This window comes from Dendrobates tinctorius, unplaced genomic scaffold (genome assembly GCF_039654945.1).
Source record: "Dendrobates tinctorius isolate UK_male_01 unplaced genomic scaffold, ASM3965494v1 ptg000128l, whole genome shotgun sequence".
Taxonomy (NCBI): domain Eukaryota; kingdom Metazoa; phylum Chordata; class Amphibia; order Anura; family Dendrobatidae; genus Dendrobates; species Dendrobates tinctorius.
In genome coordinates, this window is record NW_027361796.1 from 15,719,770 (window position 1) to 16,008,127 (window position 288,358).

Sequence of the window (288,358 nt, forward strand, 5' to 3'; positions counted from 1 at the left end):
TCACATAACACAGTGTTCCAAGACTGAGGGATTACGTCAGGATGAGCCAGGTCACGCCGTTGCGGTACAGAGACAGTGCCTTAAGTTCATCTGGGATTGCTTCAGAGACGTCTTGTGGCACCTGCGTTGTCATCATGGGATCTTTCGACCTCATCTGTCCGGAAACTACAGACTGATAAGATGAATTGTTTCGTGCTATTTGTTGTTAACATTGTTTTATCCACCATTCCCCTTCCTGCATTCGTACTGTATCATTACTGCAAACTCCCTGCGTGGAGTATTGATTGTACACTACATAAAGTGCCCGTTAACTCTTGCTCTGCCTCCTGCTCATCACTGCATCCCGCGTTATTGCTAGCATCTAACACAGTCTTTATTTGTTAGTTTCTGTAGTAAATTCTAGGCTAAGGAACTCTATTAGATACATGACTGCAATTGCTTCTTTTACATGTAAGTATTGACATCAACATACAGAGCTGCACAGTATTCCAATTCCAAATAAACAGCAAAGTCTGTAATTAATAAGGCTCCAAATAGGGCACATTATTGGGGTGCACATATTGATGGAAAATACATTTTTAAATCTTGCAGAAGCTTTTGCTAGTCGAACAGGAGGGTCCCCGCCAACTTCTCCTTACCCACTCCCTTGGAGTGACAGGTCTCTCCCTATTCAAGCACGCAGGGAGAAACTGTCACTCAGGGGGAGCGGGCAGAGATAAGCCGCTAGGGACCCACCTGTTCATCTATTCTCCAGTGTGACTTGGCCCCCTATAGCTTTTAAGATATGTTTTTCTCTAAAATACCATAGTGTTTCATAGTTAAACATACTTGGCTGAGATCATACAACCCGTGACTGATACATGCTGCATGTGGATCGGGCAACATGTATCAGCTGTCAGGTTCTCTTTAACAAGGATATGTGTGCCATCTTGTAAGCCAACTATACCAGGTAGGTTTACAATGTTCCACTGAATTATATCTCCACCAAATAAAAAACACACTGTAGATGCCCAGATCTCTGTTCAGCCGCCATTCGGGAGGATAGAATCAAAAATATAGCAGCAGAATTATTTGAGTATAATTATTGGAAACTGAAAACTCCGTTTAATTCACTGTAAATGTGCACAACAGTTGGGTTGGTGAATCATGAACTTGTTCTGCTTGTATTGACTTGTATGTACTGTGACATGTAACGCACTAAAAGACAAATATACATTGTTTGCATACATTTTACTGCTTGACAAATCCATTTGTTGTGTGAGCTATGTGTTGCTGATGCTTTGTAAGCAGTCACTGGCCGATAGTCACAAGTCATTTGTGATGGTGCGGTGGGCTTGCTGACCTGGAGTATAGCTACTACAGCTCAAAGTGTCACAGTTCCATTCACCAATGTCAGTTAATCTATGAGTCAGTAACCTTTTTGCCATTGTGGATATGTTATTTTAGGGAAGATCTATATATAAAGAGAAGCAGGGAACCCCATTAGTTCAAAGCCGGTATTGTGACTCCTAGAAAGATTTATTTAGTTGTGTTAGTGAACAAGCAGATTTGGTTCCCTATCTCACTGAATTATTTGTCTCCCTGCACTACGCAAACACATCATGAAGGGTCCCGTTTCACATAGCGACGCAGCAGCGATCCTGACAACGATTCGACCTCGTAGGGCTCGCTGGTGCGTTGTCACACAGCAGCTATTCTGAACGATTCCAGCCTGTGCCCTGAGTTCTGCGTCGCCAACTAGGTCACTCGTCGGCGTCAAACACAGCGATGTATGCTGGCCAGCAGGACGCCGATGATGAAAAAATGACCCAGGACATTCGAGCACGATCAGCGATATCCAGCGGGGGGGCCAGTCGCCGCTACATGTCACATGTAGCGAGATCGCTGGTGAGATCACTGTTGCGTCACAAAATCGGTGACGCATTAGCGACCTCTATGTGAGACGGGCCTTTACTCCAGGAGAAAACAATATATATTGATGTAGCTAAACAAGATTATCCATTTGACTGTTTCTTTTGTACATGTGATAGCTTGAAAATCGCATACAATGAAGTGCAATATTGCAGCACATCAAGAGAAATGGCAAATTTACCTATTCTACATTGACAGACGTTTCCAGTGGACACTGAAGAGGCATTATGACTTTAGAAGGGGCACTCAGAGCATTAATTCTTTCTAAAGTGTCATTTGGGCCATTTATATTCTATAATGGGGCACTGAAAACATTATTCCTTTATATGGGAGCTATTGCAGAGTTATTTTAAAGGGCAGTGAAGGGGCACTGAGAGTATGACAAAATACTGATAGGTTGCAGCTGATCAAATACAAACACATGGGCCATGCACACAGTGAACAAGTCTGTAGGACAGTGTTCACACCACCAGAAAACTGAAACACAGAGAAACACAGTATAACAAATGTGTAAAAATACTCTGTTGTAAAAAAATAGATATAACAGTAAGAGCTAGTAAAAAGATGATAACAAAACAGAGTATTTCGTTGATAAGTTTTTTGCAAAAAATGTGCGCTAAGCCGTTCCACCAATGTCAAGGTATACCCATCAGAGCATTCCCTATCCAATGTATTTAAAACCTGACCATGTGAATAGTACCTATATGAGAAGGATTCAGAAAGGTAATGTCCGATGTGGACACGCTGTGTAAGATGGCTTTATATGTGCATTTCCCACAAGGGAGGGGTGGAGACCTCCCAAAACTTGCCAAAGCAAGAAACCAATTGAATACAAATGCATGGGCCATGCACACAGTGAACAAGTCGGTAGGACAGTGTTCACACCACCAAAAAACTGAAACACAGAGAAACACAGTATAACAAATGTGTAAAAATACTCTGTTGTAAAAAAATACATATAACAGTACACAGCAAGTGCTAGTAAAAAGATGATAACAAAATAGGGTATTTAGTTGATACGTTTTTTGCAAAAAATGTATACTAAGCTGCTGATCAGTGGTCGATGATTGGCTGCAGTGGTTAAATAACATAACAATCTCACGTAACCACAGGGAAACAGCACCCACTGAAATTGCGCTGGTCCAGGAGGCGTTTTTCTTCTTTTATATGGGGCATTTTAGCATTTACGAAGGAGTTTTCCTATCAGTGGACAACACCAATAAGGACACAGACAAGCTTTTGAAGCTGCATCATTAACTTGAACACGGTACCTAGGCGAAAACGCCATTCAACTTCATGTCTTGACGTCTGAGCTGAACTGGAACAATAATAACGTGGGCACATTTTTGGAACCTGGAAGGCTGCATCAGAGAACAATTGGCAGGTCATGGTTTGCTTTTCTCCCAGTATAACTTTTTCTCCTTAGCTTCCTTATGGGCAAGAACGTGACATGACTACAGCCAATTCCTGTAGGTCCCTCGCTTCCTTAAGGTACTTTCCCTCATCACTCTGGGTATGGTTCTTTTTGTTCAAATTCTTCTATTCTGTGTTTCTGCTTGCTTTATTGGTTTCAAGGAAAGTTTTGTTTCATAGCTGAATGATGACCATCCTGACTTCTTCCTGATCTTTACTTACAACTAAATTCTGCTCTAGGTGTCAGGGAAAACTGAATTATTTTCCATTGTCCTAGATACACCTACAGAGCTGCCTGCGGCTCCTCTTCTCATTGGTTTGTGATAGACCAAACTTCACAAAGCGATCCCCCTCGCTGCTGCAGGGCCTTCAGTCTGCCCCTGTGAAATTCTATCCACTCCCCCCTCCCTTCAGCAAATGGTCACTTTCTTTGCATCTGGCCGAGTTAAGGGTCTGTGCACATGCTGCAGATTCTGCTGCGGATCCACAGCGGATTTGGCCCTGCGGATCCGCAAGCAATGTACAGTACCATGTTAGTCAATGAGATTTCAAAACCGCAGTGCCCACGATGCGGATTTTTCCACAAGGATTTGCTGCGGTTTTAAATCCGCATAATGTCAATTTTATGTCAATTCTTTCTGCGGATTCCGCAGCGGTTTGCCACCTGTTCTATTGTCCAGGTGTCAAACCGCCGGGGAAAACCACTGGCAAATCCGCAGGAAAACCGCAGGTCACTTTACCTGCGGTTTTACCTGCAAATCCCTACGGAAAACTCTTCCGCAGGTGAATCCGCACTGTGTGCACTCACCCTAAGTGTGTTTTTTTCTTTTTCCCTCCAAAACATTACTTTGTCTTAATCATAAAATGCTCAAAGTCAAATTTAATAACTCACAGTGGACCTAGAAACCTGAAATTGGGATCCCAGGAGCTGGACACGTAGGCTACGCAAGGCAGCGCTTTGCGGCCTGTACGGCCATCAGAAACCTGGTAAATTTGTTTCTTCCCCCAGTAACACGCAGACATGCCATATTCAGTCTCAAAAGAAAGCTAAATTCGCAGGGGAAAATATAATGCCCCTGTCATGTCCCTGTGAGCTCCCCAGCCAAACATATGGCAAGTAGAAGCTTTTAATAACTTTTCAAAAGAGATGTCCCACTCTGGAACTGCCCATATGTGAGGTAAACAAAAGTGGGAGTTCCTAAGTTTATGGGCAAAACATAAAACAGGAACAACCATTTTGAGAGTCGTTCAGACACTCGGAGAGACAGCCAGACACAGACTGTGGACTGAATCTTTTCTGTGGGATTCTCTCCTCACATTTATCAACATGTCATACCTGTAACTGAGATAGAGTAAGTTTCATATTTTAATCCCTTTTATTTCTGTCTGTACATATTGTATTTTGTCTCCCTTTTGTAATATCTTTGTATTTTTGTAAACAGTGCCAATATTTTCTGGCATAAACGTATAAATTTACTAATTTCTTTCGTTTTGCTCTGTGATCGAACCGACACGTACTCTGCACAAAATCCCGCTACCTTCCTGACCCGATATAGGCTTTGGTATCAAACAAGGAACTGGTGGCAGCGTAGCATCCTTGTGTTATTGGAGAACCCTGGCAGTGACGGATCGGAGGTTTATGTGTGTATTCCTGGCCTGTGACTAGTGATACACATACCGCCCTCACTGCAGATTGCACGATCACCAGTATGTGACAAGGCAGCCTTTCCAGCGACTACTTATCCTAGGTGCAGTTCCCTGACTGACCTGAGGGTAAGGGTGGTGCCAGAGAGCTGCAAGTTCCTAACCGGAACTGAAAGTGGAAACAAAAGTTGGGGTTTCCATGACAAGGTGGTGGCAGAGAGGTGGGATCATAGAGCATTAGTAATCTGGTTTGAGCAATCATTCCTCTCAATAAAAACTTGCACGGTTCTTGCGAGGACCCTGCACAAAAAGTTTTGAAGATTGAACTCAGTGTTTATTAGATCTGAGACATTACTGTGTGTGTAGCAGTTACACCCTCCCATTCTCTTCGTTTTTCTGTCTTGTCTTTTATTTGGCAATTATGGCTATGCTTGGAGAAGCCTCGTATAAGCAGCAGCCCAAAGACACTCTTATTGCCCTTTGCGTGACAAGACAGATTGACTCCACTGGCAAAACCAAGGCCCAAATGGTTGCTGCACTGATGCAACGTGCCGCAGAGCCAGTCCGTCACCAGATCCCTAGTGCCCCAGAAGCCAGCCCAAGCGCAGGTAGTGCTGCTGCGGAGGTCCGACCGGTGAATGCCAGCCCTACTCGCAACCAGGGAAGTGTGGATCCCCACCTGCAGATGGCCTTGGAACAACGCCACGCAGATGATCGTGAGGGACTTCTGAAGCTGATACTGCAATTCCAAGAGCAAGAAGAGTGACAGGCCCAGGCCCAGCGAGAGGCCGAGAAAGCCCAGTGGGAGGCCGAGAGAGCCGAGCAAGAAGCCCAAGATCAGAGAGGCCATGAGCTGCCTTTAGCCCATCCAATAATGAAACAACCTTTATACCCCGGCCAGGGCGCACTCCAGTGATGGAAAAGGACAGTGACTTGGACACATTTCTGTGGGGGTTTGAAAAAGCCTGCAGACAGTACCAGCTGCCTGAGAACCAATGGGCCCGATATTTAACTCTGGGGCTTAAAGGAAAAGCTCTGGAGGCGCTTGCTTCTCTCCCTCGAGACCAAGATGGAGACTGTGAGGCCATCAAGCAGGCCCTGATAAAAAAAAAAGTACCAGCTGACTCCTGAGGTCTACCGTAAAAAGTTTCAGAACCTCCAACGTGGACCACACAACAGCTACAGCGATGTAGTGCATGGACTCAGAACCCACTTTGAGCAGTGGGTCCAAGGACTGTCAGTGACCACCTTTGAGCAGCTGAACCTGATGATAAAAGACCAGCTCCTGCATCTTTGTCCAGCTATGGTGCAACAGTTCATGAAGGACCGGGAGCCAAAAGACAGGGATAAAGCGGCGACACCTATAAGGCCAATCGTAAACTGGAGGTGCGGAAATTGGTCACCGCTAGCTGGAAAGGGGGTAAGCCATCAACCAACCCCAGTGCCCCTGCCAGCCGACCCTCCGGAGGCCCTGGCCCCTTTGCCAACGTCAGTCCTATACCTGATTCTCGCAAGTGTTATATCTGCAATTGGAGAGGATAGAAATTCCAGGCTCTACCACACACTGAAGGTGCTCTGGGGGGTAAAGAATCATAAGTAGGCAATAAAGTAAACCCCGGCACTCAAATGAGGAAAAGAAGGAATGTATATGCAAAAGTGAATTTATTAATTGATACACTGCAAAGGGAACCTAACCAAAGCAACAGCACCAACGTTTCGGCATAGAGCCTTTCTCAAGGTTGTTGCATCACTGGTCAGAGCAGGGAAACATGGGTCTCAAAGGACTACCGGATTATTCAAAGAGAGGTGATGTTCCATACGGTTTGCAGAACGTGCATGGGTGAGAGATGTGATAAGGTCACTATGGAGAGTGAATGGACGCCTGCAGTAGAGGTCCAGGACAAGCACGGGTGGCAAGGGGAACGGCTGCAGCGGTAGTCCTTTGAGACCCATGTTTCTCTGCTCTGACCAGTGATGCAACAACCTTGAGAAAGGCTCTATGCTGAAACGTTGGTGCTGTTGCTTTGGTTAGGATCCCTTTGCAGTGTGTCAATTAATAAATTCACTTTTGCATATACATTCCTTGTTTTCCTCATTTGAGTGCCGGGGTTTACTTTATTGCCTACTTACAGTCATATGTAAAAGTTTGGGCACCCCTATTAATGTTAAGCTTTCTTCTTTCTAACAATTTTGGTTTTTGCAACAGCTATTTCAGTTTCATATATCTAATAACTGATGGACTCAGTTATATTTCTGGATTCAAATGAGGTTTATTGTACTATCAGAAAATGTGCAATCTGCATTTTAACAAAATTTGACCGGTGCAAAAGTATGGGCACCCATATCATTTTCTTGATTTGAACACTCCTAACTACTTTTTACTGACTTCCTGAAGCACTAAATTGGTTTTGTAACCTCATTGAGCTTTGAACTTCATAGCCAGGTGTATCAAATCATGAGAAAAGGTATTTAAGGTGGCCACTTGCAAGTAGTTCTCCTATTTGATTCTTCTATGAAGAGTGGCATCATGGGCTCCTCAAAACAACTCTCAAATGATCTGAAAACAAAGATTATTCAACATAGCTTTTCAGGGGAAGGATACAAAAAGTTGTCTCAGAGATTTAACCTGTCAGTCTCCACTGTGAGGAACATAGTAAGGAAATGGAAGAACACAGGTACAGTTCTTGTTAAGCCCAGAAGTGGCAGGCCAAGAAAAATATCGGAAAGGCAGAGAAGAAGAATGGTGAGAACAGTCAAGGACAATCCACAGACCACCTCCAAAGACCTGCAGTATCATCTTGCTGCAGATGGTGTCACTGTGCATCGGTCAACAATTCAGTGCACTTTGCACAAGGAGAAGCTGTATGGGAGAGTGATGCGAAAGAAGCCGTTTCTGCAAGCACGCCACAAACAGAGTCGCCTGAGGTATGCAAAAGCACATTTGGACAAGCCAGTTACATTTTGGAAGAAGGTCCTGTGGACTGATGAAACAAAGATTGAGGTGTTTGGTCATACAAAAAGGCGTTATGCATGGAGGCTAAAAAACACAGCATTCCAAGGAAAACACTTGCTACCCACAGTAAAATTTGGTGGAGGTTCCATCATGCTTTGGGGCTGTGTGGCCAATGCTGGCACCGGGAATCTTGTTAAAGTTGAGGGTCGCATAGATTCAACTCAGTATCAGCAGATTCTTGACAATAATGTGCAAGAATCAGTGACGAAGTTGAAGTTACGCAGGGGATGGATATTTCAGCAAGACAATGATCCAAAACACCACTCCAAATCTACTCAGGCGTTCATGCAGAGGAACAATTACAATGTTCTGAAATGGCCATCCCAGTCCCCAGACCTGAATATCATTGAACATCTGTGGGGTGATTTGAAGCGGGCTGTCCATGCTCGGCGACCATCAAACTTAACTGAACTGGAATTGTTTTGTAAACAGGAATGGTCACAAATACCTTCATCCAGGATCCAGGAACTCATTAATAGCTACAGGAAGCGACTAGAGGCTGTTATTTTTGCAAAAGGAGGATCTACGAAATATTCATGTCACTTTTATGTTGAGGTGCCCATACTTTTGCACCGGTCAAATTTTGTTAAAATGCAGATTGCACATTTTCTGTTAGTACAATAAACCTCATTTGAATCCAGAAATATAACTGAGTCCATCAGTTATTAGATATATGAAACTGAAATAGCTGTTGCAAAAACCAAAATTGTTAGAAAGAAAAAAGGTTAACATTAATAGGGGTGCCCAAACTTTTACATATGACTGTATATCTGCAATTGGGCTGGATATCTCAGCGCCACTTGTCCGGACAAGCAGAAGAAGAGCCCCCATCCAAGGCCTCGGGGCCGAATACAGCAGTTGTTTTTGTGGGTGGGGCGGTTGGGAGGGCTTGTGAAAATTTTCAGAGAGTCACCGTGGGGGACACTGTCACTAAAGGCCTCAATGACCCCGGGGCCGAACGAACCCTCATCCGACCCCAACTGGTGACCCCTGAAGGGATTATCCTGTGGAAAGCCCTGACTGTCACCGGGATTTTGGGGGGGCGTCCGCTGAACCTTGCTGATGGTCTGGGTTTTTATAGATTGGGGTGACGGGAGCGGGGTGAACGAAGTGGAGGTGTCCGAAAACTTACCCACGTATGTTTTGTTGGGCACTAATTTGGGGAGGATGTTTGCGTATTAACCGCTCCCCAATCTGATACTGAGGGTAATGTTACTGCTAATGATGTGAATGTGCATGCTTTACCTGATAATGATGTATCTGGAGGTACAGGAGTACTCAGCCACATCACGCTGCGGGGTGATATAGCTAAAGAACCCCTAACAGGAGCAAGCATCAGTGCTAAGTGAAATGGGGAGAGGCACGGGAACCATGAAGAAGATGATGTCGTGCGACTGACCAGTGCCACAAAGGAAGGTGACCTGGCCGATGGTAACTGTCCCATATATAGCACTGCTCCTGAGGTAATGGGGGAGGATGGGGAGGTAGTACCCATCGCCGAGGAGGCTGGTGGGACTGTGGTAATTCCCAGGGAGACGGCCTATATAGCTGCTGTCACCCGCAGTCAGAGTGCCCAGAATGCAGGTAACGCTCTGCATTCTGGACCCTCCTCAGTCAGAGGGATGACTGAACAGAAGATAGACCCAGAGCAGGTCCCAGAGGGTCCCTGTGTGGACGAGACCTAAACGTTGCTTCTGGTTCCTCCAGCCAGGAGTTCCAGGCTGTTCTCCACTCAGATCCTAGCCTGGAGATCTTGAGAAACCTTGCCGAGAAGCCCACCTCCGAGACTGATGAGGAGAGGATATTCTGGGAACAAGGGATGCTGTACCGGGAGACAGTTCCCTGTAAACCCCAACAGGAGTGGTTGAGGGAGAGACAGCTGGTCGGACCCTACCAATTTAGGGGTGAGTTGTTACGGATTGCCCATGAGATTCCACTCGCTGGACACTTGAGGATCAGCAAAACTAAAGCCCGGCTGTCTCAATACTTTTATTGGCCCAAAATGGTTACAGGTGTAACCAACTACTCCCAAAGCTCCCCTGATCTCTTTGCCAGTGATAGAGAAGCCTTTCCAGAGGATTACTGTGGACATTGTGGGACCACTGGCCATACCCACCAGCTCTGGAAAGTGTTACATCCTTACTGTGGTAGACTAGGCTACCAGGTATGCGGAGGCAGTGGCTCTGTCTTCAACTAGGGCGGATAAGGTGGCGGATGCCTTGTTGGCCATCTTTTCCCGAGTAGGATTTCCCAAGGAGATGCTTGCCGACCAGGGAGCTTAATTTATGTCTCGCCTAACGAAGGCTCTCTGTAAGAAAATGTAGGTGAGGCGTCTGGTATAGTGTGCACATCACCCCCTTACCAAAGGTTTGTGTGAGCGCTTCAATGGTACCCTCAAACAGATGCCAAAAATGCTGGTTGTGACCCAGGGAAGCGACTAGGAGCGGTACCTCCCACGCCTTCTATTTGCTGCTATTTGTTTACCGAGAGGTTCCGCAGGCCTCGATGCGATTCTCCCCCTTAGAGCTCCTGTACGGCAGGCAAGTCTGGGGACACCTTGGCTTGATAAGGGAATCCTGGGATGAAGAGTCGAGCCCTTCAAAAGTGTCCATAGGGAGTATGTCATGCGCTTCCGTGATGTAGACCTTGACGCAGTTGGTGCATGACAACATGGTGCAGGCCCAGGCTGACCAAAAGCACTGGTACGACCTGAACGCCCGGGAATGGACCTACCAGGTGGGTCAGAAGGTGTGGGTGCTGGTCCCCATACCAAAAGACAGGCTTCAGGCGTCCTGGGAAGACCCATACGTTGTACACCAACAGCTCAACCCAGTTACTCTTAACCACGCTCTGGGTAGGCGAAAGGCATTCCACGTCAATATGATGAAGGCTCATCAAGAATGTGGAGCCTGCGTCCAACCGGTCTGCAACCTGCCAGAGGATGGGGAGGAAGACCCCCTCCTGGACATGCTGGCCTGTTGTGAGTTCATTTTCCCCTTCACCATTGAGGTCTGATGAACTCCCTCTTCAGGTGAAGGAAGATAGTGAGGCTGATTACAAAGCACCTGAGCAGAATGATGATGACTGACTGGGATTGCTGACTGGATATAGGGCAGCTGACGCCCTTCTGCCTTTCGGGGGATTACTCTGAGGGATTCTTGGAGACCAGTCTGATTCCTGCTCCTCAAAAGCTAAGTTTTCTGCTCTACTTTTTGCATTTGTGTTTTGGTTTTGTTTTGCCTTGTTTTTCTGGATTTCTGCCTTTCCCTGCTGGGTGAGCTGAATTCCTTTTTGCTCTGTCTTCAGATAATACCTGAGTACTGATATAGTCTTTTTGAAGCCTAGCGTCTTCAGGGCTTTTTTCCCTATCAGTCTGTTGGCTCTTGTTTTTGAGAGGGTTTTGGCGGATTGCAGACAGCAGCTTTTCTATTCTGTCCTATTTAGTTAGCTTGGGCCCCATCATTTGCTCAGACTATCTTTCTATCTGTGTGAGTGTTTTTTCATCTTGCTTCACCGTCATTATATGTTGGGGGCTGCCTATTGCTTTGGGGTCTGCTCTGGGGCAGTTTAGATTTCCCTTTCTGTCTTTAGGCTATGTAGTTCTCCGGCTGTGATCGAGGGGTCTAGGGCACCGTAGGAACCCCCCATGGCTACTGCTAGTGGTTGTTGTTAGGTTCAGGGGTCTGCAATCCGATAGCTGCCAACTTCTCTGGTTTTCTGGACTTAGCTAGTATTTCTGTTTTTGCCTCCTACGGTGACTCATTCATATCACTGGCCCAAGCGAGGGTCGGCAGGTCAATAGAGTATGTGGAGGTAAGCGCCTTGCTTTCCACACACCAGTGGTCGCAGTTACGAGCCACGCTGGAAACCTTCCGGGCCGTGTTTGCAAACAAGCCTGGAAGGACTGAGGTAGCAGTCCATGTAGTGGACACTAGGAATCATGCCCCAATCTGATGGATATCCTATCTGATCTTGGATGAGATGCAGCAAATCATGCTCCAGGAGATCGATGGGGGCAATTAAGTGGTCCAAGAGCGTGTGGGACTCACATATAGTCCCGGTGCCAAAGAAGGATGGGACCACCCAGTTCTGTGTGGCCTACCAGGCCTCAACGCCATAACAGCATCTGATGAACACCCAATGCCACACATCGAGGAGCTGCTTGAGAGGTTAGCTTGCGCGCGCTATCTATCCATTATGGATCTGAGCCGGGATATTGTCAGATTCCTCTGAGCCCCGAGACACAGGAGAAGTCCGCATTTATTTCCCCCTTCAGACTGTATGACTCCATGGTCATGCCTTTTGGTATGAAGAATGCCTCTGCCACATTCCAGAGGATGGTCAACCATCTCATCCAGGGACTGGAGTGGTGCGTGGTGGCATGCCTGGATGACATTGCCATCTTCAGTTCCACCTGGGAGGATAACCTTGAGCATCTGCAGCAAGTGCTCGGGCGCATCCACCAAGCAGGCTTAACTATCAAGCCCAGAAAGTGCCAGATGGGCATGAGCGATGTCCACTAAATGGGGCACCGGATAGGCGGGGGTATTATGAGGCCAGAGCCTGGGAAAGTGGATGCCATCGCTTCCTGGCCCACCCCCAGGACTAAGACGCAGGTGATGTCCTTCCTGGGCACTGCAGGGTACTATAAGAGCATTGTGCAAAACTATAGTAGCCTTGCGAAGCCCTTGACGGACTTCACCAAGAAAAACCTACCCTATACATTCGATTGGACAAACAACTGTGAGGTGGTCTTTTGGGTTTTGAAGACAGCCCGTGTTGTCCATGACACTAGGTGATGGTGATGGCAATTTTCACCTACACCTGCGGTAACAAAACTGCCAAAGTATTAGCAGTTGATACTTGGGGACTACTCCTGGAGTAGCGACATGGGTATTCCCAGGCATATACCGCCTTATTCCTGCATAATCCCTAGAGCTCTTCATACACAACATAACAGTTATATCTCCCGACTCCCCCATACATGTTGAGAGAGAAAGCTGCTGCCAAACTCTTCTGGCAGAAACACAACAAGAGAACACAAAATGACAAATTTGCAAAAATACTCTGCAGTAAAAAACATGACAGTAATCAGCAAGTGCTGTATAACAAATACAGGGTATTTAGTCAATACGTTTTTTGCAAAAAATGTATACCAAGCCGCTTCACCACGTCACGGTAACCCTTCACGAAGCAGGCTTTTCTGCTTCGTGAAGGGTTACCGTGACGTGGTGAAGCGGCTTGGTATACATTTTTTGCAAAAATGTATCGACTAAATACCATGTATTTGTTATACAGCACTTGCTGATTACTGTCATGTTTTTTACTGCAGAGTATTTTTGCAAATTTGTCATTTTGTGTTCTCTTGTTGTGTTTCAGCCATTGGGTGGTGTGAGCATTGTCTGACCGACTTGTTCACACTTGTGCATGTCACATATGTTTTTAATCCAAACTCTTCTGGAGCAGCTTATCTCCTGTGAACATAAAAGGTTAGGCCATTGTCACATCCTGTATGTCTCTGAATTTGTTACATTCAAAACACTTTCCACTTGCAGAATTAGCAGACATATATGGGTTTTTCACATCATGTGACTCACATCCTGTTTCACAGCGAAGACAATAAAATAAAACAATGTAACCAGGTTATCTTGACCTGGCATTAAATAGTATGCTCTGGATGCTATGAGACATCAGTAACACCGTTAAATATATTCATTATCAACAACCTGTTCTCATTTCACAGGTGTAGAAGAAAGTATGCGGGAGCATTGACAAACACATTTAAATAGTCATTAGAGTTGACTAACCTGTGCGACAGTTTTATAGACTTCACTTTCAGATATAAATGATCTTCATTAAAAGGTACAACAAAGTACAGTAGGTATGAATGATAAATACATAACATATATTGTATACTAAAAATTATTTTAATTTGCACTCACTTACTAAGACACCATTAAATATCCTCATTTGATTAGCGTTTTTGGTAACTGGTATATCATAAAGACAGTAAGGCGGAGGAAGGGACGGATTATAAATAACGAGCCTGGGACGGAACTATAGCAAAAGCAGATGAAACCTGGGTTGCCAACTTGACTTTTTATTTTTTCTGGACAGCTTAACAAAAAATCAAAATAGAAGAGCCAGGAATTTTTTGAATGCACCCCACTGATCACTGCTATGTCCATTTGCAGTACCTGCTTTCAGCAAGCAGTAGCTGTGAGAGCTCTTCCACTATAAGGGTATGTTTCCACAGTCAGTAAACACTGCGGGTTTGACGCTGCGTACAGCCGCAGCGTCCAATCCGCAGTGTCCAGATGTTACAGCACAGTGGATGGGATTTCAAATGAGTTCAGAGATGCAGGTGGCAGACCTGCGTAAACGGACATGCAGCGCGTCTTTATAGACCGCAGCATGTCTATTTACGATGCAGAGACGCTCAGTCCCCGCAGTGTAAATTTCCCATAGGCTATCATTTGATACGGTAAAACCACATCTAATTATTAGTCACATGCGTAATAACTGCGGAAACGCAGCTTACTACGCATATGTACTAATTTAACTAATGTCTTACCTTGTGACATCGCCAGAAGTTCGCGTCCACTGCAGTTCTCGCGATGACTGAGCTGACCGCGAGAACTGCCGTGCATGTGACCTCCAGGGTTATCTCCAGTCACTAGGCAAGTTCTCACGGTCAGCTGATCGTGAGGACTGCAGTGCAGGTGACCGCCGGAGACTGAGTTATCTCCAGTGGTCATCTACAAGCTCTGAGCATGGATATTAACTTATATTTGTTTTGTGTGTGTAGACATTATATTTGAACATGGTATGTGATGATATTATGGAATTCAATGGAGTATGTAAAAGAAGAGGTTGGACAAAGAAATTATATCACAATTCTTTTTTTTTGTTAAATAATATATCTTTATTTAGCTTACAAAAACACATACAAATCCGCATGAAAAATCCACATGAAAATCCGCATCAAATCGCAGAAAATACACAGGCAAATCCACAACGTGTGCACATACCCTTAGGGTATGTTTCCACGGTCAGGATTGACTCAGGATTTTGATGCGTTTTTTTCCGCATGCGTTTTTTCATTGCATGCGTTTTTTTGTCACTTGAAATAAAGCTAATTGAAAGTTGACTTCTGGGAAGGAAAAAAAAAAGTGATTTCCTATTTGCAGATATATTAGGGTATGTGCACACAGTCAGCAAACGCTGCGGGTTGGACGCTGCGTACATCTGCAGCGTCAAACCGACAGCGTCCAGATGTTATAGCATAGTGGATGGGATTCAATAAATCCCATGCCCACTATGCGTTCAAAGACGCAGCCGGCTGACCTGCGTAAATGGACATGTGGTGCGTCGTTTCAGACTGCAGCATGTCTATTTACGATGGGGAGACGCTCAGTCCCCGCAGCGTTAATTTCCCATAGGCCGGGGAAACACTTGCGTGTGTAATGCGAGAAATTCACGCGAGTCTCTTGCATCAATACACGGCGTGGACAATTTAGAAGGTACAAAAAGTATCAGAAACTACAGCGTAACAAAACTAATCAACAATTGAAACACTAGGATTGAGTGACTTGTTCACATGATCTTACAATCTATAAGGAAATAAGGCTGTACACATGTACTCCTGCAGTTTCTGGCTAGGGAAACTAGAGTGCAATATATAGGCAGCAGTAAGCAGCCTTTCAGATCATTGTCATGGCAAATCTTTTGTACTGTGCTATTATATTGTAGAGGTGCTGATGTGCTTATGGAGGAAGCCCTTACTCTATTAAACCACAACATTCAGCAATATTCATACCGACTGGGATACGTTAACTCTGATCTCAGCTGTTGCAGCATTGTGCCACCTGTATGTTACAGCTTAAATCTGCTGCAGATGGAGTGGGCACAACACCAGAAGTTGTACCTCATAGTATGACATGGTTCTTGAACTATTAACTGCTAGTGTGGCACCCCAGGAGTCCGGTTGCCACAGTGGCATTGCCTCCCTCATAGGGGGTGATGACATGCCTGGAAGCAAGGAGGGGTTCCCTGACCAGATAGCACTTACATCCAACACTTTTCCTGACTCCAGACCAGAAGGAGGAGCTCTAAACCCGGTATCAGGGGAGCTTCTCTATGAGTTCTGGCCTGGAGGAGGGGTCTGAGAGGAGAGAGGAGAAGTGAAAAAGAATCTGGGTAGTGGAGCTGTGACCAAGCTCACCCCAGAGTACAGCGCTAGAAGCCGAATGCCGGAGTCCGTGGCTGTCGGGTATAACAGTCCCAGCAGCTAAATTCGGAGGGCAGGGTGTTGTGAACTCTCTTAATCCGACTTTTGAGGCATCCGATGTGAACCCAACAGCTGCAGAAGATAATTGGAGGAGTGGGGGTAGTGACTGGGACAACATAAGCTAGCAGACTTCTCTCAGTGGCTGCCGGTGATACTCCTTTCTTTGCTTATTGAGGATTTCTGTCTCCTGCCTGATCCTGCATTTTTCAGCTAAGTGTCATTTGCTAAAACCTTTGCATCTGATTTTGCCTTGCTGTCAGGGGTCAGCTTGCTCCCCCAGGGGCTGCTGGCTCCTGCCCTGTATTTTTGTATCTTGTGTCTGTTTGCTCAGTCCCCTGCTGTATTAGCCTGTTGCTAGCCGCCGGTTCACACTTGAGTGCTGATATAGTGGGGGCGAGGTTTGTGCAAACCTCAGTATTTTTGTACATCAGTCGTGTTGGAATTTGTGTGATTGCAGACAGTGCCTTTTCTGTCCTGTCCTATCTAGTCAGTGTGGGCCCCATCATTTGCTCAGTCTATTTTCTGTCTGTGTTTGTGCTCACCGACAATATATGTTTGGGGGCTGTCTATTCCTTTGGGGATCTGCTCCGGGGCAGTTTAGATTTCACCTTTCTGTCTTTAGGCTTAGTTAGTCCTTCGGCTGTGACGAAGTGCCTAGTGTTGTGAGTTCATTTTCCCCTTCACCTTTGATGTCTGATAAACTCCCTCTGCTGGTGAAGAGAGGTAGTGAAATTGATTGGGATGGGAAGAACCTGTTATCTGAACAGGCGGAGTGTGATTGGACATCTGGAATTTCTAAGTGGATATAAGGCAGCCGACGCCCTGCAGGGTTTGCTGGTGATCCTTTCTGCTCTGAGCTCTGGCATCCAGTTTTAGTTCCGGTCTACTAAAAGCTAAGTTTTGCCCTGCTATTATTCCATGAGATTTTGTCTGGTTTCCTTAGTGTTTGTATTCAGCCAGTCCTGGTTGGGACTGGCTGAATTCCATTTTTGTCTCTGATCAGTTGATCTCTTTGCTCTGTTTTCAGAATATACCTGAGTGCTGATATAGTGATTTTGAAGTCTAGCGACTTCAGGGCTTTTTTTCCTATCAGACGGTTGGGACATTTTTGTAGGGTTTTTTGCGGATTGCAGCCAGCATCTTTTCTGTCCTGTCCTATCTAGTTAGTTGGGCCCCATCGTTTGCTCAGCCTGTCTTTCTGTCTGTGTTTGTGTTTTCATCTGTCTTTCACCGACAATACATGTTGGGGGCTGTCTATTGCTTTGGGGTCTGCTCTGGGGCAGTTTAGATTTCCCCTTTCCCTCTTTAGGCTTATGTAGTTCTCCGGCTGTGATGAGGGATTTAGGGCACCGTAGGAACCCCCCACGGCTACTGTTAGTTGTGGTGAATAGGATCAGGGGTCTGCAATCCGATAGCTACCAACCTCTCCGGTTTTCTGGACTTAGCTTGTATTTTTGCTTTCTCCTCCTCCGGTGACTCATTCATAACAGTCTAGGGCAATGTAGGAACGCCCCACGGCTACTGCTAGTTATGTTGTTAAGATCAGGGGTCTGCAATCCGCTGAGCGACCAACCTCTCTGGTGTTCTAGTGACACAGCCTATTGCGCTCTCCTCCTCAGTGACCCATTCATAACATCAGGGGTTTGCAGGTATCCTGGTCCAGCAAACACCTGAAGGCACAGCAGCAGACCAGAGCCCAGAGCCGCCATAAAGGCGTGACACCTGCAATAGGCTCAAGCTGCCTGCCATACAGGCAAGTACTTCAGAACAAAAAGGAACAGAGGACTGAGCATAGCTTTAGGCAGCAAGGACCTCAGAGGACAGCGCAGTAAGGAGGCCTCAAAACCCATCTGGCTTAGTGGATCGTAAACTGCTTCCAGGCTCCCTGGACCTCCATTGTCATCTGTAACTGGTGCCTCGGCTTGCACTTCAAATCGTGAGTAAAAGTGTGGAAACTGCACCCTGCTGTGTCATCGGAGTTATTTACTGCACCATCCACCCTGCACTACATCCATCATCACCATCTTTAACAATATAATTGCCCAGGGACTAAGCTCTACCTGTGGAGAGCTGTATCAACTCTGCTGCATCACCATCAGCTCCAGCGGTCTCTTTAAGCAGCGTCGGCCATCCTTAGCCGAGTACGACAGGTGACATCACAAATCATCTCTTATAACCGTTATTTCCCCTTAATCATCATTTTTCCTTGGACGCCCAGGGCCACGGACCGGGTCACTGCTGCCATGACACATCCCTTTAAGAACCAGCCTGGTACCAAGTATCCCCACGGCCCTGACGGGCCCTCCACTAGACTATTACAGCAGCTATGGGAAGGGGTTAAAGGGGTTAACCTGTCAGCATGGTTGTGCATAGTAACCTACACACAGTGTCAGGCAGGCGCCGTTATACTGAATAAAATGATACCTTGGTTGATTAAATCCGTCTTGTGGTTGTTTATTAATCTTTATTTTCAGTTTTGTGTTAATGATATGCTTGTGTTCTAATGAGGGGGTTCATGTATGTGGTGTGTTCTAATTAGACCTTCATAATGCAGACTGCTGACAGGTCACTGCTCCCTCAGTGACCTGCCCCTTAGTTTGCATAATGAATATACTAATGTATGTATTTGAAAAAACATGTCACTTCATTAAAATGGCGGTGCCTGCACACTATCCCTTGTCAATTAGTGACTATTTTCTTGCGCTGTTGAAAAGAAACAAAAATCGCCAATAAAATGGCGCCGTTGGATGCGCCTGCGCATTAGCATATATCGCGTTCCAATAAATGTTACTGTGCAAGCATTCCAGCCGGCTCCTAGTTGCTGCAAACAAAATGAAATTACACTACATCAAAATGGAGCTGTGGGCTGCGCCTGCGCATTAGCATCTATAACATATCGATAGATGCTACTGCGCATGCGCCGCCTCCGGCGCATTTTGTTGTAGTGTAAATTTTTTGGGCTGCAGCAACAAGTGGCTGGCAGAGGATCTTGCGCAGTAGCATCTACCGGATCGCGATAGATGCTAAAGCGCAGGCGCCATTTTGCTGGGAGAATCTGTCCACAAGACAACTATTAGTTGTACACTCCACAAATCTGGAGTTAATCTCTTTGTGATAAATCCTTTACAGTTAGTGAACAACAGCACACACTTTGACAAGTGACACATTCCTGAATTCTGTGTCTCAGCCTCTATTTCCTGCTATCTTCAGATTACATAGGAGAAACCTGCTGACAGATTCCCTTTAAGCGCCCCAGTTACTCAACTGTGCCAGCTGCAATGTTGAGCCTTGTTTCCTTCACCTTTGGCAAGGTCTTTAAAAACAATTAAAGGTCAGCAGACTCAGCACAGGTACCCATAAGAATTTTTAGTATTTAGAAAGCATTGTTCCGAGCTACCACTTGTTTGTGAAGAGTTTCCTTCTTCATCCACTTGGCTCACCTCCAGCCAGGTGTCTAATTATATTTTCTTTTCCACTCCTGACTCTTCTATCACAGTGCTAATTTCAAATTCAGTCCAGCTCATCTAGATGTAGTCCATGTAGGGAAGGTGACCTGACGGACGGACGGACGGACGGACTAGTCAGAGTGAAGAAGGAAAGGTTTGCACAGTGTAGGTAGGTGTCAGTTATTACAGTGGGGAAACAGCTAGGAAAGTGTAGTGGACGTGCAGTACCTTGGGTTGACCATTAGATGGCAGGGAGGAGTGTGAGCAAAGGACTTGACATCAGCTTAGGGCTTTAGAAACCGTTGGTCATGGGGGGCGGGGTTACACTGGTAGGGGACCGGGAGAGCTATAAATACTGAGGGAGGGTTCCAGAAGGTTCCAGTCCCCAGGGGGAGCTCCAGTGACAGGAGGACTGTGACAGTCTGTGTGCTGTGAGGAGAATCTAAACCAGGGGGACTGAGGAGAGAGAACGTCAGGGGGGTGGTCCTGATAGGAGGAACCACAGAAGGGACGAGGCACTGGGTGTGAGACACCGTATTTGTCACGACGACTGATCAGTGGAAGCGCTGTTGGTTTAAGGGCCTAAGGCGGCCACAGTGACGGACCTGTCAGGAGCGTCGACGAGTGAAGAGGGGACGGTGTGTGCATACACATCCCCCAGTGTAACGTGCGGTGTGTAAGAAGCGGCCCTGGAAACGGAGGGCCGTGAGGTAAAGGAAGTGCGGTGTGCTTCTGAGGCCGTCATGCGGACGGCAAGTGAGAAATAAGCTTGGACTTTTTGCACCCAGAACCTGCCTCCATCGTGTCTCTGTTTTTATCTCTGCGCGGTAAGAAGAGGGACCACCCCCCCAGCTCAGCCACCTACCCTACATTTGGTGTAGTCGGCAGGATCGCCGCCGCTAATACATCATCTTTTGCGGCAGGCCTGCCTTAAAGGATGGAGAAGGACTTGGACTGTGCTGCTTGGATAATAAATACCTGTGGATTACAATTGGCTTACCTGTGGATTACAAATTGGGAGCGCTGTGGTGACTCCGTGGTGCTGACAGAAGATCCAGGGCGGTATCAGGTGCTGCGCAAGATGGCGGCATTACTTCAGCGCAGAGGAGAGGTCCGGGTGTTTGCAGTTGTTCAGAATGGACTGGGACCCCCTCCAACGTACCCCAAAGAGAAGCAGTCTGTGTCCAGAGACCGAAGTTTCCATATATTGGACCCTGACAGGTGGGTGGAGAGGCCTGCCGACATCCCACCCCACAGAGGGAGTGACACAGAAGAAAAACTTGGCTGCGGCTGTCTGGCGCCATTCGAGTGCTGCCCAACGGACGGTATGAGACGCTGCGGGTGTCGGGGCATCGGCCGCCTAGAGTGGCAATGGCGGCGAGAGATGGAGCTGCACCAGAAGTCATCTTCAGAACCACGGGCAGGCAGCGGGATGCTGAGCCGGGGAGCGGAGCCTGAGCGGAGTCAGCGAGAACGGCCGCCACCAATACCGGCAGAGGACTTTTCCGCGGAGACCCGGAGTCTAGAGGAAAGGCCCGCAGGACAGTGGAGTGAGGAACGGAGGCTGTGGGGGAAGCCGCGTGATGGTGTGATGGAGGCCGCAGCGCCGGGGAAGGTGAGAGTACCCCCGGCCCTACCAGTGCCTCCGCAAGTGGCCCCCACCATTCTGCCGCAGCACGCGGCCCCCTGCGCACCGGAAGGCCTAGTTACATCGGGCCCTATGGTGTATGCAGAACTGAGCGAGGCCCCCGCTCAAGTCCCTGAACTACCCCGCCCGGAGTCACCAGTGCGGAGCTCACCCAAAGAAGACGCTGCTGCGCTCCCCCTGCTAATAGCAGCTGCATCGTTGGAACCGGCCGTTACTCCGGCTCCGTTGGAAGTAGTGGATGCGGCCTGTCCTGAGGCCGCGGTTATGCCGGTGCTGGAGTCGGCTGCGGCCGACTTGGCGGGACCTGTGATTCCAGCCCCCGAGGACCCGGTTGTCCCCATTTGCCACCTGACCCCAGCGGCGGCTGGGCCGCAGAAATCATCGGCCGCTTCTGTCTCACGGTCTTTCTCAGCGGAGTCCCACCCACCGGACTCCAGGGCCCGTGCTGTACCCTCCGTGTGGGTAGCGGAGGTGATCAGGAAGAAGAAGGCCCGGGAGCAGGAAGTGTGGAACCTGCTCCACACTCGAGAGGCCGGCATGGAAAAGAAGAGGACTTGAATGGACACCCTCAGTATCCCCGGGGGCTCCACGGCTGTGGGGTCCCTCACTACTAGCCACTGCGTAGTGAAGTAGACTGTCGAGAGTTCACTGCACTGTAGTGCAGGTTCTGGAGAACAGTTCTAGTTTAAAAAAAAAAAAAATGTTTGATGTGCTGCGTTTGTTTTTAGTATGTTCCTCTTACAGGATGTTATTTGCTGATTTGAAACTTGACAGAACGAGGATACGGAGAAGTGGAGGAGTGTTCAGGTCCAAGGAAGGGGGAAGAAAGAAGACATGCAATGTTATGTTGATATATGTTGGTTTTAAAATGAGCAAAAGAAAACGAAAAAAAAAATATAAAAATGGGTACTTGTGCTATTATAAAGTTGTATAATATGCCAATGTAAAATGTAACAGGTCCGGGTAAGGGAAGGTCTGCGGGACCAAAGGAAAGTGTGAGATCCGGTAGGGGTCTAAGAGTTGAGGAGGTCTGGGAGACCGGGACGCCGACCATGACATGTAATTGAAAGAAAGATAAAAGAGTTGGAAGACGTGAGAGAGACAGCCGTCCTAGGTCAGGTCCCCAACACCACGGACACCCCTGAAGAAGGAAGGCGGGCGCTGGTAATGATCTGGTAGGTGTGATACCTCGATCATGGCGTACCGAATAGTGGAAGGTGACAGTAGGGGAGAGTAGGGGAAGGTACACGCCATAGAGAGAATATGGGTGTACCTAGCCCAATTTGAAAGACGTTGTCATGTGGCGTGCGCGCTGGTGAGTAGGAGTAGGCTGCTCAGAGCATAGTGCTCCCAGTATGGTTCGGCCCCCGCAGATAGTGGGTTTGGCTCAACAGCTGGTCCGACAACAGAATGTAGGTGTAGCTTCAGAACGACGAAGGCAGGGATGACGATTGTCGAGGACGACAATGGACAAAGGAAGGGAGAGTGTAGGGAAGGTGACCTGACGGACGGAGGGACTAGTCAGAGTGAAGAAGGAAAGGTTTGCACAGTGTAGGTAGGTGTCAGTTATTACAGTGGGGAAACAGCTAGGAAAGTGTAGTGGACATGCAGTACCTTGGGTTGACCATTAGATGGCAGGGAGGAGTGTGAGCAAAGGACTTGACATCAGCTTAGGGCTTTAGAAACCATTGGTCATGGGGGGCGGGGTTACAGTGGCAGGGCATCGGGAGAGCTATAAATACTGAGGGAGGGTTCCAGAAGGTTCCAGTCCCCAGGGGGAGCTCCAGTGACAGGAGGACTGTGACAGTCTGTGCGCTGTGAGGAGAATCTAAACCAGGGGGACTGAGGAGAGAGAACGTCAGGGTGGTGGTCCTGATAGGAAGAACCGCAGAAGGGACGAGGCACTGGGTGTGAGACACCGTATTTGTCACGACGACTGATCAGTGGAAGCGCTGTTGGTTTAAGGGCCTAAGGTGGCCACAGTGACGGACCTGTCAGGAGCGTCGACGAGTGAAGAGGGGACGGTGTGTGCATACACGTCCCCCAGTGTAACGTGCGGTGTGTAAGAAGCGGCCCTGGAAACGGAGGGCCGTGAGGTAAAGGAAGTGCGGTGTGCTTCTGAGGCCGTCATGCGGACGGCAAGTGAGAAATAAACTTGGACTTGTTGCACCCAGAACCTGCCTCCATCGTGTCTGTTTTTATCTCTGCGCGGTAAGAAGAGGGACCACCCCCCAGCTCGGCCACCGACCCTACATTCACACCTAACATCCTGCAATCAAGATTCCTGATTATTACCTGCTTGGAACTGTTCTTGGTGCTGTCAATACCTCACCTTTTGCTACCAAGATACAGCAACTCTGCAGTTAACCTTTTTCCAGTGGGCTATATTCACATTACGTTTGAGCAAATTCTCATTGACTCTGCTAGGGCTTAAGTCCGAAGCCCAGCATAATGGTATTTGGGCATATGCACTAAGGGGGCCATTGACTACAATGATGCAGGCAAAGTCACAGTGTGCTCTGTCAGACATCATTTTTGGCCATATATACCTAGTTAAAGGGAACCTCTCACCATTTTTTTCCGATATAACGTACGACCACCACCTTTCAGCCCCATGTGACAGCATTCTATAATGCTGTGTATATGACTCTAATGCACGCTGTAAAGCAAAAAAAAGACCTTTTAAAATACTCACGAGACGGGGTAGTTTGATGTGTGTCACTGTTTTTGGTCCACTGCCTCTGCTCTTTTCGCAATGCCACCCTCCTTTTGTGCATCATGTGGATGGCGCGTCCTACGTCATCCACTCAGTGTCCCTCCCTTTTGTGCTTCTGAGCAGTCCTTCTCTCTGCCCTGTCAACAGCAGAGCAAAGGACTGTAATCCACATGCGCCGGCGCTCTTTTGACCTTTCTCGGGGCACGCGCAGAATAGCATTTTGGTCTGCCCTCGGCAGGGCAGAGAGAAGAGGGACTGCACAGAAGAGCTAAGGCCTCTTTCACACATCAGGTTTTCGGCGTCAGGCGCGATTCGGCGCTTTTGACTAAAACCGGATCCGGCGAAATGCAATGCCGGATCCGGTTTCCCCCCCATTGACTTGCATTAGAGCCGGATCGAGCTGGATGGCCATGCGTTTCATCCGATTTTCGCCGGATCCGGTAATGCGACGCGATCCGGCGTCTGGAAAAAACGGCTACTGTAATGTTTTTTGTCTCCGGCGAAAAAGCCGGACACGCCGGATCCGGCGTGTCCGGCTTTTTCATACAATGAAAGCCTATGAGCGCCGCAATGCGCCGGATCCGGCGACAGCCGGATCCGGCGGCCGGATCCGGTTTCTTTGGTCTGAGCATGCTCAGTAGCTCTCCCCACAGGACATATATAAAAGCAAGACAATGGGACCCTCAGCCACACCCAACATGCCACCCAAGCCAAGAACCAGGAGCAGGAGAAGGCAGCAGACATCTGCAGCAGCAGCACCATCAGCACCACCCCAAATGGAGCAGCATGCTGAACAACGGGAGGGGAGTCCAGCAGCAGATGAGAGACGGTAATTATCAAATCCCCCATTCCTCCAAACTAGGCCTATGGAATATCAAGATATTCATTGGCCCTTTGTTTCTCTTTATTCAACAGCCGCCCAATAGATGCAGCAGCAGCAGCAGCAATGGCAGCAGCAGAAACACCACCCACAGCCATGGAGTCTGGCCATGAGGAAGACAGCACATCTTCTGGGAGCCCTCCCTCGCATCGTCAGCGTTTGACGGTAAGTTTTTATTTCCAAAATCCATCATCTCTGTAATATATGTGTATTCATTGCCTTTTATTTCAAAACAGGAATCACAAGATGAAGAGGAGCTCCCAGAAGAAGAAGGAAGGGGTGGACAGACACTTGGAATGGGCTCACAATTGGTAAGTTTTTTGCATCAAACGCAGAAACACAACATCACACTACACACAACACATAGAAAACAATGTTCTGCAGACCACACACAGCAAACAAATGCCTACATCCAAAGACATAACATTTTTTGTTTTCTTCTCTAGTCTTCCCAATCTGGTGCTCGGCCAAGAGGTCCTCGCAGTGCCTCCCAGGGTCGTCGGCGACAGCAACGCGGCGGTCACCAGCGTGTAAGTATAAATATTTTTGCTTTGTTTTTTTTGCACTTTTTATTTCATTTCTTTTGTGGAGGCTAATTATGTTATTTTTGTCTTTTTCTTTAACAGCCTTCACAGCGTGCTCCCGACTCTGACGGTGAGGATGGAGGGATTGATGTGGACCGCCTCATCGATCTCGTCAGAGAAAGGGAGCCGCTCTGGAATATGGCTGACCGCCGCCATGCTGACCTGATCGTTACCCGACGACTCTGGGAGGAAATCTGTTCGCTCCTTGTGGACCGCTGGGAGGACCTCGAAGCTCGGGCCCAGATTAAAGAGCGTAAGTATATACAGTACCGGTTGCTTGATTTAAACCAGTGTTTCCCGAACTCCAGTCCTCGTGGTCCCCACGGATCATGTGTTCAGGATTTCTATTTACTTTGGAAATCCTGAAAACATGACCCCTGGGGACCATGAGGACTGGAGTTTGGGAAACACTGATGTTGTATACTAACCACTTTGTCCTTTCTCGTTTCAGGGGAGAGAATTGTGAAGCGGTGGCGGTCTGTGAGGGATCGTTTCAAGAAGGAGTTCAATAAAGAGATGCGGGCCCCGAGTGGATCTGGAGGACGCAGGAGCAAGTACAAGTACGCACAAGCCCTGTCGTTCCTCCGGGAGACAATGCTCACCAGAAGGTAAATATTACACACCACATGTGACAAAAAAATGTTTAGATGTAACTTTTTTTTTTCAGCCAGGGCCATACCATGTCACTATTTTAATTGTTTTTTTTTCTCTTTATTCCACAGCACGGTGAGCAGCACTCGGGAGCCTGCACGATTGGACCCTTCTGAGGCGATCCCTGAGGAGACCGGCACCGAGGGACACTTCGACCGCCCCGGTACATCTGCACCTTCCCAGCCTTCCCACACATTCGACCCATCTGTCCCATCCACCAGCACAGGAGCATCGTGGCCGCCTACATTACATGAAGCTGCTGGTGAGGAGATCGCTTTCCCTTTACCCCACCCTTCTGCCCCTGCCACCTCTAGTACACCTGCGGGTACTGGGCGGCAGCGGCAGAGGGGTCAGGAAAAGACTTATGCGCTAGAGTTCTTGCATCTGAATGCATCTTTCCAGAACTGTCTAAAAGTCTTGTCAGAGCAAATCTCCCCAGGCTATCAGCAGATCAACTCCAGCATTCTGGAGGTGAAGACACTTCTGCAAACCATGCATTCAGAAGCAAGATCTTCGCCAAACCACACCTTTTTCAGGTCTGTTGTGGAGCACATGGAAACGCTCTCTCCTGCCCAGCAGATGCATGTAATGCATTCATGCCACGCTGCTCTCTAGCAAGTTACCTCCCAACCTCCTCCTCCCACCACAGTAGTTCCTCCACCTGCACCCCCTCCAGCCACTTTCCATCCTCCCCCTCCTATTACATCTACACCCCCTCCAGCCACTTTCCATCCTCCCCCTCCTATTACATACCATCCACCTCCCCAGCACCAGCAACCTCCCCAGCACCAGCAACCTCCCCAGCACCAGCAACCTCCCCAGTACCAGCAACCTCCCCAGTACCAGCAACCTCCCCAGTACCAGCAACCTCCCCAGTACCTGCAAACTCCCCAGTACCAGCAACCTCCCCAGTACCAGACATCTCCCCACTTCCAGCAACCTGCCCCGTACCAGACATCTCCCCACTTCCAGCAACCTGCCCCGTACCAGACATCTCCCCACTTCCAGCAACCTGCCCCGTACCAAACTCCTTCCCCATACAACTTGCCATCAACATCATCTGCTCCTACAGTCCCTGCCCAACCCTCCACTCCACCACCCACCACCTCTTCTGCTTCCCACATGTCCACCCATTCTGTAGTTTTTTCCACACCTTCACCTCTAACTGTTCCTTCCCCACCACGATCCCAGTCCTCTCTCCACACTCCCAGTGTCGAAGTGTCCCGCAGCCCCTCCAGCAGTATTTCCACCACACACTACACAGATTTATAATGTGTGTATTTAAATAAAAATGACCAGTTTTATGATTTCAAAGCTTTATTAAACAAGTTTATTAAAATTTTAAAAAAGTTTACTAAAAAAAACATTTTTCAATAAAAGTTAAATTATTTTACACTGGTTGTCTGTCATTTCTTTCTGCGGCGAAAAAGGTTAAATACAGGGTATTTAAAAGGTGAAATGGTATTCAAAACTAGGTATATAACTGTGGGTAAATTTTAGCTTTTTGCCACAGTTGTGTTCCTGGTTGTGTTTGAAGCAAAGTATTTCACCTAAAAAGTTGTGTTTATTGTTGGTGATTTCCTAACAATGTACACAACTTTTGTTAAAAGGTGAAATACTTTGCATAAAACACAACCAGGTACACACCTGTGGCCTAAAGCCAAAAATAGAGACCATGACAAGATAGCCAACTTTGGTTGGCAAAGGTATATACTGTTGGTACAGAAGGTACACAAGTTTGGTTAGGGCACAAATCTTTCACACTCTGTCATCCTGCCAGTGTACTCTGCCTTGAGGTGACATAAAGTATAGTGCAAAATTGTCCCTCATTACTGAAACCGTCACAGAACTTCTAGTGGTAATGTCATGGTAATCTTGCAAGGTGGTTTCTTCAGAGGTGTCCTCAATGGAAATGGGTTCCTTGCAGATAACAAAATTGTGGAGTACCACGCACGCTTTGATCACCTCGTCCACAGTTTCTGTCTTGAGGTTGATCGCAGTCAATAGGACCCGCCATTTGGCTGTCAGAATACCAAAGGTACATTCAACCATTCTTCTTGCTCTTGTGAGGCGGTAATTAAAAATGCGTTTTGGTCTTGTCAATCCTCTGCTAGAGTACGGTTTCAAAAGGTGTTCTGACAGCTGGAAGGCTTCATCCCCTACACAGACAAATGGCATAGGTGGACCAGATGTTTGCGGCAGCGGTCTAGGTGGTGGGAACTGGAAGGTGTTTCCATACAGTTTACGCCCCATGGCAGACAGTTTGAAAACTTGAGAGTCATTGGAGCGGCCATAGGCCCCAATATCAACCGCAATAAATTTGTATTCTGCGTCAGCGATGGCCATGAGGACAATTGAAAAATATTTCTTGTAATTGAAATATTCCGATCCCGATCCAGCTGGCTTTACAATGCGGATATGTTTCCCGTCCACAGCGCCCAAGCAGTTGGGAAACTGACATATCTGTTGAAACTTGTCAGCAATTTCAATCCACCTCTCTGTTGTGGGCTCTGGTAAAAACTCTTCAGCTAAGGAGTCCCACAGTGCACGGCATGTGTACTTCACAATTCCAGATATGGTGGAAATCCCGAGTCTGTACTGGAAATGCAGTGACGAAAGGGATTCTCCAGTTGCAAGAAATCTGTGGGGAATTAAAAAACAATAAATTAGTTTTAAATCACAGCATTACATACCAAAACTGAGCTATAACACTTGGAGATACAAACTACCACCAACAAGATTGCAGTGAAAGTGTGCTCTGATGCGATCACATCCAATAAATGTGGCTTACCTTAAAGTCACCATCAGACGCTCTGCGGGTGAAACAGAGAAGCGGCAATAGGTGTCCGCTTTTCTTATGAGGTGTGCAATGCGCTCCACCAAGTAATCAAAATTCTCCATTTTCATCCGCACATATCCAAAAAATTTATCCGGGTTTCGTCGAAGGTCCATGCAGAGTGTAGAATAGACCCCACGCGTCATTCTCTTGGCTGTGATGGGGTGGATCCACAAACGTCGTCTACGATGCCTGATGCGCTGCTGTCTCGCTCTCTCCTTCTCCAGAACAATCACCCTCAAACGATTCGCCTCCGCTATAAAATCCGCCAAATTCTTCAAAATATTTCCAATGACAACATCCATTTTCGCCAGTAACTTGCTCTTCTCTCCAACCTGCACTTTCTCCTCGACAACCTGTCAAAGAAGGGCTGTAGGAACACGCTATATATAGTTTTCCAGTAGCCAATCCCGTTCGGAAGGCCACAAGGGTCAATTTTAAAAACCGGATCCGGCGTAATCCGTCGAAAAACGGATGAACCGGATGAGACGGATCCGGTTTTGTCTGTCAAGAAAAAGACGGATCCGTCAGAAAACCGGATCCGTCAGATCCGGTTTTACTAAACATTTGCCGGATCTGGCGTTCCGGCACGACGCCGGATCGCGCCTGACGCCGAAAACCTGATGTGTGAAAGTAGCCTAAGGGGGACATTGTGTGGATGTGAATGCTGACAGTGACATTTAACTGCCCGGTTGTTAGCGTATATTTGAACATATTTAGTATTGCTGCATCCAGAAAAGTAAAAGAATAAAATTTGCTAAGCAGCTGCGTTTTTTTGGTCTCCACAATAACAATAAAAATGCAATAAGAAGCGATCAAATCAAAGTATGTTCTCCAAAATTATATAAACAAAAACATCAGCTCAACATGGAAAAAAACAGCCCCCATACAACTCCATTGATGATAATACACAAAAGTTACAGGTCTCAGAAAATGGCGACACAAATCAATTTTCTTTAAAGCAAATAAAATAGTAAAAAAAAAATTTGTTTGGTGCCTGTAATCGTACTGACCTGAAGAATCATGTTTCCAGGTCATTTTTACTGCACAATTAATTCCGTAATAATAAAACCACCAATTCATCACACTTGGAATTTTTTTTGTTATTTTCATTTATGCTATATGGTAAAATGAATGGGATCGTTCAAAACTACAACACATCCCGCAAAAAAAAACAAGCCCTCATATACTGTATTTCAGTCACTGCAAAAAAAAAGTTATGGCTATTTAAAAAGGAAAGGAAACAATGAAAACAAAATTTGGCTGCGAAGAGGAGTTAATCATCAGCCTTCTGCAAGTTCTGACTCTGCTTCGTCCGGTGCTTCCTGCTTCACTTGTTTCTGTGCCACCGTGTAAACCTTGCTTTCCGGGCCCTCGGCGATTCACATGAGATCCGTCAAGCCCGCTCTGCACCAGCACCTCCAGTCCAAGCTGCTCACCTTAACCTGCGGCATAGAGAATCTACTTCGCCCCCTTATCAATTAATAATGTAGAATGTCCTTATTCAAGTACCGTAATATTGTCCTGAGTGTCCCCTTATGAAGTAATCATGCCCCGTGAGTTCACACTACCATCTAATGCTTCGAGTTGCCTTTTCCTTTCAGCATACTAGCATAGGTGGAACAATGCGGTTACGTCCTAATATCGCCTGCATTGGGATGCTAACGGCCTGTGACCCTGCCGTCCTATAGGCTACAGGCCTGGAGCAAGAAATAGGTGACAGGGCAGGGAGCCCACATCTGGCCTAACATGTGGCTCGTACCTCTTTGCTCCATTCTCAACTCTATCAGCTTCCACGGAACCCAATTAAAGCCTATAACAGAGAAGTGAGCCATGGGCTCCCTGCTCTACCACTCTCACATCTGTTGGTAGGCAGCGCAATGAGGAGTAAGAAGAAGAGGACAGGGTTGGGGGGGCGCGAGTCGACAGGGACATGGGGTAGGTATAATTTTTCTGAAGAAGTGATACTTGTAGACAGACACTCTGGAGGTATAATTACTTTTTGGGGGTTTTGGAGGGGAACTTAGAAGGCATTAATAATTGTTAATGGAGGACGTAAGGAGCAATATTAGTTTTGTGAGGCACTGAAGGGTCAATATTACTTTATAAAGGCTATTACTACTTAATGGCGGTGTACTCAGGTCATTATTACTTTATAAGTGTCATTAGTTTATTAGCTATTAGATATTAGTTTATAATTAGTTACCGGGGTCATTATTACTGTATAAGGCTGGTTTCACATTAGCACTTTTTAAGCGCACGCACGGCCGGGGGTAGCTCCGCCCCCGAGCCGGCTCTCTGCCCGGCGTGCCCGCCCCTTGCTTGTAGCGCCGCCCCCTAGCGCACAGCGGCGCCTGCGATCGGCGCACCCTATCTTTAGCATAGGGTGCGCAGATCGTGCGCAGGCCGTGCGCTAGTTGCGCTTTGACCTGCGCTGCGCACTTTTGACGGTGCGCCGAGCACGCCGAAATCCGAAAAGTTTGATTTTGGCACGCACGGCGCACCGTCAAAAGTGCGCAGCGCAGGTCAAAGCGCAACTAGCGCACGGCCTGCGCACGATCTGCGCACCCTATGCTAAAGATAGGGTGCGCCGATCGCAGGCGCCGCTGTGCGCTAGGAGGCGGCGCTACAAGCAAGGGGCGGGCACGCCGGGCAGAGAGCCGGCTCGGGGGCGGAGCTACCCCCGGCCGTGCGTGCGCTTAAAAAGCGCTAATGTGAAACCAGCCTAAGGGGGCATGTGGGCATTATTTCATAAGGGAGCATATGGGGCATTATTTCATAAGGGGGCATGCAGGGCATTATTTCAAAAGGGGGTACGTGGGGCATTATTGTTTCATAAGGGGGCACGTGGGGCATTACTACTTTACAAGGAGCACTTGTGGCATATGGAATTTACAAGTAGTCGCTTGGGCCATTGTTACTGTGGCGCCCCTGAGGCTTCAGTCGACACAGAGGTACTGCACCTTCTCCTAAGGTGTAGTGCCCCACCATCTAGGTAAGGTGGGAACTCCTGACCACGCTCCACACCTGCATTCCACGCACAGGATATTTCAGTGGGGCCACCTAACAGCTTCAGGCTGGGGGTTAGCAGAGCACCCCTCGTGGAACCCTGCTTCGTAACACGAGATGTGCTGGGAGGCGGGTGGAGTGAGATGATACAAAAGAGTGGGAAGAGTGAGAATTAGTTGGGTAGTTGGTTAGAGGAGAGAGAAGAGTGAAGATGGGTGTCTGAAGGACGCGCTGCAGCAGGTCCCAGTGATCTGGGCTGCTGGCACGAGAAAGACCAGAGAAAGAGACTGATAAGATTGATAACCTAACCTTCCATAAGAGAGATAGAACAGATCGGAACGAAGGAGAATAGAAGGACGGTGGGAAGCTGGTTGAAGAAAGATAGAGAACCCTTCCAGTCCAGAGAGCTCAAAGGCCGGGGCCCGGCCCCCGAGGTAGATTGGATCTTTATGTCCGGCAACAGACACCGGAGGAGTAGTGAGCCACTAACGCCTTGCTCCCATCATAGACTTGGGACACAACAGCAACTGAATAGAGAGCTGGGACGCAGAGTGGAGTCCCCGAAGCAGGCTACAGCTGTCTGTCATACAAGTAAAGACTAGAACACCTAGAGAGAGGCATTCCAGGGTAACTAAGTACTGGAGTGCTTCGCACCTAAAGGTGCATTGGAGGAGTTGTTCAGTAAGGTACATGTTGGCGGAGTGTGGAAGGGAGAATCCTACCCTGCCTGGAGGTTGGCTGGAGCCCTGACCTGGAGAACACGGTACGGAGGCAGGCAGTTGTGTGAACTGCAAACAGTGAGTAAAGCTTTGGAACTGCATACTCTGGCGTCCTCCAGTTATTCCCGCACCACTACACCTGGGTGCCAGCATTCATACCATTCTGCACCTCTCCTCATCCATTGCACCTACACTGCCCTGGGACTACAGCTCCACCTGTGGGGAGCTACACCATCTTTGCTGCACCACACCATCAGTCCCAGCGGATCTGCACGCAGCGTTGGCTCAACATCTTACTTGCCAAACACCACGGGTGGCGTCACGAACTATTCATATAAACTTTAACACCATTAACATCACCACCATTGATATTGGGCGCCCAGGGCCACGGACCGGGTCACAGCTGCCGTAAAGCTTTCCCTCCCTGACACCGGCCCAGTACCGAGTACCCCGCTGCCCTGGGTGTGAGGGGCGACCCAATTTTGGCGTCACGAACAGGATGACGAGACCCGATGCCATCGGGTTCTGTGTGCCTTGGATTTACAACTTTTGAAAATGTGCAAAAGACCAAATTTAATAGACTGTAAAATGGACATTAAAAATGGCCGCTGGCACGGAGAAGGGCGTGAAGAGGTGGGAGGTCCTAAGAAAAGACTGCGAAGAGTATTGGGCCGTCCCTGCCTGAATTACTATGTGACCGATGCATGGCCCACCCCCCGAGGGGTTCGTATACTGGCTTGGTATGGAGGCGCGGGAAGAAGACACTGCCCTCTGGAAGGAGGGGCAGAGGAAGCCAGTGGCGAGCAGAAGGGCGGAGCAAGAAGAAGAATGCCAGAACACCATTTTGGAGAGTAAGGGAAGGAGGCCTGCGGAGCGCGGGGAAGTGCAAACCCCCGGCGCCATGGCTGACGGCTCCAACCCGAACTCCGGAATGAACCGCCAGCAATTAGATGAAATCGCTGAATTGACAGCCAGTCTGCAGCTGAGGAAGGAAGCCTTAGAGAGGCTGAGATGGCAGCGCGCCCCGGTGGGGCCTACACCAGCGGTACCACCCTCTCCATCGGTACCCGCCGCTACCCCATTGGACTGTCACCGGGCAGCACTGACCTACACATCTACTTTGACCGTGCAGTTGAGAGGTTACCGGAGGACCCGGGAGTGGAAGCAGAGCTCCCGCCTGGACCGGGCGCGGCTGCGCCGGTCCCCACAGAAACTCCTGCGGATTCAGAACCCGCACCTGCTCCTTCATCACCTGCACCGGAGCAGAGGCCGCATCACCGGGAGACCTCAGGTATGGCCGGCACCCCTTAGAATCATAGAATCATAGAATCGTAGAGTTGGAAGGGACCTCCTGGGCCATCTGGTCCAACCCCCTGCTCAAAGCAGGATTCGCTAAATCATCCCAGTCAGATGTCTGTCCCTTCACCGGAGAGGACCCGGAGTTGCCCCACCGTTGCAGCGGCCGGCCAGATTGTACTAGACCTGGTCTGGGACCGGGAAGCCAGTCCCTGGGGGGAGACACCGGAACCCCCAACGGTGGTACCGCAGGCCCCAGGAGGCACCATTAAACAGCTGGCAGCTGGGTACCGGGAGAGGGAGCAGAAGAAATTGGCTGTACTGGGCCGGGTCTGAAGAGAAAAGAGAGGACCCGTGCTGGGCATTACAGTTCCCAGGATGCCGCAGGATGGGGGCAGGTCCTGAACGTCAATCAAGAACGGGGGTTCGGATTTATTGCAGACCCCAAGAGGATAAGTGACTTATCCTTTAATCGGAGGGACGTTGAACCCCACTTGCCCAAAGGACACCCTAAAAGAAACCTGCAGCCTGGAGAGTATGTGACCTTTACCCGGCATGAGGGACTCAGGGGATGGTACGCCCTGAATGTACGTCGTATCCCTGCAGAGTTCATCGAGAGGTACCTGCCATCAAAACCCGTCAATGCTCCATCCACCGGTACCCCACAGACTGCTCAGGTACCTGTTTCCAAGAACCAGGCTGCTATTGCTTCATCTCCAGTTCGGCAGCCCAAACCAAAGATCCCTGGCTTGACACCGTTGGAAGAGGAGTACCTGCGGATTGCTAATGACTACTTGGAATCTGGTAGCCGTTAAAATAATTTACAAAATCTCGTTACCCAGGAGGGCTTTGTTTGCACCAGTTGTGCCTTGTTTGCTATCATGTTTTTCTGGTAGCACTTTCGTTGCCTGCTTTTGATTGGCAGTGTTTTTCTACAAATGGAACTGTGGAGATCATGAATGCTGTATGATCCAAAACTTTTATTGTAAATAGTTTGCTCCCCTTTGGGTGTTCTCTCTTGGCTTTACATATAAAGACTCTTTGCGAAGATGATGTTTTTGAATGGACACTTTTCGAAGAATGATGTCTACCTCAATGGACACTGCAAGAAATCCCGGCTAGCAGCAGTGTTCAGCACTTTCCAAGAATTTTGAATGTTTTATGATAAAGTATTTGATAATGTTGTGTCTTATGAAAAGTAAATGTCTTTTATGGCATGTTTGATACAGAAAATTAGAAGATATTTGAGATAGAATGTGAGAAATGAATAAAGACTGAAGAATTGAAAGTGACAGGTGACAGGCCAAGTACAGATGGTCAGTGTCTTGCGTCCAGTAGAGAGAGAAAGAAAAAGAGAATAATTGATAGAAAATGTAATAAAGAAAATGTGTTGAGTACAGCACTTTGAATTGAGAATTGCACTTAAGTCTTGATACTAAGATAGGAAGTTAGCCTGTTTGTAACGTTTTAAGAAATGTGCCTCCTACATTAGGAAGATTAGATAAGTATTGTTAAACAGCATTTAAAATTTTTTGTGTGTTCCTGTATTGTATTTTTGTTGTCTTGCAGCCCGCGGACGTGCTGTGTTTAACGGGGGGGGTATGTGGCGCCCCTGAGGCTTCAGTCGCCACAGAGGTACTGCACCTTCTCCTAAGGTGTAGTGCCCCACCATCCAGGTAAGGTGGGAACTCCTGACCACGCTCCACACCTGCATTCCACACACAGGATAGTTCAGTGGGGCCACCTAACAGCTTCAGGCTGGGGGTTAGCAGAGCACCCCTCGTGGAACCCTGCTTCGTAACACAAGATGTGCTGGGAGGCGGGTGGAGTGAGATGATACAAAAGAGTGGGAAGAGTGAGAATTAGTTGGTTAGAGAAGAGTGAAGATGGGTGTCTGAAGGACGCGCTGCAGCAGGTCCCAGTGATCTGGGCTGCTGGCACGAGAAAGACCAGAGAAAGAGACTGATAAGATTGATAACCTAACCTTCCATAAGAGAGATAGAACAGATCGGAACGAAGGAGAATAAAAGGACGGGGGGAAGCTGGTTGAAGAAAGATAGAGAACCCTTCCAGTCCAGAGAGCGCAAAGGCCGGGGCCCGGTCCCCGAGGTTGATTGGATCTTTATGTCCGGCAACAGACACCGGAGGAGTAGTGAGCCACTAACGCCTTGCTCCCATCATAGACTTGGGACACAACAGCAACTGAATAGAGAGCCGGGACGCAGAGTGGAGTCCCCGAAGCAGGCTACAGCTGTCTGTCATACAAGTAAAGACTAGGAACACCTAGGGAGAGGCATTCCAGGGTAACTAAGTACTGGAGTGCTTCGCACCTAAAGGCGCATTGGAGGAGTCGTTCAGTAAGGTACATGTTGGCGGCGTGTGGAAGGGAGAATCCTACCCTGCCTGGAGGTTGGCTGGAGCCCTGACCTGGAGAACACGGTACGGAGGCAGGCAGTTGTGTGAACTGCAAACAGTGAGTAAAGCTTTGGAACCGCATACTCTGTTGTCCTCCAGTTATTCCAGCACCGCTACACCTGGGTAACATCATCCATACCATTCTGCGCCTCTCCTCATCCATTGCACCTACACTGCCCTGGGACTACAGCTCCACCTGTGGGGAGCTATACCATCTCTGCTGCACCACACCATCAGTCCCAGCGGATCTGCACGCAGCGTTGGCTTACCACCTTACTTGCCAAACACCACGGGTGGCGTCACGAACTATTCATATAAACTTTAACACCATTAATATCACAGCCATTGATATTGTGCGCCCAGTGCCACGGACTGGGTCACAGCTGCCGTGAAGCTTTCCTTCCCTGACACCGGCCCAGTACCGAGTACCCCGCTGCCCTGGGTGTGAGGGGCGACCCATTACTTTAATAGGGGCACTTGCAGCATTAATAACTTTTTCATCATAGCCTTCAAAGGGTCACTCTGGGGGCGTCTACGATTTTGACGATGTCGTTAGCATTGTCTCTCAGACCTGAATGTAGTTCCTGAGGTAAGAAGGTAGGGGACCCCTGCTCTATGTGATCCTCATAGAGAGGAGTACCCCTACTGGTACCCCAGTGTGGGAGGCATAACATAACCCGGTGACCCCAGCGAGCTGCTTTGAGCCGTCCATGGCTATTTAGACCACCATTATTCTGGATGGTTGAGGTTTCTGCTTCCAGTGGTGGGTCCAGGTGGAAGGGCGCTGACATAAGGCAATGCAGGAGCCATAACTCCACTCCTGTCATGTCTTGTGTTTGGTCATACCCCCACCCCATTGTCATCTTCTAGGATGTGACACCCCGTTCCATACTGTTGTATGCTTTAACCTCTTTTCCCATCTTCCACTGTTTTCATGTGTCACATAATCAGTGGCGGATTATAATGAGGTCAATTTGGGCAGTTGCCCCGGGCCCAGTGGGGTTAAGGGGCCCACAGCCAAGGCCAGTAAATTGCCCCATTATAATCCGCCACCGCGCAGGGCCGGATTATAGGCAGGGCAGGCGGGGCTTCAGCCCCGGGGCCCCCACCACAAGAGCTTCTAAGGGGGCCCCCACCACATTCCTGCTGGCTGCTGCAATGGCACTCCATCTTCTCCCCACCTAAAAGTGAGTGACCGTGGGGGCGGCATTATGTGCTCTGCTACCAGCAGCATCTACAAGTAGCGTGAACGCTGATGCTGCTGGTAGCGTGCAAAGGCTTGTGATGAGATCACAGGAGGTAAGGTGTCAGGGCCTGCGATCATGTGACCCCTGTATCCTCCCCTCCTGTGACCTCATCACAGGTCCTGTGCGCACAGCACTGAGAGCAGCCATGTATGTGGAGTGCGGCTCTGCGGGTGGAGGTCGGTGCTGGAGGCTCCATTATTCTCTATGTGGAGTGCGGCTCTGCGGGTGGAGGTCGGTGCTGGAGGCTCCATTATTCTCTATGTGGAGTGTGGCTCTGCAGGTGGAGGTCGGTGCTGGAGGCTCCATTATTCTCTATGTGGAGTGCAGCTCTGCGGGTGGAGGTCGGTGCTGGAGGCTCCATTATTCTCTATGTGGAGTGCGGCTCTGCGGGTGGAGGTCGGTGCTGGAGGCTCCATTATTCTCTATGTGGAGTGTGGCTCTGCAGGTGGAGGTCGGTGCTGGAGGCTCCATTATTCTCTATGTGGAGTGCAGCTCTGCGGGTGGAGGTCGGTGCTGGAGGCTCCATTATTCTCTATGTAGAGTGCGGCTCTGCGGGTGGAGGTCGGTGCCGGAGGCTCCATTATTCTCTATGTGGAGTGTGGCTCTGCAGGTGGAGGTCGGTGCTGGAGGCTCCATTATTCTCTATGTGGAGTGCGGCTCTGTGGGTGGAGGTCGGTGCTGGAGGCTCCATTATTCTCTATGTGGAGTGCGGCTCTGCGGGTGGAGGTCGGTGCTGGAGGCTCCATTATTCTCTATGTGGAGTGCGGCTCTGCGGGTGGAGGTAGGTGCTGGAGGCCCCATTATTCTCTATGTGGAGTGTGGCTCTGCAGGTGGAGGTCGGTGCTGGAGGCTCCATTATTCTCTATGTGGAGTGCAGCTCTGCGGGTGGAGGTCGGTGCTGGAGGCTCCATTATTCTCTATGTAGAGTGCGGCTCTGCGGGTGGAGGTCGGTGCCGGAGGCTCCATTATTCTCTATGTGGAGTGTGGCTCTGCAGGTGGAGGTCGGTGCTGGAGGCTCCATTATTCTCTATGTGGAGTGCGGCTCTGTGGGTGGAGGTCGGTGCTGGAGGCTCCATTATTCTCTATGTGGAGTGCGGCTCTGCGGGTGGAGGTCGGTGCTGGAGGCTCCATTATTCTCTATGTGGAGTGCGGCTCTGCGGGTGGAGGTAGGTGCTGGAGGCCCCATTATTCTCTATGTGGAGTGGGGCTCTGCGGGTGGAGGTCGGTGCTGGAGGCTCCATTATTCTCTATGTGGAGTGCGGCTCTGTGGGTGGAGGTCGGTGCTGGAGGCTCCATTATTCTCTATGTGGAGTGCGGCTCTGCGGGTGGAGGTCGGTGCTGGAGGCTCCATTATTCTCTATGTGGAGTGGGGCTCTGCAGGTGGAGGTCAGTGCTGGAGGCTCCATTATTCTCTATGTGGAGTGGGGCTCTGCAGGTGGAGGTCAGTGCTGGAGGCTCCATTATTCTCTATGTGGAGTGCGGCTCTGCGGGTGGAGGTCGGTGCTGGAGGCTCCATTATTCTCTATGTGGAGTGGGGCTCTGCGGGTGGAGGTCGGTGCTGGAGGCCCCATTATTCTCTATGTGGAGTGCGGCTCTGCGGGTGGAGGTCGGTGCTGGAGGCTCCATTATTCTCTATGTGGAGTGCGGCTCTGCGGGTGGAGGTCGGTGCTGGAGGCTCCATTATTCTCTATGTGGAGTGCGGCTCTGCGGGTGGAGGTCGGTGCTGGAGGCCCCATTATTCTCTATGTGGAGTGCGGCTCTGCGGGTGGAGGTCAGTGCTGGAGGCCCCATTATTCTCTATGTGGAGTGCGGCTCTGCGGGTGGAGGTCGGTGCTGGAGGCTCCATTATTCTCTATGTGGAGTGCGGCTCTGCAGGTGGAGGTCAGTGCTGGAGGCTCCATTATTCTCTATGTGGAGGTCGGTGCTGGAGGCTCCATTATTCTCTATGTGGAGTGCGGCTCTGTGGGTGGAGGTCGGTGCTGGAGGCTCCATTATTCTCTATGTGGAGTGCGGCTCTGCGGGTGGAGGTCGGTGCTGGAGGCTCCATTATTCTCTATGTGGAGTGCGGCTCTGCGGGTGGAGGTCGGTGCTGGAGGCTCCATTCTCTATGTGGAGTGCGGCTCTGCGGGTGGAGGTAGGTGCTGGAGGCCCCATTATTCTCTATGTGGAGTGGGGCTCTGCGGGTGGAGGTCGGTGCTGGAGGCTCCATTATTCTCTATGTGGAGTGCGGCTCTGTGGGTGGAGGTCGGTGCTGGAGGCTCCATTATTCTCTATGTGGAGTGCGGCTCTACGGGTGGAGGTCGGTGCTGGAGGCTCCATTATTCTCTATGTGGAGTGGGGCTCTGCAGGTGGAGGTCAGTGCTGGAGGCTCCATTATTCTCTATGTGGAGTGCGGCTCTGCGGGTGGAGGTCGGTGCTGGAGGCTCCATTATTCTCTATGTGGAGTGGGGCTCTGCGGGTGGAGGTCAGTGCTGGAGGCCCCATTATTCTCTATGTGGAGTGCGGCTCTGCGGGTGGAGGTCGGTGCTGGAGGCTCCATTATTCTCTATGTGGAGTGCGGCTCTGCGGGTGGAGGTCGGTGCTGGAGGCTCCATTATTCTCTATGTGGAGTGCGGCTCTGCAGGTGGAGGTCGGTGCTGGAGGCCCCATTATTCTCTATGTGGAGTGCGGCTCTGCGGGTGGAGGTCAGTGCTGGAGGCCCCATTATTCTCTATGTGGAGTGCGGCTCTGCGGGTGGAGGTCGGTGCTGGAGGCTCCATTATTCTCTATGTGGAGTGCGGCTCTGCAGGTGGAGGTCAGTGCTGGAGGCTCCATTATTCTCTATGTGGAGGTCGGTGCTGGAGGCTCCATTATTCTCTATGTGGAGTGCGGCTCTGCGGGTGGAGGTCGGTGCTGGAGGCTCCATTATTCTCTATGTGGAGTGCGGCTCTGCGGGTGGAGGTAGGTGCTGGAGGCCCCATTATTCTCTATGTGGAGTGGGGCTCTGCGGGTGGAGGTCGGTGCTGGAGGCTCCATTATTCTCTATGTGGAGTGCGGCTCTGTGGGTGGAGGTCGGTGCTGGAGGCTCCATTCTCTATGTGGAGTGCGGCTCTGCGGGTGGAGGTCGGTGCTGGAGGCTCCATTATTCTCTATGTGGAGTGGGGCTCTGCAGGTGGAGGTCAGTGCTGGAGGCTCCATTATTCTCTATGTGGAGTGCGGCTCTGCGGGTGGAGGTCGGTGCTGGAGGCTCCATTATTCTCTATGTGGAGTGGGGCTCTGCGGGTGGAGGTCAGTGCTGGAGGCCCCATTATTCTCTATGTGGAGTGCGGCTCTGCGGGTGGAGGTCGGTGCTGGAGGCTCCATTATTCTCTATGTGGAGTGCGGCTCTGCGGGTGGAGGTCGGTGCTGGAGGCTCCATTATTCTCTATGTGGAGTGCGGCTCTGCAGGTGGAGGTCGGTGCTGGAGGCCCCATTATTCTCTATGTGGAGTGCGGCTCTGCGGGTGGAGGTCAGTGCTGGAGGCCCCATTATTCTCTATGTGGAGTGCGGCTCTGCGGGTGGAGGTCGGTGCTGGAGGCTCCATTATTCTCTATGTGGAGTGCGGCTCTGCAGGTGGAGGTCAGTGCTGGAGGCTCCATTATTCTCTATGTGGAGGTCGGTGCTGGAGGCTCCATTATTCTCTATGTGGAGTGCGGCTCTGCGGGTGGAGGTCGGTGCTGGAGGCTCCATTATTCTCTATGTGGAGTGCGGCTCTGCGGGTGGAGGTCAGTGCTGGAGGCCCCATTATTCTCTATGTGGAGTGCGGCTCTGCGGGTGGAGGTCGGTGCTGGAGGCTCCATTATTCTCTATGTGGAGTGCGGCTCTGCAGGTGGAGGTCGGTGCTGGAGGCCCCATTATTCTCTATGTAGAGTGTGGCTCTGCGGGTGGAGGTCGGTGCTGGAGGCCCCATTATTCTCTATGTAGAGTGCGGCTCTGCGGGTGGAGGTCGGTGCTGGAGGCCCCATTATTCTCTATGTAGAGTGTGGCTCTACGATTCGTGACCCCCGTCACGTGACGAGGGGGGCCCACAGAGTCTGAACTGCCCCGGGCACTGGCTACCCTTAATCCACCCCTGCACATAATGCAGTCACTGAGCCAGCCCTGCAACATGCATTATTCAGAAGAGAAGACGTCATGTGTTTACCAGTATCTCACACCTACATGACAGCACACAAGCCCCTGATGCGGACACCATAAGGTGGTCGTCCAATCCTCACATACAGTGGAGTCAATGAAGAGGTCAATAAGGCGCAGCGACAAGTGCACGGGCAGTATCTAGCGCCCTCCTAGGGGAGGAGCCGAGCACACGTGCTGCTGGCAGGGCAGACCGCGGCACATAAACAGAGCGGCTCCAGTGTGACCGATAGTAACCCTGCAGTACTGGCTATAAGAGGAACTCCATACAAAGCGCCACTGCTGCTGCAGGCGGAGACGGGGAGTGGGGTGGGCAGCAGGGGATGCTGACAGGACGCGCACTCAGTGCGAGCATCACATCTGTTCTGGCCGGGACTGGAGCACACACGGGTCCCATGACTGTGCCTGCACTAGGGGGCTGCAGCTGAGGGGCATTCTGCTGAGGAGACATTAGGACAGGGGAGAAGGTAAATGACATTCTGCTCGCTATTCTAACGGGCAGCACTCACTTTAAGGAAGATCCTGAGAAAATGGAAACTTGTGCTGGATTATGGGCTAGTGGTAACTGTTATTGTGTATGGCCGCTACTGTGTCTGGGGGATTACCGAGGTCAGGCGAGCCCTGGGGAGAGCAATATTAGCGATCTGTCACCTATCCTACTACTTATCTACCTATCTGTCTATCTATAATCTATCAATCTATCTACAATATCTATCTGATATCTTTATATCTATTATCTACCTCATATCTATCTATCTATCTATCTATCTATCTATATATCATCTATCTATCTATCTATCTATCTATCTATCCCATATCTATCTATCTATCTATCTATCTATCTCATGCCTGCCTACCTGTGTGAGGCTGAATCCCCGGATCCTGCCTGGAGCTCACTGTATGTTTCCTATACTTCTCTTTGTGTACTTGGATCCTGCTGTTTGCCTTTCGCCCCAAGTCGTCACCGTCCTGCTTTTGGTGTAGGATCGTGTCTTGGCTTTCATTTTGGTTATTTCCACTGATTAGAGATGATTCCCCAGTAGGTAATAGGTAACATTCTCTTTCTAACCATTGCTCCTTAATTTCCTCCTTTACTGTACAGCACTGACTGTACATGAAGCACTCTAGGGTCTCTAATCTTACATTCTGATTTTGGAGTGGCTGATGAAGCCAGAGGAAGCCCACACAATCATGGAGAAGGATATACAAACTCCATGCAGTTGTTGCTCGTTGTGAGGGTATTGTTTACATGCATTGTAGTAATTGAAGTCATTCCCTCGGATACACCTAGTTCTTCCAGGCACATATCACCGACCGATGCTGCTACTATTGCTATGTTGTACCAATATTACATTATTATACAAACAGTGATGTATTTTGTTTGCGGAACTATAAGGACTACTGTAGGGAGAAATGTACCTCCAAACAGCTACCACCACTTCTCATACTCTATATATTTTCAACAGGAGGATTTTCTTTTTCTTCCAGATTTTGGTACCTACTGTATATGTACATTGTTCTCAGACTTGTTTTGATTCAATAAGTTCCCCAGAACCAATTTGTTGCCTCCAGAACTCTGATTGCTGTTGTTTATCTGCTCCCTATAGAAGTGTGATCACAAGTGAGCCATCTCCAGCTATGATCCATGATTACGGGTGGCTTACCATCATAGGCGTTGGAGCTGCTGAGGGCTGTAGAGAGGAATGAACGGCAGTAACCTTTCTGTGTAGTCATTGGTCCGATAAAGTGCACAGGGAAAAAGTGGAACGTGCGGAATATACTGGATAGAACCTAGCTAGATGTGCCTGCACTCCTGTGTGCGCTTTGTCTTAGCTTTTGTCACCTTGTACTCATTGGACCAGTATTTAATGTTTCCCATTGTGAAGGGGCAAAATTCATTGTTATAGTAGCTCATATAGATCTCCATGGCATGGTGAAACTATATGTCAGACTATGTTCACACTTCCGTTCAGACATTACATTTGTTAACCTATACGGATCCTTACATAACTGATGCAGAGAAGCCCCATTGAATTTTACGGGGTCTGTCATGGTTCCATTATGCGTCCGTTATTACTGGGAAAAAAAAAGAAGAAAAAACTCATAACAGAACCCAGACAGATCCCATAATAAACAATAGGGTCCCGTCCTCATCATTTATGTAACTGATCCTTTTTGGACAATGTTTCCTTTTGTCCTTTTCTCAAAATGGATCAGACAAAACTGTGAATATAATAATAATAATAATAATAATAATACATTTTATTTCTATAGCGCTGACATATTCCGCAGCACTTTACATTTCAGAGGGGACTTGTACAGATGATAGACATTACAGCATAACAATCACATAGATCATAACAGATACCAAGAGGAATGAGGGCCCTGCTCGCAAGCTTACAATCTATGAGGGAAAAAGGGGAGACACGAAAGGTGGGAGGGAACATCACCTTAGAGAAATACTGCCAGTCTGTGTTATTGATTGTGCAGCCCTTTATCGATAGGCTGGACCTAACAGGTATACCTTGTCGCTATGAAGTCGAAGATCGTAGAGACACAAAATTGCAGCTCGTGTTAGCTGCCATATTGCTTTGGCATGAAGTGTGCCACGCGGCCTCACGTATAGTGGCAGTCTGGAAATGAATGAAAATTGCCTGGTGTAGTCATGTAATCTGTTTTAGTCTATTAATATTATTTATTATTAGTATCATTTGCAGTGTATAAGAGCCAAATGAGATACACTACTCCACTACATCTTTACAGTCATGAGATGTACAGTATTACAGCTCACTATCATGTGCGGTATATATTAGAGACCATCAAAAAGATTTGAAGGCCCCTGGTCCAGCAGGTGTGAAGGTAGTCCTTTGCTGCCACATCAAAGCCTCGAGAACCAACTTCTACCCGGCAAAATCTTGAGTCCTGATTTGTAAACTTGGTGCCACATCATCGTTGCGACATAATGCAGCAACGCTGGGGTCCTGGGTTCAAATCCCACCAAGGAGAACATCTACATGGAGTTTGTATGTTCTCCCCGTGTTTGCGTGGGTTTCCTCCAGGCTCTTCGGTTTCCTTCCCAATGTCCAAAGACATACTGATAGGGAATGTAGATTGTCATCCCCAATGGGGACAGCAATGATAATGTCTTTAAAGTGCTATGGAGTATGATAGTGCTATATAAGCGAGTAAAATAAATGCATGCTTGACATCATATTAGGCCTATTAATCAGAAGAGGTGCTGGGGATAGGAAAAAGTTAACAGGGCTCTGATCTGGTGGGTACAAGCTACCAACGTGGCCATTAGGTCCTGTGAATCTTTTTTTTTGCATTCTCTAATGCTTAAACATACAAAAACATACAATATACTGTATTAATGTGATTACGTCAGATTGTATTAGAAAATCTGCTTACTGAGACTAGCATGCGTCTGTATTATGCTTCCATTTTGTAATAGGGCTGCTAACGGTGTCCATGGGCCTTGTTCTATACATATATATGGAAGTATTCTGCCCTAGTAGTGCTGTTTATGCCGTAATTTGCACCAAAACAAGCTCATATTTACAATAACTGTAGGTCACAGAGTCCATTACAGCCAGTTTGGTGTAAAGTGAAAACCGTCTGGCTTTCTACTAATTAACCTATGTGGGCTCTGTCCCAGTGTGCGCTCTACTTTTTTGCTTTGTCCCTGGTTCCTGGTAGATATTTGCTGTTTGGAGGACTGTAGTTTTATTGTTATTAATAAATTCACATGGAAGGTTTATTTCATGGTTCTTGCATAGTATATGCATCAATAACTACCTGGTCCGGTATATTTAGCTTGCTGCATTTTTTTCTTTTTCAAATGGAATTTTCAGATAGGAAACCTGTTACAGAAAATCAGCTTTCAGTAGGTCAGCTCCGACACGCTACCAGTGCATCCCATGGGACCATTTTCCTTCTTAAGTTTCCATACTTTTTATTTTCACATCTACACCATTTAGTACAAATATGTAACATCAAGTTGTAATATATATATATATATACATATATATATATATTTATTTATTTATTTATTTATCATATCAGTCACACTATTATTAGAAGGGAGGATTTACTAATCAGTTATGTACAAAAGCTGGTTATGATCATTGTTATATAAGAACCAACCATCATGTGAACCGGTGGTATACAATATTTTTGGTATTTACACTGGTAGGTGTAGGTATGTCCATTGGTAATAGTTTGCTAATACTTACAAGTAATATAGTTGTTACTTTACGTTATATCTAAATCCTGTAAAACGTCATTCTAGAAATGATATCAATACATCATTAGTCTTGTAGGCAGATGGAAGTGACTTGGTAAACCGTAGCGTTCTGCAAAACATAGCAATTCTGGCTGCCGTCAGCTTCTTTTGTCCTCAGTTTGGGCAGCTGAAGACGGCCCATAGACTTGCAGTATATTTGTTTTTTAAGAATTTATTTAGGAAATAATCCAATTATTGCATCATTAAGGTAAAATCACACTTTGGATATGTGCGTGCAGTGTGGATACTAAACTTTCCTTGTAGTCTCTTGCTCGTTTTCTAATAGTCAAGCAATTAAGTGAACTAACCGGTGCTGTACCGATCTCAAAGTAGCCGGAGGGGGCTCTTTACTAATAAAAAGCTATGGCAGACTTTAATATACATGTAGGGCATTTACAAAAGCTGTATAATTTGAAGTTGTTCATTGGGAGGTAATATGATTTGTATTTTACAATAGATAGCTTTTATGTTTTAATATCATAGCTAACTTGGCTTTAAATATCCCACGAGCCAGACAATCAGACCACCATCAGATCTTCTACTAATGCATTTTTGGCTAGTATTCTATTATATGTAAAAGATCTTATTGGGCCATTAAAATCAAATTGGCTCATTATTGCTCTTACTGGCTCTTGAGTACTTTCTCCTTCAGTTGCCTATGTAAAGAGTGTGCGTTTGTATTAATATATAGGGGATGCTGCTAGGGTCTTAAAAGATCAGGGGCACGAGTCTCATGGTACATGTCTCTCCATTGCTTTTCCACTTTTCCATCTGGTCCAGGAATAACATGTTGACTTCTAACCATGGCTTGTGTCTGCAGGGTTTATAAGCAAGACACATCGGACAATCACCACCTATCCCCAACCTACACAAGCACCCCTCAGCTCTGTGCCTGCACCTGCTGCGTGGCAGAGGGACCATAAAAAAATAATAATAATAATAATACCCATGTGCTACTTTGAAGATTATATTGCCCCAAGTGCCACCTTCAATTAACAGTACCCCTTAAAAAGTGATAATGCTTCAAGTGCCCACTGAGAGCCCTCATCCAAACTAATAATGCCCCCATTTAAAAGGAATATGATTCCCCCAGTGCCTCCTACAAAACTAATAAGGTCTCCTGAGTGCCTTTAAATATAATATAAAAAGAATTAAGCTTATACTTACCGAATGCTGATTCTCCACTTCAACATTAGGGTCCTCTTCTGACTTCTATAAACAATGGGCTGGTGCAGGCGGCACAACGTTGGGATTCTGACATCTTGTAGGGTGCAGATCTGCAGAAGCATGTGGCCTACAAGACGGAGACTGCTAGGGCAGGGAGATTGTGGTTGAACGGTATCAGATTAATTTTGGTGCTGCAAAGTTCAAAGTTGACACTTGCTGGAGAGGGGGCACCTGGCAAAAAGTTTGAGGCTGGAGCCCCAGATCTTTTGTGCTACTGATGCGAATACATCTGTCTATCTCATCTCTATCTATCTATTCTCTATCTATCTATCTATCTATCTATCATCTATCTCATATCTATCTCTCTATCTACTAAGCATACTACATTGACCAAGCTTTCGAGACATAAGTCTTGATTACTGAATTTAGGTTTTTTATTTAGTCCCATTGCCAAAGATTTATAGCATCCAGCCCCTAGTCATGTAGTCTGCCATTACTTAAATTTTTGAAATAATGGGTAGTTCTAAAGAGTTGACTGAATTCCAGTATGGTACAGTCATAGGATGCCAATGCAACAAGTTAGTTCATGAAGTTTCTTCCATCCTAAATATTCCACTATTAACTATGAGTGTTCTTATTGAAAATTGGAAGCGGAACGCATCCACAAAGTGGAGGCCACATAAAGATAAAGGGGTCTCAGAGTGCTGCGGCACATATGGCATCAAAGTCTGCAATGCTCATCAACCTCATCTGGTGTTAACATCAGCACAAAAACTGCTTGCTCATACATTAAGCACAATGCCAACCGTCAGATGGAAGGGTGTAAAGCTTGCCACCACTGGGATCTGGTGCAGTGTTTTCATGGTCAGTGGAGTGACATATCATTTTTCTCTATAAAGCAGTGTGATGGATGCATTTGGGTGGTTTCATTAATATTGATACCAACGATACCTGCCTAACGGCGTTCTGTAAAATTTGGTGGAGAAGTGATAATGGTGTGGGGTTCTTTTCGAGAGATGGTCTAGATTCCTTAGTTACAGTGAAGAGATTTCTTAATTCTTTAGTATACTTAGATATTTTTGGCCAATTGTAGTGTTCAACTTTTGGGGAAACAATTTTTGGAAGTCCCTTTTCTGTCCCCCATTTCTGCACCCTAGTACACAAAGCTAGCTCCAAGAAGGCATGTTTGGGAGTACTTGGTATGGAAGAACTTTCCTGGTCCACATTGATTCCTGATCTCAATAAAAATGAGATCAAGACCTAGAACAAAGATTGTAATCCAGCATCAGGGTTTAACCCCACAAATGTTAAGAATTATATATAGATTTTATTTCCGTGCCTTTATTGCGCTGAGCTTGTGATACGGAGACAATTTTGTTAAGGATGGTAAGGTATAATATCAGCAGTGAACTAATTGGTTGCAAACAAAATGTAGACTTTAGCTTAACAACAAGAGCAGAGGATGTTTTTCAGAACAAGAGGAAGCCCTGGAGGTTGCTGCAATAATGGATATTTCTATGATTTATTATTTTAGAGCCACACGAACTCAGCAATTTCAATACAATGGTGGGAATATACACGATCTTGCTGAATTTGCTCCACAAGTGGTTTTGAAGTGGTCAGTGCTTCGTCTGAAGTCCTGTATTGAGTACTTAACATGAACCCTCATGAGTGTTACTCCAGTACAAACATCATTCTGTGTGTGTATTGTGCCTAAATATCTAGTAGATGGTGGAGCACATCTGCCTCCATATTGGCAACAGCCTACATATAAGATATTGCGAAGTCTGACATTTGGGCCAATACCACATCTGAATGTGGCACCACCATAATCATTTGCAGAGACGAGTATGGTGCTTGCCGCTCTGGCAGTGAGACTGGCATGCTACTTAACGATGTACTGGTATTAAGCTCACCAGTTGTGTTAAAATGGGCTTCCTCCTGCTGAATTACAAGACCATTGCTGTTATGGTTGGCTTATGCTTTAATTTCCTTGGCGCGGCTCAAAACAGGCTGTCAAGTTAATTTGCTTTAATTTGTGTGTTTGATAATGTAATTTGATTGCAAGCTCAAATGGCGCTGGGATCGATGTTTACTCTCACCCCTTCGGGTAAAACACTGTCAAGTAGAAGGTTTTAAAGACACCATCAAGTTCAGCTTGCTGCAGTATTACTTGTGGGTAACAGGTGGCGGTATAGAGCCTAATTCTTCTTTCCTTGCGTATGTTTATGGCATTGCCCTTGTAGATTATAACATGGGAGATGTTGAAATCGAATGCAGGGCAAAGTATTACAGGCCGCTTCTCTGCAGTCAGTGTGCATGGAAATTGGTGTGCCTTTTCTCTTTTTAAAGGAAGATAAAATAGTTCGCAATTGACTTGTGCATGTCTGACACCAATCATCAGTGAAGCCATTTTGATTATATGAGCAATGCCCACCTTTTAATAATCATAAGGCTTGACTGGACAGATTGGAGCCTTCTATACCTGCTCTGCAAGGCTTGACTGGACAGATTGGAGCCTTTTATACCTGCCCTGCAAGGCTTGACTGGACAGATTGGAACCTTTTATACCTGCACTGCAAGGCTTGACTGGACAGATTGGATCCTTTTATACCTGCACTGCAAGGCTTGACTGAACAGATTTGAGCCTTTTATACCTGCACTGCAAGGCTTGACTGGACAGATTGGAGCCTTCTATACCTGCACTGCAAGGCTTGACTGGACAGATTGGAGCCTTCTATACCTGCACTGCAAGGCTTGACTGGACAGTTTGGAGCCTTTTATGCCTGCACTGCAAGGCTTGACTGGACAGATTGGAGCCTTCTATACCTGCAATGCAAGGCTTGACTGGACAGATTGGAGCCTTTAATACCTGCAATGCAAGGCTTGACTGGACAGATTGGAACCTTTTATACCTGCACTGCAAGGCCTGACTGGACAGATTGGAGTCTTTTATACCTGCACTGCAAAGCTTGACTGGACAGTTTGGAGCCTCTTATACCTGCACTGCAAGGCTTGACTGGACAGTTTAGAGCCTCTTATACCTGCACTGCAAGGCTTGACTGGACAGATTGGAGCCTTTTATACCTGCACTGCAAGGCTTGACTGGACAGATTGGAGCCTTTAATACCTGCACTGCAAGGCTTGACTGGACAGATTGGAACCTTTTATACCTGCACTGCAAGGCTTGACTGGACAGATTGGAGCCTTTTATACCTGCACTGCAAGGCTTGACTGGACAGATTGGGGCAGCGCATAACCAGAAATATGGAGAGGCCATGAAAACAACTGACCTTTTCCAAGAGTAGGAGCAGTGTGAGCTTACTGATCTATACCTAGGCAGCATGCAGTCATCTTGCAGACTGCTTTCTATAGACTCTAGGGTCACTGAATGATACATAAACTATTTTCTGTGTCATGCACCACCTCCTCATTTTATTTAACACCAAAACCTTTGCTTCCCTTTGGAACCCTTAGGCTGAGTGCACACGTATTTTTTGGCCCTGCAGATTTTTCCGCGCAGAATGGAAGAAATCCGCAGGTCAAATGACCTGAATTTTTCCTGCGGATTTCTTCCATTTTTCATGCGGTTTTCCATCGCGGTTTTCCCCCTGCGGATTTGGTGACAGGGGAGATGGAAAACCGCACAAAAGAAGTAACATGCTGCGGATTTTGTACCGCGGGAAAACCGCGCGGAAAAATCCGCAGCGTCTGCACAGCATTTTTTTTTTACATTGATTTTAAGGCTACTGTACATCACAATGCAGAAATGCAACGTTTCTGCGCGGTAAAATCCGCTGCGGAACCGCTGCAAATCTGCATCGTGTGCACACAGCCTTACTCTAAAGTCTGGCCTCAATTAGCATTTCGTCTGTCATCTATGAGGCTCAAGCAGGAAAACATTAAGGTCAATCTTGTTCTTTTCTTAGACACGGTGACATCACACAGACCTGGTGTGCCAGGAGAACGGGACGCATGCCAAAGAGCTCAGTCCATCATGTTTACAAACTGACAATTAAAAATGATTTAAAAAACACTTTAGCATATCAGATCTCTTGACATATAAAGGAGCTAATGATCCTGCTGTAGACCCGACATCTGCTGATGCTACCAGATCTTTTCTCACTAGAAAGCTTTACATTTAGTTTCTTTGCCCCTCTGATGGCTCTGTGCCCTCTCGCTCCTCCTGGCACTAAGCCATCCAGTATCCATACAAGCAGTAAGCCCAGCTCTAGGCTAGCGTGCACATTATGTCTGCCCATGTACACAAGTACGGGGTGCTGCCAGCGATACAGGCATCCTGCTTTATGGGATAGACAAAGCCATAGGCAGCCTGAAAATAACATTGTCTGCAATTTCAATAGATACCATAAAAGCTATGTATGAATGTTTTTTTTTTCACAGTGATTATATGTTTGAATATCTTTTACAATTATGCTTTACCCCTTTAAGTCTGCAGAATGTGTTTACTGGAATGTTTTAAGTGCCCTATTCTCTAGGGGAGAGTACTATCTCTTTCCTCCCTAATGACATCCATGATGGCTTAATCATTATTTCTATGTACTCTCTATTGAATACTAATAAATAATTGTCCACTTGCCAGTTATTTCACTGTTATTTGCTCATACTCTACGTACAACTTTTAGTAAATGCTAAACTTTTCTTAAAAAATTGGGAGCTGACACTCAGATTTGTGCCACAGATTTGCCATAAATCCAAATTCTGTGCGGCAAAATCCACATAGAGGCTACTTCTGTAAGGAACAGTTTACTGGAGTCTTCAAATTTGTTGCTGCCTGAATGACATCATAAATCATTAATTGAAAACAATAGGAGGTGGTTTGTGGTCAATTTTTCTCATATGTCGGCACAGAATATACAGCGAAATCCTAGGGAAAAAACTCCCATTGTCTATATCCTTTTAATTTTCATGATTGTTTTGGCCAGATGTTTTGATATGTACATTGTGTATATATTACATTGTTATAGCTCATAAATGAATCGGCAAAGCTGCTTATTAAAAGTCTTTATAAGGTAATTTATAGTGAATGCATTTTAGTGGCAAATGCTGGAACTGAAGACGTGTCTCTATGAATGACAGGCAGTCAGTTACTTATGCTCCAGAATGCAGCTTCGACTCTGGAAAAAGAGAACTATAAAGAAATACCCAATATAAGTGATATAAAATATTACCCTCAAGTACACGTAGTTATAACTCTAATACTGTGAGGTATAGGTTCTATGCTAAATATGAAAAAAACATTGTATGTGTAATTAGGTCATTAGGCCCTTCGCACAGACTTGGACTGGCACACAGGTGAACAGGAGAATCCTCTGGTGGGCCTCTGTGCAGGAATGGGCCACACCCACATATCTGAGCAGTACCCAATGGCAGCATCTTATTTATTTGACAATCTACCCTGTTCACTGTTCTATAAATTTGTGATTCAGGGTAATGTCACATTTTCCTGTAGTTGAAAAGTGGGGCCTGCAGTAGGTTACTGGTGGGTCCTTGGCACCCCAGTCCAACACTGCCTTCAGAAACAGGTATTTATAAAGAGATTTCATTGGTAAACTACACAAAAGCCCTCTGTGGCATTGACACTGTTCCTACTGGTGTTTGATGCACAAGGAATTGGCCTTCACCACATGCTGAGTCAAACATTTATTAGACATTTATTGGCTAGTGATTGACAGCCACAGACAGTAAAAAAAACTTCTGAGTGCTATTGAGACCACCAGGGAAACCTCTTACTGTGTTGCAGTGTTGTTGGTGTTATGTTATACCAGCACTATAAATACTTAGGAGTCTTCACAATATTAAAGGGAATCTGTCACCCTATTTTTCGCCTATCAGCTGTCGTCACCAACATCAGGGGCTTATCTACAGCATTCTGTAATGCTCTGTAATGTTCTGTCCGGTCCAATGGGTGTCACGGTCCGGTCCGGTGCCTCCCTTCTTCTAACGGTGATGTCCTCTTCTTTCTTTCCCGCTGCGGCTCCTGCGCAGGCACACTGCTCTGCCCTGTTGAGGGCGGAGCAGAGTCCTGCAGTGCGCAGGGGCGGGGAGAGGTCCGGCACCCGCGCACTGCAATATTCTGCTCTGCCCTCAACAGGGCAGAGCAGTGCGCCTGTGCAGGAGCCACAAGAGGCAACAAAGAAGAGGACGTCACCATTAGAAGATGGGAGGCGTCGGACGGGACGGTGACACCCATTGGACCGGACCGAATGCCAGGGTGAGTATAATCTAACTCTTTTTTCTTCTCTTTCAGGTTACATCGGGGGCTTATCTACAGCATTACAGAATGCTGTAGATAAGTCCCTGATGTCGGTGCCAGCAGCTGATAGGCGAAAAATAGGGTGACAGATTCCCTTTAATTTCTCTAAGGGTCATTTTACCCATGCAGACAAATTGCTCACAGCAGGTATCAGTCAATGGTACAGAAAGCTGGTCAGCATTCATGTACCTTCATCTAAGGCCTCTTTCACACTTCAGTTTTTTACAATCAGTCACAATCCGCCAGGTTTTGAAAAAAAACGGATCCTCAATTTTTTTTTGAGGATCCGTTTTTTTCCCCATTGACTTGCATTAATGGCGGATTGTGACGGATTGCTGTCCGTTGCATCCGTTTTTTTTGAGGATCCGCCAAAAGTTGCTGTCCGTCACCATCCTCAAAGATTTCAAAACGGAGCTTGTATCGTTTTTTCCTCTGGCTGATCCTCCAGACACTGATTTAACCCGAAATTTTCTCTCTCTCTCTCTCTCTTTCTCTCTCTCTTCTCTCTCTCTCTCTCTCTCTCTCTCTCCCTCTCTCTCCTTCCCGGCCAGCGTTTCCTTTAAATTTCCTCATTTTCAGGATCCGTCTCAAAATGGATCCTGTGCCATCCGTTCACATCAGTTAAGAACGGATCCGCTTGTCTGACTTTTTGGCGGATTTGAACTGATGCAAAAAACTGAAGTGTGAAAGAGGCCTAAGCAGTGATGCAGGGGGGGTTCCATTGTTTGTTTCCCCTCACTTTCACTATTGTTAACGGGTTGTTAACTGGGAGGCACTGCTGTACAAAAATCAATGTTATACCTTCATGAAAGATGAGCTTAACAACAAAGAACATGGGCAATGATTGGACACAACAGTTTGGAGGTCCATTGCTCCATGTTAAGGACCCCTAAGTATGTGGCTGTCAAAATAACTGGATGCAATGCAATTATTTGACATAGACTCTTTGACTATATACTCTTCCAACAATTTGCTAAAATTCAGTTGCTAAACACTGATAATATGAAAAGCAACAAAAAAGAGACTTTTCAGAGGTAGGAGACACAAACTGGCAGTGATGGCTAGTGATGGATGTTGGGTCTTTGGAAGCAGAAGTCTCCAATGAAGACTACATTTTCACTTTTTATAATATAATAGCTAATTCTTCTTTCTCTTAGTTTCTTTTTTGTTCACTACATTTACTGAAAAATATGAAGATCAACCATATTGTTGTATAGTTCCCATGGATGAGTAATGTTGAAGATGTTCAGCAACCACTTACTCCTTCTTCTGTAGAGACAACATGTTTAGACAAAATTACACAGTAGAAGGACAGAGATCATAACCACAAGCCTATTGGAATCTAACGTATATTGGTAGATTAAAGCAATTCACAGGTATTCAATATGCATGCTATTAATGTGTACCTATGGTAACGTGTGCCTATGGTAACGTGTGCCTATGGTAATGTGTGCCTATGCTAACGTGTGCCCATGGTAACATATGCCTATGGTAATGTGCCTTTGGTAAGTCTATATTGGCTTGTTGGGTCTTGGCTTTAACCTTTTGGCACTTATGGATGTCACTCTATCTCCTCAACAGGGTCCACATCCATGTAGTGGGCTCAGGAGCTGAGTCTACTTCACACATGGTAGATGCTACAATTGCAGGGTGCCGATGAATCACTATAATTAGCCAGTGGCCTGTTGAAGGGTCTTGTTGCCACAATCTTGGTGTTCCTTTGAAGCCCACCAACTGGCTGGGTTTCATAAAAGACCATCATTTTCAATATATATTGCAAGCAATAAAAATATTTTGCTGTATATATCAAGCAATCAATCACAGGTTCAAGTAAAAAGTAAAATAAAAAATAAAAACGGTTTTAAGATTATAAAAAAACTTAAAAGTTTTTATCATCCTCTTTATCCTAGTTAAAAAATATTTTTTTTGGTATTGCTGCTTCCAAAACAGTCCAATCTAGCAAAATCTATAATTTACCGTATATGCGTGAGTGTCGTGAGTCAGGACAGGATTTTTTCTCCCGTCCTGGTTTGGTTGGGGTTATCTTTGTTTGGCCTCTCTTTGGTTCAAGGAGGGCTATTTAGACCTGCTCCTTGCAAGGCTCTGAATAAGTGATACTTCCGTTACTCGGCTTGAGCAGCTGACCCAGATTTCTCTGTTTGATATCGTTGTTCCTCTGTGTGTGTTTACCCGTGTATTACTCGGATAGTTCCTGGTTCCGCTTCTGCCTTCTGATTCGGGACTACTCTGAACTCTCTGGTCCTGATCCTCAGCTTTGTCTCTGTCCTCCCCCTGTCTTACCCTCTGGATCTCGCATTCCCGTCTAGCTTCTGACCTCAGCTCGTCCCTCACAATTCTCCTGTCTCTTCCTTCGGCTCTTACATGTCTGTCTGACTTCAGACCTCGGATCTCCTGACTACGTCCCCGGCACATCTTTGACAGCCATTTCCCGTCCGCTCGCGTGGGTTGGCTCCGCCCCACGGCTGCTTCCTCGGCAGTCACGTGTCCTGCCAGGTCCTGCTCTAGTGTACATCGCAGGTCGCTATGTCCGCACGCCTCCTGGCTGGACTACGTTCCTCGTGCAGCGCCCCCTAGGCCTTCCCTCTGGAGACATAGCTAGTGTGTCTTTATATCGAGTATAATCCAAATTTTTCAGCACTTTTTTTTGTGCTGAAAATGCCCCCCTCGCCTTATACTCGAGTGAGGAACCCAGAAGACGGCAGGGGAGCAGCAGTGGCAGAGCAGCGGGTCACAGGATGCAGGAGCAGGCTGCTGGTGCGAAAGCCTGTGCCCACTGCTAAAGAGAAATGAATATTCACTGCGCTTGCAGTGAATATTCATTTCTCTGTAATAGCATGCACAGTGTCAACCTCAGCTGCCAACTTCCTGCAGCAGCCAGGCAATCACCTTGTCCCCCCATAAGAGAAATGAATATCCATTTCTCTCCACTCCAATAGGCGTGGAGGGCAGTGAATATTCATTCCCTTTAGTAGCGAACACAGTGTCAGCCACAGCCGCAGACTTACAGAAAACGTTTGACGTCTGTCATTGCCAACAAAGGATATATAACAAAATATTGAGATGAACTTTTGTTAATGACCAAATACTTTTTTCCCCACCATAATTTGAAAAATAAGTCTTGCCAAATCAGACAAGGTGATTTTCTGGATTTGTTTTCTCATTTTGACTCTCATAGTTGTGGTCTACCTATGATGTCAATTACATGCCTCGCTCATCTTTTTAAGTGGGAGAACTTGCACAATTGGTGGCTGACTAAATACATTTTTCCCCACTGTATATATACACAAAGACATATATATGTGCTAAAGCATGTAAGTCCTTATGTTTCTGCGTGTGATTCTCATACTCGATACTGAATAATTCGAGATGTTATGGCTTGGTACGACTTGGTCTGTTATCAGTGTGCCTGGAGAAAACAAGTAGCGTGGTGCTCATACTCGATACTGAATAAATAAAGATATTTGTTTCTATTTTTTACCTCCACAGAGATGGTAGTAATGATCACGATGGCGTGCAGTGTTTCCCGACAAGCGCCATTTCGCTATTGCTTCTACCGGGCGCGTGACATTCCAGTGGATATATGGGCATTTTTTGTGATTACAAACTTTTGGTTGTTGTACATCCAACATAGCCTTATAAAGGACTACTTGGTATACAACCAGCATAGCAGATTACCTACTACCTAACATATAGCCTCACTTTCAATCCACCTCCCCCCTCTTTTTCTCTGACATTTGTGTTTCAATAAAAATATATAATTCTTAACTGTTGGGAATCTCTTCTTGGCAGGTGAATATATTCCTCACTTGTCTGTAGTTTTTCATATATATGGATGTGTAGAAAAATTCAGCAAAGTAAAATTGTTTTAAAAAATATAAGTTATAATAATTCATGAAGTGAATGAACAAAAGAGAAATCTAAATAAGTTTAATTTGTTCTGATCGGTCTTTGCTTTCAAGACAGCATCAAAGCATCAATTCTTCTAGATAAACTTGCCCATAATATTTAAAGGAACTTTGCAGAAAAGTTGTTCCAAACATCTTGGAGAACTAGTTATAGCTCTTAAATGGATATAGGCTTGCGCAAATCCTGTCTCTATATTTGAATTCCACACAAACTCAGTGTTGTTGAGATCAAGGCTCTGATGGCCGCCTTTCATCACTTCCAGGACTCCTTGTTCTTCTTATTCGCTGAGGACAGTTCTTAATGACATTGACTGTATGCTTGGGGTCTTTGTTCTGGTGCAGATTAGATTTGGAGCCAAAGATTTCTGGTTAGTTCTCAGAGATGTTCGGGACAACCTTGCTGCCGAGTTCCTTCTGAAACTGTGGAAGTGTACCTAGAAGAATTGATGCAATTTTGAAGGACAGGGTGGTCATGACAAATATTGTTTTTATTCATATTTCTCTTTTGTACATTCACTTTGCATTTTGTTAATTGATAAAAATTAACTGTTAACATTTCTATTTTTTAAAGCGTCCATACTTTGCAGCAAGTTTTCCACCTCTGCTTTAAACTTTTGCAGAGTACAGAAATGGCTGAGCAAACAGTGCTATTGATTAATTGGATGTTTCATGCATGCAAAGAACAGTGAGTTTCTCATTGATTTGTGTGACAATAGTAATATAGATGAGAAATGCACTAGAACAACGTTTTATAATATATCCCATATAGAGTGTATATGTCATATTTACACATTGTAGGAGTTAAAGGAGCACATAACCGTGGTTGGTTTAAAGGAAAGTTAGCCTGTGTATTTAGCTACTTCATAGGGAATCAAAAGAATAGCTGCGACTGCAGTGACATGAATTGGAGAGTTGACGATGCCAACTGCAAGCAGATAGCTGTAGGCCACCACAATTATCACGTCTATGGATGATTGTTAAGTAATAAGTCTGGTAGGGATTGTGTATATTAAGCATTCACCGAATGCAACTATTTATGACACCCGATTCATGTTGCCAACTTTATATTCTTCTTCCCATATACTGTTCCCCACAGATAACCTTTCACACCCATCTTCTTTGCCAGACAAGCAGCACCACTAAGATACAGACTTGCTTGCGTAATGTGAATTTTGTTTACGGCAATGAAGCTAGCGCTCAGAAACACTTGTAAAGTTTATAGCGTGGTCCTCTTGTTTTTGCCATCTTGCACAAAATTGGTTTGAAAGGTTTTGATATTGTAATAGCGGTGTTTTATTTTGAGTCTTGGTTTATGCCTTTCTGGAGTTCTGAATATTTTGTTGTAATCAAGCTAGTCATGATAGAGTGGATATGTATAGCACCTTACATCTGTACAGAATGTAACATGTTGTATTGATCACAATATTATAGATAAATCTTTTCTATACATTCAGGTGAGAATAAATCTAGTAAAGGTCTTTGCTGAATAATTGAATAATAAGTCACACACTGCACTCATACGGTTAGTTCCCGCCTGAGGTGTGGACCTGTCCCTTGTAGTCACAGCAGCTGTCAAATAAATTGTAGGGAAATCCGTGTAAGTTGACTGCGCAGTTTTTGCACAACTTCACAGTCGTAAAAAGTTAGTATTTGATTTAATGCAATTTTGCAGTATGATGTTAAATCTCAAGTCATGCTCCATTTGTAGCAAAGTTACGCCCCTTTCCCAAGACATTAAAAAAACTTTTTTGGATGAGTCTGAAAAAGTGTCTATAACACATACTTAATGTGGTCTAAGGCATACTTTAATCAAAATAAGCCAGAATTTTAGCATATTGAGCTTAGTAAATCTCCCCCATAATATGTGTAAGGCCTGCTTTACACGTCCTGGTGATTCCTGGACAGGAAAAACCAGTACTGGTGAGACTTGTGTCCCTGTGACATCCGTGTAATATCCTTGCATCCGTTTGCTGTCCGTGTGTTACATCTGTGTGACACGTACCGGCGCCTTGGGAAGAAGCGGTACAGTTCGCTCTCTTCCTAGGTGACGGCTGCAGAAGGCAGCTCCAATCATTGTCGCCCATTAGAGTCTATAGACGACTATCTATAAAGATAGAGGTGGGATGAGTATAATATATATTGTATATAGTCTGTTGTATAACATATAGGGAGTAAATTGGGGGTCACCTAAGAGCCACTTGGAATCAAAAGTACCGTAAATCTCAAGAATATATTTAACAGGCCGAAGATGATAAGCCGAGAGAATAGATGATGTTTAAAATTATTGGTACATCGACTTAAGGAAGAAGTATGAAAATTTACAAGGTTGTAGGAGTAAACAAATGGAAGGAGCAAGACACGCTAGTGTTGGCATCATGGTAGACATTGGTTGTAGCATCTGTCTTGTTGCAACCTTCAAGGGGTAATGTAATTTAGACAGCAAGTGAAATTTCATTTCGTAAGGTTGATGTGTTAAAAGGTGAAAAAATGGGTAGACGACTGGATCAGAGTATGGAAAGAAAGGCAGGTCATACAAGAAGGCATTCCTATTATGTAGTGGCTGCTAAATCGATCTAAGAAAGGATATGCAGGGGCAGGGATAGGGTCCTGGGTACCCATGGCTCATTGATGCATGTGCGGAATGAAGGCTAGCCTTCTTGGCCTGTTCCCTTTGAAGATAGACTTTAGAACAAATTACTGAAAAATTAGTGTTGTCTGTAATAGAATATTGTCAAAACCAAGCATTTCAGTTTGCTACATATGGAGTTTCATATGCAAAGGACTGGTTAGAGAGCGCATGCTGACTGACCGCTGTACTTCACTAAAAGTGTCTACAGTGAACTTTGGCGCAGTGGAAGAAGGTAGGCTGGACTGATTATTCATTATTTCTGTTACATTATATGGATGCTGGATGTGTGTATCACTAACCTTGTGAACAAATGTCACCAGGGTCCACGAACTTCTGTTGGGAAACATTGGGTTTTGTAGATTTTTCTTTGATGTCTGCAGCCTAATAAAATGTTGTAAAACCTCTCAAAATATTGTTAAAAAACGAAGTATATCTCTTAGTGGCAACAATATTCCCTAATGGCAGTGGCCTCTTTCTGTAGGATAATTCCCCATGCCAGAATGCAAAAAATGTTCAGGAATTTTTTGAAGAACATACAGAGATAACTTAAGGTGTGAACTTGGCCTTCAAATTACTCATCTCAATCTGTTCAAGGACAGGCTGTGAAAACAGGCCGGATCGATGATGGCCCAACATCACACTTAGCTGCTGTTAATGTTTTATAAGGATGTCTTCAAATGTTCTGTGGAAAACCATTGCCTTAGTAAGGTCTGAGATGTTTTAGCAGCATGAGGTGGACCTACTGATCAGTGTAGGTCCACTTACACTGATGCTGGTGACAATATTTGAGAGAATACAGTTATCGTTCAATGGCAGATGCAAATATACATTGTGATCTAATCCTTATTAATGCCATATTTACCTGAAATACCTGATGAGCAAGTCTGATTCTGAAAAAAAACAGCTATACAATACTAGATGTTGTCATGTTGATGATGGTCATGGCAGAATGACTCAGCCTGAGAAATGAGATTTAGGATTCGAGAAATGCAGGATTGTTGTTTACTCCCTATAATTACAGTAAGCGTGACCCATGGAGCAATCATGAAAGGCTTTCTGATGCTAAATAAAAATATGCTCTGATGGTTTGGCTTTACTGGTATTTATATATTCATGGGGGAAAATAGCGTTAAGGAAAAAGCTTTATATTTAAAGACCACTATTTTTTGATTGATGACCCACCTTAGGATTGGTCATTAATGTCTGATCATCTGGAGTCTGACACCCGGCACGCCCGCCGATCAAGTTGTTTTCAGTGTCGGGTACTGCACTTCTTAGTGATTTGAATCTCAGTTGGATTTGCAGTACAAAGCCACTACCAAAAGACAGCCAGCTCTGCCAGTGAGTATTTCCGGATAGTGGCCAGCGGAACAATGATAACAGCTAATTGGCAGGGGCATCGGGTTACGGACTCCAGCTAATCAGACATTGATGACCTATTCTTTAGATAGATCATCAATCAAAATTAGTGGACAACCTCTTTAAGGAAAACATATAGATTTATGGCATTGAAATATGAGGGGGATTACCCACGCTGATAGATGAAATTTTAAACATTTCAATCCATGACAATAATATACTCTTAACAGATAGCTTTCAACTACATGGAGGACTTAGAAAGGGGTGGTCTAACTTAATTTAGTTTTTTCAGAAGGCCCCCATACACATTAGATGAAAATCGTCTGAACCTGCTGATTTCATCCGGGTCATCCGACTTAGTTCATGGACATCTATGGTTTGATTTATTTGCTTGTGTGGATTGGTTGAGTTGTCACTAGTAATGAGTGAACGTGTTCAAATAATGTATCGGAGTATATCAACATGTGTTGTCGGTGTCTAAAAGCTGCGAAACATGCAGTCACAGGGACTCAAAAGTATTATTCAAGCACGCCCATGATATTGGGATAACACCCGAGCATGCTCCGATAGCACGTTATCCTAGCACGTTCGCTAGCTGTTACTGACATTTGGTGAGAATTTCATGTCAATAGTAACTTGAGGAATATATCTATTGGTGTTGTGTTCAATACTTTTTCCACCCACTGTATATACAGTATAGTTTTGTACATGTGCTTTATACATGTATGTAGCACTTCTAGTGACATCTAATAGTCTAGTATAAGTGGTCTGCGATTACAACAGAAAGACCTCTGACCTGGCGATCCCATAAAATTGTACTTTGACTTTTTTCACTCAAAATGAGCACACTGAACGCTGATATATCAGGTCATCAGTTAGTTATCCAGCCATTATCACGTTTCGTCATGTATTTTATCCCATACATAAAGCATGTTAGTACAGTACATCACCTAAGGGAACTTACAAAAGAATGTTCTGCATTTTGGAGAAGGGTTATGAACATGTGTTATAGTCAGGCTATGTTACATCTAACTGACAGTGAGATCGGCAATGGATTTATAAGGTGAAGATTAGCATTGATACCTGATTAACATTGATGTCTTACTTTTGTATCTGTCCTGCAGTGTTTTTGTGTGTCGCCGCTAATTAAGAGGGTGGAAACAGTTCCTTCAATATGAAGCTTTTCTATGGATTGGTGCACAATGCATTTTTATCTCATAATCTACAGTATGGTGAGATGGTGAATTCAATCTTACCTCATTGCTTCTCCTTTTCGTTGTTAGTGTGACCATGCACATTAGTAAGCTGCCAACCAAAAGAAGCAATCTCAGCCTACACCCCATTTATGAGAACGCTGCCGACTGACACAATGGGCACTGTTTTCTCAGGGAGAACAATGCGATCATCAGTCCGAAATCGGAAATGCACGATTGACATTTTATCATTGACCATCAGTTGTCCAGTGCCCCATACGCATTAGAAAAGTCCTGACACTCACAGAAGATTACACTGATCCATCTGAACGTTTCAGCCCATCCCGAGCTTTTCACAGCAGTGCAAAATTATACCTGCCTTACTGGAAGCACGTCTACAAGGAGAAAATGAACTTATAATAAGCCCCTTATAGTCCCTGTAGCCCCTCGTATTCAGTAGTAGGATTGCACATGGAGTGATTGCCATCATCACTCCCAAATGTGTTGTAGTCACTCCCTGGCACTGTGATTGACAGCCTGCTCTGCAAACACATACTGCTGAACAAGCTGTCATTCAGAGCAACGCTCACTAAAACCAGCCCTGACCTACAGAGATCTCCTTGTCTGAAGGTGCAGTGACCAGAGAGGCCTAGCACCTGAGGTAGAGAGGCTTTGGTATGGTTGTAAGGTGCCAATTGTGGCAGAAATCTAATTGTGACACATTGTACCTCCTCGGTATTGATCTGTTATTTGCTGTAATTAGCAGCTCAGTACATTGTCATGCTTTCCGTCAGATCTGTGTGTTCATTAGAAGGGTCGATGAAACATAAAGAATACATGACCAAGTACAAAAGCGTCTCCAATGTCAAATGACTTCTTCGGAGTATTGATGTAAAATGGCAAAAATCTTTTTTTAGGCTAGTTCAGTTTGCCAATAGTGAGCCAAAAATAGTATGCTCTCTTATTTCCCTGTCTTGATATGACATATTACTGGATGAGCTCGGCCAATGGACCGTAATGAAAACCTGATAGTAGGAGCAATGACGCACAATGCTGCTCGCTCAGTGCTTTTGTCTTATAACGACATTTCACCACTTATCTCACACTCAGATTTTTATTGATGAGCCATGCGCCCTTCCAGACCTAAAACTATGGATGTGGATAGGACTACCTGACCTAGTAGGAAGCAGAAGTGGATCAGGGCAATTACTATTTGTTTCATCAGTAGACTAAATAGAATATAGACTTTTCATGCTTCACAACAATGGTACGGAGGTATATGAGGGACGGGTAAATGGTTGGAAGCAGCCAGTGCTTGCTCACGTCTCTATTCTTCACTGTTTTCTGCATGCCACTTGTCTAAAGCTCTGGGCACGTCTGATCTAGGTCCTTTTAATCGTTCTTGCCAGCAGATGGTAGACATGAAATCTACTTATTCCTTACAGGCTGCATAATGATCTTTACGAAAACTCACTAATTAAAGTAAATTTGATTACAGTCTAATTTGATCCGCTGATGTGATTCATATTGGATCTGTAGTATTAAAATTAGGTATTTGAATGAGAAGACAATGGGTAAAGGCTTATGACCCGCTCTGACCCTTACTGCTGGGTGATGGTGGAGGAGACATCTGCATTGTATGTGCATTTACACCTTGAGCATGATAAAGCCACAACAGTCTGGCATGGTTTATTCTTTCTTGTTGGCACATATTTTGGACACTGGTTTTAATATACCGGTAAGCATTTTAACAGGACTGTACACCAGTTTGCTGGTTTGGGTTAAAATGGTCGAACTTTACAAGTTTTACCGTGCATATACCGTTCCAGGCCATATATGTGACATTTTAGAAATGTGAAAAATGCATCGCACACTTACAGTGGGGTGGAAAGCATTACAGCTCATCACAATGATCTACAAAAGAAGTTTCACTAGAGAGCTGATGGTACATATCTCAACCTTACAGAATATGCCTGCCTAGAAAACCAAGATAGAATGGAAGCCACACTGTACTAAATATAATGAAAGGAAGGATAATATATCAAATTATATTAGACTCACGAATCATAGGTATTGGGAGCTCGACCGTTAGGCCACATTCAGATGCTCAGTACTTGGTCAGTATTTTACCTCAGTATCTGTAAGCCAAAATCAGGAGTGGGAGAGTCAGAGGAAAAGTATAATAGAAACCCGTCACCACTTCTGGATTTATCACCCACTCCTGGATTTGTCTTACAGATACTGAGGTGATATACGGACAGACCAAATACTAATAGTGTGACCACTGCCTTAGACGGCATTCATACAGTTGCACTGCTTTTAACTGCAGTAGCCCTTAACACGACAGCACCATGTGAACACAGCCACAGTGATCTCCAGTGCTCAGAAATGAGTTTATTCTGGATTATGAGACAGTAAGGATCCTGTGTCTACTATTTCCACCAATTAAAAAAATATATATTGCTTTTGTCCGCCACCATCCTTGATGTTAGAGGATGTGTTTTTCTTTTAATAATTACATGGCTATAGAATAGATATCCGTGGTCATGTTTATCTGTCCTGTTGATCATTGGATACAATTGTGAGGACATGATAATGCGTGTCCCCATTAGCTCCTGCTCTTACCAATGTGTTTTCATTATTTCTGAGGGACTGGATACCAGTGAAGGGCCAGTATCCTGAGAGCAGCTTCACAATATGTCAGTTGTTCACCTTTGGAAAGCACTTGAAGTGACAGATATCATCATTCCCCATGGAATAGCTTCCCAGTTTCTGGTGGTTAGCACGCTGTTTTGGAGGATAATGTCTACATTGGCCGCTATCACTGTCACATACCTGTCCTGGACACTGATTAGACTTGTGGAGCTTTGCTCACCTCAGAAAGCTTATGATCATTTCCCTTTCTGACTCTTTTCCAGTTAATGAGCAACCTAAGGTCTCTCGTGCTGCGACAACTTCTGCCCGAGCTGCAGAGGTGAGGCAGTGTGGACTCTCGCGGAGAAGATGACTTACTGTACCCAACTAGGACTGCTCCTCTGGAAGAACTTCACCTACCGGCGGAGGCAAACTGTAAGTTTATGCCTTGTGCTATCTACTTAAAGCTAATTAGTTTAGTTTTTTTGTATGCTTTCCCTTACACACTGAACAGGATTCTCCCATAACAGATTAAAATGATCTCAAACATGCAGTTATTAGGCGTTATCCCCTTTAATTGACGTGAGAATGGAATTGAGAGATTTCTGTCCGTCATTCCAGACTCTTTCCCTATACACGTGTGTCCGACTCTGTGGATTTTTACGTCTGCAGGTGCTTGTGTTACCAGTTAGGCCTCTTTCACACTTCCGATTTTTACAATCAGTCACAATCCGCCAGGTTTTGAAAAAAACGGATCCTCAATTTTCTTTTGAGGATCCGTTTTTTTTCTCCATTGACTTTCATTAATGGCGGATTGTGACGGATTGCTGTCCGTTGCATCCGTTTTTTTTGAGGATCCGCCAAAAGTTGCTGTCCGTCACCATCCTCAAAGATTTCAAAACGGAGCTTGTAAGGTTTTTTTCTGTGGCGGATCCTCCAGACACTGATTTAACCCGAAATTCTTTCTGGGTGCCGGACAAAAAAAAAAAAATCTCTCTCTCTCTCTCTCTTTCTTTCTCTCTCTCTCTCTCTCTCTCTCCTTCCTAGCCAGCGATTCCTTTAAATTTCGTCATTTTCAGGATCCGTCTCAAAACGGATCCTGTGCCATCCGTTCACATCAGTTGACAACGGATCCGCTTGTCCGCCTTTTTGGCGGATTATAACTGATGCAAAAAACTGAAGTGTGAAAGAGGCCTTATACCTTCAACTGGTAAATCTCCATATTGTTGAGTTCTTTACACATATGTCTGGAATAGTACTGCTGCATACTGTCCCTAAAGACGTAGTCTTCCTCAATTCGCACCAGTTGTATAACGCCAAGCCCCAGAATACTATTTTGTATCTAGCAAAGTCAATTTGTGCGTTTCTAAAATAGCAGTTTATCCAAATTGTAATTCCATATCAGCCTAAGGATCACTGACTACTTGGACATGGCCTCCTTGTATAAAACTATCATGGCCGAACTTTCACTGTATAGACGTACTCCTCGTCACGATTGCCTTATAGCCATATTGTAGTGTACAAAACATCTCAAGAACATATTCTGAGAAACAGCCGCAAAAAAATGGATTTTGTGAGATTAAGACATGTCTGATCTGATCAATGTGCCATCTGCCTCCCAAGATCAGATGAAGTAGGACTAAATGCTACTTTGTGGAGTATAGCATGGCTCAGTTAGCTGCCGTAAGCCACCGATCTCCGTGTATTTAGTATCAGTGTAATAGGTGGTGAGGGTTACATCAGCAGGCAAAGTCTCTCCCCTTGTCTGATGATCATTGCTGACTAAATGACATGGATACAGGGGGTCAGAGATCACCACTAGAAAGCATGAGTGGCACTAGTAAGCAATTTTATATTTCACATTTCAGTCTGCAAGGGCCTCCTGCCGTATTATTTCTTTTTCATTTTTAGCACACATTGATTAGGTCAGGTCTTTATGGCTTCTTTGCTGTTAAGGACACGCAGCCAGATAGTCAGTACAGGAAAACATGGTTAGGGTCCTGTTTACACAGCTTAAGCCATAAGAATGTCTTTTTGGCAATTCAGGCAAGTGTGACTGCGCATACCCTTTAAGGGGAAAGTAAAACGTATTTTTTTTGCCTTGTGAGCCTATTATTAACCTATTGTAGCCTCCTGTTGGAATTATATATCAAGGTTCTCCTGCATAACTCCAAACCAAAAGTTTTAGGATGTTGCAAACCTGGAAATACCTTTACACACTAACTTTTTTTGTGCATGCAAGTGATCTAGATCGCTCATCGGTGGCCAATAAGACTAACATAAATCTATACACTACATACATATCATCTGCCATTTTTACAACATTGTGAATCACTACAGAGCAAGGCAAATGAACACAGAAAGAGTTAACCAGTTCAGAGAAGCATTTTGGCATCTTTGGAAATGATCCTGGCGACTGTGTTACAGTATGTCTGATATGAATCAATAGATTATTACTTCTTGATTAGTGTTTCAAGTTCATGTTACACCAGATAACACATGAATTGATCCAACAAGATTGTCGTTTGTGACAAAATAACCTTTGTAATTTGGACACTGGTTAATATTCACAACAGCTCACACATACAGTCTATCTATTATGGAGAGTCTGTCTTCCAAACTGGTTGCATTATATGTATTATCTCAATATTATATGGGGCAAGTTTAAAGGGAATCCGTCAGCAGGCCTTTGCTATGTAGTCTGACAGCACCATGAGAAAAGGACAGAGACCCCAATTCCAGTGATGTATCACTTAGTTAGCTGGGTGCAGCAATTATGATAGAGCCACCATTTTGTCTGCTGTAGAGTGAGCAGAGCTCAAATGTTGAGCTGTGTATAACCCTACCTACACCACAGCTTTCTGTGTACAATGCATAGTGACAGAGAGCTGCTAATCGGTGCTGGGGGTGTGGTTGGACTACGCTGTTCGTGCTGCGTTGTCCTGTAATGATAATCTTTTCTAAGAAAATACTGGTTGTATTGGAACAGCAAAACAGCCCAATAAGTGACCCATCACTGTAATCAGAGTCTCTGCTCCTACATCATGGTGCTGTCAAATTGCATAGTCAAAGCCTGCTCCCTTTATGCTTGGCCAATAGAAATATGCAGTTAATAAACAAGTAGGCTGAATGACTCCTGCCTATGTCTAGCCCCACAAATCTTGTAAGCCTTCCTCATGTCATAGGACTTAAGGTTCATTTATACTGCACAATTATCTGGAGCCAGGTTTCTAAAAAGCGTCTGAAGGGTTAACAAGCGGCATGACAGCAGTTTTGAAAAAATGGAGGGGTGATGTTTCTTTTAATCGGTCTCCCTTTTGTTGGTTTTCCAATATATATGTTCTCCAAAGTCAGTTCAAAACAGAATAGGTCCCTATAAAATAAGTTTTATAAATTTCCTTGAAAAATCGCTGCTAAACTTTTAAACCTCCTAACAGCGTAAGAAAACAAAAGGTCTTTTCACAAATGGTGCTGTTGTAAAGTAGACGTATGGTAAATTTTATTTATTAATTATATGGTGTGGTATGACTATGTGGGTGAACGGTATAAACATTCAAAATTCCTTTTTTTTCAGTTGCTGTTAAATTCCTGTTATTTTTATAAAGAAATACAAAGCAACTGGACCAAAATTTACCACTATCATAAAGTATCATGTGTAACGTAAAAAGCTTCGAAGTGACAGGTTACAGATTTGAAAAATTTGGCCTAGTCATTAAGGGACTACCTTTGTAAAATCAGTAAATGTAAATGCATCCTTAGCTGGTGAAGCATATAAATGATTTTGAGGAGAAAAAGTAGCCTAGTAGTGGCCGGGGTGCAGTGTCGGACTGGGTTGCCAGTAACACCAACTCCAGGGTCCCACTTTTCAGCTACTTGAAAATATGACTTTATCCTCATTCACAAATTTCTACAGCAATAACCTGGGTTGATTGTCAAATAAATAAGATGCTGCCATTGTTTGCACATAATGATTCAAGTGTATTGTGCCAAATACTGCTCATATAAGAGGGGCCCACCAGAGGATTCTCCTGTTCTCCAGTGGGCCAGTCCAAGCCTGCCTGGGTGAATATTCCTGAATATTTATCCTATGTCTTTTATATTGTGTAAAGAAGAAAGAAAATGATTGAATTCTTGGCAAGATTATAGCACTTAGAATTGTAAAATGAGTTTAGAACAGCAAAATTGGAAATTGAGGAAGCGTAAAGAAAAATCTGTGACTGTGTACATGTCAGAAAAAATGCCTGCAGCTTTCTATGTAAGAAGCAAATCTGTGGTTACTCGGTTTATTAACATGTATTTAAGAGCCCACCTACCCTCTGGTTGCACCCCCGGACAATCAGCCCTTTCTCCAGAGCTATCTTGTGGATGACATATTTTATGGGCCCAACTGTGTTTCCAGGAGACTTTAGTAAGGCAAATGCAAAGTACAAGAAGAGGCCTGAAATGAAGTTGGCCGGAGCCCGGCATATGCAGAGTGCTTTTATTTTTCCTGAAAAGGTCCCCTAGAGAGATCAGACTAGCTCAGTTAACCTTCACATAGTTGACGAGATGCAGTTCTTGGAATTGAATTAAAGCGGGGCCCCTGTGCTGAATGATTTATGCCGTTCTTACACAATGTTGTTTAACATGTTCATATCCAACACACATTATAGTCATAATTACCTCTAGCTAAAAGCGAAGTAAATATGTATCTGATTTTTTTTTTCAGTTGCAGCTGCTGGTTGAAATAGCGTGGCCTCTCTTCATCTTCTTCATTCTGATCTCTGTACGACTTTCTTATCCGCCTTATGAACAACATGAATGTAAGTACAGCTCCGGATTCCTAGAAAAGTCATGGACATGCTTCTTTTTATCTCCTTCAAAGTCTAAGTCTCTGTTTTTATCTGTCTACCCATCAGGAGGAAATAATAAAGTGATTCTCTTGTAGTAAAGAAAGCCGTGTAGTAAAAGATTGCAAGCATTTAGTCAGTTAGCGCTATTCCGGCCTCAGTATGCTTCTTAGGGTACCGTTACACATAGCGATGCACCAGCGATCCCGACCACGATATGGATTGCTGGTGCATCGCTAAGTGGTCGCTAGTGAGCTGCCACACAGGCAGATCTCACCATCGACATAGCAGGGGTCAGGGGTCGCTACTTGCCTGTCAGACGCGGCGATCCTGACGTCCTCCGCCCGCGTACACGCGTCGCTCGTCGGCGCCACAGGAAGCCCAGCAGGAAGTGCCCGACGAGAAATGATCCAGGACCTTCTCGCGCGATCAGAGATAATCAGCGGGGGAGCCGGTCGGAGGTAAGTATCAGACATAGCGATATCGCTGCTGCGTCACAAAATCGGTGACTTCACAGCGATATTGCTAGCGTTATTGCAGTGTGTAACGGGGGCTTTACCTAGTGGTTAAGACACTTTGGTGGCCATCTTCCGTTACTGGGAGTCTAATCCATGCACTTTTGTGACATTTTTCCATATGTGACATTTTACCTTTAATTCCATGTAGTCAATTATTTCTCGGTTCTGGCGATTCTTAAAGCCCATTACCAATGATTGCCCATGATTTGCCCAACATCATGGTTCCACCAAGTAAACATGTCTGCCAGCCGCTGGTTTTTCACTTGTTCATCTTTTATGCAGACATGAAAATCATTGTTGTTGACAAGCTCATACTCGCTTATAAACCGGATTAATGAACTGTATAGCGACAAAATATCATAAGATATCATGTGTCCACACATACTGCCGATTATTAATCCTTGTGACCGGAAGGAAAAAAATCTAAAATTGCTATAACCTTGATCTGCACTCATTACAGGTTGACTCTCTGCCATTATAAAAATGCCTTTACAGGGAGTCTTCATTTTGAGCTGCATTCGTGCTTAGGTTCTATTCATATTAGTAAAGACTTTCAACATAGCATACAAGTTATCACTTAGCCATAGCATAGAGTATAACTTACTGATAGTGGGGTATGTCTGCTGGGACACTCACTAGATTCCGAGAACAGGGTTTTTGCAGAGTCATATTGTCACGACTCAGCTGTTGGGTGACCCAGAACCAGGGGTCCCTTCCCTGTCCCTAACATTAGGGGGCGTAGCTTGCCCTATTCCCTGGGATACCTCTGAAGGCGAAGATGCCAGGCCCTCCACCCTTGCCTTATCTCCTGAATCAGCCCTCTGTCTGTTCTCTTCCCCCACCCAGGGAAGAGAGGAGCTGCTGTGCACCGCAGTACACCAAACTGACGGACAAGGCAACACTAACAAGGGTAACTGAAAATACCGGGCATACAAATATTCACTCACTTATAGCAGAGGAATGCAACGTGGAGTGGAGATTGGGGAAAAATCAAAGTAAGAGGATGAAAGGGAATTATTACAGATAACTCCTCCAAACTCTCATATAAGCACCAAAACACATCTCCTCCAAGCCATGTAGCAGAAGCTAACTCTGACAATATGTTTCAATCAGGACCCAGATTATATAGGGGATAGAAGTGGCTAACCGTGCTCAGCTGAGAGCTCAGACTACCAGAGCTTCCAGCATGGACGATTAACCCCTGTTCTGCCCAAAAAAATTACCATCATTTCAAAAGAAGGTGAAGTGCTTCTTTACAGTGCAGAAGAAGGAGCAATCAGACGCTGCGGTCTTCTGGCTCCTCTCAGTTGCGGTAACCCAATGACACATATATTCAGTCTCGTGAATGGAGCAGAGAAGGAGCACATGCACCAGTGCTCCATTCATATTTATAGGACTGCCAGAAATAGCAAAGCACAGCGTTTGACTATCTCTGGCAGTCCAATAGACAGTGAATGGGACTGAGATGTACATGCTCATCCTCTATTCTACTCAGACTTCGCTCTGCAGATCCTTGTTGTTTAGATTGCTAGCAGTGCTAGCAATCTGACCCTCAGTGATTACTAACTTACAGTTGTGGCAAAAAGTATTGACACCCCTGCAATTCTGTCAGATAATACTCAGTTTCTTCCTGAAAATGATTGCAATCACAAATTCTTTGGTATTATTATCTTCATTTAATTTGTCTTAAATGAAAAAACACAAAAGAGAATGAAGCAAAAAGCAAAATATTGATCATATCACACAAAACTCCAAAAATGGGCCAGACAAAAGTATTGGCACCCTCAGCCTAATACTTGGTTGCACAACCTTTAGCCAAAGTAACTGCGACCAACCGCTTCCGGTAACCATCAATGAGTTTCTTAAAATGCTCTGCTGGAATTTTAGACCATTCTTCTTTGGCAAACTGCTCCAGGTCCCTGATATTTGAAGGGTGCCTTCTCCAAAGCGTTCGACTCCGCAACTGTGACGCCAGGCAGAGACCCTTACTGAACGCTGTGTCCTGTTAACAGTCACAGAGTGCAGCTGAAATACCACATGAAGTACGTACAGCGCAGCTCTGGCGGACGCCACTAACCAGCTTAAGCTTTGGCCTGGAAAGCGCATTAATGGCGCACGGCGTCGCTCTGACTGGTGCTGCTGAACGTGCGGTACCGTAGTGCCTGATGTAGCATGGCGCACACTGGCGCCAACATGTGAAAGGAGCTGGGAGCACTGCGGCTCTAGGCAGTGCCACTACTCACCGCTGACTCGTAATGCTAAACCCTACTAACATACGTATCAAAGGGAAGGGGTTTCATAATGAGTCAGTCAGCGGTTCACAAGCATCCATCATCACACATACCACTACAAATTACAGACTATACTAGCGCATGGCCAAGCGGCCATGCGAACCTTTTATAGCAGCATCCTTCCGGGACCTTCCTGATGGTCCAATCCGAGCTGGAGAAGGACCTGAGCGTGTGACCCCCGACCTCCAATGAGAGTTTGTCCCACGGGCATGCTCAGAAGGCTGCAAAAAGGACTTAGCCTCTGGAGCTGCTCGCTGCTGGCTAGTGCAGATTGCCAAAGCTGACCCAGAGGTGGCAGCAGTAACCAACCTGACAGCACTAGCCTGAGCAAGATGCTGGGAATGATGTCTTTGCTGAGCAGGCTCCTCTGAGGCTGGAGAGGATTGGGAGACCACAGAAGGCAAGGCCTGGGACTCTTGCTGTGGAGATGCAGGGACCTGACGCCTAACATCCCCTTTCCTATGGCTAGGAGTTCATTTATATTTTTAGCACAAAACCTTTAAAGATTAATTTGAGGAAAGTAAGCTTGCAGATTAAGTGAAAATGTACTATATAGTTCTTACATCCAAGCATGTTTTCACAGAGAAGTCTACGATTCACTAAATGACATGTTTCCACATGCTTTTATACTGTCTGAAATACAGGCTTTTCTAGAAAGAGGAACTATTCTAGGAAATCTGTGGCTTTTTGCATATGTGAATACTGTAAAAAATTGCTTTATTTTTCTGGAGCTGATTCCTTGGACTATGAAAGTTCTTTTATTTTTGCATTTTCTTCATTGTACAGTAGAGATTGCTGTTTCCTGTTGACTTTGGCAGAGAGCAGAGGTTTTAGAACACTAAACCTTGAAAAGGAATCAAAAAAGCACTGCCTGCTCCCTGTGTAACACAATAACCCAGTAGAAAAGTTTTATCTCATATAACCAGCTGCTGTGTACTATGTTCAAGGTTCACTGTTAAAGTCATCTGTATCCCCATCATTTTTGGCACTTTCGCCTTGTAAACATGGACTGTAGTCTTGTAGTCCAGTCTATGACGGTGGAGGCTCTACAGAAGAAAAGTAGTGTAGATGCTAGAAGACATATACAAAACATCAGAAAATACAGTGATCAAAATATACCCATATTTACTAGCCTTGGTTTCCTAAGATTCAGAATGGCTCAAAATACGCAAAACAGGTTGATATGTTTTGTGAGAAAAGATTCAGCATATAATGAAATTTATAGATTTGAAGCACTGATTATTCAGGGCTTAGTGGTAAAGATAAGTGAATCCAATTGATTCGAATAAAATTGGTGTAGAATTTTATGAAATTTACCAGTCCAAGAGAATTTGGACAATTTGTAATTCGAATTGCGCAAATTGCCCCTTTCTATTATACATATTGCTGAAAATTGCAAAAGTCACATTTTGCTAGCATTCTTTATTATAATGCCTTGCAGCTGTCAAATCACATGGAATAGCAGTTAATCAGGAATGACTATCATAGCCTATATAAAAGTCAAGGCAAGGAATGCAGCAGCCATTTTAAAGGGGTTTTCCCACGAACAAAAGTACATTTTAATCAATAGATCTTGAAATAATGAAAAGTTCCACAATTGGATGTTTTAAAATTAAATGTTCCTGTGCTGCAATAATAATATTAAATTTTATTTCTATAGCGCCGACATATTCCGCAGCACTTTACATTTCAGAGGGGATTTGTACAGACAATAGACATTACAGCATAACAATAATCACATAGATTATAACAATTACCGTATTTTTCGCTTTATAAGACGCTCCAGATTATAAGACGCACCACAAATTTTGAGGAGAAAAATAGGAAAAAACATTTTTTAATAAAATGGTGGTGCCTCTTATAATCCAGGTGTCTTATTGCTTACCGGGGGTGGTGGCTGCGGTGAAGCGGGGTCCCAGTGTCGCTGCTGGAGGAGGCAGGAGTGGGGTGATACTGCAGGCCGCAGGAAGGAATGAGAGGGTGCTCCGATGTGCAGCGCGCTGCCAGGGGGGCTCGTGATGCTACCAGGGGGCTCGTGCTGCTGCCAGGGGGGCTCGTGCTGCTACCAGTGGCTCGTGCTGCTACCAGGGGTCTGTGCTGCTACCAGGGGGGCTCGTGGTGCTACCAGGGGGGCTTGTGCTGCTACCAGGGGTCTGTGCTGCTACCAAGGGGGTTCGTGCTGCTACCAGGGGGGCTCGTGTTGCTGCCAGGGGTCTGTGCTGCTACCAGGGGGGCTTGTGCGGCTACCACAAGATTTCAGTCCCGAGATCACCATCAGCGCATGCGCCGTCCCCGGCGGCGGCCGCCATATTGCCGGAGCCAGCCAATACAGAGCGAACCGAGAGGGAGCCCCGGGGCTCTGGCCTGTCGCAAAATGTCGGCAGAGCCCCGGGATGGGAACCGGAGACACCGCTGGGCACGTGGAGACACGGCTGGGCACCCGGAGACACCCACAGCGCCGACGGACACCCGGAGACACCCGGACACCCCTGCGGCCTTCACCCGATAAGGTGCCGTATATACTTGAGTATAAATCGACCCGAGTATAAGCCGACCCCCCTAATTTTGCCACAAAAAACAGGGAAAACTTATTGACTCGAGTATAAGCCTAGGGTGGGAAATGCTCCATAGATTATTCCCCCATATGGTGTCCCCAGAAGAAGCTCCATAGATTATTCCCTATTGTTCCCTCATATGCTGACCCCAGAAGAAGCTCCATAGATTGTTCCCTATTGTTCCCTCATATGCTGACCCCAGAAGAAGCTCCAGATTATTCCCCCATATGCTGCCCCCATAAGAAGCTCCATAGATTGTTCCCCCATATGCTGACCCCAGAAGAAGCTCCATAGATTATTCCCCCATATGCTGCCCCCATGCTGCTGCTGCTGCATGTAAAAATAAAAAAAATGACATACTCACCTCTCCGTCGCTGGGTGTCAGGTGCCGGTGTCACTGCTGGCACCTGAGATACTCACGTGTCCTGCGTCCATGGCTGCTCACCGCTATCTGCCACGTCATCAGTCAGTGACGTTCAGACTGCAGGGGGCGCGGCGCGCACTAACCACATCACCGTGCCCTCTGCTGTCTGAAGTCACTGACCGATGACAGACAGCAGCAAGCAGCCATGGACGCAGGACAGGTGAGTATCGCTATACTTACCCGTCCTGACGCTGTGTCTTGAGCCCCCAGCTTCTCCCCGTGCTTTCTCTTCCTGCCTTCAGCGGTCATGTGGTACCGCTCATTAAAACTCATGAATATGCGCATATTCATGAGTTTTAATTAGCGGCACCACGTGACCGCTGAAGGCAAGAAGAGATAGCACGGGGAGAAGCTGGGGGCTCAAGACACAGCGTCAGGACGGGTAAGTATGACCTGACACCCTCGCCTCCCTCCCCCTCCGACCCCCTTTGTATATGACTCGAATATAAGACGAGAGGGGGACTTTCAGCCCAATTTTTTGGGCTGAAAATCTCGGCTTATATTCGAGTATATACGGTATATCCTCTTTGTAAGACACACCCCCATTTTCCCCCCAAGTTTGGGGGAAAAAAAGTGCGTCTTACAAAGCGGAAAATACGGTACCAAGAGGAATGAGGGCCCTGCTCGCAAGCTTACAGTCTATGAGGAAAGAGGTAGACACGAAAGGTGGGTGGTAACAGTTGCCCTGATTGTATGGGCCAGCCATAATGTTAAGTGTGTAGACACAGAGGGCTAATGGATGCATAAAGCATGTGGGAACATGATGCGGGGAACCTGGTTATGGTAAAACTTTTGGCTGTGCCACACAGGGATAGATTAGGTTAATGTGTTGAGGCGATAGGCCAGTCTGAATAAATGCATTTTCAGGGCACGCTTAAAATTGTAGGGATTGGGGACTAATCGTATTGACCTGGGAAGTGCATTCCAAAGATAATCTTATAAATGTGCCCCTGCTGTGTACTGGGTAATTTAAATACATCCAAATGTGGAAATTATTATTATTCCAATATCTTTTGATTAAAGTGAACTTCTTTCGTGGGAAAACCCCTTTATGGTGAATTAGGATAGTAAGAAGACATGAGAGCTCACAGTTCAGCAATAGAGATATGGAAAGATTACCCTACAGCATTGGACAATACTCAGACAATAATGTGGTGTACAACTGCAGTGCTGAAGAAGATGTTGTAGGCTGGAAATAGAAGAGACATTGAATTGATGATTGGAGTGGTTCCAGCAGCAATGACAGACTAATTGAGATTGATGAGTAATATAATGTAGCTGCCTATATGACAGTTACACATTTGTTTCATTCTTAATGCACTAGAAAACAGCAAGCCAGAACAATATTTTGTACCCAAAAAAATCTGACATGAGTGTCAAAGACGGTGTACTTATCACAAGTGACTCTACTGAGTTTGTGCATTCCTTGTGCTTTTTGAACTTGTACCTGCCTTGCGTTACTTAATATGTCATTTTTTGGAAAGAGGTTGAATTTTGTTAAATAGAAAAATACAGTAAATAAAAATGTAGACTACTGTAAATGCCCACCTATACTGCTGCCAGATTTTGCTTTTTGTTCTTGTACCTACATACCTAGCCTTTTTAGCTACTGTGTGTCTTTGGTAGGGGTTGAATAATTGGGGTTGATAAGATTGTCAAAAGTTAATCATAGTTTTATAGAAAATTTATGGTAAAAGAAAAAAGTTGCAATAGTAATAGACTGGGTATTGGAAAAGAAAAAAGCAATACCATGACTAAATGTTGGAGCCTTTAGCAGCATCAGAAGCACCACCACTGACAGCCACTGGGCAGTAGTACAACCAAATTCAGGTTACGTTCAGGGCATGTCTAATCTGGATCTCCCTGGGCTCCCATGACATTGTTATGTCATGTGAGCTGTGCATCAAATCTGTGGCCACTATTAGGCTCTCACTTCTCTCATTTGACAGTCATCCCAGAAATGTGAGGGCTGTGCAGCCTAATAGTAATTATTGATGGGCTGCAGTGCTCACCTTGCATAACAATGTCATGCGAGCCCTGAGAGACTCTATGGACAACCCCTTTAAAGTTAATCTGTTCAGTTCATGATGCTCTAAAACATTCTACCTGTGGATTTTTTTTATAGTGATCAGTGTGAAAAAATGATGAAGTATATTCATGTATTAATGTGATAATGTTTCTAATGACTGGTACAGCAAGTGGAGCAAAGGCTTCTATCTTACTTGATGATAAAATTGCTTCATTTCATTTGAGGCTACTCTGTTTGTTCAAATGTAAGGCTTTATCAGTTTCTAGTCACTCTGACCTGTGTCAGTAGATATCTGCTGTTTGTAGAGAAAAAAAATATTGATCAAGGTCCATTAGCATGGTTTATGTTACCAGTCTATGCAATAAAGTGCATGTCTGGTATCTTACACGGCCTCACTAGGAGTTAAAGAGAAGTACAAAGAGTACTAAAATAAATTAAAAAACCTTCACGCTTTCAATCCCAGGTTGATACAGAACAGGTGCTGTAGAGATCCTGGCAGTATTTACAGACTGGCATGTGACCACTGCAGTCAATCACTGACCTCAGTAGCCATGTACAAGTGCTGCTCACAAAATTAGAATATCATCAAAAAGTTAATTTATTTCAGTTCTTCAATTCAAAAAGTAAATCTCATATATTATATAGAGTCATTACAAACAGAGTGATCTATTTCAAGTGTTTATTTCTGTTAATGTTGATGATTATGGCTTACAGCCAATGAAAACCCAAAACTCATTATCTCAGTAAATTAGAATACTTTATAACACCAGCTTTAAAAATTATTTTAAAATCCAAAATGTTGGCCTACTGAAATGTATGTTCAGTAAATGCACTCAATACTTGGTCGGGGCTCCTTTTGCATCAATTACTGCATCAGTGCAGCGTGGCATGGAGGCGATCAGTGTCTGGCACTGCTGAGGTGTTATGAAAGCCCGGGTTGCTTTGATAGCAGCCTTCAGCTTGTCTGCATTGTTGGGTCTGCTGTCTCTCATCTTCCTCTTGACAATACCCCATAGATTCTCTATAGGGCTAAGGTCAGGTGAGTTTGCTGGCCAATCAAGCACATTGATATTGTTGTTTCTAAACCAGGTATTGGTACTTTTGGCAGTGTGGACAAGTGCCAAGTCCTGCTGGAGAATGAACTTTCCATCTCCAAAAAGCTTGTCGGCAGAGGGAAGCATGAAGTGCTCTAAAATTTCCTGGTAGACGATTGCGCTGACTTTGGACTTGATAAAACACAGTGGGCCTACACCAGCAGATGACATGGCTCCCCAAACCATCACTGATTGTAGAAACTTCACACTAGACCTCAAGCAGCTTGGATTGTGTGCCTTTCCACTCTTCCTCCAGACTTTGGGACCTTGATTTCCATAATCTAAAGTTTCCATACTCAGTGATGGTTTGGGGAGCCATGTCATCTGCTGGTGTAGGTCCCCTGTTTTTTTTTCTAGCCTTTTTAGTCATTTCTGTTGGAAAGTATGTAGCAGCTTAATAGCAGAATACACCTGTAGAATCATCAGGTCACTTCTTTTAAACCCCCTTGTGTCTTTAAAAACCTAAAACTAATTAAAACCAATCAAAAGACTAAACCTATTAACAACAAGTCATTTTCATTAGAAATGAATAAGAAGAGTCTTTCAAGTGTTTTATGAGCAATTTTCAGGCCCTTTTTGGAGCAAAGCCAGTCCAAAAGACCCCTGAAAACACTCTGAGTGCACATAGCCCTACTGCACCAACATTTGGTACATGAACCTGGTTTTGGTAATCTGTTCTGATCCGTGGTCTTTTCTTAGAAGTGTCCCACCAGTGACACCACATGTTCTGTAGGCTTTTGTCCCTCACATAGAGATAACTTGTGAATAATAAACATTTCTAGAACTTCTGAACCTGACTACAAATTTTCGCTGGCACAGTTTGCCATTAGAGTTATTTTTCCTGTTAGGATTTGTGCAGATGACTATATTTTCGGTCTGAGTGAAATGAAGGCATTGTACAGAAAGCCTACATTATTATATATAATATACTTTTATTTTATACTCACGTTATACATTTTACCTAGGGTTTCAAAGGATTTTAGTTTTTTATATTATTGAACCCTAATTGCATCCTTTTACTCTTTTATTAGGGATAAGAAATGAGTATTGATTAGTGTTAGGAAATGTGTACCGATTAGGTTAGGGATTAGGAAATGTGTAAAGATTAGTGTCAGGAAATAGATTAGGGTTAGGAAATGTGTACAGAGTAAGTCCGGGTTCACATGTCCATATAGTATAAATAACGGCCCTGATTGGATCTGCATTCAGCTGCATATCATAAATCGGACCAGACCAGTGCAATTTTTTTTTTTCACACAGAGTCGTTTTTTAGGGGAAAATTGCTGCTGTGTTACATAGGTAATATTGTCTCAGTATGCTGTTTGTTGTACATATGGACATAAAATACGACCATATGGGCCTGGCCTAAATTTGGAAATGTTATCGGATTAATACATGAAAGTATCATCAAGGCAGCAAGATTTTTCTCACCTGTGCAACACTACCGGTATGTAAATCCTGAAAACACGACGTGTTGGGGGGGCCGTGAGGACTGGAGTTTGGGACGGTCATGATGTCATCTTTACTGATGAGGAGTAGACTATCAGAATAGCAGCGCTGGAGCACAGGACGATTTCCAAGATAAATAGATCAGCAAGAAAAGTCACAGGACCCTGGTCTATTGGCCTTGTCGGTGGATGCCAGACCAGAGCCCTACGAATCTCCTCTCATCTGCCGGTATCCCTGGCACTTATTTGATTAGTAAAATGGCGCAATGTCATGCATATGTCATGCCGTAATATTATTATCACACCAGGTCTACATATTAGAAGAGGTGTCAGGAATGTTGCCAGGTAGGAGGAGGTTCTCAGGGCTCTGGTTTGGCAGCCAAGTACTACCAATGTGGCCACTTGACCTGGGTACTGCAATTAGTTTTGCTCAACTTTAAAATATGCTGCATTTTTGCTTTTTTAGAAATATCCTTTTTCACTGTTAACTTCTAAAGAACACTGGAAAATCCTACTCCCCAGGGGAACACTTGTAAAATAGGCAAATACCTCAATCTAAAAAAACTGACAGTAGTTACAGTGTGTGCAAGTGCAGCGGTCCACGCAGCTGCTATGAGTCCTGTGAGTCGGTGGTGGCGTCCCACCCGCCATTTCAACTTCAGCGATATCGACATCCTTGACTACGTAGTGCCTGCTGCCCTTCCTGAGATATGCTGGTGTAGGGTCGGTGGGCCGAGCTGGGGGGTGGTCCCTCGATATACCGTGCAGTGACGTACAGACAGAAGATGAGGCAGGTTGCGGGTGCAACAGGTCCAAGTTTATTTTCCACCGTCCGACTGACGGCCCTCACAGCACACCACAGTATCTTTCCCACGGCCCTCCGTGTTCAGGGCCACTTCACACACCGTACTTTACACCACGGACGTATTTATACGTACCGCCCCTTTTTCACTCTGTGATGTTCCTGTCAGCTCAGTCACTGTGGCCGCCTTAGGCCCGTACACCATCAGCACTTCACTGGTCAGCTTCGTCGATCCAAATATGGTGTCCTTCACCCCGTGCCTCGTCTATGCTGCGGTTCTTCCTGTCAGGACCACCCCCCTGACGTTCTCTCTCCTCAGTCCCCCTAGTTTGGTTCTCCTCACAGTGCACAAACTATCGTAGTCCTCCTGTCACTGGAGCTCCCCCTGGGGACTGGAACTTTCTGGAACCCTCCTTCAAATTTATACCTTTCCTGGTTCCCTGTAACTCCGCCCCCCATGACCAACGGTTTCCTAAGCCTTAAGCTGATGTCAAGTCCTTTGCTCACGCTCCTCCCTGCCCTCTAATGGTCAACCCAAGGTACTGCACGTCCACTACACTTTCTCAGCTGTTTCCCCACTGTAGTAACTGACACCTATCTAAACTGTGCAACCCTTCCTTCCTCTCTTCTGACAAGTCCATCCGTCCGTCAGGTCACCTTCCCTACACTGGCGCTTCAGAATGCTCACTGCAGAGACCGGAGCAATAGGGGAATGAGGAGAAGAGGTGAGTATTGTATGTTTTTTATAAATCAGTGAGTACATTGCAGCGACCATAATTCTGTAATGAGGGCTATGGGGAGTGCATTATACCGAATGTACTATGGGGAATGCATTATACTATAAGTACTATGGAGAGTGCATTATACTGTATGGAGGACTATAGGGAGCGCAATATACTATATGGAGTAATATGGAGTGCATTATACTGTATGGAGGACTATGGGGAGTGCAGTTTACTATATGGAGGACTATGAAGTGCATTATACTGTATGGACTATGGGGAGTGCATTATACTGTATGGCGGACTATGGGGTGTGTAGTATACTATATGGAGGACTAAGGGGTGCATTATACTATATAGAGGACTAAGGGGAGTGCATGATACTATATGGAAGGTTATGGGGTGCATTAAACTTATGGGAAACTATGGAGCCTATTATCCTATATCGAAGTCAATATGGGGGCTATTTTAATATATAGAGGTCTATGTGGGGTCCATTATAATGTATGTAAGCAGTTATACAGTGTGAAGGTTTGTGTGGGGTTATTTATACCGTGTGGGGGCCATTATACTGTTTGAAGGGCTAATGGAGGACATTCTACAGTGTGGTCAGGTGTGGGGGCCATTATCCTATATGTAGGCCCATTATACTGCATGGAGGGCTGTGTATGGGTTACAGTTGGGGGATCATATTATGTTGGGGTGACCATACTTTGCCAGGGGAGTGGACGTGGGGTACAGTACGGTCAACATACTGTGGGTGTGGAGGGTACTATGGAGGAATTTGCTTTGTGGGTGTCATACAGTGTGGGGCACTTTTGTTGGCATCATACTTTATGGGTGCAGTGAAAGGGCAATCTACAAAATTATTTTGTAAAGGCTGAAAAGTTGCGGGATATGCTCTTCTGTGGCCATGCCTAATATTAATTAATTTATTTTGTTGGCGGGTGTCAATTAGGACGTCTACTCTGGGGCCCCATGATTTCTGTTTGTCCCTGTGTGCAAGTATGCAAACAGAATGTGATGGGTTTTTAAGTGATCACTGGTGACATTACACAGAGAATGTCAGGCTGCACATCTGGAGCAATAAGGATGTATTCTTGGAAATTGTATTTAAATGTTTGCATTGTGTCATGGTTGCTTATCATTACTTACCTATTACTCGCTGTATGTAGATTACTTTCAGCAATGTGCCGTATAAATGTAATTTCACAGGCTGCTTCTAAGAAGCTGCCATCTACAAAGAATTCAGGAGGGTCATTCACTTTGTAAAATGTAATCGCCGTCTCATAATATTTGCTATTTCTTGTATCTTTTTTTTTTTTTTAAAATGACCTTTATATATGCAACATTTTCTTCCTTCAACGGACTTCATGGTAATGAGGCACAGACCCCTCCAGCTGTATTACCATTAAGAGCTTTAACTTGTCATCTTCTCCTCTTCAGCTTCTCTCCAGAGGGGTTATTTATTTTGCTAACCACACGGAACATACTGTATGCACAGTATTATTTTTTATACTTATGTTTATAAGGGTTTTTATTGTTTTTTTTTCAACAGGCCATTTTCCAAACAAAGCAATGCCATCTGCCGGAACGTTGCCATGGGTACAGGGGATTATTTGCAACGCTAATAACCCATGCTTTCGATACCCAACACCTGGAGAGTCACCAGGAAACATTGGAAATTTCAATAGGTCCATGTAAGTGAATTTTCTTGCCCTACTGTTCTAATTACTATTTTTATTATTACAAGTGTGTCAGAAAATGTGTCTTTCAACTACTTACTGAAGATATCTCCTTTTGGATGGTTATACTGTAGAAACAATGGCCCCAAAAGCATTCTCCATTCTTAATGAAGGTAGCCCCAGAGGAAGATTTGCCAATTCATGTAAAGACGAGTGCTTCTCAATGAATTTGGTGCACCCTTCAACTCTCTCAATCCATTGCCAGAAATGTATATAATTCAGGGTCTTGTGTAAATTTCTGCCAAAAAATAAGCCACCTTTGTAGATTAAATTATGATTTGTTAGTCATTCTTAGCCACAACTCTTCCCACCAGAGCTCCACCAACTTTTCAAAAATCTGGTGGGACTGGTGTAAAAGCATCACAAGTTGCAAAATTTTGCACAACTTCAAGTTGTGCAAAAATTTTATTACATTTCAGAACTCTAGTCATTCCAGAGCTCTAGCCATTCCAGAGCTCTAGCCATTCCTGAGCTCTAGCCATTCCAGATCTCTAGCCATTCCAGATCTCTAGCCATTCCAGAGCTCTAGCCATTCCAGAACTCTAGCCATTCTAGATCTCTAGCCATTCCAGAGCTCTGGCCATTCCAGAGCTCTAGCCATTCCAGAGCTCTAGCCATTCCAGAGCTCTAGCCATTCCAGAACTCTAATAGAAATCCTATGACATTCCAGAACTCTAGCTAAAATTGCTTGATACGTAAACTGCAGCCTTTGTTTTCATTAAACTGCTATATACAGTGTGTCATATTTATTGATTACGTAAGGAGCAAGATTAAGCAAAAATTATTTCATCATTTGCCTTTTTTTTAAGTATTTGAGATAAAGACACTTATCAAAAGCTTATATTAAGGTTAAAGTAGTGGTTGCTGGAGGCTCCCACCTTACTGCTCTCATAACCAGAGTTTAAAGGTTGTATATTGTCTCATGCATTCAGCTGAACAGCTTATTTGGGTATTGTGAGAAGAACGCTAATTGTCAGCTCCTACACCAGTGAACAATACCTTTAAGTGTAGTTGCCTCAAAGTAAAATGTTACAGATTTTTTTTGTAAATTAAATTATTATTTTTGCATAATTTTAGAGTTTCTCGGTTGTTTTCTGATGCAAGAAAGTTGCTGCTATATAGTCAAAAAGACACAAGTGGGAAGGACCTGCACAAGTTCCTTGCAAGTTTACATAGATTTCGGGGTACAGGTAAGTTATCATTTGAATGCAATACAATTATGAGAATCCTTATACACCTACACTGACATCAAGACTATAAAGGGGCATTTACATTGCAAGACAATTGTGAATGAGCGTTGTTAAAAACAATAGTTTCACGATTATCTTGGTATCTAAACACTCAGCATAAAAGATCATCATTCTCTACAAGAACCATGGCAGCCTATACTCACTGAACGATCTGGTAGAGCTCACTAAGTGCACATTGTCTACTTTGGCCTGCCTGTGTAAAAAGAGGCATTCAAGTGACCGACAATGCGTAAAAGTTTACCAATCGGTAGTCATATCATGCCGTCGGTTGGGCGTTGTAAACTGACCTTAAGATTTCTAGTAGTGGTTTTGGTAGCGCACCGTTTTTAGACTTTGAATGGCATACAGTAGATCCTAAGGAACTCATGTATTAGTAATCTAATTTACAGATAGGTAGAGTGGTTTTCCTAAACAGTAGAAGAAATTATCGTTGAATGAATTTGTATTTTATTGCATAAAGTGGTATTTTACTTTTTCATTTTTGCCACCCGAATACTTTGTTTAGTCTTTTTTTGTAACATGAAAACATAATAGATTGATAGCCTCTTTTATAATGGCTTTTGCCAATGTATTTGGTGCCTCTTGTTCACTGTTTTGATCTATTGGTGATCTGCCCACTTTCTATTTTATTCACTTTTTAACATAGTAAAATAACTGATGTTGTTAAGGTAGGTAATTGTTTGCTAGGGGATGGGGAAAAAACAGTCGTAGTTGCAAATTGCCTCATTTTAGGAAGAAGAAGTCCTTCTTGATTGAAAGATGAATAAATAAATTTACCTTTCTTCTGTAATTATGTATACGTGATTTAATGCGTTTATGTCAACTTTTGAAGTTCCATTTGGTAGGGGACAACATCCTGATGGCTCTAACCACCACTGTTCCCTAGAATGAGGTTTGAGCCCTGTCTGAATTGATCTGAAGTTAAGTATGTTCATCTCTGCTTCTGCTCCATTCACTTTGTATGGAATTTCAGAAAAGCAAAGTATAGAGTTCAGCTATCTATGGCAAATCCCGTAGAGAATGGAAAGGAAGGGCTGCATCCTATTTTATGGATAGGGGATTAACTTGAAAACTTGTCGCAAGCCTTTTTGATATTTTGGATTTCAAAAAAAGCATCATGGCCGTTCTTGTACTTGTTTAGCAAATCAATCATCACAACATTTTGTGCAAGAGAGTATCTAAAGTTTCACTGCTCTTTCTGTAACGAATCCTCATCTGTGATGATTTTGAAACCAAGATGTGGGGGAGACTTGTCGTGGTTACAGACCTATGTGTAAAAAGATCATTAGAAAGATCTCTGTACTTTTCATATATTTAGCTTAATTGATTAGATCGCCCAAGCTATGCTTTGTCCTTCATTTAGAGGTTCATACCACTAGTAGATGTGTTAATAAAAAAATAAAGCTTTTTTTCTTCTGAACGTTTAATATAATTGAACTTAGAGTTAGAGATAATGTAACTTTCCCTCCTTGTAGATTATGAAGGTACATACTTGCGCAGAAGAGTCTTCATGCGATTGGTATCTGGCTACTTAGCTGTAGCTTTCGGCTTAAGGTCATCCTCGCAGAATGTCTTCCTTTATCAGCCATTGATAGCCAGTTTACAGTAATATGCATACCGTGCGGCGTGCAATTAGTACAGGGCAATGGCTTATTACTGGAACAGTTATAGCCCCAAGCCACATTCTTCCTATGTGTACTTGTAAGTTCAGATAAATGTATTAGTTTCTCTTACAGTAGCTGTTTTTTTTCTTAGCAATACTCTCTTGTATATGGCTTGGATTAAGAAACACCGAGGCTTGAATTTAGGTTGGGTAAAGGTAGTTCAATATTGCGTAACATACTGTACGTCTACCATACAGGATGACATGGTATTTTCATGTATTGTGGGTTTTTTGACTAATGCAAAAATGTGCCCATATGCCTACTGGTAAGAGTGATAACCACCCCTGCTCTACCAGCAGTGCATCTACTGTAAGGTGCTCTTGCCATCTTCTGTTTTATTGGCTGCAGTCACCCGTATACCCCATGTGACTGCTGCCCTACCTCTGATAAGCTGCATTGGTCATGTACAGTATATAGTGCTTAATCACTGAACCAAGTAAGCAGAATACAACGAGGAGGACTGGTGATGTGGTGCTGAAGCACCGGGGATGAGTACAGCTATTTTATCAATATTCCTGGCTATAGATACATTATGTAATACTTTTGAAAAATTTTGACAATACTAGTAAATTAATTGTAACTGGAATAGTGACAATAGAAAACACTAGGATCTATATGAAATGCAAAATATCCATGTAATAACTAGTGAAATATATACAGGGAATCTCCTTCAGATAACCACCCAAAAACGTATTGAATGTCTTGTAGAGGAGTGGCCATCTCAGTGATGAAGTTGGCCTGTGTCCATAATATATGAACATCTGTCATAGGATACCTGGTCTGGATAGAGTGGTGGTTGATTTTATATGCTGGAGCTAAAAATCTGTAATTTGATAATCTGGGAAGACCGTTCCCTTCCTCAGGCTAAAGAGGTGGTCTTCACTGTAGCTAATAAATAACACGTGTGAAGAAAATATGTAATAATCTATTACATGGTAATTCTGCAGAGTGAGGTCAGTTTCTCTTCTGCTTTGAGTAGACCATGAGGAAGTACCGTATGTCGTCTTCAGGCCAGAGTAACTATTTCTCAATATCCCCAACTGTTTAAAGGGGATTTACAATTTATAGAAAGGTTTTCATAACCAAAAATCAATTCCCAAATATCCTATTAGGATTATCTAAGTTAAAAAAGGAGACCTCCAACAATTTGCCAGAGCAGAGACCGTCTACTAAAAAGGACCATCAGTCACATCCTCCATAGCAACAGAACATCTCCATATTTACTACCACGTTTTATAGTCCACGGTCCCACAGTTTCCTTCAGGGCATGACTTTGAACTTGGCATTTCAGGGTTCTCTATTAGTACATTAGTCTGCTTTAGAAGGTGGGGTTATATATGTAACTAGAAAGAAACAACGTGTGGATGACTCCATGTACTCATTTAGGTAAGCTCTTGTGGTGAGGCCATGTTGTTACAAAGTGCCACACACTGCGGCAGTAATTGGATAAAATTACAAAATTCAATGGAAATCCAGAGTGTTTTATCAACTCCATAAATAAAAGGCTTCGATTGCCAACCTTTTAACAAATGAAGCAATTTTTACAGGGTTCAAAAATCCTCGATGGGTAGATAATTACAATCAGATAAATTGGATTTTTTTCCTACACATAGCAGCAAATCTGGAACCGATGACACGGACAAGATAAGGAAAATTCTACGCGCAGCAGAAATGAGACTTGTGACTTATTCATTAGGTCGGCATAAATACTGTGAACAATAGTGAAGTCTCATTTCCTGCATTCTACACTTTCCATATTTTTGGACGGTTGCTTAATATGTTTTTGCATGCAGCCTTGGAGTTGAATAATGTTGCTCAACACAACTTTCGACACAGAATTTCTTGCTTTTTTTTGGAATAGAAAAAGTTGCCCGATGTTCATTTATTTCCATAATACACCACCATGTTTTAGTTTATCATGAATGCTTTCTTAAAGCAAGCCAGAGTGAGGAAAAATGGGTGAAAAAGCACATAAAGAGTTCACGCTATGAGACCACACAGTTTGACTTTTGGTGAACGTGTGGTTTATCACTAACTTCTCTTTAAAATCAGGGAGCCTATGAACATAAAAGTGGTACAGGCGTTGGTTTGCCACCCAGTTTCATTTTCAAAGCATACATTTCTAACACCCTGAACTATTTGTTATGTGGTTGCCTAAGTAAGGAGATGTTACATCATAAGAAATACACAAATTTCTTAGAAATTATTTTGGTGTTTTTTCTATACTGGGTGGTCTTTGGACTTTAATTCAAGACTGCAACTATATAATTTTCCGGTTCCTTTGTTAGCTTTTCCCTGATCTAAATGTGGGTAGGCCACAATTTGATTATATCTCCCTTAGGGCTTGTTCAGGTGAATGGGATGAACATTTTTACACTCAAACCAGTGGTCCTTGTGTAAAAAAATTGCAGCATACACTACGTTGATCCTTGTTTAGAATTAGTCTTGCCCATAACACTCAGAAAAAACAGATACCAAATGGACAAAATCCCTATGGCATCCATTTTTGAATGGATCCATTGCATTTTAGCCCATCCATGATTCACAATTTGAGTCCATGCTTGACTGTCGGAAATCGAAAACCAGACAACCATTTTTTCTTTCATGAGACTGAACGTGTATTTGTCACAGTCCACGGTAGTTAGATCACTAAACCAAAAGGAGAAGGTCTTCACCTGAGAATTAATACTGCTTATTTTTATTATATGTATGCCGTAGGTGCTGCATAAGAATATATTTGACAGATTGTCCTCTTACCTTTAAGGTTTCTTTTCGAAATTGAAAATAAAAAGTCTTAAATTTTACAAATCTATGAAAAGAGCAGATCTTAGTTTGCTGAAATCTGAATATGTGTACGATACCTTGGATGAACATTTCTGTAAGTAGTATATATCACTGGTGCATGGACCATTCTTGGAACAAGCTATTAGAGAAGGTATCATGTACTTCAGAAATCTGCATAGAACATTCTTGTTTTCTAGTATAATCTTTTCATCTTCAGTCTTTTTGATGACTGTGGATTAGCGGTGCACTTGTGTTAAAAGGCCTTAGATTGATCTTGCGGTTCGGGCAACTACGCTGTTAGTTTATTGGATTTATTTTAGTATTTCTGTGCCAAGGAACACTAAACATTCAGTACAATGTGATGCCTCGCTTACTAGAATTATTTTTGTCATGTAAGAAGCTGCGTTTAGGTTATTACTACGTTTCCAGTAAGGTGGGCTGCATATTCGAGGTTGACAGGTCAGTCATTTAGTCTGCCCTACGGCCTTCCGGCAATGACCTTTCTGAAGAGTTGAAGAAGAATCTGGCTGGCACAGCAAATACGGACTGGTTTTCTGTTACAAGGTCTGTATTTCAGCTCCCGGCAGCATTGTATGACAAGTGCCATCCAAGAAGGGATTCTTACCAAACACACATTTATGTTCTGGAGAAATCTCAGCATTTTTGTGTATTCATCTAAATGCTTACTAGTGTTCATTTAGATGTAAGGATATCTGGTTGCTTTTGATTTCCACTTCTCATAGGGAACGATACTGTATTAATAACATGCATCACCATTATTAACAAATGATCTGTCCCTATATATCACATACTGTACATTCAGAGAACCAGTCTCCAATTTACAAATATTCTATACAAGCATGGGAATATGTGGCCCAACTGAGTACCACCTGTCTCCTATTTTAGTGTTAGTTCCATTTTTGATATGTGTTTTTGGCTAAAGGGATAGTGTTTACTTATTCTCAGCTAGGATCATCTTTATTCTCATTTGCACAAGGAAAGACTAGGAGCAATGGGATGAAACTGAATGGGAGGAGACACAGATTAGATATTAGAAAAAACTTTTTGACAGTTAGAGTGATCAATGAGTGGAACAGGCTGCCACGAGAGATGGTGAGTTCTCCAATAGAAGTCTTCAAACAGAGGCTGGACAGACATCTGTCTGGGATGATTTAGTGAATCCTGCTATGAGCAGGGGGTTGGACCAGGTGAACCAGGAGGTTCCTTCCAACTCTAACATTCTAGGATTCTATGACTTATGGTCTATGGACTTGGGATATATTCATTAGGCTCTATGTAAGTAGTAAGTGGTGTTCTCTCTCATTTCCCATAGCTGTGCAATTGTTAATGGAAGAGAAACCAAATTAGGAAAAAATGTGTTCAGTTATGTAAACTTTACTTTAGATTCCCCCTACAAGCATTACAACCTTCATTCTATTAAAGCAAAACATATAATGAACAGGTTAGATACCCCAAGCTGCTCCATCTGCACTAGCATTGACGGACCCTCGAACGCTGTAGACTGCATCCACGGTTCCATCACGGCATGACGGCACATCGCTAACGCATGCCGATTATGACATGCGTTAGCGATGCGCTAGGTTATGGCAGTCTTTGGGTGCATTAAATGGTGCGTTACATCGCGTTAATGCCGTTTTGTAACGTCATCCGTTAAATGGACTGCCATAACGCTATGTGAACCTGACCTAAGACGTGACTAGTAGTAACCCAGTAATCTCAACGTACAAAAAAAGGATATTCTTGTAATATTTTATAAATGTATGTGCAGATCAGATACATTGCCTAACTGGCTAGAAGCTAGTGAATGTGTATTCCTTTTGGTTTTCTTGTATAAAGGCGCATCCTGATGGGCTCATATGTTCTGTTTCACCATGAGACACCGCCTGTCTAGTAATTCAGCAAGGGAATTATGTAAGACATTTCTGTAGTACCAAAGGGAAATATGCTGAGCACTTTAATAGCTCTTTTTTTACAGTATAGAAGGAAATCATCTTATATATAATATGCAGTAATGGCAACATTACTGCTCCTCAGGGTAGTCTGTTTTTAAGTACATTATCATTGACGTTAAATTAAGTAGCCTGGAGATAGGGGAAGCTTTGACCACAGGAGAAATCTGGCATAACATGCTGAAAAATAATCACTGGCTTCCCACTTTGAGGGCAGCATAAAATATGGGCAGAGACCGTTATTTCAGAAGTTCGTCACTTAATAGATCTTCTTATTGTATTTTTGTATCTTCTGCAGCTCTGCTAGTTCTTTCAATGGTGATATGTCTAATCCTGTCCACACCATGGAGTGATAGCTTTATGCTTACACTGTGCCTAGGCCTAATACGGCCAGCCAATTGATAGCAAGAGCCCATGAATATCAAGGAGCTTGTCACTGAGAGGACTAGCAAATCTACAGCAGATAATACAGTGTTTTTGTTTTTTTAAAGTACAACAGGGAGCAATTAAAGTGAACCTGTCAGCTGATACATGCTGGCCAGTCATCGGGCAGCATGTATCCGGCATGGGCTGTATATCAGTGAGGGATGTTTGACTCTGAACTGCTGCGCTGTGCCTGATTCATGGAGATCATAGTTCGGGCAGCATGAATCTAATGATACGTTCCCTTTAAAAGCAAATATTCATCCAGATTGCAAATTTGCTTCTTTGTAACATCTGTAACCGATAGGGTGCAGAATATTTTATTAGTGTCTTCATGTCTGAAGAATGGAGCAGTGATACATGGGGGTTGGATACTTCATACTTGCCACGCTAAGCAAGTCAGATTGCTAATCTTATTAGCAAACCCTTCTAAAGTCCTTGTTTTTAGCATATAATCTCTGCGGCAACTTGCTTATCTGCGCGCAGGGTAAGACCAGGTCATTCATGTCATCTGCTAGTTATGAAAACAGACTTGTTGACACTGAAGTGTGACAGATCCAGCTACAGACATAGTATTAAAAAACGCCTTAGCTTCAAACCTGACAAGCATGTCATATAACTTTAGAATTTTTTCCTATCAACATGTACGTTGCTTCGAAGGAAGCTAGGAAAGATAATGTCCACAAGCTTGGCCATAATAAAGGGCGCTCTTCACTACAGAAATTTGTCCAGAAATTTCTGTACGTTCTGTGAAAAAACAAAACATCCTTACAGATTATTAAAGAGAATCTGTCTCCACATTTGATCTATCTAAACTATTAATATGGGCATACAGGCTATAGACTGCCAAAAAAATTCCACCCTGTGAGTCTCATATCAGGCTATAGACTGCCTTGTTGTTGAGAAATCATCTTTTTCACTTTATATAAATGACCTCTTCCAGATTCTTCCATCACAAATCCTCATTTTTGTAAATATATTATATCTTTTCATGGGACAACACTGAAGATATGACACTGTGACACAATGTAAAGTAGTCAGTGTACACCTTGTATAACAGTGTAGATTTGGTGTGCCCCCTAAAAAACTCAGAAGAAGTGAGCAGACCATTCTTTAGGTGTCTTCCGCTATGATGACGCTGTTTACATTCCAATACAAGTCAATAAGAAGGAAAAGAGATGCCCAGAAGACGTCCAAGCGTCTTTTGACCATTTTGGCAGCATTCTTGCTTTGAAAACCGCTAGCTTAAAAAAAAAATCCCGAAAATGCCAGTACAAAAGCTAAGCCTAAAATGCTGGAAAAAACTCTAAAAAGAAACATCAAAAAACTTTTCAGGAAACTACCAAAAAATTCTAAAAAAATTTCTGCTTGGAAAGTCGACTCTTTGGTGACCTTAAAAAAAAAAAAACCCTTGTGTGAACAATCCCTAAAGTGGGTGGCTGCAGTGCTGTAGTTGGAACATCAGTGATGCAGACAGGAGCAGACACCAGCAGCAGTTGCGGAGACTCACTACTGGACCTGATGAGACTGAGTTAAGCCCAGTTTATTTGTTTTTTTAAAGCAAACTGCACCTGAAGTACTGGGTTTTGAGCTCCTTCTTACTATGCTCCTGCTTACTGTGCCCCTGCTTACTATGCCCCTGCTTACTGTGCCTCTGCTTACTGTGCACCTGCTTACTGTGCCCCTTCTTACTATGCCCCTGCTTACTATGCCCTTGATTACTTTGCCATCTTACTATGCCCCTGCTTACTTTGCTCCTGCTTACTAGGCCCCTGCTTACTGTGCTCCTGCTTACTATGCCCTTGATTACTTTGCCATCTTACTATGCCCCTGCTTACTTTGTCCCTGCTTACTGTGCTCCCGCTTACTATGCCCCTGCTTGCTATGCCCCTGCTTACTGTGCCCCTGCTTACTGTGCCCCTTCTTTCTATGCCCCAGCTTACTGTGCCCATGTTACTGTTGCCCTGCTTACTGTGCCCCTGCTTACTATGCCCCTGCTTACTGTGCCCCTGCTTATTGTGCGCATGCTTACTATGCCTCTGCTTACTGTGCCCCTGCTTACTATGCCCCTGTTACTGTTGCCCTGCTTACTGTGCCCCTGCTTACTATGCCCCTCATTAGTGTGCCCCTGCTTATTGTGCCCCTGCTTACTGTGCCCTGCTTACTATGCCCCTGCTTACTATGCCCCTGCTTACTGTTCCCCTGCTTACTGTGCCCCTGCTTACTATCCCCATTCTTACTATGCCCCTGTTACTGTTGCCCTGCTTACTGTGCCCCTGCTTACTATGCCCCTCCTTACTGTGCCCCTGCTTACTGTGCCCCTGCTTACTATGCCCCTGCTTACTGTTCCCCTGCTTACTGTGCCCCTGCTTACTATGCCCCTGCTTACTGTGCCCCTGCTTACTATCCCCGTTCTTACTATGCCCCTGCTTACTGTTCCCCTGCTTACTGTGCCCATTCTTACTATGCCTGTGCTTACTGTGCCCCTGCTTACTATATCCCTGCTTACTGTGCCCCAGCTTACTGTGCCTATTCTTACTATGCCCGTGCTTACTGTGCCCCTTCTTAATATGCCCCAGCTTACTGTGCCCCAGCTTACTGTGCCCCTTCTTACTATGCCCCAGCTTACTGTGCCCATGCTTACTGTGTCCCCTTCTTAATATGCCCCAGCTTACTGTGCCCCTTCTTGCTATGCCCCAGCTTACTGTGCCCCTTCTTAATATGCCCCAGCTTACTGTGCCCCAGCTTACTGTGCCCCTTCTTACTATGCCCCAGCTTACTGTGCCCCTTCTTACTATGCCCCAGCTTACTATGCCCCTGCTTACTGTGCCTCTGCTTACTGTGCCCCTTCTTACTATGCCCCTGCTTACTATGCCCTTGATTACTTTGCCATCTTACTATGCCCCTGCTTACTTTGCTCCTGCTTACTATGCCCCTGCTTACTGTGCTCCTGCTTACTGTGCTCCTGCTTACTATGGCCTTGATTACTTTGCCATCTTACTATGCCCCTGCTTACTGTGCCCCTGCTTACTGTTGCCCTGCTTACTGTGCCCCTTCTTTCTATGCCCCAGCTTACTGTGCCCCTGTTACTGTTGCCCTGCTTACTGTGCCCCTGCTTACTATGTCCCTGCTTTCTGTGCCCCTGCTTATTGTGCGCCTGCTTACTGTGCCCCTGCTTACTATGCCCCTATTACTGTTGCCCTGCTTACTATGCCCCTCCTTACTGTACCCCTGCTTACTGTACCCCTGCTTATTGTACCCCTGCTTACTATGCCCCTGCTTACTATTCCTCTGCTTACTGTGCCCCTGCTTACTATCCCCATTCTTACTATGCCCCTGTTACTGTTGCCCTGCTTACTGTGCCCCTGCTTACTATGCCCCTCACTGTGCCCCTGCTTACTATGCCCCTGCTTACTGTTCCCCTGCTTACTGTTCCCCTGCTTACTATCCCCATTCTTACTATGCCCCTGCTTACTGTTCCCCTGCTTACTGTTCCCCTGCTTACTATCCCCATTCTTACTATGCCCCTGCTTACTGTTCCCCTGCTTACTGTGCCCCTGCTTACTATCCCCATTCTTACTATGCCCCTGCTTACTGTTCCCCTGCTTACTGTGCCCATTCTTACTATGCCTGTGCTTACTGTGCCCCTGCTTACTATACCCCTGCTTACTGTGCCCCTGCTTACTGTGCCCATTCTTACTATGCCCGTGCTTACTGTGCCCCTTCTTAATATGCCCCAGCTTACTGTGCCCCAGCTTACTGTGCCCCTTCTTACTATGCCCCAGCTTACTATGCCCATGCTTACTGTGTCCCCTTCTTAATATGCCCCAGCTTACTGTGCCCCAGCTTACTGTGCCCCTTCTTGCTATGCCCCAGCTTACTGTGCCCCTGCTTATTGTGCCCCTTCTTAATATGCCCCAGCTTACTGTGCCCCTTCTTACTATGCCCCAGCTTACTGTGCCCCTTCTTACTATGCCCCAGCTTACTATGCCCCTGCTTACTGTGCCTCTGCTTACTGTGCCCCTTCTTACTATGCCCCTGCTTACTATGCCCTTGATTACTTTGCCATCTTACTATGCCCCTGCTTACTTTGCTCCTGCTTACTATGCCCCTGCTTACTGTGCTCCTGCTTACTGTGCTCCTGCTTACTATGCCCTTGATTACTTTGCCATCTTACTATGCCCCTGCTTACTTTGCCCCTACTTACTATGACCCTGCTTATTGTGCTCCTGCTTACTATGCCCCTGCTTGCTATGCCTCTGCTTACTATGCCCCTGCTTACTGTGCCCCTGCTTACTGTTGCCCTGCTTATTGTGCCCCTTCTTTCTATGCCCCAGCTTACTGTGCCCCTGTTACTGTTGCCCTACTTACTGTGCCCCTGCTTACTATGTCCCTGCTTTCTGTGCCCCTGCTTATTGTGCGCCTGCTTACTGTGCCCCTGCTTACTATGCCCCTATTACTGTTGCCCTCCTTACTGTGCCCCTGCTTACTATGCCCCTCCTTACTGTACCCCTGCTTACTGTGCCCCTGCTTACTGTGCCCTGCTTACTGCGCCCCTGCTTACTATGCCCCTGCTTACTATTCCTCTGCTTACTGTGCCCCTGCTTACTATCCCCATTCTTACTATGCCCCTGTTACTGTTGCCCTGCTTACTGTGCCCCTGCTTACTATGCCCCTTCTTACTGTGCCCCTGCTTACTGTGCCCCTGCTTACTATGCCCCTGCTTACTGTTCCCCTGCTTACTGTTCCCCTGCTTGCTATCCCCATTCTTACTATGCCCCTGCTTACTGTTCCCCTGCTTACTATGCCCGTGCTTACTGTGCCCATGCTTACTGTGCCTCTTCTTAATATGCCCCAGCTTACTGTGCCCCTTCTTAATATGCCCCAGCTTACTGTGCCCCTTCTTAATATGCCCTAGCTTACTGTGCCCCTTCTTACTATGCCCCAGCTTACTGTGCCCCAGCTTACTGTGTCCCCACGCTCTGTCCTCTCAGCTTGTTATCAAGCACTCAGAATCTCAGCAAATTTACATATTGCAAACTGAGGAAGCTTAGATAATGATGTGGTTGGCAAGATTACCTGTGTACCTTGGCCTGTGTGTTATCTTTTTCCCTCACCTGATTTTTAAACATTCATCTACTGTGTGTTTTCACTATAGTCCAGTACTATATTATACTATGCAATTTGATTTAAGGTTTCATAGTGCATATTTTAATACCTTGCCACTATCAGTTTGTCTGACTCTATAATATAGAACTAGTGCTCATAGAAAATTATTAAAATATGTAACAAATCAATCATTTGCAAGTTTTATTGGACTTTTTGCAAGTAATAATACCTTTTATTGGTCAGAAATATCTAGTATGTTAAATCTTACATTTGTAGAAACATTGGGCATGGCTGCTCTGCTCTCTTTGTCACTCCCGTGGACTTCAATAAAGAAAGCAACCTGATTGACTGTGACCACTGACAAACACTCTGGATAAGCAAATGGGGATTATGGGATTTTAATTGAAGTAGCACCCCCCCACATGACATTTATGTCATCTTTTGCAGATTGGACGACCCCTCTAACTTGCGCCAATAAGAGGCCAGGCTGAAACTGTGACTCTTTTCATGTAACTGTTATATTGACATAATAAAATCTCCACTTTGTATTATCAAGAATAATATCCCATTAGTTTTAGAGCATAAACTATTTTCTTATCTCTTACTAGGAATGAAGCTTAGAGATTGCTTAATGGATAATGAGAAATTCACATCGTTCCTACAGCAAAACATAAGCATGCCTTCCATTGTGGTGGAGGAAATACTGAATGCTGACCTCAAAGTGGAGCAGGTAATACTCACGTTAATTTTTTTATTCAGTCCATGTTTTATGGATAGTGTAGACTTTGGTGCCTAGGATTCCTAGAGATCATGTAAAAGTGAGACATAATAACTTATCCAAGGTCTCGGTAAGCAGAGACTAGTCTAAAGGGCATGTCACACTAAGAGATATCGCTATGTCTGATACTTACCTACAACCCGCTCCCCCACTGGTTATCGCTGATCGCGCGAGAACAGGCTGGACTGTTTCTCGTCGTCAGCTTCCTGCGGCACTTCCTGTGGAGAGACGAGCGACGCGTGGAGCCGGGCGGGAGGACTCAGGATCGCCTGGTGTGACAGGTAAGTAGCGACCCCCGTCCCCAGCGATGTCGCTGGTGAGATCTGCCTGTGTGGCAGCTCACTAGCGACCACTTAGCGATGTACCAGCGATCCTGACCGCGTCATATCGCTGGTCGGGATCGCTGGTACATCGCTAAGTGTGACAGTACCTTAACATCTAGTCTCTCAAGGGCTTTAACCACTTCACAACAATAGAGATATTACCCCCATCGGTGCCGCAGGTGAATTTGTGGACCCACTGTGCCACAGGGCCGGGTCTGTCCGGGAAGGGGCATAGCTAAGCGGTTTCCTGGTATTCACTAGAGCTCCCGATGGTGGAGACAGACTGGGCTGCAGATTGCCGCCATGTACCACTCCTGAGCAGAACTCAGTACTGCAGCTGACACTGATTTAGGGCTTAAGTTCAGACACGCTGGTCTAGGATACTGGATCAGGGTTTGGCCACTCATGGCCTGGGGGCTAACGTTCATGCACAGGCCGCACTGGGAACAGGGGTCTTCAGAAGCAGGACTGGCCACATCAGGACCAGGGTACAATGTTCAAGATTTGCCCACACATGAGCCAGTGGACGTGGTTCAGGCACTGGCCGCTCTGGGACCAGGGGCGAGGTTCACGCATGGGCCGCTCCGGAACTAGGGGATGAGGTTCAGGCACTGGCCGCTCCGGGACTAGGGGACGATGTTTAGGCACAGAGCTTTAGGCTTGGGTGCGCACACAGGACCAGGAAGTGACAGGAGCATGCCAGGTCCCGGGCTGAGGGACAGGGCAGTGAATGAGCCAGCGTCCTTGCATGGAGGGAGAAGGGGACACCATGCCGGCAATATCTCTACAGTGGAAATGTGATAGTACATATATATTCATATTATTTAAATGATAAGTTCATTTTGCTGTATTTTACATATTAAACCTTTGACAACTAAAGCACAGAGCCAGACAACATTGTATCCTGCTGTCACTATAAGTGGTGAGTGGCTGATTGTAGTCCAACTCCAAGCTTTTCAGAGATTTGGAAAAGTAGTAAAATAATCATAGGTATTGACTTATGTGGAATAATGAATATTTTTAATGCTTATATTTCTTCCACCCAGGTCCTGATCTCTGGATTTCAAATACGCTTGAAAGATCTATGCAATACCTCTAGATTGGAGGAGTATGTGACCATTCATAATGAAGAAGTTGCCAAATTCAGCCAGTCAGTGATATGTGCTCTACCGGAGGACAAGCTCAACCTTTTGGAGCACCAGTTTCGTTCCAACATCGACCTTCTCAAGCCTATCACTGTAAGAAAACTAAAATTTAGAGCTGTGCAACTAGGATGATGATGTCATATAATAAAGGATATGGCACAATGGAAAGTAAATCATGGCAGATAGGAAAGCTTTTTACTCACTTTCATTATAATGTCTCTTTACTTTAGATCGCTCCCCAGTTTTATATTCCTCTAAAACTTCCAGCAATTAAGTGGCCAAGCGTGTTCACATATGTGATATTGCATTACTGTAGTCAACAACTGAACACTTAGGCACCGATTCATCAAGACCGGTCATTTTCTTGCTGGTCTTGAAGAAAGGACATGATGGAGTCAGGCACTCCTGATTCATGAAGAGGTGCATGCCCCTTCATGAATCAGGAGCGTCTGACGAGTGGAGTGTGCCTTAGTGCACCACACAAGATATCTCACGCCAGTCCCTGACTAAGAAACGCAACAGCTCGTCATGAATTAGATGAGCCATGGCATCACGACGCTGCTGTGCACTGTCACATCCAAGCTTCACCAAACTCTGCCCATTTTGGTGTCCACAGGGACAAACTGGAAAGAAAATGCCAAAAGTTGCAATATTTTTGCGCAACTCCACGTTGCTCCCAAATTTTGCAGCTTTTCGAAGCAATTTACATCAGGATTCTAGTAAAATTGTTTTGATTAATCGGGAGCCTTAGTATGCGATCAGCTTCCATAAACATAATAATATCCACTATATTACCAACCTATTCTCAACATGTTTTGCAACACTGTGCAAAACATATATTGCTTACCGGTAATTGTTTCACAACTAAAGGGACACACGCAAAATCATACTATTACAATGCAGAGCCATTCGTCATTTTCTGTACTATCAGAGTGGAGACACTGAAAAGTAGTGAACTTGCTCCTAAGGTCATATGGTGGAGCAATGTTTAGCAGCCTGATAAGAAAAATGCAAAGCTCATGTCCTTCACTGGGCATGTGGTGTAAGTGTAAGATAAGCTGGAGCAACAGGCCCAGATACGCAAGCACCAGGTGCATGGAATGGTCCCAGCTGCTCATCCTGTAATGACATGGCTCACAGTGTTACTACTGCCATTCTTGTCCATCTATCAGGGTGCCAGGTAATAAGGCACCGCCATGACTGAATGGAAGCCATCTATACATATATTTTGTCCGTTCATACAAATCCAGTATCCAATGTGGAGCTTGTTACTATGTTCTTCCCAGGGACAGCTGCATGCCGTAGCCGGGCTTGGTGACGTGGCGTCTGTCTATTGGCAAGCAGCAGCATATTGACCTACTATCTTCATTCTGTTTCAGTGGCTGGAAGCTAAAAAGACAGCTTTGTTTCCACATGCCTGCTCTGGAAATTGTCCCAGTAAGATATACTGATGTGTTTAGGAAATATTACATACGTTTCTGGGAATTGCCATGGTAGACATTCTTCACAAGTGTCTAAACTATTTCATAATTGTCATGCTTGTAAAATACTTTTTCCGCGAGTACTTGTAATGCCTTGTTCTAGTCATGACGATATATGTAATATATGCACAGAAGCTTACATTCAGCAGTACATTTCTGCTATGCCGGATTAGAGCATGACACAAAGTAAATTAATTGCTAATTTACATATGAATGATAAAAATGTTTATGCTCCGAGCAGCAGACAGCTAGTAAAAAAACGTAGCACCCTTATGACCATTGAGATCTGGCCGTAGCCAAGATAATTGCCCTCTTGTCTTTCTTGCTGTCTTCTGCGATATAAGTAAGAGAAGGAAAGACTGGAAGTCAATGAACATGTCAGATAAAGGACACATTTACCCGTGGTACTTGGGAGATGAACGACATGTTCAATTCTGAAGTATTGACTGTTTGAATCAAAATTGGGTCTTGTGGTCATCTACTAGATGTTTGCTTAACACCTGCTATGTGTGACAAGTGTCCTAGACAGAAGAGGCCTCCGCTAACCCAACGTGTGAACCAAGAAATCCAAGCTCCTCTTGTGTCCGCAGCATTACACGGTGCATGTCCTATCCATGTGGGCATCACCAGATGCTGGATTATCAGTGTTTTAATAGGGACATATAAGCATTAATTATAACATAATATTAGGCAGGAAACTAAGGCTATAATTGAATTTTTGTATATACGGTAAATATAGCATTAATAATATAATCCCTCAATAATAAGAGAACTTTAAAAACCATGCACATGTCTATGAATGTCATTATGCTGCGCAGTTATTATCACAGCTGAATGGCTTGTCCTCGTTGATTTACTTCTTCCTGCATGGTTGCCTTCTGATATATAGTCCCCATACTGATGTTATAATGTTGGGAGCGCCAGACAAGTGAAAGGAGGACACAACTCCCTATTCATCACAACAAAACCCTATCCAGCACCCACAGAACCAACCGTTTGCTTTGCTAACATTGTACACTTTTGGTTGTGCCCTTCATCCAGTCACACAGTGTGCTTTGGCTTTTGTGTGAACTGTGATCTGAAACATTCTTTGACACATTACCCAAGGTTTAATGCGTGGCGTTCCAAGTCTCTAAGTCACTGTGCTCTGTTACCCTCAATAATCTAAATGAATGCCATTGTTCTTCCTTCAGTAACAAGAACTGATGTAATGGCTATTAAATAATTGCATGCTTCTTACGAGAACTGGCCAGACACTTGAATTCCCGTAGTAGATGAACCTAGCTTCACAATCAGCTTGTGATCCACTGTGACCATTCCTACTATACGATCTAGATCTAAGCTGTGGCTAAGGTCAGACATTATATACATGATGGCTGTAACAACATTGCCAAATGTGCCCTGATACCTACAATTTGGGAAACAGTCATTGAGTCGTATTTCAAGATGTGATCTTTTGTTATCATTTGACTGATCGTTTGACCAGCAGCTATCTCCCCTGACGTATGATCACACAAACGTACATAATATAGATATTTACTTTGTCTTAAGAGGTATGCGTGATTTCTTATCAAATCTTTAGACACTAGTTGTGGCAAAGAAATCCTTTGTTTAGGATGGCAAAAATACAGCCAAATTAGATCTCTTGCTTTGCACTGAGGAGAGGCAATAACCCCGAAAAAAATTTCTGCAAATATAGTTTCTGGTTTCGGTTTTGTCCCAAGTCATGTGGCAAAGCTTGTTAAAGGGTCGATATTGACTTTTGGGATTGCTACTTCCAATCGGTTGCACTAAAGTTGGAGTCCTCTTCCTCTATAGAGAGGCAACTTGCATATTTATTTTCCCAGAGGAGCATTGCATGGCCTATACGTCTCCTTACAGTGGTATGTAAGGCATGTCACTCCCCACAAGGACAGACATTACCCCTTAGACTCTAGGTTATGATGGAAATTGATAAACTGTTAACATGTATTTTACTAAGTACATACATGCCCAATTTTTTTTTTTTAATTTATTTATTTTTTTTGTACATACATGGAAAAATTGGTTTCCCTAGAGCAGTGTCCTCACGGCCCTCAACTGATCATGTTTTCAGGATATACCCAGTATTTCACAGGTGCTGGAATTATTATCATATATTCTTTCCCATCTGCAATACTAAGGAAATCCTGAAAACATGATCTGTTGTGGGCCGCAAGGACTGGAGTTTGGGAAACCCTGCCCTAGAAGAAGATGAACGCATCTACTGCTGTGTATTATAACCTGCATTCTGTACACATATAGACCCCTTGAAACAATGCAGTATGGATAGAATACATGTATTTTTTCTTCTTTTTTTCCTAAATGTGATCTTAAATATAAACAATTTGTGCTTTCAGGCATTTATTTTTGTACAGAAAATTATGGGTTGTTTTTTTTAAGTAACCAGTGTTTTCTTCTTTTTTTACTTTGATGATTACAGAAAGAAATGTCATCAAAGTCTTTCCCTGTACTGAGAGAAGTTACAGAAAACCTGCTGCACAGCATGGGAGACCTTGCCAAAGAGGTAAGTATAGGGCAGTGACTCTGCAAGCGGCTGAATGGGATTTTACACATAGTGACTAGTTGCATTCATGATCAAAGCTATATAAACAACAGTTTTTGGAGTTATTTGAAAAATTGTCTTTTGTCCCCAGTTAAAAAAAAAATGTGCATAAGAGTGGCATGGTTGTCTGCGCAGAATCGGGGAGATGCGTCCATTATTGATCAAAATCATTATTAAGTTCAAAATCGGCAGTGTAAGTCTGTGGGTCCATGGATAAAAGTGGACATCACATGCTTGCGAACCAAGTGCTGTCCATTTTTCACAGACTCTTAGGAGATGGCAGAGAAACATTTTTTTTGATTCTCAATGGTGAAAATTTCAGGAAACTCAAACCAAACTCAGGTGAAAATCTGATGAAACTCTAACCAAAATCACGGAAGAAACTAGGACCATTTTTCTCATATGTTAAGAAAATGGATGTCTGAATGAGTCCTTATTGGGTCTATAATTTACTTTAGTCTTTTAACACCCCGTCTAATTTCTATTCTGGTTCGAGGGGAAAATGCAAGTTTCTCTATGTTAATGTCATCACATATCACAACAAACGCTTACGCTTGAACAATAAAAAGAAAAAGGCTCATAATCAAATAATGACTTGAGGGATAGATGTAAAAAAGCAAACTGAAGTGTGTAAAGAAGACAAAGTGTAAGAATCCATGGAATGAGGAATTTCAAAAGAGAAAATTGGGCCCCTTCTCGGATAGTCTTACACCTAGCAGATGTTCGGAGGCATCGCGCTGGCAGGCTGGTTGTCTCAGCAGACAAATGCCAGGCTTCATACAATTGGCTTGAAGATAATCATTAGAATTATTTTCCTTCGCTTCCAACAGTGAGTTGTAAGTTGTATGCATGTGTAATGTACAGCCCTAAACCACAGACCAGCAGAAACTTGTCCTATGTGATTTGGCTTCAGCTGCTCCCTTTTTTGGGCGGCCCCCAGGTCTGGGGCAAGTATAAAAATGATGGACAGAGCATGCGGTTCCCATCTTGCTGATGTGGCTAAATGAGACTTTAGTAAAGTTGGCAGAAGTCCCGGTGTGGGCGGCTCTCACATTCTCAGGCTCCAGAGGGAACTTCAGAACTCGTACAGAACAATCTGTGCTGTTTGAGTCTGGAGTCATACTCCTCTTCTTCTAAATGTTTGCTGACCCGACCCCTACACAACTTGTTTTTTGTTGTTTTACAGGAACAACTCAGATTGCTAATGTCTGCAATGTCTGATAGAGTTACATTTTACATACATTTTCATGATTTCAGCCTTTTTCCACTTCACGTCGTGCCCTGATATAATGTGTATTATGTTCAGAGATAGCATTGCACTAGGAGGTCAGCATTTACAGTGTATTTGGTCCCATTGCCTTATTTTTTATTGCACCACACATTTCAAACCAGTCCACTTTACAGTATTCTGGGTGATGTTTGGTGTATGTCCCATTTCCCTGGTTACACACGTTACTGAAATAAAAGGATGTGGACACCTTTTCTTGTGATGTCTGGTGTATGTCCCATTTCCCTGGTTGTACACGTTACTGGAATAAAAGGATGTGGACACCTTTTCATGTAATGTCTGGTGTGTGTCCCATTTCCCTGGTTGTACACGTTACTGGAATAAAAGAATGTGGACACCTTTGGGGACATTCATTTTACTTACAATGCGTGTGTTTAGAGCTAAAAATCATTTTTGCTTTCTGGCTTTATTAATAATTTCCCATCATTTTGCCTTCTATAGCTTTTGTATTTCCCCACACATTGCTGACTGCAGAATGAGTAATCTATGAATGTGTCAGTAAGTTTGTTGTTTGTATCTCTATAATTTTGTTTTTTTGCTGTGCGCTTCTCAGTTGATTTATGATCACAGAGTTCATCAAAGTTGAGCTGAACTCTGTGGTCATAAATCAGCTAAGATGACCTCAAAAAAGGACAGATAAAAGCTACAAACTCTTTGTCACTGACACCTTCTTAGATATCTAATTCCATAGCCAGTATTGTGCAGGGAAACACAGAGGCTATTTAAGGCAAATTGTGCAAAACTTTAATTGAAGTCCAATTTTAAATGATTTTTAGTCCCAAATATAAGCATTTAAAGGGGTTGTGTTACCACACATTTTGCTGCTAAAAGCTCATAAATAGAAATAAATTTTCACAGAAAATGTTTAAAGTGGATAACTTGAATAAAGTGAACAAAAATAGTTAGCAGAATTGCAATATAGATGTCCTACATTTTGTAGATTCCAAATAGAAGTGTGTTGTCCTTAACTGTTTCTGAAAATGGGGTTCTGGAGTTCTTGCTGTGACATTGTTGAACCGTGAGCTCTTGTCTTGTGCAGGTCATTACAATGAAAAGTTGGTCTGACATGAGGCAGGAGGTTATGTTCCTGACCAGTGAGAACTCTACAGCTTCCCCAACCTCCTTATATCAAGCAGTATCCCGAATTGTGTGCGGCCATCCTGAGGGAGGGGGTCTAAAGATAAAGTCCCTCAACTGGTATGAGGATAACAACTACAAGGCGCTATTTGGAGGAACTGAAGGAGGGGAGAACGGCACAGAGGAAGACTCTTCAACCATTTATGATAATTCTACAAGTATGTCTATATTCCTCCTATATTATTTTGTCCACTTGATATCATTTGCGAATTTAAGGAAACCAAAAGAAATCATGAACATGCATGCCAAATAACATGCATCTTCCGAAACACCGACTTTTATGGTCTATTTTCAATATGGAACATATTGTAGTGAAGATACATTAGAAATTTAGCATTTACGCTGTGAATATTGCTTTGGACAAGGTAGAATAAAGTTTTACTGAAGTTTTTAGAAAACTTAATGGTTTTCACTGCTCATGTTCATGTATTATACTACATATTGTACTATACTAATACTCTGCCTTATGCAATTAGCTCCTTACTGCAATGACTTGATGATGACCCTAGAGTCCAGTCCTCTGTACAGAATGATCTGGAGGGCACTTAAACCTTTACTTGTCGGCAAAATTCTCTTTACCCCAAGCACACCAGCCACGCGTGCGTTAATGTCGGAGGTAAGAACCAGGCAATTGCTATTAATGTGCGTGCATGCGTGTGTAACTTGACACTCATGTCATTATTTTCTACCTATTTGATTCTCAGGTCAATAAAACGTTCCAAGAGTTGGGTGTATTTCGAGATCTTGGAGCAATGTGGGAAGAAGTTCGTCCAGAGATCGAAAAGTTCCTGGAGAGCAGTAAAGAGATGGATCTTGTTAGGGTTAGTTTTTTGGCTCTTATTTACTTTGAAGTGTGTTATTATATGGAGGCCATTGAAATGAATGAATGATGCAAGTAACACAGGGATGGATTAGGACTAACTAGACAAGCTGCTCTGTCCAAGTGTTAAAGGGTGGTAATGAGAGGAGGACTCATCTAAACATCATCCATGTATTCGAATTGGACACAATGGCCAGAGTAGGGTTCAGGAGAAAACCCCTTTATCTTTTTCACCTTCCCAATGGGTTCACATTTTAGTTTTGAGAGCAGAGGATGATCATATCTGCTTGTTATCTCGGATCAGCATTCAGTATAGCACAGCACAGTTTAGTTATATTTGCTTTCTCAGTATAGTCATTGACCAAGTGATCAACACGTGACCAAAATTATATTGAAGTGATGCAGCACATTCCAAACACAGGCAATGTCTGCTGAATAATCACATCGTGTGACACGGCACTCCACCCTAAGCAGAACATTTTTTCACAAGGATAACATGATGGGTTAGTAATTATAATAAAATGTATGAGAAGGACTTGGTTAATATTTTTGTATATAATTAAGGGCCAGTTAAACAATATTTATCACAGATCCACGGAATAGAAGATAAAAGTATGATTGTTGGGTATCTGAATGCTGAAATCACCACTTACGTAGAGAATGGAGGTCACAAAGTCACCCCTATGAATGATGTATGCTCGCTAATGCTTAAATCACAAAGGGGATATTAGGACCAATGTGTTCCTAATCAGTAGTGGCCCCAGAGGTTGGATCACCAACGATCATACATGCAGTATATTCTGTGAATGTAACACAATGGTTATTTACCGGGGTAATGGGAAGTTTGGACAACCTGTCCCTTTTCCGACTAAAGTATTTAACTTTGGATATTTTATTATACATCAGAGCAGTATGTGGTATGAATATACTGCACTTTTCCATATTTTTTCACATTTCTACATTGATCACTTTTGTATATAGTAAATAGGGTGTGAAAGCCTTCTTCCATTGCTTGGCTCAATAACTGTACTATAAAAATGATTTTCTCTTCAGTATAAAACACTGATGTGTCCACTGACAAAGTAGATGGTCTAATAGGTTTTGACATTTTTCAGCTACAACTAATACATACATATTAACCATCTTTTTTCAGACCCTACTGACCAATAAGGGCAGCAGACAGTTCCTAGATCGCCAGCTAAATGCCACAGGTTGGGCAGCAGAAGACATTGCAAAGTTCCTTGCCAAAGAATCAGAGGGTGAAGCATTGTACACGTGGAGAGATGCTCTCAATGAGACGGACCGTGTTGTGCTGACCATGTCACGGTTCATGGAGGTGAGTCTTGCAGAGGCCTTCAGAAAATGAGGAGAAGCTAGCAATCTTTCTATTTTTTCTATTATTATGCCGCAATGCTACTTAGGTTCTGTATCAGCCATTTGGAGCCTATATGTTTCCTTATCTTAAGAAAAGCTACAAGACACGTCACTTGGTTAGAATAGCACATACAGTTTTCCCACTTAAAGTGCAAAAAATCTATGCCAAGGAACATGGCCTTGACCAGAACTATTTAGTGCTACAGTCATTGTCTTTATATTTTTCCAGTGTGTTAATCTGGACAAGTTAGAACCAGTGGACAATGAAGAAATTCTTATTGACCAGTCCATGAAACTTCTGCATGAAAGGAAGTTTTGGGCAGGTGTCGTTTTTGTAGACTTGCCAGAAGATGATACCGTACTACCTCACCACATCAAGTATAAAATCCGAATGGACATCGATAATGTGGAGAGAACCAACAAGATTAAGGATGGGTGAGTTGCAAAAAGCTTTGCGTTATTTACCTCTGTTTTTATATACAGCTACTACAAGTCCAGAGTTCATCTGATCAGTGTTTTACGTGTCATTTTACTTGAGCAGAAAATTACGAAAAATAAACAGATTTGACCTTGAAAGGAATTTTCCTGTTTATAATGTCAAAACAGAATCAAGTACATCTTGTGGGTGTTCAAGGACTAAGGGCCTGTTCACCCGACTGCAGGGCTTTCATGTCTCTGTCTGGAGCTTCCGTATGAAGTCTGTTTTTCAGTAGTCTACTATGAACCCGTTCTCATCTGAAAAGACAGTCACTGATGCAAAGGAGCATAATGACTCTGTCGTTAGCATGCCTGAATCCTGTTTTTCTGGGATTCAGAAAATTCCTGGGTGAAAAAATAAACTCACTGAAAATCTTAGTTTGACCAGGCCCTATAGCTGACCATTTATGATGGTAAGCTATTGTCGTAGGCCCCTTAAACAAATTATGTTCCCTGACTGTAAACTTTATCGCCTTCATAAGGATTATCTCTTAATGCATTGAGAAAAAATGGAATAATCTAGATTTAGAGATAGCGATGCTGACAGTCTGGATAGCTGAGAGTTGTCCTTTTTCCTTGCTTGGTGCTTTGGGTGAGACCTATCTACTTTGAAGATACAGTGCTAAAAAGGGAACACGTGCACATCACAGTGTTAACCCTAAGTAACTTAAACTTCAGAGATACCAGTCTGTCCAGTTAGAAAACATAAGCGCTTGTGAATGAAAGTAACAATGGATGAACTGAAGAGACAACAGGAAGACAACCCTGAATAGGGATTTTTTTTAGTAGGCTGTGATCACAAACCATTTCTCCCTCCTTATCGTCCTTATCCTTTCTGACTGATTCTTGTTTTGCTAATGTCCTTGTCATATTTTGGTAACATGAAGTGGTACCTGCAGCCCATTTAGGTTGTACAGCTCCTCCAAGATGGCACATCCATGCATGGAGAAGGTGTTCTGTGTTTCCTGTCACAGTCTCAAAAACATGGAGCGGATACCAGGACTTTTGCGGTTGCACAAGGAGAGTCGGATAGAGCCATGGAAAGGCATGAGCACAGTAGTAGGACTGATATCTGCTCATTTGAGCAAGGAGGAACAGGAGGAGCATTGCTAGTGCACTACAAAATTGGGCAATGGTGTCCATGTGTCTGGCTTAACTGTTAGAAACATACTCCATATGATATGATAGTGCCAGACACCCATTCTTGGAACTTGTGCGCTCACAGTCCGGTAAGGTGCAGCTCATTTGGCATTCCCCAGGTGACACCAGAATTGGCAGGTCCGTCATTGGTACTCTCTTCAGTGCCTGGTGAAGGGTTCTGCAGACCTGGGAAGAGAATATCTAATAATAAAATGTGAGAGATGATAAATTAATGCAAAAAAAGGTGAATATGTTGAGATGAGAGACACAGTATCTAGATAAAGTTTGAGCTTTGAAATACTCTCGCAAAGATATCTATCGGGACTCCCATTTAAAGTCCAACTAATTTTTGTGAACAAGCCAATTTAAATGAAGTTCGTTGACCTATTCCAATACAGGGATGGGTCACAATCACTCTAGTATCTAGCTAAGAATGATTTTGCAGCATTAAGCCAATGAAGAAAACTCATAACCTGGTTCAGATATTGGGATGAAGGGTCTAGATTGATTAGGTTCAGTTTGGGTGAGCGGAGAAGATTTCTTGGAACATAAAGAGATTATTTTTTGGATGTTGTTACAAAAAGAGGTTGAGTAGCGGTCATGCCTATATATGTAGTGAGTTTCCGATTCCTTTTATATGCGGAGCAGTGAATATTAAACAGATCCCCACATTTTTAGTTGTCAAAGGGTTTCATTCCTCATATGTGGATTAAGAAGATGACATTTTAATATTTACACAACATAGTTGCAGACAGGTCATGTAATATATATTCTTACCTCCGTAGTTACTGGGATCCTGGTCCTCGTGCTGATCCATTTGAAGACATGCGCTATATCTGGGGTGGATTTGCTTATCTCCAGGATGTTATTGAACAGGCAATCATTAGAATACAGACTGGCACTGAGAAGAGGACAGGAGTATATGTTCAGCAGATGCCCTATCCTTGTTATGTAGATGACATGTAAGTGAAATCAGAATATTGTTGAAATAATATAATGCCAGGTGCTAAACCTTAAAATTGGTAAAGTACTGTTTAAAGTAAGTGTCAAGAAATGGCAAAATATTTTATTGCTGCATTAAAATTTATATTAAAGTGGATTTGCCACCAGATTTCACAATATAAACTGCTTACAACATGAAATAGAGCTTTTAGACCCGATGAGACTGGTGTACCTCCTTTCAACATCTTTGTCAGAATGGCATTATAATACTTTTCGATCTTTTAAGATGAAGCTGTACCACATCTATCCTTTTTGTTTCTAGCCTGTTTGACAGCTAGATGTGTCCTCTTCTATTGCTGGTGGGCCGAGATTAAATACATACACTTGGCCCATGAGCTCTTCTACTCTTTAGCTGGGCTTATAAAATACTTAGATTAACATTAGGATTATACAGCCATTCTGAAATGGATTTTCAAAGTAAGTGCACCAATATCATCTGGTCTACAACATCTACTTAATAATGTATGCAGGTTGCATTGTGAAATCTGGGCACAGAACCGTTTTCATTGACTTATGTTTTCACAGATGTTTTGAAGTGTATCTTCTTGCAGGAAATACTCACAGGGGTCCACAACCTATTGCTCGGGAGCCACATGTGCCTTGCGGGCTTAGAAGTTGTGACTTTCGTCTGCCTGCTTGGTGCGTTGGCACCAGGTCTACCAAAGAGCTATGATGACCTTTGGTGACTTTTGTGAGAAGCACTTCTCAGGAGAGCGGATGTGGATGTGCATGTACTAGCCTCTGGGGATTAGAGATGAATTAAGTATAGTAATATGTACTACTGTCAGTTGGAGGTGCTTGAAGCTACTTTGAGGGGTGTGGGAGCAGAATGTCACTACACCACTGGGAGGGAGCATTTGGATGTGGCTCTAGACCATCTCTAAGAGCTGAATATAGCTCTCCAGGTAAGTAAGGTTGGGGACCACTGCCCTATCACATCTATGTACTCCAGCTTCTTGTAATATGCATATCTTTAGCTGTAATGAAAAAAACACAGTAGTTTATTATTTCTGTGCACCCACCAGTAGGCAAGTATTTGCTTGGTTTTCTGGAGGAGTGAAATAAATAAGTAAAAGCGAATGTATCTATCATTTGGAAACCATTTCATGTACTTATTCATGTTTATGATTTTTCTCTTTATTTTGTTGATAAATCTTTGAGTCATCTGTGGTTTTAATGTTTCCTCGTAACTTCCGTTATCCTCATCATTTATTCAATGTTTTTTCTTGGGTTCAGATTTCTACGTGTCATGAGTCGGTCCCTACCCTTGTTCATGACGTTAGCGTGGATCTATTCTGTCGCTGTAATCATAAAGGGAATTGTATATGAAAAAGAGGCTCGTCTAAAAGAGACCATGAGGATCATGGGTCTGGACAATGGCATTCTGTGGCTGAGTTGGTTCATCAGCAGCCTCATTCCTCTTCTTATGAGTGCTGGTCTACTAGTGTTGATCCTGAAGGTAAAACAAGAATCATTGAATTCTTTTTCCATTGCTAAAAGTGGTCATAAACATTGTTAGCTCAGTGTATCAATATGAAGACGTACACTATGACCTTGATAAGCAGTTATCTACTTCACCTAAAAGTGAACTTTGTTTCATTTTTCAGACTGGAAACCTTTTGCCATACAGTGACCCAAGTGTGGTGTTTGTGTTCCTATCTGTCTTCGGAGTGGTGACCATCTCACAGTGCTTCCTGATAAGCACAATTTTCTCTCGAGCCAATTTAGCAGCAGCGTGTGGTGGCATCATTTATTTTACACTTTACCTACCCTATGTCCTATGTGTTGCGTGGCAAGATTACGTGGGATTCAGTCTCAAGATTTTTGCTGTAAGAAGCTAATTTATCTTTCCACAGTTCTTTAAGACTAAAGTGTTTTAGTTCTCTGCAATCCCAAATCATCTAGCTCTCATAAATTAACATTTGGAATTGTCCCTGTGCTGAGATAATCTTATAAATATGCACCTGCTGTGTACTGTGTAATGGCTGTGTCTGATTAAAATCACAGCTACTGAGCAGGGATGGGAACAAAAGAGAGGATACAGACAGGACAGCATGGGATCGCAGCTGCTGCTTTCTGTGAGGTAAAAGATTTACCTCACAGAAAGAATCAGCTGTGATTCAATGCTTTAATGACTGTATACTCTTTTTTTTTCGTTCTCCCTTGCACATGAACCTTTTTAAACACATCCAATTGTGGAACTTATTTTTATTCCAAGATCTATTTAAAAAAATGGGACAGACTGTAGAGGTGTTGACCATATTGTAACAGTCATTTTGTCTCCATATTTCCTTGTAGAGCTTCTTGTCACCTGTTGCTTTTGGGTTTGGTTGTGAAGTTTTTGCACTTTTCGAGGAGCAAGGAGTTGGTGTACAGTGGAGCAATCTCTTAGATAGCCCTCTGCAAGAAGATGGCTACAGTCTTACTACCTCTGGCTTCATGATGCTTTTTGATACTCTTCTATATGGAGTGATGACTTGGTATATTGAAGCCGTCTTTCCAGGTAATCTCTTTGAAATTATTTCATCACTACAACCAGATACAGCATCAGACAAGAGATTTGCTGTAATTTAGTCAGACAAATTAATTTAGCATTGTAGTAAATACATAATTAAATGCCACATAGCGCCTTGCTTTCTGCAGATGTTTTGTTAAGTTACGTACAGTAGTTTTTGGCTTTGCCATTGATTTCAGCACTACTCTAAATTTGCTAAAGAAGTGGAAAACCAATACTCTATCACATCGTGCATGGCACTAAAAATGGAATTTACAGCATTATATTATTTTGTATAACTGCACATAAATACCAGAAAAGCATGGATCAAAATGATCTTTAATGGTGTATATGTACCGTGTTTCTTTACTAGTCGTGGGTTCAAGCCCATCTCATCTAAAGTTAGCAATATTTTCCCAGATTTCTACAATGCTATGTATAATTGACAATATCTCTAGTGATCTTACCAATGATCTGCACTGGTTTAAGGGAATGACATAGAAATATAGACTGTACTCTTGTTAGAGCCACATTATGACTAAAATGTCTCAAAGAGAATCTGTCGGTAGGATCAACCCTCCTAAGTCGCCTATATATGCATGTAGGTCATAGAAAGGTGAATAACATGTCACATTGATTGATATCTGCGATTCGATGTCTTATTCCAGAGAAATCCACATTTTTCTTAATATGTAAATTAATTGTTAAGATTTATGGGCCGGACATAGATCTCCCTGAGAATGTGACTCAAGAGTTTTTCTTAAATGAAAGGGAGCGTTATCAGGGGGAGAAATGTAGTGTGAGACAGTCTGCCCTCCTGACCTACCGCCTCATTTAAAATAAGCTCTGGAGGCAGATTCTCAGGGAGATCTATGTCTGGCACAGAGACCTTAATTCATTTAAATGTTACAAACAATGTGGTGTTCTCTGAAATAAGACATCGGATTGCAGCTATTAAGGTATCGTTTTATCAAACTTTCTTTTAGTGTTTTAAAATCTCTATTTCTTACATGGAAACGACATGCAAGATAAGGACAATATAAGTATAAACGTTAACAATTCACTATTTTTTTGCGGATTGTTGAATAATTGGCCATTAATTTACAATTTAGGCCAATATGGAATTCCCAGGCCTTGGTATTTCCCATTCACAAAGTCTTATTGGTGTGGAGAAGAACCAAAATTGATACATCACCCCAATTCTTTACATAAAGATTCATCTGAAGGTAAATGTCTTACTTAACTCCATGCATACTGTTTACAAGACATTTACCTTTAAAATATGTCCTTATGTCCTCACTTTGGTACTTCTTTCTCTAGTTTGCATGGAGGAAGAACCCAGCCATCTTTCACTAGGAGTCTCCATTCAAAACCTGGTAAAAATTTACCGAGATGGTAAGAAGGTGGCAGTGGATGGCTTGTCACTAAGCTTCTATGAAGGACAAATCACTTCATTCCTGGGACATAATGGAGCTGGAAAAACTACAACTATGTAAGAAACTTATATTGAATTCGAATAAAATATGATATTACTATAACTGTGTTTAGTTTGTAAGAGATAGATAAAGTTGCAGTTACCCGCTCACTTCTCTATGGTTTTTAGATAACCTAACATGTACAGTTTGCTGTTTAGTTAGCATTTCACTCAGTTTCTAACTTTAATAATGTTTTATATGTGTATGCTTAGACATATACGACATTGGTCAACGAAAATAAGTACATTTCTATTGTCCTATTTATTAAAGGTCTATATTAACGGGATTGTTCCCACCAACCTCTGGAACTGCCTACATTATGGGAAAAGACATTCGCACTGAGCTTAACTCTATCAGGCAAAATTTGGGAGTTTGTCCTCAACACAATGTTCTCTTTGACGCGTAAGTAAAACCAGATAGAGGCACATAGATATGAAAAAAAACTCAGTCTTCAATGAGAATCTCATAAGAACATTTTGAGTAAAAAAAAAAAGCCAGCACTTATGTACCATGTAGATTTTATGATTTTTATGATTTTTATTTTACAAGTACAAGGTACTCCCACTGTCGTTATATAACTTTTAAGACTTGTCATGTTCAATAATTCTTTGGCATGTTTATGCTAGTGATGTAATCTTTTATTTTTTTTTTTAGAAAAGTATGTACCCTATCTTTCGGATTATAAGACACACCCCCAATTTTGAGGAGAAAAATAGGAATTTTTTTTTTAATAAAATGGTGGTGCTTCTTATAATCCATGTGTCTTATTGCTTACCGGGGGGTGGTGACTGCGGTGAAGTGGGGTCCCAGGGGTGTCTGGCGGTGCTGCCCGGTGCTGCTGCGTGTGTCTGCGGGGGTCTGCCGACATTTTGTGACAGGTCAGAGCCCCCCGCAGTTCCATGGTTTCCTGTGCGGTGGACTCCAGGAAAATGGCCGGAGGCACACACAGCAGAACCAGGCAGCACCGCCTGACACCCCCGTAGCACCGGAAACGCCCGCAGCAGCACCGCCAGCAAACGCCCTCTTCCCAGCCTGCGGCCTGCAGCAACGATACCGATAAGGTATATCCGCATTATAAGACACACCCCCATTTCCCCCCCCAAATTTAAGGGAAAAAAGTTAATCTTATAATCCGAAAAATACGGTAATTCTTACTGTTAAAGTCAGGAAGTACATGCTTATAGTCAAAGTGTACATATAAAAAATAGTGTGAAGAATAGAAAAATTAATTTAGCATTGAGGTATATCAATATTTTATATTTACATATAACATATTAAATTTTATGTTTTAAACATTACCCATATTATAAAGCCATTTTTACTGTGGAACTCGGTGATAAACCGTTTTAGTTTCCATTATAGATATATGAAGAATGCAACTTATACTTATTTACTCTGTTATATCATGTCTATTGAGGACTGAGAAGCTAAAAAAAAAAGTACAAGAACCTGCATATGTTTCTCATGTCTTCATAGCTGATCATTTGCTCGGCCTTTTTTAAGGTGAATTTGCAAAGAGCATAATGAATGAGCAATAAAAGCTGTAGGTTTATCTATGTCAATTTATGACTTGTGCAGTTGGCAGCATGCAATTTCTGATAAAGTATTCATCTGGAGTTTTTGTGTACTGTCTCATGGCAGATAATGAACTGAGGTAATGAACTCAGTACTTTGGAAACACCTGTGCAAAATACTATTTAAAGGTTATGTCATGTTTTGTTTTGCTGTTTGAGATAGGAGAAAAATTGCTGATCTCAAGAGTAAAGGCCCCGTCACACATAGCGATCTCGCTAGCGAGATCCCTGCTGAGTCACAAGTTTTGTGACACAACAGCGATCTCACCAGCGAGATCGCTGTGACAGCGATCAGCGACCGGCCCCCCTGCTGGTATCGCTGATCGCTCTTGGAAAGCCCTGGACATTTCTTTGGTCGCTGGTCTCCCGTTGGCCAGCACGCATCACTGCGTGTGACAGGCGGGAGACCAGCGATCAGCTGGTAACTAATGTACACATCGGGTATCTAAGGGACGCACGTCCCTTAGATACCCGATGTGTACGTTAGTTACCAGCTCCCTGCATCAGCGCGCTGGTAACTAACGAACACAGCGACGACGCCCGCTCGGCATTGCTGGTGATTATCGCTGCTGAAGCTGTCTGTTTGACTTACCAGCGATCCTGACACGTTGATATCGTTGTCGGGATCGCTGGTGAGTCGCTATGTGTGATGGGGCCCTAAGGCTGTGGAATGGCTTCCTTCTTGAATGGACTGGACGTGCGCATGCTCAATCTCTGCTCCATTCATTGTCTGTGGGACTGTCAGTGGAGGCCGAGCATGTGCACCTCTGCCCCATTCAAGATTGGGCCGCAGGGTCTCAAACTTGGTCCCAGCACTTGGACCCCAAATGATCAGAAGGTTATCCTTTATGCTACGGATAGGAGATAGCTTGTTTTTTTGTAAATAACCCTTTACAAAAACCTTGTTTCAGTGATCATGTAGGCATTTATGATATATACTGTATACAAATACTGAAAGATGTGGATGATTACTGTGTGTTCACGCTGTAAAAGCAATGTGGAATAAAACAATGTGCAGAATATATGGAATGAATAGTCTCCTTGTAAATTGAGGCTAAATATCCAGTGCTCAGACTCTACGGATAATTTTTTTTCACCATGCTAATGTGTCTGTGGAGTATTACTGAGGCATGCACGCATGCTCCCTCATCTGTGCCTCTCTACAATTTCCCTCCAGGCTCACTGTTGAAGAACACATCTGGTTTTATGCACGACTGAAGGGACTTTCTGAAGACAAGGTAAAAGCAGAGATGGAACAGATGATAAATGATGTTGGCCTTCCCAATAAGAAAAAATCCAAGACAAGTCAACTGTCAGGTAATGCACAATTAATGTCGAGACTTGCTAAGTTACTGTAGTGCTAGCTGTAATTACTACAGGTTTAAGGATCCTACTCAAATAATATGATCAAACCATTGACTTCATTATAGGGTTTATTAGAACCTAGTGGAGGTAGCTGTCAAATAAGTCAGTGTCCGATGCTTTAATGACACTTGCAATATGACTAACGTTATTAATAGAGTTGAGCAAGTATGCACATTACTCGAGTTTTCCGAGCATGCTCGGGTATTCTCCGAGTATTTTGGGCATGCTCGGAGATTTCGATGTGTCGCCGCAGCTGCATGATTTGCAGCTGCTAGACAGCCTGAATACATGTGGGGAATGCCTGTTTGGTAGGAAATCCCCACATGTATTCAGGCTGTCTAGCAGCCGCAAATCATGCAGTTGCGGCGACACAAACTAAATCTCCGAGCATCCCCAAAATACTCAGAAAACACCTGAGCATGCTCGGAAATCTCGAGTAATGAGCATACTCGCTCATCACTAGTTATTAACTAAGCCAGACAACCATGTACAACCAGGTGTTTGTAGATACTTGCCCAGAATCAGTGCTTAGAGATTGGTGGACCAAAGCTCTAAATAAGTTTTTTACACATTAACAGTGGAACTATTATTATTTATTTTTAAATCAGCGATAATCCATTGTTCTGTACATGTGAAAAGGTTACATAAATATTACCTACATATAACATATATATTACATGCATAAAATAAACAAACTGACAGACTGGTACAGAAGGAGAGAGGACCCTGCTGTCACGGGCTTACAATCTCCGGTGTAATAGGTGAGAAGACAGTAGACAGTGGGTGGCTGTGGTGGAGTCGGAGTGGAGTGAGGGTAGTGGAATGTCTGTAATATTTGTCTTACATTACTTATCTCTCTATTGATTTTTTTAAATGTTGTATTGTGTAATGAATGTCAATGACCTCTTAATTATTCTGTATTGAATGTAAATATCTATACTGCTGGACTTTGCATACTGTTTGATAACATATATGACATTTGTGTTGTAGGTGGTATGCAGAGGAAACTCTCTGTAGCCTTGGCTTTTGTTGGGGGGTCAAAGGTTGTCATTCTTGATGAGCCCACGGCTGGGGTTGACCCCTATTCAAGGAGAGGCATTTGGGAGCTGCTACTTAAATACAGACAAGGTAAATATAAAATGTACTATGTGTTTGTACAGTGGTGTAAGAAAGCAGGAGATAAGGTCCTGAATGGCAGATATGTGTCACCGAGGTGGTTGGCCTCGGTAACGTAAAGTCTGTACCAGTAATACTAGGTTACTGATAGAGTTTTAATTCAACTGAATTTTGGGTCCAAGATTTACGAGCAACCAAAAGACTCTGGATGGGGAAGGTCGTTCCCTTAATCCAACCCAGGGTTTGCAGGCAACTGGGTTAGCAAATCAGAGTGGAGTTCAGGCTGGAGCTGAACAGAAGTGTGTTTGGTGAACACATTTAAATTGCTTGAGCTGATGCTGCCTGCAATATCAAGATTGATGAGGCTGCTTTAATTACTTTTGTTTAATTATGCCTGAAGAAAGGACTGTTTATGTTATTCATTTGTACTAGAGTAAAACTGTTTTCATTTTGGAGCTGTAAAGTTTTTGATGGGCAGTAAACTTTACGCTGTTTTGGTATAAAACCCTGTTCTGGTGCGTATCCAAGTGGCTACCAGAGAGCTGAACCCCTAGATTGGGCAGAAGAAAAACTTGCTGCACACATTTCAAGAAGATCAGTAATTTATCTGTTTTGAATGTGAGTGTTTTGGAATATGGACTGATTCAGAATATATATTTTATGGTTTTTAATCCAGGAAGGACAATTATACTTTCCACACACCACATGGATGAGGCTGATATCCTCGGAGACAGAATTGCTATAATCTCGCAAGGAAAATTATGCTGTGTAGGATCTTCTTTGTTTCTGAAGAACCAACTAGGGACTGGCTACTACCTTACATTAGTGAAGAGGGACACGGACTCCTCTCTTAGTTCCTGCAGGAATAGCAGCAGTACAATGTCTTACTTGAAAAAGGTACATTCAACTCTTTTAATGATTCAATTTAATTAGAAAAGTTAACAAACCGAAAAGTTAACAAACCTGCTTGAAATGAACAAAATAAATAACATACTTCATCATCTAAGTTTTCCATGCGCTATATTGCTCTAATGGATGATTAAAGGGAGGGTAGCAGTGCGCTCCTGGCTGACAGTTCAGACCAGCATCATTGTCATGCTGTTGGACGAAACTGTGTACGCCTCCATGCTGCAAGCAGAGGTATCATTAGAGGAGCTCAGGGACACTGATGTTGGCCATATCCAGCCATCTTCAAATCAGTTTTTGCAAACTCTATAGAAAAGAGCTTTTAGGTGCTTTGCACCTTGACAGTCTGACCACCTCTTATAGACTGCAGCGGCAGTCAATAAACTAAGCAAAGAGCAGTAAACAATATAATTTATTGTATATTGATTGATGTGTATGTATGTTTAAAGTGCTTGTTTATGACCTTAACAACATCTTCTTAAACAGGACCTTTTACCAATTTGTGCATGTTGCACTGGCCACATCATGCATTGATGGCTGCAAAGCTGAATAAAGCATAGTTTTTATTTTTTAATTTGTCCTTTCCATGGTGGCGATATATCAGGTTGGAAAGATTAGATTATAATTTATATTATTGATCAAATGGGTATTACCAGAGATTTGCCTGTGGGGAGTGTACTTCATTCCCTGTGTGAAGTTGACCAATCATAACCAGTCAACAACACAGGGGAAAAAGAACACTCATTTCTCTTGTCACTGATCTCTGCTACTACAATGTAGATATACAGCAGAGTTAAGTTATGTATTACAAACACCTCCAAATCTCATCTCACGGCAGTCAATGTGTGGGAATGATGAGACTTATCTCACAGTGAGATGAGATCTGGAAGTGTTTGTAATGATACATAACTTAGGTCTGCTGTATCTTTACACAATAGCTGAAGAGTTATGTATCATTACTAACACTTCCAGATCTCATCTCACAGTGCTGTCGGCTCATAGACGGCCCCTACACTGACTACAGTAAGATGAGATCTGGAATTGTTTGCAATGATACATAACTCATCCCTGCTGTATCCTCACTTAACAGCTGCACAGATTATTTAGGAGAGGAGGGTACACACCCCCATAGACAGTAGCAGAACACTCGGTTTAACTATAGCATAAATTATATCCCAAATTTTAAAGACTAATATCTCTGCAAAGAAGTGGATAAATTAAAAAAATTAAAAACTACATTTTACTCAGCTCTGCAGCCACTATTCCATGATGTGGCCAGTTTAAAATACTAAAACTGATGAGAGATCCTCTTTAAATGCTACAGTCTTCATGTTAAATAAATAACATATACTCACCTCCTAGACTAACACCATTCCAGTTATGTTAGTGCATCAACAAGTATATGTTTATTTTTTATTTTACATGGGGCACTGTAGCATTTAAGAAGGTGTGTGAATAAGGTCCTGGGAAAGAGAGGAAGTGGGCAAAAAAGAGGGAGAGCGCTATCTAAGCGTAGCAGATGAGTGAGTTCAGCTTGGTGAGAAAAGTATAACTTCAAACTTGCTTACCTGGTGTGGTTGTGCAAGGAGGCACAACACTGGGAAAAGTTTGCAAACAAGGGTGATCCTTCCACCGGTATGCTGCCCATCTGTAATAGCATGGAGATAATTTTCCTCTCCCAGAAAGAAATTGTTTTGATATCGCAATAAAGAAGTTTCAGGGCGCTTCCTTCAGAGGATCCTTAACCCAATTGGGAGCAAGACAAATTGGGTTAAGGACCCTCTGAAGGAAGCGCCCTGAAACTTCTTTATTCACATTTAAGAAGGTGTTGTCCAAGTTTGGGATAACACCTTTAAAGCGAGCCTCTCACGCCCAAAACTTGATTTAATCTACTTATACAGTCCTATATGGCACTTGGCTGCTGTAAAACTTATATCTGCAATATAGATTTCCCTTCTTTAATTGTACAGAAAGACGGTTTTATTGCATATGCAAATGAGATCTCGTAAAAAAAAAAAAAATTTATTAGCTACAAATCTATGCAGGTATATATTTTTTTTTTATAAATTAGTACCATCTTACACATTTGGCCACTTCCTATGTAATTACAAAATAATTTGTACTGATAATCCATACCTTGGAACTACCATTAGCTAGATCACTGCCTGATACTTCATTTAACATCTGGGATGACGGTACCCCGTCATTTATGGGCAGGAAAGCAGCAGATCAGCTCTTGCCTACAAACAGAATAGGAGCTCGATGCTGGCAACGCCAACAGGAGCGGGGACCACAGAAGCGGTGATTATTAAAAATAACAAACATACTACGGATCGGAAGAGAGAAACCAAGAGTAGGGTAATTATTAAAAATAGCTCCTTTTCTAATCCTACACCTAACCCGCCATTGTATCCAATCAGATATGTAACTATAACTGTTGTAATCACCGCCACTGTTGCCCCTGAACCTGATGATGATAGGGTCAGAATAAAAAGGCAACCGCTTGTTCACGTAGTGGCTACTGATTGATATGCTGTTGGATTTTGACATTTCTGTAAGCAACTTGCTTTCTGCACAGTACACATCTCCGAAAACTAACAATCTTCCATTGCCTGTTTTTCTACTATAAAAACACCTAGGCCACTTCTTCTATAAGGAAACTGTGCTTGTCTATGCTGCTTGACAACACGATTCACTATTTAGTCATAGCCACTAGACTCTAGCCTGTTTCTCAACCAATGTTGTTATATTTTTTTGTTGCAGGAGGATAGTGTGTCCCAGAGCAGTTCGGATGCTGGGCTGGGCAGTGACCATGAAAGTGATACTTTGACAATAGGTAAGAAATACTGATTTTTCAATCAAACTTGCATAGAAATCATGGTGGCATCCAGCATCCTTTATCAACCAGTGTTTAGTTGGAGAAGGTTGAAACATGTTTTGTGTGTTATGATGTACTGAAAGTAGTTCAAGATCTTAAATCTTCAAAGCGCCTTGGACGTGAATGTAACTTCTGACCCCATATTTTCCTTCCCTTGCTTTCTAATGTAAAGAAATGCTTCAATTAGACAGAAAGAGCATAGACTCCAGTTAAAGAATCATCCATGAGATGTTAGCACATTTCATCTAAGCATATCAGTGGAAGGAGGCGATCATTTTTACTTTTTTATTTTTGGATTTTAACTTTTTCCTTTTAATATTTTCTTTTTGTATTTTTTTAAAGGTTTAATCCCATCTTCATAAATGGCTATTGTCAGATAGTGCTTGTACATGGAAGCAATATTGCAATTTAATGGTTGTTTACATTTTTCAGACAATTTTTTAAGATATTCTTCTTTTTGTTTTTACTTTGGGCAATGCTTCTAAACTATTTTGTAATGAGATTGTAAGCACTGCTTTGAATCTGTCCAGGACAGCTGGAGCCCGCAGTTACTTCCTAACCCTGGCCAGCTTTAGCGCAGTGCTTACTAGCTAGATATCAGCAGTGTTTGGTCTTCTAGGCAACAAGCTGTAAAGAACAGTGTTAATTTCTCAACAATGGATAAACATTTTATTAAGTGAGTAATTGCAAAACTGAAATGCTTGTTTTTACCTGAACAATCCAACAATATCCCTCTATGAAGATAGCAATAACCTTTAGGCTATGTGCCCACGGTGCGTGTTAAAACGCACACCAAAAACCGGACTCCTTCCCAGAAATCGCGCAGAAAAAAACGCGATTATGATCGCGATTTTCTTGTGCGATTTTCTCAAGCACTTTCCAAGCGATTTGAAGCATCGCTTGGAAAGTGATTGACAGGTTGGTCACACTCGTCAAACATAGTGTTTGACGAGTGTGACCAGGTTTTTACTATTGAGGCCGCCTATGCGGCCTCAATAGTAAAAGATAGAATGTTAAAATGCTAAAAAAAAATAAAAAAATCGGTGTATATTTACCTTCCGGCGTCCCGCGCTGCATTCCCGGGCCACAGCGTTCCCAGTAATGCCTTGCGAGACCTGTGATGACGTAGTCTCGCGTTGCTATAGCGATCTCGCGAGACCGCTAGAGTCACGCGAGACTACGTCATCACTGGATCGTGCCACAAGGCATTACTGGGAACGCTTAGGCCGGGAATGCAGCACGGGACGCCGGAAGGTAAATATACCCCGATTTTTTATTTTTTATTCTTTTTTTTACAGGGGTATGGTACCCAGGGCCTGGAGGACAGTCTCCTCTCCTCCACACCGTGGGTACCAACCGCACATGAGACGCTTAACTTCCCGCATGGTGGGAATAGCCACATGCGGGAAGTAAGCGATTCTCATGCATTCCTATGGGTGCGGAATCGCGGCAATTCTTTGCGATTCCGCACAAAAGAATGAGCATGCTGCGATTTTTTCCGCGATGCGATTCCGCCGCGGAAAAAAGCCCAGCATTAGCACAGCATGTGCGGAATGCCATAGGAATGCATGGGGGGCGTTCTGTACACGATTTTTAAATGTTTTCGCTGCGTTTTCGTGCCGAAAATCGCGGCAAAAACGCTTAAAAATCGCTACGTGGGCACACAGCCTTAAAGGATGTCAAGTAGAATTATTAACCAAAAGTTTCCCAAAAGTTTATTTCTGACCTTGAAAAATCAAGTACAATGGAAGTAACATGTAACATGTAATTTTTGGTACATGTGCATGTTGTGTAAAACTGTATGTCTTTTGAGCCTCCCATACACATAAGATAAAGTCAGACGAAATGCCAATTTCGACCATGGCAAAAGATCGTCGGCTCTCTTTATGAAACAAACGATTGTTTGAAACAAGAGTTGGGCATGTGAGGCCACATTCACACGTTGAGTATTTTGCGATTTTTTACCTCAGTATGTGTACGCCAAACCCAGGAGTGGGTGATAAATACAGAATTGGTGATGTGTTTCTATTATTTTCCTCTGATTGTTCCACTCCTGGTTTTGGCTCACAAAGCTTGTCATTGACCGAAAAGATCCAACAGATAATGTGGTCTGAGATGCTTTTATCCAAAACTGATTAACAACCTTTTGCTCAATGGATAAACACACTTTTGTTGTTTCATGTCATACGTCTAGGGAGGCCTTTCATCTCTACTACTATGTACATGAACCAAACATAAAATTATCACAACAGGCTTTTTCTTCTTGTCTTGTATGGGTCTCACAGATGTCTCTGCCATTTCAAATCTCATCAACAAACATGTGCCTGAAGCCCGACTTGTAGAAGACATTGGACACGAGCTCACTTATGTCTTGCCTTATGAGGCTGCAAAAGAAGGAGCATTTGTTGAACTATTCCACGAAATAGATGATCGCTTATTTGACATTGGTATCTCCAGTTATGGTATCTCAGATACCACTCTTGAAGAGGTAACAACGTTAATATTCAAGATTTTCATTTATATTTCAGTTCATGGCATAATGTAAATGCTTACACATTAAGAACTGAAAGGCTTATTGGCAGAATTCTGATTCTATAATATTTCGTCTTTGTGTCTCATCAAACCTAGTCTGCCATCTTCTTGTGCATGAATTTTATAACCAGGTCACCTGTCCTGCTGGCATAAGATCCCAAATCCACAGCTAGTAAAGCAATCCCAAAAAAGTGTGGGCAGATTCAGCGTGTCCAAAAGTATTGTACTTTATTAGACTTCCTAAAATCAATAACAGGAACAATGTGTCAAAAAACAGTCCATGAAGAGGAATACATGTCTCTTAAGAGACGTTCATGATTGCCGCGTTTCGAAGCGCATTTCTTCTTAATCATAATGGCATGTATAGTAACTCTAATTCTTATGAGTAAGAAGCAGTGTGCTTCAAAACGCGTCAACCATGAACATATCTTAAGGGACGTGTATTTCTCTTTGTGGAATCTTTTTTTGACATATCGTTCCTGTTACTGATTTTATGGAAGTCTATATTTTTGATGTGTTGGATCTGCTTCCCCCATCCCTCCCTTTCGATTGCTTTACTTGCTGTCTTCTTGTGCTTGTCTTGATAGATGCTGTCAGATCAAACACAAACGACGTCCATTTGGATTATGTTTTTTTAGTAGCATTCCATGGTTCCCTCAGGGATTCAGTCTATATCCAGTTAAATGTGGATTCAGACAGCACCTCTGGATGTAATGCAGAAATTCTATGTGAAATCGGCCCAATGAAGACAGTTGTTTTTGCATGAAAACAAAAAAATCTGTGGAATCTTCACCTTGTTTTCTGATTGTCTGTTCCAGATATTCCTAAAAGTGGCTAATGACACGGGTGTAGATGCTGAGACATCAGGTAATCAGAAATAGGCAGAGCAAGGTTGATGGATAACATTATCAAATTTGGTTTCTTTTAAACCGTTTTCTGGCCTTTAATTTTTTTTAGATGGGACACTACCTGCTAGGAGGAAAAGATATGCCTTTGGGGACCATCAGAGCTGCCTACGACCTTTCACAGAAGATGACAATTTAGAAACCAATGACTCAGATTTGGATCCAGGTAGTTGTAGTGACATATTCATTCATACTACTAGGACATCTAACTCTTAAATACAGAGAGTAAGAATTGTTACTGACACGATGCGGTTTATTTCTGAATTCTTCTTATCTTCATCTTGTTACTTTTTCTGTGCTTTTCTTCATGCAGAATCTCGGGAGACAGATTATCTTAGTGGCATAGATGGCAAAGGATCCTACCAGATGAAAAGCTGGAGTCTGATGAGGCAGCAGTTTACAGCGTTACTCTGGAAGAGGCTGCTTTACGCCAAGCGCAGTAGGAAGGGATTCTTTGCACAAGTGAGTAATGACTTGAAATAAAAAATAAAATGATGAATGAAGACTCAACAAGACAAGACTGCCATGAGCTTCAAACAATGTTATTTGATATAATCTAGCCCTAAAAGTACATAGCCTGTGTAGACAATTATCATGTAACGAATCTGACAGTGACATTGGGGTAATCATTAGGTTTGTGTGTAATAATCACACTGCAAGTCAAATCTTGTAGTGTGTAAACTTTGCCTAGGCTGCAAAACTGGATCCAATCCAAGTGATTCCAGCTAAGAAGTAGTATCTTTTGCAATGGCATGTGTCCCTGGACATAACCTTACACCCAGGTCAATAAAATTGTTTGGTTTTTTTCCAAATTGACCTTTTCTTTTTGCTCCACAGTTAATTGCTGTGTGGTAGATGTACTGTATGTCTTACCATGAATTGATACAGCTTTGCGGTTCAGTTTTTGAAAAGTACTTGTTTCATTTGTTCATTTTTTGACAAGCGTATGCAAAATATCAGATTTTCGTCTGGGAAAACACTAACATTTTTACATACATTTGTGTTCTGTACATCCATTTTTCATATCTATATTACATTCGTATGCCCTTTTTTGACATCTGTTTGCTATCCATATGTCCTTTTTGTGCATCCAGTTTTTACATGAACAATTAAATAAGTAAGAAAGGAAAATACAAGTTTTCAATCTTAATTCTAATGTATCCATAAAGAATGCAAGACATATGGATGGTAACATGTATGTGATCTATTGACTTATAATGGGCGAGTAGAAACAAAAGAAAAAAAAATATGGGCGAGTGTGGGCCAGAATATGGCTCAAAGTAGCAAATTCTACCATTTTTTTACAGGAAGACCATCGGTCCATGTGAAAAATGTTCATGTGTACTACCACACTGACTTGCAAAGGTCCCTTTGCTGCCTGTTTGCTAATCATTTGGCCGGGGTCAGACTTGCGAGAAACTCGATACATGGCACTGCTGCCAGCACTCTGATCGGAGCATTCAGCTGCATAGAAATACATGCAGCTGAACGCTCCGATCCGAATGCTGGCGGCAGTGCCATGTATTGACGAGCGAGCCTCGTCCGAGTTTCTCGCCAGTCTGACCCCGTTCTTTTGCATACATACGCATAGCACACGGACGTTCAATACACTCGTCTGAACGAGACCTGTACAAACACATTGTTTTGTTGAATTGCATATGGCAAAATGTTCAGCAGAGTGCTATTCAGCATATGTGAACATTTTTTTAGAGGGTTTCCAAAGCACCTTGATTTTCACTTAATAAACTAGTGAATAGCACTTTAGTTATAGATTTCTGATCAGAATTTAGTCCATTCCATTATTTCCATCACCATACTGTAAAATAAAAATCAACTTACCTAATCAATTCAGGGGGTGCAATTGCTTATAAAACAGAGAAAAAAATCTGATGCACTCCCAAATGATTAGGTACTATAGCTTTACTTTAAAGATCTATAAGTACCGTAACTCAGCTTTTGCAAGCGCACATGCATTTACGTTAAGCTAGTGATAATTTCACAATGATGGAGATTTATCAAACGTGTGATTAATGATTACAATTCTAGTATGCGACTGAAATCTATGTGATCTATTACATATAGGATTAATCTTCCATGACGTGCACATTAACTCTGTATCCTTTTACTTGCAGATCGTGTTGCCAGCTGTTTTTGTACTCATTGCACTGATGTTCAGCCTTATTGTGCCACCTTTCGGAAAATATCCAAGTCTTGAACTGCAGCCCTGGATGTATGATGAACAGTATACCTTTTTCAGGTACGCCAATTTAAATATAAATGTTTCTTTTCATCACAAATAATTACCGTTTTTCCCCGAAAATAAGACATGCCCTGAAAATAGGCCCTAGCATGATTTTATAGCATTTTTGGAGTAAACTTGAAATATACTGTAAGTAAGCCCTTCTCTAGAAATAAGCTCTAGTTACAGTCAGGACCAGTATTTGGGGGCGGGGGGAAACTTATCAATTGCCTCCACTCTCTTAGGGGCCACCAGCATTTATGTTACAAGGTTAAAACTGCTTAAGGACCTTTGGTGACATCATGGTCATGTGACCATGATGTCACCAAGTCATTCAACTGCGGGAGTCTAGAGGAACTAAAGAGGAGACAGGCTGGTATGCAGGGTCAGCGTTAGAGGGAGGGGTGCGGGAAAACTGTCCACTGTCTCAAGGGCCAAAGCATTTCTATTCTGAGTTTTTAAGATTGCTTAAGAAGTTTTGGCGACATTACGGTCATGTGACCATGATGTCACCAAAGGTCCATTAACTGCAGGAGTCTAGAGGAACTGAAGCGGAGACGGGGGTATGTGTAGTGTGTGTGTGTATATATGTGTGTGTGTTTGTATCTGATCACATGACTATATTCGAATGAATGTTGATTTTTTGTTTCAAGAATAAATAAGGATTATTGTTAATGGAAAAATTAACAATAACTTATCTTTCGGAGCAAAAAATAATATAAGACCCTGTCTTATTTTTGTAGAAACACGGTACCTGCCACTATCACATTTCTAGTTTATTATCACTCATGCATGAGTAACGTCTACATTTGTAGGAAGATCTGCTTTCTGGTACGCTTTCCATTAATAGTCAGAAATGTGCCTGTGAGACAGATATGTAGCTGTATATGTGCATTGAAATAGCTGCCTGTGACTTATTGACTGCATGTTGCTCATAGCAATGATGCCCCAGAAGACTCTAACACTCAAGCTCTTCTAAAAGCTTTGATCACAAAGCCTGGCTTCGGAACCGCTTGCATAGATGGCCACTCTGTTCCGTAAGTATTAGCTTTTGTATTTCATGTTACATTTTGTTTCTTTCAAATTTTACTAGGAAGTTGGTGGAGCTTTTATAACTTAATTCTGTGAAATGTGAATTTCATTTTGCAGGGGTGTTCCTTGCTCAGGAGAGGATGCAGTGTGGAGAACTCAGTTTGTCCCAGAGGCTGTGGAAGAGATTTTTCTTAATGGTAATTGGTCAATGGAAAACCCTTCTCCAGCCTGTGAGTGCAGCAATGAGAATGTAAAGAAGATGCTTCCGGTTTGTCCCCCTGGTGCTGGTGGCCTACCACCCTTTCAGGTATTGTATTTGGTATCTCCATAAGAGTAAGGGCTCACTCACACTTGCAATTAAATTGCAATTCTACGATTGTCTTCTCATCGGTGGTTCTTTTTTCAGCTCCGATCGGATCATGATTGGACTGAAAATAAACTGCAGCTGGCTGCGATTGCATGCAAAATTCAGATCACACGCACCCATATAAGTCTATGCACTGAAACAACGCACTTCACTCAGATATCACCCGTCGGCAATGGATGAGTTGGAGAAATTAATTTCTCCGACTCCTTGGTACCTGCGCTCTGATTCTCTTATGGGAGCACTGACACTCACTTTTGTTGCCAGTGGTTTAGACATTAATGGCTGTGTGTTGAGTTATTTAGAGGGCACGCCAAAATTACATTGTTATACAAGCTGTACACTGACTGCTTTACGTTGTATCAAAGTGTCATATCTTCAGTGATGTCCCATGAAAAGATACAATAACAATAATTTTTATTTATATAGCGCCAACATATTCAGCACATATTACAATTAGATAAAATATTTACAAAAATTATAGAACTGTACTGTATTTCTCTTTAAAGTTTCCAAGCAGGATGAAATACGGAAAAAAATGAAATTCCACCAAGGGTTTTTTTGGGTTTAGTTTTTTTCAGTATTTATTCATCACTTTCTAACATTTTTGTTATATCGCCAGGGGAGGATGAAATGGTAAATGGGTGTGGCTAGGCACGTAGTATAGGACATGGCCTCAAATTTTGCGGAATTTCTCCTTCTTTTGCTTCTTGGACAGTTGGAGGGTAAATGCCATGGTGCTACACACTTACCTTCAGGTGCCAGTAGGAGCCATACACCAACCAGAACTGCATACAACCAGCCACAGAATATACAGAACACCTTATTTGTTGCATAATGTAAGAAAGAAATAGCGGTATCAAGTTAGACCTGCTGCACATCATGTTTGTTCATGTCTAAATGATTGCTTTTGTGCTGCTTAATGAGCAAGTTATTTTACGACAAGAATCTCATACAGAATTTATTGTGTGCAGTGTTTTCTACCTTTGACCTTCATTACTTTAAATTGCACAAGTTTCAATTTTACACTTTGTTCAGCACAAGAAAGCAAATATTCCCGTATTTCTGTTCACTGGATGTTCCAAGCAGACAGATAACATCCTGGAAATGCATTACGCCACATCCTGTTGTGGAGTACATTATGTAGGAAACATGATTCCCTGAAACATTTTGGCACAGCAAGCTGGCCTATATTAGAAAGATTCTTTTTTAGAAGCAAACCTTAGGCAAGCGGTAAATTTCATCATGCTACTATAGTGTAATGGCTGTTTGGTTCTGTATAGTGTGTGGGGGGGGGGGAACCGTTTTTCTGCCAAGGGCCATTTTGATCTTTAAAACATAATTTGCGGGTCATACAAAATCATCACCTCAAAATTGGCCTGCTATTTTTGGTTAAACATTTAATTGATTCATATTTAATATGGCTGAATGCCTTCTTTTTGGTGAGACATGATGTTAGGTGATATTGGTAATGGTTCTACTCGCAACTGTTTTTCTATGTTTGCGTTGGTAAGTCTGGAGTGTAGTCGATTCTGCAATATGTTTTGAAAAGAACATGCAGCATTAGGTTGTAACTCAAAATGGGACACTAATCATTGCTTACATATCACTGGATGGGAGGTCTGCTGTATATACATCACATATGATACATTGAGCCATAGGATACACTGAGACTATTATATATGCATCACTTTGGATACACTGAGACTGCTGTGTATATACTGTGGGGAAAAAAAGTATTTAGTCAGCCACCAATTGTGCAAGTTCTCCCACTTAAAAAGATGAGTGGCCTGTAATTAACATCATAGGTAGACCACAACTATGAGAGTCAAAATGAGAAAACAAATCCAGAAAATCACCTTGTCTGATTTGGCAAGATTTATTTTGCAAATTATGGTGGAAAATAAGTATTTGGTCATTAACAAAAGTGTATCTCAATATTTTGTTATATATCCTTTGTTGGCAATGACAGAGGTCAAATGTTTTCTGTAAGTCTTCACAAGGTTGGCACACACTGTTGGTGGTATGTTGGCCCATTCCGCCATGTAGATCTCTAGAGCAGTGATGTTTTGGGCCTGTCGCTGGGCAACACGGATTTTAAAATCCCTCCAAAGGTTTTCTATGGGGATGAGATCTGGAGACTGGCTAGGCCACTCCAGCACCTTCATATGCTTCTTTGCAAAGCCACTCCTTCGTTGCCCTAGTGGTGTGCTTGGTATCATTGTTATGCTGAAAGATCCATCTACATTTCATCTTCAATGCCCTTGCTGATGGAAGTAGTTTTGCACTCAAAATCTCACATGGCCCCATTCACTCTTTCACGTACACGAGATATGAGATATACTGAGATTGCTGTATATGCATCACATAAGATACAGTGAGACTCTGCTGTATACATGATCACATAGGATACACTGATATGCTTTATATACATCACATAGGATGCACTGAGATGTGCTCTGTATATATATCACATAGTATACACTGAGACTGCTTTGTTTGCATCACATAGGATACACTGAGACTACTGTATATACATCATATGGAATACATTGAATCTCTGCTGTGTATACATCACATAGAATACACTTAGGCTGCTGTATATATACCACATAGGATACACTGAAACTGTTGTTTATACATCACATATAATACACTGAATTAATGCTGTATATACAGCTCTGGCAAAAATGAAGAGACCATTTTCAAATGTTCAGTTTGTCTGATTTTTCTCATTATAGGTATATTTTTGAGTAAAATGTAAATTGCTCTTTTATTCTATAAACTTCTGACAACATGTCTCCGAATTTCCAAGCAATAAATTTTGGGTTTTTTTTTCTGAAAAGGAGAAATGGTCAAAATTAAAAAAAACCCAGTGCTTTCAGACCTCAAATAGTGCAAAGAAACCAAGTTCATAATCATTTAGAAACAACAACATTAATTTTTTAACTCAGGAAGAGTTCAGAAATCAATATTTTGTGAAATAACCATGATTTTTAAAAACAGCTTTCATGCGTCTTGGCATGCTTTCCACCAGTCTTTCACACTGCTTCTGGCACAAACAATTAAGCAGTTTTTCTTTGTTTGATGGCTTGTGACTATCCATCATCCTCTTGATTACATTCCAGAGGTTTTCAATGGGGTTCAGGTCTGGAGAATGGGCTGCCCATGACAGGGTTTTGAGGTGGTGGTCTCTTAATTTTTGCCAGAGCAGTATATCACATAGGATTCACCGAGACTGCTGTATACATCACATAGGCAGGAACAGGACAGGAATATTGAACACACTAATTTTGCCCACAAGGAACATCCTAGCACTGGCCAGCATCTGACTTTAATCCAGCATGTGCAGAAAAACTAAAGGGCTGGAGGTCTGAACAAATGGTCACAAGTACAGGAGCACACTGGGAATTTGCCTGAAGGCTGGAATAAATGATGCCATAAGACATATATGACATATATGGATTTTCCCCACCCCTGGTTACATAAAGAATGGTAGCAAGCTGTATGTATTGCTGGATGTAATAATGGATGTCAGAGATGTATACTAAAGGGGTGTATAATTGAATGTGTGTTTAGCAAAGGGCATAGTAATTCAATAATAGATGTTTCCCTAAAAAAATGAATAAATGAGTCCATGTACATGACACTATCTGCTGGGCAGTTCTTAATGCCTGTTTTTTTTTTCTTTTTTCCAAACAGAAGAAACAAAACACTTCAGACATCCTGCAAGATCTCACAGGAAGGAACATATCAGATTATCTAGTAAAGACGTACGCGCAGATTATTGGAAAAAGGTAATAAATATCTTCACATTTCTTCAGGCACATCGCCAACCCATAAATTACAGTAGTCTGTCACTTGTTTCCATCCCAAAATTTCAAAATAAAATAGAAATTTTAAAAAACAGGCAGAGTATTAGTCAAGCATAACAAGGTATAACCAATTTTGAGACACCTCTGAATATAAAGCTGATAAGAATTGTTTTTAGTGTCTGCATTTTCTGTCTCTTGCTGGAATTTTTACATATATATAGTACGTAACTAAAAGATATAATAATTCAACCTATCCAGTTGAATTAATGTCAGATTATAGGAAACAGTATGTATTAAAATTTTTGTTAAAATGTTGTAAATGTGAAACAATTTGTAATGCTGTTTTGTTTTCTCCATTTTTTTAGCTTAAAGAACAAGATCTGGGTGAATGAGTTCAGGTATGTAATTGTGCTAGTCACCTTTTTATGTCCTCTTTGTGTGTATTAAAATAAGACCATTTCCAATTGGTGTTAGAATTAGTCAATGGGTAACATATGCATTGTAGCTTCCATTATATGTGATAAATAGTGGTGCATGTAGCTCCATATTTCCCTCTAAAATGACTCTCATGACAGCACCACCTAAGAATAAGTGTGATAAAACCCATCTTACTATTGTTTATTTGGGGTGGTCGTAATTGTTATTTTATCTAATCTCTTTATCTTCCTATATGCACTTGCTTGTACTTCAGGTATGGTGGCTTTTCGCTGGGTGCGAGCAGTTCCCCAGCATTACCACCCAGTGAAGAAATTTTGTCCTCCATTAGACACATCAAGAAACGACTGGACATGGCCAAGGTACTTCATTCGGAACATTTTATGGTATTTTACTTACGCTAGTGTATCAATAGTCATGGCTTTGGTTTTGTCTTGTTTCCTTTCTCAGAATGGGGCTGCTAACCGTTTCCTTGACAGCTTTGGGACATTTATGAAAGGACTTGATGCCAAAGATAATGTAAAGGTAATGATTTATTACTTTCCATACTTCAGATATATTTCTTTGTGATTTCTCTGACTGAAATTCAATGATTACACTCCTTAAAATATGATATAATGTTTGAGAAATCTCAGATAATTCTGATAAAATATGAGATTTTGTGCTTATTTGGCCTTTAGGAGAGCATCCTTATGGTATTGCACTAAAGTGAGTGCCATTGGCAATGATGGCCCTAATGCAGTAAAGTGGGTGCCATTGGCAATGATGGCCCTAATGCAGTAAAGTGGGTGCCATTGGCAATGATGGCCCTAATGCAGTAAAGTGGGTGCCATTGGCAATGATGGCCCTAATGCAGTAAAGTGGGTGCCATTGGCAATGATGGCCCTAATGCACTAAAGTGGGTGCCATTATCAATGATGGCCCTAATGTACTAAAGTGGGTGCCATTGGCAATGATGGCCCTAATGCACTAAAGTGGGTGCCATTGGCAATGATGGCCCTAATGCACTAAAGTGGGTGCCATTGGCAATGATGGCCCTAATGTACTAAAGTAGGTGCCATTGGCAATGATGGCCCTAATGCACTAAAGTGGGTGCCATTGGCAATGATGGCCCTAATGCACTAAAGTGGGTGCCATTGGCAATGATGGCCCTAATGTACTAAAGTGGGTGCCATTGGCAATGATGGCCCTAATGCACTAAAGTGGGTGCCATTGGCAATGATGGCCCTAATGTACTAAAGTGGGTGCCATTGGCAATGATGGCCCTAATGCACTAAAGTGGGTGCCATTGGCAATGATGGCCCTAATGCACTAAAGTGGGTGCCATTATCAATGATGGCCCTAATGTACTAAAGTGGGTGCCATTGGCAATGATGGCCCTAATGCACTAAAGTGGGTGCCATTGGCAATGATGGCCCTAATGCACTAAAGTGGGTGCCATTGGCAATGATGGCCCTAAGCACTAAAGTGGGTGCCATTGGCAATGATGGCCCTAATGTACTAAAGTGGGTGCCATTGGCAATGATCGCCCTAATGCACTAAAGTGGGTACCATTGGCAATCATGGCCCTAATGCACTAAAGTGGGTGCTATTGGCAATCATGGCCCTAATGCAATAAAGTGGGTGCCATTGGCAATGATGGCCCTGATGCACTAAAGTGGGTGCCATTGGCAATGATGGCCCTAATGCACTAAAGTGGGTGCCATTGGCAATGATGGCCCTGATGCACTAAAGTCGGTGCCATTGGCAATGATGGCCCTGAGATTTCACCCTCAATCCCACACAAGTGTCTGAAGGCATTTGGTTCTAGGAACATTGCCTTGTTTATTGTTTTGGCCATATTTTGGTATTCTTTGGACAACTTACTGCTGTATTACATGGGTATTGTATGACTAGGTTACTTTCATACTATGTCATTGTACTACTTGGGGACTATATTGTAAGTAGTAGGATGTGTCAATGGAAGATCCTGCACTGGGCACTATCTAAACTAATTATGAACGTTGCTGATTCTTTATGACATCTCATGGATGATCCTCAGTGAAGACATCTTTTTTTTGATTGCATGTTACTAGTAGACATTGCAGTGCAAACAAGGTTTGGGAGGTGCAAGTAAAGCAGGGTGTAGGTCCCCTCAGGTAACTAGGTATTTCAAAGATGTACTGCTCTCTCTATAGTCCGTTGTAAAGATGGTACTGCTTTATTGTGATACAATTCACAGTGATACTCATAGTTTAATACATCATTAAGAGATTATTCTTTTCAGCAACAATAGTTAGCTTTTGACGTTTCGCCTCTCCCTGGTCTTTATCATAGACTTTGATGGATAGAGATGAAGGAAGATGTGGTATGGCACTGGAAGTGCTTAAGGCTAGTTTCACACTAGCGCTTTTGAGCGCAGCGACGGCATGCGCACGGCCGCCGAAAAGCCCCGCCCCCTGCCGCACCTCCGCCGGTAGCTCCGCCTACCGGCGCATGACACTGCATGCGTCCTGCGTCCCCTATCTTTATCACTGGGGGCGCAGGCCGTGCGCAGTATGCGTTTGGCTGCGCATGCGTCCTTTTGACTGTGCGCCGACCTGCGCCAAACGCAACCTGCTGCAGTTTGGTTGCGCTCGGCGCACGTCAAAAAGGCGCATGCGCCGCCAAACGCATACTGCGCACGGCCTGCGCCCCCAGTGATAAAGATAGGGGATGGAGGATGCATGCAGCGTCATGCGCCGATAGGCGGAGCTACTGGTGGAGGCGCGGCAGGTGGCGGGGCTTAGCGGCGGCCGTGCGCAGGCCGTCGCTGCGCTCAAAAGCGCTAGTGTGAAACTAGCCTTACCAGAGATGTCTATGATTAAGCCCTGGGAGAGGCGAAACATCAAATGTTAAGTATTGTTGGAGATAATCTCTTGCTGAAGTATCTAACTTTGAGCATCAATGTGCATTAAGTGTTTCACAATAAAGCATTATAGAGTGTGCTGTAAATGTATTACACTTGTACTACATGTTATCCATGCAGTGTACTCGTGAGTGTGCTGCAGTGATCACAGATCTGGACTGTATGTTTTCAGGTGTGGTTTAATAACAAAGGTTGGCATGCTGTCGGTTCTTTCCTAAATGTAATGAACAATGCCATTCTCCGCTCCCGACTACCTGAGGGAAAAGACCCTGCCAAATATGGGATTACAGCCTTCAATCATCCATTGAACCTCACCAAGGAGCAGCTATCTGAGGTGGCACTGTAAGTATTACCGTTAGTCTTCCAGTGTAATAGGCTATAGTGACTATAAACATCGCACTTTGTTGACTCATTTCTCCATTTTGCCTCTTCTATATATTCCGTAGGATGACCACATCGGTGGATGTCTTGGTTTCCATCTGTGTCATTTTTGCCATGTCATTCGTGCCAGCCAGCTTTGTAGTTTTCCTGATTCAGGAGAGAGTGAGCAAAGCCAAGCATTTGCAGTGTATTAGTGGGGTGAAGCCTGTAATCTACTGGTTGGCCAACTTTGTGTGGGATATGGTAAGAGAACAAAATATGGCTTGTTAACAGCAGGAATACTATTACCTGTAAATTGGAGTAACGGAAGGCCAAAACTGATGGTTTCTTTTTTTATGACTTTCCAGTGTAACTATATTGTGCCTGCCACTTTGGTCATTATAATATTCATCTGCTTCCAGCAAGACTCCTATGTGTCTTCTTCCAATTTACCAGTGTTGGCACTCTTACTTTTGTTATACGGGTAAGATATTTGTTTAGATTTGGTATTGTCCATTTGATGCACATAAAGATTGTTCAGTGAGTAGGTCTTAACTTGCAGATCACATATGCTTTGTGTTTAAAGGAGTTTTCCATGAATAGGAAAAAAAAACCAAGAAAATGTCATTATGAATAAGTTCCTAAATACCTTTAATTAGCTAATTGTGTTTGTTTTGTCTAGGGAGAAAACTACTATAGCACATTGAAATGGCCTCCATCTTGTTCTACCGGCGTAAACCTGTCCTAGAGTGTTATTAGTGCTGGTGTCTGCGAGCATGTACATTTAAGAAATTATTTCCATTGACACCTCTTTTATTTTTTTTTCTATTCCTGAAAGACTCCTTTGTAATCTATTAGAGCGTTGTCTTCTTCCATGTCACTGCAAACACGCAAGATCACAAAATCTGTTCTTCAGGAGTCTTTTCTTTGTAGCATTATTTTTTACTATGTGTAGGATAATACCGTCTGGGAGCTTTCTCCTAAAAGATCACCAATATTTGGTTTATTTTGTAGGTGGTCTATAACTCCTCTGATGTATCCAGCTTCCTTTCTTTTTAAGATCCCCAGCACAGCCTATGTGGTGCTAACTAGCGTCAATTTGTTTATTGGGATCAATGGCAGCGTGGCCACATTTGTTCTTGAACTTTTTACTAATAATGTAAGTATTTCGTACACAAATATGTACGTGATTTAGTATTATTGGTATTATAGGAGCGTGGTAAAGACTGCTGATTTGGCCATTAGATAACAGGTTGTTCATTCTTTTCAGAAACTGAACAACATCAATGACATTTTGAAGTCAGTCCTACTCATTTTCCCTCATTTCTGTCTGGGAAGAGGACTCATTGATATGGTGAAGAATCAGGCCATGGCTGACGCTCTAGAAAGATTTGGTGAGTAGTCCTTTGTATTCGGTCTTTGTTATAGTAGGCTATAATTGCAGATATATGATTCACTTTTGGTCTCCTCTAACCGTACAGGAGAAAATCGTTTTGTCTCTCCGATGTCCTGGGATCTGGTTGGGCGAAATCTCTTTGCCATGGCCGTAGAAGGATTGGTGTTCTTTGTTATAACTCTGCTGATCCAATATCGCTTTTTCATCAAACCCAGGTAGGTGATAACTTTTTCAAAGCATCCTCCTATAAACTCTGCAGGCATTCCCGTATTTATACACTAAACAATAAATTGTTTGCAATAGAGGCAAAATTTGCTGCAGACCATGAAATATCATTTTTACCACTGACACTATTTCAGGAAATGCTAGCAGGAATTAGAAACTTGATCATCTCCCTGTATTGTAATACAAAATCAAAAAGTCATGCAAGTATCTGATCTGTTTCTCTCCAGGCCAGTGACTGCAAAGCTTCCACCAGTAATTGATGAGGATGAAGACGTGGCAAGAGAGCGGCAGAGGATAATGAATGAAGGAGGTCGGAGCGACATCTTGGAAATCAAAGGACTGACAAAGGTATGGACATGCTCACACCTGTTTAGCATGGTGAAGCTCCCCTTGGCTGACTCGTGATCTGAATGTTGCCTCAGGCCCGTAACATGCAAGCATCACACCTGCTTCACAGCATACTATGAATCTAAGCCTTGGAGGCCACAGGGACATACATTATACATTTTTGGAATACTTATATTAGGACAACTGTTTGAGGGTTACTACACTATTCCATGCATGTATGTATTTTTGCATTGTAATTCATTAATGGTCAAAGGAATGTTTTGGAGCTGTTTTTGTAGAGGAATAGTGGTACTCCGAAGAGAAGACAGCGTCAAAAGTGATTGCTGCATACATCTAGCAAAGAGGCGCTAGAGAAAATGCCTACTTTGTCGCCTACTAGCCTCTTCCAGAATTTTATTTTTGCTCATAGAAGAAGATGAATCTTAAAGTATCTAATATCTAGACATAATTGTACGCGTAGTACAGAATTTATTGACATGGTTTGGACTTTCTTCTAATCAAAAACTTCATTTTCAGATCTACAGAATGAAAAGAAAGCCAGCTGTTGACAGACTCTGTGTGGGAATACCCCCAGGAGAGGTACTGTACCACCCCTCAGATTATTTATACCTATCCATCTGCAGTACATTTCTGCTTCCCATTAATATGTTATCTTCTAATCAACACCAAATACTGTATATCCCATTATCAGGGTCCTTACAAAGTAAAAATGACAAAAGTTGAATTTCTCACTAAAGTTAATTGTATCACATGAAATTATTGCTACACCCCATCTGTGCTTATTGACTGAAAGGTACAATGTAAATATTATTATTATGTACAAGAAAGCTTACAAACTCTCTGCTTTCAGTGTTTCGGCCTGCTGGGTGTTAATGGTGCTGGTAAGACTACAACGTTCAAAATGCTTACTGGAGATACCGATGTGACTGCTGGAGAAGCCTTCTTGAAGGGACACAGGTGAACTTTTCTGCTACATATGTACTGTAGTATCAGGGCCCGGCTCTATGTTTATGTGGTCACTTGAGTGATAAAATCAGTGGTTTTGTAGTCCGAAGTCCATTCTTTCATAGTCAACAATGAAGCCTATGGCTCACTGTAACTGTTTCTGTCTCCCGTACGGTATGACCTGGGTCACGTGACCTAGTTAAGAGCTTAAAAAGTAAAATGTGCAGATGCATCCTCCTCTGCACTGTTAGCATATTGGATGAGCACCCCTTTGTGTAGTATTGCAAAAATTACATTGGACAGATGAGACTGCAATGTTGTAGTTTCTGATTCTGTCTTGTGTAATGGAAAAGTAGATCAAAGAGCGGTAGAGGGCAGTTACTTCTCCAGTGTACCATGGCATTCGTCTGATATTGCCAGGTGTTGATGTTGGCCTTGGGTGGTCTTTTTAAAGTAACGTAAATGCATCTGCATGTGTGTCCTATTCATTTATATGTAAAAGGAATGGCATTTAGTGAGATATAAATAACATCAGTGGCCTTAAAAACCAGTTGCCGACCATCATCAGTGTCATTTTGACAGGTCCAGAAATGCTACAATTTGAAACTCTCTTTAAGAAAAAATCATAGTTCTCAGATTTAAATTGCAGAGGCAGTGTGTATTGATATTTTAATAGAATAATAATTATGTGTATATTTTGCAGTATCTTGTCTAATATTCAAGAAGTCCATCAGAATATGGGCTACTGTCCACAGTTTGATGCCATCAATGAGCTGCTGACAGGGAGGGAGCATCTGGAGTTATATGCCTTGTTGCGTGGAGTGCCCGACAAGGAGGTTTGCAAGGTAAAGAGTTTTTGTGTGTGACTTAAAAAGGATGTCAAGGTTAAGAAAAATTTGACTGCTTTGTACCGAAATACTGTCTTACATCGATCCACAGCAGCTTGTATTTGGTACTGCAGCTCATCACTGTACACTGTAAAAGAGCTTACAGCAATGCGAGTTGTAACCTATGGATAGGAGTTTATCTGTCATTGATTTTCTGATTTTGGACAATCCCGTTAAGTATTTATGGTAGCCTTTACATCTTGAATTTCACACTGTACTGCCTACAAAACTGACTGATTATATTTAGGACTTATGACCTTTCTCAGGGTCAATCTGGTGTACACCCAATTTGTGTGTTGGGCTCTGTTCTGGCAGCTGTTACCTATTGAACCTGTCCATCCTAAGAGATACTCGCAGCCTGTCAGATTGCATATTCCTTAGTCTGTAATCTCTGGTAGCATGCAGTCATGGCAAATGTTATTTTCACGGTCAACGTGTGACTGGACACAGCGCCTCCAGCAGGGCGAATTTATGATACACGTGACCCTGGATACAGCGCCTCCAGCGAGGCGAATTTAAATAATACCGGAACGTGCAGCCGGATACACCGCCTCCAGCTGGCGAATTTAAAAAGTGCACGTAAAACTGGATACCCCGCCTCCAGCTGGCGAATTTAAATAATAAGGGGAAACACAGGAACAATTACAGTGGTGGGCCCTGTAATAGGAAATAGGGATGTGGAGACTTCCTGAGCTCCCCTGCGGAAGCGTCCCTGCACTCCTTACGTTCCCTATACAGGCTCCGCACCTGTCGCCGCACGCGAACCTTATGCCCTGACTCGCCCTGAACCTAGTCCCTCGCTAGGGCATTGGCCGGTGCGGAAACTAATCCCACCACTGCACTAGATCACACATAAGGAAAGTCACAAACAGGGGAAATAGAAAACTTAGCTCTCTCTGTGCAAATGCTCCAGCACAGAGTCCAGCAACGGACTGCAGCCTTCCTCCTGAATAGCTGCCACCAAGTTCAGAAAGCGCTGCAAAGAACTCCCTTCAGTGACTCCTTCCACACCAGGACTCAGATTGAGCTGAGCAATCTCTCCAGCTCCTTCCACCACCAAGGATGGTTGCAAATGAACAATTATCACCAACAATGATTGAATACCCTGAGACTCATTTATAGAGCCTCACACCTGATTTATAATTACAAATAAAACCTATCACTAAGGTGCGATACCACTCCCCACCACCGGGCAACTTAGAATGAAAGACACCACGTGTGATAATTCCAATGGCCACCGGGGGCAATCACGTCACACTTTGCACTTGACAAAGTAAAAAAAATTCACTTTGTCAAATTTAAAACTGTCAGATCATGACAATTATCAGTTTTAAGCCAGGCTCACACTATGAGTATTTGGACAGTTTTTTACCTCAGTATCTGTAAGCCAAAGCCAGGAGTGGAACAATCTGAGGAAAAGTATAACAGAAACACGTCACCACTTCTGGATTTATCACCCACTCCTGGATTTGGCTTACACATACTGAGGTATAATACTGACCAAATACTGAATGTGTGAACGTGGCCTTATCACTGCCAACCAATTCCCAAATCACATTTTTGTCTCATATTGCCTCAGTTAAAAGAGAGTCTAGCCACAACAGAAATGATTGACTACTTTATCTTTTAAGAAATAAATAATACTAGCTGAAGAGCCCGGCGCTGCCCGGGCATAGTAACTAACTACGATTAGTTATAACAAAATTATAATGATTATATCTATATATATAAAGCTGATTGTATAGCTCCGCCCACTCCGCATAGCCACATTTACTATAATATCCCACATCATCCCGTCAGCCAGTACTACCGGACTACTACCGTTAATATCCCACATCGTCCCATCAACCAGAGCCACCAGTTTACTAATATCCCACATCATCCTGTTAAAGCCACCGGACTACTACCCCTAATATCCCACATGATCTCGTCAGCCAGAGCCACCGGACAACTACCATTAATATCCCACCCACATCATCCCGTCACATCCGCCGGACTACTACCCCTAATATCCCACATCATCCTGTCAGCCAGAGCCACCGGACAACTACCACTAATATCCCACATCATCCCGTCACAGCCGCCGGACTATTACCCCTAATATCCGACATCATCTCGTCAGCCAGAGCCACCAGACTACTACCCCTAATATCGCACATCATCCCATCAGCCAGAGCCACTGGACTACTACCACTAATATCCTGCATCATCCTGTCAGCCAGAGCCACCAGACTACTCCCCTAATATCCCACATCATCTCATCCTCCTGGGGTCAGAACCAGAGCGCTGAGTGAAACGGTCCTAACTTCCACACCGGGGATTCCTTTAAGAGAGGCCTGGCGTCAGAACCAGAGCGCTGAGTGGATTTGCCCTGACTTCCATACCAATGATCCCTTTAATAGAACCCTAGGGTAAAGAATCAGAGCACTGAGGGATTTACTCTAACTTCCATACCAGAGATCCCTTTAAGAAAGCCTGGGATCAGAACCAGAGCGCTGTGCAGATTTGCCCTGACTTGCATACCAATGATCCCTTTAATAGAACCCTGGGATCACAATCAGAGCACTGAGGGATTTGCCCTAACTTCTGTACAGGAGATCCCTTTAAGAGAGCCTGGGGTCAGTACCAGAGCATTTGAAGGCAATTGCCCTGACTTCCATACCGGGGATCCCTTTAAGAGAGGACTGGGGTCAGTACCAAAGTGCAGATTGGATTTGCCCTCACTTCCATACCGGGAATCCCTTTAAGAGGGGCCTTGGGTCAGAACCAGAGCGCTGAGTGGATTTGCCCTAACTTTCATACCTGGGATCCCTTTGAAAGCCTGGGATCAGAACCAGAGCGCTGGATGGATTTGCCCTGACTTGCATACCAATGATCCCTTTAATAGAACCCTGGGGTCAGAATCAGAGCGCTGAGGGATTTGCCCTAACTTCCGTAAGGAGATCCCTTTAAGAGAGCCTGGGGTCAGTACCAGAGCATTTGAAGGCAATTGCCTTGACTTCCATACCGAGGATCCCTTTAAGAGAGGCCTGGGGTCAGAACCAAAGCACTGGATGGATTTGCCCTGCCTTCCATACCGGAGATCCCTTTAACCCTTTAAGAAAGGCCTGGGGTCAGTACCAAAACGCTGAGTGGATTTGACCTAACTTGCATACCATTGATCCAGGGGAGGGGGGATTCATTTCTGTCATGTGCTCTGTGCTCCTTTCTGGGGGGCAGACAATGGCTGGGAGCTTATGTTCCTGGGGATGCTAGATTTCTCCCACCATGTCAGTGTCTGCTGAGGTGTTGTCAAGTGGGAAAACTTGCTCATAGCAACCATCACAGCTCAGCTACTTTTAACCAGCTCTGGTGAAATGAGAGATGCTTAGTGATTGGTTGCAAGGAAAACTGTTGATCATAGCAACCAATCACAGCTGAGCTTCTTTTGAACAGCTCTGGTGAAATGTAAGATGCTTCGTGATTGCTTGGTGATACACACATACATACATTCATTTTTATATATATAGATAGTAGTACTAAGAATAAACTAATCTACCGTATCACAGGATTTCTTCCTTTGCATCTAAGCATCTCCCACTTGTTAATACAACATTTCACAGACTGCACAGAGCTCAAAATGGCTGCTGGTGGCGAGACATGTGGCCAGACCTGTCAAACAGCCTCCTCCAATTGAAAAACACGTGAAATAGAAAACATGCTTTCAATTGGAGGACTGATCAGGTCACATGTCCCTCCATGAGCGGCCATCTTGAGAACAGAACTGTGCAGTCTGTGAGGAAAGAGGAGAGCCTGTAATACTTATATACTAGTAAGCGCCACAAAATCATGCCTCCAACACATGTTAAAATAAAGATAAAGTGGACAGCCTCTTTAAGTTGCATGCATTTTGTTATGCTGGAAATAAGTATCATATATTGAGCCAAGCTTGTTTTAGTAAATCTGATATTTTTCAGTTACATTTTCTTATTGTCATTATTATGATCTAGGATTTACCTTCCAATGTTCCAGCAGTGTAAAGTTGATGATGTTCTTGTCCCCCTTCTAGGTTGCGGAATGGGCTGTGCGGAAGCTAGGCTTAGTGAAATACTCCGACAAATGTGCAGGAGGCTACAGCGGAGGAAACAGGCGGAAATTGTCCACAGCTATTGCGTTAATAGGAGGACCACCAGTAGTATTTCTAGTAAGCTATTTATGACCTTCTCTTTTTTATTACTTTCATCCATAATATCTAAATATGATATAGAAAAAAATGGCTGCTATATTGGCAACTGTAATGCCGGATGCTTAAAGGGTTGTTTTTTTTACTGATATGCAAATGTTTGGTCCTACAAAATCATTTCGTATCGTTTGCCTTTTATGTAAAACTAGATGGTGGCCCGATTCTAATGCATCGGATGTTCTAGAATATCTATGTAGAATATGTATGTAGCGCCGCAGATCTCCCGACAGTAGGGGTGGCGTGCGTCGTTCGAATTCCGCTCCAATTCGCGGCCGGACTGCACCTGTCGCTGATTGGTCGCGGCCGGCCGGGCCTCAACCAATCAGCGACGAGGGATTTCCGTTACAAACAGAGACAGACAGACAGACTGTGTTGTTACACTAGCTATTGTGGACTCCAGATTACATTAACTGAGAATCTATGACAAGTTCATTTGGTCGGGGGTAACTTTTATATTTTTCTTTTTCCAAAATCCTCTCTCAGCTAATTTTTGACCACACACCACATCAATGTTGAATGTGCAGGGAAATAAAGAGTCAATAAAAGGCTAACGTTGCAACATTTTTCATAAACACTGGATTTTAGCCCAAAATACAAGCAGTTAGGTAAAAAAAAAAGTTCCCCAAAGGTGGACAACCTTTTTATAGTAATTTTAGAGTATAAAAAAATATTAAATCTTTAACAGGATGAACCAACCACAGGAATGGATCCTAAAGCAAGGCGCTTCTTATGGAACTGTGCCCTGAGTGTTATTAAAGAAGGAAGGTCCGTGGTGCTAACTTCACACAGGTTAGTGTTACTTCTGAATATCTATGTCAGGAAAGTGCGGTCAGAGAGTATTACAACTTGAGGTCTTGTGTTTGTGCATTTTCTGGAACGGTCCTTTGCTTCAATAAAAGACAGCAGGGAATATTCACAACACTTACCTGGAGATAACAGTTTCCATCCAGAGTAGTACTAATATAGGAGCTTGACATGAATAACCTTATCTGAATTGTTTAGTAATTTCATGTATTGTTTCTTGCCTTGTACAGTATGGAAGAATGTGAAGCTCTCTGCACAAGAATGGCTATTATGGTCAATGGCCGATTTAGATGTTTGGGGAGTGTACAACATCTAAAGAATAAGTAATTCAGATTTCTTTTCTTTCTATATTAACTGCATCATTTTATATTAGATGATTGCGTTAGTTGAATTTTATTTGCTTTTATGCTATAGTCATGTCTTTGTCTACTACTATCCCATAGAACACTGAAACTGATCTATGAGAATTTACTTTTTTCATATAAATGATGACAACTATGACAAAACATATCTAAAAAAAAGTCATTCAATGTAATTCTTAGATTTTACAAATTCATATTGGAAAAGATATTCATTGGAAAAGTTGGGCTTGTTTAGCTTAGAAAAAAGATGCCTCAGAGGGGATCTCATTTACATGTATAAATATATGTGTGGTCAGTTTAAAGGACTGGCACACAACTTATTCCTTCCAAAGACCATATAATGCCCAGGGGGCACTCTTTACATGTGATTCCGGCGGCTAAATAGGAAAGGGTTCTTTACAGGTAGAGCAGTCAGATTGTGGAATGCCCTACCACAGGAGGTAGTACTTGCAGACACTGTAACAGCTTTTAAAAAAGGGCTGGACGATTTCCTCAGTACACATAACATTGTGGGTTATAGTTAAATTAGTGACGAAATGTACAATTGGTGAAGAAAGGTTGAACTTGATGGACCTAGGTATTTTTTCAAGCAATGTTACTATATATAAAGAATGGAAAGATTTTTAACTGATTTTTTCTGCTCAACAGGTTTGGTGATGGCTATACCATCATAGTAAGGATATCCGGGTCAAACCCAGATTTAAAGCCCGTGGAAGAGTTTTTCAGTCATGCTTTTCCAGGGAGCGTATTAAAAGAGAAACATAGAGGAATGTTGCAGTACCAGCTGCGCTCTTCTCAATCCTCCTTGGCCAGGATCTTCAGCATCCTTTCCAAGAACAAGAAAAGACTTCACATTGAAGATTATTCAGTCTCTCAGACCACTCTTGACCAAGTAAGTACTTACAAAATAGGTGGAAGTTCCTTTCATAGTTTGTACGGTCCTGTAATTTATCGCTGACATGTCTATTCCTCATTGGACCAGATTTATCATTGCAATGTCTTCATTTATTTTGAGTATTTTGCTCCTTTCTGGTGGGTTTAGTATTTCTGCCTTGTACTCTATGGTTTTTTAAGTTATATTTCCTTTTGAGGTCTTTTTCTAAATTCTTCTCCACATCTTTGTTTATATTTAATGTGACTTTTAGCAAATATTGCATTTTTTTGGGCAATTTTCACTCCAATCCCTCCTCCTGGAGTAAGGTTTCTAGAAGAGTTATCGATTTGGTGCATTTTCGCAACTGATTAAAAGAAAACCACTTCATGTCAAAAAGTTGCAAAAACTGGTTAAAGATTAAAAAAATATTTCTTGATTTTGCCCCAAATTCATGAACCACACATACCATTTGGAGTAAATTAAATAATAAAAGGGACTTTAATAAATCGTAAATGATGAATTGGTCCATTGACTTTTAGAGGTAGTTTGGTTCATATATCATGGTCTAATTCGTCACCTCGTGGTAGAAAAAGGTTTCAATATGAACTCCGATGACATGCAGTATTATTATTATTATTTATTATAGTGCCATTTATTCCATGGCGCTTTACATGTGAAAAGGGGTATACATAAAAAACAAGTACGATAATCTTAAACAATACAAGTCACGACTGGTACAGGAGGAGAGGGGACCCTGCCCATGAGGGCTCACAATCTACAAGAAATGGGTGAGGTTACAATAGGTGAGGGCATAGCTGGTCGTGCAGCGGTTTGGTGGATCAGTGGTTACTGCAGGTTGTAGGCTAGTTGTAAGAGGTAGGTCTTCAGGTTCCTTCTGAAGGTTTCCAAGGTAGGCGAGAGACTGATATGTTGGGGTATAGAGTTTCAGAGTAGGGGGGATAAGCAAGAAAAATCGTGTATGTGATTGTGGGAAGAGGAGTTAAGAGGGGAGTAGAGAAGGAGATCTTGTGAGGATCGTAGATTGCAAGCAAGTACCGGGAGACAAGGTCACAGATGTATGGAGGAGACAGGTTGTGGATGGCTATGTATGGCATGGTTAGGATTTTGAACTGAAGTCTCTGGGTTATGGGGAGCCAATGAAGGGATTGACAGAGGGGAGAGGCTGGGGAATAGTGGGGGTATAAGTGGATTAGTCGGGTAACAGAGGTTAGAGGTTGCAGTAGTCAAGGCGGGAGATGATGAGGGCATGCACTAGAGTTTTTGCAGAATCTAGGTTGAGGACTGTATGGATCTGGAAAATATTTTTGAGTTGAAGTCGGCAGCAAGTGGAAAGGGCTTGGATATGTGGTTTGAAGGAGAGATCAGAGTTCAGGATTACCCCGAGGCAGCGAGCTTGTGGGACTGAGGAGAGTGGGCAGCCATTTACTTTAATGGATAGGTCTGTTGGGGGAGTCGAGTGAGCTGGTGGAAAGATGATGGATTCTGTTTTGTCCATGTTAAGTTTTAGAAATCTAGAGGAGAAGAAGAATGAAACAGCAGACAGACATTGTGGGATTTGGGTTAGTAGGAAGATGATATCTGGTCCAGAGAGGTAGATCTGTGTGTCATCAACATAGAAGTGATGCAAGCTGTGAGATTCTCTGAGCTGTCCCAGGCCAAAGATGTAAATGGAGAAGAGCAGGGGCCCTAGGATTGAACCTTGTGGGACTCCGACAGATAGAGGGCGAGGTGAAAAGGTGGTGTGTGAGTGGGAGACACTGAATATCTGGTCTGTTAGGTATGACACGATCCAAGATAGGGCCAAGTCTGTGATGCCAAGAGATGAGAGGGTTTGTAGCAATAGGGAGTGGTCCACTATGTCAAAGGCAGAGAACAGGTCCAGGAGGAGGAGGAAAGAGTATTGTCATTTGGCTTTGGCAGTCAGTAGGTCATTGGTGACTTTAGTCAGGGCAGTTTCAGTGGAGTGATGCAGTCGGAAGCCAGATTGTAAGCTGTCGAAGAGGGAGCAGGAAGAGAGGTGGGAGGACAGTTCAAGATGGACATTCTGTTCCAGTAGTTTTGAGGCATAGGGGAGAAGTAATATGGGGCGATAGCTAGATACAGAGGATGGGTCAAGAGAGGGCTTTTTGAGGATGAGTGTGATTGAGGCCTGTTTGAAGCAAGACTTGAACAACACCAGTGTTAGTGAGATGTTGAAGAGATGCGTTAGGGTTGGGATGAAGACTGGTGAGGTTTGGGATGAAGTGGGATGGGATTGGATCAAGTGCACAGGTTTTGAGATATGATCTCGAGAGTAGGGCGGAAAGTTGATCTTCTGTGATGGAGGAGAAGTTGGTTTTGGAGGAGCATGGCTGAATAGTTAGGAAGAGGGGTTGTAGGCCAAAGCTTTCTCTGATGTTATTAATCTTCTGCTTGAAGAATGAGGCAAAGTCTTCAGCTGAGATGAGTGGAGAGGGAGGAGGTGCTGTGGGACGGAGGAGAGAATTGAAGGTGTTGAATAGCTGTTTAGGGTTGCAAGACAGGGAGGATATGAGAGATGAGAAGTAGGGTTGTTTTGCTGTGGCGAAAGTGGCCTTGAAAGTAGTGAAGGACTGTTTGAATGAGATGAAGTGCTCGTTGGAGTGTGATCTTTTCCATCTCTGCTCAGCAACCCTGGAAGCCCGCCTCAGGTCTTCGGTCAGGTTGGTGTGCCAGGATTGTCTGTTGAATTTGTGAGCTTTGGTATGTGTGAGAGGGGCGACCGATTCAAGAGCTGTAGCTATTGTTGTGTTATATAAAGCGGCGGCGGCAAAGAAAGAGAAGGAATTCAGAGAGTGACTGTGTATCGAGGTGATTTCTGCGAGAGTGTGCAAGTTTTTGGGGTGGGGATTGTGTACTTGGAGAGAAGAGAATGTAAGTAGGTTGTGGTCAGAAAGAGGGAGCAGTGAGTTAGAGGTTAGATAGGGAGCAGAGGCGGGTGAAGATGAGGTCCAGTGTGTGGCTGTGGCCATCTTTGTGAGTGGCAGCAGAAGACCGTTGAGCGTGGTCTAAGGAGAAAGTGAGAGATAAAAGTTTAGTGACAGCTGAGAGGGAAGTGTGAATGGGGATGTTGAAGTCACCCATGATGTCAGCGGAGAGGAAATGAAGTAGCCAGGTGGTGAAGTGGTCGAAGAAAGTGGTGGCTGGCCCTGGGGGGCGGTGAATGACAGCCAGTTGGAGGTTGGTGGGGGAGTAGATGCGCACAGAGTGCACCTGAAAGGAAAAGTGGGTAACAGAGGGTGGCAGTGGGATTGTGGTGAAAGAACAGTTATCTGACAGGAGAAAACCAACTCCTCCGCCATGCTTTCTGCTGGGGCAGGGGGTGAGAGAAAGGTGGAATCCACCATACAAAATTGCAGCTGGAGAGACTGTGTCAGAGGAGTGAGCCAGGTTACGGTGATAGCGAGGAAGGAAAGTTTGTTAGTAATTAAAAGATCATGGATAAAACTTTTAGCTTAATACCATAAAATCATATAAGTTTCTACCTTGTTAGGGTAAAAGAATTATAGACCTAAAACTGTGTTCACAGAAGTGGCCTACTATTCGTTCTATACTGTTACTTCATGACTTTATGTTGAAAATGCAAAATTTAGAACATTATGAGATGAACATTACTATTGCTTCTGCTGCATGTATGCCTCCAATTTCTTATCACTTCTGCACAGAATAGGTGTTACAGTTTTTAGTCTCCCATGCTACTGATTAGTAGGATGACAGTACACTTTTACTTGTCCACAAATGTCTTTTCATTTTGTACCATGTGATTTTTTTTAAAGTTAATAATAATCTAATCATCAAACGTAAACTCAAAGAATGTGAAGCTGTCTGCACAAGAATGGCTACTATGGTGTGAGAGCTGATCATAAGGCCGTGTGCCCTCGATCTGGAGCTAGCAGCGCTGTGGACGCAGTACATGGTTACTGCGTGCAAAGCGCTGCCGTCTATTGAACGCAGGTGATTCCACATGTGTTCACTGAACCGTGCAGGTTCACCGCGTCCAATACACTGTACAGGTGAGATTTCTATTGTGAAGACTCGCATCTCTGCAAGATAAATAGACACGCTGCAGTCTGGAAAGGAGCATCGAGAAATCATTCTGTAACAATGAAAAGCACAAAACCTTTAAAATATTTGATCAAGAAACTTCTCTAGATTTGAGAGTGTGTTTTCTCTTTAATATTCTCATCAATATATCACATTTTGTATTACTTAGAGAATAATAAGAGCAATCTGAAATTAATATGACGTCTTCTTTATCCTTTCTAGGTGTTTGTTAACTTTGCCAAGGACCAAAGTGACGATGATCTTTTAAAGGACTTGTCATTACATAAAAACCAGACTGTAGTAGATATGTCCGTCCTGACATCTTTTCTTCAGGACGAGAAGGTGAAAGAAAGCTGCGTGTGACAAGCCAAACAGGGAAAATCTGGAGGTTTTGTATAAAATGCCTCTCTTGGCAGCAGTTGGGACACAAATGCCCAGGAGTCAGGTCTGTAGGACCAGAGCAGGGAGGCATCAGATACTGGACAACTAGAGCTACCACTCAATGCAATGCAAAACAATGCAATGACAGAAACAATTCCAGAATAGAGGCAGTGCCTCTTGTGTTGCCTTGTTGTACTGTATGCAAGTAGAAGACTTGAACGTAGAGGCCAACAGTATGACAATGTGAATCTATAGTGTTGGACCCACTGGATCCTGCTTGAACGTGGGTTTGTAACCATAGCTATTATGTACAATGTAAATTTTTTTATTGTTTATTGTATTCTTTTCCAGGATCGCAACAATCTTACCACTGACAAATAATGACTAGTAACTATTTATTAATGGCTAGGGCATCTACATGTGTGCCAGAAGATCCATGGTTTGCCCAGAAGGACTAGCTTTAATACCTTGTGATGTACTCAGTGGTTTGGGTTATCGTGATGTTACCATTTACGCTACCATGGGTACATTTTCTATGTGCTTTGAAGCACATCATTTTGCAGTGAATCTTATTAGTCTGCAAATATCAGCAATAAAGTCTCAAAAAACAAGTGGCAATTCACACTAGGCCAGTGTAAAGTCCACCTAAGCTGAAAAGCCGTTGAATCCCGCATTCATACATGTGCCATGTAGAAGGAGGATCCTAGGTCACACAGTGTCATGCATCCCGCATTCATACATGTGCCATGTAGAAGGAGGATCCAGGGTCACAAGGTGTCATGCATCCCGCATTCATGCATGTGCCATGTAGAAGGAGGATCCTGGGTCACACAGTGTCATGCATCCTGCATTCATACATGTGCCATGTAGAAGAAGGGTCCTGGGTCACAAGGTGTCATGCATCCCACATTTATACATGTGCCATGTAGAGGGAGGATCCAGGGTCACAAGGTGTCATGCATCCCGCATTCATACATGTGCCATGTTGAAGGAGGATCCAGGGTCACAAGGTGTCATGCATGGATACAGCACTGAATATCTTTGACTGTCCAGCTTTTCTACATTTGTTTGTTTTTGGTAGCATTGTTACATGTGTCCTGTGGTGTTGTTTTTGCATTTTGCTGTTGTCTTTAGTACGATTTGTATTCTTTTTACACCTCAATTAACATTTTAGTTTCCTGTGTCTTACCTTCGCAGACTGCAAAGCCAATACTTATGTTTTTGGGCTAATTCTTTAGTCCTAATATCCTGTGTCGCATATCCTTCCATTTACTAAACCTATGCACTCCAGGATCATGGGACTCCAGTGCATTTTAAGTACAGTAACCAGTCATTTTAGTTGAACTGATGTGCAGTTTTATTTCCTTCTGCCATATACTATGATTGAAAAATGCCTAAAAAAAGTTGTATACAATCATACTACTGTTTTATTGACATGTCCTCTATGTTTTGCTTACTTTCTATATTACAGACAGTAGTATACTTTTTTAAGGGTTTTTCCAAATGCTTTATTTTAGAGAAAAGTAGAAAAACCTTGACAAAATAAACCTGCAGTATACATTTTTTTTTGATTAGTCAAACAGTTTCACTGCCACATTATATCTTTTCCTCAGGTATAATCTAATGTAATGGAGATAATAAAACAGAACAATAGAGAACAGATGTATGATTAGTGATGTGGGATAAGACTGCAGGTAAACTTGTGCTGACAGGTATGACACTGCACAACCAATGTAACATGTAGTGCCACCATGGCATCCAGCAGGGCGGCAGTGGACAGGTGCCACTTGTTGCTGTTGCCCTGATAAGTAGAAATGAGTGAATTTGTTCAGATTCGCTTCTGAATACGATCGGATTCGAATATTGTTTTTGCAATATTCATCGAACACAGCCGAACGTCATTAGAGTCAATGGGAGTAGAAATTACCAAATATGTTCGGAACTGATCATAAGACATACATTTGGCGCGAATATTGTTCGAATATGGCCCGAATATGTCAAAATCAAATTTGGGGCCAAATTCCGAACAAATTCGCTCATCTCTACTGATATAAGTGCAGGCAGTGTGGACATTGTAGTAATAAACAATGATGTGCAGGGAATAGAACATTTCTCCCTGCGATAACGTCACAACAGCCCCCTCTCTTACTACCCCATGTCCATCCCCGGACCCCACTTCTCTACAGAACTCTACCACCATCATCAGGATCTGAAACTAACCATTAGAATGGAGATTTGGCAAAAGTACATATAATGACGACCTGCACAAACTGTTAGTCCCTTATGTCTGGTTTACAGGAAGCCCACCCAAAGGGCATTAGTAAAATAAAAAATTACCATGCAAATATTGTTAACGTGGATTTTTATATATGCAGAACTATTCAGGAAAGTTAAAGTGCTTCCTGTAATATTATTCTGCAGGAAATGTTATGATTTGGTACCCACAGTTGGTCAACGGTAACGTACATGTCTGCATATCAGTTTGTGAACAAGCAAGCCATTTTGTAAAACAAAAGGCTTTGAGAAGAAATGCCACTTATCCCCTAGAACAGAGAAAGCGGCTTTGATTTGGTGGTAAAGGAATGTGACAATGAGAAGCAGTTGTCCCATGAACTGTTTCCTTGAAATGCTTGTACCGTAAATAAGCCTTTCAATCTATCTTATCAATGCAATTTTTGTGGTTTTTACCTCAGTCTATGCAAGAAGCTTTATTCCTGCACCTTCTGCGCAACACAAAATGAGATACTTTTATTTTTTCTCAACACTGCCTTACCAGATGGCACTGACATTGGAGAAAATGTTAGGATACCATAAGTGATAGATGGCTAGGAAATTGCAACTTGTGCCACATGCTTATATGACGCCATAGGTATAGTGCTAAGTTAGTGATATCTACGCCATACTGATTCACTCTACCAGATTACTGCACCATAATCTGCCCATTCTGCATTTGTTCATGTCGGCGTGACAATGGATATGGATTTATATCATCTGTGTCTGTGGTTTGCTTTATTGGGAACAGTCAGCAAATGCTTGGTAAGAATAGGACATTTAATGGGTGGGAATTCACAGATTCATTCATTTTGCTCATTTCGTGAATTATCTTGTTCTTCAGATATCACGTGCCACTAATTTTTCTTTATTCTTGTTGGATAATAGATGCCACTAGTAATGTGGGAGCTTGACCATGCAGGTGCATATTTGTGTAGCTCCGAATCAGAAACATTTCTCCCATGTGATGTGATGTTTTACATGCATTATGTTTCATTATTTTTGGTCCTTCATTCCAAGCACTTTATGCTGTTTTTAATGGGATCTATTTTTGCACTGGAATACCCATTAACATTGCAAAAAATGTAAAAAGTACAAAACAGAAAAAAGTTTAAAAAAAAAGAACAAAAAGTTAAAAAAAGGTTTTACAATATAGTAGTTTCTAAGTTAAATCCTTACATTGAAATTTCCATGACTGAAAAATATTTGTATTGTTATTAACTGTTTAAGTATTAAAGTATAGACTTAGATCTATGTTAATTGCCTTGTATTATGTCACGTAAAGTTTAATAAAATGAAAAAGTGACACCGACGTTGTGATTTGTTCATTTTCTGCAGCACTCTTCTGCTTTAAAAAGGGTTGTTCCATCTTAAAAATTGTTTTTATGCAAAAATAGAGTCCTCAGTGGTTGATACCTTTTAATGGCTAACTGAAAAGATGGTAACAAATTGCAAGCTTTCGAGACTACTCAGGTCTCTTCATCAGGCATTGACATTGTTTTTATTCATTTATTAAGATCAAAGAGTTTCTTGAATCTGTTGTTTACAGCTGTTTGCCAAGGTTACTTTACCACCTCTGCAGTCCTTCAGAGGTAACCAGTCTCCTAGGCAAGGAACAAATGCTTATCAAGCTTTTTGCTAAAGAGCAGGGGTGTCCATCTAATTTTCACCGAGGGCTATATCATCATTATAGTTGCCTTCAAAGAGCCACTTGTAATTGCAAGGGATCATGCAGACGTCTATGCAACATGGTTCCAGCATGAACTGCAATGAACCAACTGGCCTGGGGCTATCAAGGGAGCTGTCTCTGGGTAGTAAGGCTATAAGACAGCTGTTCCTGAGTGGTGGATTGTAGGGCTTGTAAAGGAAAACAACACAAAGAAAAGCGCTCTATATGTGAGTCGGCAACGCCAGAAGAGAGGTGGAAAGTTAATCACACTCGCATCCGATGATTGTGCTAGACAGGCACAAAAAGAGAGCACAAGTGGCTCTCACAAATCGCTGCTGCACCAACCGCCGGCCCCTAATGCCTTGAGCTGGAGTTGTGACATAGGCAGGAATAGGAAGGAAAACAGTGGGTGTCAAAAGGACTCCTTTCTCGTAGTGCTCGGACAACACCCAAATTCCTGGGTTCACTATTCAAGGCTGGTATTATGATATCTGGTCCTAGACACCGGAAGCAGGCCATGGGGGGGGCCGAGCCACAGACCCTTCAGTCCTGCCCGCATGCACCAACATCATATTACAGTTGTACAATACATAGAAATGCATTGCATGAAACAAGCAAAATTTTTCAATGCAAAAAAATGCACTTTTATAAAATTAAAGGTTTCTATATATGTAAATGTTATTTAGCCAATATTTCTGTAAGTAAAAGTCTGAGATTTCTGTGGGAAATCTTAATTTGTTCCTCTTAAACTGGTTCTGAATGTAAATAAAACATTGCTCTGATTTAAGTCTCCATGTTGTAATTTAGCCTTTTATTTCATGCATGGACAAGCCCATTGATGCATCTGTGTAAGGCCTCTTTCACACTTCAGTTTTTTGCATCAGTCAAGATCCGCCAAAAGGACGGATGGCGGATCCGTTTTAGTACTGATGCCAACGGATGTCACCCGTCCGTTTTTTTGACGGATCCGACAAATGAAGAATTTTAAAGGAATCGCAGCCTGGAAAAGGAGAGAGAGAGAGATTTTTTTTTTTTGTCCGGCAGCCAGAAAGAATTTCGGGTTAAATGAGTGTCTGGAGGATCCCCCACAGAAAAAAATGTTGCAAGCTCCGTTTTGAAATCTTTGAGGATGGTGACGGACAGGAACTTTTGGCGGATCCGCAAAAAAACGGATGCAACGGACGTCAATCCGTCACAATCCGCCAATAATGGAAGTCAATGGGGAAAAAAACGGATCCTCAAAAGAAAATTGCGGATCCGTTTTTTTTCAATACCTGGCGGATTGTGACTGATTGTAAAAAACTGAAGTGTGAAAGAGGCCTAACACATGGAAGGTACTGTAATAACTGGGTTAGGCTAGTCTCACACCAACATATCTACACGCAGTGCACGGCGCCCCCTCCCGTCATCTGCTATCGCACATCGCTGCATGCCATCTGCGCACCCTATCTTGAGCATAGGGTGCGCAGACTGCGCTAGTAGGATTTTGCATGCGCTGTGCTCTTTTGACGGTGCGCCGAGCGCCCCAAAATGCAACATGGTGCGCTCGGCGCACCGTCAAAAGGGCGCAGCGCACGCAAAATCCTACTAGCACACAGTCTGCGCACCCTATGCTAAAGGTAGGGTGCGCAGATCGCATGCAGTGATGTGCGATAGTAGGAGATGACCGGAGGAGGCGGGGATTAGTGGTGCCGTGCGCTGCATGTAGATACACTAGTGTGAAACTAGCCTTAGACAGGTAAACCACTTTTGAGACAGTAAAGTTCACTTGTACAAGCTGCATAGATGTAAGCCTGCCTAAAGGGAACATGTCACCAGGATTCCCCATAAAAAACGATACAATATGGTGTGCATGGAGCGTGTAAGCGCACGTTCACACTGGCCAGTGAACAGAAAAAAAACACAAACATGACTGAATACCCTGCAGTAAATGGCATAGTGCATGAAAATAATATAGGGGATTAAGTTAACACGTTCTTTATTAAAAAAAAAAAAAAGCCAAAGCCATCCCACCACTTCACTGTGACGTAATTGGGACAGTCCTAACTAATATTAAAAACCTTACCGCTTTGTCCTGTGACTTGCATGTGGATAAGGACTGAGAAGGATTAGCCCCAAATAGTGGACACAGGAATGGGAAACCACATCAATATATAAAGGGTTTTAATATTAGTTATCACTGTCCCAATTAGGGTCACTGTGAAGTGGTAGGATGGCTTATGGCTTCTGCATTTTTTTTTAAATCGAGCGTGTTAACCAAGTACCTTATATTTTCATGCATTATTGCTGTCTACTACAGGGTATTCAATCATTGTTTATGCGCCCCCCCGTATAAAGTACTACCACCACCTGTATGTCGCCATATACAGCATTCTAGAATGCTGTATATATAGTACGACCACTGCCTGTATACCCTCTATATACAGCATTTTATAAAGCACGTCCACTATCTGAATGCCCTTATATATACACAACATTCTAGAGTGCCAATCTGCATAAAATTTTTTTTTTTTTTCTTATTAGATTTGCCCTTGGGGCAGCCCCATCCAATGGGCTTCGCTAGTCTTAATCCGGTGCCTCCTCCTATCCTTCTTTGAGTCGATGACGCGTCCTAAGTCCATCCACACAGTGTCTTCCATCGCGCTTCGGTGCAGACTTCTCTTTGTGCTTTGCAATACTTTGCTTTGTGATCGGCAGGGCAGAGACGTGTTCCTGCACAGAAGTGTCATGGGGGAGGTTGTGTTGATGATGTAGGATGCATTATCCACGGGAAAAGGAGGACTGTACTGGAAGAAGAACAGTGACAAACATAATACCAGACCGCCCTGTAGGTGAGTATAAGATATTCACATTTGCCTCAGACCACACGTGAGGACGTTTCGAGACCGTGCCTCAGACCACACGTGAGGACGTTTCGAGACTACCCGCCAGACATCAGACCACATGGGAGAACATTCCTACGTTGTGCCTGCCATGCCTCAAAGTGGCACAGAAAGCAGAGTAGAAAGTTGGTCATTGTATTTTAACCCCTTCATGACCAAGCCTATTTTGACCTTAATGACCAGGCCATTTTTTGCAATTATGACCAGTGTCCCTTTATGAGGTAATAACTCTGGAACACTTCCAACAGATCCTAGCGGATTCTGAGATTATTTTTTCATGACATATTGGGCTTCATATTAGTGGTAAATTTAGGTCGATAATTTTTGCGTTTATTTGTGATAAAATCAGAAATTTGGCGAAAATTTTGCAAATTTTGAATTTTTATTCTGTTAAACCAGAGACTTATGTGACACAAAATAGTTACAAAATAACATTTCCCACATGTCTGCTTTACATCAGCACAATTTTGGAAACAAATTTTTTTTTTGTTAGGAAGTTAAAAGGGTTAAAAGTTGAACAGTGATTTCTCAATTTTACAACAAAATATACAAAAAAAAAAAATTTTTTTAGGGACCACCTCACATTTGAAGTCACTTTGAGGGGTCTATATGGCAGAAAACACCCAAAAGTGACACCATTCTAAAAACTGCACCCCTCAAGCTACTCAAAACTACATTCAGGAAGATTAGTAACTCTTCAGGTGCTTCACAGGAACTAAACCAACGTGGAAGGAAAAAATGGACATATTAATTTTTCCAACAAAAATTTTCTTTTAGCATCAATTTTTTCATTTTCACTTGGGCAACAGGATAAAATGGATCCTAAAATTTGTTGGGCAATTTCTCCTGAGTGCACAGATACCTCATATGTGGTCATAAACCACTGTTTCAGTGCATAGAAGGGAAGGAGTGCCATTTGACTTTTTGAATGGAAAATTAGCTCCAATCGTTATTGGACGCCATGTCACGTTTGGAGAGCCCCTGTGTGCCTAAACAGTGAAAACCCCCTACAAGTAACACCATTTTGGAAACTAGACCCCTTAAAGAACGTATCTAGATGTCTAGTGAGCACTTTGAAACCCCAAGTGCTTTACAAAAGTTTATAACAGCAGTGAAAATAAAAAATCTTTTTTTCCTCAAAAATGATTTTTTAGCACGCTATTTTTTATTTTCCTGAGGGTAATAGGAGAAATTAGCCCCCCAAAGTTGTTGTGCAATTTGTCCTGAGTACGCTGATACCCCATATGTTGGGGTAAACCACTGTTTGGGCACACGTCGGGGCCTGGAAGGGGGTGAGCACCGTTTGACTTTTGGAACGCAAAACTGGCTGGAATCAATGGTGGCACCATGGCGTGTTTGGAGACCCCCTGTGATGTGCCTAAACAGTGGAAACCCCTCAATTCTAACTCCAGCCCTAATCCCAATACACCCCTAACCACAACCCTAACCCCAACCCACCCCTAATCCCAACCCTAACCACAAGCCTAACCCCAACACACCCCTAACCCTAATTCCAACCCTAATTCTAACACTAATTCCATCCGAAACTCTAGTTGCACCCTAACCCTAATTCCAACCCTAACCCTAATTTCAACCCTATTTCCAACCCTAACCCTAATGGAAAAATAAAAATATGTTCTTTATTTCATTATATGTGGCTACCTATGGGGGTGATAAAGGGGGGGTTTATTTACTTTTTATTTTACTTTGATCGCTGTTAAAGTTTATCACAGTGATCAAAATGAATGAATGAAATCTGCAGCCGCAGATTCTGGTGGGCACACTGCGCATGCGCCCGCCATTTTCTAAGATGGCGGTGCCCATGATCCGGGACCGCGGGACACCGGGAGCAGCACTCGGAAAGGTACCAGGGGGTGGGAGGGGAGGTGATCGGAAGGCGGGGGGAGCAGATGATGACAGCGGCAGCCGATCGCCGCTGTCATTCAGCGGCGGGGGGCAGATCAACCCCGTTAACCGTGTGGGGGAGTCAGATTGGTGTTTTCAGCCATGTTCGATGCTACTGCAGCATCGGCCATGGCTGGTTTGTAATATTTCATCAAATTTCATTGATGAAATATTACTATCGCTCTGATTGGCTGTTTCACTTTTAACAGCCAATCAGAGCGATCGTAGCCACGTGGGGGCGAAGCCACCCCCCCCTGGTGAAGTACAAAGCCCCCTGTATCTGCGGGTCGGGTGACCTTTCATTGACCCCGGGCACCCGACCCGCAGGGAGGCTTTAAATCCATGACACAGCATACAGTCATGTGTTAAAGTTTGGGCACCCCTATTAATGTTAACCTTTTTTCTTTATAACAATTTTGGTTTTTGCAACATCTATTTCAGTTTCTTATATCTAATAACTGATGGACTCAGTTATATTTCTGGATTCAAATGAGCTTTATTGTACTAACAGAAAATGTGCAATCTGCATTTTAACAAAATTTGACCGGTGCAAAAGTATGGGCACCTCAACATAAAAGTGACATTAATATTTCGTAGAGCCTCCTTTTGCAAAAATAACAGCCTCTAGTCTCTTCTTGTAGCTATTAATGAGTTCCTGGATCCTGGATGAAGGTATTTGTGACCATTCCTGCTTACAAAACAATTCCAGTTCAGTTAAGTTTGATGGTCGCCGAGCATGGACAGCCCACTTCAAATCATCCCACAGATGTTCAATGATATTCCGGTCAGGGGACTGGGATGGCCATTCCAGAACATTGTATTTGTTCCTCTGCATGAATGCCTGAGTAGAATTGGAGCGGTGTTTTGGATCATTGTCTTGCTAAAATATCCATCCCCTGCATAACTTCAACTTCGTCAGTGATTCTTGCACATTATTGTCAAGAATCTGCTGATGCTGAGTTGAATCCATTCGACCCTCAACTTTAACAAGATTCCCGGTGCCGGCATTGGCCACACAGCCCCAAAGCATGATGGAACCTCCACCAAATTTTACTGTGGGTAGCAAGTGTTTTTCTTGGAATGCTGTGTTTTTTAGCCTCCATGCATAACGCCTTTTTGTATGACCAAACAACTCAATCTTTCTTTCATCAGTCCACAGGACCTTCTTCCAAAATGTAACTGGCTTGTCCAAATGTGCTTTTGCATACCTCAGGCGACTCTGTTTGTGGCGTGCTTGCAGAAACGGCTTCTTTCGCATCACTCTGCCATACAGCTTCTCCTTGAGCAAAGTGCGCTGTATTGTTGACCGATGCACAGTGACACCATCTGCAGCAAGATGATGCTGCAGGTCTTTGGAGGTGGTCTGTGGATTGTCCTTGACTGTTCTCACCATTCTTCTCTGCCTTTCTGATATTTTTCTTGGCCTGCCACTTCTGGGCTTAACAAGAACTGTACCTGTGTTCTTCCATTTCCTTGCTATGTTCCTCACAGTGGAAACTGACAGGTTAAATCTCTGAGACAACTTTTTGTATCCTTCCCCTGAAAAGCTATGTTGAATAATCTTTGTTTTCAGATCATTTGAGAGTTGTTTTGAGGAGCCCATGATGCCACTCTTCATAGGAGACTCAAATAGGAGAACTACTTGCAAGTGGCCACCTTAAATACCTTTTCTCATGATTTGATACACCTGGCTATGAAGTTCAAAGCTCAATGAGGTTACAAAACCAATTTAGTGCTTCAGGAAATCAGTAAAAAGTAGTTAGGAGTGTTCAAATCAAGAAAATGATAAGGGTGCCCATACTTTTGCACCGGTCAAATTTTGTTTAAAAGCAGATTGCACATTTTCTGTTAGTACAATAAACCTCATTTGAATCCAGAAATATAACTGAGTCCATCAGTTATTAGATATAAGAAACTGAAATAGCTGTTGCAAAAACCAAAATTGTTAAAAAGAAAAAAGGTTAACATTAATAGGGGTGCCCAAACTTTAACATATGACTGTATGCGTCATTGGTCGGATTGGCACCAACTTTCATGACGCATACGCTGCCACTGGTCGGGAAGGGGTTAAGTCATTACTTGTAGGTGGTCATTACTGTATATACAGGAGATCTTCATATAAAGATCTGTGTGGCCCGGTAGTGTACAGTGATGTGAAATACTTTTTGCCCACCCCTCCTGGTTTTTTACTCTCTTGCATGTTTGTCATACTTAAATGTTTCAGAGTAACAAACAAATTAAAATATTTGACAGCACAAGTAAACACAAAATTCAATTTGTAAATGAAGGTCTTTATTATTTATTGGGAAGAAAATACAGGGCCCTGTGTGAAAGTTATTGCCTCCTACTTTTTTTTTAACTGTGGTTTGTCACATCTTCGAAAAGCAAAGTTCAGTTTCCGTAGCCCTACCCAGGCCTGATTACTGCCACACCTATCCTCAATCAAAAAATCACTTAAATAGGACCTGCCTGACAAAGTGAAGTAGACAAAAAGATCCTCAAAAAGTAGACATCATGCTGCGATCCGAAGAAATGCATGAACAAATGAGATGGAAAGTAATTCAGATCTATCAGTCTGGAGAAGGTTATAAAGCCATTTCTAAAGCTTTGATATTCCAGCGAACCACCGTGAGACCCATTATCCACAAATGGAGAAAACATGGTACAGTGGTGAAACTTCCCAGGAGTGGTCTGGTCATTAAAGTTAAAAAATACTGGGGGGATGAAAAGGTTATTGAAGTTGGCATTTTTTAAAGTTTATTTTATATGAAAAAAATATTTTCTTCAACTGTACAATATAGGAACATAGAGATACATAGTACATAGCAATGCATCTCTGTACTTATATCCTCTGCTTCTGAACTCACAACCTGCAGTACAGCTCACTATTAACAAATGTTGCAATATTTTTTCAGTGTGGGCGGGAGATCACTGACAGAGCTGTTACCTGTGGGCATTATTTTTCATGATTTTAATGTTTTGAATAAAGTTTTTAGTTTATTTCTATTTTTTAATGGTGATGCAGAGTTTTTTTTCTCTCTTTATTTATACTCCATTCCGATGTCATCACTGATACAATTGTGCTCAAAAGTTTACATACCGCCGTAGAACTTTTGCTTTCTTGGCCTTTTTTCAGAGAATATGAATGATAACATCAAAACTTTTTGGTGGTCAGAGTGGTCAGCTTTACCATCTGAGAAAATAAAGAACCTTATCCATAACTACCACAAACGACTTCAAATAGTCAATTGATATTAGAGGGGGCTATACATGGTATTACAAAAAATGTGGTATGTAAACTATGATCAGGGTGATTTGGATGTTTTGGGTTGTCATAATTAAAAAAAGAGAAAAACCAGTAGTATGACAATAAATGGCTTCACTCAAACACTAACCATGAGTGGAGAAAACATCAAGACTTTAATAATAATTTTATAATAATTTTTATTTATATAGCGCCAACATATTCCGCAGCACTTTACAATTAAGCGGGGACATGTACAGACAATAAATAATACAAGTTAAGACAATTCAAACAGTGACATTAGGAGTGAGGTCCCTGCTCGCAAGCTTACAATCTACAAGGAAATGGGGGGATATTCTCTGAAAAAAGGCCAAGAAAGCAATAATTCTGCCAGGCTATGTAAACTTTTGAGCACAACTATACACTTGACAGGCCCATACATTCTGATATCATCACTAATATATACCTGTCAGGGGCTCATACATTCTGTATCTACAATAATATATACCTGACAGGAGCCCGCACAGTCTGTATCTACAATAATATAGACCTGACAGGAGCCTGTAAAGTCTATATCTACAATAATACATACCTGACAGAAGCCCATACAGTCTATATCTACAATAATATATACCTGACAGGAGCCATACAGTCTATATCTACAGTAATATATACCTGACAGGAGCCCATACAGTCTATATCTACAATAATATATACCTGACAGGATCCCATACAGTCTATATCTACAATAATATATACCTGACAGGAGCCCATACAGTCTGTATCTACAATAATATATACCTGACAGGAGCCCATACAGTCTGTATCTACAATAATATATACCTGACAGGAGCCCATACAGTCTATATCTACAATAATATATGCCTGACAGGAGCCCGTACTGTCTGTATCTACAATAATATATACCTGACAGGGGCCCGTACTATCTGTATCTACAATAATATAATCCTGACAGGAGCCCGTACAGTCTATATCTACAATAATATATACCTTACAGGAGCCCGTACAGTCTATATCTACAATAATATATACCTGACAGGAGCCCGTACAGTCTATACAATAATATATACCTGACAGGAGCCCGTACAGTCTATATCTACAATAATATATACCTGACAGGAGCCCATACAGTCTGTATCTACAATAATATATACCTGACAGGAGCACGTACAGTTTATATCTACAGTAATATATACCTGACAGGAGCCCGTACAGTCTGTATCTACAATAATATATACCTGACAGGAGCCCATACAGTCTATATCTACAATAATATATACCTGACAGGAGCCCGTACAGTCTATATCTACAATAATATATACCTGATAGGAGCCCATACAGTCTATATCTACAATAATATATACCTGACAGGAGCCCATACAGTCTATATCTACAATAATATATACCTGACAGGAGCCCGTACAGTCTGTATCTGCAATAATATATACCTGACAGGAGCCCGTACAGTCTGTATCTACAATAATATATATCTGACAGGAGCCATACAGTCTATATCTACAATAATATATGCCTGACAGGAGCCCATACAGTCTGTATCTACAATAATATATACCTGACAGGAGCCATACAGTCTGTATCTACAATAATATAATCCTGACAGGAGCCCGTACAGTCTATATCTACAATAATATATACCTGACAGGAGCCCGTACAGTCTATATCTACAATAATATATACCTGACAGGAGCCCGTACAGTCTATACAATAATATATACCTGACAGGAGCCCGTACAGTCTATATCTACAATAATATATACCTGACAGGAGCCCATACAGTCTGTATCTACAATAATATATACCTGACAGGAGCACGTACAGTTTATATCTACAGTAATATATACCTGACAGGAGCCCGTACAGTCTGTATCTACAATAATATATACCTGACAGGAGCCCATACAGTCTATATCTACAATAATATATACCTGACAGGAGCCCATACAGTCTATATCTACAATAATATATACCTGATAGGAGCCCATACAGTCTATATCTACAATAATATATACCTGACAGGAGCCCATACAGTCTATATCTACAATAATATATACCTGACAGGAGCCCGTACAGTCTGTATCTGCAATAATATATACCTGACAGGAGCCCGTACAGTCTGTATCTACAATAATATATATCTGACAGGAGCCATACAGTCTATATCTACAATAATATATGCCTGACAGGAGCCCATACAGTCTGTATCTACAATAATATATACCTGACAGGAGCCATACAGTCTGTATCTACAATAATATAATCCTGACAGGAGCCCGTACAGTCTATATCTACAATAATATATACCTGACAGAGCCCGTACAGTCTATATCTACAATAATATATACCTGACAGGAGCCCGTACAGTCTATACAATAATATATACCTGACAGGAGCCCGTACAGTCTATATCTACAATAATATATACCTGACAGGAGCCCATACAGTCTGTATCTACAATAATATATACCTGACAGGAGCACGTACAGTTTATATCTACAGTAATATATACCTGACAGGAGCCCGTACAGTCTGTATCTACAATAATATATACCTGACAGGAGCCCATACAGTCTATATCTACAATAATATATACCTGACAGGAGCCCGTACAGTCTATATCTACAATAATATATACCTGATAGGAGCCCATACAGTCTATATCTACAATAATATATACCTGACAGGAGCCCATACAGTCTATATCTACAATAATATATACCTGACAGGAGCCCGTACAGTCTGTATCTGCAATAATATATACCTGACAGGATCCCGTACAGTCTGTATCTACAATAATATATATCTGACAGGAGCCATACAGTCTATATCTACAATAATATATACCTGACAGGAGCCCATACAGTCTGTATCTACAATAATATATACCTGACAGGAGCCCGTACAGTCTATATCTACAATAATATATACCAGTCAGGAGCCCGTACAGTCTGTATCTACACTAATATATACCTGACAGGAGCCCGTACAGTCTATATCTACAATAATATATACCTGATAGGAGCCCGTACAGTCTATATCTACAATAATATATACCTGACAGGAGCCCGTACAGTCTGTATCTACAATAATATATACCTGACAGGAACCATACAGTCTATATCTACAATAATATAAACCTGACAGGAGCCCGTACAGTCTGTATCTACAATAATATATACCTGACAGGAGCCCGTACAGTCTATATCTACAGTAATATATACCTGACAGGAGCCCATACAGTCTATATCTACAATAATATATACCAGTCAGGAGCCCGTACAGTCTGTATCTACAATAATATATACCTGACAGGAGCCCGTACAGTCTATATCTACAATAATATATACCAGTCAGGAGCCCGTACAGTCTATATCTACAATAATATATACCTGACAGGAGCCCGTACAGTCTATATCTACAGTAATATATACCTGACAGGAGCCCATACAGTCTATATCTACAATAATATATACCTGACACGAACCCGTACAGTCTGTATCTACAATAATATATACCTGACAGGAGCCCGTACAGTCTGTATCTACAATAATATATACCTGACAGGAGCCCATACAGTCTATATCTACAATAATATATACCTGATAGGAGCCCGTACAGTCTATATCTACAATAATATATACCTGATAGGAGCCCGTACAGTCTATATCTACAGTAATATATACCTGGATAGAGCCCATACAGTCTAGCATCTTCAGTAGTGAGCCGGCTAGACTGTATGGGCTGCAGTCAGGCACCTGGAAGGAGCCCATACAGTATAGCACCTTCAGTAGTGAGCCGGCTAGACTGTATGGGCTGCAGTTAGGACCTGGAAGGAGCCTATATATTCGGCTGGCATTAATAATTTATACCTTGAAGGAACACATACATTCTAGTGTCATGTATGGGCTGCAGTCAGGGCCAAGCAGCAGCCCATAATGTCTGCTATCTTCAAGAAAATATACCTGGAAGGAGCCCATACAGTCTAGCATCTTCAGTAGTGAGCTGGCTAGAGTGTATGGGCTGCAGTCAGGACCTGAAAGGAGCCCATACAGTCTAGCATCTTCAGTAGTGAGCCGGCTAGACTGTATGGGCTGCAGTCAGGAACCTGGAAGGAGCCCATACAGTCTAGCATCTTCAGTAGTGAGCCGGCTAGACTGTATGGGCTGCAGTCCGGACCTGGAAGGAGCCCATACAGTCTAGCATCTTCAGTAGTGAGCCAGCTAGACTGTATGGGCTGCAGTCAGGACCTGGAAGGAGCCCATACAGTCTAGCATCTTCACCAGTGAGCCGGCTAGACTGTATGGGCTGCAGTCAGGACCTGGAAGGAGCCCATACAGTCTAGCATCTTCAGTAGTGAGCTGGCTAGACTGTATGGGCTGCAGTCAGGACCTGAAAGGAGCCCATACAGTCTAGCATCTTCAGTAGTGAGCCGGCTAGACTGTATGAGCTGCAGTCAGGACCTGGAAGGAGCCCATACAGTCTAGCATCTTCACCAGTGAGCCGGCTAGACTGTATGGGCTGCAGTCAGGCACCTGGAAGGAGCCCATACAGTCTAGCATCTTCAGTAGTGAGCCGGCTAGACTGTATGGGCTGCAGTCAGGACCTGGAAGGAGCCCATACAGTCTAGCATCTTCAGTAGTGAGCCAGCTAGACTGTATGGGCTGCAGTCAGGACCTGGAAGGAGCCCATACAGTCTAGCATCTTCAGTAGTGAGCCGGCTAGACTGTATTTGCTGCAGTCAGGCACCTGGAAGGAGCCCATACAGTCTAGCATCTTCACCAGTGAGCCGGCTAGACTGTATGGGCTGCAGTCAGGACCTGGAAGGAGCCCATACAGTCTAGCATCTTCAGTAGTGAGCCGGCTAGACTGTATGGGCTGCAGTCAGGACCTGGAAGGAGCCCATACAGTCTAGCATCTTCACCAGTGAGCCGGCTAGACTGTATGGGCTGCAGTCAGGCACCTGGATGGAGCTCATACAGTCTAGCATCTTCACCAGTGAGTCGGCTAGACTGTATGGGCTGCAGTCAGGACCTGGAAGGAGCCCATACAGTCTAGCATCTTCAGTAGTGAGCCGGCTAGACTGTATGGGCTGCAGTTAGGACCTGGAAGGAGCCCATACAGTCTAGCATCTTCACCAGTGAGCCGGCTAGACTGTATGGGCTGCAGTTAGGACCTGGAAGGAGCCCATACAGTCTAGGCTCAACCATAGTGGTATCCCCGCACATTGCCCCGCTCCTCACCAGTTCCTGTAGGCTCCTTGTGATGTCTTCCACACATGGCGATGAGGTGAACATCTCCAGCCAGTACTCCACCCTGCCCATCTTCATCCGCCCAGGCAGAACTAGTAACTACTGATGAATGATGGCCGCCTCATAGCTCCTGACTTATAGGGGGCGGGACTGTAATGACACGTGTGAGGGGAAGGCTGTCCTGTCACATCTCTGCATAATGGCTTCCTGCACCACTACGCCCAATATAATATTGGCTGACAGCGCAGGGAAATATACACAGCCCCCTAAACTAATAACTGGCTCACTAATTCATTAACGTGTTAGGGTATGTGCACACACTGCAGATTCACCTGCGGGTTTTTTCCTGCGGAACCGCAGGTAAAACCGCAGGTAAAGTGACCTGCGGTTTTTCCTGCGGTTTTGCCCTGCGGTTTGACACCTGGACAATGGAATAGGTGGCAAACCGCAGCAGAATCCGCAGAAACAATTGACATGCTGCGGAAAAAACCCCGCAGCTTTTCCGCAGGTAAAAAACCGCAGCGTGAGCACTGCGGTTTTTAAAACCCATAGGCTAACATGGTAAAGTACCATGTCTGCGGAACTGCTGCAGTTCTGCAGGGCCAAAACCGCAGCGTGTGCACATACCCTTATTCTCACATTCTTTAATGGGTAAATTGCAAAGTATTTGTAAAAATCAAGCAACTTTGCAAATTGCTTCTTATAAAAGGGATTTTCTGAGCAGCACAATAAAAATTAGCGTTGAGAAAAGCGACAGAGAATCTAGAGGGGACATGACCCAAGTGTACAAATTACTGTCATGTGTCCACTCACTGGTGCTGGAAATACAAGAGACTGGTGGCAGCGTGCACATTGTCACCACTCCTCAGTCTGTGTTCACACACAAAGTGACTGCAGACTTTTCTTATTAGGCCGGGGTCACACTTGCAGGAAAGCACGAGTATCGCGTCTCAATGCCCGGCACTGCCGCTGGCACTCGAGACCGGAGTGTGCGGCTGCATGTATTTCTATGAAGCTGAGCGCTCCGGTCCCGAGTGCCAGCCGCAGTGCCGGGTATTGAGACGCGAGACTCGTGCGAGTTTCTCACAAGTGTAACCCCGGCCTTACTCTACAAATCCCTTTGCCGATACAACCATTTTCCGGTTTTGTGGGTTGTTTTTTTTGGACCTTTCATCCAATTAATATAATTTATTATTTTTCCATCCACATAGCCGTATGAAGACTTGTTTTTTTACAGTATTTTTTTTATGTGAATGACCCCAGTCATTTGACCAGAGATTGCATTGGAATTCAGGGAAAAAATCCAAGTGCAATGAAAATGCAAAAATAAATGTGCACAATTCCAACATTGAGTTTAAGGCTTAGTTTTTCCAGCTTTCATGTTGCGGTAAAAATAACCTTACAATCCATGTCAGCACGATTACAGCAATACCAAACTTCCCCATTTTTTTATTATTTTAGTAGTTGAAACAAAAATTCAGAAATTTGTACAAAAAATATAACTTTTTTTGTTTGTGTCACCATTTTTCGAGACCTGTCATCTTTCCATTTTTCAGTCGATGGAGTTGTGGGAGGCCTTGTTTTTTCAATGGCGAGCTAATACAATTTAATACCATTTTGAGATTAAAACGTTTTGATCTGTTCTCATTGCATTTGTTTGCGGAGTAGCGTGGACCAATAAAAGGCAATCCTGGTGCATCAATCTTTTGTTCTCTTTACACATTTACCATTGGGATAATTCATTTTATATTTTGATAGACCTGACTGTTACGGATGCAACGATACCACATATGTGCATTTTTTAACCCCTTTCCGACATTGGGCGTAATAGTACGCCGATGTCGGTCTCACTCCCTTTGATGTGGGCTCCAGCGCTGAGCCCAGATCTTTTCTGGCACATGCCAGCTGTTTTGAACAGCTCACATGTGCCTCTAACAGCCACGGGTGGAATCGCGATTTGTTATGATTAGGTAACCGAGGTGGATAGCAGGTGAATAGTCTAGGTAACCAGATAACCAGAGAGGTTGGTAGCTTAGTGGATTGCAGACCCCTAAACTGACGACACGTCTAGAATTAGCCGTGGGATGTACCTACGATGCCCTAGACGCCTCGGCACAGCCAAAGAATTAACTAAGCCTCAAGAGAGAAATGGGAAAGCTAAACTGCCCCGCAGTAGAACCCCAAAGGAATAGATAGCCCCCGAACATATATTGCTGGTGAGACAAGTTGAGGCACAAAACACAGGCCAAAAATAGAGTAAGCAAATGATGGGGCCCAAACTGTCTAGATAGAACAGGACAGAAAAGGATACTGTCTGCAATCACGTAAAAAACCCTAAGAAAAATCCAACACGTCTGATATGCAAAAATACTGAGGCCACATGACCTCTCCCCCACTAAATCAGAACTCTGGTGTGAACTGGACGCAAAACAAAGATACTGAAACAACGGGATTAGAGATACAGAGAAGGCTGACACAAGCTGTGGCATATGAAACAGAGTCCAGCACAGGTCCCAACAGGGAACCCGGCTGAACTCACACCAGCAGAGCAAAAATCAGAGAACAGCAAAAATAAATCAAAATGCAAAAAGATTCAAGCAGACAAATAACTTATCTGAAAGATGCAGGATGGAGCAGGAGGCAAGCAGACTTCCAAAATGCTCAGGAAGCAAACCAAATCACCGGCAACAACTGCGGGAAGGTTGCTCACTTAAATCTCTCCAGTCTGTAGCACCTAACCTCCAATCATCATCCTCAGGTGATTGACTTCTGTCAGCCAGACCAGCTCCATTACCAGCAGCAACCACCAGAGGGAGCCCACACTCAGAAGCCAGGTCAAAGGTGTTCACAACAGCAATCCACCCGTGGCTGTTAGCCCATTAAATGCAGCTGTCAATCTCTGACAGCGGAATTTAACTTGTGCTTACCGATGGGTTGACATGAAAACCAGAGGTCTCCAGCAGACCTCTATGGTTGTCACTGCTGGATTGCCATGAGCACCACCAGTATGTAGCAGAACCGATCGGATTATCGCAGCTTCTAGTCTCCCATAGAGACTATTGAAGCATGCTAAAAGTTTAAAAAAAAACCTGTTTTAAAAATATTAAAAATGTAAGAATAAATAAATGTTTGAATTTCCCCCCCCCATTCGCCACATTCAAAATAATAAAGCAATTAAAGAAATCAAACATACACATACTGCATTTGGTATCACCACATTCAGAATCACCCAATCTATCGATCTAAAGAATTAACCCAATCACTAAACAGCATAGCGAGAAAAAAAAGTCAAAACGCCAGAATTACATTTTTTTGGTCGCCGCAACATTGCATTAAAATGCAATAACGTGCGATAAAAACATCGTATCTGCACCAAAATGGTATTATTAAAAACATCAGCTTGGCACTCAAATAATAAGCCCTCATCCAACCAGAGATCACAAAAAATGGAGATGCTATGCTTATCTGAAAATGGCACATTTTTTTTTTTTTAAATTTGCCCGTTTTCCAGTACACGATATGTTAAAGCCAATTCTGTCATTCAAAAATACAACTCGTCCCACAAAAAACAAGCCCTCACATGGCCATTTTAACCAAAAAAATTAGAACGTTATGGCTCTGGAAAGCATGGAAGCAAGTAGTCATGAGCTAACGTGTTCACTACTACTCGGTACTAGCCCGAGTATCACTGTACTCGGTGTACTCGGCGAGCACCGAGCATTTCCAGGATTGCACGGCGGGAACTCGGGTCTCCACCCAGTTTTTTTGGCGGACTTTACAGAACCAATCATGATGCAGGGATTGTGTCTGCCAGGCAATGAAAAGCCGCAGCCATCTTTGATGTGGTCATGCAGTGATTGGCTGGCCGCACAGCATCATCAGGGGTATAAGAGACCGGACGCTGCCCTGCTCGCCACATTCAGCTCCGGATTGAGATATTGTAGGTAGAGCTGCTGCCTTGATAGGGTCAGAATTGGGGATTTATTAGTGAGTGTGGGGTCTACCATCCTAAACAACTCAAATCCAGCTAAACCAACAGTCCTTCTAAGGACTAATTCCGGAATATATAGGTTCCAGTGTTAGGCAGGCAGGGTAGTGTACGTCACTGTATACACATCAGTGCAAGGCCTGCACTCACTGTATGTGTGTATATACATATCATTGCATATATCAAGAGGGTCCTGTGTTCTGGTGCTGCTGCTGGTACCTGTGGGATATATTGACCGTATATACCTAGCCCCAGGGGTAATGGCTTTGAAAATTTTTGGGGCCAGGGCTAATAGAGCTTTTTTTATTGCAAAGCAAAGCCAGATCATTTTCCTAGCATAGCATGAAAATCCAGCAATTTTAAAGGGGTCCCAAACATCCCATTTGAGTGTGCAGAGAAATATTTATTTTTTTATGTGGTGTGATTGAGTTTTTTTTTTTTTTGAGTGTCTTAAACAATTTCTTAACACTATTTTGCTGAACCCCTCCAAAAATACAGACAGGCCACATATTCTACAGTGCGGTATATCTGTGACACGCCACATCCATCCGTCTGCTAAAAATGATGATCTTTTTAGCCATAAATTCATTTGGCTGTCTGGCACTGTACTTATATAATACAGCACTATTTAGCCCAAAAATGTAAAAAAAAAAACAGGCCGCACATTTTTCGGTGTGATATCTGCATGCCGGCTCATATCTGTGTGTGCTCAAAGTTTGACCAGTTTACGGCTGTTTTCTTTTTTTTTGCCTGGGGTGTCAGAGGACTTATATACAGCAGTATTTACCACCAAAAAAAATAATAATAAAAAAATGTTATATTGGTATCTCCGTGCCAGCTCATATTTGTGCGTGCTCAAAGTTTGGCCAGTTTACGGCTGATTTATTTTTTTGGTCCTGGGTATCACTGGACGTAGATACAGCAGTATTTAGCCAAAAAAAATTATAAAATTACAGGCCACGCATTTTTTGGGGTGGTATCTGTGTGGCGGCTCATATCTGTGTGTGCTCAAAGTTTGGCCAGTTTACGGCTGTTTTGTTTTTTGGTCCTGGGTGTCACAGGACTTATATACAGCAGTATTTAGCACAAACAAATTTTATAAAATATACAGGCCAGAAATTTTTGGTTGTGGTATCTCCCTAACAGGCCTCATTTATCCTTTCCAAAAATTTGGCCAATTTAGGCCTATACATTGTATTTTATTTGCAGTCTGTTATGGTACTTATTAAATCTGAGAAGGCAACACATTTTAACCTAAAGTCCAGATAGGTAAAAGTGTGGTTTTCCAGCACCCGTATCACATACAAGTTGCCTCCCAAATCACCCATTTGTATTGAACGTGTCTAATATTCTAGTCCTTTTACAATGGGCAAGGCGCGTGGCAAGGGACGGGGAAGTGGACGTGATGGTGATGGTGCAGGCCGAGGGCGTGGGCAAGCTGAAATTGGGACACCAAAAACACCCACATCTTCTAGCTGGACCTTAGTGTCCAAAGTCCTAGGGGACCACGGCAAGACAGCACTATTGAAGCCAGTGTGAAAAGGTTGCTAGTTGGATAGCGGATAATACTTCCAGTTACTTATCCACCACCACCTGCAGCGCCGTATTTACCACCAAGCTACCCGCGGGCACGTGCCTAGGGCGGGACGATGCGGGGGGGGCGGCACCTGGGCAAATTTTTTTTTTATAATAGAGGTCTGGGTCGGATCCTCCCCTCAGCTCCCCTCTCCTCTCCTCCTCTCTTGAAGACATCATACTCACCTCCTCGGCTCCAGCGGTGCCTGCAGCTCCCATGGTCTCCGGTGCCGGCATTCTTCCTGTGTGTGTGTGAGCGGTCACGTGATACCGCTCATTACAGTAATGAGTAATGAGTGTGCTAGGGACCGGACCATTATACCGTATCCAACACCGGATGGTAGGACTGTCCAGGAAGGTGCTATACTCTGTATAAGGTATTTGAATATACACTATTATGCTGCTATGCTGTGATGATATTTTGGTGTTGGATACGGTATAATGGTCCGGTCCCTAGCACACTATTTTGGACTCATTTACCATATATTAGAGTGTTACTATATACCTATGTATGAGTCACTGTGTGTCTGTATATTCTTAGATACTATGATTATCGTGCACGCTTTCTTTGGACAAACCTACCCTGGGCCTCATGTATGATGCTGGAATAATCATGTTCCATCTTCTAGCCCTATTTTGCCTGTTTGTCTATGTAATATTTTAACAATTAAAGTTGTTCTTATCTTTTCTGACCTTGTGATTGTGTTGCTCTATTGTTTGTGATGCTCTAATCTGGGTATAGTCAGTGTGAAGGGAGGCGGAGAAGGTGAGCTGTGACATCGCTTATTGTGAATAGTGAATCCTGTGATATCGACACTTGTCATTGTAATCCTGACTGTAATGATAATGGGACTGCTGAAAAGTCCGCTGTATGAATCAGGAAGTGAGGGTCTAATAGTGACCTAATAGGTGTATGAGGAAAAACATTCGCAAAGTAAAAAAAATACACTTAACATAAAAATCCGATTTAGACAATAAGTAATTTTCTGATGACCGTTCCCTTTTAGATGGAGCAGACTGCTGCTTTGTCAGTGTTGGGGCTGGATATGATCACAGTCACCCATAGGAGTAGGCACGTGTCACTGTCCGGAGCCTTGCTAACAGTGCGTTCTCTTTAAGGTGCTGCTAGCTGCTGCGGTCTGTATGAAGGCCGGGAAGGCCATAGTGTCGCGACAGTTTGTGGAGATGACCCGCACTCGCATTGAAGGACTATTGGCTGCTTTCCCGAAATTAATGAACACAGGAAAACAGCACACCTTTGTGGAAACTGAAAGTGTGCGCTACGTATACCAGCCCATGGAGAAACTCTACATGGTTCTCATCACCACCAAGAACAGCAACATCCTCGAGGACCTAGAGACCCTGAGACTCTTCTCCAGAGTGGTACGTATGGCTCTGCAGACTCCACCATAACATCATACCATTAGAGTTGAGCGACTTTTGGTTTTTTAGGGTCGCGTTTCGTTTCGTGAAACCCGACTTTTCCAAAAGTCGGGTCGAGCAAGATCGTCCGATTATAGGGAAAAGTTGGGGTCGTCCCGAAACACGAAACCCAATGTAAGTCAATGGGGAATAAAAGTCGGCAGTGAGAGGAGGACAGGAAACACACCTACAGTGCCAATTTGAATGCCAAAAGCATCAATTCTTCTTACTTAAGCTTGTCAACCTTAATTAACTTCATAATACAAGTTACGCACTGAAAAATGGGGGTTATTTGGCTAAAGTTGTGGGGGGTAGGGCTGGCTCCAGGTTTTCATGTGCCCTGGGCGAAAGAGCGCCCCTTTAACACATACCACAACTCATCATGCTCCGATACGGCAGAGAAATAGCGGTATAGTACAATGAAAAATACTTCACTTTTTACATCTCATGACGAGGCCCATCTATTTCTCCATACAGAATCATTGGTCCCATATAATGTTTGAAACAGTATATGATGAGCTCCACATAATGCTACAGTATATATATGTTGGTCCCCATGGATGAAGCTCCACTGTCTTATGGGCCCAAATAATGCTCCAAACATAATGGGCCCCATTTCTAATGCTCTAGTGTATAATGGGCCCTGTAAATGCTGCTCCAGTGTCTGATGTCCACCTTTGGAATGTTCCAGTGTATGGTGGGCACCATCTATCATTCTCCAGAGTATAGTGCTCCCCAAAAATTGCTGTCCCAACATTGAAAACAATCAAATAAGTCTCCTCGCTAGGAAATCCCTGTACTTGTCTGGACTCCTCGTCGTCCCCATCTTCCATCTCACTGCACAGTATTTCAACTTTGCAAGTGCTGTGATCCTGAGCAAGCAGGGGGGGGCCCACTCGTTGGCGACGGCACTGGCACAGGGCCCCTGATAGTACGGTGGTGTGTCTGATGGCGGGTGGGCCGAACCTGCACTTTCATCTGCAGCTTCCTCTTTGTCACCGTGTAAGATGGAACTGTATATGGGAAGGGTAACCTGAGTTTCATCAGGGCCAGATTCAGGCCGTGTAGCGTGCGAGGGGAATGTAGTGGTCTGGGTCAATGTACCAGCAGATTCATCGAGCAGTGGCTGGGCATCAGTGCACTTGTGTCGCCCCCAGGAGTACGGTCGCCACAGTGGCATTACCTTCTTCCTAGGGAGTGTGATGTCATGCTTGGGAGCAACGAACGATCTCTCTAGCAGGTTAACTGATTGGGCGGCGTTATTCCCACGAGTCATGACCCTCCAAACAGCGTTCATGAAGGCAAAGTGTTTGTTTTACGTGGGCAGTATGGTTGCAAAGCTGAACCTTAAAGGAATGTCCAGAAGGGCACCACCAGGAGTGGAGCCTACGGTTAAATTCGACTCCACCTGGGAAACCTCAACCATGCCAGCTACACATTGCAAGCTTAATTCCGTTAACGAACGAGACTCCGTCATGCCCCGCGGTCCGAGTCCGGCTTACTAGAGGGACACGTGAGGCTCTGGCACATGAGATTGGCCAATAACTGGTGTGTCATGCCATTACATGTCCGTGGCTGCATGTGCGCTACACTGAAAAGGCCAGAGTTTGTCGCTTACAGGTGCAGATAACCCGCAGAACAACGTTAGTGATGGGGATCACTGATGACAATTATTACCCGCGAACAATGATTTCCCAGTAAGTCCAGTAAGTGCAGGTCAACCGCAGTTCCGGAATTAGGCCTAACCGTCATTCCTGAAAAAATGAAAAACTTACGTGTGCAAACCACAGGTGCTGTAGCTTGCTTAACAGCTCGCCAGCCGTTCTCACGCCCAGTATGGATTGCACGTGATTGCACAAAGGTTAGAAAGGGTACCGTATCCCCGGATAACATGTATGGATAGCGTACACATTCAAAATATATGTCTGTACATCAGGAGGCAGGCTCAGACGGTGTTAGGCCCAGTATGGATTGCACGTGATTGCACAAAGGTTAGAAAGGGTACCGTATCCCCGGATAACATGTATGGATAGCGTACACATTCAAAATATATGTCTATACATCAGGAGGCAGGCTCAGACGGTGTTAGGCCCAGTATGGATTGCACGTGATTGCACAAAGGTTAGAAAGGGTACCGTATCCCCGGATAACATGTATGGATAGCGTACACATTCAAAATATATGTCTGTACATCAGGAGGCAGGATCAGACGGTGTCAGGCACAGTATGGATTGCATGTGATTGCACAAAGGTTAGAAAGGGTACCGTATCCCCGGATAACATGTATGGATAGCGTACACATTCAAAATATATGTCTGTACATCAGGAGGCAGGCTCAGACGGTGTCAGGCACAGTATGGATTTGACGGCCCAGATTACACAGCGGAGGAGCAGGGAGAGGTAAAGATTGCAAATGCTGGGGCCCTGCCCAAGCAAGGGGGGCCCACTCGTGGGCGTCGGTACTGGCACTGGGCCCCTCATAGTACGGCGGTGTGTCTGACGGCGGGTGTGCACCACCACCGTCAGAGACACTTGATTGCACTATGAGGGACCCTGTGCCAGTGCCCGCACCCAAGAGTCGGCCTACCCACCTGTCCAGGGCAACGGCACTCGCACGGTGTCTTGCGCTAGGTGGTGACCCCGGCCATGGGGGGGGGAGGCAGCACAGTTAGGGAGTTTTAGAAAGTGGCATATGTTGATGTTGGACATTCAGCTGATGCAAAAGGCGAAATAGGTGAAGTCCCAGGAAGAGGTGGACCAAAGCAAGCCATTTTTCTGTCACCCTATGTGTCATCAGGGGAAGGTGGGACAAAATCCTTGGAAACCCATGCATGGTTCATTTTAATGAAGGTTAGATCATCCACATTTTGGGTTGACAGACGGGTCCTTTTTTCTGTCAGGATTGATCCAGCTGCACTGAAGACTCTTTCCGATAGCACACTTGCAGCTGGGCAAGCGAGCTCCTGTAAGGCATATTGGGCCAATTCAGGCCAGGTGTCCAGTTTAGCGGCCCAATAGTCAAAGGGGAATGACCTGTGTGGGAGAACATCGATATGGGAGGAAAAGTAGTTTGTAACCATAGTTGACAACTGCTGTCTCCTGTCACTTTCCATCGATGCAGTATTACCAGTTGTGTGAGCGGTATTTGAAAAATCAGTCCACAACATTGTCATGAAACCCCTGTCTCCAACGCCAATTCTGCTGTGTGCACCACGAACACCTCTGCCAAGCTGCCCCTGGCCCGTACGGCTTGTGTGAGAATCATCACCGCTGCTGTGTGCTGGGAATGCCTCAAGCAACCGATTTACCAGAGTTGCTTGTTTATTAGCCAATATTAGGTCAAGGTTCTCCTGTGGCATGATGTTTTGTAATTTGCCTTTATAGCGTGGATCCAGGATGCTGGCCAACCAGTAGTTGTCATTGTTCATCATTTTGGCAATGCGTGGGTCCCTTTTTAGGATCTGCAAGGCATAATCTGACATGTGGGCCAATGTTCCCGGTGTCAATGATGCACTACGATTGCTGGTTGGAGGAGCACTTTCTGGCAAATCCACATCCCTCCAGTCACGCACAAATCCTGTACCAGACCTTGCCACGCCAACATTTTCACTTGCCCCACGAGATGCATCCTCCTCCCCTAAGTAATCATCCCCATCATCCTCCTCCTCCTCCTCTTCTTCCTCCACCTCGTCCAGGAGAGGTCCCTGAGCAGACAATGGCTGAATGTCATCAAGGATTCCCTCCTCCTCTTCCTCCTCATCAACATTGGCTGCAGACGCCTGCTCCTTAAGGTGCGTCAAAGTTTGCATGAGCAGACTCATAAGTGGGATGCTCATGCTTAGGATGGCGTCGTCTGCGCCTACCAGCCGTGTGCATTCCTCAAAACACTGAAGGACTTTACAGAGGTCTTTCAGCTTCGACCACTGCACACCTGTCAACTCCATGTCTGCTCTCAAAGTGCCTGGCCGTGTATCCTCCCACAAATGCATTATGGCCTGCCTCTGCTCGCACAGCCGCTCCACCATGTGCAGGGTGGAGTTCCACCTTGTTGCAATGTCGATAATGAGGCGGTGGTTGGGAAGGTGGAGCAATCGCTGCAGCTTCTGCATACGAACGGAGTGTACAGGCGACCGGCGGATGTGCGCGCACAGTCTTCGCACCTTCTGGAGCAGGGCTGTTAACTCCGGATAATTTTTGAGGAAGCACTGCACCACCAGGTTCAAGGTGTGAGCCAAGCAAGGTATATGGCTGAGTTTTGAAAGGGCTATGGCTGCCACAAAATTACGGCCGTTATCACTAACTACCTTGCCTGCCTCAAGATGTACACTGCCCAGCCATGACTCAGTTTGTCGCTTCAAGTACTCGGCCAGCACCTCGGCGGTGTGTCTGTTGCCCAAACACATCATCTGCAACACAGCCTGCTGACGCTTTCCACTAGCTGCTCGATAGGGGGACACATCGTGTGCAACAGTGGCAGCTGCAGATGGAGTGCTCGTACGACTGCGCTCTGTGGACGAGCTTTTGCTTCTGGAGGAGGAGGAGGAGGGTCGAACGCCTACAGCCAACTGTTTCCTATACCGTGGGCTAGGCAGCACTGTCCCACCACCGCTGTCCCCTGTGGACCCTGCATCCACCACATTAACCCAGTGCGCAGTGATGGACACGTAACGGCCCTGGCCATGCCGACTGGACCATGCATCAGTTGTGAGGTGCACCTTTCCGCTCACTGACTGCTTGAGTGCATGGACAATGCGGTCTTTCACATTATGGTGGAGGGCTGGGATGTCTTTGTGAGAGAAGAAGTGGCGACTGGGTAGGTCATAGCGTGGTACTGCATAGGCCATGAGTTCGCGGAAAGCTGTGCTTTCCACCAACCGAAAGGGCATCATCTCAAACGAGATTAGTTTGGCAATGTGGGCGTTCAAACCCAGTGTACGCGGATGAAAGACTGAGTACTTTCTTGACCTACTCATAGTGTCTGGGAGGGTGAGCTGGACTTGAGAGCTGCATATGGTGGAAGTAGCGGTGGACAGGGCGGACTGAGAGAGGGTTGATGATGGTGATGGAGTTGGTGTTCTTTCTGATGGCCTAGAATCAGTCTTTCATTGATATAACAGTGGGATTCCCTGACTGCTGTGGCCTTGCAACGACACCTCAACATTTGCTGCTGTGCTAACCGGTGGGCTTACAGTGGGGGAAACAATGTAGCGTTGCTGACTACCTTCGTTGTGATCAGTTGCACATGTGGCACTTGAGGTTTGGTGTTGTGTCCACGCTTGCAAGTGCATGCTGGTTAAATGTCTAAGCATGCAACTGGTATTCAAATTTTTCAGATTTTTCCCTCGGCTAAAGGTCTTTGCGCACTTCTTACAGATAACCTTGGCCTGATCATGAGGATTTTGGTCAAAAAAGTGCCACACTGCACTCTTCCTACTTTGGCAGACATTTTGCGGCCTAGCACGCTGTGATCTTTTGACCCTCTGGACAAGCTGTCCAGCAACTCTTGATGTTTTATAACCTGTCTTTGGAGTGCTTCGGGCCTGCCAGATAACAGCTGTTGCGATGTCGATGTCTGCTGTGGATGCTCCTCATCTGAGCTATTGGAAGCAGCACCCTCTTCCCCCAATGGATGCCAATCTGGGTCAACAACTGGGTCATCCATCACCTCCTCTTCTATGTCATGTGCACCTTCCTCTATGTCACCGTGTATGGTGGTATAGTGTGCGGGAAGGGGCACCTGAGTCTCATCAGGGTCAGAATCTGGCTCTGTACACTGCGAGGACAATGTAGTGCTCTGAGTGAATGTACCAGCAGAATCATCCATCAGCGGCTGTGCATCAGTGCACTCCATGTCAGATTCATCTTGGCCTGGGTAATTCACCATTTGACTTGATAATCCAGGCATGGTATGTGAAAACAGCTCCATGGAGTAATCAGTAGTATGGCCTGCGTCATCCTTCAATCTTGGTTGGGGTGAAGGACACAAGGAAAGGTGTGGTTCATGAACATGAGCCTCCAATGACGACTCAGTGCTTTTACTTTTTACAACTGAAGAAGAGGAGGCAATAGAGCTGGAGGCTGAGTCAGCAATGTAAGACAAAACTTTTTCCTGATGCTCTGGCTTTAAAAGCGGTTTGCCAACTCCTAGGAAACTAAGCGTTCGAGGCCTTATGTAGCCAGACGATGACGCAGGCTCAACACCTCCTGCATTCGGTCCTATTTTGCTCTTGCCACTACCATCAGATCCACCACCAACACCATCATTACCAGCTGCCAACCCCCGCCCAATTCCACGGCCTCTTCCACCAGCCTTCCTCATTTTTGGTAGAAATGTAGACAAAATCCAACAAACTATATAGTAATGTAAAACAAGGTACAAGGTGTCTATAGGACAGGAGAGATTTTGAATTTCTGCAGACACTTGTGGACACTGGACACTTTTGGATTGTGTGAGGCCCACTGATATCTGAGCGCTATGTCACAGGCTCGATGGCACAGCTGTGACAAAAGTGACTAGAGGATAAGGGAGATTGGATTGCTTTTAAAAAAGCAGTTTGCAGAGCAGTGGGTAAACAGCAATGCCAGCCTGTCAGGAAGCCTTAAAAGGCAGCCCAACAACCAACACCACTGATACACCACAATATAGCCTCCCCTTGCACTGCACACACAGTGACTGGTGTGTTGTGCAGGCCAAATCGCTAGCAGCAGAAGCAGTTTTTTTTTCTTCTCAGCAGGACAAAAAAAAAAATTGGGATTGCTTTTAAAAAAGCAGTTTGCGGAGCAGTGGGTAAACAGCAATGCAGGAATGTCAGGAAGCCTTAGAAGGCAGCCCAACAACCAACACCACTGATACACCACTATATAGCCTCCCCTTGCACTGCACACACAGTAACTGGTGTGTTGTACAGGCCAAATCGCTAGCAGCAGAAGCAGTTTTTTTTTCTTCTCGGCAGGACAAAAAAAAAAAATTGGGATTGCTTTTAAAAAAGCAGTTTTCGGAGCAGTGGGTAAACAGCAATGCAGGAATGTCAGGAAGCCTTAGAAGGCAGCCCAACAACCAACACCACTGATACACCACTATATAGCCTCCCCTTGCACTGCACACACAGTGACTGGTGTGTTGTGCAGGCCAAATCGCTAGCAGCAGAAGCAGTTTTTTTGTCTTCTTCCCTGCCTAACGCTCTCCCTACAGAATCAGCAGCAACCTCTCCCTATACTGAGATCGGCAGAAGTAAGATGGCGGTCGGCGTGCACGAACTTTTATACCCCCTGTGACGTCCACCAAAGCAAGCCAATCACTTGCATGCCCTTCTGAAAGATGGTGGTCACCCCTGCCTATGTCATCACGTTGCCCACAGTGTCCGTGGATCCTGATTGGCTGAAAAAGAGCGCAAAACAAACTTTTGAAACGCGACTTTGGCGCGTAAGTCGCCGACCTCGTGGCCGACCTCATCCTAGGGTCGGGTTTCGTTTCATGAAACCCGACTTTGCCAAAAGTCGGCGACTTTTGAAATTTTTCGACCCGTTTCGCTCAACTCTACATACCATTACTGCTTCTCTGCAGGTTCAGGGAATGCTTCTGCTCTGATTGATCACGTCACATACTGTCTACACCAGAGTTGTGGAGTTGGAGTCGGTATAAAATAATCTGTCTCAGACTCGTAAAATATCTAATACATTGGGTGCAGTTTTCATAAGAATTTGGTAAAGTTAAAAAGTTATTAAGATGAGAACACAGCACGGGAAGCAGAGACAGCAGACAAGGGGGATAGCACATGGGGTAGACAGGTCAAAGAAGAGAGCACAGATGGGAGAAGTCAGCACATGGAGAAAGAGAGAGTGGATAGGTGGGTGAGCACAAGGGGGTGAGATTCTCAACGCTGCAATGCCTGCCCCCATCGTGACATTACCGCCCTCCTGATGCGATAGCATTGTGCCTCCATCTAGTGTCCTATAAATGTCTGTTCTGTTCCTGATCTAAGGAACTGGGCTTTTAGTGGAGATGAATCTGTGCTGCACTTTATGTACAGGCTCAGTAGAGACCAGGGCTGTGGGGTCGGAGTTATGAAATGTCCTATAAATGTCTGTTCTGTCCCTGATCTAAGGATCTGGGCTTTTAGTGGAGATGAATCTGTGCTGCACTTTATGTACAGGCTGAGTAGTGACCAGCGCTGTGGAGTTATGAAATGTCCTAAAAATGTCTGTCCAGTTACTGATCTAAGGATCTGGGCTTTTAGTGGAGATGAATCTGTGCTGCACTTTATGTACAGGCTCAGTAGTGACCAGCGCTGAGGAGTTATGAAATGTACTATAAATGTCTGTCCTGTTCCTGATCTAAGGATCTGGGCTTTTAATGGAGATGAATCTGTGCTGCACTTTATGTACAGGCTCAGTAGTGACCAGCGCTGTGGAGTTATGAAATGTCCTATAAATATCTGTTCTGTTCCTGATCTAAGGGTCTGGGCTTTTAGCTGAGATGAATCTGTGCTGCACTTTATGTACAGGCTCAGTAGTGACCAGCGCTGTGGAGTTATGAAATGTCCTATAAATGTCTGTCCTGTTCCTGATCTAAGGATCTGGGCTTTTAGTGGAGATGAATCTGTGCTGCACTTTATGTACAGGCTCAGTAGTGACCAGTGCTGTGGAGTTATGAAATGACCTATAAATGTCTGTTCTGTTCCTGATCTAAGGATCTGGGCATTTAGTGGAGAAGAATCTGTGCTGCACTTTATGTACAGGCTCAGTAGAGACCAGGGCTGTGGGGTCGGAGTTATGAAATGTCCTATAAATGTCTGTTTTGTCCCTGATCTAAGGATCTGGGATTTTAGTGGAGAAGAATCTGTACTGCACTTTATGTACAGACTCAGTAGTGACCAGTGCTGTGGGGTCAGAGTTATGGAATGTCCTATATATGTCTGTTCTGTCCCTGATCTAAGGATCTGGGCTTTTAGTGGAGAAGAATCTGTACTGCACTTTATGTACAGGCTCAGTAGTGACCAGTGCTGTGGAGTTATGAAATGTCCTATAAATGTCTGTTCTGTTCCAGATCTAAGGATTTGGGCTTTTAGTGGAGGTGATCTGTGCTGCACTTTATGTACAGGCTCAGTAGTGACCAGTGCTGTGGGGTCAGAGATATGGAAAGTCCTATAAATGTCTGTTCTCTTCCTGATCTAAGGATCTGGGCTTTTAGTGGAGATGGAATCTGTGCTGCACTTTATGTACAGGCTCAGTACTGACCAGTGCTGTGGCGTTATGAAATGTCCTATAAATGTCTGTTCTGTTCCTGATCTAAGGATCTGGGCTTTTAGTGGAGATGAATCTGTGCTGCACTTTATGTACAGGCTCAGTAGTGACCAGCGCTGTGGAGTTATGAAATGTCCTATAAATGTCTGTTCTGTTCCTGATCTAAGGATCTGGGCTTTTAGTGGAGATGAATCTGTGCTGCACTTTATGTACAGGCTCAGAAGTGACCAGTGCTGTGGAGTTATGAAATGTCCTATAAATGTCTGTTCTGTTCTTGATCTAAGGATCTGGGCTGTTAGTGGAGATGAATCTGTGCTGCACTTTATGTACAGGCTCAGTAGTGACCAGGGCTGTGGGGTTGGAGTTATGAAATGTCCTATAAATGTCTATTCTGTTCCTGATCTAAGGATCTGGGCTTTTAGTGGAGATGAATCTGTGCTGCACTTTATATACAGGCTCAGTAGTGACCAGTGTTGTGGAGTTATGAAATGTCCTATAAATGTCTGTTCTGTTCCTGATCTAAGGATCTGGGCTTTAAGTGGAGGTGATCTGTGCTGCACTTTATGTACAGGCACAGTAGTGACCAGTGCTGTGGAGTTATGAAATGTCCTATAAATGTCTGTCCTGTTCTTGATCTAAGGATCTGAGCTTTTAGTGGAGATGAATCTGTGCTGCACTTTATGTACAGGCTCAGTAGTGACCACTGCTGTGGGGTCGGAGTTAAGAAATGTCCTAGAAATGTCTGTTCTGTTCCCGATCTAAGGATCTGGGCTTTTAGTGGAGATGAATATGTGCTGCACTTTATGTACAGGCTCAGTAGTGACCAGTGCTGTGGCGTCAGAGTTATGAAATATCCTATAAATGTCTGTTCTGCTCCTGATCTAATGATCTGGGCTTTTAGTGGAGATGATCTGTGCTGCACTTTATGTATAGGCTCAGTAGTGACCAGTGCTGTGGAGTTTTGAAATGTCCTATAAATGTCTTTTCTGTTCCTGATCTAAGGATCTGGGCTTTTACTGGAGATGAATCTGTGCTGCACTTTATGTACAGGCTCAGTAGTGACCACTGCTGTGGGGTCGGAGTTATGAAATGTCCTATAAATATCTGTTCTGTTCCTGATCTAAGGATCTGGGCTTTTAGTGGAGATGAATATGTGCTGTACTTTATGTACAGGCTCAGTAGTGACCAGCGCTGAGGAGTTATGAAATGTCCTATAAATGTCTGTCCTGTTCCTGATCTAAGGATCTGGGCTTTTAGTGGAGATGAATCTGTGCTGCACTTTATGTACAGGCTCAGTAGTGACCAGTGCTGTGGAGTTATGAAATGACCTATAAATGTCTGTTCTGTTCCTGATCTAAGGATCTGGGCATTTAGTGGAGAAGAATCTGTGCTGCACTTTATGTACAGGCTCAGTAGAGACCAGGGCTGTGGGGTCGGAGTTATGAAATGTCCTATAAATGTCTGTTTTGTCCCTGATCTAAGGATCTGGGATTTTAGTGGAGAAGAATCTGTACTGCACTTTATGTACAGACTCAGTAGTGACCAGTGCTGTGGGGTCAGAGTTATGGAATGTCCTATATATGTCTGTTCTGTCCCTGATCTAAGGATCTGGGCTTTTAGTGGAGAAGAATCTGTACTGCACTTTATGTACAGGCTCAGTAGTGACCAGTGCTGTGGAGTTATGAAATGTCCTATAAATGTCTGTTCTGTTCCAGATCTAAGGATTTGGGCTTTTAGTGGAGGTGATCTGTGCTGCACTTTATGTACAGGCTCAGTAGTGACCAGTGCTGTGGGGTCAGAGATATGGAAAGTCCTATAAATGTCTGTTCTCTTCCTGATATAAGGATCTGGGCTTTTAGTGGAGATGGAATCTGTGCTGCACTTTATGTACAGGCTCAGTACTGACCAGTGCTGTGGCGTTATGAAATGTCCTATAAATGTCTGTTCTGTTCCTGATCTAAGGATCTGGGCTTTTAGTGGAGATGAATCTGTGCTGCACTTTATGTACAGGCTCAGTAGTGACCAGCGCTGTGGAGTTATGAAATGTCCTATAAATGTCTGTTCTGTTCCTGATCTAAGGATCTGGGCTTTTAGTGGAGATGAATCTGTGCTGCACTTTATGTACAGGCTCAGAAGTGACCAGTGCTGTGGAGTTATGAAATGTCCTATAAATGTCTGTTCTGTTCTTGATCTAAGGATCTGGGCTGTTAGTGGAGATGAATCTGTGCTGCACTTTATGTACAGGCTCAGTAGTGACCAGGGCTGTGGGGTTGGAGTTATGAAATGTCCTATAAATGTCTATTCTGTTCCTGATCTAAGGATCTGGGCTTTTAGTGGAGATGAATCTGTGCTGCACTTTATGTACAGGCTCAGTAGTGACCAGTGTTGTGGAGTTATGAAATGTCCTATAAATGTCTGTTCTGTTCCTGATCTAAGGATCTGGGCTTTAAGTGGAGGTGATCTGTGCTGCACTTTATGTACAGGCACAGTAGTGACCAGTGCTGTGGAGTTATGAAATGTCCTATAAATGTCTGTCCTGTTCTTGATCTAAGGATCTGAGCTTTTAGTGGAGATGAATCTGTGCTGCACTTTATGTACAGGCTCAGTAGTGACCACTGCTGTGGGGTCGGAGTTAAGAAATGTCCTAGAAATGTCTGTTCTGTTCCCGATCTAAGGATCTGGGCTTTTAGTGGAGATGAATATGTGCTGCACTTTATGTACAGGCTCAGTAGTGACCAGTGCTGTGGCGTCAGAGTTATGAAATATCCTATAAATGTCTGTTCTGCTCCTGATCTAATGATCTGGGCTTTTAGTGGAGATGATCTGTGCTGCACTTTATGTATAGGCTCAGTAGTGACCAGTGCTGTGGAGTTTTGAAATGTCCTATAAATGTCTTTTCTGTTCCTGATCTAAGGATCTGGGCTTTTACTGGAGATGAATCTGTGCTGCACTTTATGTACAGGCTCAGTAGTGACCACTGCTGTGGGGTCGGAGTTATGAAATGTCCTATAAATATCTGTTCTGTTCCTGATCTAAGGATCTGGGCTTTTAGTGGAGATGAATATGTGCTGCACTTTATGTACAGGCTCAGTAGTGACCAGTGCTGTGGGGTCAGAGTTATGAAATGTCCTATAAATGTCTGTTCTGCTCCTGATCTAAGGATCTGGGCTTTTAGTGGAGATGAATCTGTCCTGCACTTTATGTACAGGCTCAGTAGTGACCAGTGCTGTTGGGTCGGAGTTATGAAATGTCCTATAAATGCCTGTCCTGTTCCTGATCTAAGGATCTGGGCTTTTAGTGGAGATGAATCTGTGCTGCACATTATGTACAGGCTCAATAGTGACCACTGCTGTGGGGTCAGAGTTATGAAATGTCCTATACATGTCTGTTCTCTTCCTGATCTAAGGATCTGGGCTTTTAGTGGAGATGAATCTGTACTGCACTTTATGTACAGACTCAGTAGTGACCAGTGCTGTTGGGTCAGAGTTATGGAATGTCCTATACATGTCTGTTCTCTCACTGATCTAAGGATCTGGGCTTTTAGTGGAGATGGAATCTGTGCTGCACTTTATGTACAGGCTCAGTAGTGACCAGTGCTGTGGAGTTATGAAATGTCCTATAAATGTCTGTTCTGTTCCTGAACTAAGGATTTGGGCTTTTACTGGAGGTGATCTGTGCTGCACTTTATGTACAGGCTCAGTAGTGACCAGTGCTCTGGGGTTGGAGTTATGAAATGTCCTATAACTGTCTGTCCTGTTCCTGATCTAAGGATCAGGGCTTTTAGTGGAGGTAATCTGTGCTGCACCAGGATCAGTAGTGACCAGCGCTGTGGAGTTATGAAATGTCCTATAAATGTCTGTTCTGTTCCTGATATAAGGATCTGGGCTTTTAGTGGAGAAGAATCTGTGCTGCACTTTATGTACAGGCTCAGTAGTGACCAGGGCTGTGGGGTCGGAGTTATGAAATGTCCTATAAATGTCTGTTCTGTCCCTGATCTAAGAATCTGGGCTTTTAGTGGAGATGAATCTGTGCTGCACTTTATGTAAAGGCTCAGTAGTGACCAGTGCTGTGGAGTTATGAAATGTCCTATAAATGTCTGTTCTGTTCCTGATCTAAGGATCTGAGCTTTTAGTGGAGAAGAATCTGTGCTGCACTTTATGTACAGGCTCAGTAGTGACCACTGCTGTGGGGTCGGAGTTATGAAATGTCCTATAAATGTCTGTTCTGTTCCTGATCTAAGGATCTGGGCTTTTAGTGAAGATGAGTATGTGCTGCACTTTATGTACAGGCTCAGTAGTGACCAGTGCTGTGGGTTTGGAGTTATGAAATGTCCTATAAATGTCTGTCCTGTTCCTGATCTAAGGATCTGGGCTTTTAGTGGAGATGAATCTGTGATGCACTTTATGTACAGGCTCAGTAGTGACCAGTGCTCTGGCGTTGGAGTTATGAAATGTCCTATAACTGTCTGTCCTGTTCCAGATCTAAGGATCTTGGCTTTTAGTGGAGGTGATCTGTGCTGCACTTTATGTACAGGCTCAGTAGTGACCAGTGCTGTGGAGTTATGAAAAGTCCTATAAATGTCTGTTCTGTTCCTGATCTAAGGATCTGGGCTTTTAGTGGAGACGAATTTGTGCTGCACTTTATGTACAGGCTCAGTAGTGACCAGTGCTGTGGGTTGGGAGTTATGAAATGTCCTATAAATGTCTGTTCTGCTCCTGATCTAAGGATCTTGGCTTTTAGTGGAGATGAATCTGTGCTGCACTTCATGTACAGGCTCAGTAGTGACCAGTGCTGTGGGGTGGGAGTTTTGAAATGTACAGGCTCAGTAGTGACCAGTGCTGTTGGGTGGGAGTTATGAAATGTCCTATAAATGTCTGTTCTGTTCCTGATGGAAGGATCTGGGCTTTTAGTGGAGATGAATCTGTGCTGCACTTTATGTGCAGGCTCAGTAGTGACCAGTGCTGTGGGGTTGGAGTTATGAAATGTCCTATAAATGTGTGTTCTGTTCCTGATCTAAGGATCTGGGCTTTTAGTGGAGATGAATCTGTGCTGCACTTTATGTGCAGGCTCAGTAGTGACCAGTGCTGTGGGGTTGGAGTTATGAAATGTCCTATAAATGTCTGTTCTGTTCCTGATCTAAGGATCTGGGCTTTTAGTGGAGATGAATCTGTGCTGCACTTTATGTTCAGGCTAAGTAGTGACCAGGGCTGTGGGATCGGAGTTATGAAATGTCCTATAAATTTCTGTTCTGTCCCTCATCTAAGGATCTGGGCTTTTAGTGGAGATGAATCTGTGCTGCACTTTATGTTCAGGCTCAGTAGTGACCAGGGCTGTGGGATCGGAGTTATGAAATGTCCTATAAATGTCTGTTTTGTTCCTGATCTAAGGATCTGGGCTTTTACTGGAGATGGAATTTGTGCTGCACTTTATGTACAGGCTCAGTAGTGACCAGTGCTGTGGGGTCAGAGTTATGGAAAGTCCTATAAATGTCTGTTCTCTTCCTGATCTAAGGATCTGGGCTTTTAGTGGAGATGGAATCTGTGCTGCACTTTATGTACAGGCTCAGTAGTGACCAGTGCTGTGGAGTTATTAAATGTCCTATAAATGTCTGTTCTGTTCCTGATCTAAGGATTTGTGATTTTAGTGGAGGTGATCTGTGCTGCACTTTTTATGTACAGGCTCAGTAGTGACCAGTGCTGTGGAGTTATGAAATGTCCTATAAATGTCTGTCCTGTTCTTGATCTAAGGATCTGAGCTTTAAGTGGAGATGAATCTGTGCTGCACTTTATGTACAGGCTCAGTAGTGACCAGTGCTGTGGGGTCGGAGTTATAAAATGTCCAATAAATGTCTGTTCTGTTCCTGATCTAAGGATCTGGGCTTTTAGTGGAGACGAATTTGTGCTGCACTTTATGTACAGGCTCAGTAGTGACCAGTGCTGTGGGTTGGGAGTTATGAAATGTCCTATAAATGTCTGTTCTGCTCCTGATCTAAGGATCTGGGCTTTTAGTGGAGATGAATCTGTGCTGCACTTCATGTACAGGCTCAGTAGTGACCAGTGCTGTGGGGTGGGAGTTTTGAAATGTACAGGCTCAGTAGTGACCAGTGCTCTGGGGTGGGAGTTATGAAATGTCCTATAAATGTCTGTTCTGTTCCTGATCTAAGGATCTGGGCTTTTAGTGGAGATGAATTTGTGCTGCACTTTATGTACAGGCTCAGTAGTGACCAGTGCTGTGGGGTTGGAGTTATGAAATGTCCTATAAATGTCTGTTCTGTTCCTGATCTAAGGATCTGGGCTTTTAGTGGAGATGAATCTGTGCTGCACTTTATGTTCAGGCTCAGTAGTGACCAGGGCTGTGGGATCGGAGTTATGAAATGTCCTATAAATTTCTGTTCTGTCCCTCATCTAAGGATCTGGGCTTTTAGTGGAGTTGAATCTGTGCTGCACTTTATGTACAGGATCAGTAGTAACCAGTGCTGTGGAGTTATGAAATGTCCTATAAATGTCTGTTCTGTCCCTGATCTAAGGATCTGGGCTTTTAGTGGAGATGGAATCTGTGCTGCACTTTATGTACAGGCTCAGTAGTGACCAGTGCTGTGGGGTCAGAGTTATGGAAAGTCCTATAAATGTCTGTTCTCTTCCTGATCTAAGGATCTGGGCTTTTAGCTGAGATGAATCTGTGCTGCACTTTATGTACAGGCTCAGTATTGACCAGCGCTGTGGAGTTATGAAATGTCCTATAAATATCTGACCTGTTCCTGATCTAAGGATCTGGGCTTTTAGTGGAGATGAATTTGTGCTGCACTTTATGTACAGGCTCAGTAGTGACCAGTGCTGTGGGGTTGGAGTTATGAAATGTCCTATAAATGTCTGTTCTGTTCCTGATCTAAGGATCTGGGCTTTTAGTGGAGATGAATCTGTGCTGCACTTTATGTTCAGGCTCAGTAGTGACCAGGGCTGTGGGATCGGAGTTATGAAATGTCCTATAAATGTCTGTTCTGTTCCTGATCTAAGGATCTGGGCTTTTAGTGGAGATGGAATCTGTGCTGCACTTTATGTACAGGCTCAGTAGTGACCAGTGCTGTGGGGTCAGAGTTATGGAAAGTCCTATAAATGTCTGTTCTCTTCCTGATCTAAGGATCTGGGCTTTTAGCTGAGATGAATCTGTGCTGCACTTTATGTACAGGCTCAGTATTGACCAGCGCTGTGGAGTTATGAAATGTCCTATAAATATCTGACCTGTTCCTGATCTAAGGATCTGGGCTTTTAGTGGAGATGAATCTGTGCTGCACTTTATGTACAGGCTCAGTAGTGACCAGCGCTGTGGAGTTATGAAATGTCCTATAAACGTCTGTTCTGTTCTTCATCTAAGGATCTGTTCTTTTAGTGGAGATGAATCTGTGCTGCACTTTATGTGCAGGCTCAGTAGTGACCAGTGCTGTGGAGTTATGAAATGACCTATATATGTCTGTTCTGTTCCTGATCTAAGGATCTGGGCTTTTAGTGGAGGTGATCTGTGCTGCACTTTTTATGTACAGGCTCAGTAGTGACCAGTGCTGTGGAGTTATGAAATGTCCTATAAATGTCTGTCCTGTTCTTGATCTAAGGATCTGAGCTTTAAGTGGAGATGAATCTGTGCTGCACTTTATGTACAGGCTCAGTAGTGACCAGTGCTGTGGGGTCGGAGTTATAAAATGTCCTATAAATGTCTGTTCTGTTCCTGATCTAATGATCTGGGCTTTTAGTGGAGATGAATATGTGCTGCACTTTATGTACAGGCTCAGTAGTGACCAGCGCTGTAGGGTCAGAGTTATGAAATGTCCTATAAATGTCTGTTCTGCTCCTGATCTAAGGATCTGGGCTTTTAGTGGAGATGATCTGTGCTGCACTTTATGTACAGGCTCAGTAGTGACCAGTGCTGTGGAGTTATGAAATGTCCTATAAATGTCTGTTCTGTTCCTGATCTAAGGATCTGGGATTTTAGTGGAGATGAATCTGTGCTGCACTTTGTGTACAGGCTCAGTAGTGACCACTGATGTGGGGTCAGAGTTATGAAATGTCCTATAAATGTCTGTTCTGTCCCTGATCTAAGGATCTGGGCTTTTAGTGGAGATGATCTGTGCTGCACTTTATGTACAGGCTCAGTAGTGACCAGTGCTGTGGAGTTATGAAATGTCCTATAAATGTCTGTTCTGTTCCTGATCTAAGGATCTGGGATTTTAGTGGAGATGAACCTGTGCTGCACTTTATGTACAGGCTCAATAGTGACCAGTGCTGTTGGGTCGGAGTTATGAAATGTCCTATAAATGTCTGTCCTGTTCCTGATCTAAGGATCTGGGCTTTTAGTGGAGGTGATCTGTGCTGCACTTTATGTACAGGCTCAGTAGTGACCAGTGCTCTGGCGTTGGAGTTAAAAAATGTCCTATAACTATCTGTCCTGTTCCAGATCTAAGGATCTATGCTTTTAGTGGAGGTGATCTGTGCTGCCCTTTATGTACAGGCTCAATAGTGACCAGTGCTGTGGAGTTATGAAAAGTCCTATAAATGTCTGTTCTGTTCCTGATCTAAGGATCTGGGCTTTTAGTGGAGACGAATTTGTGCTGCACTTTATGTACAGGCTCAGTAGTGACCAGTGCTGTGGGTTGGGAGTTATGAAATGTCCTATAAATGTCTGTTCTGCTCCTGATCTAAGGATCTGGGCTTTTAGTGGAGATGAATCTGTGCTGCACTTCATGTACAGGCTCAGTAGTGACCAGTGCTGTGGGGTGGGAGTTATGAAATGTACAGGCTCAGCAGTGACCAGTGCTGTGGAGTGGGAGTTATGAAATGTCCTATAAATGTCTGTTCTGCTCCTGATCTAAGTATCTGGGCTTTTAATGGAGATGAATTTGTGCTGCACTTTATGTACAGGCTCAGTAGTGACCAGTGCTGTGGGGTTGGAGTTATGAAATGTCCTATAAATGTCTGTCCTGTTCCTGATCTAAGGATCTGGGCTTTTAGTGGAGGTGATCTGTGCTGCACTTTATGTACAGGCTCAGTAGTGACCAGGGCTGTGCGATCGGAGTTATGAAATGACCAATAAATGTCTGTTCTGTTCCTGATCTAAGGATCTGGGCTTTTAGTGGAGATGAATCTGTGCTGCACTTTATGTTCAGGCTCAGTAGTGACCAGGGCTGTGCGATCAGAGTTATGAAATGTCCTATAAATGTCTGTTCTGTCCCTGATCTAAGTATTTGGGCTTTTAGTGGAGATGAATCTCTGCTGCACTTTATGTACAGGATCAGTAGTGATCAGTGCTGTGGAGTTATAAAATGTCCTATAAATGTCTGTTCTGTCCCTGATCTAAGGAGCTGGGCTTTTAGTGGAGATGGAATTTGTGCTGCACTTTATGTACAAGCTCAGTAGTGACCAGTGCTGTGGGGTCAGAGTTATGGAAAGTCCTATAAATGTCTGTTCTCTTCCTGATCTAAGGATCTGGGCTTTTAGTGGAGATGGAATCTGTGGTGCACTTTATGTACAGGCTCAGTAGTGACCAGTGCTGTGGAGTTATGAAATGTCCTATAAATGTCTGTCCTGTTCCTGATCTAAGTGTCTGGGCTTTTAGCTGAGATGAATCTGTGCTGCACTTTTTGTACAGGCTCAGTATTGACCAGCGCTGTGGAGTTATGAAATGTCCTATAAATGTCTGTCCTGTTCCTGATCTAAGGATCTGGGCTTTTAGTGGAGATGAATCTGTGCTGCACTTTATGTAGAGGCTCAGTAGTGACCAGCGCTGTGGAGTTATGAAATGTCCTATAAATGTCTGTTCTTTTCTTGATCTAAGGATCTGGGCTTTTAGTGGAGATGAATCTGGGCTGCACTTTATGTACAGGCTCAGTAGTGACCAGTGCTGTGGAGTTATGAAATGACCTATAAATGTCTGTTCTGTTCCTGATCTAAGGATCTGGGCTTTTAGTGGAGATGAATCTGTGCTGCACTTTAAATACAGGCTCAGTAGTGACCAGCGCTGTGGAGTTATGAAATGTCCTATAAATGTCTGTTCTGTTCCTGATCTAGGGATCTGGGCTTTTAGTGGAGGTGATCTGTGCTGCACATTATGTACAGGCTCAGTAGTGACCAGTGCTGTGGAGTTATGAAATGTCCCATAAATGTCTGTCCTGTTCTTGATCTAAGGATCTGAGCTTTAAGTGGAGATGAATCTGTGCTGCACTTTATGTACAGGCTCAGTAGTGACCAGTGCTGTGGGGTCGGAGTTATAAAATGTCCTATAAATGTCTGTTCTGTTACTGATCTAAGGATCTGGGCTTCTAGTGGAGATGAATATGTGCTGCACTTTATGTACAGGCTCAGTAGTGACCAGTGCTGTAGGGTCAGAGTTATGAAATGTCCTATAAATGTCTGTTCTGCTCCTGATCTAAGGATCTGGGCTCTAAGTGGAGATAATCTGTGCTGCACTTTATGTACAGGCTCAGTAGTGACCAGTGCTGTGGAGTTATGAAATGTCCTATAAATGTCTGTTCTTTTCCTGATCTAAGGATCTGGGTTTTTAGTGGAGAAGAATCTGTGCTGCACTTTATGTACCGGCTCAGTAGTGACCACTGCTATGGGGTCAGAGTTATGAAATGTCCTATAAATGTCTGTTCTGTCCCTGATCTAAGGATCTGGGCTTTTAGCTGAGATGAATCTGTGCTGCACTTTATGTACAGGCTCAGTATTGACCAGCGCTGTGGAGTTATGAAATGTGCTATAAATATCTGACCTGTTCCTGATCTAAGGATCTGGGCTTTTAGTGGAGATGAATTTGTGCTGCACTTTATGTACAGGCTCAGTAGTGACCAGTGCTGTGGGGTTGGAGTTATGAAATGTCCTATAAATGTCTGTTCTGTTCCTGATCTAAGGATCTGGGCTTTTAGTGGAGATGGAATCTGTGCTGCACTTTATGTACAGGCTCAGTAGTGACCAGTGCTGTGGGGTCAGAGTTATGGAAAGTCCTATAAATGTCTGTTCTCTTCCTGATCTAAGGATCTGGGCTTTTAGCTGAGATGAATCTGTGCTGCACTTTATGTACAGGCTCAGTATTGACCAGCGCTGTGGAGTTATGAAATGTCCTATAAATATCTGACCTGTTCCTGATCTAAGGATCTGGGCTTTTAGTGGAGATGAATCTGTGCTGCACTTTATGTACAGGCTCAGTAGTGACCAGCGCTGTGGAGTTATGAAATGTCCTATAAACGTCTGTTCTGTTCTTCATCTAAGGATCTGTTCTTTTAGTGGAGATGAATCTGTGCTGCACTTTATGTGCAGGCTCAGTAGTGACCAGTGCTGTGGAGTTATGAAATGACCTATATATGTCTGTTCTGTTCCTGATCTAAGGATCTGGGCTTTTAGTGGAGGTGATCTGTGCTGCACTTTTTATGTACAGGCTCAGTAGTGACCAGTGCTGTGGAGTTATGAAATGTCCTATAAATGTTTGTCCTGTTCTTGATCTAAGGATCTGAGCTTTAAGTGGAGATGAATCTGTGCTGCACTTTATGTACAGGCTCAGTAGTGACCAGTGCTGTGGGGTCGGAGTTATAAAATGTCCTATAAATATCTGTTCTGTTCCTGATCTAATGATCTGGGCTTTTAGTGGAGATGAATATGTGCTGCACTTTATGTACAGGCTCAGTAGTGACCAGTGCTGTAGGGTCAGAGTTATGAAATGTCCTATAAATGTCTGTTCTGCTCCTGATCTAAGGATCTGGGCTTTTAGTGGAGATGAATATGTGCTGCACTTTATGTACAGGCTCAGTAGTGACCAGTGCTGTGGAGTTATGAAATGTCCTATAAATGTCTGTTCTGTTCCTGATCTAAGGATCTGGGATTTTAGTGGAGATGAATCTGTGCTGCACTTTGTGTACAGGCTCAGTAGTGACCACTGATGTGGGGTCAGAGTTATGAAATGTCCTATAAATGTCTGTTCTGTCCCTGATCTAAGGATCTGGGCTTTTAGTGGAGATGATCTGTGCTGCACTTTATGTACAGGCTCAGTAGTGACCAGTGCTGTGGAGTTATGAAATGTCCTATAAATGTCTGTTCTGTTCCTGATCTAAGGATCTGGGATTTTAGTGGAGATGAACCTGTGCTGCACTTTATGTACAGGCTCAATAGTGACCAGTGCTGTTGGGTCGGAGTTATGAAATGTCCTATAAATGTCTGTCCTGTTCCTGATCTAAGGATCTGGGCTTTTAGTGGAGGTGATCTGTGCTGCACTTTATGTACAGGCTCAGTAGTGACCAGTGCTCTGGCGTTGGAGTTAAAAAATGTCCTATAACTATCTGTCCTGTTCCAGATCTAAGGATCTATGCTTTTAGTGGAGGTGATCTGTGCTGCCCTTTATGTACAGGCTCAGTAGTGACCAGTGCTGTGGAGTTATGAAAAGTCCTATAAATGTCTGTTCTGTTCCTGATCTAAGGATCTGGGCTTTTAGTGGAGACGAATTTGTGCTGCACTTTATGTACAGGCTCAGTAGTGACCAGTGCTGTGGGTTGGGAGTTATGAAATGTCCTATAAATGTCTGTTCTGCTCCTGATCTAAGGATCTGGGCTTTTAGTGGAGATGAATCTGTGCTGCACTTCATGTACAGGCTCAGTAGTGACCAGTGCTGTGGGGTGGGAGTTATGAAATGTACAGGCTCAGCAGTGACCAGTGCTGTGGAGTGGGAGTTATGAAATGTCCTATAAATGTCTGTTCTGCTCCTGATCTAAGTATCTGGGCTTTTAATGGAGATGAATTTGTGCTGCACTTTATGTACAGGCTCAGTAGTGACCAGTGCTGTGGGGTTGGAGTTATGAAATGTCCTATAAATGTCTGTCCTGTTCCTGATCTAAGGATCTGGGCTTTTAGTGGAGGTGATCTGTGCTGCACTTTATGTACAGGCTCAGTAGTGACCAGGGCTGTGCGATCGGAGTTATGAAATGACCTATAAATGTCTGTTCTGTTCCTGATCTAAGGATCTGGGCTTTTAGTGGAGATGAATCTGTGCTGCACTTTATGTTCAGGCTCAGTAGTGACCAGGGCTGTGCGATCAGAGTTATGAAATGTCCTATAAATGTCTGTTCTGTCCCTGATCTAAGTATTTGGGCTTTTAGTGGAGATGAATCTCTGCTGCACTTTATGTACAGGATCAGTAGTGATCAGTGCTGTGGTTATAAAATGTCCTATAAATGTCTGTTCTGTCCCTGATCTAAGGAGCTGGGCTTTTAGTGGAGATGGAATTTGTGCTGCACTTTATGTACAAGCTCAGTAGTGACCAGTGCTGTGGGGTCAGAGTTATGGAAAGTCCTATAAATGTCTGTTCTCTTCCTGATCTAAGGATCTGGGCTTTTAGTGGAGATGGAATCTGTGGTGCACTTTATGTACAGGCTCAGTAGTGACCAGTGCTGTGGAGTTATGAAATGTCCTATAAATGTCTGTCCTGTTCCTGATCTAAGTGTCTGGGCTTTTAGCTGAGATGAATCTGTGCTGCACTTTTTGTACAGGCTCAGTATTGACCAGCGCTGTGGAGTTATGAAATGTCCTATAAATGTCTGTCCTGTTCCTGATCTAAGGATCTGGGCTTTTAGTGGAGATGAATCTGTGCTGCACTTTATGTACAGGCTCAGTAGTGACCAGTGCTGTGGAGTTATGAAATGACCTATAAATGTCTGTTCTGTTCCTGATCTAAGGATCTGGGCTTTTAGTGGAGATGAATCTGTGCTGCACTTTAAATACAGGCTCAGTAGTGACCAGCGCTGTGGAGTTATGAAATGTCCTATAAATGTCTGTTCTGTTCCTGATCTAGGGATCTGGGCTTTTAGTGGAGGTGATCTGTGCTGCACATTATGTACAGGCTCAGTAGTGACCAGTGCTGTGGAGTTATGAAATGTCCCATAAATGTCTGTCCTGTTCTTGATCTAAGGATCTGAGCTTTAAGTGGAGATGAATCTGTGCTGCACTTTATGTACAGGCTCAGTAGTGACCAGTGCTGTGGGGTCGGAGTTATAAAATGTCCTATAAATGTCTGTTCTGTTACTGATCTAAGGATCTGGGCTTCTAGTGGAGATGAATATGTGCTGCACTTTATGTACAGGCTCAGTAGTGACCAGTGCTGTGGGGTCAGAGTTATGAAATGTCCTATAAATGTCTGTTCTGCGCCTGATCTAAGGATCTGGGCTTTTAGTGGAGATGAATCTGTGCTGCACTTTAAGTACAGGCTCAGTAGTGACCAGCGCTGTGGAGTTATGAAATGTCCTATAAATGTCTGTTGTGTTCCTGATCTAAGGATCTGGGCTTTTAGTGGAGGTGATCTGTGCTGCACATTATGTACAGGCTCAGTAGTGACCAGTGCTGTGAAGTCATGAAATGTCCTATAAATGTCTGTCCTGTTCTTGATCTAAGGATCTGAGCTTTAAGTGGAGATGAATCTGTGCTGCACTTTATATACAGGCTCAGTAGTCACCAGTGCTGTGGGGTCGAAGTTATAAAATGTCCTATAAATGTCTGTTCTGCTCCTGATCTAAGGATCTGGGCTTTTAGTGGAGATGATCTGTGCTGCACTTTATGTACAGGCTCAGTAGTGACCAGTGCTGTGTAGTTATGAAATGTCCTATAAATGTCTGTTCTGTTCCTGATCTAAGGATCTGTGCTTTTAGTGGAGGTGATCTGTGCTGCACTTTATGTACAAGCTCAGTAGTGACCAGTGATGTGGGGTCAGAGTTATGAAATGTCCTATAAATTGAAGTTCTGCTCCTGATCTAAGGATCTGGGCTTTTAGTGGACATGATCTGTGCTGCACTTTATGTACAGGCTCAGTAGTGACTAGTGCTGTGGAGTTATGAAATGTCCTATAAATGTCTGTTCTGTTCCTGATCTAAGGATCTGGGCTTTTAGTGGAGATAAATTTGTGCTGCACTTTATGTACAGGCTCAGTAGTGACCAGTGCTGTGGGGTGGGAGTTATGAAATGTACAGGCTCAGAGTGACCAGTGTTGTGGGGTGGGAGTTTTGAAATATCCTATAAATATCTGTTCTGCTCCTGATCTAAGGATCTGGGCTTTTAGTGGAGATGAATCTGTGCTGCACATTATGTACAGGCTGAGTAGTGACAAGCGCTGTGGAGTTATGAAATGTCCTAAAAATGTCTGTCCAGTTCCTGATCTAAGGATCTGGGCTTTCAGTGGAGATGAATCTGTGCTGTACTTTATGTACAGGCTCAGTAGCAACCAGCGCTGTGGAGTTATGAAATGTCCTATAAATGTCTGTTCTGTTCCTGATCTAAGGGTGTGGGCTTTTAGCTGAGATGAATCTGTGCTGCGCTTTATGTGCAGGCTCAGTAGTGACCAGCGCTGTGAAGTTGTGAATTGTCCTATAAATGTCTGTTCTGTTCCTGATCTAAGGATCTGGGCTTTTAGTGGAGATGAATCTGTGCTGCACTTTATGTACAGTCTCAGTAGTGACCAGTGCTGTGGAATTATGAACTGACCTATAAATGTCTGTTCTGTTCCTGATCTAAGGATCTGGGCATTTATTGGAGAAGAATCTGTGCTGCACTTTATGTACAGGATCAGTAGAGACCAGGGCTGTGGGTCGGAGTTATGAAATGTCCTATAAATATCTGTTCTGTCCCTGATCTAAGGATCTGGGCTTTTAGTGGAGATGAATCTGTACTGCACTTTATGTACAGACTCAGTAGTGACCAGTGCTGTGGGGTCAGAGTTATGGAATGTCCTATACATATCTGTTCTCTTCCTGATCTAAGGATCTGGGCTTTTAGAGGAGATGGAATCTGTGCTGCACTTTATGTACAGGCTCAGTAGTGACCAGTGCTGTGGAGTTATGAAATGTCCTATAAATGTCTGTCCTGTTCCTGATCTAAGGATCTGGGCTTTTAGTGGAGGTGATCTGTGCTGCACTTTATGTACAGGCTCAGTAGTGACCAGTGCTGTGGAGTTATGAAAAGTCCTATAAATGTCTGTTCTGTTCCTGATCTAAGGATCTGGGCTTTTAGTGGAGACGAATTTGTGCTGCACTTTATGTACAGGCTCAGTAGTGACCAGTGCTGTGGGTTGGGAGTTATGAAATGTCCTATAAATGTATGTTCTGCTCCTGATCTAAGGATCTGGGGCTTTTAGTGGAGATGAATCTGTGCTGCACTTCATGTACAGGCTCAGTAGTGACCAGTGCTGTGGAGTTATGAAAAGTCCTATAAATGTCTGTTCTGTTCCTGAACTAAGGATCTGGGCTTTTAGTGGAGGTGATCTGTGCTGCACTTTATGTACAGGCTCAGTAGTGACCAGTGCTGTGGAGTTATGAAATGTCCTATAAATTTCTGTTCTGCTCCTGATCTAAGGATCTGAGCTTTTAGTGGAGGTGATCTGTGCTGCACTTTAAGTACAGGCTCAGTAGTGACCAGTGCTGTGGAGTTATGAAAAGTCCTATAAATGTCTGTTCTGTTCCTGAACTAAGGATCTGGGCTTTTAGTGGAGGTGATCTGTGCTGCACTTTATGTACAGGCTCAGTAGTGACCAGTGCTGTGGGGTGGGAGTTATGAAATGTCTCATAAATGTCTGTTCTGCTCCTGATCTAAGGATCTGGGCTTTTAATGGAGATGAATTTGTGCTGTACTTTATGTACAGGCTCAGTAGTGACCAGTGCTGTGGGGTTGGAGTTATGAAATGTCCTATAAATGACTGTTCTGCTCCTGATCTAAGGATCTGGGCTTTTAGTGGAGATGAATCTGTGCTGCACTTTATGTACAGGCTCAGTAGTGACCAGCGCTGTGGAGTTATGAAATGTCCTATAAATGTCTGTTCTGTTCCTCATCTAAGGGTGTGGGCTTTTAGCTGCGATGAATCTGTGCTGCACTTAATGTACAGGCTCAGTAGAGACCAGCGCTGTGGAGTTATGAAATGTCCTATAAATGTCTGTTCTGTTCCTCATCTAAGGGTGTGGGCTTTTAGCTGAGATGAATCTGTGCTGCACTTTATGTACAGGCTCAGTAGTGACCAGCGCTGTGAAGTTATGAAATGTCCTATAATTGTCTGTCCTGTTCCTGATCTAAGGATCTGGGCTTTTAGTGGAGATGAATCTGTGCTGCACTTTATGTACAGGCTCAGTAGTGACCAGCGCTGTGGAGTTATGAAATGTCCTATAAATGTCTGTTCTGTTCCTCATCTAAGGGTGTGGGTTTTTAGCTGAGATGAATCTGTGCTGCACTTTATGTACAGGCTCAGTAGTGACCAGCGCTGTGAAGTTATGAAATGTCCTATAATTGTCTGTCCTGTTCCTGATCTAAGGATCTGGGCTTTTAGTGGAGATGAATCTGTGCTGCACTTTATGTACAGGCTCAGTAGTGACCAGCGCTGTGGAGCTATGAAATGTCCTATAAATGTCTGTTCTGTTCCTGATCTAAGGATCAGGCCTTTTAGTGGAGATCAATCTGTGCTGCACTTTATGTACAGTCTCAGTTGTGACCAGTGCTGTGGAGTTATGAACTGACCTATAAATGTCTGTTCTGTTCCTGAACTAAGGATCTGGGCTTTTAGTGGAGACAAATTTGTGCTGCACTTTATGTACAGGCTCAGTAGTGACCAGTGCTGTGGGGTGGGAGTTATGAAATGTCTCATAAATGTCTGTTCTGCTCCTGATCTAAGGATCTGGGCTTTTAATGGAGATGAATTTGTGCTGTACTTTATGTACAGGCTCAGTAGTGACCAGTGCTGTGGGGTTGGAGTTATGAAATGTCGTATAAATGACTGTTCTGCTCCTGATCTAAGGATCTGGGCTTTTAGTGGAGATGAATCTGTGCTGCACTTTATGTACAGGCTCAGTAGTGACCAGCGCTTTGGAGTTATGAAATGTCCTATAAATGTCTGTTCTGTTCCTCATCTAATGGTGTGGGCTTTTAGCTGAGATGAATCTGTGCTGCACTTTATGTACAGGCTCAGTAGTGACCAGCGCTGTGAAGTTATGAAATGTCCTATAATTGTCTGTCCTGTTCCTGATCTAAGGATCTGGGCTTTTAGTGGAGATGAATCTGTGCTGCACTTTATGTACAGGCTCAGTAGTGACCAGCGCTGTGGAGTTATGAAATGTCCTATAAATGTCTGTTCTGTTCCTCATCTAAGGGTGTGGGCTTTTAGCTGAGATGAATCTGTGCTGCACTTTATGTACAGGCTCAGTAGTGACCAGCGCTGTGAAGTTATGAAATGTCCTATAATTGTCTGTCCTGTTCCTGATCTAAGGATCTGGGCTTTTAGTGGAGATGAATCTGTGCTGCACTTTATGTACAGGCTCAGTAGTGACCAGCACTGTGGAGCTATGAAATGTCCTATAAATGTCTGTTCTGTTCCTGATCTAAGGATCAGGGCTTTTAGTGGAGATGAATCTGTGCTGCACTTTATGTACAGTCTAAGTTGTGACCAGTGCTGTGGAGTTATGAACTGACCTATAAATGTCTGTTCTGTTCCTGACCTAAGGATCTGGGCATTTATTGGAGAAGAATCTGTGCTGCACTTTATGTACAGGCTCAGTAGAGACCAGGGCTGTGGGGTTGGAGTTATGAAATATCCTATAAATGTCTGTTCTGTCCCTGATCTAAGGATCTGGGCTATTAGTGGAGATGAATCTGTACTGCACTTTATGTACAGACTCAGTAGTGACCAGTGCTGTGGGGTCAGAGTTATGGAATGTCCTATACATGTCTGTTCTCTTCCTGATCTAAGGATCTGGGCTTTTAGTGGAGATGGAATCTGTGCTGCACTTTATGTACAGGCTCAGTAGTGACCAGTGCTGTGGAGTTATGAAATGTCCTATAAATGTCTGTCCTTTTCCTGATCTAAGGATCTGGGCTTTTAGTGGAGGTGCTCTGTGCTACACTTTATGTACAGGCTCAGTAGTGACCAGTGCTGTGGAGTTATGAAAAGTCCTATAAATGTCTGTTCTGTTCCTGATCTAAGAATCTGGGCTTTTAGTGGAGATGAATTTGTGCTGCACTTTATGTACAGGCTCAGTAGTGACCAGTGCTGTGGGTTGGGAGTTATGAAATGTCCTATAAATGTATGTTCTGCTCCTGAACTAAGGATCTGGGCTTTTAGTGGAGATGAATCTGTGCTGCACTTTATGTACAGGCTCAGTAGTGACCAGTGCTGTGGGTTGGGAGTTATGAAATGTCCTATAAATGTATGTTCTGCTCCTGATCTAAGGATCTGGGCTTTTAGTGGAGATGAATCTGTGCTGCACTTCATGTACAGGCTTAGTAGTGACCAGTGCTGTGGAGCTATGAAATGTCCTATAAATGTCTGTTCTGCTCCTGATCTAAGGATCTGGGCTTTTAGTGGAGATGAATCTGTGCTGCACTTTATGTACAGGCTCAGTAGTGACCAGTGCTGTGGGTTGGGAGTTATGAAATGTCCTATAAATATATGTTCTGCTCCTGATCTAAGGATCTGGGCTTTTAGTGGAGATGAATCTGTGCTGCACTTCATGTACAGGCTCAGTAGTGACCAGTGCTGTGGAGTTATGAAATGTCCTATAAATGTTTGTTCTGTTCCTGATCTAAGGATCTAGGCTTTTAGTGTAGATGAATCTGTGCTGCACTTTATGTACAGGCTCAGTAGTGACCAGTGCTGTGGGTTGGGAGTTATGAAATTTCCTATAAATGTATGTTCTGCTCCTGATCTAAGGATCTGGGCTTTTAGTGGAGATGAATCTGTGCTGCACTTCATGTACAGGCTTAGTAGTGACCAGTGCTGTGGAGTTATGAAATGTCCTATAAATGTCTGTTCTGTTCCTGATCTAAGGATCTGGGCTTTTAGTGTAGATGAATCTGTGCTGCACTTTATGTACAGGCTCAGTAGTGAGCAGTGCTGTGGAGTTATGAAATGTCCTATAAATGTCTGTTCTGCTCCTGATCTAAGGATCTGGGCTTTTAGTGGAGGTGATCTGTGCTGCACTTTATGTTCAGGCTCAGTAGTGACCAGTGCTGTGGAGTTATGAAAAGTCCTATAAATGTCTGTTCTGTTCCTGATCTAAGGATCTGGGCTTTTAGTGGAGACAAATTTGTGCTGCACTTTATGTTCAGGCTCAGTAGTGACCAGTGCTGTGGGGTGGGAGTTATGAAATGTACAGGCTCAGTAGTGACCAGTGCTGTGGGGTGGGAGTTATGAAATGTCTCATAAATGTCTGTTCTGCTCTAAGATCTAAGGATCTGGGCTTTTAGTGGAGATGAATCGGTGCTGCACTTTATGTACAGGCTCAGTAGTGACCAGTGCTGTGGGGTTGGAGTTATGAAATGTCCTATAAATGTCTGTCCTGTTCCTGATCTAAGGATCTGGGCTTTTAGTGGAGGTGATCTGTGCTGCACTTTATGTACAGGCTCAGTAGTGACCAGTGCTGTGGAGTTATGAAATGACCTATAAATGTCTGTTTTGTTCTTGATCTAAGGATCTGGGCTTTTAGTGGAGATGAATCTGTGCTGCACTTTATGTACAGGTTCAATAGTGACCAGCGCTGTGGAGTTATGAAATGTCCTATAAATGTCTGTTCTCTTCCTGATCTAAGGATCTGGGCTTTTAGTGGAGATGGAATCTGTGCTGCACTTTATGTACAGGCTCAGTAGCGACCAGTGCTGTGGAGTTATGAAATGTCCTATAAATGTCTGTTCTGTTCCTGATCTAAGGATCTTGGCTTTTACCTGAGATGAATCTGTGCTGCACTTTATGTACAGGCTCAGTATTGACCAGCGCTGTGGAGTTATGAAATGTCCTATAAATGTCTGTCCTATTCCTGATCTAAGAATCTGGGCTTTTAGCTGAGATGAATCTGTGCTGCACTTTATGTACAGGCTCAGTATTGACCAGCGCTGTGGAGTTATGAAATGTCCTATAATTGTCTGTCCTGTTCCTGATGTAAGGATCTGGGCTTGTAGTGGAGATGAATCTGTGCAGCACTTTATGTACAGGCTCAGTATTGACCAGCGCTGTGTATTTATGAAATGTCCTATAAATGTATGTTCTGTAATTGATCTAAGGATCTGGGCTTTTAGTGGAGATGAATCTGTGCTGCACTTTATGTACAGGTTCAGTAGTGACCAGCGCTGTGGAGTTATGAAATGTCCTATAAATGTCTGTTCTGTTCCTGATCTAAGGATCTGGGCTTTTAGTGGAGGTGATCTGTGCTGCACTTTATGTACAGGCTCAGTAGTGACCAGTGTTGTGGAGTTATGAAATGTCCTATAAATGTCTGTCCTGTTTCTGATCTAAGGATCTGAGCTTTTAATGGAGATGAATCTGTGCTGCACTTTATGTACAGGCTCAGTAGTGACCAGTGCTGTGGGGTTGGAGTTATAAAATGTCCCATAAATATCTGTTCTGCTCCTGATTTAAGGATCTGGGCTTTTAGTGGAGATGAATCTGTGCTGCACTTTATGTTCAGGCTCAGTTGTGACCAGAGCTGTGGGGTCGGAGTTATGAAATGTTCTATAAATGTCTGTTCTGTCCCTGATCTAAGGATCTGGGCTTTTAGTGGAGATGAATCTTTGCTGCACTTTATGTACAGGATCAGTAGTGACCAGTGCTGTGGAGTTATGAAATGTCCTATAAATGTCTGTTCTGTCCCTGATCTAAGGAGCTGGGCTTTTAGTGGAGAAGGAATCTGTGCTGCACTTTATGTACAGGCTCAGTATTGACCAGTGCTGTAGGGTCAGAGTTATGGAAAGTCCTATAAATGTCTGTTCTCTTCCTGATCTAAGGATCTGGGCTTTTAGTGGATATGGAATCTGTGCTGCACTTTATGGACAGGCTCAGTAGTGACCAGTGCTGTGGAGTTATGAAATGTCCTATAAATGTCTGTTCTGTTCCTGATCTAAGGATCTGGGCTTTTAGCTGAGATGAATCTGTGCTGCACTTTATGTACAGGCTCAGTATTGACCAGCGCTGTGGAGTTATGAAATGTCCTATAAATGTCTGTTCTGTCGCTGATCTAAGGATCTGGGCTTTTAGTGGATGTGATCTGTGCTGCACTTTATGTACAGGCTCAGTAGTGGCCAGTGCTGTGGAGTTATGAAATGTCCTATAAATGTCTGTCCTGTTTCTGATCTAAGGATCTGAGCTTTTAGTGGAGATGAATCTGTACTGCACTTTATGTACAGGCTCAGTAGTGACCAGTGCTGTGGGGTTGGAGTTATAAAATGTCCTATAAATGTCTGTTCTGTTCCTGATCTAAGGATCTAGGCTTTTAGTGGAGATGAATATGTGCTGCACTTTATGTACAGGCTCAGTAGTGACCAGTGCTGTAGGGTCAGAGTTATGAAATGTTCTATAAATGTCTGTTCTTCTCCTGATCTAAGGATCTGGGCTTTTAGTGGAGATGATCTGTGCTGCACTTTATGTACAGGCTCAGTAGTGACCAGTGTTGTGGAGTTATGAAATGTCCTATAAATGTCTGTCCTGTTTCTGATCTAAGGATCTGAGCTTTTAGTGGAGATGAATCTGTACTGCACTTTATGTACAGGCTCAGTAGTGACCAGTGCTGTGGGGTTGGAGTTATGAAATGTCCTATAAATGTCTGTCCTGTTTCTGATCTAAGGATCTGAGCTTTTAGTGGAGATGAATCTGTGCTGCACTTTATGTTCAGGCTCAGTAGTGACCAGAGCTGTGGGGTCGGAGTTATGAAATGTCCTATAAATGTCTGTTCTGTCCCTGATCTAAGGATCTGGGCTTTTAGTGGAGATGAATCTGTGCTGCACTTTATGTACAGGATCAGTAGTGACCAGTGCTGTGGAGTTATGAAATGTCCTATAAATGTCTGTTCTGTCCCTGATCTAAGGAGCTGGGCTTTTAGTGGAGAAGGAATCTCTGCTGCACTTTATGTACAGGCTCAGTAGTGACCAGTGCTGTAGGGTCAGAGTTATGGAAAGTCCTATAAATGTCTGTTTTCTTCCTGATCTAAAGATCTGGGCTTTTAGTGGATATGGAATCTGTGCTGCACTTTATGGACAGGCTCAGTAGTGACCAGTGCTGTGGAGTTATGAAATGTCCTATAAATGTCTGTTCTGTTCCTGATCTAAGGATCTGGGCTTTTAGCTGAAATGAATCTGTGCTGCACTTTATGTACAGGCTCAGTATTGACCAGCGCTGTGGAGTTATGAAATGTCCTATAAATGTCTGTCCCATTCCTGATCTAAGGGTCTGGGCTTTTAGCTGAGATGAATCTGTGCTGCACTTTATGTACAGGCTCAGTATTGACCAGCGCTGTGGAGTTATGAAATGTCCTATAAATGTCTGTCCTGTTCCTGATCTAAGGATCTGGGCTTTTAGTGGAGATGAATCTGTGCAGCACTTCATGTACAGGCTCAGTAGTGACCAGCGCTGTCGAGTTATAAAATGTCCTATAAATGTCTGTTCTGTTCTTGATCTAAGGATCTGGGCTTTTAGTGGAGATGAATCTGTGCTGCACTTTATGTACATGCTCAGTAGTGACCAGTGCTGTGGAGTTATGAAATGACCTATAAATGTCTGTTCTGTTCCTGATCTAAGGATCTGGGCTTTTAGTGGAGATAAATCTGTGCTGCACTTTAAGTACAGGCTCAGTAGTGACCAGTAGAGTTGAGCGACTTTTGGTTTTTTAGGGTCGCGTTTCATTTCGTGAAACCCGACTTTTCCAAAAGTCGGGTCGAGCAAGATCGTCCGATTATAGGGAAAAGTCGGGGTCGTCCCGAAACACGAAACCCAATGTAAGTCAATGGGGAATAAAAGTCGGCAGTGAGAGGAGGACAGGAAACACACCTACAGTTCCCATTTGAATGCCAAAAGCATCAATTCTTCTTTCTTAAGCTTGTCAACCTTAATTAACTTCATAATACAAGTTACGCACTGAAAAATGGGGGTTATTTGGCTACAAACTGTGGGGGGGGGAGGGCTGGCTCCAGGTTTTCATGTGCCCTGGGCGAAAGAGCGCCCCTTTAACACATACCACAACTCATCATGCTCCGATACGGCAGAGAAATAGCGGTATAGTCCAATGAAAAATACCTCACTTTTTACATCTCATGACGAGGCCCATCTATTTCTCCATACAGAATCATTGGTCCCATATAATGTTTGAAACAGTATATGATGAGCTCCACATAATGCTACAGTATATGTTGGTCCCCATGGATGAAGCTCCACTGTCTTATGGGTCCAAATAATGCTCCAAACATAATGGGCCCCATTTCTAATGCTCTAGAGTATAATGGGCCCTGTAAATGCTGCTCCAGTGTCTGATGTCCACCTTTGGAATGTTCCAGTGTATGGTGGGCCCCATCTATCATTCTCCAGAGTATAGTGCTCCCCAAAAATTGCTGTCCCAACATTGAAAACAATCAAATAAGTCTCCTCGCTAGGGAATCCCTGTACTTGTCTGGACAGGTGCTGTAGCTTGCTTAACAGCTCGCCAGCCGTTCTCACGCCCAGTATGGATTACACGTGATTGCACAAAGGTGAGAAAGGGTACCGTATTCCCAGATAACATGTATGGATAGCGTACACATTCAAAATATATGTCTCAGGAGGCAGGCTCAGACGGTGTTAGGCCCAGTATGGATTGCACGTGATTGCACAAAGGTTAGAAAGGGTACCGTATCACCGGATAACATGTATAGATAGCGTACACATTCAAAATATATGTCTATACAGCATGAGGCAGGCTCAGACGGTGTTAGGCCCAGTATGGATTGCACGTGATTGCACAAAGGTTAGAAAGGGTACCGTATCACCGGATAACATGTATGGATAGCGTACACATTCAAAATATATGTCTATACAGCATGAGGCAGGCTCAGACGGTGTTAGGCCCAGTATGGATTGCACGTGATTGCACAAAGGTTAGAAAGGGTACCGTATCACCGGATAACATGTATGGATAGCGTACACATTCAAAATATATGTCTCAGGAGGCAGGCTCAGACGGTGTTAGGCCCAGTATGGATTGCACGTGATTGCACAAAGGTTAGAAAGGGTACCGTATCACCGGATAACATGTATGGATAGCGTACACATTCAAAATATATGTCTATACAGCATGAGGCAGGCTCAGACGGTGTTAGGCCCAGTATGGATTGCACGTGATTGCACAAAGGTTAGAAAGGGTACCGTATCACCGGATAACATGTATGGATAGCGTACACATTCAAAATATATGTCTATACAGCATGAGGCAGGCTCAGATGGTGTTAGGCCCAGTATGGATTGCACGTGATTGCACAAAGGTTAGAAAGGGTACCGTATCACTGGATAACATGTATGGATAGCGTACACATTCAAAATATATGTCTATACAGCATGAGGGAGGCTCAGACGGTGTTAGGCCCAGTATGGATTGCACGTGATTGCACAAAGGTTAGAAAGGGTACCGTATCCCCGGATAACATATATGGATAGCGTACACATTCAAAATATATGTCTATACATCAGGAGGCAGGCTCAGACGGTGTCAGGCACAGTATGGATTTGACGGCCCAGATTACACAGCGGAGGAGCAGGGAGAGGTAAAGATTGCAAATGCAGGGGCCCTGCCCAAGCAAGGGGGGCCCACTCGTGGGCGTCGGTACTGGCACTGGGCCCCTCATAGTACAGCGGTGTGTCTGACGGCGGGTGTGCACCACCACCGTCAGAGACACTTGATTGCACTATGAGGGACCCTGTGCCAGTGTCCGCGCCCAAGAGTCGGCCTACCCACCTGTCCAGGGCAACGGCACTCGCACGGTGTCGTGCGCTAGGTGGTGACCCCAGCCATGGGGGGGAGGCAGCACAGTTAGGGAGTTTTAGAAAGTGGCATATGTTGATGTTGGACATTCAGCTGATGCAAAAGGCGAAATAGGTGAAGTACCAGGAAGAGGTGGACCAAAGCAAGCCATTTTTCTGTCACCCTATGTGTCATCAGGGGAAGGTGGGAAAAAATCCTTGGAAACCCATGCGTGGTTCATTTTAATGAAGGTTAGATCATCCACATTTTGGGTTGACAGACGGGTCCTTTTTTCTGTCAGGATTGATCCAGCTGCACTGAAGACTCTTTCCGATAGCACACTTGCAGCTGGGCAAGCGAGCTCCTGTAAGGCATATTGGGCCAATTCAGGCCAGGTGTCCAGTTTAGCGGCCCAATAGTCAAAGGGAAATGACCTGTGTGGGAGAACATCGATATGGGAGGAAAAGTAGTTTGTAACCATAGTTGACAACTGCTGTCTCCTGTCACTTTCCATCGATGCAGTATTACCAGTTGTGTGAGCGGTATTTGAAAAATCAGTCCACAACATTGTCATGAAACCCCTGTCTCCAACGCCACTTCTGCTGTGTGCACCACGAACACCTCTGCCAAGCTGCCCCCGGCCCGTACGGCTCGTGTGAGAACCATCACCGCTGCTGTGTGCTGGAAATGCCTCAAGCAACCGATTTACCAGAGTTGCTTGTTTATTAGCCAATATTAGGTCACGGTTCTCCTGTGGCATGATGTTTTGTAATTTGCCTTTATAGAGTGGATCCATGATACTGGCCAACCAGTAGTCGTCATCGTTCATCATTTTGGCAATGCGGGGGTCCCTTTTTAGGATCCGCAAGGCATAATCTGACATGTGGGCCAATGTTCCCGGTGTCAATGATGCACTGCGAGTGCTGGGTGGAGGAGCACTTTCTGGCAAATCCACATCCCTCCAGTCACGCCCAAACCCTGTACCAGACCTTGCCACGCCAACATCTTCACTTGCCCCACGAGATGCATCCTCCTCCCCTAAGTAATCATCCCCATCATCATCCTCCTCCTCCTCCTCTTCTTCCTCCACCTCGTCCAGGAGAGGTCCCTGAGCAGACAATGGCTGAATGTCTTCAAGGATTCCCTCCTCCTCTTCCTCCTCATCAACATTGGCTGCAGACGCCTGCTACTTAAGGTGCGTCAAAGTTTGCATGAGCAGACGCATAAGTGGGATGCTCATGCTTAGGATGGCGTCGTCTGCGCTTACCAGCCGTGTGCATTCCTCAAAACACTGAAGGACTTTACAAAGGTCTTTCAGCTTCGACCACTGCACACCTGTCAACTCCATGTCTGCTCTCAAAGTGCCTGGCCGTGTATCCTCCCACAAATGCATTATGGCCTGCCTCTGCTCGCACAGCCGCTCCACCATGTGCAGGGTGGAGTTCCACCTTGTTGCAATGTCGATAATGAGGCGGTGGTTGGGAAGGTGGAGCAATCGCTGCAGCTTCTGCATACGAACGGAGTGTACAGGCGACCGGCGGATGAGCGCCCACAGTCTTCGCACCTTCTGGAACAGGGCTGTTAACTCCGGATAATTTTTGAGGAAGCACTGCACCACCAGGTTCAAGGTGTGAGCCAAGAAAGGTATGTGGCTGAGTTTTGAAAGGGCTATGGATTCCACAAAATTACGGCCGTTATCACTAACTACATTGCCTGCCTCAAGATGTACACTGCCCAGCCATGACTCAGTTTGTCGCTTCAAGTACTCGGCCAGCACCTCGGCGGTATGTCTGTCGCCCAAACACATCATCTGCAACACAGCCTGCTGACGCTTTCCACTAGCTGCTCGATAGGGGGACTCATCGTGTGCAACAGTGGCAGCTGCAGATGGAGTGCTCGTACGACTGCGCTCTGTGGACGAGCTTTCGCTTCTGGAGGAGGAGGAGGAGGAGGAGGAGGATGGTGGAATGCCTACAGCCAACTGTTTCCTATACCATGGGATAGGCAGCACTGTCCCACCACCGCTGTCCCCTGTGGACCCTGCATCCACCACATTAACCCAGTGCGCAGTGATGGACACGTAACGGCCCTGGCCATGCCGACTGGACCATGCATCAGTTGTGAGGTGCACCTTTCCGCTCACTGACTGCTTGAGTGCATGGACAATGCGGTTTTTCACATGATGGTGGAGGGCTGGGATGGCTTTGCGAGAGAAGAAGTGGCGACTGGGTAGGTCATAGCGTGGTACTGCATAGGCCATGAGTTCGCGGAAAGCTGTGCTTTCCACCAACCGAAAGGGCATCATCTCAAACGAGATTAGTTTGGCAATGTGGGCGTTCAAACCCAGTGTACGCGGATGAGAGACTGAGTACTTTCTTGACCTACTCATAGTGTCTGGGAGGGTGAGCTGGACTTGAGAGCTGCATATGGTAGAAGTAGCGGTGGACAGGGCGGACTGAGAGAGGGTTGATGATGGTGATGGAGTTGGTGTTCTTTCTGATGGCCTAGAATCAGTCTTTCGTTGATATAACAGTGGGATTCCCTGACTGCTGTGGCCTTGCAACGACACCTCAACATTTGCTGCTGTGCTAACCGGTGGGATTACAGTGGGGGAAACAATGTAGCGTTGATGACTACCTTCGTTGTGATCAGTTGCACATGTGGCACTTGAGGTTTGGTGTTGTGTCCACGCTTGCAAGTGCATGCTGGTTAAATGTCTAAGCGTGCAACTGGTATTCAAATTTTTCAGATTTTTCCCTCGGCTAAAGGTCTTTGCGCACTTCTTACAGATAACCTTGGCCTGATCATGAGGATTTTGTTCAAAAAAGTGCCACACTGCACTCTTCCTACTTTGGCAGACATTTTGCGGCCTAGCACGCTGTGATCTTTTGACCCTCTGGACAAGCTGTCCAGCAACTCTTTTGATGTTTGGAACCTGTCTTTGGAGTGCTCCGGGCCTGCCAGATAACAGCTGTTGCGATGTCGATGTCTGCTGTGGATGCTCCTCATCTGAGCTATTGGAAGCAGCACCCTCTTCCCCCAATGGATGCCAATCTGGGTCAACAACTGGGTCATCCATCAACTCCTCTTCTATGTCATGTGCACCTTCCTCTGTGTCACTGTGTATGGTGGTATAGTGTGCGGGAAGGGGCACCTGAGTCTCATCAGGGTCAGAATCTGGCTCTGTACACTGCGAGGACAATGTAGTGCTCTGAGTGAATGTACCAGCAGAATCATCCATCAGCGGCTGTGCATCAGTGCACTCCATGTCAGATTCATCTTGGCCTGGGTAATTCACCATTTGACTTGATAATCCAGGCATGGTATGTGAAAACAGCTCCATGGAGTAATCAGTAGTATGGCCTGCGTCATCCTTCAATCTTGGTTGGGGTGAAGGACACAAGGAAAGGTGTGGTTCATGAACATGAGCCTCCAATGACGACTCAGTGCTTTTACTTTTTACAACTGAAGAAGAGGAGGCGATAGAGCTGGAGGCTGAGTCAGCAATGTAAGACAAAACTTTTTCCTGATGCTCTGGCTTTAAAAGCGGTTTGCCAACTCCTAGAAAACTAAGCGTTCGAGGCCTTATGTAGCCAGACGATGACGCAGGCTCAACACCTCCTGCATTCGGTCCTATTTTGCTCTTGCCACTACCATCAGATCCACCACCAACACCATCATTACCAGCTGGCAACCCCCGCCCAATTCCACGGCCTCTTCCACAAGCCTTCCTCATTTTTGGTAGAAATGTAGACAAAATCCAACAAACTATATAGTATGTAAAACAAGGTACAAGGTGTCTATAGGACAGGGGAGATTTTGAATGTCTGCACACACTTTTGGACACTGGACACTTTTGGATTGTGTGAGGCCCAATGAATATCTGAGCGCTATGTGACAGGCTCAATGGCACAGCTGTGACCTAAGTGACTAGAGGATAAGTGAGATTTTGAATCTCTGCACACACTTTTGGACACTGGACACTTTTGGATTGTGTGAGGCCCAATGAATATCTGAGCGCTATGTGACAGGCTCGATGGCACAGCTGTGACCTAAGTGACTAGAGGATAAGTGAGATTTTGAATGTCTGCACACACTTTTGGACACTGGACACTTTTGGATTGTGTGAGGCCCAATGAATATCTGAGCGCTATGTGACAGGCTCGATGGCACAGCTGTGACCTAAGTGACTAGAGGATAAGTGAGATTTTGAATGTCTGCACACACTTTTGGACACTGGACACTTTTGGATTGTGTGAGGCCCAATGAATATCTGAGCGCTATGTGACAGGCTCGATGGCACAGCTGTGACCTAAGTGACTAGAGGATAAGTGAGATTTTGAATGTCTGCACACACTTTTGGACACTGGACACTTTTGGATTGTGTGAGGCCCAATGAATATCTGAGCGCTATGTGACAGGCTCGATGGCACAGCTGTGACCTAAGTGACTAGAGGATAAGTGAGATTTTGAATGTCTGCACACACTTTTGGACACTGGACACTTTTGGATTGTGTGAGGCCCAATGAATATCTGAGCGCTATGTGACAGGCTCGATGGCACAGCTGTGACCTAAGTGACTAGAGGATAAGTGAGATTTTGAATGTCTGCACACACTTTTGGACACTGGACACTTTTGGATTGTGTAAGGCCCAATGAATATCTGAGCGCTATGTGACAGGCTCGATGGCACAGCTGTGACCTAAGTGACTAGAGGATAAGTGAGATTTTGAATGTCTGCACACACTTTTGGACACTGGACACTTTTGGATTGTGTGAGGCCCAATGAATATCTGAGCGCTATGTGACTGGCTCGATGGCACAGCTGTGACCTAAGTGACTAGAGGATAAGTGAGATTTTGAATGTCTGCACACACTTTTGGACACTGGACACTTTTGGATTGTGTGAGGCCCAATGAATATCTGAGCGCTATGTGACAGGCTCGATGGCACAGCTGTGACCTAAGTGACTAGAGGATAAGTGAGATTTTGAATGTCTGCACACACTTTTGGACACTGGACACTTTTGGATTGTGTGAGGCCCAATGAATATCTGAGCGCTATGTGACAGGCTCGATGGCACAGCTGTGACCTAAGTGACTAGAGGATAAGTGAGATTTTGAATGTCTGCACACACTTTTGGACACTGGACACTTTTGGATTGTGTGAGGCCCAATGAATATCTGAGCGCTATGTGACAGGCTCGATGGCACAGCTGTGACCTAAGTGACTAGAGGATAAGTGAGATTTTGAATGTCTGCACACACTTTTGGACACCGGACACTTTTGGATTGTGTGAGGCCCAATGAATATCTGAGCGCTATGTGACAGGCTCGAAGGCACAGCTGTGACCAAAGTGACTAGAGGATAAGGGAGATTGGATTGCTTTTAAAAAAGCAGTTTGCGGAGCAGTGGGTAAACAGCAATGCCAGCCTGTCAGGAAGCCTTAAAAGGCAGCCCAACAACCAACACCACTGATACACCACTATATAGCCTCCCCTTGCACTGCACACACAGTGACTGGTGTGTTGTGCAGGCCAAATTGCTATCAGCAGCAGAAGCAGTTTTTTTTTCTTCTCAGCAGGACAAAAAAAAAAAATTGGGATTGCTTAAGCAGTTTGAGGCCCAATGAATATCTGAGCGCTATGTGACAGGCTCGATGGCGCAGCTGTGACCAAAGTGACTAGAGGATAAGGGAGATTGGATTGCTTTTAAAAAAGCAGTTTGCGGAGCAGTGGGTAAACAGCAATGCCAGCCTGTCAGGAAGCCTTAAAAGGCAGCCCAACAACCAACACCACTGATACACCACTATATAGCCTCCCCTTGCACTGCACACACAGTGACTGGTGTGTTGTGCAGGCCAAATTGCTATCAGCAGCAGAAGCAGTTTTTTTTTCTTCTCAGCAGGACAAAAAAAAAAAATTGGGATTGCTTAAGCAGTTTGAGGCCCAATGAATATCTGAGCGCTATGTGACAGGCTCGATGGCGCAGCTGTGACCAAAGTGACTAGAGGATAAGGGAGATTGGATTGCTTTTAAAAAAGCAGTTTGCGGAGCAGTGGGTAAACAGCAATGCCAGCCTGTCAGGAAGCCTTAGAAGGCAGCCCAACAACCAACACCACTGATACACCACTATATAGCCTCCCCTTGCACTGCACACACAGTGACTGGTGTGTTGTGCAGGCCAAATCGCTAGCAGCAGAAGCAGTTTTTTTGTCTTCTTCCCTGCCTAACGCTCTCCCTAAAGAATCAGCAGCAACCTCTCCCTATGCTAAGATCGGCAGAAGTAAGATGGCGGTCGGCGTGCACGCCCTTTTATACCCCCTGTGACGCCCACCAAAGCAAGCCAATCACTTGCATGCCCTTCTGAAAGATGGTAGTGACCCGTGCCTATGTCATCACGTTGCCCACAGTGTCCGTGGATCCTGATTGGCTGAAAAAGAGCGCAAAACAAACTTTTGAAACGCGACTTTGGTGCGTAAGTCGCCGACCTCGTGGCTGACCTCATCCTAGGGTCGGGTTTCGTTTCATGAAACCCGACTTTGCCAAAAGTCGGCGACTTTTGAATTTTTTCAACCCGTTTCGCTCAACTCTAGTGACCAGCGCTGTGGAGTTATGAAATGTCCTATAAATGTCTGTCCTGTTCCTGATCTAAGGATCTGAGCTTTTAGTGGAGATGAATCTGTGCTGCACTTTATGTACAGGCTCAGTAGTGACCAGTGCTGTGGGGTTGGAGTTATAAAATGTCCTATCAATGTCTGTTCTGTTCCTGATCTAAGGATCTGGGCTTTTAGCTGAGATGAATCTGTGCTGCACTTTATGTACAGGCTCAGTATTGACCAGCGCTGTGGAGTTATGAAATGTCTTATAAATGTCTGTCCTGTTCCTGATGTAAGGATCTGGGCTTGTAGTGGAGATGAATCTGTGCAGCACTTTATGTACAGGCTCAGTATTGACCAGCGCTGTGGAGTTATGAAATGTCCTATAAATGTATGTTCTGTAATTGATCTAAGGATCTGGGCTTTTAGTGGAGATGAATCTGTGCTGCACTTTATGTACAGGTTCAGTAGTGACCAGCGCTGTGGAGTTATGAAAGGTCCTATAAATGTCTGTTCTGTTTCTGATCTAAGGATCTGAGCTTTTAGTGGAGATGAATCTGTGCTGCACTTTATGTACAGGCTCAGTAGTGACCAGTGTTGTGGAGTTATGAAATGTCCTATAAATGTCTGTCCTGTTTCTGATCTAAGGATCTGAGCTTTTAGTGGAGATGAATCTGTGCTGCACTTTATGTACAGGCTCAGTAGTGACCAGTGCTGTGGGGTTGGAGTTATAAAATGTCCTATAAATGTCTGTTCTGTTCCTGATCTAAGGATCTGGGCTTTTAGTGGAGATGAATATGTGCTGCACTTTATGGACAGGCTCATTAGTGACCAGTGCTGTAGGGTCAGAGTTATGAAATGTCCTATAAATGTCTGTTCTTCTCCTGATCTAAGGATGTGGGCTTTTAGTGGAGATGATCTGTGCTGCACTTTATGTACAGGCTCAGTAGAGACCAGTGCTGTGGGGTCGGAGTAATGAAGTGTCCTATAAATGTCTGTTCTGTCTCTAAGGATCTGGGCTTTTAGTGGAAATGAATCGGTACTGCACTTTATGTACAGACTCCGTAGTGACCAGTGCTGTGGGGTCAGAGTTATGAAATGTCCTATAAATGTCTGTTCTTCTCCTGATCTAAGGATGTGGGCTTTTAGTGGAGAAGAATCTGTGCTGCACTTTATGTACAGGCTCAGTAGAGACCAGTGCTGTGGGGTCGGAGTAATGAAGTGTCCTATAAATGTCTGTTCTGTCTCTAAGGATCTGGGCTTTTAGTGGAAATGAATCGGTACTGCACTTTATGTACAGACTCCGTAGTGACCAGTGCTGTAGGGTCAGAGTTATGAAATGTCCTATAAATGTCTGTTCTTCTCCTGATCTAAGGATGTGGGCTTTTAGTGGAGAAGAATCTGTGCTGCACTTTATGTACAGGCTCAGTAGAGACCAGTGCTGTGGGGTCGGAGTAATGAAGTGTCCTATAAATGTCTGTTCTGTCTCTAAGGATCTGGGCTTTTAGTGGAAATGAATCGGTACTGCACTTTATGTACAGACTCCGTAGTGACCAGTGCTGTGGGGTCAGAGTTATGGAATGTCCTATACATGTCTGTTCTCTTCCTGATCTAAGGATCTGGGCTTTTAGTGGAGATGGAATCTGTGCTGCACTTTATGTACAGGCTCAGTAGTGACCAGCGCTGTGGGATCAGGAGTCAGGGAAATGTTCTATAAATGTCTGTTCTGTTCCTGATGTAAGGATCTGGGCTTTTATTGGAGGTGATCTGTGCTGCACTTTATGTACAAGCTCAGTAGTGACCAGTGCTCTGGAGTTGGAGTTATGAAATGTCCTATAACTGTCTGTCCTGTTCCTGATCTAAGGATCTGGGCTTTTAGTGGAGGTGATCTGTGCTGCACTTTATGTACAGGCTCAATAGTGACCAGTGCTGTAGAGTTATGAAAAGTCCTATAAATGTCTGTTCTGTTCCTGATCTAAGGATCTGGGCTTTTAGTGGAGACGAATTTGTGTTGCACTTTATGTACAGACTCAGTAGTGACCAGTGCTGTGGGTTGGGAGTTATGAAATGTCCTATAAATGTCTGTTCTGCTCCTGATTTAAGGATCTGGGCTTTTAGTGGAGATGAATCTGTGCTGTACTTCATGTACAGGCTCAGTAGTGACCAGTGCTGTGGGGTGGGAGTTATGAAATGTACAGGCTCAGTAGTGACCAGTGCTGTGGGGTGGGAGTTATGAAATGTCCTATAAATGTCTGCTCTGCTCCTGATCTAAGGATCTGGGCTTTTAATGGAGATGAATTTGTGCTGCACTTTATGTACAGGCTCAGTAGTGACCAGTGCTGTGGGTTGGGAGTTATGAAATGTCCTATAAATGTCTGTTCTGCTCCTGATCTAAGGATCTGGGCTTTTAGTGGAGATGAATCTGTGCTGCACTTCATGTACAGGCTCAGTATTGACCAGTGCTGTGGGGTGGGAGTTTTGAAATGTACATTCACAGTAGTGACCAGTGCTTTGGGTGGGAGTTATGAAATGTCCTATAAATGTCTGTCCTGTTCCTGATCTAAGGATCTGGGCTTTTAGTGGAGGTGATCTGTGCTGCACTTTATGTACAGGCTCAGTAGTGACCAGTGCTGTGGAGTTATGAAATGACCTATAAATGTCTGTTCTGTTCCTGATCTAAGGATCTGGGCTTTTAGTGGAGATGAATCTGTGCTGCACTTTATGTTCAGGCTCAGTAGTGACCAGGGCTGTGGGATCGGAGTTATGAAATGTCCTATAAATGTCTGTCCTGTTCCTGATCAAAGGATCTGGGCTTTTAGTGGAGGTGATCTGTGCTGCACTTTATGTACAGGCTCAGTAGTGACCAGTGCTGTGGAGTTATGAAATGACCTATAAATGTCTGTTCTGTTCCTGATCTAAGGATCTGGGCTTTTAGTGGAGAAGAATCTGTGCTGCACTCTATGTTCAGGCTCAGTAGTGACCAGAGCTGTGGGGTCGGAGTTATGAAATGTCCTATAAATGTCTGTTCTGTCCCTGATCTAAGGATCTGGGCTTTTAGTGGAGATGAATCTGTGCTGCACTTTATGTACAGGATCAGTAGTGACCAGTGCTGTGGAGTTATGAAATGTCCTTTAAATGTCTGTTCTGTCCCTGATCTAAGGAGCTGGGCTTTTAGTGGAGATGGAATCTGTGCTGCACTTTATGTACAGGCTCAGTAGTGACCAGTGCTGTGGGGTCAGAGTTATGGAAAGTCCTATAAATGTCTGTTCTCTTCCTGATCTAAGGATCTGGGCTTTTAGTGGAGATGGAATCTGTGCTGCACTTTATGTACAGGCTCAGTAGTGACCAGTGCTGTGGAGTTATGAAATGTCCTATAAATGTCTGTTCTGTTCCTGATCTAAGGATCTGGGCTTTTAGCGGAGATGAATCTGTGCTGCACTTTATGTACAGGTTCAGTATTGACCAGCGCTGTGGAGTTATGAAATGTCCTATAAATGTCTGTCCTATTCCTGATCTAAGGATCTGGGCTTTTAGCTGAGATGAATCTGTGCTGCACTTTATGTACAGGCTCAGTATTGACCAGCGCTGTGGAGTTATGAAATGTCCTATAAATGTCTGTCCTGTTCCTGATCTAAGGATCTGGGCTTTTAGCTGAGATGAATCTGTGCAGCACTTTATGTACAGGCTCAGTAGTGACAAGCGCTGTGGAGTTATGAAATGTCCTATAAATGTCTGTTCTGTTCTTGATCTAAGGATGGGGGCTTTTAGTGGAGATGAATCTGTGCTGCACTTTATGTACAGGCTCAGTAGTGACCAGTGCTGTGGAGTTATGAAATGACCTATAAATGTCTGTTCTGTTCCTGATCTAAAGATCTGGGCTTTTAGTGGAGATGAATCTGTGCTGCACTTTAAGTACAGGCTCAGTAGTGACCAGCGCTGTTGAGTTATGAAATGTCCTATAAATGTCTGTTCTGTTCCTGATCTAAGTATCTTGGCTTTTAGTGGAGGTGATCTGTGCTGCACTTTATGTACAGGCTCAGTATTGACCAGTGCTGTGGAGTTATGAAATGTCCTGTAAATGTCTGTCCTGTTCCTGATCTAAGGATCTGAGCTTTTAGTGGAGATGAATCTGTGCTGCACTTTATGTACAGGCTCAGTAGTGACCAGTGCTGTGGGGTTGGAGTTATGAAATGTCCTTTAAATGTCTGTTCTGCTCCTGATCTAAGGATCTGGTCTTTTAGTGGAGATGAATCTGTGCTGCACTTTATGTACAGGCTCAGTAGTGACCAGTGCTGTAGGGTCAGAGTTATGAAATGTCCTATAAGTGTCTGTTCTGCTCCTGATCTAAGGATCTGGGCTTTTAGTGGAGATGATCTGCGCTGCACTTTATGTACAGGCTCAGTAGTGACCAGTAGAGTTGAGCGAAACGGGTCGAAAAATTTTAAAATTTGCCGACTTTTGGTAAAGTCGGGTTTCATGAAACGAAACCCGACCCTAGGGTGAGGTCGGCCACAAGCTCGGCGACTTTATCGCCAAAGTCGCTTTTCAAAAATTTGTTTTCCGCCCTTTTTCAGCCAATCAGGATCCACGGACACTGTGGGCAACATGATGACATAAGCAGGGGTCACCACCATCTTTGAAAAGGGCATGCAATTGATTGGCTTGCTTTGGGGGGCGTCACAGGGGGTATAAAAGGGCGTGCACGCCAACCGCCATGTTAATCATGCTGATCTCAGAATAGGTAGAGCTGCTGCTGCTACTGATTCTGTAGGGAGAGCGTTAGGCAGGGAAGAAGACACCAAAAACTGCTTCTGCTGCTAGCGATTTTGCCTGTACAACACACCAGTCACTGTGTGTGCAGTGCAAGTGGAGGCTATATTCTGCTGGATCAGCTGTGTTGGTTGTTAGGCTGCCTTATAAAGGGGGTTTTACACTAAGCAATATCGCTAGCAATATCGCTAAAACGTCACTGGTTTTGTGACGTTATAGCGATATTGCTAGCGATATCGCTATGTGTGATACTTACCAGCGACCGGCTCCCCCGCTGCTCATCGCTGATCGTGCGAGAATGTCCGGCTCCATTTCTCGTCGTCAGCTTCCTGCTGGGCTTCCTGCTGTGACGACGAGCGACGCGTGGAGGCGGGCGGGAGGACGCCAGGATCGCTGTGTGTGAAAGGTGAGTATCGTGCGCTGCGTCGCTGCTGCATCGCTGTGAGATCTTTCTGTATGAAAGCTCACTAGCGATCATTTAGCGATGCACCAGCGATCCTGACCGGGTCGGATCGCTGGTTGGATCGCTGGTGCATCGCTAAATGTAAAAGGGCCTTAAGGCTTCCTGATAGCTGCATTGCTGTTTTCCCACTGCTCTGCAAACTGCTTTTTTAAAAGCAATCCAAATTTTTTTTTTGTCCTGGTGAGGTACTGAGCGTGCATTTTCTCACACCATACAGCGGTGTACGCTCCTCACACAGTACCGTGTAACGGCTGTTATCACGGCCACAGTGAAGCTATCTGTGTGTCACTCTGTACGAATAAGTCGAGGACATGTTCCGTTCTTACAGACCTACATCTTCTATCTAGTTTTGTCTGCTTTTCAAACAGTTAAGTATATTTGCTGTTTGATCACATTCAAAACTATAGAGAGACAGTGTGTGTCAGTCCGTATACTTAAAAAACACGGAGCTTGACAATTTTACGGACACCGGACAGCGGTGTACGTGCATGCTCCTCTCTCAGTACCGTGTAACGGCTGTTATCACGGCCACAGCGAAGCTATCTGTGTGTCACTCTGTAAGAATAACTCGAGGACATGTTCCGTTCTTACAGACCTACACTCCCAGATTCCTATTCTGCCCAATTCTATATAAACATTGTAGTTTGTCATACACTAGCCAATTTCTGCCTGTGACATAGCGGTGTGATATTCACTGGGCCTCACACAATCCAACAGTGTCCACAAGTGTGTTCAGAAATGCTACATCTCCCCTGTCCTATAGTGACATTTTTCACACCTGCGACATTGAGCCTGTGACATAGCAGTGTGATATTCACTGGGCCTCAAACAATCCAACAGTGTCCACAAGTGTGTTCAGAAACTCTACATCTCCCCTGTCCTATAGTGACATTTTTCACACCTGCGACATTGAGCCTGTGACATAGCGGTGTGATATTAACTGGGCCTCACACAACAGTGTCCACAAGTGTGTTCAGAAATTCTACATCTCCCCTATCCTATAGTGACATTTTTCACACCTGCGACATTGAGCCTGTGACATAGCGGTGTGATATTAACTGGGCCTCACACAACAGTGTCCACAAGTGTGTTCAGAAATTCGACATCTCCCCTGTCCTATATACACCTTGTACCTTGTTTTACATTACTATATAGTTTGTGGGATTTTGTGTACATTTTTACCAAAAATGAGGAAGGCTGGTGGAAGAGGCCGTGGAATTGGGCAGGGGTTGCCAGCTGGTAATGATGGTGTTGGTGGTAGATCTGATGGTAGTGGCAAAAGCAAAATAGGACCGAATGCAGGAGGTGTTTAGCCTGCGTCATCGTCTGGCTCCACAAGGCCTCGAAGGCTTAGTTTTCTAGGAGTTGGCAAACCGCTTTTAAAGCCAGAGCATCAGGAAAAAGTTTTGGCTTACATTGCTGACTCAGCCTCCAGCTCTATCGCCTCCTCTTCTTCAGTTGTAAAAAATAAAAGCACTGAGTCGTCATTGGAGGGTCATGTTCATGAACCACAACTTTCCTTGTGTCCTTCACCCCAACCAAGATTGAAGGATGACGCAGGCCATACAACTGATTACTCCATGGAGCTGTTTTCACATACCATGCCTGGGTTATCAAGTGAAATGGTGAATTACCCAGGCAAAGATGAATCTGACATGGAGTGCACTGATGCACAGCCACTGATAGATGATTCTGCTGGTACATTCAGTCAGAACACTACATTGTCCTCGCAGTGTAATGAGCCAGATTCTGACCCTGATGAGACTCAGGTGCCCCTTCCCGCATACTATACCACCATACACGGTGACACAGAGGAAGGTGCACATGACATTGAAGAGGAGGTGATGGATGACCCAGTTGTTGACCCAGATTGGCATCCATTGGGGGAAGAGGGTGCTGCTTCCAATAGCTCAGATGAGGAGGAGGAGCATCCACAGCAGACATCGACATCACAACAGCTGTTATCTGGCAGGCCCGGAGCACTCCAAAGACAGGTTCCAAACATCAAAAGAGTTGCTGGACAGCTTGTCCGGACGGTCAAAATAGCACAGCATGCTAGGCCGCAAAATGTCTCCCAAAGTAGGAAGAGTGCAGTGTGGCACTTTTTTGAACAAAATCCTCATGATCAGGCCAAGGTTATCTGTAAGAAGTGCGCAAAGACCTTTAGCCGAGGGAAAAATCTGAAAAATTTGAATACCAGTTGCATGCTTAGACATTTAACCAGCATGCACTTGCAAGCGTGGACACAACACCAAACCTCAAGTACCACATGTGCAACTGATCACAAAGAAGGAAGTCAGCAACGCTACATTGTTTCCCCCACTGTAAGCCCACCGGTTAGCACAGCAGCAAATGTTGAGGTGTCGTTGCAAGGCCAAAGCAGTCAGGGAATCCCACTGTTATATCAACGAAAGACTGAATCTAGGCCATCAGAAAGAACACCAACTCCATCACCATCATCAACCCTCTCTCAGTCCGCCCTGTCCACCGCTAGTTCCACCATATGCAGCTCTCAAGTCCAGATCACCCTCCCAGAGACTATGAGTAGGTCAAGAAAGTACTCAGTCTCTCATCCGCGTACACTGGGTTTAAACGCCCACATTGCCAAACTAATCTCGTTAGAGATGATGCCCTATCGGTTGGTGGAAAGCGCAGCTTTCCGCGAACTCATGGCCTATGCAGTACCACGCTATGACCTACCCAGTCGCCACGTCTTCTCTCGCAAAGCCATCCCAGCCCTCCACCATCATATGAAAGACCGCATTGTCCATGCACTCAAGCAGTCAGTGAGTGGAAAGGTGCACCTCACAACAGATGCATGGTCCAGTCGGCATGGCCAGGGCCATTACGTGTCCATCACTGCGCACTGGGTTAATGTGGTGGATGCAGGGTCCACAGGGGACAGCGGTGGTGGGACAGTGCTGCCTAGCCCACGGTATAGGAGACAGTTGGCTGTAGGCGTTCGACCCTCCTCCTCCTCCAGAAGTGAAAGCTCGTCCACAGAGCGCAGTCATACGAGCACTCCATCTGCAGCTGCCACTGTTGCACACGAGGTGTCCCCCTATCGAGCAGCTAGTGGAAAGCGTCAGCAGGCTGTGTTGCAGATGATGTGTTTGGGCGACAGACACACCGCGGAGGTGCTGACAGAGTACTTTCAGCGACAAACTGAGTCATGGCTGGGCAGTATACATCTTGAGGCAGGCAAGGTAGTTAGTGATAACGGCCGTAATTTTGTGGCAGCCATAGCCCTTTCAAAACTCAGCCACATACCTTGCTTGGCTCACACCTTGAACCTGGTGGTGCAGTGCTTCCTTAACAATTATCCAGAGTTAACAGCCCTGCTTCAGAAGGTGCGAAGACTGTGCGCGCACATCCGCCGGTCGCCTGTACACTCCATTCGTATGCAGAAGCTGCAGCGATTGCTCCACCTTCCCAACCACCTCCTCATTATCGACATTGCAACAAGGTGGAACTCCACCCTGCACATGGTTGAGCGGCTGTGCGAACAGAGGCAGGCCATAATGCATTTGTGGGAGGATACACGGCCAGGCACTTTGAGAGCAGACATGGAGTTGACAGGTGTGCAGTGGTTGAAGCTGAAAGACCTCTGTAAAGTCCTTCAGTGTTTTGAGGAATGCACACGGCTGGTAAGCACAGACGACGCCATCCTAAGCTTGAGCATCCCACTTATGCGTCTGCTCATGCAAACTTTGACGCACCTTAAGGATCAGGCGTCTGCAGCCAATGTTGACGAGGAGGAAGAGGAAGAGGGAATCCTTGATGACATTCAGCCATTGTCTGCTCAGGGACCTCTCCTGGACGAGGTGGAGGAAGAAGAGGATGATGATGGGGATGATTACTTAGGGGAGGAGGATGCATCTCGTGGGGCAAGTGAAAATGTTGGCGTGGCGATGTCTGGTACAGGGTTTGTGCGTGACTGGAGGGATGTGGATTTGCCAGAAAGTGCTTCTCCAACCAGCACTCGCAGTGCATCATTGACACCGGGAACATGTCAGATTATGCCTTGCAGATCCTAAAAAGGGACCCCCGCATTGCCAAAATGATGAACGATGACGACTACTGGTTGGCCAACATCCTGGATCCACGCTATAAAGACAAATTACAAAACATCACGCCACACGAGAACCTTGACCTAATATTGGCTAATAAACAAGCAACTCTGGTAAACCGGTTGGTTGAGGCATTCCCAGCACACAGCAGCGGTGATGGTTCTCACACGAGCCGTACGGGCCGGAGGCAGCTTGGCAGAGGTGTTCGTGGTGCACACAGCAGAAGTGGCGTTGGAGACAGGGGTTTCATGACAATGTTGTGGACTGATTTTTCAAGTACCGCTCACACAACTGATAATACTGCATCGATGGAAAGTGACAGGAGACAGCAGTTGTCAACTATGGTTACAAACTGCTTTTCCTCCCATATCGATGTTCTCCCACACAGGTCATTCCCCTTTGACTATTGGGCCGCTAAACTGGACACCTGGCCTGAATTGGCACAATATGCCTTACAGGAGCTCGCTTGCCCAGCTGCAAGTGTGCTATCGGAAAGAGTCTTCAGTGCAGCTGGATCAATCCTGACAGAAAAAAGGACCCGTCTGTCAACCCAAAATGTGGATGATCTAACCTTCATTAAAATGAACCATGCATGGGTTTCCAAGGATTTTGTCCCACCTTCCCCTGAGGACCCATAGGGTGACAGAAAAATGGCTTGCTTTGGTCCTCCTCTTCCTGGGACTTGAACAATTTCGCATTTTGCATCAGCTGAATGTCCAACATCAACATATACCACTTTTTAAAACTCCCTAACTGTGCTGCCCCCCCCCATGGCCGGGGTCACCACCTAGCGCACGAAACCGTGCGAGTGCCGTTGCCCTGGACAGGTGGGTAGGCCGACTCTTGGGCGCGGGCACTGGCACAGGGTCCCTCATAGTGCAATCAAGTGTCTCTGACGGTGGTGGTGCACACCTGCCGTCAGACACACCGCCGTACTATGAGGGGCCCAGTGCCAGTACCGACGCCCACGAGTGGGCCCCCCTTGCTTGGACAGGGCCCCAGCATTTGCAATCTTTACCTCTCCCTGCTCCTCCGCTGTATAGTCTGGGCTATCAAATCCATACTGGGCCTGACACCGTCTGAGCCTGCCTCCTGATGTATAGACATATATTTTGAATGTGTACACTATGCTATCCATACATGTTATCCGGTGATACGGTACCCTTTCTCACCTCTGTGCAATCACGTGTAATCCATACTGGGCCTGACACCGTCTGAGCCTGCCTCCTGATCTATAGACATATATTTTGAATGTGTACACTATGCTATCCATACATGTTATCCGGTGATACGGTACCCTTTCTCACCTTTGTGCAATCATGTGTAATCCATACTGGGCCTGACACCGTCTGAGCCTGCCTCCTGATCTATAGACATATATTTTGAATGTGTACACTATGCTATCCATACATGTTATCCGGTGATACGGTACCCTTTCTCACCTCTGTGCAATCACGTGTAATCCATACTGGGCCTGACACCATCTGAGCCTGCCTCCTGATCTATAGACATATATTTTGAATGTGTACACTATGCTATCCATACATGTTATACGGGGATATGGTACCCTTTCTCACCTCTGTGCAATCACGTGTAATCCATACTGGGCCTGACACCGTCTGAGCCTGCCTCCTGATCTATAGACATATATTTTGAATGTGTACACTATGCTATCCATACATGTTATCCGGTGATACGGTACCCTTTCTCACCTTTGTGCAATCACGCGGTTGACCTGCACTTACTGGGAAATCATCGTTCGCGGGTAATAATTGTAATCCCAGATCCCCATCACTAACGTTGTTCAGCGGGTTATCTGCACCTGTAAGCGACAAGCGCTGGCCTTTTCAGTGTAGCGCACATGCTGCCACGGACATGTAAGGGCATGACACTCCAGTTATTGGCCAATCTCACGTGCCAGAGCCTCGCGTGTCCCTCTAATAAGCCGGACTCGGACCGCGGGGCATGACGGAGTCTCGTTCGTTAACGGAATTAAGCTTGCAATGTGTGCATCTTTTTTGTTGCTGGATGGTTGAGGTTGCCCGTGTTGAGTCAAATTACGCCGTAGGCTCCACTCCCTTCTGGACATTCCTTTAAGGTTCAGCTTTGCAACCATACTGCCCACGTAAAACAAACACTTTGCCTTCATGAACGCTGTTTGGAGGGTCGTGACTTGTGGGAATAACGCCGCCCAATCAGTTAACCTGCTAGAGAGATCCTTCGTTGCTCCCAAGCATGACATCACACTCCCTAGGAGGAAGGTAATGCCACTGTGGCGACCGTACTCCTGGGGCGACACAAGTGCACTGATGCCCAGCCACTGCTCGATGAATCTGCTGGTACATTGACCCAGACCACTACATTCCCCGCGCACGCTACACGGCCTGAATCTGACCCTGATGAAACTCAGGTTACCCTTCCCATATACAGTTCCATCTTACACGGTGACAAAGAGGAAGCTGCAGATGAAAGTGAAGGTTCGGCCCACCCGCCATCAGACACACCACCGTACAATCAGGGGCCCTATGCCAGTGCCGTCGCCAATGAGTGGGCCCCCCCTGCTTGCTCAGGATCACAGCACTTGCAAGGTTGAAATACTAGGTACAATAAAAATTCCAAGACAATAGTGCTTATCCTATCTCAATAGATTAGTTGTAATAAACCAGTTTATGCGCACAAATGGACAAATTAAAAGGACAATTCGGAAAACTGACCAAATCAAACCACGAAAAACCGAACTAGTATCCAATACAAGAATTTTTCGTTTTGATGATTAAAACATATACAATAAATATATATATGCAAAAAAGGATGAGATCCCAATACCAAAAAAGGGAATACTGGAAACCAATGAGGCATCAATAAATTTGCACAAAAAATAAGTATAATTGTAATTAAGTGTCCACAATAAAGTGCAAATGTAAAAAAATTATTATTAAATAACATATGTCATGATGAAATTTTTACCAAAATGTATACTAAGGTTTTACCAAAATGTATACAACATAACATAATTAGCATAGATAGAACATGCGGTCCAAATCTAAGTGAATTAATATGGGAAATGTCAATACGCCCAAAGTACAAGTGATTATAATGAACATTGAGGTATAGTAACAAATAATGGGCAGTAGATACCGATACTAAATAGTATAAGCATACATATTTCACTGCAGACTGGTGCCAATATAATAGGAATAAGTATACAATTCCACAATTACTGGGAACCTGGCACTAACTGATATTAGATATTTATTGTTACTTTTCTAAACATGTGTCCCTTATAATTGTATACAGTATGGCACGCCCACCTAGTTTGCAGCATATTGGTGCATATAGAGGTGGAGTTCATTAACCCCAATGATAATGGCACTAGTTTACAGTATATAAATGTGTATTGTGGAATTGTATACTTATTCCTATTATATTGGCACCAGTCTGCAAGGTTGAAATACTAAACATGGATGTGGAAACCACAAAAATACGACCAAAAGATCCTTTATCATGATATAAATGTTTCTTTATTAGAAAGGACATAAAAGGACAAGAAGGCAGACATGTGCAAAATGCAAACTAAAGTGCAGATAGTGCCTAAAGACACCCTGGACCACCACCAGTCACAGAGGACTTACCACACGACAACTGAAAGTTCGGATCAGGGAGCATGTCCTGGGTATACAAGCCGCGGTAAGTGAAGAAGATATTCATCTGCTCAAAACACTACCAAAGCACTTTAAAATATATCATAATTGTGATAGTAGTGGTCTGAGAGTCAAAGGTATTGACATGGTGGATATGGGGATTCGGGGAGGTAAAATATCTCAAAGATTAGCCCAAAAAGAAACTCGTTGGATATGGACCCTTAATACGGTACATCCAAAAGGATTGAACGAGAGTTTATCCTATATTCCATTCCTGTGAGGTGGCTGTCCGGTATGGGACGGTGCTGGTGCATATGTAGGTGCAGCAGTCGTTGTTTTTATTTCTTTTTATTTCTTGTATTGTTTTTTAATTCATTGCTTGTTTTTTAGTTTTTCACCTTGGAGCCAATCTCGGTTTTCGTATATACTGCACCTGGTGATGTGACTGAAGTGGCCAAGCTATCCTGCATTATCTGTGGGAGAGGTGGAGAAGATGAGTGATGTGAAGTCGGACGTACTTAAATCAGGAAGACCATATATTCTGGACAATGGAGGTGTTTTTACCTCGACAATGAACTTGATACTGATAATGGTCTATTGGGACTTCAATGTATACAGTATTTTTGGTATATTGTGCCCTCGGGCATGATAATTACTACTTGTATGTATGGTATTTAGTTTTTGTCTTTGTTTTTGGTACTGGTTTTCTTTTTTGTTACTGATATATATATACATCCATAAATATTTAGAGATATGGACCTATGTTAATCTGTAACATCATTCCATTTATTGATGTTGTATAGGGGAGAGTCAATTGTGTGTATCTGCGTGTCGTATGTTTGTCAGTCAAATAAGATTAATTCTGGAATATATGGTGAATGGATATCTCGACAGTTGTCCCGGGTGGGATACCCTTTGTATCCCATTTGGGACATGGATAGTGGGGATTTGTCTCCCCGTTTTGGGAATATATGAGAAAGTCTTTTTTTGATTTTTTTGAGACAGCACAATGTGAGTGGGATTGGTTGCTCTCATATGTGATTTGAAATGATGATGGTTTATGGGTCGAATTATCATTTTGTTTTCTTTAACCCTTTCCCCCCCCCCCCTCTTTTGGTCACGCTGTTCTAATAGTTTGGTGTAATGAGGCATGTTATATGCTGGTATGGCGGTATTCCGATGTTTTGGCCCCTTATTGTTTTTAATATTGTGCACGTTTGCCTTGGGCTTTGCCCTGCATAAAAATGGCCGCTGCATGATCACTGGGTTGCGCAGGCGCGCTCGTTGCTTCTGTGTGGGTTGGTGCTCCGCCCATGTCGGGTGCCGGATCACGTGGGCCCGCGTAGATCCGGACGCGTCATGGACAGGAGGCGCCACCCATCGCGGGATGTGCGAGAGACGCGCCCGCACCACTTCCGGTAGGCGCATATAAATACGGGCAATCAGTGCTGTACATTCACGCCCCCTGAGGAAGGAGCAATCGGCTCCGAAACGCGCGTTGGGGTGACACCTGGACCACCTGGTCATTTGAGGACTGTGTTGAGGTAATTTTGGGGTTGGTTTTTTAACCCCTATAGATGGGTAATAGTTTAGCCCTCCATGGGAAGGATTTCTTTCCCGGTTTAGGTTACATGTGGGCTTATGGCATTAGTGGATAGGAGGTTTTTTTGAGCACACCATACGTTATAGGCAGTGGTTCCTTCTATATATGCATAATCATGGATATTTATTTATATCTGGCACCTCTGTTTGAGGTGATATAGGTTTTCCTGTGTAGCTCTGTGATACACTTTAAATCTTGGCCTCTGTTTGCCCTCAATATACCTTATGCCTCTTGTATAATAGATTTATATATCTTTCTACCTTTCCTCTGTGACTGGTGGTGGTCCAGGGTGTCTTTAGGCACTATCTGCACTTTAGTTTGCATTTTGCACATGTCTGCCTTCTTGTCCTTTTATGTCCTTTCTAATAAAGAAACATTTATATCATGATAAAGGATCTTTTGGTCGTATTTTTGTGGTTTCCACATCCATGTTTAATTTATTGCAGCGACTGATCCATGACGGTTCTATACTTGAGCACCAGTGTGTTATGATTTTACATATAAAATGCTCATATATACCTTGGTTATTGTATTTTGTCAAGGTTGAAATACTGTGTAGTGAGATGGAAGATGGGGACGACGAGGAGTCCAGACTAGTACAGGGATTCCCTAGCGAGGAGACTTATTTCATTGTTTTCAATGTTGGGACAGCAATTTTTGGGGAGCACTATACTCTGGAGAATGATAGATGGGGCCCACCATACACTGGAACATTCCAAAGGTGGACATCAGACACTGGAGCAGCATTTACAGGGCCCATTATACACTAGAGCATTAGAAATGGGGCCCATTATGTTTGGAGCATTATTTGGGCCCATAAGACAGTGGAGCTTCATCCATGGGGACCAACATATACTGTAGCATTATGTGGAGCTCATCATATACTGTTTCAAACATTATATGGGACCAATGATTCTGTATGAAGAAATAGATGGGCCTCGTCATGAGATGTAAAAAGTGAAGTATTTTTCATTGTACTATACCACTATTTCTCTGCCGTATGGGAGCATCATGAGTTGTGGTATGTGTTAAAGGGGCGCTCTTTCGCCCAGGGCACATGAAAACCTGGAGCCAGCCCTACCCCCCACAACTTTAGCCAAATAACCCCCATTTTTCAGTGCGTAACTTGTATTATGAAGTTAATTAAGGTTGACAAGCTTAAGTAAGAAGAATTGATGTTTTGGCATTCAAATGGGCATGGTAGGTGTGTTTCCTGTCCTCCTCTCACTGCCGACTTTAATTCCCCATTGACTTACATTGGGTTTAGTGTTTCGGTCGGACCCCCGACTTTTCCCTATAGTCGGCCGATTTTGCTCGACCCGACTTTTGGAAAAGTCGGGTTTCATGAAACGAATCTCGACCCTAAAAAAGCAAAAGTCGCTCAACTCTAGCCTCCGGTGTTCCAGTTCCATCCTGCTCCAACCCTTCCGTCCTCTAATCCTGTCTCCTGTGTTCCTGCTCCAGCCATCACTCCACGTTCCACTCTATTGTCTTACTCCATTCCTGTCCCCTGGGTTCCAGCTCTGTCCTGTCATCTACACTTCAGTCTCTCCACGTTCCAGTCTACAGTCTTACTCCACTCCTGTCCCCTGTGTTCCAGCTCTGTTCTGTCATCTACTCTTCAGTCCCACAATCCTACTCCAGTCCATCCTGAGCCGACCCTCTCGGTACCCGCTACTGTGGTACTCAAACCCCTGGGTCTGCTCCTAATGGTCCCTGTATAGGGGTCGGTTCCACCTGGCAGCTCGCCCAGGGCCCCTCGGTGCCACGGCCCAGAGGGTCCACTCCTGCAGTTTCCAGCTCCAGACCAGCCACGGTAACAGTACGATCAGGCCATGGACTACGCCGGTACTACTGCTGCTACCCAGAAAGAGTTACTCTTCCTGCGGGAGAATCAGGGATGCATTATGTCTGTCATAAAGTCTATGGACACCCGTTTGTCAGCCCTGCAGATGGCCGATCTTGGAACTGCCACTTTACTGGCCAGTCTTCAACAGGAGCTGGGCCAGCAACAAGATACTCAAGCCCATATTTTGTCTCACATGGCCTCCTTTGATAGCCGCTTGTCGGCTCTACACTCTGCCGCTGCAGCTTTAACTCCTCCCTCCACTCCTACAGCTCTCCCGACTCCCCGCCTCGCCAAACCGCCTCGCTTCACTGGGGGTCCTAAGCTCTGCAGGGGGTTCTTAAATCAGTGTAGCCTCCACTTTGAATGGTTGCCGCAACAATTTCCCTCTGACCGGGCCAAAGTAGCCTTCATTATGTCCCATCTGGAGGGAGAGGCCCTGTCCTGTTGAATCCCCTCTGGGAACATGACGATCCCGTTGTCTCAAGTCTTCCGGTTTTCCTGGATACTTTTCGCAGGGTCTTCGATGAGCCGGGTCGGTTAGCTGCTCTCACCGAATCACTCTTTAACCTACATCAGGGTTCTATCACGGTCGGTCAGTACGCTATCCGCTTTCGCACTCCTCCGAGCTCGGCTGGAATAACACGGCTTTGGTAGGGGCGATCTGGCGTGGTCTTTCAGGCAGAATAAAAGATGAACTTGCAGGTTGAGATACCCCGACCACCTTAGAGGACCTTATCTCTCTGGCTACCCGCATTGACATACGCTTCCAGGAGCTCGCTCGGGAGTCAGCGAGACACAGGAGATCCACCAGGCCAGCTCCCTTTTTCACCTGTTCTGCCAGTCCTCGTTCGGCCGGGTCTTCTCCTTCCTCCTCGGTCGAGCCCATGCAGATAGACTGTCTCTACCTGGCCGAGTTGCGTGAGAAAGAGAGGCGGGCACAAGGTCTGTACCTTTATTGCGGAGTTTCATCGCACTATATCCGCACCTGTCCTAAGAGACAGGGAAACTCCTCCGCCTAGGTCAGGTAAGAGAGGCCTCCCTAGGTGACGATGATCCCTCTTAACCTCTTACTATTTCTGTGCTTATGGTTTCAGGGGAGAGACGTGGGTCCGAGGTGGCCTACGTGGATTCGGGCTCGGCAGGTAACTTCATTCGGCCAGAAGAGGTGGACAAATACCAAATTCCCGTGGTTGCTCTATCTAACCCTCTCCAGATTGCTGCGGTGGATGGAAAACCGCTACAGGTGACCGTCAACTTGGTTACTGAAGAAGTGGAGTTGCAAGTCGGTGCCTTACATCAAGAGAAGATAGTCTTTTACATTTTGCCTAAGCTCTCCCACGCCATTCTACTTGGTCTCCCATGGTTAAGGACTCATCAGCCTGTTCTCGACTGGTCTTCTGGGGAGATACTCTGCTGGGGGCACCCGTGCCAAGCTCACTGTCTGACTCCTGTCCGCCTGGCGGCCGCTCCCCGTTCACCCCCAGACCTTCCGGGTCTCCCTCCAGCCTACAGTTCCTATGCTGATGTCTTTGATAAGAAGGAAGCGGAGGTCCTTCCTCCACACCGGCCTTTTTACTGCCCAATTGAACTTGTTCCTGGTTCAACCCCCCAAGGGGCAGAATCTACCCCCTGTCTCCCGCTGAGACCACAGCCATGTCCGAATACGTCCGGGAGAACCTTGCCAAAGGTTTTATACGGAAATTCTCGTTGCCCGCGGGAGCCGGGTTTTTCTTCGTCAAAAAGAAGGACGGAACTCTACGGCCGTGCATTGACTATAGGGGCTTGAATGAAATTACCATCAAGAACAGGTACCCTCTTCCACTCATTCCAGAGCTGTTTGACCATCTCACAGGAGCCCGGGTCTTCTCCAAGCTGGACCTCAGAGGATCCTATAATCTGGTCCGTATCCGCGCTGGAGATGAGTGGAAGACGGCCTTCAACACTCGAGACGGCCATTACGAGTACCTGGTCATGCCCTTTGGTCTCTGCAATGCTCCTGCGGTGTTTCAAGAGTTCGTCAACAAGCTCTTCCAGGACCTCTTGTACTCCTGTGTGGTCGTGTACTTGGACGACATCCTCTTCTTCTCGCCGGATCTCTCGTCCCACAGACAGAGTGTCCGCTTGGTGCTACAGTGTCTTCGGGAGAACCGCCTGTATACGAAGATTGAGATATGTCTCTTCGAACAGACCTCCTGCCATTTCTGGGATACATTATCTCCGACGCTGAACTAAGGATGGACCCCGAGAAGTTGTCTTCCATTCTCAAATGGCCTCGCCCCGTCGGGGTAAGGGCTATACAACAATTTCTCGGATTCGCCAATTATTACTGGCAATTCATCTCTCACTTTTCCGCAATCACAAGACCTATTTCTGCTCTCACCCGTAAAGGGACTACTCCCAAGGATTGGCCTCCGGAGGCTGAAGAGGCCTTTCTGACCCTAAAACGGGCTTTCTCCATGGCTCCGGTCCAGCATCACCCGGAGAGCAACCGACCTTTTGTACTCGAGGTGGATGCTTCCTCGACAGGTGCCGGGGCAGTATTGTCCCAGTGATCCGCCTCCGGTCGTCTGCACCCTTGTGGCTTCTTCTCGAAGGCCTTTTCTCCATCCGAGCGTAACTACTCGATCGGCAACCAGGAACTTCTGGCCATGAGGTCGGCCTTGGAGGAGTGGCGTCACCTCCTGGAAGGAGCTGTCCATCCCTTTGTCATCTTCTCGGATCACAAGAATCTGGCCTATCTCCAGTCTGCCCAGAGACTCAACCCTCGTCAGGCCAGATGGTCTTTGTTTTTCGCCCGATTTGACTTCGAGCTCAGTTTCCGTCCCGGCAACAAAAATACCAAAGCCGACACTCTTTCCAGGGTCTTCCAGCCACACAAAACCATGGAGGAACCCTCGCATATCATTGACCCAACTAGGAGCATCACAGTGGCTCCAGTGAACTGGCTTGCTCCTCCTCCTGGCAAAATGCTTGTGCCTGAGAACCTCAAGCAAAAAGTCCTCCTATGGGGGCACTCCTCCAAACTGGCCGGCCATGCTGGGACTAAGAAGACCCTGGATCTTATCGCGCGTCACTACTGGTGGCCCACACTTCGCCAAGATGTACTCGATTTTGTGGCTTCTTGTCCATCCTGTGCAAAAACCAAAGTGCCACGAAGACCTCCATCTGGCTTGTTGCTACCGTTGCCCGTCCCTGCGGTTCCTTGGGAAAACATCGCCATGGATTTCATCACCGACCTACCCTGTTCTTCTGGCTGCACAGTCATCTTGGTGGTGGTGGATTGTTTTTCCAAGATGGCTCACTTCATGCCTCTGCCCGATCTCCCCTCGGCTCTGGAGCTGGCCAAAGTCTTCATCCATGAAATCTTCAGACTCCATGGACTACATCAACGCATTGTGTCGGACCGGGGGGTTCAGTTCACCTCCAAGTTCTGGTGATCACTTTGTAAGCTCATGAACATTTCCCTTGACTTCTCCTCGGTCTACCATCCACAGTCCAACGGGTAGGTGGAGCGTATCAACCAGACGTTGACTGAGTACCTACGTCATTTCTCCAACGCCCACCAGAACAATTGGGTTGACTTACTTCCCTGGGCAGAGTTCGCTTACAACAACCATGCTGGCGAGTCCTCGGCCAAGTCTCCGTTTTTCATTGTGTTCGGCAGACATCCTGGTGTTCCCCTTCCGATAACCCCTACCTCCGAGGTACCCGCGGCCAATGCTTTGTCCTCCGAATTTTCCAAGATTTGGGCCGAGACCAACACGTCTCTCAAGAAGTCCGCTGATCAGATGAAGAATTATGCCGACAAGAAGAGATTGGATCCTCGACCCTATCGTGCCGGGGGCAAGGTCTGGCTCTCGTCCAAATTCATCCGGTTGAAACTGCCTTCCTTCAAGTTGGGGCCACGCTACATCAGTCCGTTTGAAATTCTTGGACGTATCAACGAAGTCGTCTACAAATTGAGGTTGCCTGCTTCGCTCCGGGTCCCGAACACCTTCCACGTCTCTCTCCTGAAACCTGTGGTGCTAAATCACTTCCACTCCTTGCCTGATTCTGGTCCTCAGCCGGTGGGTGCCGATGATGTCTTTGAAGTGGAGGACATTATCGCCATGAAGAAGGTTAGAGGTAGGACATTTTTTCTTATTGAGTGGAAGGGCTTTGGTCTTGAGGAGAGATCCTGGGAACCTCGGGAGAATATCAATGCTCCTCGTATCCTCAAGAGATTTCTTGCTAATCTCCGGGGAGAGCGGCTTAGGGGAGGGGGTACTGTCACGCCGTCTCTGCATACTCACCTGGCCATCGCTCCCACGCCGCAGCCCCTCGCTGCCCGACAACCACGGCAGTCACCTCTGACAGGCGTGCGGCCGACGGCGTCATTGCATGCAATGTGCATGCGCCATAGGCAGCTGCCGCGCCCAGGGGTGAACCTAGCCTATCTGCTGCCTGAGGCGAACAGCAACATGACGCCCCCCTCCCCCCCGCACACAAAGTAAATTTTCATATCTATCCTGTGAAACTGAGTACAATAGTGGACATTTTGATTTAGATAAATAGAAAAAAAAGTGTCCAAACACAAGGATGTCAGCGCCATCACACGCACATACGAGAACAACACAAAAGTATCCAAAACATGGGTCAATAATGGCAATGGTAGGCTTGGCACAGGGCCGGACTGGGACAAAAATGCAGCCCTGCCACACAAATCCCACTAGCCCACAAACTATAGCACTCATCACCCCGATCAGTGAATTTTTGCTATACTTTGCTGTCCCCTCATCACTCTCTATAAGGAGTTATTTGAAGAGCCACATGTGAATGGCACCACAGTGCATATCACTGACACAGCTCCATTTACATGGTGCTCTTCAAAGCTATGTTTCCTAGGATCATGGGGGGTCCCAGCGGTCTGATCCACAACAAACAGAAAGTCATCCCCTATCCCCACATAATGCTCCATACAGTAATATGGGCCCCATATATTACTGCATACAGTATATTGGGCCCCAAATGTTATTTCATACAGTATAATGGGTCCCATATATTACTTCCTACAGCATAATGGGCCCCATATATTACTTAATACAGCATAATGGGCCCCATATATTACTTAATACAGCATAATGGGCCCCATATATTACTTAATACAGTATAATGGGCCCCATATATTACTTCATACATTATAATGGGCCCCATATATGACTTCATACAGCATAATGGGCCCCATATATTACTTAATACAGCATAATGGGCCCCATATATTACTTAATACAGTATAATGGGCCCCATGTATTACTTCATACAGTATAATGGGCCCCATATATGACTTCATACAGCATAATAGGCACCATATATTACTTCATAGAGTATAATGGGCCCCATATATCACTGCATACAGCATAATGGGCCCCATATATGACTTCATACAGTATAATGGGCCCCATATATTACTTCATACAGAATAATAGGCACCATATATTACTTCGTACAGCATAATGGGCTCCATATATTACTGCATACAGTATAATGGGCCCCATATATTACTTCATAAAGTATAATGGGCCCCATATATTACTTCATGCAGTATAATGGGCCCCATATATGACTTCATACAGTATAATGGGCACCATATATTACTTCATACAGTATAATGGGCCCCATATACAGTATTACTTCACACAGCATAATAGGCACCTTATATTACTTTGTACAGCATAGTGGGCACCATATATTACTGCATACAGTGTAATGGGCCCCATATATTACTTCATACAGTATAATGGGCCCCATATATTACTTCATGCAGCATAATGGGCACCATATCTTACTTCTTACAGTATAATGGGCACCACATATTACTTCATACAGTATAATGAACACCATATATTACTTGATACAGCATAATGGGCACCATATATTACTTTGTACAGCATAATGGGCACCATATCTTACTGCATACAGTATAATGGGCACCATATATTCATACAGCATAATGGGCTCTATATATTACTTCATACAGTATAATGAGCCCCATATATTACTGTATACAGTATAATGGGCCACAAATATTATTTCATACAGCATAATGGGCCCCATATATTACTTCTTACAATATAATGGGCCCCATATATTACTCCATACAGTATAATGGGTCCCATATATTACTTTATACAGTATAATGGGCACCATATATTACTTCATACTGCATAATGGGCACCATATATTACTTTGTACAGCATAATGGGCACCATGTATTACTGCATACAGTACAAAGGGCACCATATATTACTTCATACAGCATAATGGGCACCATATATTACTTCATACAGTATAATGTCCCCCATATATTACTGTATACAGTATAATGGGCCCCAAATATTATTTCATACAGCATAATGGGCCCCATATATTACTTCATACAGTAAAATGGGCCCCATATATTACTTCATACAGTATTATGAGCACCATATATTACTGCATACAGTATAATTGGCACCATATATTACTTCATACAGTGTAATGGGCCCCAAATATTATTTCATACAGCATAATGGGCCCCATATATTACTTCATACAGCATAATGGGCCCCATATATTACTTCGTACAGTATTATGGGCACCATATATTACTTCATACAGTATAATGGGCCCCATATATTACTTCATACAGCATAATAGGCACCATATATTACTTTGTACAGCATAATGGGCCCCTTATATTACTGCATACAGTATAATGGGCCCCATATATTACTTCATACAGTATAATGGGCCCCATATATTACTTCATACAGCATAATGGGCACTGTTGTGAGTTCATTTTCCCCTTCATTACTGAGGCCCGAGGAACTCCCTCTTCTGGTAAAGAAAGGTAGTGAGCCTGATTATCAAACACCTGAGGCTGATGATGATGACTGGCTGAGTGGAGTTACTGACTGGATATAAGGTTGCCGATGCCCTTCTGCCCTGCGGGTGATTTCTCTGTGGATCCTTGGAGACCAGTCTGAATTCCTGCTCCTCTAAAGCTAAGCTTGCTGCTCGGCCTTTTGCTTTGTGCTTTGACTTTGTTTTGCTTTGTTTTTCTGGATTTCTGCCATTCCCTGCTGGGGTGTGCTGAATTCATTTAGCTCTGTCTTCTGAAAATACCTGAGTGCTGATTTAGTTTTTGAAGCCTAGCTGCTTCAGGGCCTTTTTCATATCAGCTTGTTGGCTTATGTCTTTGATAGGGTTTTGGCAGATTGCAGACAGCAGCCTTCCTGTCCTCTCCTATCTAGGTAGTTTTGGGCCCCGTTTTTGCTCAGTCTATCTTTCTGTCTGTGTTAGTATTTTCATCTTGCTTCACCGTCATTATATGTTGGGGGCTGCCTATTGCTTTGGGGTCTGCTCTGGGGCAGTTTAGATTTCCCCTTTCTTTCTTTAGGCCTATGTAATTCTCCGGCTGTGATCGAGGGGTCTAGGGCATCGTAGGAACCCCCCACGGCTACTGCTAGTTGTGTTGATAGGTTCAGGGGTCTGCAATCTGATAGTTGCCAACTTCTCTGGTTTTCTGGACTTAGCTTGCATTTCTGCTTTTGCCTCCTACGGTGACTCATTCATAACAGAATCACCCGCCCCCGGGCTCAATGGAGATAAAGCAATTGTCTGATCGAGTGGAGCAGCTCGCTGCGGAAGTGCGGGGAATTTCCGCCTACCTTGCTCATTCACATGCTGCTGAACCAAAGATTCCTACACCTGATGTATTTTTTGGGGATCGGTCTAAATTTTTGAATTTCAAAAATAATTGTAAATTATTTTTTGCCTTGAAGCCTAACTCGTCAGGGAGCTCCGCGCAGCAGGTTAAAATTGTCATCTCTTTGCTGCGTGGCGATCCCCAGGATTGGGCGTTTTCTTTGAAACCAGATGATCCTATTCTGACTAATGTTAACGCATTCTTTCAAGCTTTGGGGTTGTTGTATGACGAACCTAATGCCATTGATCAGGCTGAAAAGACCCTGCTGGCATTGAGTCAGGGTCGTGATTCTGCAGAATTGTACTGTCAAAAATTCCAAAAGTGGGTAGTACTTACTACCTGGAATGATAATGCCTTGGCTGCTCTCTTTCGGAAGGGGTTGTCAGAAGCCATAAAATATACTATGGTGGGATTTCCTGTTCCCTCTGGTCTTGACGATTCTATGTCATTAGCCATTCAGGTTGATCGGCGTTTGCGCGAACGCAAAGCTGCACGAGAGGTGTTGCCACCTGTTGAACAAATGTCTGAACCTATGCAATGTGATAGAGTTTTTTCCAGAGAGCAGCGTCAGGAGTTCAGAAGGCGTAATAAGTTGTGTTTTTTCTGTGGAGATGCCTCGCATATTATTTCTGTCTGTCCTAAATGAGAGAAACGCTTTGCACACACGTTTTCTGTTGGGGGTGTTCAACCTAAGTTTCTTCTGGCTATTACTCTGATCTGCTCCCTGTCCACATTTTCCGCCAAGGCTTTTGTGGATTCGGGAGCAGTCCTAAACCTAATGGACTTGGATTTTGCTAAACGTTGTGGATTTCCGATGACACCTCTGCAGACGCCTATCCCTTTGAGGGGGATTGATGCTACTCCTTTGGCTAAAAATAAACCCCAGTTTTGGACCCAGGTGGTAATGCGGGTCGCCCCAGACCATCAAGAAAATTGCAGATTTTTGGTGTTGCATAATCTGCATGATACTATTGTTCTGGGGTTTGCGTGGTTACAGATTCATAATCCAGTTTTGGATTGGAAATCTGTGTCTGTGGTGAGTTGGGGTTGTCGGTGTGCCTTTAGTGAGGCTCCGGTGTTTTCCACCTCTCCTCAGTCGCATGATGTTCCTGATTATTTGGCGGACTTTTATGATGTATTTAGTGAGAATGAGTCTGCGTCTCTGCCTCCTCATAGGAGTTATGACTGTGCAATTGAACTGAGCCCGGGGTGTAAATTTCCCAAGGGTCGGCTCTTCAATTTATCTGTACCCGAGCACGAGGCTATGCGATCCTATATTAAGGAGGCGTTGGAGAAGGGTCATATTAGACCATCCTCATCACCCTTAGGTGCCGTTTTTTTTTTTGTAGCCAAAAAGGATGGATCATTAAGACCTTGTATTGATTATCGTGCCCTCAACAAAATTACTGTTAAATATCAGTATCCGTTACCCCTGATTTCTGATCTATTCTCCAGAGTTAAAGGTGCTTGCTGGTTTACCAAGCTTGACCTCAGGGGGGTGTATAATCTTATTCGCATTAAGCATGGGGATGAATGGAAGACGGCGTTTAATACTCCGGAGGGACATTTTGAGTACCTGGTGATGCCTTTTGGGTTCACTAATGCCCCTTCTGTCTTCCAGTGCTTCATGAACGATATTTTCCGAGATTTTGTCGATAAATTTTTGATTATCTATCTGGATGATATTTTGATCTTCTCCAAGGATTGGGATTCTCATGTGGAACATATTCGGACTGTGTTCCGGATCTTGAGGGAGAATTCCCTGTATGTCAAAGGATCTAAATGCCTTTTTGGAGTACAGGGGATTTCTTTTTTGGGATTTATTTTGTCCCCGTCAACTATTGAAAAGGACCCGGCCAAGGTACAGGCCATTCACGATTGGGTTCAGCCCACTTCTTTGAAGGCCCTCCAGAAGTTTTTGGGTTTTGCTAATTTTTATCGGAAATTTATAGCAAAATTTTCTAGTATTGCCAAGCCATTGACTGATTTAACTAAGAAGGGTGCTGATGTGTTAAATTGGTCTCCGGAGGCTGTTTCTTCCTTTCAGGAGCTGAAGCGAAGATTCACCTCCGCCCCGGTTTTGCGGCAACCTGATGTCTGACTTCCATTCCAGGTAGAGGTGGATGCTTCTGAGATTGGTGCAGGAGCTGTTTTGTCACAAAAGGATCCTGTAACATCTAAAATGAATCCCTGTGCTTTCTTTTCCCGAAAGATCTCTCCATCTGAACGTAACTATGATGTGGGGAATAGGGAACTGTTGGCCATGAAATGGGCATTTGAGGAGTGGAGACATTGGTTGGAGGGAGCTAAGCATCAAGTCCTGGTCCTCACTGACCACAAGAATTTGATTTACCTAGAGTCCGCTAAGCGCTTGAACCCTAGACAGGCTAGGTGGGCCTTGTTTTTTACACGTTTTGATTTTGTGGTTTCTTTTCTTCCTGGAACTAAGAATGTCAAGGCAGACGCCCTCTCTAGGAGCTTCTTTGCTGATTCTCCTGTGGTGACCAAGTCTGCTACCATCTTAGGCGAAGGGGTAGTTCTTTCTGCCATCTCGCCCGATTTGAGATGTGCTCTGGAAGAGTTCCAGGAGGACAAACCTGAGCATTGTCCCAGTGGAAAGTTGTATGTTCCTGACCAGTGGAAGAAGAGAGTGATGTCTGAAGTTCATTGCTCTGCTTTGGCTAGTCATCCAGGTATTTTTGGTACTAGAGATCTGGTGAGTCGTTTTTTTTGGTGGCCCTCCTTGTCTCGTGATGTCAGGAATTTTGTGAAGTCCTGTGGGACGTGCTCCCGGTCTAAATCGTGTTCTCGCTCTAGTGGGTTGTTGATGCCTTTGCCTGTCCCCAAGAGGCCATGGACCCATATTTCAATGGATTTCATCTCTGATATGCCTGTCTCTCAGAGGATGACTGTTATTTGGGTGATTTGTGATAGGTTCTCTAAGATGGTTCATCTTGTACCACTCCCTAAGTTGCCGTCTTCCTCTGAGTTGGTGCCCCTGTTTTTACAACAGGTGGTTCGTTTGCACGGGATTCCTGAGAACATTGTATCTGACAGAGGAGTCCAGTTTGTGTCTAGATTTTGGAGAACTTTCTGTTCCAGGCTGGGAATTCAGTTGTCCTTCTCCTCTGCTTTTCACCCTCAGACCAATGGGCAGACAGAGAGAACAAACCAGACCTTGGAGTCATATTTGAGATGTTTTATTTCTGCTGATCAGGATGATTGGGTTTCATTTTTGCCCTTGGCCGAATTTGCTTTAAATAATAGAGCTAGTTCTGCCACTTTGATGTCAACTTTTTTTTGTAACTTTGGGTTTCCTCCTCGATTTTCTTCAGGGCAGGTGGAGCCCTCTGCCTGCCCAGGTGTTGACACTGTGGTGGAGAGAATGCACCAGATCTGGGACCAAGTGGTGGATAAGTTGTCTCTCTCCCAGGAAAAGGCCCAGCGGTTTTCCAACCGACATAGGACCATTGGTCCCCAGTTTAAGGTTGGTGATATGGTGTGGTTATCATCAAAAAATATTGCTATGAAGGTGGCTTCTCCTAAGTTTAAGCCTAGATTTATTGGACCTTACAAGATTGTGGAGATTATTAATCCGGTCTCTTTTCATTTGGCTCTTCCTGTCACATTTAAAATCCATAATGTGTTCCATAAATCTTTGTTGAAGAGGTTTGTTGAACCTGTTGTTCCGGGGGTGGCACCTCCAGACCCTGTATTGGTTGAAGGTAACATGGAATATGAGGTAGAGAAAGTACTGGATTCCCGTCTGGCTAAACGGAGACTCCAGTATTTGGTTAAGTGGAAGGGTTATGGTCAGGAGGATAATTCCTGGGTCTCTGCCTCTGATATCATGCCAAAAGATTGGTGCGTGCCTTTCATCGGGCTCACCCTGATCGCCCTGGTGGCGTAGTTGTGGGTTCGGTGACCCCTCCTCAAGGGGGAGGTACTGTTGTGAGTTCATTTTCCACTTCATTACTGAGGCCCGAGGAACTCCCTCTTCTGGTAAAGAAATGTAGTGAGCCTGATTATCAAACACCTGAGGCTGATGATGATGACTGGCTGAGTGGAGTTACTGACTGGATATAAGGCTGCCGACGCCCTTCTGCCCCTGCGGGTGATTTCTCTGTGGATCCTTGGAGACCAGTCTGAATTCCTGCTCCTCTAAAGCTAAGTTTGCTGCTCGGCCTTTTGCTTTGTGCTTTGACTTTGTTTTGCTTTGTTTTTCTGGATTTCTGCCATTCCCTGCTGCCATTCCCTGCTGCCATTCCCTTTCATATCAGCTTGTTGGCTTATGTCTTTGATAGGGTTTTGGCAGATTGCAGACAGCAGCCTTCCTGTCTTCTCCTATCTAGGTAGTTTTGGGCCCCATCTTTGCTCAGTCTATCTTTCTGTCTGTGTTAGTATTTTCATCTTGCTTCACCGTCATTATATGTTGGGGGCTGCCTATTGCTTTGGGGTCTGCTCTGGGGCAGTTTAGATTTCCCCTTTCTTTCTTTAGGCCTATGTAATTCTCCGGCTGTGATTGAGGGGTCTAGGGCATCGTAGGAACCCCCCACGGCTACTGCTAGTTGTGTTGATAGGTTCAGGGGTCTGCAATCTGATAGTTGCCAACTTCTCTGGTTTTCTGGACTTAGCTTGTATTTCTGCTTTTGCCTCCTACGGTGACTCATTCATAACAGGGCACCATATATTACTTCATACAGTATAATGGGCCCCATATATTACTTCATACAGTATGATGGGCCCCATATATTACTTCATACAGCATAATGGGCACCATATATTACTTCATACAGTATTATGGCCACCATATTGTAACAACCCTGCTGGCGTCACTGCATGGCCTCCCATCCCCCGCACATCAACTTACTCACTGCTCCGGGTCATGCTGTGAATTCTGTCTGTTGCCAGTCCTGTGCTATGTGCCTCTGCTCTCCTGTATTTTTCCTGGCTATGTGTGTATAGGGGGGCGGCGCCAGAATGCTCTGGTTCTTATGCAGTCAGGGTGCACCTGTCTAATCTGTCCCTGACCAATCACCTAGAGGCCTTGACTATTTAGCTCCACCACACCCACTGAAACACTGCCTGTGCAATGTCTAATCTCAGTTAGTATCTTGCTGCTGAGAAAGCCAGGCCCTGTCCTGTGTATTTCCTCCTTCTCTGGAGGAATACTTCTTGTCTTGCTTTGTACCTTGTCTGCCTGCCAGGAGGCTGAATATCCTGGCCCTTGAGTCTTGGTCCCAGTACCTTTTCTGTACTCTGTCCTACCTTAGTATCCCTTTCTCCTTGTCTGTGGCTTCCTTCCCTGCTGAGTCTTTCCTTGTGTCCTCTCTGTGCATCTGCACCCTTGCAGCTCTGTCTGTGCATCTGCACCCTTGCAGCTCTGTCTGTGCATCTGCACCCTTGCAGCTCTGTCTGTGCATCTGCACCCTTCCAGCTCTGTCTGTGCAGCTGCACCCTTGCAGCTCTGTCTGTGCATCTGCACCCTTGCAGCTCTGTCTGTGCATCTGCACCCTTGCAGCTTTGTCTGTGCATCTGCACCCTTGCAGCTCTGTCTGTGCATCTGCTCCCTAGCTGCTCTGCCTGCTTGGCTCCCTAGCTGCTCTGTCTGCTTGGCTCCCTAGCTGCTCTGCCTGCTCGGCTCCCTAGCTGCTCTGCCTGCTTAGCTCCCTAGCCGCTCTGCCTGCTCGGCTCCCTTGGAGCCCAGCCTACTCCGCACTCCTGCAGCTCCGCCTACTCCGCACTCCTGCGACTCCGCCTACTCCGCACTCCTGCGGCTCTGCCTACTCCGCACTCCTGCCTATATCCAAACCTGCACCTCCTGTGTGAACAGGTCCAAATCCTGTTCCAACATACACCACTCCCTCCTGCCTACACCTGCACCTGCTGTGTGAACAGGTCCTTACCTGTCCCTTCTCATACCATGCCAGTCTGTCCTGTGTCTCCAAGCCGTGCCTGCTTGCCCTGTGTCTCAAAGCCGTGCCTGCTTGCCCTGTGTCTCCAAGCCGTGCCTGCTTGCCCTGTGTCTCCAAGCCATGGATGCTTGCCCTGTGTCTCAGCCTGCCTGTTAGCCACACCTGTCCAAGTGACTTGTCCCCGAGTGGGATCAGCAGCCACAGCCAGACACCACCCTGGAGTGGCAGCCAACAGCTACCTGCCGCACAAGCCTGACCACACCATCAGAGGCTCCAGTGAAGACCGAGGTAGCTGTCGTAGTCACGCCCCTTCCAGGGTAGTCTGGTTTGTGGCACAGTGGGGCCACAACCCCCCCGGCTCGCGCCATTCAGCCAAGGCACGAGCGTGACAGTTTGCTCAGGCCATGGTCCCTGCTGAGTCCCTTTTCTTTCCGCTCACAGAGCATGATGAAATTTCTCCCTGCCAGTGTGAGCCACCGGAAGAGTTTGTTCCGCCTTGCGTGGTTCCAATTGTTGAGACTTCTGAACCACTCATAGTCTCCAAGGCCATCTATGAGCAGCTCCTGACCTATGAAGAGCACAACCCAGCAGACCCGCCTAGGTTCTATGGGGACCCCAAAGAGTGCCAAGGGTACCTGAAAAAGTGCCTGCACTACATCCTGCAGAATGCAGCTTGTTTCCCCTCTGACCGGGTCAAGGTGGGATACATCATGTCCTACCTAGCTGGTGATGCCTTGATGTGGATCTGTCCCCTTTGGGAAGCAGGGGACCCTGTCGTCATGAGCCTGGGGGCCTTCCTGGTGTCCTTCTGTAAAGTGTTCGACATGCCTCGTCCAGCTGCTCTTGAAAAGTCTTCCCCTCCAAGCTTCCAGAGACAAGAGGAACCTGTGGGTGAATTGTCTCAACCACCTATGACCGTCCAGCCATCTCCTGTTCCACAGTCTGCCGATGCGGGATGCGGCCTCCCGTGCAAGATCCAAGAAGTCTAAAAAGAAGAAGCGGGCCAAGTTGCAGCCGGAATCTGGCCTCTGCCCTGTGAAGCCCGTACTCCAGAACCCTGGGCCAGTAGGAGAGGCTGCCCCTGGTGAGAGTCCTCCCTCTCTATTAAAGCCTATGACTGTTTCGTTGCCTTCTGGGAGCTTTGGGGTGTTCGAGCCACCAGCCATACAGAGTCGGTGTGTGATCTCCATTCTTCAGCTCCAGAACCCGGCGTGGGCATCGTCTAAAGGTGGCCGAGCCCTCTTTGAGAACAGTCTAGTCCTGCAAGGACAACTACAGCTCCAGGTCGGAGCTTTGTATACGAAGAAGTTCGTCTTCCATTGGCTGTCTGGTATGCCCATGGGTCATTCTGAACCAGAGACCCTGATGCCCATTTATGTTTGGAGACCCAGCAAGGCACCACACTTAAAACAACCAAGTGACAAGAGGTGTCTGGTTCCCTTGCGTCGCATTCAGTCAGCAAGGTCGTCTTCTTCGCCTGGTTTGCTAGGCGCCGAGTCAAGGTGTGAGGATGCCTCTGAAGAGGGGGAGGCGATCTCAGTCTCCTCACACATCCCCTGCGACTATACCAGTGTTGAGCACCCTGCCTCTTGATTGTCTTCCCCAGGATAAAGGGCTGAAGATGGATCCAGAGTGTATGCCTTCAGCTCCCCTGTGGCCTAGTGGTGAAGGTCCCAAGACAGAGCATCACTCATCCTCTAACCAGGAAGATGTGGTCCAGTTTTTTCAGGGTAACAGGCTGAAATGGCTCCCTGAATGTATGCCTCCAGCTTCCATGTGGCAGGTGGATGAAGAGGTTGGAACAGTGGCCTACGTATCTCCGTTTCTCACCCTCCTGGAGCAGGTCAAATTTTCTTTTGACAATGAGGAGGAAATTGGACTTATTGAAGGTGTCCAGTTTCCAGCTGGCCGGCTGATGTAGGGATCAAGTCTGAAGCTTCCAGGTCCCTACTTTCTGACAATCAGGAGGAAGAAGTCCTTGTACCCTCTGTGTTGGAAGCTGTTGGGCACCAAAAGACTGGGCACTCAGTGATTCCGGATGGCACGCCTACTTCACATCACCTGAAGGATGCCCTGTCAGCCTGGACTGTGTGTGGTCTAGTACTCCTTCTTCAGGTCATTCTGGCAGGCTTGAGGAAGAGGGGCCGTAAAGGGGAGGTACTGTAACAACCCTGCTGGCGTCACTGCATGGCCTCCCATCCCCCGCACATCAACTTATTCACTGCTCCGGGTCATACTGTGAATTCTGTCTGTTGCCAGTCCTGTGCTCTGTGCCTCTGCTCTCCTGTATGTTTCCTGGCTATGTGTGTATAGGGGGGCGGCGCCAGAACGCTCTGGTTCTTATGCAGTCAGGGTGCACCTGTCTAATCTGTCCCTAACCAATCACCTAGAGGCCTTGACTATTTAGCTCCGCCACACCCACTGAAACACTGCCTGTGCAATGTCTAATCTCAGTTAGTATCTTGCTGCTGAGGAAGCCAGGCCCTGTCCTGTGTATTTCCTCCTTCTCTGGAGGAATACTTCTTGTCTTGCTTTGTACCTTGTCTGCCTGCCAGGAGGCTGAATATCCTGGCCCTTGAATCTTGGTCCCAGTACCTTTTCTGTACTCTGTCCTACCTTAGTCTCCCTTTCTCCTTGTCTGTGGCTTCCTTCCCTGCTGTGTCTTTCCTTGTGTCCTCTCTTTCTGTGCATCTGCACCCTTGAAGCTCTGTCTGTGCATCTGCACCCTTGAAGCTCTGTCTGTGCATCTGCACCCTTGTAGCTCTGTCTGTGCATCTGCACCCTTGCAGCTTTGTCTGTGCATCTGCACCCTTGCAGCTCTGTCTGTGCATCTGCACCCTTCCAGCTCTGTCTGTGCAGCTGCACCCTTGCAGCTCTGTCTGTGCATCTGCACCCTTGCAGCTCTGTCTGGGCATCTGCACCCTTGCAGCTCTGTCTGTGCATCTGCACCCTTGCAGCTCTGTCTGTGCATCTGCACCCTTGAAGCTCTGTCTGTGCATCTGCACCCTTGAAGCTCTGTCTGTGCACTCTTGAAGCTCTGTCTGTGCATCTGCTCTCTTGCCGCTCTGCCTGCTCTGCTCCCTAGCCACTCTGCCTGCTCTGCTCCCTTGCCGCTCTACCTGCCCGGCTCCCTTGCAGCCCAGCCTACTTCGCTCTCCGGCGGCTCTGCCTACTCCGCATTCCTGCCTATATCCAAACCTGCACCTCCTGTGTGAACAGGTCCAAATCCTGTTCCAACATACACCACTCCCTCCTGCCTACACCTGCTCCTGCTGTGTGAACAGGTCCTTACCTGTCCCTTCTCATACCACGCCAGTCTGTCCTGTGTCTCCAAGCCGTGCCTACTTGCCCTGTGTCTCCAAGCTGTGCCTGCTTGCCCTGTGTCTCCAAGCCGTGCCTGCTTGCCCTGTGTCTCCAAGATGTGCCTGCTTGCCCTGTGTCTCAGCCTGCCTGTTAGTCACACCTGTCCAAGTGACTTCTCCCCAAGTGGGATCAGCAGCCACAGCCAGACACCACCCTGGAGTGGCACCCGACAGCTACCTGCCGCACAAGCCTGACCTCACCATCAGAGGCTCCAGTGAAGACCGAGGTAGCTGTCGTAGTCACGCCCCTTCCATGGTAGTCTGGTTTGTGGCACAGTGGGGCCACAACCCCCCGGCTCGCACCATTCAGCCAAGGCGCGAGCGTGACACATATTACTTCATACAGTATAATGGGCCCCATATATTACTTCATACAGTATAATGGGCCCCTTATATTACTTCATACAGAATAATGGGCCCCATATATTACTTCATACAGTATAATGGGCACCATATATTACTTCATACAGCATAATGGGCACCATATACCATATATTACATCATACAGCATAATGGGCACCATATATTACTTTGTACAGCATAATGGGCACCATATATTACTGCATACAGTATAATGGGTGTAATGTACTGTAGATATGTTTCTGGAACATTCTAGAAAATCCCTCTGTCATGTAGCTGCAACCCCCCCTCTTCCCCCACAACACACACCAGCGTCTTCCTGCGTGCAGCTCTGTGAAACCTGAAGCCTCAGTGTAGAATTCTTCTCCTCCCCCCTCCCTGCACAGCTAAAGGAAGTCCTTTGTCCTCTCAGGTCATGTGTCTGAAATAAAACTGTGAGAGATATTAAAATAGGCTAGCCTGGGCTCTGATCGCAACAGAAAAACTAAATGAACATTTCTGTGATCTGCGCAGACCCGGCTTCCCTACGGTAGCTCTTGCAAAATCCTAATCTCTCCAGAAACTGAGATATGGATTGCTCCCAAATGGAGGGTCTTAATTATGGCATGCTTGATGTTTTTGGATTCTATTTGGTAAATCACAAACAATGATGCCCTATGTGTGTTGGTACAGGCTTTTCTTGTTTAGATATAGTTATTCTAAGCTTTGTAGCCAAATCATAACTTGGAGAGAGGGAGGTTGGACCTCTCCAGACCGTCCATTTCGTTAGGTCACAGACCCTAGGCTATAAGGTACTCCCTACCATATCCCAGGCAGTTCAGCTGGAGTCCTCCTGCCAGAGAGATGTGCCGATGAGTGGGGACATTTGGTTAAGTGCCCCTCCCCCAGCCACATGGTCTGTCTAATACCAACTACGCACATGTGAGTGTTACTTTCTGTTCTTCCATCCACTTTGTTTTATATTTGTATTTGTACATATGTAATGTCTCAACTTTATAGCAACTTTTATCTATGTAATCACTGCCCGCATTCTTTTGGGAATAAATGATAAAATCTATTAGCTCTGTCTCCATGCTCTAAGAAACAAACTATGCGCCTTTTTTAGATAATCGCTACTAATTTCAGGGGTTTGCCATGGACCCTCTTAATTAACACTTTGATTAAGTAAAGCGTGGCTGGTGGCAGCGTGGTGTGCGTGGCTGGTGAGGCTAGCTGGCAGTACAGAAGGGTCTTATAATGCTGAATGAGTGGTTGAGGCCACAGCATTGATAATTCCCTTTCTGCAGTAGTCTAATTGCCCGTGCACAACAAGCAGCCCGTCCGGCGACTAATTATCCTAGGTGCCGTTTACCTGAGAGACCTGAGGGTAAGGGGGGCGCCGGAGAGCTGCGAGTTCCAAAGTGGAACTGAGAAAGTGGTATATACATAAATCCCCGCAGTTCTTGGAAGATTGTTAGCAGTGGTGGGGCAACCAAAATCCCCCCTTGCGGTAAATTGTTAGAGCAAGATTATCTTGCTGTATATGTTTGTCACATGGTACCAGTGGCGGGATAACTAAGAGAAGCCCCACTGTACCTGTGATAGCGGTGTGTCGGCAGTGCGTCGCGTCCCTCCATCCGCTGACATACCCATGTCAGTGGTGGGTTTGTGACGTATTGGTGGAACAGGGTCCACTGTCCGTCGCAATTTGGCAACAGCGGTCCGCCCGTTCTTCACAATGGGCACCATATATTACTTCATACACCATAATAGGCACCATATATTACTTCATACAGTATAATGAGCCCCATATATTACTGTATACAGTATAATGGGCCCCAAATATTATTTCATACAGCATAATGGGTCCCATATATTTCTTCTTACAGGATAATGGGCCCCATATATTACTTCATACAGTACAATGGGCACCATATATTACTTTGTACAGCATAATGGGCACCATATATTACTGCATACAGTACAATGGGCACCATTTATTACTTCATACAGCATAATGGGCACCATATATTACATTATACAGTATAATGAGCCCCATATATTACTGTATACAGTATAATGGGCCCCAAATATTATTTCATACAGTATAATGGGCCCCATATATTACTTCTTACAGCATAATGGGCACCATATATTACTTCTTACAGCATAATGGGCCCCATATATTACTTCATACAGCATAATGGGCACCATATATTACTTCGTACAGCATAATAGGCACCATTTATTACTGCATACAGTATAATGGGCACCATATATTACTTCATACAGTATAATGGGCACCATATATTACTTCATACAGCATAATGGGCACCATATATTACTTCATACAGTGTAATGGACCCCATATAATTCTTCTACCCAAACCCCACTGTTCTGGTCTCCTCAGTGTATTCTGATCCTCCGCAGTGCTTGGCACAGGGACATCATTAACTTTACCTATATAATTGTCCACTTGGACTGATAGTAATAGTGATTTGTTTGTACCCTGTTGTCTGGCGCTGGCCCACTATATGGGGGTGCTCAGGGCATATGATTATACACCAGTAAAAAGGATGAGAGGCTCAATGTGACCAGTGCCACCTAGTTTCCTACCCCTCTTATTCGACTGGTACTGTGGGCACACTGACTGGTACTGAGGAAAAGAAAGAACAGAGAGATAAAAAACACAGAGAGAAAGAAAGAACAGAGAGAGAAAAAAAGAGGGGAAAGAAAAAAGAGAGAGAGAAAGAAAGAGGGGAAAGAAAGAAATAACAGAGAAAGAAAGAAAGAAGAAGGAAAGAAACAGAGAGAGAAAGAAAGATTCTCTAAAGATCCTATAGCAGCCCGGCTCACACTGTAGTGCCCACCTCAGCTTCCCAATGCAGGACATATCATGATCCGCTCACATGGCCGGCATCCCGAGTCCATGGCGATCCTGCTGTCTGCGCTGTTGGGGGAGGATATGGTGATGGATCTGAAGCATTCCCTGAAGTGCCTCCATGGTTCTGTCACAATCTCCTCCCAAAATTACCTCATTTCCAGTCAGCTTCTAGCACGTCACTTCCGGTGGAACGTCACGTGCGAATTTTAAAGTGCTCCTCGTGGCTCCGCCGTGTACTTCTGTGTCAGCGGGAAAAGTAAGCTCCCAGCCGGGGCAGTGGGGCAGAATCTCTCTTAAAATTGGGACTGTCCCGCTGGGAGGTATGAATGCTCCCCACCATACACCTTGTACACGTATGGCTCTGCATACATCATACACACACGGTTCCGCTTTTTATGCCTCATACACACACGGCTCCGTTCTGTACACCTCGCATACACATGGCTCCACTCAGTACACACATGGCTCCACTCCGTAAACCTCGTACACATGTGGCCACGCTCTGTAAACCTTGTACACAAATGGCTCCACTCCGTAAACCTTGTACACATGTGGCTTTGCTCCATACACCTTGTACACATGCGGTTCCGCTTCATACACCTCACACACGTGACTCTGCTCCGTACACCTTGTACACGTGCGGCTCTGCTCCATACACGTGTGGCTCTGCTCTGTACACCTCGCACATGCACTGCTCTGCTCTGTACACCTCGCACGTGCGCTGCTCTGCTCCGTACACCTCGCACACGCGCTGCTCTGCTCCGTACACCTTGCACACGCGCTGCTCCACTCCGTACACCTCGCACACGTGCTGCTCCGCTCCGTACACACAGCTCCACTCCGTGTACACACACGGCTCCGCTCCGTACACATCTCTGCTCCGTACACCTCGTACACAAGCAGCTCTGCTCCTTACACCTCACACACACGTGGCTCCACTCCGTACACCTCGCACACACACACAGCTCTGCACACCCCACACACTCGCGGCTCTGCTCCGTACACCTCGTACACACACACGGCTCCGCTCCGTACACACACACAGCTCCACTCCGTACACATCTCTACAACGTACACCTCGTACACATGCAGCTCTGCTCCGTGCACCTCCAACACTCGCGGCTCCGCTTCATACACCTTTTACACACACGGCTCCGCTCTGTACACCTTGTACACACGCGGCTCTGCTCCTTACACCTCGTACACACGCGGCTCTGCTCCTTACATCTCGTACACAAGCGGCTTCGCTTAGTCATGGATCTGTACCTGCACTATAGGTTTGACAAAGCTATTTTGCTCAGACAAAATCTGGAAACTCTGCCAGTAAGAGCTGATCGGCGGGGAACCTGGTGTCGCATCCCACTAATCTGATGTCAATGACCTATCAAAAAGGATAGGCAATCGATAAAAAAATAGCGGCGAGCCTCATTAATTGTCTATTTAGTAATCTCACTACAAAACATTACCTTTGTCTAGTTAATGTGCTGATCTTAAAATGAAAGTAACAGCCCTCCCATGAAGATTTTTTACTATGTGACTCTGTATAGGCATGTAGTGTAATGCAGTATTAGTATGCTCGCCTACTACTATGTCATCCGGGATCCAGTGACGACATGCTCCTCTTCTGACCCTCCGGATCACTCTTATGTATGAGCCAGAATTCTCTTTACGAGGCACAGTAGACTTACATTGTAATGTAATAGACTTACACTGTAAAAGCCACTTCTGGCTCACACACCAATCAGTGTGATCCGGAGTCAGCAGAGTGGTGACGTTACTCAGAAGAGCGGAGTGGCACTGAGTACCAAAGAAGATGGCAGTAGGTGAATAAATGAACACATACACACTATACTACATGCACATAAACACACAGAAAATCTTCATGGGAGGAATTTTTAACTATTGGCTTACTTACGGATGAGTACTTTTTTAACATGTACTGCAGCTCATTAACATTAACATAATTAATAGCTCTCGTTATACTGTTGGCACAGGCCGGCTTCGGATGTGCACTAAAAGGTTTACCTTTTGCATAGCAGAAAAGATCACTTCACGTGACAAAGGCGCATTTTGCCAGTTCATTGGGTTATCGGCAGCCTGTTTCCCTAGGAACACTCACTACAATTAAGTGTAAAAGGATTTTATGGTTGTTCCCTTTTACCAAAGAATGGGTTCATAGGTCCTCTGTGTTAGGTCTGCTGCTGTCGCCCATTAAGCACCACTCAATGAATCGTATCAATGCCTAGTCTAGAACATATAGACAGGGAGGGCGCACACAAAACTATAAAGTAACAAAAATTTCTTTATTGAATCAAAATGCAACAATGGTAAAAGCACAAGTGAGCCTAAACGCTCAGTGGTGAGCAAAAAAATCTAATGTGGCACCACAGCTGACCAGGAACCGATAGTACTATAGCAGCAGAAAGATGTACATAAGTTTGGTGCATTTATGCAATCATAAGGTAGTGGCCAGCAGTGGGCCTGTTTAACCCAAGTTGCTTTAAAAGTGCATAGTGCATAAGGCTACTGCAGTGGACAAAAAGAACGTGATGGTAGCTAGCATGGCATGTAGTGCTGCAAAAAAAGTGTAATGATGGTTTACCTGTAGACAGCAATGGTGCCACAACCCCAAAATATGTGTATATGTTCTGATCCATTAAGGCGCTGAACCCTAGTATTCAGCAGTCCTATATCTGAATTCCCATATGATACCCAATTAAAGATTGATATGATTTAGTTTAGGTGGCATTGTTTTTTTTAGGGTTTTACTTTTGTTCCAATTAATGCCTAGTCTCTATATTTTCTCCTTGACAAGTTTAAGAGCTGAATATCAGCTTAAGGTATATTAGTCTTAGACATCACATTTCTAACTCTACTACCTCCATAACACAGGGCCGGAGTTGGAGCTCCAGTGATTGGAGACATCGATGGAGACTACCACCACGACGGTCGGAGGAATATACTTGAGTGGACTCTGCCTGTTATTGACTCCAAAAACAAGAGTGGAAGTCTGGAGTTTAGCATTGCTGGACATCCCAATGATTTCTTCCCCGTCAGTGTCCTTTGTATCCAAGAAGAACTACTACAATCTACAGGTTGGAATACTGCCTGCCTGTGTATTCCATTCAGACATGCAGATTTTATTTACAGCATAATAAATGTGTGTTTTATGGATTAAAGGGGAACTGTGTACAGAGAAACTGTAGAGAGGTTGGTGATGAATCTGACTGCTGAGGCACTGGGACTCCTATGGGTCACTGGGAGGGTCCTGACCCCCTTGTTTCATCTTAGAATGATTGCACATGGTTGTGGTGGCATGGCTTTGAGATTGCTGCTGTTTCTTTCATGTCTATTAGACTGAGGTACCTGAACGCTGTTCTTGGCTACATCCATGGCCCCTAGGCGCTGGATGGAGGAGAAGCTTTCATGTACAGTGTGCCACTTCTTTAAATTACACCCAAAGTCAGGAGAAACAGGAGATGAGTTGGAATGATTGAGGCCCCATTAGTCAGACAGACCGTCTTTTGTGGGAAAACCCATTACACTGGCCATAGACATGATAATCTTCAATGATCCAAACATTGGAGAATTACTTGTTCATTGGGTTGACATCTAACTGGAGGGTCTTAAGAGTATATGATGTCTGATGACTGACATGAGTGAATTCTTGCAGTCATTGAGCATTGGTTGCATGATATTTGTACTCTATGGTAGAGAAGCAGTTACATAAGGTGCTCTCACTCTTTCTTTGGTTTTATTCGTTTGGCCTTGGGCATAGTAAGCAGGCTTGTCGTTGTTACTTTTCAGGGGATATTTCTTACTCGGTGTGCCATACTTTATAAACATGAAGGACATTTTTTCTCTTTCTTCTGCACGTGGCTAAAGTGACTCAGGTGGATGGCAACAGCCCTGTGAGGTTTTCTATCGAGACTTCGTTTCTTGTGGACAAATATGAAATCCTGTAACCAGCAGAAAGAACAAGGGTCTATCCTGGAAATCATTTTCTGTAAATATTCTGAATAGAAACCACCAAAGGGGTTTTCTCTATGCCTTGCACTTTTCAGGCGGCGTACAGAAAATCCCAATAAGTACTATCCAGCAGATCTTATTCACTCCTTCCATGGAACGGAAAACCAGATTTTGTTCCATGTACTATTTTTATTTCCTACTTGCAGAAGGGGCAGTACAAACGATTGTCCTGCAGGAAGTGCTCCCGTGCACGTCCCGATATTGAGGGAAAACTCTATTTCAAAGAAGGAGAATTTATATATCTGTCCTGTTAGCAACACGTTTCTTTTCATTCTCTGGAATATTCTAATTTTTATGGTTTGGTTGTCATTTAGGCAATTATTTTTGGAGGAAAACTGAGGATTTTTTTTGTGAGCAAATAGAAAATGTGGGCATGTGTAACCTTGTAGGAGACTGGCAAGAGGAATAACGGGACATGTTTTTTGTAACCCTGTATAATTACATAAAGAATACACACATTCCATAACGCAGAAATATTGTTCTGTAACCCAATAAAAAAAAAAAAGCTGAGAATGAGTGTGATTTATTATGTAGTGTATAAGCTATGCCTCCTAGGATCTACCCATAAAATAACAGAATAACTCAACCTGTCGAACACTTCACACGGCCTTACATGCCTGGTTTTCTATGTTACACTGGCTGAATCTTGGTAGATTTCACTAAAAATTTTTATTCCTTTTTTGGATTTGTTGTTGGTTTGTTGTAAGTTCAAAGAATTTATTTGGGAGGAAATTTTGTTTTCCAAAACTTTTATTAAGGTTTTATAACAATAAGGGGGGGGGGGGGAAGGGGATGGGACAAGGGAGGAAAAAGACAAAAGGGACCAAGTGGTCCTTGAAACCCGAAGGGTAGGAAATCAACAAGTCAAATTTTACAAACATTTCAATAAATTCTATAACTACAAAGCAACTCATATTAAGTATAGTGACTTAAGAAAACTTTATGGAAATAGACATATCCATCTGGACCATTTTTTTGCAAATTTATCGAGTGACATTCACCATCGCTATTTGTTGTTCAAAGGTTTTATGGAGGGTAATTTTTTCGATAATATCTTGGATTTTGGGAGGGTCAGATCTTTTCCAGTGAAATGCAATGGCATTTTTTGTAATTAGTAAGATATGAACCACCAAAGGAATGGTGGATTGCTCAATGCCATCAGAATTTAATGATAAGAGCTAGTTGAGGTGACAGGGTGATGGATTTGGGGAGTAGAGAGTTAATTAAGGAAGATATGTCTTTCCAAAGAGATTTAATTAGAGGACAGTGCCAGAATATGTGGAGTAAGCTTAGTGACCGCATCCTCTCCAGCAGGTCGAGGGATTTTCCGGATTGATCTTGGAAAGTCTGGCTGGTGTGTAGTACCACCTAGTCAGCATTTTGTGATGGGCTTCCTGAAGAGACATGGAGATAGAGGCAGCAAAGGAAATGGAGCAGGCCTGTTCCCAATCTGCTGAGTCTGGGGCTATATGTAGTTCTTTTTCCCATCCCAGCAGATTGTGGGTTTTGACAAATGTTTGGCTCCTATTCAGCCACATGTGTGTATGTATGTGTGTGTGTGTATATATATACACTCACTGGCCACTTTATTAGGTACACCATGCTAGTAAGGGGTTGGACCCCCTTTTGCCTTCAGAACTGCCTCAATTCTTCGTGGCAGAGATTCAACAAGGTGCTGGAAGCATTCCTCAGAGATTTTGGACCATATTGACATGATGGCATCACACAGTTGGCGCAGATTTGTCAGCTGCACATCCCTGATGCGAATCTCCCGTTCCACCACATCCCAAAGATGCTCTATTGGATTGAGATCTGGTGACTGAGGAGGCCATTTGAGTACAGTGAACTCATTGTCATGTTCAAGAAACCAATCTGAGATGATTCGAGCTTTATGACATGGCGCATTATCCTGCTGAAAGTAGCCATCAGATGTTGGGTACATTGTGGTCATAAAGGGATGGACATGGTCAGCAACAATACTCAGGTAGGCTGTGGCGTTGCAACGATGCTCAATTGGTACCAAGGGGCCCAAAGAGTGCCAAGAAAAAATTCCCCACACCATGACACCACCACCACCAGCCTGAACCGTTGATACAAGGCAGGATGGATCCATGCTTTCATGTTGTTTACGCCAAATTCTGACCCTACCATCCGAATGTCGCAGCAGAAATCGAGACTCATCAGACCAGGCAACGTTTTTCCAATCTTCTACTGTCCAATTTCGATGAGCTTGTGCAAATTGTAGCCTCAGTTTCCTGTTCTTAGCTGAGAGGAGTGGTACCCAGTGTGGTCTTCTGCTGCTGTAGCCCATCTGCCTCAAAGTTCGACGCACTGTGCGTTCAGAGATGCTCTTCTGCCTACCTTGGTTGTAACGGGTGGCAATTTGAGTCACTGTTGCCTTTCTATCAGCTCGAACCAGTCTGCCCATTCTCCTCTGACCTCTGGCATCAACAAGGCATTTCCGGCCACAGAACTGCCGCTCACTGGATTTTTTTTCTTTTTCGGACCATTCTCTGTAAACCCTAGAGATGGTTGTGCGTGAAAATCCCAGTAGATCAGCAGTTTCTGAAATACTCAGACCAGCCCTTCTGGCACCAACAATCATGCCACGTTCAAAGGCACTCAAATCACCTTTCTTCCCCGTACTGATGCTCGGTTTGAACTGCAGGAGATTGTCTTGACCATGTCTACATGCCTAAATGCACTGAGTTGCCGCCATGTGATTGGCTGATTAGAAATTAAGTCTTAACACACAGTTGGACAGGTGTACCTAATAAAGTGGCCAGTGAGTGTATATATATATAATGTATGTGCTCCAAAAAATATTGTGGTTTGTTTGTAATGAGATTGGCAGCGGTTCTGACAAAGTTGGTTTAGTTAAAAGAAATTTATCGATAAGGTCTTTTAGTATAATATAGTTGCAGAATGAGGAAGATGAGACCTTGAATCTCTCTTTAATTAGAGTGAAAGGGATGAGAGTATTATCATCTTTAGATATCGTAATGCCGTATCCTGCCCAAGGGGAGTCAATATCCTGATTGTAAAGGGAGCAAATTAAATGCAGTGGGAGATTTTTAAGGAAAGTAAGTTTGTTTAAACCCCATTTTTGTCTGGAAAATCTCCATGCATCTAAAGTAGCACTGAATATGGGGTGGGAGAGAGGGGGTATTTTTTTTAGTAGGATGGTGTCTAGAATTAGGCGGTAAAGTGGGAGCTTCTTATTGAGGAAAAATTCCAGTTCTTAGAGTAAAGGGCTGAGATGCTAGATAGAATTTTTGATTGGAAACCAAATTTACGGAGAGTTGCAAGTAAATAGACCCAATTTAGGCGATCAAATGCCTTTTCGGCATCAAGGGATATAATAGTTGTTTTAGATTTCTTGGAATTGATCAGTTTAATCAGATTGATCAATCTCCTTGTGCCGTCAACAGATTGCCGATAAATATCAAATCCAATTTGATCGTTGTTTATTAGTTTGGGGAGGAACTGATTTAATCTGTTTGCTATAGTCTTGGCGTAAATCTTAATGTCGGTGTTGATCAAGGAGATCGGCCTATAATTTGTCAGTTGGGATGGGTTGGAATTGGGTTTGGGTATGAGAACAGTCGTAGCTTCTAGCATCTCTTTTGGGAAGTTTCTGGAGTATGAGGCTGAACTGAAAATTTTAGTCAGGTGCGGGGCCAGGAGGTTGCCGAATGTTTTATAATAGTCATTCGTGAAGCCGTCTGGGCCAGGGGCTTTAAAGAATTTTGGGTGTTTAATGGTATCTAAAATTTCTTGCTCTGTAAAAGTGGAGGAAAGGAAGTCCAAGATTTCTTTATCTAATTTGGGCAGGTTTATTGAATCCAAAAAGGATTGGATGTCCGACTGATTTGGCTGAGACTGGGGTGAATCTTAGTTAATATTATAAATATTATGAAAGAATTCAGCAAAAGAATTTGCGATGTCCTGGGGGTGATATAAGATAGAACCGTTGGGGAAGGATATAGCATCAATCCTGCGCTTGCGTCTAAGATATATAAGTCTATTTGACATGTATAAGGATGGGTGGTTGAGGTTGGAGTACTATTTAAACTTAGACTTAATTGCGGAGTCATAAAAAGAGAAAATCAGAGTCCTAAAGGGCCCGTCACACTAAGCGATATTGTTAGCAATATCGCTATAACATCACTGGTTTTTGTGACGTTATAGCGATATCGCTATGTCTGATACTTGCCTCCGACCGCTCCCCCGCTGGTTATCCCTGATCGCGCGAGAATGTCTTGGACCGTTTCTTGTCAGCTTCCTGCTGGGACGACGAGCGACGCGTGGACGCGGGCGGGAGGACGTCAGGATCGCCTCGTCTGACAGGTAAGTAGCTACCCCCGACCCCCTGTGATGTCGCTGGTGAGATCTGCAGTGTGGCAGCTCACTAGCGACCACTTAGCGATGTACCAGCGATCCTGACCGCGTCATATCGCTGGTCGGGATTGCTGGTGCATCGCTGAGTGTGACAGTACCTTAAGTTCCAGCTGGAGCTCAGAGATTCGGCAAGGATTAGACATATTAGCAAGAGACAATTCTATAGTCCTGATTAGATTTTGTAGGGCTGAGATTTTTTCTCGGTTGGATTTTTTTTATCTTTGAGGATATTTGGATAAATATACCTCGCAAGACTGCCTTTTGGGCGTTCCAACATGAGTAGGGACTAGAGAGGTTTGCACCGTTTTCTTTGAAGTAGTTGGAGATGGCCAATGAGATTTCTGATTTAATATTTGGAGAGTGGATGAGGAAAGAATTACATTTCCATAAGAACTGCCGATTGGAAGCTGGGCAGTCTATAAAATCAGCGGTTACGGGTGCGTGGTCGGAGATTGTCTTGGGGAGAATGGATATTGAAGTATATTTTGGGAGGGAAAAAATATCTGTCAGGATCAAGTCTATCCTGGAAGCTGAGTGAGTGATGGGTATCGGAGAAATGGGTATACTCTATGGAGGTGGAGTTTAGACTTCGGAAGATGTCAAATAATTAATTGGAGTATAGCCAGTTGTTAAGCGATTCTGATTGAGATCTGGTTAGGGATGAGGAGTCCATACTGCTATTGGGGACCATGTTGAAGTCAACGGAAAGAATTAGTGAACCTTTTTTGACTGAGTTAATTTTTTTTTTTAATGAGTTTGTTTAGGAATTTGATTTGTCTCTTCACCGGGACATATGTATTAACTATTGTGTATTCCGAGTTATTTAATTTACAGATTAGGATGTGATAATGACCCGACTCGTCTCTAATTTCATCAATAAATTCAAATGAGAGTGAATTTCTGATAAGTGTCAATACTCCAGCTTTCTTTTTTGGTCCAGAAGATTCATAGACATAGGGGAAGTTTTTATGTCCAAAACTAGGCTGAGAGTTGGATTTGAACTTGGTCTCATATGGAGACATACAATGTCAGAGCGCATCTTATTGATCTCATTGCGAATAGTGAAGCGTTTTCTGGGACTGTTGAGACCCCTGACATTACACGTGACCAATTTGAGTTTCATGGTGAGAGAGAGCTAATCCAGAGGAACTAGATCAAGGAAGGAAAATGAAACAGGAAAAAAAAAACAATGCAGTTATAAGTAGAACTACAAAAAACAAACAATAAAAATGTAAAAGGAAACTTAAAACAGAAAAATACCGATATTAACTCTGTTGTTGTTCCAAGGGCCACTAGAAGGAGACCGTTCTAACGGCCTCTACTTGAACGTGGGGACCTTGGGGGAAAGTTCGTGAGAGGGTATTCCGGGGAACATCCTCAGAAAAATGAGAACGAAGAAATAGAGACCAAGTAATTATAACATATTATAATAGACCATCTATAGGTGTGAAGAAATAAACAGAAACCTGCAAAGGAAAGAAACAGTATGCAAGACCAGGTATGTTAAGACATATATCAGGTATGTGAACCCATAAAAGAAGAAACAATATGCAATACGAGGTGCATTAAAGCGTACATCAGGTATGTAGACCTGTAAAGAGAAACAATATGTAAATCCGGATGCAATAAAGCGTGTATCAGGTAAGCGGACCCGTAAAGAAAGAAACAATATGCAAAACCGGGTGCATTAAAATGGATATCAAGTACTGTATGTAGACCTGTAAAGAAAATAAGCCTGGTTCTGCATATTGTTTTTTCCTTTTAACCCCTTACCTACAATTGACGTAATATTCCGTCCATGTGACCATGGACCTAATTACCATGGACGGAATATTACGTCATCGCGATCAGCGGCGCCCACGTGGTGAGCGCCGCTGATCGCGGCCGAGTGTCAGCTAATTATCATAGCTGACACCCGGCACAATGTGTCAGGGGCGGTCACGGACCGCCCCGACACGTTAACCCCTTGCACACCGCGATCAAACGCGATCGCGGTGTACCGGGGGTTAAAGGGAAGCATCGGCAGGGAGGGGGCTCCCTCCGTGCTTCCCTGAGCCCCCCACGGCAGCGCAATGTGCAGCGCTGCTGTGGGGGACTCCCTTCCTCCAGGCCCCCGAATCCAAGATGGCGACGGGGGCCTTCGGGGGCCTGAGGAAGCTGGCTTCCTCAGTGCCTGCAAAGCGCAGGCATGAGGAAGTCTGCAGCAGTGCCTGTGACAGATCGCTGATCTGTCACAGTGATCTGTGATGTGACAGATCAGCGATCTGTCACAGGACAGTGATGTCCCACCTGGGACAAGGTAATAAAGTAAAAAAAAAAAAAAAAAAAAGTGTTAAAAATAATTTAAAAAAAATCGCTAAATAAATTAGTTAAAAAAAAAAAAATATTCCCCAATAAATCCATTTTTTGAAAATAAAAAAAAACCAAAACAATAAAAGTACACATATTTGGTATCGCCGCGTCCGTAATGACCTGCCCTATAAAACTGTCCCATTAGTTAACCCCTTTACCGAACCCCTTAAAAAATAAAAATAAAAAACGAAGCAAAAAATAATGATTTATTATCATACCACCGAACAAAAAGTGCAATAACGCGCGATCAAAAAGACGCATATAAATATCCATGGTACCGCTGAAAACGTCATCTTGTCCCGCAAAAAACGAGCCACCATACAGCATCATCCGCAAAAAAATAAAAAAGTTATAGCTCGCAGAATAAAGCGATGCAAAAATAATTATTTTTTATATAAAATTGTTTTCATTGCAAAAAACCGACAAAACATAAAAAAACGACCTAAATGAGGTATCGCTGTAACCGTACTGACCCGAAGAATAAAAACGCGTTATCAATTTTACCGCACGCGGAACGGTGTAAACGCACCCCCCAAAAGAAATTCATGAAAAGCTGGTTTTTGTTCATTCTGCATCCCAAAAATCGGAATAAAAAGCGATCAAAAAATGTCACGTGCCCGAAAATGGTACCAATAAAAACGTCAACTCGTCCCGCAAAAAATAAGACCTCACATGACTCGGTGGGTCAAAATATGGAAAAATTATAGCTCACAATATGTGGTGATGCAAAAACTATTTTTACAATAAAAAGCGTCTTTTAGCGTGCGACAGCCGCCAAACATAAAAACCGCCATAAATCGTAAATCAAACCCCCCGTTATCACCCCCTTAGTTAGAGAAAAATAATAAAACTAAAAGAAAATGTATTTATTTCCATTTTCCCGCTAGGGTTAGGGTTAGGGTAGGGTTAGGGCTAGGGTTAGGGCTAGGGTTAGGGCTAGGGTTAGGGTTAGGGTTAGGGCTAGGGTTAGGGCTAGGGTTAGGGTTAGGGATAGGGTTAGGGCTAGGGCTCAGATTAGGGTTAGGGGTGTGTTGAGGTTAGGGTTGGAGTTATAATTGGGGGTTTCCACTGTTTGGGCACATCAGGTGCTCTCCAAAGGCAACATGGCGTCTGATCTCAATTCCAGCCAATTCTGCGTTGAAAAAGTCAAATGGTGCTCCTTCCCTTCCAAGCTCTGCCATGTGCCCAAACAGTGTTTTACCCCCACATGTAGGGTATCAGCCTACTCAGGACAAATTACAAAACAACTTTTGGGGTCCAATTTCTCCTGTTACCCTTAGGAAAATAAAAAACTGGGGGCAAAAATATAATTTTGCGGAAAAAAATGTTTTTTTTATTTTCACGCCCAGGCGTTATAAACTTCTGTGAAGCACTTGGGGGTTCAAAGTGCTCTCCACACATCTAGATAAGCTCCGTGGGGGGTCTAGTTTCCAAAATGGGGTCACTTGTGGGGAGTTTCAATAGTTTAGGTACATCAGGGGCTCTCCAAACGCACATGACACCCGCATACCAATCCATCAAAGTCTGCATTCCAAAACGTCACTACTTCCCTTCCGAGCCCCGACGTGTGCCCATACAGTAGTTTTCTCCCACATATGAGATATCAGCGTACTCAGGACAAATTGGACAACAACTTTTGGGGTCCAATTTCTCCTGTTACCCTTGGGAAAATAAAAAAAATGGGGACTAAAAGATGATGTTTGTTGAAAAAATACGATTTTTTTATTTTCACGCCCGGTCGTTATAAACTTCTGTGAAGCACTGGGGGGTTCAAAGTGCTCACCACACATCTAGATAAGTTCATTAGGGGGTCTAGTTTCCAAAATGGGGTCACTTGTGGGGGGTTTCCACTGTTTAGGTACATCAGGGGCTCTCCAAACGCAACATGACACCCGCAGACCATTCCATCAAAGTCTGCATTCCAAAACGTCACTACTTCCCTTCCGAGCCCCGACGTGTGCCCATACAGTAGTTTTCTCCCACATATGAGATATCAGCGTACTCAGGACAAATTGGACAACAACTTTTGGGGTCCAATTTCTCCTGTTACCCTTGGGAAAATAAAAAAATGGGGACTAAAAGATCATGTTTGTGGAAAAAATACGATTTTTTTATTTTCACGCCCGGTCGTTATAAACTTCTGTGAAGCACTGGGGGGGTTCAAAGTGCTCACCACACATCTAGATAAGTTCATTAGGGGATCTAGTTTCCAAAATGGGGTCACTTGTGGGGGGTTTCCACTGTTTAGGTACATCAGGGGCTCTCCAAACGCAACATGACACCCGCAGACCATTCCATCAAAGTCTGCATTCCAAAACGTCACTACTTCCCTTCCGAGCCCCGACGTGTGTCCATACAGTAGTTTTCTCCCACATATGAGGTATCAGCGTACTCAGGACAAATTGGACAACAACTTTTGGGGTCCAATTTCTCCTGTTACCCTTGGGAAAATAAAAAAATGGGGACTAAAAGATCATGTTTGTGGAAAAAATACGATTTTTTTATTTTCACGCCCGGACGTTATAAACTTCAGTGAAGCACTGGGGGGTTCAAAGTGCTCACCACACATCTAGATAAGTTCCTTGGGGGGTCTAGTTTCCAAAATGGTGTCATTTGTGGGGGGTTTCTACTGTTTTGGTACATCAGGGGCTTTCCTAATGCGACATGGTGTCCGATCTCAATTCCAGCCAAAAACGTCAAATGGCGCTGCTTCCCTTCCGAGCTCTGCCATACGCCCAAATAGTGGTTTACACCCACATGTGGGGTATCAGCGTACTCAGGATAAATTGCACAATATCTTTTAGGGTCCTGTTACTTTTGGAAAAATAAGAATTGAGGGTGAAAAGATCATTTTTGTGGAAAAAATATGATTTTTTAATTGTACTGCTGTACGTTATAAACTTCTGTGAAGCCCTTGGGGGTTCAAAGTTCTCACCACACATCTAGATAAGTTCCTTGGGGGGTCTAGATTCCAAAATGGTGTCATTTGTGGGGGGTTTCCACTGTTTTGGTACATCAGGGGTTTTCCAATCGCGACATGGTGTCCGATCTCAATTCTAGCCAAAAACGTCAAATGGCGCTGCTTCCCTTCCGAGCTCTGCTATGCGCCCAAATAGTCATTTACACCCACATATGGGGTATCAGCGTACTCAGGACAAATTGCACAAAAACTTTTAGGGTCCTGTTACCCTTGGAAAAATAAAAATTGTGGGTGAAAAGATCATTTTTGTGGAAAAAATATGATTTTTTAATTGTACCGCTGTACGTTATAAACTTCTGTGAAGCCCTTGTGGGTTCAAAGTTCTCACCACATATCTAGATAAGTTCCTTGGGGGGTCTAGTTTCCAAAATGGGGTCACTTGGGGGGGTTTCCACTGTTTAGGTACATCAGGGGCTCGCCAAACGTGACATGGCGTCCGATCTGAATTCCAGCCAATTTTGCATTGAAAAAGTCAAACGGCGCTCCTTCCATTCTGAGCTCTGCCATGCGCCGAAACAGTGGTTCCCCCCCACATATCAGGTATCAGCGTAGTCAGGACAAATTGCACAATAACTTTTGCAGTCCAATTTCGCCTGTTACCCTTGGTAAAATAAAGAAAATTGAACCTGAAGTATTTTTTTTGTGAAAAAAAGTTAAATGTTCATTTTTTTTTTAATATTCAAAAAATTCCTGTGACGCACCTAAAGGGTTAATAAACTTCTTGAATGTGGTTTTAAGCACCTTGAGGGGTGCAGTTTTTAGAATGGTGTCACTTTTGGGTATTTTCTATCATATAGACCCCTCAAAGTGGCTTCAAATGCGAAGTGGTCCCTAAAAATAAAATGGTGTTGCAAAAATGAGAAATCGCTGGTCAAATTTTAACCCTTATAACTTCCTAGCAAAAAAAAATTTTGGTTGCAAAATTGTGCTGATGTAAAGTAAACATGTGGGAAATGTTATGTATTAAGTTTTTTGTGTGCCGTATCGCTGTGATTTAAGGGCATAAAAATTCAAAGTTGGAAAATTGCGAAATTTTCAAAATTTTCGCCAAATTTCCATTTTTTTCACAAATAAACGCAAGTTATTTGAATGCAATTTTACCACGAACATGAAGTACAATATGTCACGAGAAAACAATGTCATAATCACCAGGATCCATGAAAGCGTTCCAGAGTAATGACCTCATAAAGGTACAGTGGTCAGAATTGTAAAAATTGGCCCGGTAGTTAACGTGCAAACCACCCTTGGTAGTGAAGGGGTTAAGTCATATATCAGGTATGAGAGCCAGCTCCGGGGGAGGTTTTTGGTTTGGCTTTGGGTTGAACATTGATGGACTTCAGGAATTCTCTGCCTTCCTCAGGTTAAAAAAGAGCAAGTCTTCCCTCTGTAGTAGACAAGAAGCTTTAGGGGGAATCCCCATTTGTATTCCATTGTCTCTCAACTGGATGGTTATTTCTCTGAACGACTTTCTCCTGTCACTAGTCGCCTTTGATAAATCAGCATAAAATTTCAGATGAGAGAATGGGTCTGGGAAACCTCCATTATCCCTAACCTTGGATTGAAGAAGCTCTTTTATGTGGAAGAAATGGATTCTTAAAAACTTATCTCTTGGGAGATCTTTGGGGAGATGAGGGGATTTCGGGAGCCTGTGGATTCTATCAATCAATAAGTCCTGATCGGACAAAGATGGAATGATTTTTTTGAAGACAGTCTTAGTATAATCTGCAAGTTTGGTAGGTGAGACAGACTCGGGGATGCCTCTGATTTTGATGTTATTGCGTCTATTTCAGTCTTCCAGGTCGGCTAATTTAGTTTTCAGAGAAATCAACTCCGATTTGATTGTTAGATTTTTATCCAGGATGGTATCAGATTTCTTTTCGATCAGAACAATTCTTAACTCGTGGTTGTTCAATTTATTTTTATTAAGGCTGTGTGCCCACGATGCGATTTTTAAGCGTTTTTGCCGCGATTTTCGGCGCGAAAACGTTTAAAAAAAACTCGTACAGAACGCCCCCCATGCATTCCTATGGCATTCCGCACATGCTGTGCTAATGCTGCGCTTTTTACCGCGGCAGAATCGCATCGCGGTAAAAAGCGCAGCATGCTCATTCTTTTTGCGGAATCGCAAAGAATTGCCGTGATTCCGCACCCATAGGAATGCATGAGAATCGCTTACTTCCCGCATGTGGCTATGCCCACCATGCGCAAAGTTAAGCATCTCGTGCGGATGGTACCCACGGTGTGGAGGAGAAGAGACTGTCCTCCAGGCCCTGGGTACCATACCCCTGTAAAAAAAGAATAAAAAATAAAAAATCGGGGTATATTTACCTTTCGGTGTCACGCACAGCCTTCCCGGGCCTCAGCGTTCACAGTAATGCCTTGCGGCAAGGACCTGTGATGATGTAGTCTCGCGTTACTCTAGCGGTCTCATGAGATCACAATAGCAACGCGAGACCAACATCATCACAGGTCTCGCAAGGCATCGCTGGGAACGGGAGCGTCGCTGAGGCTGCGCGGGACGTCGGAAAGTAAATATACCCTGATTTTTTATTTTTTTTATCATTTTTAACATTCTATCTTTTACTATTGATGCCACATAGGCAGCCTCAATAGTAAAAAGCTGGTTACACTTGTCAAACACTGTTTGACGAGTGTGACCAACCTGTCAATCACTTTCCAAGCGATGCTTCAAATCGCTTGAAAAGTGCTTGAATTTCGCACGCGAAAATCGCGGTAAAATCGCGTGGAAAAAAAAGCGTTTTCTGGGAAGGAGTCCGGTTTTGAGTGTCCGGTTTAAAACGCTACGTGGGCACATAGCCTCAAGGATTCAAAAGTATCCTTGAAAATCTTCAATTGTGACCCTAAAGTGATTTTAAGGTTGCGGTTGATTTTTTCGGCGAGAGTTGCCATATAAGTTTCAATAGAATCCATACCTGGTTGTTTGTAGACATGACTTTCGGGGTCATCCATTTTGGGTCTCGATTTCTGTGGACTTGAGTCGGGGGACCAGGAGTCATTGGGAACATCCCTTCCACAGTCGTATTGGAGAGTGGGTTGATCTTCCCAGTTTTCAGGATTCTTCCTTTTGGAGGAAATGGGGGTGTCCATGTTATTACGGCCCCTAAGGGGGGACCTGGATTTGATAGGACTGGTGACATTGGTCAAGTCAGAATACAGGTAGCATCTGGAGTCTTTTCCTTTAGGATCTCTAAGGCTACTTTCTCACTAGCGTCGTGCGACGCACGTCGCAATGCGTCGTTTTGAAGAAAAAACGCATCTTGCAAAGTTGCCCACAGGATACGTTTTTCTCCATAGACTTACATTAGCGACGCATTGCCACACGTTGCATCCGTCGTGCGACTGATGCGTCGTGTTTTGGCAGCCGCAACGCTCACAAAAACATTACATGTAACTTTTTGTGTGTCGTTTCCGCCATTATCGACCGCGCATGCGCGGCCGAAACTCCGCCCCCTCCTCCCCGGACATTACAGTGGGGCAGCGGATGCATTGTAAAACTGCATCCGCTGCCCCCGTTTTACACAACTTTCATAACGTGGGACGATACGTCGCCCCGACGCAGGGCGACGGCCGTCGCACGACGCTAGTGTGAAAGTAGCCTAATGGGTATAGATGAAGTTGTGGAGGAGCTCTTTTGTGTGTGTTTTGTTTGTTTATACTGGTTCATCGTTATTGTCATAGTAACTGAAGCTGCCTTTAAGATGATGTGAGGGAGTGCACTTGCGCACTGAGAATGTAAATCCAGCTGCAGATCTGTAGAAGCAAATTCAATCGCGGCAGCCACCGGTATAATTTTGTAAGAGCAACACAGATCCATGTAATAAACAGAGCCTAATAAACTGAGCCTCACCACGCCATTGGGGTCAGAAAATTTATTTTACTGACACCGGGAATACCGCAGGCTTGTGTGGCTGGGCGCTGCTGAGAAGTGCTCCTGCGTGCCGGGCATGTAAAGCTATCTTGCGAAACCGCGGCTGCAGATTCGCTTGTAATCCCGGTAATAGAATAAAATGTCTGGCCAGGGGGACTGATGACAGCTGCAGGGGTTACGGCATGGGTCCAGCTGAGTTAAGGGAGCCTCTCCGGATCGCTGGGAAGCAGATATGCGTATCCACACAGGAGTTCGGGAGCACTGTTGCCTGAAATGGCTCGGGGTTGTCTGCCAGGCAAGGAAGTTGTGCTCATGTGCCTGGTCTTTATTAGCAGCATCTCTAACTGGGATCTCTGGTTTGTAGAACTCAAGGCTTTGGGAGTTTATCAGAGGGGTATCCTCTCTTTGTCCAGGGTCACCAGGAAGGTAGCTTGGGCTCCGTTTGACCGGTGTCAGACTGAGACTGGGTATTGTCCGGGGTCACATCCGGAAATTAGCCAAAATAGAGTCTTAATCTGAAATAAAATAAAATGTGGATAATTGGTGGTAATACCAGGTTTGTAGGAGGTAATAGGACTGTTTGTGTGGGTCCAAAGGTGTTGCAGGGAAGCACCGTGTAGGCGAGGCGTAAATGCCTCAAGGCTTCAGTCCAGTCAGATTGTGACAGGCCTCAAATGAAAATTTGTCCAAATTGGCCCAAATAAATATTTTATGACAGAAAACTGACACAAAAGTTGACCGTAATGTACTCATAAACAGTCTGTGATGTTTTGTCACCAAAAATATGCTAAATAGCGGGGATTTATCGTCAAATTAATAGAGGAGTCCTCAGAGCCCACAGACAGCACAACCTAGTCCATCAGCTGCCTAAGCCACGCCCCTGGGAGGAAATTTTGTACCAGGTTTCCAGATGATCTTCATCACAATATTTTATCAACTTCATTAGCAGCTTATATACCAAAATCAACATGTTTGTATTTGCTAGCACTGATCGTAACCTTTTAACCCGACCACGGTGGGAGAAGGCCCTCTCTGTATCACTTTGGCACCCCTCTCGATTGCATGGTGCCGCTGCTTGCCATAGCAGACGGAGACCAAACAACCTCCGGTTCGGCCATCAATTGGGGTCCAAGAGGCTGGCTGTCCAATGTGAAACTGACTAGTACAATTACTGCAATACAGAAGTACTGCGGTGTGTCAGATCAGTGATCACACCACTGAGTGTCCTCAGCAACAAAGATACCAAGTAAATAGAGCTAAACTTTGGGGGTTTTTTTAAAAAAAGGGTGTTTTTTTATTGTTCATTTCGCTACTAGAGAATGCAAAAAAAATTACTACCTCAATAATTATCAAATTTATCTTAAATGTAATTTCTGCAAAAAAAAAAAAATTAAAAAAAGTAAATTGCCAGAATAAACTGTTTTTGCTCACCTCCCTTTAAAAAACAAAAATGTACATGCTCAGAATGCTACAATTAGAAACTACAGCTCGTCCTGCGAAAGTGGGGGAAAAAAAAGCAAGCCCCCACTCAGCTTCATTGGTGGAAAAAACAAACATTATGACAAAAAAAAAATGTAAAAAGTGAATTTATTGTAAAGATGTGGAAAGACGCGCAACTTTTTATAAATGTAGTATTGTCAGAAACTTATAAACCAACAAAGCAGTGTCATTTGTCATGTAGTAAATTATACGAAGAAAATATAAGCAGAATTGCGGTTTCTAGCCTCGTAATTTTATCTACAATAAAATAATCTAAAAGTAAATCTAAATAATCTAAAAGTAAAAATGTGACAAAGTAATCGTCAGCTCATCCAAAATAACCCCCCCTTCCCCACCAAAATATAACGCCCTGCGTGCTGCACGGCTTGGATACTGTTCTCATTTTGCCATCTCACATTTGCCTAGTGTGTAAAATTCTTTCCAAAAGTCCAATGTGGCAGAGCTGTACGTCACCGTCAGACGTGTAACAATTGTTTGACTATCTCTTTGCTGTGGATATGATTCTTACAGATGTTGGACAGTGCAGGATACCACACTTTTCCTCACTTCTGAGGTCTACCTTTCATGAAAACTGCAGACATTTTACCACTGCTTACGTTTGACAGAACTGAACCTATTAAATACTTAAAAGGGGTTTTCTTAATAATGATTACAGTTGTGAATGGCTTCTAAAAACAAGCAACTTTGCAATCTTTGTTATTTTTTTTTTATGCTGTAGTGTACAGCTTGTAGCATAAGTTACCCTGCAGTCTGAGTGGCATTTACCTAAGGAAGCATCGCTTTCACACTGGCCGGTGTGTGAACCGGCCATCCACATTATAAATTGAACTCCCAGTAAGGGCACATACTCATCTACAACAAAAACTGTGTAGTACAATTCAATAAAAAAATCGGATTGCACTCTGACCAATATTCAGAATTGAGAGTCCTTAATGGCTAACTGAAAAGATTTTCTATCTACTGGCTAACACGGTACAAAGATACATCTTTCCTGTATCAACTCGGACCAATACTAATCTATAATTCCCTACTCATCTGCAATTTTTTACTTTTTTCTCAGCTGAAATCGGACTGTGGAAAAAAAGATTGCATGTTGCGATTTTCCCTGTATCTCGGATGAGAGTCGCTAATGCAAGTCAATGGGTGTGATTTAAAAAAGAAATAAAATCGCATGGCACTCTGACAAAGCCAGTGCTGTCTGATTTTTTCACACCCATGTCTTTAAAAACCTGACATTTCAGCAGCCACGTACAGTAAAATCACAGCATGACCTGACAAATTTGAATAGATATATACACATAGATAAGTCAGTGACCTATTAGTACAGTGCATACGTAGCTTACTGTACATGTATTTAATAAATACATGAAAAATGGCTTGGGATCCCCCAACATTTTATTAACCAGCAGAGGAAAAGCAGACAGCTGGGGGCAGATATTTATAGCATGGCAAGGTTGTAATACCCATGGAGCTCCCCAAGCTATTAATATCAGCCACAGCTGCATTCTTAGCCTTTTCTGTTTATTAAATGGGGGAACCCCCCCAAAAAAAGGCATAGTGTCCCCCTATGACTAATAGCAGCAAAGTCTAGGCAGATAGCTTTGGGCTGATATTAATAGCTTAGCTAGGGGCCATTGATTTTAGCCCCCTCCCAGACTAAAATCAGTTTTCAGCTGCCCCAGTGTGAGACATGGAAAAATGATATCTAATTGTTATTTTGAAATCTGATGGAAGGTCCTGTCAGATACATTTTGGCCCAGAATGCATGCTCCTAAACTCAGCCCCCACACTTGGTATTCCACAAGACCATTTATTGTTTTCCTTTTAATCAACCCAAGCAACCAGGCTTTTGAAGCTCTCTCCAGTGGGGACATAGACCCTGTGTCAAGCAATTATCACAGGGGTGTGAACTCTCGTACAGCTACAAGCCAACTGGTTTCCTTTGTTTGACTCAGGCAGCCATCGTGGCACAACAGATCCCAGACTAACTAGTGCAAGGCTCTGAGATACGGAATATGGAAAATGACCTATAATAACAGAATGCAATATCGCTTAGCAAAACAGATAATTGGAATCGGCATTCCTTTCCCCACACGCCCAGACCATGCAGCCACCTCCAGAACCTTGCGTTATGGAGTTATAAAGCATAGCTACCAGGAATTAAATACAGTAGCCATATTTCTCTTTTGTCTCATTGGGGGACACAGGAACTGGGGGTGTGTGCTGCTGTCACTAGGAGGTTGACACTATGCATGAAATAAAGTTAACTCCGCTTCCGCAGTATACACCCCTCCGACCGGCTGTAGGACAATCAGTTTTGCTTAGTGTCAGCAGAGGTCTCTCATAGACCCATGCCTACCTCAATGTGCGTCGCTCCTTTTCAGGTAACCATGGAGGGATACAGTGTAGATATGCTACATCTGTATTCCCACACCGGGATTATGAGTACGGCGTGTACTGCCACCCCGTATCCCCATGAATCCCGCGGGCAGGACCTTATCCCCTAACACAGGACTCGTGTTCAGGTGGCAACTCCTGGTCCTGACCTTCATCTCCCATCACTCGCCCACCAGAGCCTGATGATTGAGAGAGATGCCCTGCAGAAAAGGTTTGGGACAGCAATCTTCATGCAGGTAAACCGACCCCTGTTGCGGGGTGAACTGGAGGTAAGAGGCTGCAGCGTTGTATGATCTTCTCACCAGCTGCTCTGGCTGAATGTGACCGCTGTAATCAGCATTCGGACTTGCAGCCATGGCTCTATACTTAATTTAAGAGCCAACACTTACTTTCAAGCACGCGGTGCAGGGGGTTCCAGCCTCCTCCCGTGGCAGCGTTATGGCCCTGGGCTCCAGTAGGAGCCCAGCATGGCCGACGAAAGATTCTGGCTCCCGGCAGGCTCCACCCCCGGCTTCCTCTTCCTGTACCAGTGCCATCTTGGTGCTCCAGGAGGCCAGAGCAAGGCCCCGCCTTCCCGGCGGGGACTTCATAAGGCTTCTAGGCAGCGGCAGGGCTGTTCACCTCGCTCTCATCAGCCTTCGGGTGGCAGCTGCGGCGGGAACACAGGTCGTGGGTATGTGAGTACTGCACTACACATTGTTCCCTCACTCCGCTCTCTACCCCCAATGGTCTGCACCAGGTAAAACCTGTCAGTATGCCCAAGGGAGAGCAGTCCCGCTCCTCCTCGTCCGCTTCAGTGACCTTGGTCAAATATTTTGTATGTACCAAATGCAATGTCAGGCTTCCTTCAGGTCAGTCCTCGCCACTCTGCTCAAATTGCAGCAGACCTACGGTGTCACCTACGCTAGAGAGCAGGTGCAGCCCCCCACTTTGCCTGTCAGAGCTCCTACATTACCCCTGGAGCAGGAGGAAGCCACCTTGCCTACCGCCCAGGGGCCATCTATCGCCACGGGAGACAAGTGTCCAGGATGGGCCTCTTCCTTATCTAAGTCCGTGACTGACCTTACCAAGGTATCACAGACCTTGATAACGGTGCATAACAGATTGCCACTTCAGACTCCAGTGGACACAGGAGCACCAAAGGAGCCTCCTTTTTGGGCCTTCTAGAGGCCGTCAAAGTTTTAGACAGGACCACCAACCCAGGTCCCCTTCTCACTCCATCTCATTGCTAGAATTCCTCTGGCCAGCTGCCTCCTCCCGATCCTCATCCCCGGAATCAGGCGAGGCATTATCAGATACACACTCAGAGGAGGGTTCTGAGTACGGGCCAGAACAGTCCCAGGTCAAGGATATGGTTCAGGGCCTCATTGCCACAGTCAATAAGACTTTTAACATTGGGGACACCACATCAAAACCTAATGATCAAGTTTTTTCATTTAAGCGTCATAAGTCCCCCTCTAGGGTCTTCGCCTCCCACAAGGATTTTGAGGAAGTGTTGGCCAGGGAAAGGGATAACCCAACAAGGTGGTTTCAGAAAGGGAATCGTTTTGGGATTCTATATCCCTTCCTTCCAGATCTCACCGCCTACTGGACCGCCTCCCCTTCGGTGGACCCACCAGTGTCCAGACTCGCTACCAATACAGTCCTCCCACTCGCCAGTGGGGCAGCCCTAAAAGATCCCAATGATAGGAGGATAGAATCCCTGGCAAAATCCACCTTTGAGGCAGCAGCCGCTACTTTGTGTCCAGCCTTCGCCTCAGCCTGGGTAGCTAAGTCTGTTAGAGAATGGGCCAAACAGCTTAGACAGGGCATATTGGCCAGGACACCACCAGCGGAACTGGCGGAGTTCGCAGATCAAATCTCTCATGCCGGGAGGTATATGGTATTAGCAGCCCTGGATGCTGCGTCTTGCGCAGCTAAAGCATCCAGTAACATAGTAGCCATCCGGCGGACAGTCTGGCTAAAGGCTTGACAGGCTGATTTGTCCTCAAAGAAATCACTGACCAATCTGCCGTTTCAGGGCACCCGGCTCTTTGGGTCAATGTTAGATCAAATAATTAAGGATGCAAGGGGGGGTACAAGCTCCCTTCTCCCTCAGGCCAAACCTCGTCGATATGTTTTCAAACGTAGGGCTCAGCCCTTTCGCCATACCCCAGCGACAGGCACTTATGCTCAGGGCCCGCAGAGGTCGCAAGCACCGAGAGATAGGAGGAAGGTATCATTTCGAAGGTTTCCTCCTTTCTAAAAACTGCTCCATCAACCCTATCCAACCCCCACCCTCACTTATCCTCCCTTCTTTCGAGGTTCCCTCTGTCCGTATCTACTCTCCCTCTAATCTCCAAATGGCTGTCATATACCGACCACCGGGCTCAGCCACTACCTTCATTGACCAATTTTCCACCTGGCTCTTCCACTTTCTCTCTGCGGACATCCCCACCATCATCATGGGGGACTTCAACATCCCCATTGACACCCACCAGCCAGCAGCCTCCAAACTCCAGTCACTTACCTCATCCTTTGGACTTACTCAGTGGTCCTCCACAGACACCCACACAGACGGACATACATTAGACCTCATCTTCACCCGCCTCTGTTCCCTATCTAATCTCACAACCTCTCCATTCCCCCTATCTGACCACATCTACTCATCTTCTCATCCTTGTCCTTCTCACCTGCCCCCCATGTCCAGCCACTAGCACATCTTCGCAGAAACCTCGCACACCTAGACATTCACAGACTCTCTTCTACCTCTGTCCTCCATATCTTCATTCCACAACACGGACAGTGCCACTGCTTTCTACAACGCCACCCTCACATCAGCCATACTCAGCCACCCCTCTCATGCATAGAAAAGTGCGACAAACCAATAGGCAACCCTGGCACAACAGCCTCACCAAAAAACTTCAACAAGCATCCAGGGTCGCAGAGCGGCGTTGGAAGAAAACACGCCTGTCAGGCGACTTCACTGCTTTCAAGCAAGCTACACTTGCCTTTAAATCAGCCCTCACCTCTGCTAAACAGACCTTTTTCACAAACCTCATATCTTCACTATCCCATAACCCAAAACAACTGTTCAGCACATTCAACTCTCTCCTCCCCCCACCACTGCCACCTCCATCTCCCCTCATCTCTGCTGAGGACTTTGCCACCTACTTCAAAAACAAGATCGACCAAACAAGGCAAGCCTTTACAGTTCCACCACTACAACTGCTCCACATACCAGACCTCTGCCCTTCCCTAATAACCTCCCTCTCCAACATCACTGAAGGAGAGCTTACTCATCTCCTTTCCAAATCACGCTTCACCACCTGTGCACTTGACCCCATCCCTTCCCACCTGCTTCCCAACCTCACTAACATGATCATTCCAGCCCTAACCCATCTCTTCAACCTATCCCTAACTTCTGGTACCTTCCCCTCTGCCTTCAAACATGCCACCATAACACCCATCCTCAAAAAATCAAACCTTGACCCAACTGCTATGCCCACCTATCGCCCCATATCCCTGCTCCTGTTTGCTTCCAAACTCCTTGAACAGCATGTCCATGCTCAACTTTCCTCCCACCTCTAATCTAACTCCCTCCTTGACATCCTGCAATCTGGCTTCCGCCCCCACCACTCCACTGAAACTGCCCTGACCAAAATTACTAATGACTTACAGCCAAAGCTAACAGACAGTTCTCCATCCTCCTCCTTCTTGACCCGTCCTCTGCCTTTGACACAGTTGACCACTGCCTACTGCTACAGTTTTGTTTCTTCCCTTGGCATAAAAGACCTCGCCCTGTCCTGGATTTCCTCATACCTTTCTGACTGCACATTCAGCGTTTCCCACTCCCACACTACCTCCTCATCCCGCCCCCTCTCTGTTGGAGTCCCCCAAGGCTCTGTCCTGGGGCCCCTACTTTTTTCCATCTATACTCTTGGCCTAGGACAACTCATAAAGTCCCATGGCTTCCAGTACCACCTGTATGCAGACGACACTCAGATCTACCTCTCTGGCCCAGATGTCACCTCTCTGCTGTCCAGAATCCCGGAGTGTCTATCAGCTATATCCTCCTTTTTCACCTCTCGCTTCCTAAAACTCAACGTAGACAAAACTGAACTCATTATCTTTCCTCCATCTCATGTATCTTCCCTACCCGATCTATCTCTTATGGTAAATGGCATCATGTTCTCTCCCGCACCTGAAATCAGCTGCCTTGGAGTAACTCTCGACTCTGTCCTGTCCTTCAAACCGCACGTCCAATCTCTTGCCACCTCCTTTCGCCTCCAACTCAAAAATATTTCCAGAATCCGTCCCTTCCTCAGTCTACTAAAACTCTTGTACATGCCCTCATCATCTCCTGCCTTGACTGCAACACTCTCCTCTTTGGCCTTCCTGCTAACTCTCTTGCACCACTCCAGTCTGTCCTCAATTCTGCTGCCCGACTAATCCACCTCTCTCCTCGCTACTTCCCTGTCTCCCCCATCTGCAAATCCCTCCATTGGCTCCCAATTCCCCAACGAATCCAGTTCAAACTACTAACACTGACCTACAAAGCCATCCACAACCTTTCCCCTCCCTATATCTCTGAACTAATCTCCTAATATCTTCCCTCTCGTGCTCTTCGATCCGCCCAAGACCTCCTACTCTCCTCCACACTTATTCGTTCCTCACACAACCGCCTCCAAGATTTGTCCCGAATATCCCCTATCCTCTGGAATGCCATGCCTCAACACGTCCGATTATCCACCACCCTCGGATCCTTCAAACGGTACCTGAAAACCGATCTTTTCAGGAAAGCTTACAGACTGCAATAACCATTCTGCTGCCTCACCACCGCCTGAGCTGCCGCCTCATCACCACCAGAGCTGCTGCACCCCCGACCTTCTGTCTTTTCCCCGCTATCCCATAGAATGTAAGTCCGCAAGGACAGGGTCCTCTCCCCTCTGAACCAGTCTGTCATTGTAAATTTGTTGTGGAAACTTGTTTACTGTTAACGATATCTATAACTTTGTATGTAACCCCCCCTTCTCATGTACAGCACCATGGAATTAATGGCGCTATATAAATAATAATAATAATAATAATTTCGGGCCACCCCGTCATGGCATTCCCGCAGTTCCAACAGCAGAGCTACTAGGTCAGAGCCGGGCAGAGCCAATTCAGCCTGACGCCAGCAGGGAGTCCAACTCCCTTCCCAGTACCTCTCCCAGACTAGGAGGCTGCCTTCTCCTCTTCAGAGATGTCTGGCAGAATTCAGTAGAGTATATCTGGGTAAAGGAGGCAGTATCAACAGGATACAAGATAGAAGCGATCTCGCTGAAGCGCGTTGATGTCTTTCTATCGTAGCCACCAAAAGACGTTGCTATGGTTCTAGGTTTTTTTGCAGCAATCGACTCTCTATTCAACGCAGGAGTAATCGTCCCCGTTCCCAAGCAGGAACGTTTTACCGGCTTTTGCTCAAACCTGTTAGTGATACCAAAAAAGGATGGCTCAGTTCGTCCCATACGAGACCTGAAAAGGCTAAACAGATGGGTCTGCTTACGCCATTTCAGGATGGAATCGATTCGGTCGGTAATTATGTCTATGGAGGATCAGGAATTCCTATGTTCCATAGATATCTGGGACGCCTACCTACACGTCCCCATTTTTTTAGGAACATCAGAGGTTTCTGCGTTTTGCTGTCCAAAACCATAATTTCCAGTTTGTGGCCCTGCCATTTGCCCTGGCAACAGCCCCCAGAATTTTTACAAAGATTATGGGAGCGATGGTAGCTATATTAAAGGTCAGAGGCATAATTTTGGTACCATATCTCGACGATATTCTCGTCAGGACGCCTTCCTTCGCTCAGGCCCAGGAAAATCTAGAGGTAGATTTAAACACGCTCTCCCGGTTTGGTTGGATCATAAACAGGGAGAAATCCCACCTAACGCCAACACAACGCCCAGAATTCTTAGGAATGGTAATCGACACCCGCCACTCAAGGGTCTTTCTCCCAGAAAGAAAGTGGATTACCCTCCAGCAGGGAATTCGCTCTCTGTTGAAATTCCAGCTTCTATCCTTTCGCTCTGCCATGAGAGTCCTGGGAAGAATGGTGGCAGCTTCAGAGGCAATACCCTTTGCCCTGTTCCGTTCCAGGATACTGCAGATGAACATCCTCCTTCAGTGGGGACAGGTCCATCTCTTCGCTGGATCGCCCCTTCCTCCCTTCCATTCAGACCAGGGAGTCCCTCAAATGGTGACTGACCTCCCCCTTTGCTCATCTGGGATGGCCTTTTCCCCCTGTTCACTGGCAGGTAGTAACTACAGATGCCAGTCTCCTGGGCTGGGGTGTGGTATTCCGCCACCTGATTGTCCAGGGACGATGGTCGAGGCAAGAATCCTCACTATCAATCAACATTCTAGAACTGAGGGCGGTCTTTCTAGCACTTCTACATTGGGAAAGATACCTCAACAACCAGCCAGTCTAGAATCAATCGGACAACGCCACGGCGGTGGCATACATCAATCACCAAGGGGGTACCAGAAGTCCCCGGGCACTGGCCGAGGGATCCAGAATCTTCAACTGGGCAGAAACCGCAATTCTGGCAGTTTGCAGTCCTGGCACAGACAACACGGCCGCCGACATCCTCAGTCTGAAGGGGCTCGCGGCAGGGGAATGGTCCTTACACCAGGAAGTGTTCCGTCAGATATGCCAGCTATGGGGGACTCCAGATGTGGACCTCCAGGCATCGCGACAGAACAGAAGGGTCCAACAGTTTGTCTCAAGATACCAAGATCCTTTAGCAATAGGGGTCGACGCGCTGGTCATTCCCTGGGCACAATTCAGACTCTCTTACCTGTTCCCTCCCCTTCCTCTCCTGCCCAGGCTGCTAAAGAAGATCAAGGCGGAAGGGGTGCTGGTCATATTGATCGCCCCGTACTGGCCCAGGAGGGACTGATTCACAGAAATTATCAATCTTCACACAGGCACCCCCTGGAGACTCCCCGACAGACCAGATCTCCTGGCTCAGGGGCCATTTTACCACCCATCTCGGTTGCTCAATTTGACGGCATGGCCGTTGAAACCATAATACTGAGAGCAGCGGCTTTTTCGGACCGAGTCATTAATACAATGATCCAGGCTCTTCCAGGGTCTATTATCGAGCCTGGAAGGCCTATTTTGGCTGGTGTGAGTCTAATCACGTCACACCTATGCCCTGTTCCCTGCCAGCTGTCCTAGCTTTTCTCCAGGCAGGGTTAGATGGCGGTCTGGCCCTAAGTTCCTTGAAAGACCAGGTATCTGATCTCTCTATTCTTTTTCAAAAGAATTTGGCCTCCCGCTTAAAGTTTAAGACCTTTCTGCAAGGAGTGGCACATGCGGCCCCTCCTTACAGATCCCCTAAGGCTCCATGGGATCTTAACTTGGTCTTGGAAGCCTTGACAGGTTCACCCTTTGAACCCCTACAGGAAGCTCCCATGTCTTTGTTGTCCTGGAAGGTGGTATTTCTCGTAGCCATCACCTCTATTAGGCGGGTTTCAGAATTAGCTGCATTGTCCTGTTGTCCTCCATTCCTAATTATGCACCAGGACAAGGTTGTTTTGCGGCCTCCTCCTAACTTTCTTCCCAAGGTGTTATCGGCCTTCCACCTGAACGAGGATATAATCCTTCCGTCATTTTGTCCCACTCCAACCCATCCTCTGGAGCGTTCTTTGAATAAGCTAGACCTGGTCAGGGCAATAAGGATCTATCTGGCCAGAACCGCTCCTTTCAGGAAGGTGGACACACTCTTTGTTATCCCCAATGGGGTGAGAAGAGGCCTGCCGGCCTCTAAGGCAACAATTGCCTGCTGGATCAGAATGGCAAGCCTACCGGGTAAAGGACAGGGGGTCCCCTGCTGGGGTCAAGGCCCATTCAACCTGGGCGGTGGGCGCCTCCTGGGCAGTACACAACAGGGCATCAGCCATGCAGTTGTGCAAGGCTGCCACATGGTCGTCCGTGCATACCTTTTCAAGGTTCTATAAGGTCCATACCTATGCTTCAGCGGACGCCAGCCTAGGCAGAAGAATCTTGCAGGCGGCAGTGGTGAGTTCTCCGACCTGAAGGAAGTTTCTGTCTTTTCCCACCCCAGGGACTGCTTTTGGACGTCCCACGGTTCCTGTGTCCCCCAATGAGATGAAAGAGAAAACAGGATTTTGGTTGCTTACCGTAAAATCTGTTTCTCAGAGTCTTCATTGGGGGACACAGCGCCCTCCCATGATTTTATTACATGTAATGAATATATGATGACTTACATGATGTCTCCTTCTACTGCTTTTTCACTAACTGATTGTCCTACAGCCGGTCGGAGGGGTGTATACTGCGGAGGCAGAGTTAACATTTTTCATGCATAGTGTCAACCTCCTAGTGACAGCAGCACACACCCACAGTTCCTGTGTCCTCCAATGAAGACTCTGAGAAACAGATTTTACAGTAAGCAACCAAAATCCTGTTTTGGTCTCCCTGCACAGATAAAATCCAGCGGAATCAAGTGGTGCCTCTACCGTCTTATTTGGACCTTCGGTCGAAAGTTATGGGCCATCCTTGGTTCTGGCTGGAAAATCATACTCAGATATGGGAGGGGGGAGACGGCCCAGCCCAGGGGTGGGTGCAGCATGTGGGAGGGAGCAGCCCAGGGTATATTGGGCAGCTCCTCATTTTGAACTCAGTTTTTCTACTGGCAGGAAGCCCGTTACCGGAAGTGGCCAGGGAATTGCGTAACAAAGATTTGGACCTGTCATCCATCGCCGCCTCCCTGTGGTCACATGCTACATAACACAGTAATTGCAATCTATCTATACCTTACCCTTGTACTACATTCTTGACTGTATACTTGCATATCTGTTCTTGTAAATATATACCTGTATATTTCTAGTGCGCATTTCGGCGATTAAACATAAAATTAATCTTGAGCTGCTCTTTTATCTCGATTCACGAGTCCCCACGTCTTCACGCTCCATTGGTTATATACTACCCGGGTTGGTTTCTGATATATAGACCCAGCCTGCACTGGTGATATATATCCCCCCTCACTGGGAGCGCCTCAATAACTTGTACTTTATAAGGGAAGCCTTTAAGGTGACTATTTGCCCTCGGTGCAGTTCCCTGACTGACCTAGGGCAAGTGATGGCGCCAGAGAGCCGATCCCTGCTGGGTCCTTCTCTCCCTTCCCCAGAGGTGGGTGAAGTTGACACACCCTTTCCCCTGCGATCCGTCACACCCAGAAATGATGGATCCATAGAATAGCCAAATCTTGCACTTAAGCCGGGTCAGACTTGCGAGAAACTTGCACGAGTCTTGCATCTCAATACCTGGCACTGCCGCCGGCACTCGGGACTGGAGTATGTGGCTCCATGTATTTCTAAGCAGCTAAGCGCTCCGATCCTGAGTGCCGGCGGCAGTGCCAAGTATTAAGATGCGAGACTCGTGCGAGTTTCTCGCAAGTCTGACCCCTGCCTTAGCTTCACTCTTCCCACTTGCCCTGGTGTGGTGGCAAGTGGGGTGATAGTATTGGGGTCGATGTCACCTTTGTTTTGTCAGGTGAGATCAAGCCCAGAGGTTAGTAATGGAGAGGGGTCTATAAGATGCATTTACTACTAACCCCATAGTCAAATTGTAAAAAAACCCACCCAGAATAAGGTCTTTTATTTCATATAAGACAGACTCCTTTTAAAGGGCACCTGTCACCCCCTCCAGGCATTATTAAGTAAAAGAGCCACCTTGTGCAGCACTAATGCTGCATTCTGTCAATGAGGCTCTTTTACTTAGCCTCTGTTCCACCGCAGAAATAATCGATTATAAAGTTATTCCAAAATACCTGAAATTTGTCAGGTGGGCAGGACTTTCCTCCTCTGCCAGATGCCTCTCATCCATCCTTCCTTTCAGATCTGGCGCCGCCTCCTTAGTTTGCTTTTGAAAGTCTGGCGCCTGCGCTGTACTGTATGTTAGGGGGCATGCGGAGTTTGCGCTGCCTGACGTGACCAGGCTGTCAAATAGCATCTTGGCCTTTGATCTCGCGCGGCCTGAGATCCCGCCCCGCAGTCGTTTATGACTTATCCACACTGCGGGGCTGGGATTCTCAGGCATGCGCAGTGTTGACCTGCGGCACTCCGCCTCCTTCTTCCTACATTGCTTCGTCAGCCTTGTAATCGTCTGCCCGAGAATCCCAGCCCCGCAGTGTGGATAAATCATAAACGACTGCGGGGCGGGATCTCAGGCCACGCGAGATCAAAGACCAAGATGTTATCTGACAGCCTGGTCACGTCGGGCAGCGCAAACTGCGCATGCCCCCTAACATACAGTGCAGCGCAGGCGCCAGACTTTCAAAAGCAAACTAAGGAGGCGGCACCAGGTCTGAAAGGAAGGATGGATGAGAGGCGTCTGGCAGAGGAGGAAAGTCTTGCCCACCTGACAAATTTCAGGTATTTTGGAACAACTTTATAAACGATTATTTCTGCGGTGGAACAGAGGCTAAGTAAAAGAGCCACCTTGACAGAATGCAGCATTAGTGCTGCACAAGGTGGCTCTTTTACTTAAAAATGCCTGTAGGGGGTGACAGGTGCCCTTTAATGAATCTAAATGTACCAAAAACACGCATACTCACCTTACACCCGATCCACTGAAGCCAATGTCCCCTGTAAAAGAATTAAAATTCCATGGTCTGTTTCATCTTCTGTACCTTTTTTACCTTTTTCCCCTGATCTCATCAAGATCAAAGTGGAAGGAGTTCCAGTAATCCTAGTGACTCCAGACTGGACCAGAATGGCCTAGTATGCACAGTTGGTCAACCTACTCGGGAACTCACCAGACTTACTCTCTCAGGGTCCCCTTTTCCACCAGAATTCTCGGTCTCTCAATTTAATGGCATGGCCGTTGAATCTGCAGTCCTGAGGACGGCAGTCTTCTCATTCTGGGTCATGCAGACCATGATCAAGGTGAGGAAACCCTCGTCCTCACGCATTTATCGTCAGACCTGGAAGGCTTTCTTTCGCTGGTGTGGAAACACCCACACAGTTTCCATGTCTTTTCCCCTTCTTACACTCAGGGTTTGAGTTACTGTTGTCTCTTACCACCCTCAAGGTCCAGGTCTCGTCGCTCTCCATTCTGTTTCAATGGATCTTGGCCTCTCGTCCCCAGGTTAAGACCCTCCTTCAGGAAGTTGCTTGCTAAGCGCCACCATATTCTCCCTGTGGACTTGTGAGATCTTAACCTAGTTTAGAGTGATCTTCAGAATGCTCTCTTCGAACCCATACAGGACATCATGTCCTTTCTTCTCTCCTAGAAGGTTGAAATTACTTGCATCAGACGGGTCTTAGAATTAGCAGCCCTCTCTTGCTGCTCTCCTTTCCTCATCCTCCACCAAGACAAGGTGATCCTATGGCCAGTTCATTCATACCTTCCCAAGGTAGTCTCCCAGTTCCACATCAAAAAATGTAAATTATTTTATCTTCACTGCCCAATGGTACAAAAGTCAGAGATACACCTGTGGTGTCAATATAATCAATGCACCACTAGATGAATTCATTGAGAGGTTTAGTTTGTAAAATGGGGTCACTTATGGGAGGGTTCTACTGTTCTGGCACTTCAGGGGCTCTGCCAATCTAACATGGCACCCTCAAACCAGTGCAGCAAAATTTACACTATAATATGCCGTTTTTTCCCTTTTCAGCTTTGCAATGTGCCTCAAGAGTAGTTTTCAACAACATATGGGGTATCTGTAAACTCGGGAGAAGTTGCACAACAAATTTTGGGTTACATTTTCTCCTGTTACCCTTGTAAAAATACAAAATTTGGAGCTAAAAAAGATTTATCTTAGAAAATGTGATTTTTTTTTCACAGCTCAACATTATACACTTCTGTGAAGCACCTGTGGGTTCAAGGTGCTCATACACATCTAGATAAGTTCCCTAAGGGGTCTAGTTTCCAAGATGGTGTCAATTGTTGGGGGTTTCCACTGCTTAGGCACATCAGGGGCTCTCCAAACATGACATGGTATCCGCTGATTATTATAGCAAATTTTACATTCAAAAAGTGAAACGACGCTCCTTCCCCTCCAAGCCCTGCAGGGTCGTATTCCTCCACATATCGGATATCTGCGCACTCAGGAGAAATTCCACAACAAATTGAAAATGTATGGTCCATTATCTCCTGTTACCCTGGCAAAAGTAAAAAATAAAATCGGTTTAAAGGAAAATTTTGTGAAAGAAAAGTAAATGTTTATTTTTCCCTTTAACATTCCATTAATTCTTCTGAAGCACCTGAAGGGTTAATAAACTTCTTGAATGTGGTTTTGAACGCCTTGAGAGGTGGAGTTTTTAGAATGGTGTCACTTTTGGGTATTTTCTGTCACATAGGCCCCTCAAAGTGACTTCAAGTGTGATGTGGTCCATAAAAAAAATTGTTTCTGCAAATTTTGTTGTAAAAATGAGAAATCGCTGGTCAAATTTTAACCTTTATAGCGTCTTAAAAAAAAAAATGTTTAAAAAATTGTGTTGATGTAAAGTAGATATGTGGAAAATGTTATTTATTATTAGAGTTCAGCGAATTTGTTCAGATCTGAATTTGCCACATTTATGCCATATGGGTACCCTATCCGTACCGAATATACAGTGGGGCAAAAAAGTATTTAGTCAGTCAGCAATAGTGCAAGTTCCACCACTTAAAAAGATGAGAGGCGTCTGTAATTTACATCATAGGTAGACCTCAACTATGGGAGACAAACTGAGAAAAAAAAACCCAGAAAATCACATTGTCTGTTTTTTTTTCATTTTATTTGCATATTATGGTGGAAAATAAGTATTTGGTCAGAAACAAAATTTCATCTCAATACTTTGTGATATATCCTTTGTTGGCAATGACAGAGGTCAAACGTTTTCTGTAAGTCTTCACAAGGTTGCCACACACTGTTGTTG

The 288,358-nt window shown here is 44.4% G+C and overlaps 1 protein-coding gene across 2 annotated transcripts; it reads left to right on the plus strand.

The window, feature by feature from the left end:
- Positions 1-42,125: 42,125 nt before the first annotated feature.
- On the plus strand, positions 42,126-156,182 carry ABCA1 (ATP binding cassette subfamily A member 1). Of its 2 annotated transcripts, XM_073542685.1 has the most exons (51): positions 42,126-42,337; positions 65,625-65,775; positions 70,049-70,142; positions 83,611-83,752; positions 84,875-84,987; positions 97,606-97,727; positions 99,145-99,336; positions 103,186-103,269; positions 105,636-105,891; positions 106,210-106,349; positions 106,438-106,554; positions 107,707-107,889; positions 108,157-108,362; positions 110,330-110,506; positions 111,783-112,005; positions 112,154-112,375; positions 112,845-113,049; positions 114,153-114,266; positions 114,361-114,532; positions 114,786-114,917; positions 117,267-117,406; positions 118,445-118,582; positions 119,247-119,467; positions 121,694-121,834; positions 122,240-122,312; positions 124,640-124,842; positions 125,705-125,753; positions 125,844-125,957; positions 126,105-126,253; positions 127,924-128,048; positions 128,969-129,067; positions 129,180-129,369; positions 133,129-133,223; positions 133,607-133,639; positions 133,933-134,038; positions 134,127-134,201; positions 136,736-136,905; positions 137,010-137,187; positions 137,292-137,407; positions 137,938-138,082; positions 138,194-138,317; positions 138,405-138,534; positions 138,772-138,892; positions 139,409-139,471; positions 139,743-139,849; positions 140,541-140,682; positions 144,773-144,907; positions 145,632-145,735; positions 145,981-146,073; positions 146,761-147,004; positions 151,292-156,182. In XM_073542685.1, the coding sequence occupies exons 2-51, from the start codon at positions 65,710-65,712 to the stop codon at positions 151,430-151,432; spliced, it is 6,924 nt and encodes a 2,307-aa protein (XP_073398786.1). In that variant the 5' UTR covers positions 42,126-42,337; positions 65,625-65,709; the 3' UTR covers positions 151,433-156,182. The 2 variants fall into 2 exon arrangements, with proteins under 2 accessions (XP_073398786.1, XP_073398787.1); XM_073542686.1 differs by lacking the exon at positions 121,694-121,834 and having other exon boundaries at positions 42,127-42,337.
- Positions 156,183-288,358: the final 132,176 nt, after the last annotated feature.

Excerpts from the sequence above, each read along its gene's own strand:
- ABCA1 (XM_073542685.1), top strand. The coding sequence starts at position 65,710 with ATGACTTACTGTACCCAACTAGGACTGCTCCTCTGGAAGAACTTCACC. Across the intron at positions 129,068-129,179 it reads ATAGATGGCCACTCTGTTCC|GGGTGTTCCTTGCTCAGGAG; the intron begins GTAAGTATTAGC and ends TTCATTTTGCAG. Across the intron at positions 134,039-134,126 it reads AACGACTGGACATGGCCAAG|AATGGGGCTGCTAACCGTTT; the intron begins GTACTTCATTCG and ends TTCCTTTCTCAG.